At 53.5% G+C, this 216,779-nt stretch overlaps 19 protein-coding genes across 59 annotated transcripts; 13 read left to right on the top strand and 6 right to left on the bottom strand.

Moving 5' to 3' along the window:
* Positions 1-1,752: 1,752 nt before the first annotated feature.
* Positions 1,753-19,195, top strand: Fasn (fatty acid synthase). Its single transcript, XM_005069786.4, has 43 exons — positions 1,753-1,898; positions 3,088-3,224; positions 3,769-3,921; positions 4,921-5,094; positions 5,255-5,455; positions 5,623-5,745; positions 5,840-5,955; positions 6,043-6,177; positions 6,835-7,297; positions 7,413-7,600; positions 7,901-8,090; positions 8,598-8,692; positions 8,916-9,050; positions 9,128-9,331; positions 9,440-9,555; positions 9,737-9,909; positions 9,985-10,176; positions 10,258-10,338; positions 10,436-10,615; positions 10,757-10,936; positions 11,013-11,216; positions 11,493-11,779; positions 12,159-12,533; positions 12,624-12,788; positions 12,867-12,985; positions 13,083-13,237; positions 13,342-13,545; positions 13,732-13,882; positions 13,964-14,142; positions 14,223-14,342; positions 14,435-14,557; positions 14,638-14,861; positions 15,090-15,291; positions 15,419-15,570; positions 15,656-15,747; positions 15,906-16,057; positions 16,140-16,385; positions 16,633-16,821; positions 17,002-17,229; positions 17,313-17,533; positions 17,656-17,754; positions 17,937-18,188; positions 18,273-19,195. Exons 2-43 carry the CDS (start codon positions 3,098-3,100, stop codon positions 18,408-18,410), a joined length of 7,503 nt encoding a protein of 2,500 aa, XP_005069843.1. The 5' UTR covers positions 1,753-1,898; positions 3,088-3,097; the 3' UTR covers positions 18,411-19,195.
* Positions 19,196-29,694: 10,499 nt separating this feature from the next.
* On the top strand, positions 29,695-36,498 carry Dus1l (dihydrouridine synthase 1 like). The gene is made up of 14 exons (XM_005069787.4): positions 29,695-30,151; positions 30,403-30,649; positions 31,176-31,284; positions 31,870-31,920; positions 32,380-32,492; positions 33,225-33,307; positions 33,557-33,660; positions 33,839-33,983; positions 34,196-34,292; positions 34,375-34,463; positions 34,975-35,120; positions 35,846-35,883; positions 35,973-36,048; positions 36,139-36,498. Exons 1-14 carry the CDS (start codon positions 30,144-30,146, stop codon positions 36,276-36,278), a joined length of 1,446 nt encoding a protein of 481 aa, XP_005069844.2. The 5' UTR covers positions 29,695-30,143; the 3' UTR covers positions 36,279-36,498.
* A 191-nt stretch (positions 36,499-36,689) lies between these two features.
* Gps1 (G protein pathway suppressor 1) lies at positions 36,690-41,900 on the bottom strand. Of its 9 annotated transcripts, none has more exons than XM_005069789.4 (14): positions 41,766-41,900; positions 40,822-40,914; positions 40,182-40,363; positions 39,391-39,567; positions 39,168-39,303; positions 39,005-39,082; positions 38,751-38,811; positions 38,249-38,334; positions 37,952-38,046; positions 37,758-37,863; positions 37,600-37,680; positions 37,378-37,515; positions 37,159-37,293; positions 36,690-37,085 (listed from the first exon to the last, which is right to left on the bottom strand). In XM_005069789.4, exons 1-14 carry the CDS (start codon positions 41,796-41,798, stop codon positions 37,011-37,013), a joined length of 1,476 nt encoding a protein of 491 aa, XP_005069846.1. In that variant the 5' UTR covers positions 41,799-41,900; the 3' UTR covers positions 36,690-37,010. The 9 variants fall into 9 exon arrangements, with proteins under 9 accessions (XP_005069846.1, XP_021082661.1, XP_005069848.1 ...); XM_021227002.2 differs by having other exon boundaries at positions 38,751-38,808; XM_005069791.4 differs by having other exon boundaries at positions 39,391-39,555.
* On the top strand, positions 41,888-44,926 carry Rfng (RFNG O-fucosylpeptide 3-beta-N-acetylglucosaminyltransferase). The gene is made up of 8 exons (XM_005069792.4): positions 41,888-42,209; positions 42,338-42,386; positions 42,732-42,834; positions 42,940-43,093; positions 43,357-43,445; positions 43,529-43,694; positions 44,023-44,108; positions 44,207-44,926. The coding sequence occupies exons 1-8, from the start codon at positions 41,952-41,954 to the stop codon at positions 44,286-44,288; spliced, it is 987 nt and encodes a 328-aa protein (XP_005069849.1). The 5' UTR covers positions 41,888-41,951; the 3' UTR covers positions 44,289-44,926.
* A 10,601-nt stretch (positions 44,927-55,527) lies between these two features.
* On the bottom strand, positions 55,528-59,249 carry LOC121141595 (carbonyl reductase [NADPH] 2-like). Of its 2 annotated transcripts, none has more exons than XM_040750207.1 (9): positions 59,144-59,249; positions 57,630-57,702; positions 57,030-57,127; positions 56,763-56,917; positions 56,635-56,677; positions 56,434-56,533; positions 56,246-56,310; positions 55,928-56,045; positions 55,528-55,835 (listed from the first exon to the last, which is right to left on the bottom strand). In XM_040750207.1, exons 2-9 carry the CDS (start codon positions 57,679-57,681, stop codon positions 55,732-55,734), a joined length of 735 nt encoding a protein of 244 aa, XP_040606141.1. In that variant the 5' UTR covers positions 57,682-57,702; positions 59,144-59,249; the 3' UTR covers positions 55,528-55,731. The 2 variants fall into 2 exon arrangements, with proteins under 2 accessions (XP_040606141.1, XP_040606142.1); XM_040750208.1 differs by having other exon boundaries at positions 57,630-57,737; positions 59,144-59,243.
* Positions 59,250-64,808: 5,559 nt separating this feature from the next.
* LOC110340860 (carbonyl reductase [NADPH] 2) lies at positions 64,809-69,174 on the top strand. 3 transcript variants are annotated; one of them, XM_040750205.1, is made up of 9 exons: positions 64,809-64,914; positions 66,994-67,066; positions 67,569-67,666; positions 67,779-67,933; positions 68,019-68,061; positions 68,163-68,262; positions 68,386-68,450; positions 68,651-68,768; positions 68,861-69,174. In XM_040750205.1, exons 2-9 carry the CDS (start codon positions 67,015-67,017, stop codon positions 68,962-68,964), a joined length of 735 nt encoding a protein of 244 aa, XP_040606139.1. In that variant the 5' UTR covers positions 64,809-64,914; positions 66,994-67,014; the 3' UTR covers positions 68,965-69,174. The 3 variants fall into 3 exon arrangements, with proteins under 3 accessions (XP_040606139.1, XP_040606138.1, XP_040606140.1); XM_040750204.1 differs by having other exon boundaries at positions 64,815-64,914; positions 66,959-67,066; XM_040750206.1 differs by lacking the exon at positions 64,809-64,914 and adding an exon at positions 66,915-66,920.
* Positions 69,175-86,667: 17,493 nt separating this feature from the next.
* On the top strand, positions 86,668-88,714 carry LOC121141594 (carbonyl reductase [NADPH] 2). 2 transcript variants are annotated; one of them, XM_040750203.1, is made up of 8 exons: positions 86,668-86,730; positions 87,091-87,188; positions 87,301-87,455; positions 87,541-87,583; positions 87,685-87,784; positions 87,897-87,961; positions 88,171-88,288; positions 88,381-88,714. In XM_040750203.1, exons 1-8 carry the CDS (start codon positions 86,685-86,687, stop codon positions 88,482-88,484), a joined length of 729 nt encoding a protein of 242 aa, XP_040606137.1. In that variant the 5' UTR covers positions 86,668-86,684; the 3' UTR covers positions 88,485-88,714. The 2 variants fall into 2 exon arrangements, with proteins under 2 accessions (XP_040606137.1, XP_040606136.1); XM_040750202.1 differs by lacking the exon at positions 86,668-86,730 and having other exon boundaries at positions 86,976-87,188.
* Positions 88,715-91,666: 2,952 nt separating this feature from the next.
* Positions 91,667-93,801, top strand: Dcxr (dicarbonyl and L-xylulose reductase). Of its 2 annotated transcripts, NM_001281411.1 has the most exons (8): positions 91,667-91,755; positions 91,863-91,960; positions 92,414-92,568; positions 92,656-92,698; positions 92,785-92,884; positions 93,172-93,236; positions 93,326-93,443; positions 93,588-93,801. In NM_001281411.1, the coding sequence occupies exons 1-8, from the start codon at positions 91,704-91,706 to the stop codon at positions 93,689-93,691; spliced, it is 735 nt and encodes a 244-aa protein (NP_001268340.1). In that variant the 5' UTR covers positions 91,667-91,703; the 3' UTR covers positions 93,692-93,801. The 2 variants fall into 2 exon arrangements, with proteins under 2 accessions (NP_001268340.1, XP_012968586.1); XM_013113132.3 differs by lacking the exons at positions 91,667-91,755; positions 91,863-91,960 and adding an exon at positions 91,985-92,207 and having other exon boundaries at positions 93,588-93,800.
* A 1,621-nt stretch (positions 93,802-95,422) lies between these two features.
* On the bottom strand, positions 95,423-97,834 carry Rac3 (Rac family small GTPase 3). 2 transcript variants are annotated; one of them, XM_005069795.4, is made up of 6 exons: positions 97,689-97,832; positions 97,030-97,101; positions 96,674-96,791; positions 96,501-96,563; positions 95,995-96,154; positions 95,423-95,896 (listed from the first exon to the last, which is right to left on the bottom strand). In XM_005069795.4, the coding sequence occupies exons 1-6, from the start codon at positions 97,721-97,723 to the stop codon at positions 95,766-95,768; spliced, it is 579 nt and encodes a 192-aa protein (XP_005069852.1). In that variant the 5' UTR covers positions 97,724-97,832; the 3' UTR covers positions 95,423-95,765. The 2 variants fall into 2 exon arrangements, with proteins under 2 accessions (XP_005069852.1, XP_021082665.1); XM_021227006.2 differs by having other exon boundaries at positions 95,836-95,896; positions 95,991-96,154; positions 97,689-97,834.
* A 356-nt stretch (positions 97,835-98,190) lies between these two features.
* Lrrc45 (leucine rich repeat containing 45) lies at positions 98,191-106,392 on the bottom strand. The gene is made up of 18 exons (XM_005069794.4): positions 106,249-106,392; positions 105,772-106,027; positions 105,089-105,150; positions 104,479-104,549; positions 104,076-104,254; positions 103,730-103,858; positions 102,091-102,203; positions 101,798-101,856; positions 101,420-101,497; positions 101,100-101,235; positions 100,940-101,017; positions 100,707-100,818; positions 100,521-100,591; positions 100,102-100,194; positions 99,717-99,809; positions 99,192-99,365; positions 98,952-99,099; positions 98,191-98,687 (listed from the first exon to the last, which is right to left on the bottom strand). The coding sequence occupies exons 2-18, from the start codon at positions 105,989-105,991 to the stop codon at positions 98,491-98,493; spliced, it is 2,013 nt and encodes a 670-aa protein (XP_005069851.1). The 5' UTR covers positions 105,992-106,027; positions 106,249-106,392; the 3' UTR covers positions 98,191-98,490.
* Positions 106,393-106,471: 79 nt separating this feature from the next.
* On the top strand, positions 106,472-109,157 carry Cenpx (centromere protein X). Its single transcript, XM_005070174.4, has 5 exons — positions 106,472-106,619; positions 108,190-108,241; positions 108,319-108,372; positions 108,571-108,659; positions 108,747-109,157. The coding sequence occupies exons 1-5, from the start codon at positions 106,593-106,595 to the stop codon at positions 108,759-108,761; spliced, it is 237 nt and encodes a 78-aa protein (XP_005070231.1). The 5' UTR covers positions 106,472-106,592; the 3' UTR covers positions 108,762-109,157.
* Positions 109,158-110,480: 1,323 nt separating this feature from the next.
* Positions 110,481-148,972, bottom strand: Aspscr1 (ASPSCR1 tether for SLC2A4, UBX domain containing). Of its 3 annotated transcripts, none has more exons than XM_005069796.4 (16): positions 148,811-148,968; positions 147,793-147,848; positions 144,299-144,413; positions 143,036-143,136; positions 133,716-133,773; positions 131,957-132,030; positions 131,017-131,446; positions 117,984-118,123; positions 117,734-117,815; positions 116,838-116,904; positions 116,174-116,236; positions 115,777-115,829; positions 111,181-111,232; positions 110,908-110,977; positions 110,661-110,836; positions 110,481-110,571 (listed from the first exon to the last, which is right to left on the bottom strand). In XM_005069796.4, exons 1-16 carry the CDS (start codon positions 148,910-148,912, stop codon positions 110,558-110,560), a joined length of 1,653 nt encoding a protein of 550 aa, XP_005069853.1. In that variant the 5' UTR covers positions 148,913-148,968; the 3' UTR covers positions 110,481-110,557. The 3 variants fall into 3 exon arrangements, 2 of the variants coding, with proteins under 2 accessions (XP_005069853.1, XP_012968828.1); XM_013113374.3 differs by lacking the exon at positions 148,811-148,968 and adding an exon at positions 147,958-147,979; XR_005878574.1 differs by lacking the exons at positions 110,481-110,571; positions 115,777-115,829 and having other exon boundaries at positions 110,764-110,836; positions 148,811-148,972.
* Positions 148,973-160,250: 11,278 nt separating this feature from the next.
* On the top strand, positions 160,251-169,251 carry Notum (notum, palmitoleoyl-protein carboxylesterase). Of its 3 annotated transcripts, XM_040750198.1 has the most exons (13): positions 160,251-160,375; positions 160,663-160,910; positions 161,661-162,031; positions 163,152-163,204; positions 163,287-163,382; positions 163,690-163,750; positions 164,184-164,242; positions 164,524-164,626; positions 165,302-165,493; positions 165,597-165,697; positions 166,455-166,602; positions 167,602-167,649; positions 167,927-169,251. In XM_040750198.1, the coding sequence occupies exons 3-13, from the start codon at positions 161,688-161,690 to the stop codon at positions 168,231-168,233; spliced, it is 1,512 nt and encodes a 503-aa protein (XP_040606132.1). In that variant the 5' UTR covers positions 160,251-160,375; positions 160,663-160,910; positions 161,661-161,687; the 3' UTR covers positions 168,234-169,251. The 3 variants fall into 3 exon arrangements, with proteins under 3 accessions (XP_040606132.1, XP_012968915.1, XP_040606133.1); XM_013113461.3 differs by lacking the exon at positions 160,251-160,375 and having other exon boundaries at positions 160,414-160,910; XM_040750199.1 differs by lacking the exons at positions 160,251-160,375; positions 160,663-160,910 and having other exon boundaries at positions 161,389-162,031.
* Positions 169,252-173,818: 4,567 nt separating this feature from the next.
* Positions 173,819-176,407, top strand: Myadml2 (myeloid associated differentiation marker like 2). Its single transcript, XM_005069799.4, has one exon. The coding sequence runs from the start codon at positions 174,261-174,263 to the stop codon at positions 175,182-175,184; it is 924 nt and encodes a 307-aa protein (XP_005069856.1). The 5' UTR covers positions 173,819-174,260; the 3' UTR covers positions 175,185-176,407.
* Positions 176,408-179,111: 2,704 nt separating this feature from the next.
* Positions 179,112-184,219, top strand: Pycr1 (pyrroline-5-carboxylate reductase 1). 8 transcript variants are annotated; one of them, XM_013113175.3, is made up of 10 exons: positions 179,266-179,281; positions 179,423-179,484; positions 179,684-179,812; positions 180,015-180,085; positions 180,761-180,940; positions 181,180-181,401; positions 181,530-181,622; positions 181,786-181,949; positions 182,835-182,904; positions 184,065-184,219. In XM_013113175.3, exons 3-10 carry the CDS (start codon positions 179,746-179,748, stop codon positions 184,149-184,151), a joined length of 954 nt encoding a protein of 317 aa, XP_012968629.2. In that variant the 5' UTR covers positions 179,266-179,281; positions 179,423-179,484; positions 179,684-179,745; the 3' UTR covers positions 184,152-184,219. The 8 variants fall into 8 exon arrangements, 6 of the variants coding, with proteins under 6 accessions (XP_040606129.1, XP_012968630.2, XP_012968629.2 ...); XM_040750196.1 differs by having other exon boundaries at positions 179,267-179,281; positions 179,423-179,510; XR_005878572.1 differs by lacking the exon at positions 179,423-179,484 and having other exon boundaries at positions 179,112-179,281; positions 180,696-180,940; positions 182,835-183,154.
* Positions 184,220-189,999: 5,780 nt separating this feature from the next.
* On the top strand, positions 190,000-198,400 carry Mafg (MAF bZIP transcription factor G). Of its 10 annotated transcripts, none has more exons than XM_040750193.1 (4): positions 190,454-192,925; positions 193,352-193,437; positions 193,549-193,615; positions 193,715-198,400. In XM_040750193.1, exons 3-4 carry the CDS (start codon positions 193,580-193,582, stop codon positions 194,165-194,167), a joined length of 489 nt encoding a protein of 162 aa, XP_040606127.1. In that variant the 5' UTR covers positions 190,454-192,925; positions 193,352-193,437; positions 193,549-193,579; the 3' UTR covers positions 194,168-198,400. The 10 variants fall into 10 exon arrangements, with proteins under 10 accessions (XP_040606126.1, XP_012968778.1, XP_040606127.1 ...); XM_040750191.1 differs by having other exon boundaries at positions 193,352-193,442; XM_040750192.1 differs by lacking the exons at positions 190,454-192,925; positions 193,352-193,437 and adding an exon at positions 190,000-190,047.
* Positions 198,401-198,509: 109 nt separating this feature from the next.
* On the top strand, positions 198,510-205,212 carry Sirt7 (sirtuin 7). 2 transcript variants are annotated; one of them, XR_001196466.3, is made up of 11 exons: positions 198,510-198,651; positions 198,722-198,859; positions 198,951-199,055; positions 201,787-201,857; positions 201,948-202,020; positions 202,531-202,629; positions 202,704-202,940; positions 203,091-203,171; positions 203,341-203,447; positions 203,837-203,922; positions 204,521-204,699. XR_001196466.3 is itself a non-coding variant. In XM_005069801.4 (10 exons), exons 1-10 carry the CDS (start codon positions 198,556-198,558, stop codon positions 204,720-204,722), a joined length of 1,209 nt encoding a protein of 402 aa, XP_005069858.1. In that variant the 5' UTR covers positions 198,510-198,555; the 3' UTR covers positions 204,723-205,212. The 2 variants fall into 2 exon arrangements, 1 of the variants encoding a protein (XP_005069858.1); XM_005069801.4 differs by lacking the exon at positions 203,837-203,922 and having other exon boundaries at positions 204,521-205,212.
* Positions 205,213-205,738: 526 nt separating this feature from the next.
* Pcyt2 (phosphate cytidylyltransferase 2, ethanolamine) lies at positions 205,739-213,527 on the top strand. 6 transcript variants are annotated; one of them, XM_005069802.4, is made up of 14 exons: positions 205,743-205,903; positions 207,920-208,008; positions 208,598-208,759; positions 209,237-209,303; positions 209,911-209,995; positions 210,205-210,249; positions 210,567-210,620; positions 211,045-211,183; positions 211,605-211,687; positions 211,948-212,025; positions 212,286-212,351; positions 212,511-212,576; positions 212,710-212,798; positions 212,877-213,527. In XM_005069802.4, exons 1-14 carry the CDS (start codon positions 205,815-205,817, stop codon positions 212,977-212,979), a joined length of 1,215 nt encoding a protein of 404 aa, XP_005069859.1. In that variant the 5' UTR covers positions 205,743-205,814; the 3' UTR covers positions 212,980-213,527. The 6 variants fall into 6 exon arrangements, with proteins under 6 accessions (XP_040606124.1, XP_040606121.1, XP_005069859.1 ...); XM_013113402.3 differs by having other exon boundaries at positions 205,746-205,903; positions 208,598-208,730; XM_040750188.1 differs by lacking the exon at positions 205,743-205,903 and adding an exon at positions 206,041-206,204.
* Positions 213,528-215,039: 1,512 nt separating this feature from the next.
* Npb (neuropeptide B) lies at positions 215,040-215,425 on the bottom strand. The gene is given in 2 exon segments (XM_013113195.3): positions 215,040-215,293; positions 215,296-215,425. Coding segments are annotated over 2 exon segments (384 nt in total).
* Between the last annotated feature and the right edge of the window lie 1,354 nt (positions 215,426-216,779).

Raw genomic sequence — 216,779 nt, 5'->3', positions numbered from 1 at the left:
TCCTGATGTGGCTCTTCCAAGGCCAGATGCCCTTTCTGTGTTGGTGAGACCACACATGTGAGCCCTGCAACAGTCCATGGGTGGGAAGGAGAGCAGAGATGTCCCCTCTGACCTTAGCACCCTTCTCTACGGACAGGCCCAGACTCTGCATTCAGCCAGCTATCCTGGGTTACAACCCCTCCACCCGAGTGAGTCCCTGATAGCTGCAGAGGGCAGACCTCTGCTGACCACTGATGGCGAGCCAGCAGCATGGCCAGTAAGAAAGCAAACATGGCATATTTTAAGGAACCAAGAGGTGGGGTTGGGCAGCTCTGGCTGGCACAGGCACAAGACTTTTGAACTCTCAGAGGGCTGGCCCTGAAACCTAAAGACACCAACATCGAACACCAAAGTGAAGGCCCTCGAATGGGGACAGCGCTGGGATGGGATCTGGGTCCTTCCTTCGCCCTCCATCTCTACAGAATACACGTTACAGCAGAAGAGCCAACAGCAAGGCGTGGGGGCAGCCACCAGGTGGGCAGAATACACCTGCCAGTCCTGTAGGCTGACCTTCAGGGTCCTGCTTAGCCGCCTTCCAGAGAGAGCCTGGGTGGACAATCAAGTTGGGGACGCTGGAAAGCCAGGGTTGGCAAGCAAGGCTGAGGTTCTGCCACCCATCCTTGTGCTCCTAGTTAAAGAGAGGCAGTCAAGGACCACTCGCCGCCCCCCACCCCCAACAAAGGACACTGTCCCATAAGGAGGTGTCTCTTTGGTGGCCTGGGCCGAAAGGGGAAGGACAGCATGGAAGGGAGAAACCTCTCTGGGCATTCAAGTGACCCCCTGAGCAGTCTGTCTCCTTTTGGTTGGTGGGTTTTGTCATCTCCCGCCCCCAGATTCGATGACCCTTTCAAAAGAGGAATTTAAAAGAGAGGGAGGGAGAGGGTCCCGGAAGCCAGCATCTCAGGGAGGCGCGCAGCAGCTCCTTTGTTCCCACCATGCGGGGGAGGGGTGGTATCCCGCTCGCCAGATGGCCGTGCCTGGACCGTGCGCGGACTCCGGAGACCGCGGCATGCGCCTGTCAGTGTTCCTGATCCTGCTCACTGTTGCCGTCCCTGCCCGCATCCTGGTCTCCAAGACGGCCACAGAGAGGGTGTCCGAGAAAGCTGGGCCACGATGACCGGTAGTAACCCCGCCGGAGGCGCCCTCCGCCAGGGTCAACGACCGCGCTTGCGCGGGGGCCCGCGAAGCGCCTCGCCGCTGTTGCCGGCCCATCACCCTATTGCCTAGCAACGCCCACCCGCGCGCCGCCATTGGACGGTCGCGAACGGCCTCGGCACCCAATTGGTCTGGATGTGGAGCAGGCCACGCCCCTCAGGTCCGCGCGCGCGCTACGATCACGGCGTGGAATCGCGACGACCCGGGCCTGGCCCCCTTCGTGGCCCTGGTGTCTTCAGTGCAGTCCCCAATGTGACCAAGCACGCCCGTCCCACACTGCGCGCGCACAGTGCACACCTGGCCGGGCCGCGGGGGGGTGGTGGGGAGGGCGGGAGGGCAGATTTGAGGGCGTCGGGATGGGCCCCGCGTGGCCTGCGCGAGACCGGGGGCGGGGACGGAAGCGGGCGGGGGCTGCGCGCTCCTTTCGCTCCAGCGCGCGCCCGCGCAGGGTCCCGGCTGGGGGCGGCGCGCGCGGGCATCACCCCACCGGCGGCGGCGCGCCGGGTCCCGGGGCGCAGCCCCGACGCTCATTGGCCTGGGCGGCGCAGCCAAGCTGTCAGCCCATGTGGCGTGGCCGCGCGGGGATGGCCGCGGTTTAAATAGCGCCGGCGCGGCCTAGAGGGAGCCAGAGAGACGGCAGCGGCGTCCCATCCAGTTCGCCTGTCGCGCTCCGCGCTTGTCGTCTGCCTCCAGAGCCCAGTCAGGTACGCGGCTGTGGAGGTTCGGGACGGCAGGCCGGTGTCGGGGTGCTGCGGTGGGAGGACAGGCGGGCGCCGATCCTCAGCATTCTTGCGCTCACAAAAGCCACCGCCGCTCCCCTCCGACGGCCAACCACCCGGGCTGCGTGCCGCGGTCGGGCCGAGAGGGGCGCGGGAGGGGTGTGCGGAGGGCCAGCGCGGCGGGCCGCTGTCACGTGGGCTCCGCGCCAGCGGGGTGCAGGAGGCTGGGCGCCCGCGTGGATGGGCCCGGGGGCCTTCGCTTGCGCTGGGAGGCTTTGGCAGGGCGCAAGAGGCCGCCGCGGCGGTGGTAAGCCGGAGCCAGCTTGGAGAGGCCAGATGCGGGTCTGGGTGCGCACGAGGCCCCAGGGGCCTCAGCGGAAGTCCCCGGACCATCCAGGCCTCGCCGGCAGGGTGGCGCGGAATCCTCCTCATTGGACCTAGGGTTGCAAGGCCTGGACTTTCCTGGGCAAGTCCTTAGGGACCCGAGAACCTAATGCAGACCCTGCTGCTGCCTCGGTCAGGTTATATGGTGGAGAGAGGTTTTGACTGTCCCTGCCCCGCACCTAGCGAGGAGTAGTACTCATTCTCGGATCTTACTGGAGGGATCCATTGGCTGTGTTTGCCCCAGTTCCGCCAGACTTGGGCACTCAATAGTAGTCGGGCCTGTTCCCTCTTGAGTCCTTACCAAGCTCCGCGTCTTTGCTGCTCTGGCCCTGAGCAGCACCCCCACCTTGAAAGGGAAGTGCCGGCTTCCCCGTGGCTTGAGGTGAGAGCATGGTTTCAAGTGTTCCGGTCCCTGTTCTTGAAGCCCCAACTCTCTTTACAAGTTCCTGATTTGACCCAGTAGGCTCCTGGATGTCATATGGTCCCAGGTAGCTCCAGCGGGGTATGGTAGGATCAGGCTAGGTCAAGTCGGTATCCCAGACAAAAGGAAGGGATCAAAACCTTACAAGTAACTGTCAGTGCTAAGAGACCTGGGCTCATCCAGTGATTAGAGACTAGGTCCCGCTAGTTTCCACTGGGGGCTTTCTGAGACCTTGCTCTCAGAAAGTCAGTGCAAGCACTCAGGTACTACCTGTGGATCAGGGCCCATCTTAACCTAGTGAGCAACGTTGGCGCTATGTCGTGGCTGGGAATGACTGTGGGTCCCACCACGCTGCTACCTTCCCCGCAGAGAAGAAACAATGGAGGAGGTGGTGATAGCCGGCATGTCGGGGAAGTTGCCCGAGTCAGAGAACCTGCAAGAGTTCTGGGCCAACCTCATTAACGGTGTGGACATGGTCACAGACGATGACAGGAGGTGGAAGGCCGGTGAGTGTCCCCTTAGGAGATCCTGCAGCAGACCAGATTGAGAGTCTATGGCCAGGGCACTTACTGGAGACAGTGCCTGTTTGAGAGATTCCTGTGTATAACTGCGAGTTTGAGAACCAGTCAGAATCCAAAAAAAAAAAAAAAAAGCAAAGCAATGGTGACTTGCTTGGGTGTCCTGCATGGGGAAGAGAAGGGGACTGGGGCTCTTCTCAGAGTCCTGTCTGCAGCCCATGCCCTGAACTAGCTGGCAGACAGATGCTGATTTGACTCTCACGCCCAGTGGGTTCTAACAGAGGCACAGAGTGGCTCTACCTGATGGGCAAGTGTGAGTCAACATAGTGATTGTGAGGCTGGCCTGGCCAGCTCGTGTCAGGCAGAGGGTCTCCCGTCGGATTGGGGGTAGCAGGGGGCAAGTCACCAGCCTCACCTCTGGCAGGTTTTGCTTTGGGCCACCCCTCATTCACAGTGACGTTGGGTCACCGATCACCAAGAAGGGGGGGGGGCTCCTTGGTTCCCTGGCTTCAGGGGCTATGATGTTCCACAGGGCTCTATGGGCTGCCCAAGCGGTCCGGAAAGCTGAAGGACCTGTCCAAGTTCGACGCCTCCTTCTTTGGGGTCCACCCCAAGCAGGCTCACACCATGGACCCCCAGCTCCGGCTGCTGTTGGAAGTCAGCTATGAGGCTATTGTGGACGGAGGTGGGTTATTGGGGGCGTTGCCGCCCTTTGTGGAACATGCTGTACTGAGGTCTGGGGTGGTAGAGCACTTGTCCAGTGTGCACGGGAACTTGGGTTTCACCCCAGGGCTGTAAAAAGGAAAAGGAAATTCAACAACAGTATCTTCTTGGCTTCGAGATATCAAGAGCTCAGAGGAAAGCATGGCCTCTCTGGCCAGGTCCCTAACCCTGATCTAGGGGCAATGGCTCAGGAGGCAGGGTCCCTGGGCAGGTCAGTGTTTCACAACTCCACGTTGGTACTGTCCCAGGCGCACCCTGTTACCCCAGTTTCCTCACTCCCTGATGTCTGGCTGGTCTTGGGCTGAGGGTGGAGCTTACAGTAGGTAGCTAGCTCTTCAGGGGCTCAGCCTCAGCAACAGCCCTGTCCAACTGGATAGCTCTTGTTTTGGATCCTGCTACTTGGAGCATGGACTTGTTCCTTCCCAGGGATAGAAGGCCCCACGGTGGGCAGCCATTGTGGGTTGGTTTGAGGGGTGGTGAGCTTCGGGTTGGTAGGTGCTAGCTAGCCCTACATTTGATATACAGCTACCCTGGCGTACAGTATAAGACCAGGGAGTGCAGGACTCTGGTAGCCTCCATGGTGAAGATGGAGGTCCCCACCTTGGGCCTGTCTGGCTGCCCATGTCCTACCAAAGACTGGGCACAGCTCCCTGGGGGTTACCCACTGTCCTCTGCTTTCTCCACTTGGACACTTGGCCTTTGTCTCCCTGTATCTCCTTATCTCAGCCTGTCCCCGGGGCAGGCTGCCCTTGGCGCTAGAGAACTCACTGGCCAGCAGGCTCTTGGGACCCACCAGTGACACCAGAGGCCAAAGGAGTTGCCTTTAGACAATGCTGTCCTCTGTCCTTCCTATGGCTGCAGCCTGACCCAGACCTTTTAGAGGGCCACCGTTCCCCCGATAGCACCCCTCGCAACCCAAGCCTAGGTGCCCAAGAGCTGAGCTTTACGCTGTCCCTGGCAGGCATCAACCCAGCCTCGCTCCGAGGAACAAACACTGGCGTCTGGGTGGGTGTGAGTGGTTCCGAGGCATCAGAGGCCCTGAGCAGAGACCCCGAGACGCTCCTGGGCTACAGCATGGTGGGCTGCCAGCGTGCGATGATGGCCAACCGGCTCTCCTTCTTCTTTGACTTCAAAGGTTGGTTTTTGTCCCAGCCCTGACATAGGCCTAACCTGAGTGTGTCCATCCACCTGGGCAACCCTTTGGGCCTCAGACTTCCTTGTTCCTGGGAAAAGCTGAGTGGGGTGCTCAAGATCTGGGTAGGGCACCCACAGCTACTTTATGTCCTTGCTCACAGGGCCCAGCATTGCCCTGGACACAGCCTGCTCCTCCAGCCTGCTGGCGCTACAGAGCGCCTATCAGGCCATCCGCAGTGGGGAATGCCCCGCTGCCCTTGTGGGTGGCATCAACGTGCTGCTGAAGCCCAACACCTCGGTGCAGTTCATGAAGCTGGGCATGCTCAGCCCAGAGGGCACCTGCAGGTCCTTTGATGACTCAGGTGAGGTGGGCATGGGCGGGATCCTTAGGCTCTACTTTGCACGGTTCCAATCTATACGGAGTATGGCATCCTGGTGATGTGGGGGGAGGGGAGTTCTAGTGTATACACATAACACGCATACGTCCGGTTATCCCAGAGTACCTGGCTGAGGTGTTGATCTGCCCTAGGGAATGGATATTGTCGCTCTGAGGCTGTAGTGGCAGTTCTGCTGACTAAAAAATCCCTGGCTCGGCGGGTCTATGCCACTATACTGAATGCTGGCACCAACACGGATGGCTGCAAGGAGCAAGGTGGGCACAGAGGGGAAAGAGCATGGGTCACAAGAAACGGAGAGGTAGCGTATGCAAGGCTTGACACCACACACCATTACCTCATCTACCCTAGGCGTGACATTCCCCTCTGGAGAAGCACAGGAACAACTCATCCAGTCTCTGTATCTGCCAGCTGGTCTGGCCCCTGAGTCCCTTGAGTACGTTGAAGCCCACGGCACAGGCACCAAGGTGACAGCCCTTTCTGGCCCATACCTGACTCCTACCCTCGCCAGAGAGATTCCTGACTGCAGCCGTAACTTACTCTGTCCCCTGTAGGTTGGTGACCCCCAGGAACTGAACAGCATCGTGCGATCGCTGTGTGCCTCCCGCCAGGGTCCTCTGTTAATTGGGTCCACCAAATCCAACATGGGACACCCTGAGCCTGCCTCGGGGCTTGCAGCCCTGACTAAGGTGAGCAGGCTGGGCTCTGAGTCAGAAGTCTCTGTTACTTGGAAAAGCTATGTCCTGTGACCGTCACTTGACCTACCTTGGGGCTCCTGCCTGCCTACCAACTGCCCCTTTGAATGCACCATGGCTGAGATGCCAGGGAGGATGAGGCTACCCTCACACACAGCACATTTCCCTGTGTGGTCCAAGTGCAGAGTTGTGTAGCTTCTGGCCAAAGGAAACACTTGGCTGCGAAGAGGATGGGTACGGTTCTGAGCAAGTTTATAGGCCTCCGGGTTCAGTCAGCAAAACCCCTTTCTTCTGTGACGGGGAGAGTGAGCCAGCATCTGCTCTGGCATGCCCTTTCCCTTGGGTGACCCTGAACACCTACCTGCCCACTTGTAGGGACCTTCAGCCTGTTCCTACATTGGGAGACATGTACAGTTATCTAGAAGACCCATCTCTGGGCTTCTGTGCCTTCTGGGGCTGGGCCTGGCTGGGAGGGGTGTATTCAGGCATACAGCCCCCCAACTTGGTGATAATGCACCCCTGGGTGGCATAGAAAACCAGTGGGGGCACAAGACCAATTGTGCCCAGTAATACGGCACATGGGCCCTAGGGGGGAGGCAACCACATTTGGCTGGGGTCCGCTGCCTACTAACCATGTGGTTCTGGCTGCAGGTGCTGCTGTCCCTGGAGAATGGGGTTTGGGCCCCCAACCTGCATTTCCACAACCCCAACCCTGAAATCCCAGCCCTCCTTGATGGGCGGCTGCAGGTGGTGGATAAGCCCCTGCCTGTTCGTGGTGGCAATGTGGGCATCAACTCTTTTGGCTTTGGAGGTGCCAATGTCCACGTCATCCTCCGGCCCAACACACAGCCGGCCCCTGCACCTGCCCCACACGCTGCCCTTCCCCATTTGCTGCAAGCGAGTGGACGAACTGTAGAGGCTGTGCAGGGCCTGCTGGAGCAGGGCCGCAAGCACAGCCAGGACTTGGCCTTTGTGAGCATGCTCAATGACATTGCAGCTACCCCTGCAGCAGGCATGCCCTTCAGGGGCTATACTGTGCTGGGTGTTGAGGGAGACGTCCAGGAAGTGCAGCAAGTACCTGCCGGCAAGCGCCCACTCTGGTTCATCTGCTCAGGTGAGCCTGTCTCTTGCTCCCGGACTGGCCCTCAAAGAAGGGGGGTGGGTCCCCTTTCTTGAGGGCAAGGCTGGTAGGTGGCCATGCTGTGGTCCTGATAAGCTTTCTGGGACAGGAATGGGCACACAGTGGCGTGGGATGGGGCTTAGCCTCATGCGCCTGGACAGCTTCCGTGAATCTATTCTGCGCTCTGATGAGGCTGTGAAGCCATTGGGAATAAAAGTGTCAGATCTGCTGCTGAGCACAGATGAGAGCACCTTCGATGACATCGTGCATGCCTTTGTGAGCCTCACTGCCATCCAGGTAGGTCACCTACGTGGTGTTGGAATCCTGGGACACTCAGAAGCAAGGAGTCATACTTCCTCGGATCACACAGCCCTGGCTCTGTCCAGTGTGCGGAAACCAACTTGTACCCTTTCCTGGGCGAGCCTTGTATTGGGTGCAAACCTGGGGAAGGGTAGGGCTTCCCAGGAGTTCTGACGTCAGGCATAGAGGTCCCAGAGAGAGGCCTGGTATGCTTTGGTGTGCTGAGCCTTACTGTTAGGGATTGTCAGCCTAGTAGTCCAGGGGCCATGTGACATAACCTATGTCTCCAACCCCCAGATTGCCCTCATAGACCTGCTGACCTCTGTGGGACTGAAACCTGACGGCATCATCGGGCACTCCCTGGGAGAGGTTGCCTGTGGCTATGCTGACGGCTGTCTGTCTCAGAGAGAGGCTGTCCTTGCAGCCTACTGGAGAGGCCAGTGCATCAAGGATGCCAACCTCCCAGCTGGATCCATGGCAGCTGTTGGTAGGTATCTTCCCAGGGCCCCCGACCTCACTGGGCACCAGGATCTTCTTTCTGTTCTGGGTCCTTCCTGGTGGTAGAAGTGGGGTTTCAAGGGGAGACGTCACTCTGCTAGGGTTATCTTTATAGGAGGCTTCAGTTCTGCTGAGCCCACAGGTAAGAAAACACCACACACATTGGTCAAGGAGCTGTGTGTGCTAAGCTACTTACTTGGCCCTGGGTGTTCATTGTGCAGCCCCTCCGTTACTTGTCCCTGACACCCCTCAGGTGTCATTTCTTAAGTGAGACCTGGCTCCTTTCCTACACTAACTCCATAATGACACCTCCTCTTGAGATCAGACACGGCAGAGAGTAAAAGTGCCCTGGGAAGGCCAGTTCTGAGACTGTCATTATGTCATGTCTTGTTACTCCGCCAACACCCTTGGCCTCAGGTGGTGCTCGTGGCAGAATCCTCCTTGGTCCAGCAGGATGGGCAGGGACCTGCTCTGAGGCCAGCCACTCTGATTGCAGGTTTGTCCTGGGAAGAATGTAAACAGCGCTGCCCCTCTGGTGTAGTGCCTGCCTGCCACAACTCTGAGGACACTGTGACCATCTCTGGACCTCAGGTGGGCTCTGCAACCATAGCAGGACTTCTGTCCCCTGCTTTTTAAGCCCTGGCCCTACATGGGAGGCAAGGCCTCCTCAGTCTGTCTACCAAGTTCTGAAGGGCCTACCTAGTGAGCTACACTTGTCCCGGGCCCTTAGGTGAGACCTAAGCTGGGTGGACTGTATACCTGACAAGGGAGAGCCAATTCAGGCCCCTCTGACCACTGACCTTGATGCCTGCAGGCTGCAGTGAGTGAGTTTGTGGAGCAGCTGAAGCAAGAAGGTGTGTTTGCCAAGGAGGTACGAACCGGTGGCCTCGCCTTCCATTCCTACTTCATGGATGGCATCGCCCCCACGCTGCTGCAGGCTCTTAAGAAGGTGAGTACCCGGATGTATACATGGACCCAGGGGTGTGGTCGCTTGACTTCGATTGCTAACCAAGCTCCTGTGTGCAGGTGATCCGGGAACCACGGCCACGCTCAGCTCGCTGGCTCAGCACCTCCATCCCTGAGGCCCAGTGGCATAGCAGCCTGGCCCGCACATCTTCTGCTGAGTACAATGTCAACAACTTGGTGAGCCCTGTGCTCTTCCAGGAAGCACTGTGGCATGTCCCTGAGCATGCTGTGGTACTGGAGATTGCACCCCATGCACTGTTGCAGGTGAGCACCGGGTCTGCCTGGGAGAGGAGCACAGCAGCCTGACAGCCACTGGGAGAAGATGAGTGGCATGGGAGAGGCCAGAGCCTAACCCTTCTTTGCCGTGCACAGGCTGTCCTGAAGCGGGGTGTGAAGTCTAGCTGCACCATCATCCCCTTGATGAAGAGGGACCATAAGGATAACTTGGAATTCTTCCTAACCAACCTTGGCAAAGTGCATCTCACAGGGTAGGTCTCCCTCTTCCCTGTTGCTCCCGTGGGGCCCATCCCCACTCTCCATGATAGGGGTTGCTGTTGGCCCAGCTCACGTCTGGCCCTCAGCCTGGCCATCTTGGGGTCTTGAAACAACAGAGCAACGGGTGTTTCAGACCTCAGGGCCAGGTATGTCATCCATGTCCCTTCTCACCAGCATTGACGTCAACCCTAACGCCTTGTTCCCACCTGTGGAGTTCCCGGCACCCCGTGGGACTCCTCTCATCTCCCCTCACATAAAGTGGGACCACAGTCAGACTTGGGACGTCCCAGCTGCTGAAGACTTCCCCAATGGTTCCGGTTCCTCCTCTGCTACAGTCTACAACATTGGTGAGCTGGGCCTCGTGGTGGGTAGGTTCCTTCCCAGGGCACGAGGGCCAGTGCTGAGGTCTCTGTCTCTTTCAGATGCCAGTCCTGAGTCTCCTGACCACTACCTGGTAGACCATTGCATCGATGGCCGGGTCCTCTTCCCTGCCACTGGCTACCTGTACCTGGTGTGGAAGACGCTGGCTCGCAACCTGGGCCTGTCCCTAGAAGACACTCCTGTAGTGTTTGAAGATGTAACCATTCATCAGGCCACCATACTGCCCAAGACAGGTAAGAGGCACCTTCCTTCAGTAGGGGCTGCTGGGATTGTGGGAGACTCTCGGCTCTGACTCTGGCCTTCCTTCTCTGCAGGAACTGTGCCTCTGGAGGTGCAGCTGCTGGAAGCCTCCCATGCCTTTGAAGTATCTGAGAATGGCAACCTGATAGTGAGTGGTGAGTGGAACCTAGCTGGGCCTGTGATTGTGGGGCTGGGACTCCAGTTCCTCGCCCGCCCCATGCTCAGGTCCTCCTGGTGCCTCATCTCCTACAGGAAAAGTGTACCAGTGGGAAGACCCCGACTCCACGCTCTTCGATCACCCAGAAGTCCTGAACCCCCCTGAGTCTACACCTGTCTCCCGCTTGACCCAGACAGAAGTGTATAAGGAATTGCGGCTGCGTGGATATGATTATGGCCCTCACTTCCAGGGCATCTTTGAGGCCAGCCTTGAAGGTGGGCAAGAGCATCCCAGAGTCAGTGAGCCATTTCTCACTGCTGGGCCGTCTCCTGCTGGGAGGCAGGGTAGACAGGGAGGAAGTAGAGGCCCCTGGAGCAGGTGAGACCTGGAGTGCTAACCCAGCCCCTCTGCTGCAGGTGAACAGGGCAAGCTGATCTGGAAAGGCAACTGGGTGACCTTCCTGGACACAATGCTGCAAGTATCCGTTCTGGGTCTCAGCCAACAGAGTCTGCAGCTACCCGTCCGTGTGACATCCATCCACATTGACCCTGCAACCCACCTGCAGAAGGTGTACACGCTAGAGGGGGAGAATCAAGGTAGCTCTGGCCCTAGCCCTGTGCACCTGTGTCGTGGCTGGGCATTGCCTACACTGACCAGTGTATCTCTACACAGTGGCTGACGTGACCATGAGCCTCTGTCTGGGCAGCACGGTGTCTGGTGGTGTCCACATCTCAAGACTACACACCACGGCAGCCCCACGGCGGCAGCAGGAACAGCTAGCTCCCACCTTGGAGAAGTTCATTTTCACGCCCCATATGGAAGACGGGTGCCTGTCTGAGAGCACCACTCTACAGAGAGAGCTGCGGCTGTGCAAGGGTACGGCAGCCTCTCTCCCTGAGGAGCACAGACTTCAGACTTCCCCTCCTTTGAACCCCATTAGACAAGGCCTAGACTGTGGGAAGCTTGGGGTTGGTGGGACAGGAGCCTACCTTCAGTGGGCTCACACCTTGGCTAGGCACAGCTTTCTGCTGTAGCCCTTCACCCAATTGTTGGTTCCTCTAGCTGTTGGCTTGTCCTGTGGACAGGCTGGGAAATGGGGTCCTGGAAGTTGGCTGGAGGCCTTGGAGAACATAGGCCCTTTCTGCCTTCCAGATCTGGCACAGGCTCTGCAGACCAAGGCCACCCAGCAAGGACTGAAGACGGCAGTGCCTGGGCTGGAGGACCCGCCACAGCATGGGCTGCTTCGGCTGTTGGCAGCTGCTTGCCAGCTGCAGCTCAATGGAAACCTGCAGCTGGAGTTGAACGAGGCTCTGGCTCAAGAAAGGGTCCTGCTGCCTGAAGACCCTCTGATCAGTGGCCTCCTTAACTCCCAGGCTCTCAAGGCCTGCGTAGACACGGCCCTGGAGAACTTGCCTAGCCTCAAGATGAAAGTGGTGGAGGTGGGTGCCGGAAAGCTAGACAGGGCCGTGTATATGCATGGATCCAGGGCAGCCGCAGACGTGAACCCAAAGCAGGCAGTCATGGCGTAGCAGCCTTCTGGTCTTTCTGTCTTCATGTGTCGTTCCACCTTAAAAGAGTGTGGGGAAATCGCCCCTACCAGTCCAGGGGATGAGATACCAGAAGGAAGGCTTCTTGGAGAAAATCTGGGATGCCTTGGGCTCCAAACTGAGACACCATAGGCAGACTTGGAAGGTAGAAAGAGCCTCCTGGCTGGTGTTACCACAGACTGAGCAGCTCAGGGATGCTGCTGACCCAACCCCCAGGTCTGTGCTGCTTTCTAGAGGCAGCAGATCTAAGGTGTTCGTTCCCTTACCGCAGGTGCTGGCTGGACAAGGTCACTTATATTCCCGTATCCCGTCACTGCTCAACACCCAGCCTATGCTACAACTGGAATACACAGCCACTGACCAGCACCCTGAGACCCTGAAGAATGTTCAGGCCAAGCTGCAGCAGCATGACATTGCTTGGGGCCAGTGGAACCCTGAGGATCCTGCCCCCAGCAACCTGAGTGCACTTGATCTTGTGGTATGCAACTGTGCAGTGGCCACGCTGGGAAATCCAGCCTTGGCCCTGAGCAACATGGTGGCTGTCCTCAAGGAAGGTGGTTTCCTGCTGATGCACACAGTGCTCCGAGGTCATTCCCTTGGGGAGACCTTGGCCTGCCTCCCCTCTGGGCCCAGCCTCCTAAGCCAGGTACTGCCGCTGGGCATGCAGGGCAGGTGAGGGAGGGCTGAGTATGACCCAGCCGGCTCAGCACTCACATAAGACCTTATCCATACATAGGAAGAGTGGGAGAGCCTGTTCTCAAAGAAGGGATTGCACCTGGTGGGCCTCAAGAAATCCTTCTACGGCACGGCACTCTTCCTGTGCCGCCGATCCACGCAGCAGGACAAACCCCTCTTCCTGCCTGTGGAAGATACCAGCTTCCAGTGGGTGGACTCTCTGAAGGTCAGACCCTGGGGCTGGGTACCTCTCCTTGCCCTGGCATGGGCCCCTCCTAGAGGCTGACCTCACTTTCTCCTTCAGAGCATTCTGGCCACATCTTCCTCCCAGCCTGTGTGGCTAACAGCCACAGATTGCCCCACCTCGGGTGTTGTAGGCTTGGTGAACTGTCTCCGCAAAGAGCCTGGTGGACACCGGATTCGGTAGGAGAGACCCTGAGAGGCGCCTATCCTCCCTCGCTGCCTCCTGCTCACCCGCCCGCCCACCCACCCTCGGTGTCCTTCCCTGTTGTCCCCATAGGTGCGTCCTGGTATCTAACCTCAGCAGCTCATCTCACACCCCCAAGATGGACCCCGGCTCTTCAGAGCTACAGAAGGTGCTAGAGAATGACCTGGTGATGAACGTGTACCGTGATGGGGCCTGGGGTGCCTTCCGCCACTTCCTGTTAGAGCAGGGTGAGCCCACTGCTGCCCTGCAGTCGCCAGGCCAAGGAAGGGGTGGGGGACAAAGAACCCCGCCAGGGAGGCTCTGTGGTATCTTTGCTTCCTTTTGCCCTCAGACAAGCCCGAGGAACAGACAGCACATGCCTTTGTAAACATCCTCACCCGAGGGGACCTTGCCTCCATCCGCTGGGTCTGCTCTCCCCTGAAGCATGCCCAGCCCACCAGCCCAGGGACACAGCTCTGCACTATCTACTATGCTTCACTCAACTTCCGAGACATCATGCTAGCCACGGGCAAGCTGTCTCCCGATGCCATCCCAGGTGCCAGCCAGGATGGGGTCTTGGTGTGACTGGGTGACTGGGAGTCAGGGAAGTGCATGTGCAGTAAGAAGGAGGTTCTGGGCAAGAAAGGCTCCCACACCAGGGCCTACGCTTGCACCCTTAACAACCTGTCCTAAAGAGGGGACCCTTAGCGTTGACATGAGCCTCACTTTGGTCTATCTACAGGTAAATGGGCTAACCGGGACTGCATGCTGGGCATGGAATTCTCAGGCCGTGATAAGTGTGGCCGGCGTGTCATGGGGCTGGTGCCCGCAGAAGGCCTGGCCACCTCAGTCATGTTGTCACCAGACTTCCTCTGGGAGGTACCCTCCAACTGGTGAGTGGTCTGGCTGCAGTTGGGGGGTAATGCGATTTTAGTTGGTTGCCAGACTTAGGTGATCCTGTGCTATACCTTCAGGACCCTGGAGGAGGCAGCCTCTGTTCCCGTCGTCTACACCACTGCCTACTACTCCCTAGTAGTGCGTGGACGTGTGCAGCGTGGAGAAACAGTGCTCATCCACTCGGGCTCAGGTGGTGTGGGCCAGGCAGCTATCTCCATTGCCCTCAGTCTGGGCTGCCGAGTCTTCACCACTGTGGGTAAGGTCCCTGTCCCTCCCAAGCCCTCAGATCTTCTTGAGCTCCGTGGCCCAAGCTCACCAGAGCCCCTCTCCTGACAGGCTCAGCTGAGAAGCGAGCATACCTCCAGGCCAGGTTCCCCCAGCTTGACGACACCAGCTTTGCTAACTCCCGAGACACGTCATTTGAACAGCATGTGTTACTGCATACGGGTGGCAAAGGTAAGCACTCACTCGGCCACTGCCTAGGTGGTTCTTGCGGTCAGTCTAGCCCTCTGAACCACATGACTAAGAGGACCTGTTTGCCACCATAGGAGTCGACTTAGTACTCAACTCCCTGGCAGAAGAGAAGCTACAGGCCAGTGTGCGGTGCCTGGCTCAGCATGGTCGCTTCCTAGAGATCGGCAAATTTGATCTTTCTAACAACCACCCCCTGGGTTAGTGGTCCTGGGGATTGGGGTGGGGGCTGGGACAGGGGTTTGGGTTCCCCACCAGTGAGCGTGACTCTCCGGTGCAGGCATGGCAATCTTCTTGAAGAATGTCACTTTCCATGGGATCCTGCTGGATGCGCTCTTTGAGGAGGCCAACGACAGCTGGCGGGAGGTCGCAGCACTGCTGCAGGCTGGCATCCGAGACGGGGTTGTGAAGCCCCTCAAGTGCACAGTGTTTCCCAAGGACCAGGTGGAGGATGCCTTCCGCTACATGGCTCAGGGAAAACACATTGGCAAAGTCCTTGTCCAGGTGAGGTGAGGCAGGCCCTCGGGTACCCACCCTGGGTTTGGCGTGCAGCGTTTGCTTTTTCTAATTACATTCATGGCACGTGTGTGGGACCTACAGGACTACCTGTAGGAGTTGATTCTCTCCACCGTGTGTGTCCAAGGGATAAAGCTCAGATCATCAGGCTTGCTTGATGGAAGCGCCTTTAGCTGCTCAGCCTTGAATTGCTTTTGAGCCATTGTTTATCTGCAGGTTCGTGAGGAGGAGCCAGAGGCTGTGCTGCCAGGGGCTCAGCCCACCCGGATTCCTGCTATCTCTAAGACCTTTTGCCCTGCCCACAAGAGTTACATCATCACTGGTGGCTTAGGTGGCTTTGGCCTGGAGCTGGCCCGGTGGCTCGTGCTTCGGGGGGCCCAGAGGCTTGTCCTGACTTCCCGGTCTGGAATCCGCACAGGTAAACAAGTAGGGGTACCTGGGGCAGCTGGTGATAATATGCTTTCCTTTGGTGGAAAGTGTTGGGGTGGGGGCCTGTAGGCCACTCCCTCTCCTCTGGTGCAGCCCCACAGCCCTTTATCCCACAGGCTACCAAGCTAAGCAGGTTCGAGAGTGGAGGCGCCAGGGCATACACGTGCTAGTGTCAACAAGCAATGCCAGCTCACTGGAGGGGGCCCGTGCGCTCATCACCGAAGCAACAAAGCTTGGGCCTGTTGGAGGTGTCTTCAACCTGGCCATGGTGAGAAAGGCATCCTGAAACCCAGGGCAGCTGCTGAGTGGGGTAGAGCCCAGGGCTGCAGCAAGCACAAATCCCTTTCTCCCAGGTCTTGAGGGATGCTATGCTGGAGAACCAGACACCAGAGCTCTTCCAGGATGTCAACAAGCCCAAATACAGTGGTACCCTGAACCTTGACAGGTGGGCAGTGCCTTCATTTACCCTTTTTTATGCTCCCACCTGCATTGGTCCCCGCTGGACCTGGGGGTCTGGGGGAGGCAAGGCTATGCCAACTGCAGCCTTCTCTGGACTGCCCTGGAGAGGTTATGGGCATGATAAAGTGACATGAGCACCCACAGGGCGACCCGGGAAGCCTGCCCTGAGCTGGACTACTTCGTGGCCTTCTCCTCTGTAAGCTGTGGACGTGGTAATGCTGGCCAAACCAACTACGGCTTTGCCAACTCTGCCATGGAGCGCATATGCGAGCAGCGCCAGCACGATGGCCTCCCAGGTAGGCCTCCGCCCAGCCCGCCCCTGCTTGTGGCTTCACACACTGCCCAAAGCACCTCACCCACTGTCTCCCTTGCTCGCAGGCCTTGCCGTGCAGTGGGGTGCCATTGGTGATGTGGGCATTGTCCTGGAAGCGATGGGTACCAATGACACGGTCATCGGTGGCACACTGCCGCAGCGTATCACCTCTTGCATGGAGGTGCTGGACCTCTTCCTGAATCAGCCTTATGCAGTCTTGAGTAGCTTTGTGCTGGCCGAGAAGAAAGCTGTGGCCCAAGGTGATGGTGAAGCCCAGAGGGATCTGGTGAAGGCCGTGGCACACATCCTAGGTGAGCCAATCTCAGGGACCTTCCTAGTTCCCTGAGCCTTAGTTTTCACAGAGGACAGGGTTTTATGGTCTGAATGCTAGCCTGGGTGGTTGGTAGTGGTGCTGGGGAGCTATGACTATGGTGATGGTTATTTGGAGAAATAAATGGACCTGTTCTGGGCCCAGCACTCTCAGCCTGTACCCAGTTCCCATGTCCGTGTTATCTGCACATCCTCTTCTAAGTAATGACCAGTAATCCCCTTTGGCAGGTATCCGGGACCTAGCAGGTATTAATCTGGACAGCTCCCTGGCAGACCTCGGCCTGGACTCACTCATGGGTGTAGAAGTACGCCAGATCCTGGAACGTGAACATGATCTGGTGCTGCCCATGCGTGAGGTGCGGCAGCTCACGCTTCGGAAACTAGAGGAATTGTCCTCCAAGACTGGCTCACCTAGTGGTACGTACCAGGAATCAGGCTGTGAGGGGTCCTGGTGTGCCCCAACAGAGCATCCATTACTGGGGCAGCAGCATAGTCCTTTTCCCAAAAAAGCACTTGAGACTGATGCTTAGTACATATACATACATCCCCCACCGGAGCCCACATGCCAATGCTAGCCTGTATCCTCTGTCCTTACAGACACAGCAGCCCCCAAGCCCAAGAACGACACAGTCTTGAAGCAGACCCAGCTGAACCTGAGCACCCTGCTGGTGAACCCTGAGGGCCCTACCCTTACACGACTCAACTCAGTGCAGAGCTCTGAGCGGCCCCTGTTCCTGGTGCACCCCATCGAAGGCTCCACCGCTGTGTTCCACAGCCTGGCCGCCAAGCTCAGTGTGCCCACCTACGGTCTGCAGTGCACCCAAGGTACTGTGAACATGCTGGAGCAGTACTTGCCACCCCGGGCCTCCATGCCTCACCAATTGCTGAGCCTTCTGCTGTCCTTACAGCGGCACCTCTGGCCAGCATTCCGGACCTGGCTGCCTACTACATTGACTGCATCAAGCAGGTGCAGCCTGAGGGCCCCTACCGAGTGGCAGGCTACTCCTTTGGAGCCTGTGTGGCCTTCGAGATGTGCTCTCAGCTACAGGCCCAGCAGGGCCCAAGCCCCGCCCACAACAGCCTCTTCTTGTTTGACGGCTCACATACTTATGTACTGGCCTACACCCAGGTAAGAGCTGGGCCAACTGGTCCTGAGTGCTGCCCCCTGTGTCTGGGGTTTGAACGCACTCCTGGGGTGGTGGGTCCTGGTCACTTCAGCGCTTGCTGCAGCAGCCTCTCTTCCCCTGACAGAGCTATCGAGCGAAGATGACCCCAGGCTGTGAGGCGGAAGCTGAGGCCGAGGCCATATGCTTCTTCATAAAGCAGTTCACTGATGCAGAGCACAACAAGGTGGGTCAGGAGACACCCCAGAGTAGGCAGGAAAGGCAAGGCTGGAGCTGAGAATTGGAGTCTGTGCACCTTTGATGTGGACAAGAGAGATGGGGTGCTTCTTTAGAACCCCACCTCCCCAGTGGAAGGTAGGGCAGACTGTGACCCCCACCCCCTTGCTCAGAGAGAGCTGTTCCCTCCAGGTGCTAGAGTCCCTGCTCTCACTGAAAAGCCTGGAGGACCGGGTGACTGCTGCCGTGGACCTCATCACCAAAAGCCACCACAGCCTGGACCGCCGTGAGCTGAGCTTTGCCGCTCTGTCCTTCTACCAAAAGCTTCGAGCGGCTGACCAGTATAAACCCAAGGCCAAGTACCATGGCAACGTGACACTGTTGCGTGCCAAAACAAGTGGTACTTACGGTGAGGACCTGGGTGCTGATTACAACCTCTCTCAGGTGAGTGGGGCAGGTGAGGCAAACGTGCTTGCCACAGGTGGGACGGCCGATGGTGGCCACAGGCTAAGAAGTGTATATTTGCAGGTGTGCGACGGGAAGGTGTCTGTGCACATCATTGAGGGTGACCACCGTACGCTGCTAGAGGGCAGCGGCCTGGAGTCTATCATCAACATTATCCACAGCTCCCTAGCTGAGCCTCGAGTGAGTGTACGGGAGGGCTAGACCTGCCAACCATGAAGCCACGCTCCACACCCACCACCAGAGATGCTCCAATTCCCACCATACCCTGAATGCAGGGACTGGGGAAGGTCCTGCTGGTGGGACCCCCTGCTCCCAGTGGCCCAGCACCACACCCTCCCTTGGTGGCTGCTAGAAACAGGACTGTCACACGTGTCCCAGCCACCTAGAGGGGTTCTCAGAGCCACTGACTTGGAGACACCCTGGTCTGTGAAGAGTCAGTGGAGGCCAGCAGGAGCCAAACTGAGCCTTTTCTGCCACGTGGCCTTTGCCATGCTGGTTATTTCTCCATTAAATTCTCATATTTATTGCATTGCTGGGAAAGGCCCCCAAGGCTCATTCTAGAACCCCTTAAAATGGCAGAAGCCATGTGAGGCAAATTTCTGGGAAAGTTTCCAGACTCAACTGTACACAGGCTGCTGGCTGGAGCCCCTTTTTATTCTGGCCCTGGCCCTGCCCACTGCAGGGCAGGGTATGGAGAGGGCTGGTTCCCGGGAATGAGGACCCCAGCAGACACTGTAGCCCACGGCCCTTGGTCCCCAGCACCCCCGGCTGCACCCATGATGCAGGGCCAACCTGACCCTGCGGACCGCACCGGAAACTGACTGTATTTGTTTTCCAAGAAAAAGTTCAAATTGCTGCTTGGGTTTTGAATTGACTGCAGCTGTCAGGGTAAAGAACCATGTCTGGACTGATTTTTACACCAACCTGGTATAAATGCTGCTCTAGATGCTGTTCCCCTCCCACAATTAAACTGCATGTGAGCGCGGGCTGTGCTCAGTCTCTTTCCAGTCCTGACCCGGGCTTTGGGGTCTGGCGCCATCTGGGAGGCCATCTGAGTTGGCCAGCTCCTCAGGGGGCGTGGGGTTCTGTCAAAGTAAGGGTAGTAGAGCATACTGATGGGTGTGTCTCCGCTGGCCAGAGCCCTGGGCACTGTAGTATGAGCAGAGTTTGTCCGCCTTCGGGTTGCTCTGGGGGCATCAGCTTAGCTAGTGCCAGCCACTCCAGATTCCTCTTCAGCAGCACCTGGCTATGTGAGAAGTAAATCCCCGAAAACAACGGGTGACATGGCCAGAACAGAGAGTTAATGCCTAAAGTCACACAAAACTGACAATGCACAGAGGGGTCAAGACGGTCGGTCCCCAAGCTTCAGTATCCAGGGGAGACTCAGAAAGCAGTAGCATTTTCAGCACTCTTGTCCAAAGACAGCAGCAGACAGAGCTGCACCCCTGCCAGCCTAGAAAGCCTCTGTGGTAAAAGGTCCCGGTGCCTCCCAGTCGGTGGTTTAGCTCTAGTCCCACCCGGAAAATTCTTTTAAAAGCTCTTCATTGTCATGGCATGCACCTGCCCTGTCTCTAGTGTCTGGGTTAATCTGCTGGAGTCTAGTGACAAAAGGAATGGATTTCTAAACTAGCCTGGAAAAGGCCTGGCTCTCTCACACTGCTGTGTGATCCTTAGGGACTCACATGGTGCCGTATAAGTCCATTTTGTGACCGGCAATAAAAACTTGAGACTCCTTGATTATCTCCCATGTTGCTGGGGCTGGTGACAGTGCTCAGTGGGCAGAGTTGTGCTTTGTGACCTGAGTTTGACTCCCTGGAATCCATATAAAAGTGTTCTGACTTGCCAGGCGGTGGTGGCGCACGCCTTTAATCCCAGCACTCGGGAGGCAGAGGCAGGCGGATCTCTTGTGAGTTCCAGGCCGGGCTGGTCCGACAGCCTCCAAAACAATACAGAGAAACCCTGTCTCGTAAAAACCAAAAAAAAAAAAAAAAAAGCGTTCTGACCACACGTGTGTTGAGAGGAACACTAAAATAAATGAAAAACATTAAAAAGCAGTTGGCTGTTCACAGGCATCTTGAGAAAAAAAGTGAGGGGGCTGGGCGTTGGTGGCACATGCCTTTAATCCCAGCAGAAGCAGGCAGATCTCTGAGTTGGAGGCCAGCCTGGTCTACAGAGCGAGTTCCAGGACAGCCTCCAAAACAATACAGAGAAACCCTGTCTCGAAACCCCCCCCCCAAAAAAGTGAGCTAGTTGGTAGCCATTCCAGGTGTTCAGAATAGGAAGGTATGTAAAAGGGGGGAGAAAGGAGTCTTCAAACCCATGGAGAGATGGGGGACAATCTGGTCTGATCCTGCAGGGAACAGAATTTTTTTTTTTAAGTAATGAGCAGAGTTCAGGAAGAGATGGGACCTCGTGGGTAATTTGGAGTTCCAGAATAAAAGGGCAGGAGTGCAGCTTGAGAGGAGAAAATGGCCTTTGTGTAGTTGCACAAGGCCCTGCTTTCAGTCCTTAGAACTGGGAAGGGGGGGAGTTCATTTCCAAACTTGTAGGTTGAGGAAACAAACTCCAGGCGCAGGAAACATGTCATATGCTAGGGTCTATTGCAGTCAAAAAAACCAACAAGAAAGGAGAAATATTAAAAGCAAAAACTTTTCTACTGTGGGAAAATGGAGTGAGTGGTGTTCCCACACACCCCTCCTGCTTAGAGTCTCACACACAAAGTACATGGAAATAAAACCAAATACTAAACCCTAAGTATGAGATCAACTGTTGGTTATGAGTGTGTTTCCTTCAACATCCAGGGAATGGGGTGGGAGGAGCCTGGAGAATCTTACAGCCCACAGATCCTTAAAGGTTTCCAGGATAACCTGGGCTACACATCTGCTCAAAGGATTGGTGTGTGTGTCAGGGGAGTGGGGGAGGTTAATGGGTCAACTGGTAGAGGACTTACCTAAAATTTCTGAGGTCCTGAGTTTCAACCTCAGAAAAACAGGGAAGGAAGGAAGGCAGAGAGGGCCAGGAGAGCTAGCCTAGCAAACCAGAACTGTAGGTTGTGGCCGGGAGCCCACCACCTTCCCTCAAATACAGGGAAGGCCTGGGGTGGGGGGTGGATGTTCACAGCAGCCCCTCCAAGCCCTGACCTGAAGAAGTGAAGATCTCTTTCCACCTCAGAGGCCTCTCCATCTCCATAACCTGCAAGATAACGCCAGCCAGCGCCAGGCCTTTTTAACCATTCTGTCCTGGTAGGAGACAGACCAACCAGATGAGGGGTTGGATATGACTCTCACAGCCTAATACACCAATGAAACAGCAAGGTTTCTTTTCTTTCTTTCTGTTTTTTTTTTTTTTTTTTTTTTTAATCAACACACCAAGAACCAGGAAATTCTTGAATGGGAAACACAAAAGCAAGCATCAGCGCACATTGGGCGGTGAAGAGGCGTGCCCTCAGACAAACCGAAAGCAGTGGTCGTCTATGGTTGAAGGGACCCTGGGTTTCAGCTCCATTATCAGCATCAAATATGGAGGGAGGGAGGGGAAAAGAGAATTTGAACTGGGTAGGTGGCGTGTACCTATAACCCCAGCAAAGAGTTAATAAAGCGGCTGGCACCACATGCTGAGTTGAGCAATAAAGAAAACAACTATCAAGGCAATAAAAATAGTAAACCTCAGCAAAGAAAAAGGGTACTGAATAAGTTTTAGACATGAGAAACCCAAATGCTGAAGAAAAAAAAAATCAGTGGAAGGTGCAATAACAGTAGAGTTAACCCTGACCAAGCTATGCCTGATAGCTCACACCTGTAACCCCAATCAGCATTGAGAGGTGGAAGCGGGAGGTACACTGAGTTGCCCAGCCTGAGCCTCAAAAGCTAAGCCAGGTGTGGTGGTGCACTTCTTTGATCCCAGCACTGGGGAGCAAGAGGCTAGTGGATCTCTGTGAGTTCAGTACAGCCTGGCCTACACAGCGAGCTATAGGACAGCCAGAGCTACAAAAAGAGAGACCCTGTCTCAAAACCCAATAGTAGTAATAATAATTATTATTGGACCTGCTGAACCCTGGGCGTTGTAGCGAAGGCTCAGTAGTTAAAAGCGCTTATGACTCTTCCATGGGTTCAGCTCCCAGCCCCTACACGGTGGTTCACAACCATCCTTAACTCCAGTTCCAGAGGGTCTTAGGGCCTCTTTGAACTCTATGAACACTAGTCACACCCATGGAACACACACATACGTGCAGGCAAGGCAGTTAAATACATACATAAAAATAAAGCTAAATTTTAAAGAGAGGAAATGGGGGGAGGAGCTGGAGAGATGGCTCAGCAGTTAAGACCACGGACTGCTCTTCCATCAGGCCCGGGTTCAAGTCCCAGCACCCACATGGCAGCTCACAACTGTCTGTAACTCCAGTTCCAGGGGATCTGGCACTCACATAGACATACATGCAGGCAAAATACCTATGAAATTAAAAAAAAAAACATTAGCCGGGCGTTGGTGCCGCACGCCTTTAATCCCAGCACTCGGGAGGCAGAGGCAGGCAGATCTCTGTGAGTTGGAGGCCAGCCTGGTCTACAGAGTGAGTTCCAGGACAGCCTCCAAAGCCACAGAGAAACCCTGTCTGGAAAAACCAAAAAAAAAAAAAAAAAAAACTTTGAAAAAGAGGAAAAGGTTTGCATGTTTCACTGGGATGGATGAAATGACCTTAGGAACTGTAATGCAAAGCCCACAGCAGCCACCAAAGAAGTCACAGACAGATGTATGGCCATGGCTCGGGGCTGCACACTGGTGGAAAGCAGTGCTCCTCCCTGGCCTCTGCTTCAGTTCCTGACTCCAGGTTTCTGCTTGAGTTCCTGTCCTCCTGACTTCTTTCATGCTGGACTGGGACTGAAAGGAATAAGTCAAATAAACCTTTCAACACACACACACACACACACACACACACACACACACACGCCAGAAAGAAAGGGAGGAAGAAAAGAAAGAAAGACAAATAATCCAGGTGTGGTAGCACATATCTGTAACCCTAGCACTCATTTGGGAGGAAGAGGCAGGGGGATCAGGAGTTCAAGGTTGTCCTTGGCTACACGAAACCACTTTCAAAAAGCAAAGTTAAATGTGACATATGATCTGCCATTCTGCTCCTAGGTATATATAAATTACCCTATGTCCATATGAAGATTTGACAAGGACATTCATAGCAACAGTTTGAATCAGAAACCTCTCCAGCTAGATCTGTAAACAGGCGAATGGAGAGATACATTTCAGAACATCCCATAATATAACACTGCTCAGCCATGGAAAGAATGATCTGTGAACCTCAGACCAAAAACTTGACACAAACAGAAGCCCTAGAAATGTACAAAAGTCAGTGGTTGGAGAAGTGTCACAGATTAAGAGGGTTGGTGGGGGGGGGAGGGCACAGGGAAACTCTGGGGTAGCAATATACACTTTCATTATCTGAGTGTAACAGTTTCACTTGCATATATGGGTATCTATAGGCATGTAATTGTCACTTTCAAAATATTAATTATGCCTCCATGAAGCTGCTTAAGAGGGGATTTGTAAACAAAAATAATAGTCAGTTAGACCTCTATATGTATAAAAAGATGTCCAACCTCTCATTATAAGGGAAATAAAAAATTGATAGCCTCCACAAGAGTGATCCCTTACCAGTCAGGTTGCTACAGTTGCAAACCGACCATGCAGTGCTGTGGAGGCTACAGGGAAACCAGGCCAGAGCAACAGAGCAACGCTAGTGGGAGGGTTACACAGAACAAAAGGTCTCAGGGAAGATTCGAGAACACCTAAGCAGAAAAACCACCTCTGTGTTCAAGTTTCTTGCAAAGTGCCCTGACTACACCTACACACACACACACACACACCTACACACACATTATAAAGCTATGTAAAATTATAAAACATTGGAGACGACCTAAGAGTCTTTCATAAGTGGCTAACAGAACAAATGAGCTTCCAGACACCAAATGGGAAGATGTGCTCCACCCTCCCAGGTAATCTCAGCGCGTAGCTGGCTGAAGCAGGAAGACCATCATGAGTTTGAGGCTAGTCTGGGCCAGAGTAAATACCAAGCCAGCCATGTGAGAGGGACCCTGTCTTAACAGAACAGGACCAAACAAGAAAACTCAATGATAACGACACTTTGTGCATTATGAAGGATGGGTAGGTGGGAAGAAGGGGGAAAAATAGTGAAGGGATATTTCTCAGAATACACTGTTTAGTTCAGGTGTTTGTTGTTGCTTTTTGTATTTCTTGTTTTTTGTTTTTTTTGGTTTTCCAAGACAGGGTTTCTCTGTATTGTTTTGGAAGCTGTCCTGGAACTCACGATGTAGACCAGGCTGGCCTCAAACTCATAGAGATCCGCCTGCCTCCGCCTCCCGAGTGCTGGAATTAAAGGCGTGCGCCACCACTGCCTGGCTTCTTTTTTTTTTTTAAGATTAAAAAAAAGGGGGGACTGGAGAGATGGCTGCTCTTCCAGAGGTCCTGAGTTCAATTTCCAGCAACCACATGGTGGCTCATAGCCACCTGTAATGAGATCTGATGCCCTCTTCTGACCTGCAGAGACACATGTAGGCAGAACACTGTCTATGTAATAAATAAATCTTTAAAAAAGAAGATTTAAAAAAAAGATTGTTTTTTTCCAGGCATGGTGGTACATGTCACCCATGCAGTCTTATTCCATCCAGCATTCGGGAGGCAGAGGCAGGCAACTTCTGTGAGACCGACCTGGTTTACACATCAAGTGCAGGAGCAGCTAAGATTACATGATGAGACCCTGTCCAAAACAAAACAAAACAATGTAATACAAATAAAGAAGAGAGTAAGACCGAACCAAGTGGGAACACACTGGCAGAACCTGAGTATCAGTATAGTGAACCAAAGGGGGCCCGTGCTCCTGGTGGCCAGAGGCGTTCAGAGGATTGTCCCCGGCAGAGCAGCCTTTTCTGGTGAAAAGTCTCCAGAAAGTCATTGAAAGTCCTGGAAGTTGTCCTGAGGACTCTCAGCCAAAGGAAAAGCCGCATTCAGGAAAATCTACCAAGTCCTGGCAAGAGCATGGAGTTTGGGGCACTGGCCTTGGCCCACTCCTCCTCTCTGCCCACATGATGCAAGCTCCACTCTAGATGGGTGCAGCTAAGGACAGACTCCCTCCCCCAGGGGCCAGCCTAGGGCTACCACACAGGCCACCAGAGGGTCTCCACCACAGCTTTGTCTGTGTTCTGCATCTCACACTGCTCCTTTTTGAGCAAGAGCTTAGTCAGGCATCCCCCAGGGCCATTTCTCACCAAGTCCCCTGTGGAGGTTGGAAGTTCAGTCTCAGAGTCTTCGCCCAGGCTTACAGTAAGACAGTGGGTCCCTGCAAGGAAGACAAGCTGGCTGCCCCTTCTCTGATGCTAGATCTTTAAGCTGGCCTGGCGGCCTGGGCTGCCTCGGCGGACATACAGTGCTGGAGGGTTCCACTAGGGGGCAGGCCAACCTAAGGGCAAGGAACGCCCTTGCTCATCCGAAGGGACCCCAGTAAACAAAGCAGAAAGAAATCTCAACCCAAGACAATGGAAATTTAGGAAACTTAGGTTTATTCTTTTGTTCCTTCTACTCTTTCTTGTTCTTTCTGCAACAGCCTAAGAAAGGGCTGGGGATACGGCTTAGCTGGTGGAGCGCTCGCCCAGCACACACACAGCCTCGGGTTTGATTCCCACAGCACCAAGTACATGGGAGGTAGGGGGAGATAGGAGGAACAGGAGTTCAAGGTCATCTTCAGATCCTCGGCTAGAAACCTAGTTCAAGGCCAATCTGGGTTAGAAACCCTGTTAAGAAAAGGAAAACAAAGGCTGAAATATTGCTAAGTGTGTTTTTTGTTTTAATTAGCCGAGCGCGGCGTTGGTGGCGCACGCCTTTAATCCCAGCACTCAGGAGGCAGAGGCAGGAGGAGCTCTGTGAGTTCGAGACCAGCCTGGTCTACAAGAGCTAGTTCCAGGACCCTGTCTCGAAAAACCAAAAAAAAAAAAAAAAAAAAAAAAAACCTTACGGATGACAAACCCCAAACAGCAGGAATGGCAAGAAAACGAGTCAGAGCTGGGGTGTGGTGGCACATGCTTGCAATCCCAGCACTCAGGAGGACGGAGAGTTCCAGGCCAGCTGGAATTACAAGTGTGTGTCACATGTCCTGCTGTTGTTTTCTTTTTCTTTTCTTTTCCTCAGTGAGATGATAGAGTTTCCAAGATTCACAAATAAATGAAAGTGAGCGCCTCGCTCTCGCTCTCAGATCTGACCTACAAGGACTAAAAGATGATTTTTAGCTCCAGGAGCAATTACACCAGGTAGAAGCTCAGATCTTTATAGAAAGGATCGGCAATGCTGGAAGTGCTGGAAGTGGATACTTCAAAGGGGTGTGCATTTTGTTCTCTCATTTTCTTTCCTTTAAAAAAAAAAAAACAAACAGATCTACCATATGACCCAACTATCCCACTTTTTTAATTACTTTCTTTTTTAAAAAATATTTTATTTATTATGTATGCAATCTTCTGCCTTCATGCCAGCAGAGGGCATTGGAGATCGTTCAAGGTGGTTGTGAGCCACTGTGTGGTTGCCGGGAATTGGACTCAGAACCTCTGGAAGAGCAGTCGGTGCTTAACCACTAAGCCATCTCTCCAGCCCCTTTCTTTCCTTTTTTCTTCTTGTTTGCCTTTTTTTGTTTGTTTTGTTTTGCTTTTCCAGAGGGGTTTTTTTTGTGTGACCCTGGCTGTCCTGGAACTTCCTTTGTAGACCAGGCTGTTCTCAAACTCAGAGAACTACCTGGCCCTTGCCTCCTGAATGCTGGGATTAAAGGCATGTGCTACCACCACCCAGCTCTTTATTTATTTTTTTTTAAGATTTATTTATTTATCACATATACACCAGATTGTAGATGGTTGTGAGCCACCATGTGGTTGCTGGGAATTGAACTCAAGACCTCTGGAAGAGCAGGCAGTGCTCTTAACCTCTGAGCCATCTCTCCAGCCCCCAGCTCTTTATTTTTTAAATAAAAATATTTATTTATTTTTATTTTTTAAATTTATTTATTACATATACAGTGTTCTGCCAGAAGAGGGCACCAGATTGACTTGTAGATGGTTGTGAGCCACCATTCGGTTGCTGGGAATTGAACTCAGGACCTCTGGAAGAACAGTCAGTGCTCTTAACCTCTGAGCCACCTCTCCAGCCCCAAAATATTTATTTATTTATTAATGTTATATATATATATGTAGTATTTTATCTGTATGTATGTCTGCATACTAGAAGGCACTGGATTCCATGGGACTACAGTTATAGACAGTTAGGCTGCCTTGTGTGTCCTGGGATTTGAAATAAGGACCTCTGGAAGAGAAGTGTGGTGGTTTGAAAGAAAAATAGCCCCAAAAGGGAGTGGCCCTATTAGAAGATGTGCCCTTGTTGAGTAGGTGTGGTCACATTGCTGAAATGTGGAGGCGGGCTTTGAGGCCTCATACATGCCCAAGCCACGCCCAGTGAGACAAACCACTTCCTATCGCCTGCTCGATGTAGGAATCTCAGTTACTTTCCCAGCGCCGCATCTGCCTGCCCCCCACCACGTCCCCCACCATGATGATAATGGAATGAACCTCTGAAACTGTAAGCCAGCCACCCCAATTAAATGTCTTCCTCTATAAGAGTTGCTATGGTCATGGTGTCTTCACAGCGACAGAAACCAAACATAAGCAGCAAATGCCCTTAACTGCTGAGCCATCTCTCTAGCCCCTCTTATTTTCCTTTTCTTTTTCTTTTTTTTTTTTTTTTTTTTTTTTTTTTGGTTTTTCGAGACAGGGTTTCTCTGTGGCTTTGGAGGCTGTCCTGGAACTCGCTTGGTAGTCCAGGCTGGTCTCGAACTCACAGAGATCCGCCTGCCTCTGCCTCCCGAGTGCTGGGATTAAAGGTGTGCGCCACCAACGCCCGGCTTCTTTTTCTTTTTTAAGATTTATTTATTTACTATGTATACAGTGTTCTGTCTGCATGCGTGCCTGCAGGCCAGACAAGGGCATCAGATCTCATTATAGACGGTTGTGAGCCGCCTTGTGGGTGCTGGGATTTGAACCTGGGTCCTCTGAAAGAGCAGCCAGTGCACTTAACCGCTGAGCCATCTCTCCAGCCCCCCTCTTATTTCCTTACAAGGCAGAAAATTAAAGTACCATAAGTGGCCTCTGTAAACATTACAAAATACCATTACAAATACACATCAGGCTGGAGAGCAGGACTCAGCGACACAATGTTTCTATAAGGTCTGTGGGGTTGAAAGTGTGACCACAGAGGAGAGAAGTGGAAACGTGGAAACTCAAGGTGCATGTATGCAGCCTTAGAACAATTAAGGAGTAGTATAATTAGTCAGACATGGTGGGACATGCCTTGAAATTTCTGTACTTGGGAGGCAGAGTCAGGTGGATCTCTGTGAGTTCCGGGCCACCAGCTGAAGATACATACAAGGTGAGACTATGTCTCAAAAAAAAAGAAAGAAAGAAAAAAAGAAAAAGAAAAAAGAAGAAAAAAAAGGAAAAAAAAGCAGTGAGATGAAGTAGTACAAGAATCCAACGGAGGAAATTAAATAAAGTACTACTACAAAGAAAAAAAATAACAGGATTTTTATGGCTGTGAAGAGACACCAAGGGAGAACATTTAATTGGAGTGACTCAATGACTCAATGGCTCAGGCTCAATGGCTCACCGGCCACTAAGCCTGACCTCAGTTCACGTCCTAGGATCCACAGGCAGAAGGACACAACTGACTCTGGCGAGTCGAGGTGCACGCACAGATAGCGAGTCCCAGACCAGCCAGGGCTGCACAGTGAGATCTTGCCTCAAGACGAGGAGGAGGAGGAGGAGGAGAAGAGCAATCAATCAACTAGCCCAATATCAGCCTGAGAACTCAGTGCCCAAACCAACACCATTTTTCTTTATGCATACCCCTTTGCTCTAGGAAGCTTCTCGTTACTCAAGGGCGGCCCAGACCCTGGGCTGGAGAGTCCGGAGTAGGGGGCCGGGTGTGTCAGCCACGCCAGCCACACCCTTTGAGAGGAAGGGACTGAGGGATGCTGGAAGAACCTGAGGCCAGGTCCGCTTTGATATGTTAAATAGGTACCTCGGCCGCTTGCAGCTTTTCCTATCCAGGATCTGGAGTAATAATTCTTTGCCACGTTTCCTATTGTGGTATTACACTGAATTTACATCTTTTGTCTGAAGAACCGAGGAATGCGTGCCGGAGAGGGGGTGGAGGTGGGAGGAACGGTTTCCCAGTGCCAATTGTCTGGAAGGGACAACGTGGCCCCGAGCATGCGCAGTCTCTACCTGCTCAGCTCCGGTTTCCACAAGGCCGGTCCCTTCGGCGGGGAGCTGCAGTTTCCGAGGATTTTTTTCGCCGCCGCACCGCAGACCGCGCGGAGGAGGACCTGGCAGTGCGCTTCCGGCTCCGGCACTTCCGGCAGCGGTGCGCTGAGTCTGAGCCGCGGTGCCGGGCGGCTGATGCCGCGTTCCTGCGGGTCCTCGTGGCTGCGCCGCGGGGAAGGCGGAGGCTCCGGGGCCTTGTGTGTCCCTTTCTTTGTAGCGTGCCCGCAGCCACAAGCCCTCGTGGAGCCCCAACAGCGCGGGAAGTAGTCCTAATTCGAGCCCCTTCGTCGTCTACCGGGAGCAACCTCGGCCCCCTGACCAGCCCAAGGGACAGGGTCAGAGCAGGAGGCTCTGGGCCCGGCCAGGAAGGGGGCCTGGTGGGCTGACGTGCTCGCTGGCTCTCCCTGCCCGAGATCCGGGGCGGCGCCAGGTCTCCTGCAGCTGGCGGTCTCACCTGGCCGGGTCCCGCCCGCAGGGGCGCAAGTTCGTTGTTCGGGCACCGACCTGTTTATCTTCCACACCAGTTCCACCAAGCTGGCATTGAATCCAGTAGCAAATGAGGGGGTAAGGTCCAGAGAGGGTGAGTGACATGTTAGGGTCACTGCTAGAAGGGGCGGCGGCGGCGGGAGGGATGGGGCAGCTCGACCATGCCATGCCTGCTGTCCACACCTTCCGCGTGTGCGCGTGTGTTTGGGAGAGCCGGCAGCAATAACTGACGAGAGTGGCCAACCCCTTTTAGTTAAACTTTGTACCCTTCAGGGGTATGGTGGTATACGATGGCTGAAATGACAGCCCGGTCCCTCTTTTGCCTTTAGTGTGGAGAGGATGCCCAAGCTGCAGGGTTTTGAGTTTTGGAGCCGCACCCTGGGAGGTGCCCGACATGTGGTGGCGCCCATGGTGGACCAGAGTGAGCTGGCTTGGAGACTGCTGAGCCGCCGCCATGGAGCCCAACTCTGCTACACCCCTATGCTGCACGCCCAGGTCTTCGTTAGAGATGCTAACTATCGGAAAGAGAACCTGTACTGTGAAGTATGCCCTGAGGACAGGCCTCTCATTGTGCAGGTGGGCGGAGGGACAATGGCTACAAGCTCCAGACCCTCCATGCGTGGAGAGAGCATCCCCAAGCTTTCATACCCTGGAGGAGGGGCGGGAGTGTGTGTGTGGAGGGAGTGATACATGCAGTGGGAAACAGTTGCTGGATGAACTCTCAAAACTGGGCTCCTCTCTGGGAACTAGCCTAAGTCCTGGTGAAGGGACAGCTAGGACGGTGTGAGGGGTTTGCAGCCCCGGTGTCATCTTGATAACTTCCCGTCAGTCTGATGCCCTCCTGTCTCAGAACAGTTATCATTCAGTTCTTTAGAGGTCTTTGCCGGCAGCTTCTGTTACGCATCCAAAGAAATGGCCACGCACATATAACTCACGTTCCTAGTGGTGTGAGACATTTCCTGCTTTACATTGTTGTCAGTGTCGGAAAGACGGCAGCTGATCGAGTCACCATGGGGCTCCTCACAGGACCGGGTGGCCTGGGCTCTTGGGAGAGTCTTCTTGGGCCTGGTCTGACCATGGATGACATTCATGTCTTCTTCAGTTCTGTGCCAATGACCCAGAGGTGTTTGTCCAGGCAGCTCTCCTGGCACAAGATTACTGTGACGCCATTGACCTCAATTTGGGCTGCCCACAGATGATCGCCAAGAGAGGTGAGGTCTTTTCTGTGGTTCTGTGTTGACACGGGCCTCCAAATACGGGGGTCCAGACCTGGGTGAGCTTGGGTGTGGGTGGACGTGGGGAGAGTCAATCCCTGCCTCTGTGGTAGCACCTGTAGCCAGCAAGCAGCCTTTTTCTGGGTTAGTTGTCCTGGAAAGTGGCTGTTGTCAGGTACTTGACTGGGGACTAGGCTCTGCTGGCCACATAGATACCCTCTAAATAAATGTGGCCGGCTGGTGGGAGGCCCGTGGCTCTGCAGTACCACAGAGGCACACCGGGCCCCCAGCCAGGCACTACTGACCTTAGGCTGTGTAGCTGACTTTTGAGTTTTGACAGCTGGGCAGATAGAGCTCCCAAGTCAGGTAGGTGTGTTGACAGACTGCTTAACTTCGTTTTCACCCCTGCTCCAGACAGAGACAGTACTGACTTTGGGGAATCCCGCCTGTGTGAAGGTTGGGGCTCATATTACATAGCCTAGCCGTAGAGTCCTCTCTGTATTCTGAGGAGCTGGCCTAGTAAAGGGTTTGTGGCAGCGTGGAGGCAAAAGAGTGACACTGGGCCATGCTCACCCTCTACAGGTCACTACGGCGCCTTTCTGCAGGAGGAATGGGATCTTCTGCAAAGAATGAGTGAGTCGGCTGCGAGCCACTGTGCCAGCAAGTGAAGGAGTCCCGGAGACAGTCTGGCCGGGGCTTGCAAGCACAAGCTGCGTGGTTGGGAGCTCAGGAGAGGACAGTGGTGATCCCTCTAGGGGCTCTTGGCCACAGCACTTTCCCTCCTGGAGGGAGGTGACTATAGAGTCCCCTGGCCTATACCAGCTGTCCCCTTAGAACCAGACTTTATGTAGTAGGACAGTGCTCCTACACGGGGACGGCCAGGTCTGTTGGGTGCCGCTTCTCATTGGAAGCCAGCACAGGCCCACGTCACATGTGAAAACAAGGAAAACCCGAGGGCATGTGCCAAGAGTACGCCCCTAGAACTGCTTTTTTGGCATTGCTGGTGTGGTTTTGTGGGTCTGGCATGTAGGGACTTGGGCCACTTTGGAGTAGGATTGTGATTCCCTCAGAGGCCACCTTTTCTTTCCTCAGTTATGTTGGCTCATGAGAGGCTCTCTGTTCCTGTCACGTGCAAAATCCGCGTCTTCCCAGAGATTGAAAAGACAGTGAGGTACGCCCAGATGCTGGAAAAGGCCGGCTGTCAGGTGAGGGCCATGGCTCCCATGAGTGGCTGTTGGGATCCAGCAGGCAATCTGGCCTCACATTCCAGCGCTCTCTGTCAGCTCTCCCTGACCGTCTTCCAAGACCAGAGATGGCTTTTGTTCCTCCCGCAGCTCGGGTGGGGGCTGCATCTAAGTTTCTGTGGGCAGGGCAGGGCAATGGATGGGGTTTTTCTGTGTAACAACTCTATCCTGGAACTTGCCACGTAGACCAGGCTGGCCTTGAACTCACAGAGATCTGCCTGCCTCTGCCTCTGGAGTGCTGGGATTAAAGGTGTGTGCCACCACTGCCCAGCTTCCAGGACCTTCTTGAATGGTGAAGTCAGTATCCAGCTTCTCTGGAAGTATAGGATAAGCCGCAGGGTATCAGACCTGGTGCTCTTCCCCAGCCCTGATGTTGGGCCTGGTCAAGTGTGCTCTGAGACATGTAGCTTCGGGAAGCATCAGGAGCCACCCTCAGCACCCTGCATCTTGAGTTCTTCCAAACGTTTCCTGTACTCAGGATCCTGGCGCTTATGTATGTTTTGTAATCGCAGCCTGGGGCTCCTCCACAGGGCCACGGCTCTCAAGACCCTGGGGGCCAAGGACAGATCCAAGCCAAGCCAGCCCTTGTTCTTCCCCACAGCATGGAAAGCTGAGAAACTTGAGCAGGTCCCTTATAATTGGTTTGGGACCTTGGCCCAGAGCCAGGCTGAACCGAGTGTTGGTCTGTTCTAGTTGCTTACTGTGCATGGGCGCACCAAGGAGCAGAAGGGGCCCATGGCCGGGACAGCCTCCTGGGAACACATCAAGGCAGTTAGGTGAGTGGATACAGTAGGTTGGGTGCAATCATTGGTCCCATGGGCTTTGTGGAAGGAACATAAACCTAGCCGCACACCTTGGGGTGTTTAGCATTACTTGATGTCCTGTAACTATCCAGGAGGGAAGGCAGCAATACCATAGAAGGCAAGGTGTCTCGGCGAGGCGGAACTTGGTGGTCGGTCCTCTGGCCCTCCCGGCTCAGCACTGCCATGGCATGGCGTAGGATTAGGCTTCTCCTCCCTCTACAGGAAGGCTGTGGGAATCCCAGTGTTTGCAAATGGGAACATCCGGTGCCTGCAGGATGTGGAGCGGTGCATCCAGGACACGGGTGTGCAAGGGGTCATGAGTGCAGGTGAGCAGATGGATGACTCGGCCTTGTTCTGTCCTTGTAGACCTGTTTAAGTAGACGGTGCCCACTGTCCTGTCTGCTCCAAGCAGCCCAGACCCTCAGACTTGCCAACCCTATAGCTAGCCAGCGACCTGAGTGGCCAGGAAGGTGTTCTAGGCTTTCTTCCCTCCACGCTTCCCAGAAGGTAACCTTCACAATCCTGCCCTGTTTGAGGGCCGGAGCCCTGCTGTGTGGGAGCTGGCTGAGGAGTACCTGGACATTGTACAACAGCACCCTTGCCCACTGTCCTACGTCCGGGCCCATCTCTTCAAGCTGTGGCACCACACGTGAGTTGCTCCTTGGGTAGGAGTTGTCAGTGGATCTCCCTAAGCACTGCCATAGCCCTGCCTGGAGTGTTCTGTGGTCTTCCCGAAGCAACTTGCCACCAACTGGTGGCTTGGCAGTGAGGTGGGGCAGGAGCCTGGGTGGGAAGAGATGTTGGCTGCGTGCCCAGCACTTGGCTCAGGTGGTGACTGGGAGTGACAGGCATCTGCCTCAGGCTGCAGGTCCATCAGCAGCTTCGAGAGGAGCTGGCCAAAGTGAAGACCCTGGAGGGCGTGGCTGCTGTGAGCCAGGCGCTAAAGCTTCGGTGCCAGGCAGGTGCAGGGCTGTGGGAGCCCAGCAGGTTCTGTAGTGGGCCACCAGCTTAGGTCTTTGACGGGCCCTGGGCCTTTGCAGGAGGACATGTCCAGGCAGCAGGAAGGAGTGAGGCCAGCTGGCAACCTGGCTGATTTCCACTGGATCTGCCAGCCCTACATCCGGCCAGGGTGAGCTAAGTCAACCTACAGTGGGATACACATAGGGGCCCTTTGCCATTTCCTCTAGTCGCTAAGACATGTCTCTGCTCTGAGTGAAGGAGAAGCTTTGTGTGGACAAAGTGCTTTGGGTACTTACCCAAGATCCTTTAGTCCTGTGTGGCTTTGTCCTTGGGGTTAACAGGTAGACTCTGGGGCTAGAATCTCCAAAGTGTACAGACTGACAGATGCAATCACAGCCTGCCTGGGCTCAGTGGTGCAGACCCTGGGTCCCTGGACTTCAGCTGTCATTCCAGGAAGGTTTAATCTCTGTTAGCTACTGTATCCTTGGACAGGCCCTCTTTGCCTGGGCTTAAGAATAGTTACTTGGGATGGATGGGAGGAAATGCATGTCCTTGGCACCAGTGCCCTCCATGGCTATCCAGCCCCTCTTTGCCCTGGGACCCCACTTGAGATCTGCTAGCCCTGAACTGATCACATTTTATGGGTGTCTTTGGTTCTGCCCACTGCCCTTTCCCTTCAGACCTAAGGAAGGGAGCAAGGAGAATAGTGGTGGTCGAAGCAAGCGGGCTCTGGAGGAAGAAGAGGGCAGCATGGACGGCTTGTCCAAGAATAAGCTGAAGAAACAGCTGAGGAACCCTCACAAAACCTTCGACCCTTCCCTGAAACGTAAGTGCTACTCTTGCATGGGGCTGAGGCAGTCTGAGAGCTTCTGAGGATCTTGACACAAACAGATGCAGACTCAGGACTTTTCAGTATGGTTTCTAAGTGTGCAGCTTTGAGGTCTTAGTCCAGTGCATTGTCTTCTGTGCACTGGTCATTTTGGCAACCTGGGCTCTTACACTCAGCTGCTTCCCAGGAGTTCAGCAGTCTGGTGGCAGCTCCTTGGGAGTTTTAGCTGGCAGCTTTGCAAGCCTGGGGAGATAGCAGGAAGGACCCTATCACAGCCCTTTTATATGGGAAATGCCATAGTAGTTTCTGCCTGCGGTTCTGCACCACAGCAAGTGGGGCATTAGGACGGGTTCTGATTTTAGCTCTTTTCATTGTTTGTTTCTGGCGACAGGTCTCACTCTACAGTCCAGGCTGCCGTGGATCTCACTGTGAGGCCACACTGACCTCATACTTAGCAACAGAGTGCTAGGATTGCACCACACCTGGCTGCCCTTTTTTTGGTGGGTGGCATGGTAACAGACCACGGGCTGGGATAGTTAGCCTACCTGTTTCTCGTTCATTTCCAGCAAGGCCAGGCTCACTGTGCCGTGTCACACATAACTAGTCACATCCTCAATCTGCTGGCCCAGGTGGCCGCAGCAAGATTTGTAGAGGTGGGTGGCAGCCAGTCACCCTGGCTTGCCACATGTTCATCTCATTCAACCAGCCCTTTTTCCCCCCAGCCAAATATGCCAAGTGTGACCAGTGTGGAAATCCAAAGGTGAGCTGGCCCTCCTGTTGCTCTGCCTACCTCAGACTCTAGCCTGGGCATGGGCGTTGGCCTCAGTTCACTAGCTCTCTTGTACACAGGGCAATCGATGTGTGTTTAACCTGTGCCGCGGCTGCTGCAAGAAGCGAGCATTCAGAGAGACAGCAGACTGCCCAGGTGAGGATGCTGCCTGCCTGCCTGCTGCAACCAGCCCATCCACCCCCGGGCAGCTCCTAACCACCATCCCTCTCTTGCCCCCCTTGTCAGGCCATGGATTGCTTTTTAAGACCAAATTAGAGAAGTCTCTGGCCTGGAAAGAGACCCAGCCTGGGCTGCAGGAACCTCAGCAGGTGAGGCCTGGAACACCAGGTGGTTTCTCTGAAGTCATGGGTAGTGCCCTAGCCTGAAAGCCAGCAAGAGCCATCTCCATCCCAGGACAGCCACAGAAGCCTAGACACTCTTAAGGAAATGCCTTTACTCAGGGAATCTCCTATTTGACACAGAAGGACATGCTGGTGTCTTTAGGCGGGGGCCTGGCAATGTTGTACCAAGGCTACCTTGGCTGGACTTGCCCGGTTCTCACAACTGTGTTTCCAGCACTGAACAATAAACCATTTCAGAGATGCATTTGCAGAGATCTAATAATGGCCTATGTCTGCTGCTCCCAGCCCTCATCCAAGGTCCACTGAGCCAGGAGAGCAGGCTCCTTGGGAGTCAGGAACAGTATGAAGTGAGTGGGGCACTCCCTGCCGTTTCTGAGTGGTCAGAGTATCCAGGGGATTGCCCTGGATAAAGCAGAAAGGAACAGAGCCTGGGGCAATGATCAATCTAGACTTTAATGGACTACACTGCTGCAGTCACAACTACACATGGACAGGAGGGGTTTGAGGTTCCCCTACCTGGGCATTGCACACGGTCTGTTTCGTTGGGTCAGAAACCTAGAATCAGGCCTGAGTGGCCATAATGGGCAGCTTGCCTGCCACAGCAGAGAATACCTCAAGAGTGGAAGGGCCAGGCTGCACTACTGAACCACACACAGTCCGGAGCCTCCTCTTGAGGAAAGCAGGCAGGAGGCCCAGGTGCTGCTCCCATGGGCAGGGTAGGAGTGCAGACCACACTCAAGGTCAGGGAGATGCCTTTTACATGTTGGTGCTCATCCGTGACTGGCTGTTGGCTGGAGTCAGCTCCCCTTGGCTCCCTTCTCTAGGAGGAGACTGCAGTGGACAGGGAGGGTTCAGTGGAGGCTGTGTAAGTGCTGCTCGTTCCTTCACACCCCAGGCTGCTCACCTTGACATGGATCTGGTTGCGCAGCACAGCTGCCCTCAGAATCATGGCTTTGGCACGTCGTTGGAACTCCTTGCCCATCAGCAGGGACTTCTCAAAGGTGGTGCTGCGCTGATCCACGTCTCGAGCATACAGTATCTGTACAGGCATGGGAGAAGGTTCACAATGGCCCAGCAGGTCTCCACACCACACACTCCCAGCAGCCCAGCCCTGCCTACCCACCTTGCTGTGTGAATCGATGCGGGCATTAATGAGCCCCTCCAGGATGAGCTGCGTTAGCTCATCCTCCAGGGCTGCAACTGTCGTGTTGAAGGCTGCAGCCATCTTGTGCATATCAGCTGACACGTAGGGGCTGAAGTACTACAGGACAGAAGCCACAAGCTGTCCACTGCTCCACAGAATGTCTGCATCCCACACAGCTATGTCACCCCCTCTTCTACTCACTTGAATGAGGGCCCGGTTGCGAATCTGAGTATACAGTGTCCTGACGTGGGGGGCCAGGTACATGTCCAAGAGCAGGTTGTCCTGCAGAGGAGAACGTGTCAGTGACCCTGAGGCACAATCTGGCCCAGTCTCAATGTGACTATACCCTTGTCCCTTACCTTCATCTCATCCAACATCTTCAAGCATGAAGCATACTTGGACTCATAAAATTTGAAGATGATGTCTCTGACCTGTGGCTCCAGCTCCAGGAACAACTTGAAGGAGCTGAGGAGACCAGACTGTTAGCTAAGAAGGGACAGAAGGGACTGAACCTGGGCAGGAACAGAAGGTAGGAGCCCGCCATCCAATTTACCTGCTGGAGATGACATTGCGTTGCAGCTCCTGCCGGTCAAAAGTGGCTAAGGCACACAGGCCACCGTAGACAGCCACATTGCTGGGGGACAGCAGCTGAGGGGCAGGAGGGGAGGCGGGGTCCTGGTCACTGGTGTACAGACCAAGGAGGGAGGCCAGAGTTGGGCCTGGCCTGCCCTTCCCTCTACCCACTCAGAATGCTTAGACCTCGCTCGAGAGGTTAACAGCTCAATCCGTGAGCCCTCACTTCCTCTTACTGACTTGGACAAGGTGAAGAGTTCCATATGCCCCTCCTCACCTCTGGGAAGTCGCAGTGATCAAAAGAAGCCAGAAGGAAGCACTTAGCGGCTTGCTTATACTTCCGTGCAGCCAGCTCAGCCAGGCCTAGAAGGGGACCAGAGAGGAGACCAATGAAGCTAGGCTATTTAGAGGAGGTTGCTAGAGCCCTAGGAGACCATGGTCATCAGTGGATAGCCCCATTGGCCTCTTTCCACCAATATTCCTCAGTTTAGGGACAGAAATCCTGTTAGTAACAGCATCTAACTAAAGATATTCCTGTAACTTAGGTGTCTGTAGGAAAATCTCAATGCCCTTAACATATAGCCAGGCTCAGGAACCAGCTCATTTACTTCCCCAGGTCCCACCAGCTTTTCTGCTTGAACTTGAAGCAAGTGCCACACAGAGAGAGACACAGACACACACCAATGCCCTGAAGCCTGCCAGCACTCTATCTCCTGCTATTTCTCCAAGGTGGGCCCTGTCTGAAGGTTATAAGGGCTTGAGGTGGCTGGAAGCCTCACCTGCAGCACACTTGAGCTTGGTGAGGATGGCTTGGGTCTGGCTGTCCCGCTCTCCACGCTGCTACAGGGGAAGGCAACAGACATGAGAGGCCCCCTACCCTGCCCTCCTCATTCAAGGAGCTCTACTTCCTGTCCCCAACCTACCCTGAGAAGGGACAAGAGTACGCTCAAAAGGAGGTTGGGGTAAAATGGGTATGGGGGGCTACCAGGGGACCAGACTACTTAGGCAGAGTGTCTGTGGAGGTGGACCTTACCTCAGCAATCTCTGGAGTGGACTCAGCCTTGCTGACATAGCTTAACACATGAGACCAATTTTGCAAGTAGACGCTGACCTGGCAGATGAGTAGGCAAGGCCAGACTAAGTCTAGGTTGCCTTTTGTGGGCCCTCCATGCCTACCCACCTGTCACCCAGGCCACCTTAATGACGTTGAGGCACATGTTGATGACATGCTTAGCGCTGGTGCAGTAGTCCCGGGCTCGAGAGTAACATTTGAGGGCATTGCTGAGGTCCCCACAGTCCAGGTAGTGATCACCCAGGTCATCATGGCCACGCCTGTAGGCCTGGCAATGAGTGGACACTGGTCGAGGGACCAGCCAGGCCCCGCCCCAGCCCCGCCCCCACCCACGTGCAGTCCAGCACCTGATGCTCTCTTTGATAGAATTGCCCTTGTAATTCTTCAAGTCTGTGTCCAGCTTCTCCAGTTTCAGCAGGGCCTTCTTCCGAGTGGCCTCCACCCAGGCTGTGTCCAGGGGTGGGGGCTCCACTCCACTCTCGGGGATGGCATCCGGCGCATTCTGCAGTTCCCTGAGGGATAACCTAGCCATCAGGACAGTGACAACCTCAAGGACCAGGGAGGAAGGGAAGAGGACATCACAAGCCTGTGTCTATCTTTTGCCCCACCCAAAGGACCCAATCTGTACCAGGGGCAGAGATAATTCCCAACCTAGGACCCCACAGTACGATAGGGAGGTTTAATTGAGGGTGAGAGGTTTTGACCCAGGCGTGTGTCCCCCCCCACACACACCAAAGGACAGCTACACTAGGTTCTCAATGATTAAGTATCCCAGTTGTCTACACAGAGGCAAAGGAAGCCAGGAGAGGGAAAACAGGGCCTGCTAATGATTCCCCGCCACTTGGAGTTAACATGTTCACGCCTCCCATGTGCAGAGGTACATGACAGGGCCATCACAGTGCACAGTGGGGCACAGGTCATGATGACAGGAGTACAGGAAGGCCCCACCAGAGCCGGGAGGTGGCGCACGCCTTTAATCCCAGCACTCGGGAGGCGGAGGCAGGCGGATCTCTGTGAGTTCGAGGCCAGGCTGGACCGACAGCCTCCAAAACAATACAGAAAAACCCTGTCTCATAAAACCAAAAAAAAAAAAAAAGGCCCTGCCAGACTTGGTCACTTGCCCCTTCCGAGGCCTTACCTGGTAGCCTCAGAGAGTTTCCGGTGGATCTCTTCATACATATCCACATTGAAGGTCCTTTGCACGAAGGACAGGGCCATTTTCAAGGCCTCCACCCGCAGAGGAGGGCAACGGTCAGCGATAAACTGCAGCCGCTCAATGCGCATCAGGCCGCTGTAGCTGGCTGCATACTGCTCCAGATCCTGGGGTGGGAGGAGATGGGGGTAAGCAAGGACCCAACAGCTTGAGCCGGAGTACACTATCCTTCCTTAGGCCTTGGGCCCACAGAATCGACTACCTTCCCAGATAGATTCTGGGAAGACATCACTGGGGTGGACCGAGGACCTTCAGCTCAAGCTCTGCACTGGAAAGTGGGAACCTGGGCATACCCTAACAAGTTGCGAATAGACCTCTGCTTCACACCGTGTCTCAATGGGGCTGGCTCCCTCTAAGAGGGTGCAGAGTCTTAGACCCACCTGAGACCCCAACATAGGCAGGCAAATGCAAACCCAGTTTCGTGGCTCAGGAAAAAAAATGTGACTAAAGTGGTTGCTAAGAATCACCAATCTCCCCAAGCTATCCACTACAGTGGGGCGTCTGACTTGGGTCCCTCAACAGACCCGAGCCGCCAGCAGTTCTCCCCACACGCGAGGATCCGTACCAGGGTAGGGTTCTCCACCACGTAGTTCACATCAGGTGCGTTCTGGGGGTCTTCCTGGGGATCCACATCAATCTGCATGGGCTCCACAGCCCCCTGCAATGTAGAAAGAGCACCTTGACGCACGGCGCCAGGGAGGGCAGGGGGGTGGCTCCTGTCTTCCGTGGTCAGTTCTATCCAAGATTTCCCAAGGCACAACCGCACTGATCTCCCACAGGTGCTGGTCGCCAGGTGCCCTCGTTAGCTCTCCCACTCAGGTGTTTGAGCACGACTCTCTGACTGACTGACTTCAGGTGCCCGCAAGCGCTCCCAGCCGCCATACGGATGCAGCTTCCTCCGGGCCACAGAAAACAAAAATAGATGGGACAGCCCATCTGCAGAAGTCGGGAGAGCCAAAGCAGACAGGCCGCGACGCGGAAGAGGTCGGCCGAGGGCTCGAGGGGCCAAAGGGCCCCGAGCGAGCGCCCCCGGAGGGCGGCTTCCCGCAGGGCGAGCAGCGGTACCTCGGAAAGCAGCGTGCAGGCCGACAGGCTGATACTCAGGTTGTAGTCGCCCGACGTGCCGGGCCGCAAGTCCGACCTGCTGTGCGCTGGGCTGCGGCTCAGGTCGGAGGCCGACGACGAGGCAGAGCTGGGCGCCGGGCTGCCCCGCATCCTGGCCTGACGCACCTCTCCCCGGCAGCCAGCACCAGCACCAGCACCAGCACCAGCACCAGCACCAGCACCAGCACCAGCACCAGCACCAGCACGAAAAAGCGTTGGCGCGCGAGGCGGGGGCGGGGCGGGGGCCGGAGCCCAGAGCGGCCCGCGAGGCTGGCGATGCTGGCGATGCTCGCGCGCCTAGGCCAGAGCCGCGAGCCCCGCCCCGCCCCGCCCGCCGCCGGCCCCGCCCACCAGGCCCGACCTGGACCGAACCGCCGCGCGGCGAGCGCAGCCGCCAACCCCTACCTGCAAGTTAAACACCTGAACCGGCAGCGGCATCTTCCACCCCCGGCGCCGCAGAGCGACGTTCACTTCCGGGGCGCGGGCCGCGGCCGTCAGTTCCGGGTCAAGACGCGGGGCGGGGCGCTAGTCACTCTTAAAGGGGCCGCCGCACTCTCAGGCGGGCGCCCAGCGCCCGGGCCGGGCGATCGTATGAGCCGCGTGCGGGGGGTGCTGTGCCGGGCCTGCCTCGCGCTGGCCGCGGTCCTGGCTGTGTTGCTGCTGCTGCCGCTGCCGCTGCCTCGCGCGCTCACACCGGACCCCGGTCGGATCGCGACCCCTGGTCTGAACCTCGAGGTCTCCCGCCTGCAGCCCGACGACGTCTTCATCGCAGTCAAGACCACTCGGAGGAACCACGGCCCGCGCCTGAGGCTGCTGCTGCGCACCTGGATCTCACGAGCCCCACGGCAGGTGCGCGCCCCGCCGCCCGCGCAGGTTCCTGGATCCCGGGCAACCACACCCCACCCCCGCACCCCTGTGCCCGGGGTCCCGCACTTGCTCCCAGACCCCCTCGCTGCTCACGGTGTTTTCTCCCACAGACGTTCATCTTCACCGATGGTGACGATCCTGAGCTCCAGCTGCTGGCAGGTGAGAAGTTCCCCTGGACTGAATTGTAGCTACTGTGGCCATTCTGTTCCTTGACTATAGTCACACAGCTGGTGGGGGGGGGGCGCAGAGCCAGGACACCCATCCATGGCCAGTCCACCGTCCAGTGCCCATTCTTCCAGTCGTCAGATTCCCCAGTTTCCCGGCAGGGTGCCACTGGCCAATGTCACCCACATTCCTCAAGGAAGCAATCGTCATCTCTTTCCAAATGAGGGCTGTGGTGGGGCTACCTTTGAACCTGGTCCGGTGGCTGCACAGGCATAGCCCAGCCTGAACCCCAAGGAGGCAAGCTGCAAGTCAACCCTCACATTTCCCGTTCCCGTGCAGGCGGCCGCATGATCAACACCAATTGCTCTGCCGTGCGCACCCGCCAAGCACTGTGCTGTAAAATGTCGGTGGAATACGATAAGTTCATAGAATCTGGACGAAAGTAAGTAACCTCACCCATCAGAGAACCCAGACTAAGCGTGGTGGGGGGCTCCCACCCAAATGGGGGGCGGGTCTCAGCGCACCGGCCCTCTCCCTCCGCCTTCAGATGGTTCTGCCACGTGGACGACGACAACTATGTGAACCCCGAAAGCCTGCTGCACCTGCTCTCCACCTTCTCTTCCAACCAGGACGTCTACCTGGGGCGACCCAGTCTGGACCACCCCATCGAGGCCACCGAGAGGGTCCAGGGCGGCGGCACCGTGAGTGCTGGGCTGACACCCTCCCTGAGGCTGACTCAGTGAATGCTTGCAAGCGTGAGAATAGGCTAAGACGGGCGTGGGCCAGGGACCCTGGGTCCAGGCCCCACGGAGCTGGCAAATCAGGCGTAGTGACTTGTTGGGAACACCCTATGCCTCCGCAGACTCTCCTACACGGTAGCCCAGGATGGCATGATTCAGCTGGAGGGTTGATGGTGAAGAGCCCTATCCTTGGGCACCCTTGACCAAGCTTTCCCTTTTTCCAGTCAAACACAGTGAAGTTCTGGTTTGCTACTGGTGGGGCTGGGTTCTGCCTGAGCAGGGGTCTTGCCCTCAAAATGAGTCCATGGGCCAGGTAAGCGGGAGATGGGGAGCCCCAGCGGCCTGGCTCTGGGGGTTGCTAAGGGCTGCAGAGGTGCTGACTGCCCTACCCTCCAGCCTAGGCAGTTTCATGAGCACAGCCGAGCGGGTACGGCTGCCTGATGACTGCACGGTAGGCTACATCGTGGAAGGGCTTCTGGGTGCCCGACTGCTTCGCAGTACCCTATTTCATTCCCACCTGGAGAACCTGCAGAGGCTGCCATCCGACGCCATTCTGCAGCAGGTAGAAGACACCCCCGGCCCGAGCCATAACCTCACTCCCACAAGGGCCCCGCCTGTCTCCCAGGGGGGGTCTCCCAGTTGTCCAGGGCTCCGGAGAGGGCTAGCCTCGGGATAGTCTTGTCCCTGGGGAGTGGACCCTGGGCCGAGGCCTTGCCTGCTGAATGGAGGGCCCTCAGGAGCAGAGAGGCTCATGGGAAGTCCAGAGGGGCTTCTGTACAAAGGGCCACTATCTTGGGTCCCTGAGTCTGAGGGGCGAGGGAAGTTTCCTCTACCGGGTAGAGTACTTGAGAGGAAGAACTGACCCTCGCTCTCCTCGATCCCTCCCCCAGGTCACCCTGAGCTATGGGGGTCCCGAGAACCCACGTAACGTGGTGAATGTGGCCGGAAGTTTCAGTATACAACAGGACCCTACGAGGTGATTGGGCAGGGGGGGGGGGAGGACCACGGGACACACAACGACTCTGCCGTCAGTCCGCTGCCCGGCAGGCCCGACCTCCCTTCTTCCCCTGACAGGTTTCAGTCTGTGCATTGCCTTCTCTACCCAGACACCCACTGGTGTCCTACGAAGAACAGGGGTGAGGTAGCTCTTCATTAACCGACGGCCCCCCCCCTGGTGGCTGCTCCACCCGGCTTGCTCAGGCCTTGGGCTCAAGCAATCAGCAGAAGATGAGGCTGCTTGAAGACCTCCCACGATCCCCCTTCCAGTTAGACACCAGGTAACCTCGGGAAAGTGAGGACAGCGGGCTGTGCGTGCCGGAGATCATCCAGGAACACCGAGAATGGGCAAATGCCACTGAGCCGCAGATGCCTAAGCCCAGCCCGAAGGTCTTCCCATGGATAAGGTCTTCCACCCCAGTGACTGTGGCGCAGGAGGGGACCGGTTCCCAACCTCCCACAGCTGCAGCTTGTCCTCACCTACAGAAGACGGTGCGGGGTGGGCTGGTCATCAAGGACTGGGCTCCAGGCCTGGCCGCAGACTCTTCCTGGAGGGCTCGCAGGACCACTGTCCAAACCCAGAAATGTGCAGACTACCCGGCCAGTGGATGCCCCAAAGGCTGTACTTCCATTACCTCAACCCTTGGCCCTCCCCGAGTCTCCCACAAACCAACAGCACAGTGAGAGCTGTTCCTTTAGGCCCCTCGGGAGCGAGGTGCAGACCCAGCCACCTTCTACGGGGGGTGCGCTGCGGGGAAGTGGCGGCAGGACTGAGTAAAGGCTTCTTTGTCATTCTTAGTTTGGTTCCTCTTGTACTAAGTGACCCCAAGGCACCTGGCAGGCTCAGCTTCGAAGATGTCTACAGGGCACGTTCCTCCAGGGAGGCCTGACCCCACAGCACCGCCCACCTCCTTCACGCTCCGTACCATAAGGCCAAGCAGGACTACAGAGTGGTTTCTCTCAGCACACATGATGGAGCATGACTGCCGTGTGCATAACTGCCCGAGTGTAAAGGCCTGCATGGACCACAGGTGTTTTGTGCATGGGTATGCTGGTTATATGGGAGTGTGTGGGCGTGGCTGCTGTGTGCGTGAATGTGTCTGGGGACATGGGAGTGTATGGGCATAGCTGATAAGTGTCTGAGTCTGCCTGTGTACATGGGCACTTGTATAGTGTTTGTGTGAGCATACTGAAAAAGGGTGTGTGCCCTGAACCCTGCCCACGTGTGCACATGTGTGTTGGTGTGTGTGTAAGTGCGACTTGATGGTCCCTGGCTTAGGATGGTTCAACTTCAACTTAGGACTTCGTTTTTTTGTTTTGTTCTGTTTCAGACAGGGTCTTCTTTTGTAGCCCTAGCTGTACTGGAGCTTGCTATGTAGACCAGATGAACCTTGAACTCACAGAGGTCCAACTGCCTCTGTCTCCTGAGGAGTGGAAAAGAAGTTGTGTGCCACCACACCCGGCAAGAACTTTTACTTAGTATAAAATAGGGTGGAAGGCAAGGCTCATGGCGAAACACTTTTGCCCTAGAACTTGTGAAGCCACAAGAAGAGGGAGGGCGTCTTGGTGTTAATGAACATACTTTATATACTGTGGAGCTCCTACTTCAAAGCTGGGTGTGGTGGTTCACACGCGTCAGTCATCTCAACACTGGGAAGGCTGCGGCCAAAGGATCCCCCAGGTTTGAGGCCAGCCTGATCTAAATTATGAGTTCCAGGCCAGCCAGGGCTAACTAAAGGCACTGTCTCAAGTAATTAATGCTCCTGTAAGTTAAATAGTCTTCCCCTGGACTGGGAACATACCATACAGTCTCTAAGTCATTGGCAGTCCTAGCAGTGAGTTCTTGAGGATGGGTACTGCTGTGTGCAGAGCAGGCTGTGTTGTGAAGCTAAGGCACTGTGTGTGTGTGGGGGGGGGGTAGGTATGTTAAATACACTTCCCATTTATGATGGTTTCAACTTGGGATGGGCTTCTGGCTTCCCTGTGTCCCTGGAAGAGCTTGTGTGTGTGTGAAGGGCAGGAAGCCATAGACATGCCTGGGTTCTGCTCACCAGAAGTGAAACATGCCCCAGAGCCCTGCGTGGTGGTGGTGGTACAAGCCAGTAATCTCAGCACTCACAAAGATGCAGAGTTCAAGACCAGCCTGGGCTAATACAGACCTGGTTTCAATACAAGAAAGACACTGGGAGATGGCTTGGTCACTGCAGTTCTTACCATACAAGCCTGAGAATATGAGTTTGGGCTACAAAACCCACACTGAGAGAAAAAATAAACTGGGCATGGTGGCGCGCGCCTTTAATCCCAGCACTCGAGAGGCAGAGACAGGCGGGTCTCTGTGAATTCGAGACCAGCCTGGTCTACAGAGCTAGTTCCAGGATAGCCAGGGCTGTTACACAGAAAAATCCTGTCTCAAAAAAAAAAACAAAAAACAAAAACAAAAAAAGACACTGGGCGGTGATGGCGCTCGCTTTTAATCCCATCAATTTGGGAGCAAGAGACAGGTGGATCTCCATGAGTTCGAAGCCAGCCTGGTCTATAGAGTGAGTTTCAGGACAGGTTCCAAAGCTACAGAGAACCCTGTTCCAAAAGAAGAAGAAGGCCGGGCAGTGGTATAGCACGCCTTTAATCCCAGCACTCGGGAGGCAGAGGCAGGTGGATCTCTGTGAGTTCGAGGCCAGCCTGGTCTACAGAGCAAGTTCCAGGACAGCCTCCAAAATAATACAGAGAAACCCTGTCTCCAAAAAACAAAAACAAAAAAGCAAGAAATTGTACTTGAGAACTGGCACCTGAAAGTAACCTCCACATGAACAGGTACACAACAAAAGGAAGAGAAAACTCGATTTTGGGTCAAACTTTACAGGTCTTGGGGTCCCGCGACTTCTGACAGCTGGCATTTCATGGAGAAGCTCTGTTTCTTTACAGTTGGGTCCGGGGTAGAAGGGCAAGGGCTGGGCCTGAGAAGCAGGCCCACAGTTGAGCTGTTTGAGCTTGAAGCAAGAGAGCATGGAGCTGTGGAGAGCTGCTTACAGCAACACCAGGATGCTATGAGGAAAGGAGTTACCTGTATCGGCCAGTTCAGCTGTGAGCCCAGGGTGGGGATGTTGCCAATCTCAACTCCGCCTGGCACCTGAAGTTTAGAGGCCTCATGTTTGCACTTAGCATGCAAAAATTTCCTCCTTACCCTGCCCTGTATTCACTCATGGACTCCACCGGTAAAGCAGTGTCTTTGAATTGCAGGGCCTGTGGCGCCTGCACCACGAGCAAGTCTAACGTATCAGGAGAAAGCCTGGGGATTTAAATGAAAGACATGCCGTCCAGCCGTTTGTGCTGAGAGAGTGCGGGAGTGCGTGTTTATCGCAAGGAGCCTTATATACAGACTTACAGCACAGTGGAAAAAACCCCAGGTGTAAGAGCTCCTGTTTTCATAATCAGAGGTTGATGCCAGTGGAGCAAGGCGGGAGCTGTAAGCCAGGGTTAGAAAACAGGATGCATCTGTGGTTATTGGCTGACAAGCAACTCACAGAGACCCCGTGGGGACTGGGGCCCAACAAGGGGCCAAGGATGGGAGCAAGTCCACACACCGACCCACAGGAGGGGTGTTTGCAGACTCTGCAGGGGTGGTGACCACCCAGAACAGACAAGGTGTTGACTGCCAGAGGCTTTCCGGAGTTAATGCAGCTTGCTATAGGATAAAGGACTGTGGGGTTGTGTTCCCAGTGCCTCCACCTGCCAAGGCTGGTCCTGTGTCCTGAGCATCCCACAACCCACTAATATCTGAAACAGTAGCTCCCACTCCACCTCACTGGTATCTTTGATTTATTATATTTAAGGTTCTCTTTAATAAATCTGGGGTTAGAGAGATGGCTCAGAGGTTAAGAGCACTGGCTGCTGCTTTTCCAGAGGTCCTGAGTTCAATTCGCAGCAACCACATGGTAGCTCACCCAACCATCTGTAGTGAGATCTGGCTCCGTCTTCTGGCCTGCAGGCAGACATGCAGGCAGAACAATGTATACAAAATAAATAAATCTTAAAAAAGTAAAATGATCTGTTACCCGGGCAGTGGTGGCACATGCCTTTAATCCCAGCCCTCGAGGAGCAGAGGCAGGTGGATCTCTGTGAGTTCAAGACCAGCCTGGTCTACAAAGTGGGTTCTAAGACAGCCAGGACTACACAGAGAAACCTTGTCTCAAAGGAAAAACAAAACAAGAAACCAACCAGGCAGTGATGGCACATGCCTTTAATCCCAGCACTCGGGAGGCAGAGGCAGGCGGATTTCTGTGAGTTCAAGGCCAGCCTGGTCTACAGCGTGAGTTCCAGGACAGCTTCCAGAACAACAGAGAAACCCTGTCTCCAAAAAAAAAAAAAAAAAAAAAAAAAAAAGAAAGAAAGGAAGGAAGGAAATTAAAAAAATCTGGGTGTGATGTTGCACACCTACAATTTCAGCCCTCGGTGTGTGGAAGAAGAAAAAGATGAAGAGTTCAAAACTTCATAGTGAGTTTCAGACACCCAAGTACACAAGTGGTATGTCCTAAATGTACAACCTTCTGAATATGGATTTACTTGTCATGCTTTCCTGTCCACAGTTGGTGATGTGTGTGTAAGAGAAAGCAGGCCTCTCCCTGTCTCCCTGTGTGCTCCCGTGTGCACACTCATGTTCACCTAGAGCCCTGAGGTTGATGCTGGCTGTCATCTTGAGTTGATCTCCGCATTATTTTAGAGACAGGGACTCTCAGTGAGCCTGAAGCTTACCATTTCAGCTCAACTAGACGTCAGGGAGCCAATTCTCCTCCCTCTTCCAATCTCCCTCCTCCCATCTCCCTACACAGAACTACTGGGAGCTCCACGCCAAATCCCCACAGTGCTCAGGGCAGGTGCAGCAATGGGCTGAATTAATCCTGGTGGGAACTTATAAAACAAGCAAACAAACGGAGGGAAAGGTCCCTCTCCTCGGCAGAAGCTGAGCCCGGGAGCCTGGGTTGTCAAGGATGAGGGGGCTAACTTGGGTCAATTCTCTCACTCTTTTCTTGGTCAAGCTGAAGGCTATGCTCAACATTTTCGTATTCCTCTTGGGTGACTAGCCATGCACTCTTGTCTAGTTTTTGGTTATTGACTGAAGATTTCTAACAGTTTTCTACTCTGGTCTCGTCATTCCTGCTGCTCAGATATTCTGGGAAGAGACTTGAGTCTCAGACATGAGCCCCTGGGGGTCTGCGAGCTACAACAGAACATCATTCAAGGAAGACTAGAGGGGAGCGCAAAGGAGCAGGGGTAGACTATGAAGACAGGCAGTAATGGGCACTTAGGGAGGAGCTACAAGTAGCCCCCAGGCACCTGGGACTTCACAGTTCAGGCTCAGCTGCGGGGACGGCAGGCACACAGACAGCAGGGGGCGCTGCAGTACAGAGAGAGCCACTGGCTGGGGCCAGAAGAGAATGGCTGCTGTCCCAAGTCCTTCCAGCACTTGGGGCCAGGCGGTCCGCCTCTGGGAAGTCACTGAAGCACTTTATTTTCTCCTTTGTAAAGAATAGAATCCATGGATGAGAGCCTGCCAATTTGTACCTATATGTGTCTCTTAGCAACGACGGTTGACTGTGAAGTCAATATTCCTTTTGGTGGTAACAACAGAGTAGTGCACAGGGCAGTGTCCCCACAGTCTCCTGGGATGGAGTAGCTTGAGATCACAAGAAAAGAGGATTAAGTACCAAGCATGTGTAGCACAGGGGTTTTTTTGTTTGGTTGGTTGGTTGGTTTTTCGAGGCAGGGTTTCTCTGTGGCTTTGGAGGCTGTCCTGGTACTGGTTCTTGTAGACCAGGCTGGTCTCGAACTCACAGAGATCTGCCTGCCTCTGCCTCCCAAGTACTGGGAATAAAGGCGTGCGCAACACCGCCCGGCTTAAAAATTTTTTTTAAACGATGAAATGGAAAGTGGATATTGCTCTTCTATTTTTCAAGAGATTGGTGTGTGTGTGTGTGCTTGTGTGTGGGGACACATGTCCAGAGGTCAGCTTTGTGTGCTTTCTTCAGGAACTGTTAGCGTTTGTTTTCTTGAAACAGAGTGGGGTTTTTTTTTCTGTAATCTATGGCTTGCTTGCCAATTCAGCTAGGCTAGTTATCCAGCAAGCCCAAGGGATCCTTCTGTCTCTGCCTACCCAGAGCTGGGATTAAAGGCATGTGCCACCACCTGGTTAATACTCCTGATTTTTTAAACACAGATTCTGGGAATCAAACTTCAGAACTCATACTTGAAAAGCAATGAACAGATTGGACCATTTCCTCAGCCCTTGTTAGATAATTTGAACATAGACACTGGACAGGTGAGCAGACCCCAGCCAAATCTCCAGGCAGAGACCAGTGCCTGCATTCCAAGGCCTTAGAGAAAGATCCCCGCCAGCCCTTTCCCAACAGAGTATGGTGAGCCTTGCTTTTATTGTTTCTTTGAGTTCTTCTGGGATATTCTAAGATTAGATCAATTGGTTTTTGCAGGTAAGCGAGATTTATTTTTATTTCTTGTGTATTTTTATGTTTGCTCTGTGCATCACATTCCTGCAGTGCCAACAGTGGACAGATGTGGGCACCAGATCCCCTGGCATTGGAGTTGTGAACCACTCTGGGTGCTGGGAAACTTGAAATTTTGTAGGGACCATGCTTGTTTGTTTGTTTCTCTATAGGGCTTTTCACACTATTTTGGGCTTAGGTCATTTGTTTTTAGACAGGAAATTTGAAATCCAAAAAGAAAGCAGGCTCGAGCTCCCTTAAGGGACTGGGTGTTCTTAGACCTCTGTATTAATCTAAGAGCCATGGGAAATTCTGAATGTGCTATCATGGTGCCCCCAAGAGAGAACGGCACCTGCTTCGTCCTATTATGGACCCTGTGAACTGCAGGGAGTGCATGGTGAAGCCTTTAGTGAATGTGGACCCCCCCCAATGTCTCAGCCCTGTGGGAATGGCAAAGCCTTCACCTCTGGTCTGATTGGAATGTTGACAGTGTTTGCAGAAAATGTTCACTGTAGCTTTCTGCACCCACACCCTGTTACCACCTTAAGACTGCTCTCCTATAGAGATTAGCTAAGCCTGCCTCCTGGTTCTGCTGTATACACTAACCCCACCTCCCTGGTTCAACTATATGCCATAATCACACTGAGATTCTGCAGGGCTATGGCTTTTCTATTACAGAGTAAAGACAGGCTGAGCCCAGCTTTTCTGTGTGTCCTTGTATTTGTCATTTCTTCCTCACTGCCCCTAGTCAGGATTCCAGGATCTAAACCTTGCAAGGACTTAGCAATAGACAAAAACGACGGTTTATCTAAGCATGTACTCCGAATTGGTGTTATTTCCATGTATCGTATGCATATTTATCTGTCAGTCTATAAAGGTGGGCTTGATGGAAGCTCCTGGCAGTTGTCACCATAGAGATTTAGCTACATGAGGATGTCCTAGACCCTGAAGAGAAGAAACAGTTGCTCTTCCAACCCATTCTGGGTGACTCTAAGTGATTAGGGAATTAGAGGAAGCATTAGGGGTCCAGGGGCCTCATGACAAACAGTAATCTTGTAAAGAGCCACATAAGAAAACTACACCTGTTTCTGGCTTGGCTGCAACTCCAGCAACTTGTCTAGAAGGTGCAGTGTGTGAATGTGCTTAGTTGACCTAGGGAATAGTGTTTGGCATTTTTTATTGGCCCAGGGATAGTGTTTGAGCATGTTTAGTTGACTTAGGGGACAGTGATTGGCATGTTTGGTTGGCCCAGGGGACAGAGTTTGGGCATGTTTGGTTGGCCCAGGGGACAGAGTTTGGGCATGTCTAGTTGACCCAGGAGATGTTTGGTATCTCCCAGGCTGCTTTGATCTACTCTACTCTGGGCAAGTGTTGTGAATACAGTGTGTCAGAAACGTAACATACTTTTGTGTCTTTCCACAGTGTCAGAATGTATCACATAACAGTAAATTCACAAGCTAGGTTGGTTTGCTACAATGTACAAGTAATTTGAATTTCCTTTGATGGCCTGGCTATTGGCAAGCAAGGTTTATCTTCTTACTTTAGTCTTATGTAATAATTTGGAGTTTCAGTTTACATGTCACTTTGTGTGTGTGTGTGTGTGTGTGTTCATTGCACTCAGATATGTAAGTGACCAAATGGCCACAAAATATTTAAAGAAGCTGCAGAGTTCAAAAGTCTTTACTGGAGGCAGAAGATACAGATACAGAGTCTCTGCTTGTGGTTACATTGAAATCAACAGATCCCGAAGGAGAGATGCCCCAGTGTTAAGGAAACTGGCTGCACTTCCAGAGGACCCAGATTCAGTTCCTAGATCCCATGTGTGTCTCACAACCACTCAACACTTCAGTTCCAGAGGATCTGATGCCATCATGTGACTTCTGATGCAAGCGATCCAATAAATATATGTACAAACAAAACACCCATACAAATAAAACATTTGTTTTTTTTTAATCTTTGTTTTTTGTTTTCAAGACAGGGTTTCTCTGTGTAACAGACTGGCTGTCCTGGAACTCTGTATGTAAACCACACTGGCCTCAAACCCACAGAAATCCTCTTACCTCTGCCTCCTGGGTACTGGGATAAAGGCATGTACCACCAACTCCAGCAAAATAAATATTTCCAAAAGGAGACTTTTTTATTTTTATTTTTTTTGAGACAAGATCTCTCTATGTAGCCCTGGCTATTATGGATTTCATTATGTAGACCCAACTGGCCTTGAACTCACAGAGATCTGATTGCCTCTGCCTCCTAGGTGCTTGGAGTAAGGTGTACCATCACACAAGGCCTGACCCTTACATATTGTTTTTTTAAAGATATCTAAGACTTCAGCTTGAAGATCACAGAGGCAAGACATAGGACTGGGTCCAGACTGACAGACAGTAATTTGAATAGACCACAACAAGCAGTGGTCCCTGCTGAACTGAAACCCAGAGACAGTTGAGAGTTTACCATCTGTCATGTCCTACCACAATCTTTGTTTTTAGGACAACAGATGTATTGACAAATATGCACACACACATACACACACACACACACCCATACTAACAAAAACAGGTTGATTAAGCACACTACAGGGGCAGTAGGTTGTACAATAACCAATAACATCTTCCTATTGGTCCCTTGATACTCATGTACCAAGCTAGTCAGATACAGGGAGGGTGGATGGGTCTCTTACTCACCCAGTATTATATAGGAGAAGTTTTCCTGTCCCTACCACTGGTTCCCAAATACCTGGTAGCCACTTCCCAAATAATTGACCCAGAGGCTTAATATAAATTATAAATGCTTGGCCAATAGGTTAGGCTTGTTAATAGCTACTTTGTTTTTCCTTTTTATTAATTTGTTTATTTAAATTAAAAATAATTTTAGTTTACATACCAATCACGGGTCACTCTCCCTTCTGTCCTCTGGTGCCTCCCATCATCTCCCCATCCCACCCCCCATCCAGTCCTCAGAGACGGTGACACCTCCTATGGGGCATCATTTGGAGCAGGACCAAAGCCCTCCCCCACTGTATCTAGGCTGAGAGAGTATCCCTCCATAGGGAATGGTCTCCAAAGAGTTAGTTTATCCTCTAGGGATAAATACTGGTTCCACTGCCACAGGGCCCCATAGACTGCCAAAGCCCCCCAACTGACACCCATGTTCAGGGGCTTAGTTCAGTCTTATGCAGGTTCCCTATCTGTCAGTATTCCATCCTAATTGAGGTAACCCAGACACAGAAAGACAAACATGGTTTGTATTCACTCTTAAGTGGATATTAGACACAGAGCAAAGGATAACCAGCCTACCATCCACAACCCCATAAAAGCTAGGAAACAAGGAGGAACCTAAGGGAGACAGACAAGGATACCCACCACCAAGAAGAGGAAGGGAACAAAGACCACCTGAGATAAATGGGAGCATGGGAGGAAGAGGGGAAGGAGGTAGGCAAAAGAGAAGGGGAGAAGGGGAGAGAGAGAACATGAGGGATCAGAAAGGCAGAGTTGGGGGGAAAAACAGAGATGTAGAGCAAGAAAAGAGATACCTTAAAAGATGGAGCTGTTATGGGCTGAACGAGAAACCTGGAACTAGGAAAATTCACAGGAATCCACAAGGATGACCCCAACTAAGAATCTAAGCAATAATGGACAGGCTACCTTAAATGTCCTTCCCCTATAATGAGATTGATGACTTCCATAAAGGCCATCATAGAAGCCAGGGCATTGGTGGTACACGTCTTTAATCCCAGCACTTGAGAGGCAGAGGCAGGCGGATCTCTGTGAGTTCCAGACCAGCCTGGTCTACAGAGTGAGTTCCAGGACAGCCTCCAAAACAATAGAGAAACCCTGTCTCAAAAAGAATGCCATCCTAGAGCCTTCATCCAGTAGCTGATGGAATAGAAGCAGAGATTCACAGCTGAGCACTGAGCCAAACTCCTAGAAGCCGATTGTAGAGAGGGAGGGGGTAAAATAAACCCTTTCCTCCCCAAGTTGCTTTGGTTAGGGTGTTTCTTTTCTTTTCTTTTTTCTTTTTCTTTTTTTGTTGTGTGTTTGTTTCAAGACAAGGTTTCTCTGTGCTGCCCTGGCTGTCCTGGAATTTGCTCTTTAGACCATGCTGGCCTCAAATTCAGAAATCCACCTGAGTGGTAGGATTAAAGGTGTATGCCACCAGGGCTCGGCTTCAGTCTGCTTTCTTTTTTTTTTTTTTTTTTTTTTTTTTTTTGGTTTTTCCAGACAGGGTTTCTCTGTGGCTTTGGAGGCTGTCCTGGAACTAGCTCTTGTAGTCCAGGCTGGCCTCGAACTCACAGAGATCCGCCTGCCTCTGCCTCCCAAGTGCTGGGATTAAAGGCGTGCACCACCAACACCCGGCTTTCTTATACAATACAGGACCACCAGCCCAGGGATGGCACCACTCGAAATGGGTTGCATCTTCCCGTATAGATCACTAATTTAGAAAATGCCCTACAGCTGCTTCTTGCGGAGGCATTAACTCAGTTGAGGCTCCTTCCCCTCTAAGGACTCTAACTCGCATTACAAGGGTTAAATATGCAGATTCTACTCTTGGTATCCAGTGCACTGTGAGAAAGTGCACCCATGTGCTAAACTGCTGCTTCTGTCACACCCTCTTCCACCCAGCCAGTAACCCTGGCAGAAGGAGCTCTTGTTTGACTATACCCTCCCTTTAAAAAAAATAAATAAAAGGCCAACTGTCCTTGATCCCAATCCCAGATCGGGCAGGGACACCACAGACAGACCTGGGGCTTCCAGCCCACAGGGCATTGGTCACTGGGACAGGCATAGGTAAGGGGCAGACAAGGGACAGCAGCAGACTCTATCGGGATATCAGGGCGTCCTGCACACGACAGTGCGGTGTGATAATCCACACACGGCCTTGTAAAATGGCACCAGCTGTGACTTTTCGTGGTTTGGGATACTTATTTAATCAAATTATCTCAGCATAGCTGGTATGGAATGGCGGGATCCCGGAGTCTAAAGTTGGGGATGGATGTGTGTGGGGTGGGGCTCTACAGGATTCGAACAAAATTATTGGGTTGGGTTGAAGGCGGGGTCTTGATGTAAGGGTGAGGCCAGGGAAGTCTCCAGGAGTCCCCTGCACCTGGGCCGTCTAGGAGGCCAGGTAACCAGCGTCCACCAGGATGCCAGAGCCGCTGGTAGAGGCGCTGCTGTCGCTGAGCAGGAAGAGGATGCTGTTGACCACGTCCTCCACCTCTGCAGGAGGACAGAGCAGTCAGGGCTTCTGCCTCCCGCCCGGCTGCTGCTGCTGCCCCTCGCCGATTCCCCCACCCACATCCCCAGCTGACCTGCGAACTTCCTCAGTGGGTGGCGCTCCTTGAGCTTCTTGGCAAATTCCGGGTCTGCAGAGACTTTCTTGCCCATGTCAGTCAGCACCACGGTAGGGTTTACAGAGTTCACCCGGATCTGCCCCGCCCCCCAGAAGCCACAGCAGGTGGGCGGCACAGCCAGTAAACTCGCCCCGCCCACACAGCTCAGGACTGGCCACAGGACAAGCTCAGAGCACGCCCAAAGCCTCACCCCATCCTCACCCTCAACCTCCAGCCCTGCCCCAGGTGCCCCAGGTCATCTGTCCCTCAGGTGTGGGCCCAGGCCCCTATGCCTACCTTGTATGGTCCCAGCTCCATGGCCATGGCTTTGGTCAGCATGGTTATAGCACCCTTGGTGGAGCCTGTGGGAGGTGGGGAGTGCTGAGGACCCCCTAATTATTCAGTCCTCCTTCTGGGAGTCCCACCCAGAACCTCCTCCTCCTCCTCCTCCTGCTCCTGCTCCCACAATGAAAGGGTGCACTCACTGTACGTGGCCAGACCAGGGAAGGTGACATAGGCCACCATGCTGGAGATGTTGACAATGGATCCTGCCACTCCACGGTTAATCATGCCCTTGGCTACCATCTGGAAGCCCAGAGTTAGGGGTATAGCTCACTGTGCCCTGTGCCATCCCATCCTGCCCAGGTGTTCCTCCTGCCCGGGCACAGAGCTCCTAAGCGCCTCACCTGGGACACTTGCAGCACAGAGCGCACATTCACATTGAAGGACCTGGCAGGAGAGGAACAATGGCTCCCTGCACCACCGGTCTTCAGCAACCCTCCCCAGCCTGCCCCCACTCCCCCCAGGTGCCCACCTGTCAAAGACCTCCTTGGTAGACTGTATGAAAGGCTGCACTAGCGCCACCGCCGCATTGTTCACCAGCAGGTCCACGGGGCCAATACGGCCCAGTGCCTTCTCTGTGGCCTCCCAGTCACCCAGGTCCACACACACAGGCTCTATGCCCGGACACTGTGAGAGACATTGTTTGGTGTCCTGAGTGAGGCATTGTCTCAGCCAGCTTCTGATGCACCCCTGCGGGTGGGGAGCAATCCCAGGCCAGGGCAGGGCTGCTGGGCCTCACCTCTTTGGCCAGGCTGACCAGGTCTTCGTTGATGAGTGACACGGCCACCACTTTGGCTCCTGAGGCATGCAGGGCTTTCGCAGTGCCTCGCCCAATCCCTATAAAGAGGGAATGTGGTGAGGTAAGGGCCCTGTAGGCCTGGCCACAGCTGGGGTCTAGGTCCCAGGAGGGAGTCAAGGCTGTTACCCCTATGTCTCTGCAGCCAGCAGTGAGAGGGTTCTGGACTGAAGGTAATGAGCCAGGCTTAGATGGGACTATCCCTGGGCAGAAAGAAGTCAGACTCACTCCAATCAGGCCAAAGGAGGCACCAGAGGGCAGCACCCTCCTGATGAGGTCCCAGAGAAAGGGACCGACTGGTACCCATCTGCCCTGCATGGATCTAGGGGCTGTCTTGAAGCCAAGATAAACTTGTCCTTTTCCACTGTGGTGGCTGAGGAGAGACTGGCATTCTGTCCTAGTGGGCAGTGGGGCTCCAGCTGGGTGACAGAAGCAGTTGAGTCCTGGGTGAAGTGGGAGTCAGGGTCTGTAGGGCTGAGCTGTGCCAAGGTCACCTTGGGTCCCTGTTAAGACTGTCCCCCTTCCTCTCCTACTCATACTCACCTCTCCCTGCCCCTGTCACCAGAGCCCTGAGACCAGTGAAATTCAGCTTCATGCTGCTGACACCAGTGTCCTCCTGTGGCGAGGGGAGGGGCTGAGGTTAAGGTTGATCTGAAAGGTAGGACAGGGTTGGGGTTGGGGCGGGTGACCTGCTCCCTGTGGGACTTGAAGAAGCAGTGATAAGGAATGTGTGCACATGTGTATAAGACCTGACAGCAGTGGCAAAGAGTAGGTACACACACACACACCCACCCACGCACGCGCACACACACACACACACACACACGCACGCACGCACACGCACGCAGACACACACGTGCGGACACACAGGCACACAAACACACACTCGCACCCGTGCCTGTGAGAGCATCTGACACAGCAGTGTTGTGGGAGAGAAGGTGGCAGCCTGGGAACAGCATTTGCATTTTCAGCCTCGCAGGACTGAGTCTTGAACCCAGGGCCTCAGAACGTGCTAGGCCAATGATGCACCACTGAGCCACACCCTTAGCCTGGGGAAGTGAAAATTCCGCATTTGGGATTTCCTTGTCTGGACAGAAGCGCATGTCATAACTTTTTTATTTTATTGTTATTAATGAGGGTATCAACCTGATCTCAGTGGGGCAAGTGACCTAGATGACTGCTTGGAGCAAGACCCTGGGTAGGGAACCCAAGTGCCCAGAGACTCAAGGACCTCACTGTGCCTGCAGTCTGTCCAGGGAGAATGATGCTGTCCTCCTTACCTGTCCCTCCTAGGTGCCCCTCACCTGCTGCCCCTGCCAGCCTGGGACTCTGCCCTAGGTGACTGCCGAGGCACCTTCTGGCCTCTGAGGCAGCTCTCTGGTAAACATAAACATGGATTCTGGGGTTTCCTGTCTCAGTGGTGACCCCTGAGTTCCTCTGGTGTCTCTGCTTCTCAGAGCAGACAGGTGTTTCTTCGGGGGCACTTGGCAGAATCCGAGGATTTACTATTCATCCCAGTGCCGGCTCTGGCAATTTGTCTACGTGTGTGCTGAGGTTCTCCTCTCTTGTCTGCCAGGGTTCATCGAACGAAAGCCCAGAGAGTCATGGCAGGTCACATGGCATCGACACCAGGCAGGAGACTCGGGTGCACAGACCGCCCCAGCAGCAGACTCGGGGTCCAGGGGTGCTCAGACTCCTGCCTGTTGCCTTCCCTTCCTCCACTAGGCTGGGTACCGAGAGACAGCAGGTGTATTTCAGGTGCCCTACATGCCCTGAGACGTGGGAGGACCCTGGCATTATTTGTGCCTGACCCCCTCAGAGAAGAATGTTCAGGAAGCCTCACTAGTGTGGGGACAGCATTAATACTCTTTGACCAAGTATTCTTCCACACTGGTCAGCAAGGTGTTCTGTGATTGTCCTGGATCTCGGTGGGGGGGGGGGACAACAGGCACAGCGGGAGACTGGGGACCCAGCCCCATACTTATGGCACACATGGGTTGACACCTAATGATTTGCTGCTGCTTGGTAGAGTTTCCTCACTCAGGGACAGATCATACCTGCTCACTGTGTCCTTGATCCCAGCCTGAGCAAGCCACCTGAATCCTACAGCCAACCTCCAGGGGACACTGAATGCCGAGTTCTGACCTGATCTACCCAGTAAGATCCAAGCCCCACCCTTTCTATGATGCAAGCAGTTGATTGTGACCAATCTTCCAACTGGTAGCTACTGGACACCCTGGGGAAATGGCCTTTCAGGGATCTGTTATTCCTTACCAGAGTTTCTTTTCCCATTGCCCCAAATAAACACACAGATGCTATATTAATTATAAAACTGTTGGTGGATGGCTAGGGCTTTTCATTGGCTAGCTCTGTCTTAATTTTTAACCCTTTTCTGTTAATCTACGTGCCACGAGGCTGTAGCTTACCCGTAATCCAGCATGGTACTCCTTCAGCAGCATGGAGTCTCTTGCCATCTCCCCCTCTGCCTACCTCTCCCAGAATCCTCCTCGTCTCCCAGGCCCAGTCCTGCCTATCTTCCTGGTAAAGTGGTTTACTTTACCAAGTAGGACACTGTTAAGTTTGAGCCCATGCCTCTGAGCCTATCTCTGCAGCCATTGCCGTGAGCCGTGAACAATGGCTGATGCTCACAGGAAGGCACCATCAGCTCCTGGGTTTTGTGGCTGCACCCCTCGGCTAGCCTCGCTCTCTGGGGAGCATTTCTCCAGGGCGAAGACATCTTTACCCTCCACAGCTCTGGCCTCCCTTCATGTCACCTGCATGGTCTGAAGATTTCTCAACCCAGAGACACATGCTGAGCCCTAATTTCCCCCTACTCCCCTCCATCATCCATTATGTGAGAAAGTGTTCTAAAACAGTTTCCTAAAACATTCCACCCTTCAGGGAAGCTCCTTGAAGAGAAAAGGTAAACAGCTCAAAACAGCTTCAGGAAGTCCCTGAAGCCAACCAGTTTCTCTAGGCCCCTCCCTGCCAGAGTAACCAAAAAAAAAAATATGCCAAGAGTCACTCTCAGGCAAACCCAGCAGCAGAGAAGGCTCTGAAGCCAGACCAGCTGTCCAGGAGGAAGCAAAAATCAGCTGAGCTGCCTAAAAGAGCTAATAAGCAACTGAATCGCTGAGAGAGGACACCCTGCAACGTGTTGAGCTGCCCACAGGCTGTGCAGGGTGCTCCAGGTTCCCAGCTTTTGTGAGCGTTAGCAGAGCTGATCTGGGTGAAAAGGCTTTGGTCTTCGAGTCACCGCTGCTCCTGTAAGTAACCCCTCAACCATTTTCCTGTAAGGAACACCAGTAAAACTCAGGGCTCACTGAATTGGGCTTTGGTGGTGTCTGTACACTGTTTTTTTTTTTTTAACCAGACCGGGTTTCTCTGTGTTGTTTTGGAGACTTTCAGTCCAGCCTGGCCTCGGACTCACAGAGATCTGCCTGCCTTTGCCTCCCAAGTACTGGGAATAAAGGTGTGCACAACACCTCCCGGCTTAAAAAAAATTTAAGTGATGAAATGGAAAGTGGATATTGCTCTTCTATTTTTCAAGAGATTGGTGTATGTGTGTGTGTGCTTGTGTGTGGGGACACATGTCCAGAGGTCAGCTTTGTGTGCTTTCTTCAGGAACTGTTAGCGTTTGTTCTCTTGAAACAGAGTGTTTTTTTTTTCTGTAATCTATGGCTTAAGCCCAAGGGATCCTTCTGTCTCTGCCTACCCAGAGCTGGGATTAAAGGCATGTGCCACCACCTGGTTAACACTCCTGATTTTTTTAAACACAGATTCTGGGAATCAAACTTCAGAACTCATACTTGAAAAGCAATGAACAGATTGGACAGCTCTTGTTAGGTAATTTGAACATAGACACTGGACAGGTGAGCAGACCCCAGCTAAATCTCCAGGCAGAGACCAGTGCCTGCATTCCAAGGCCTTAGAGAAAGATCCCCGCCAGCCCTTTCCCAACAGAGTATGGTGAGCCTTGCTTTTATTGTTTCTTTGAGTTCTTCTGGGATATTCTAAGATTAGATCAATTGGTTTTTGCAGGTAAGCGAGATTTATTTTTATTTCTTGTGTATTTTTATGTTTGCTCTGTGCATCACATTCCTGCAGTGCCAACAGTGGACAGAAGTGGGCACCAGATCCCCTGGCATTGGAGTTGTGAACCACTCTGGGTGCTGGGAAACTTGAAATTTTGTAGGGACCATGCTTGTTTGTTTCTTTGCTTCTCTGTATGGGCTTTTCACACTATTTTGGGCTTAGGTCATTTGTTTTTAGACAGGAAATTTGAAATCCAAAAAGAAAGCAGGCTCGAGCTCCCTTAAGGGACTGGGTGTTCTTAGATCTCTGTATTAATCTAAGAGCCATGGGAAATTCTGAATGTGCTATCATGGTGCCCCCAAGAGAGAACGGCACCTGCTTCGTCCTATTATGAACCCTGTGAACCGCAGGGAGTGCATGGTGAAGCCTTTAGTGAATGTGGACCCCCCCCAATGTCTCAGCCCTGTGGGAATGGCAAAGCCTTCACCTCTGGTCTGATTGGAATGTTGACAGTGTTTGCAGAAAATGTTCACTGTAGCTTTCTGCACCCACACCCTGTTACCACCTTAAGACTGTTCTCCTATAGAGATTAGCTAAGTCTGCCTCCTGGTTCTGCTGTATACACTAACCCCACCTCCCTGGTTCAACTATATGCCATAATCACACTGAGATTCTGCGGGGCTGTGGCTTTTCTATTACAGAGTAAAGACAGCCTGGGCCCGGCTTTTCTGTGTGTCCTTGTATTTGTCATTTCTTCCTCACTGCCCCTAGTCAGGATTCCAGGATCTAAGCCTTGGAAGGACTTAGCAATAAACAAAAACAATGGTTTATCTAAGCATGTACTCCGAATTGGTGTTATTTCCCTGTATCGTGTGCATATTTATCTGTCAGTCTATAAAGGTGGGCTTGATGGAAGCTGCTGGCAGTTGTCTCCTTAGAGATTTAGCTACATGAGGATGTCCTGGACCCTGAAAAGAAGAAACAGTTGCTCTTCCAACCCACTCTGGGTGACTCTAAGTGATTAGGGAATTAGAGGAAGCATTAGGGGTCCAGGGGCCTCATGACAAGCAGTAATCTTGTAAGAGCCACATAAGAAAACTACACCTGTTTCTGGCTTGGCTGCAACTCCAGCAACTTGTCTAGAAGGTGTAGTGTGTGAATGTGCTTAGTTGACCTAGGGAATAGTGTTTGGCATTTTTTATTGGCCCAGGGATAGTGTTTGAGCATGTTTAGTTGACTTAGGGGACAGTGATTGGCATGTTTGGTTGGCCCAGGGGACAGAGTTTGGGCATGTCTAGTTGACCCAGGAGATGTTTGGTATCTCCCAGGCTGCTTTTGATCTACTCTACTCTGGGCAGGTGTTGTGAATACAGAGTGTCAGAAACATAACACACATTTGTGTCTTTCCACAGTGTCAGAATGTATCACATAACAGTAAATTCACAAGTTAGGTTGGTTTGCTACAATGTACAAGTAATTTGATTTTCCTTTGATGGCCTGGCTATTGGCAAGCAAGGTTTATCTTCTTACTTTAGTCTTAGGTAATAATTTGGAGTTTCAGTTTACATGTCACTTTGTGTGTGTGTGTGTGTGTGTGTGTGTGTGTGTTCATTGCACTCAGATATGTAAGTGACCAAATGGCCACAAAATATTTAAAGAAGCTGCAGAGTTCAAAAGTCTTTACTGGAGGCAGAAGATACAGATACAGAGTCTCTGCGTGTGGTTACATTGGAATCAACAGATCCCGCAGGAGAGATGACCCAATGTTAAGGAAACTGGCTGCACTTCCAGAGGACCCAGATTCAGTTCCTAGATCCCACGTGTGTCTCACAACCACTCAACACTTCAGTTCCAGAGGATCTGATGCCATCATGTGACTTCTGATGCAAGCGATCCAATAAATATATGTACAAACAAACCACCCATACATATGAAATATTTGGTTTTTTTATCTTTGTTTTTGTTTTCAAAACAGGGTTTCTCTGTGTAACAGACTGGCTGTCCTGGAACTCTGTATGTAAACCACACTGGCCTCAAACCCACAGAAATCCTCTTACCTCTGCCTCCTGGGTGCTGGGATAAAGGCATGTACCACCAACTCCAGCAAAATAAATATTTTCAAAAGGAGACTTTTTTATTTTTATTTTTTGAGACAAGATCTCTCTATGTAGCCCTGGCTATTATGGATTTCATTATGTAGACCCGACTGGCCTTGAACTCACAGAGATCTGATTGCCTCTGCCTCCTAGGTGCTTGGAGTAAGGTGTACCATCACACAAGGCCTGGCCCTTACATATTGTTTTTTTAAAGATATCTAAGACTTCAGCTTGAAGACCACAGAGGCAAGACATAGGACTGGGTCCAGACTGACAGACAGTAATTTGAATAGACCACAACAAGCAGTGGTCCCTGCTGAACTGAAACCCAGAGACAGTTGAGAGTTTACCATCTGTCATGTCCTACCACAATCTTTGTTTTTAGGACAACAGATGTATTGACAAATATGCACACACACACACACACACACACCCATACTAACAAAAACAGGTTGATTAAGCACACTACAGGGGCAGTAGGTTGTACAATAACCAATAACATCTTCCTATTGGTCCCTTGATACTCATGTACCAAGCTACAGGGAGGGTGGATGGGTCTCTTACTCACCCAGTATTATGTAGGAGGAGTTTTCCTGTCCCTACCACTGGTTCCCAAATACCTGGTAGCCACTTCCCAAATAATTGACCCAGAGGCTTAATATAAATTATAAATACTTGGCCAATAGCTCAGTCTTGTTACTAGCTAGATTGATTTTCCTTTTTTATTAATTTGTTTATTTAAATTAAAAATAATTTAGCGGGGGGGGGGGCCGGGGGCTAGTGAAACTGGTTGGCTTCAGGGACTTCCTGAAGCTGTTTTGAGCTGTTTACCTTTTCTCTTCAAGGAGCTTCCCTGAAGGGTGGAATGTTTTAGGAAACTGTTTTAGAACACTTTCTCACATAATCGATGATGGGGGGAAGTAAGGGGAGATTAGGGCTCAGCATGTGTCTCTGGGTTGAGAAATCTTCAGACCATGCAGGTGACATGAAGGGAGGCCAGAGCTGTGGAGGGTAAAGATGTCTTCGCCCTGGAGAAATGCTCCCCAGAGAGCGAGGCTAGCCGAGGGGTGCAGCCACAAAACCCAGGAGCTGATGGTGCCTTCCTGTGAGCATCAGCCATTGTTCACGGCTCACGGCAATGGCTGCAGAGATAGGCTCAGAGGCATGGGCTCAAACTTAACAGTGTCCTACTTGGTAAAGTAAACCACTTTACCAGGAAGATAGGCAGGACTGGGCCTGGGAGACGAGGAGGATTCTGGGAGAGGTAGGCAGAGGGGGAGATGGCAAGAGACTCCATGCTGCTGAAGGAGTACCATGCTGGATTACGGGTAAGCTACAGCCTCGTGGCACGTAGATTAACAGAAAAGGGTTAAAAATTAAGACAGAGCTAGCCAATGAAAAGCCCTAGCCATCCACCAACAGTTTTATAATTAATATAGCATCTGTGTGTTTATTTGGGGCAATGGGAAAAGAAACTCTGGTAAGGAATAACAGATCCCTGAAAGGCCATTTCCCCAGGGTGTCCAGTAGCTACCAGTTGGAAGATTGGTCACAATCAACTGCTTGCATCATAGAAAGGGTGGGGCTTGGATCTTACTGGGTAGATCAGGTCAGAACTCGGCATTCAGTGTCCCCTGGAGGTTGGCTGTAGGATTCAGGTGGCTTGCTCAGGCTGGGATCAAGGACACAGTGAGCAGGTATGATCTGTCCCTGAGTGAGGAAACTCTACCAAGCAGCAGCAAATCATTAGGTGTCAACCCATGTGTGCCATAAGTATGGGGCTGGGTCCCCAGTCTCCCGCTGTGCCTGTTGTCCCCCCCCCACCGAGATCCAGGACAATCACAGAACACCTTGCTGACCAGTGTGGAAGAATACTTGGTCAAAGAGTATTAATGCTGTCCCCACACTAGTGACCAGTGTGGAAGAATACTTGGTCAAAGAGTATTAATGCTGTCCCCACACTAGTGAGGCTTCCTGAACATTCTTCTCTGAGGGGGTCAGGCACAAATAATGCCAGGGTCCTCCCACGTCTCAGGGCATGTAGGGCACCTGAAATACAGCTCTGTCTCTCAGAGAGTCACACAGTCTCGGTGCCCAGCCTAGTGGAGGAAGGGAAGGCAACAGGCAGGAGTCTGAGCACCCCTGGACCCCGAGTCTGCTGCTGGGGCGGTCTGTGCACCCGAGTCTCCTGCCTGGTGTCGATGCCATGTGACCTGCCATGACTCTCTGGGCTTTCGTTCGATGAACCCTGGCAGACAAGAGAGGAGAACCTCAGCACACACGTAGACAAATTGCCAGAGCCGGCACTGGGATGAATAGTAAATCCTCGGATTCTGCCAAGTGCCCCCGAAGAAACACCTGTCTGCTCTGAGAAGCAGAGACACCAGAGGAACTCAGGGGTCACCACTGAGACAGGAAACCCCAGAATCCATGTTTATGTTTACCAGAGAGCTGCCTCAGAGGCCAGAAGGTGCCTCGGCAGTCACCTAGGGCAGAGTCCCAGGCTGGCAGGGGCAGCAGGTGAGGGGCACCTAGGAGGGACAGGTAAGGAGGACAGCATCATTCTCCCTGGACAGACTGCAGGCACAGTGAGGTCCTTGAGTCTCTGGGCACTTGGGTTCCCTACCCAGGGTCTTGCTCCAAGCAGTCATCTAGGTCACTTGCCCCACTGAGATCAGGTTGATACCCTCATTAATAACAATAAAATAAAAAAGTTATGACATGCGCTTCTGTCCAGACAAGGAAATCCCAAATGCGGAATTTTCACTTCCCCAGGCTAAGGGTGTGGCTCAGTGGTGCATCATTGGCCTAGCACGTTCTGAGGCCCTGGGTTCAAGACTCAGTCCTGCGAGGCTGAAAATGCAAATGCTGTTCCCAGGCTGCCACCTTCTCTCCCACAACACTGCTGTGTCAGATGCTCTCACAGGCACGGGTGCGAGTGAGTGTGTGTGTGTGTGTAAGTGTGTGTGTGCATGTATGTGTACGTTTGTATGCATGTGTGTGCGTGTGTGCGTGAGGTGTGTGTGTGCTTCTGTGTGAGAGTCTGGTATGGGGGTGTGTGTGCATGTGTGTGCAAGTAGTGTGTTTGCACACGTGTGGTATGTGTGAGTGTGTGTGCGTGTGGTATGTGTGAGTGTGTGCATGCCTGTGTGCATTGCGTGTGAGCGTGTGTGCATGTGGAATGTGTTCCTACAAGTATGTGTGTGTACGTGTCTTATGTGTGCGTATGTGTGCATGTGTGGTACGTGTGCAAGCAAGTGTGTGTGTGTGGTATGTGTATGTGTGTGTGAGTGGTATGTGTGCATGTGCCTGTCCATTGTGTGTGTGTGTGCGTGCCTGTGTGTGAGTGTATGCATGCGTGTGTGCCTGTGATATGTGTGTGTGCATGTGGGTTGTGTGTGATGTGTGTGTGCACACTTGTGTGTGCCTGTGTGCACGCACGTGTGTGTGCCTTTGTGTGTGTGAGTGGTATGTGTGCCTGTGTGTTGTATGTGGCCTGTGACTGTGCATTGTGTGTATGTGTCTGTGTGTGCGCACGCCCCTGTGCATGAGTGTATGCATGCGTATGTGCCTGTGGTATATGTGCGTGTGCGTGTGCGTGTGTGTGTGTGTGTGTGTACCTACTCTTTGCCACTGCTGTCAGGTCTTATACACATGTGCACACATTCCTTATCACTGTTTCTTCAAGTCCCACAGGGAGCAGGTCACCCGCCCCAACCCCAACCCTGTCCTACCTTTCAGATCAACCTTAACCTCAGCCCCTCCCCTCGCCACAGGAGGACACTGGTGTCAGCAGCATGAAGCTGAATTTCACTGGTCTCAGGGCTCTGGTGACCGGGGCAGGGAGAGGTGAGTATGAGTAGGAGAGGAAGGGGGACAGTCTTAACAGGGACCCAAGGTGACCTTGGCACAGCTCAGCCCTACAGACCCTGACTCCCACTTCACCCAGGACTCAACTGCTTCTGTCACCCAGCTGGAGCCCCACTGCCCACTAGGACAGAATGCCAGTCTCTCCTCAGCCACCACAGTGGAAAAGGACAAGTTTATCTTGGCTCCAAGACAGCCCCTAGATCCATGCAGGGCAGATGGGTACCAGTCGGTCCCTTTCTCTGGGACCTCATCAGGAGGGTGCTGCCCTCTGGTGCCTCCTTTGGCCTGATTGGAGTGAGTCTGACTTCTTTCTGCCCAGGGATAGTCCCATCTAAGCCTGGCTCATTACCTTCAGTCCAGAACCCTCTCACTGCTGGCTGCAGAGACATGGGGGTAACAGCCTTGATTCCCTCCTGGGACCTAGACCCCAGCTGTGGCCAGGCCTACAGGGCCCTTACCTCACCACATTCCCTCTTTATAGGGATTGGGCGAGGCACTGCGAAAGCCCTGCATGCCTCAGGAGCCAAAGTGGTGGCCGTGTCACTCATCAACGAAGACCTGGTCAGCCTGGCCAAAGAGGTGAGGCCCAGCAGCCCTGCCCTGGCCTGGGATTGCTCCCCACCCGCAGGGGTGCATCAGAAGCTGGCTGAGACAATGCCTCACTCAGGACACCAAACAATGTCTCTCACAGTGTCCGGGCATAGAGCCTGTGTGTGTGGACCTGGGTGACTGGGAGGCCACAGAGAAGGCACTGGGCCGTATTGGCCCCGTGGACCTGCTGGTGAACAATGCGGCGGTGGCGCTAGTGCAGCCTTTCATACAGTCTACCAAGGAGGTCTTTGACAGGTGGGCACCTGGGGGGAGTGGGGGCAGGCTGGGGAGGGTTGCTGAAGACCGGTGGTGCAGGGAGCCATTGTTCCTCTCCTGCCAGGTCCTTCAATGTGAATGTGCGCTCTGTGCTGCAAGTGTCCCAGGTGAGGCGCTTAGGAGCTCTGTGCCCGGGCAGGAGGAACACCTGGGCAGGATGGGATGGCACAGGGCACAGTGAGCTATACCCCTAACTCTGGGCTTCCAGATGGTAGCCAAGGGCATGATTAACCGTGGAGTGGCAGGATCCATTGTCAACATCTCCAGCATGGTGGCCTATGTCACCTTCCCTGGTCTGGCCACGTACAGTGAGTGCACCCTTTCATTGTGGGAGCAGGAGCAGGAGGAGGAGGAGGAGGAGGTTCTGGGTGGGACTCCCAGAAGGAGGACTGAATAATTAGGGGGTCCTCAGCACTCCCCACCTCCCACAGGCTCCACCAAGGGTGCTATAACCATGCTGACCAAAGCCATGGCCATGGAGCTGGGACCATACAAGGTAGGCATAGGGGCCTGGGCCCACACCTGAGGGACAGATGACCTGGGGCACCTGGGGCAGGGCTGGAGGTTGAGGGTGAGGATGGGGTGAGGCTTTGGGCGTGCTCTGAGCTTGTCCTGTGGCCAGTCCTGAGCTGTGTGTGCGGGGCGAGTTTATTGGCTGTGCCGCCCACCTGCTGTGGCTTCTGGGGGGCGGGGCAGATCCGGGTGAACTCTGTAAACCCTACCGTGGTGCTGACTGACATGGGCAAGAAAGTCTCTGCAGACCCGGAATTTGCCAAGAAGCTCAAGGAGCGCCACCCACTGAGGAAGTTCGCAGGTCAGCTGGGGATGTGGGTGGGGGAATCGGCGAGGGGCAGCAGCAGCAGCCGGGCGGGAGGCAGAAGCCCTGACTGCTCTGTCCTCCTGCAGAGGTGGAGGACGTGGTCAACAGCATCCTCTTCCTGCTCAGCGACAGCAGCGCCTCTACCAGCGGCTCTGGCATCCTGGTGGACGCTGGTTACCTGGCCTCCTAGACGGCCCAGGTGCAGGGGACTCCTGGAGACTTCCCTGGCCTCACCCTTACATCAAGACCCCGCCTTCAACCCAACCCAATAATTTTGTTCGAATCCTGTAGAGCCCCACCCCACACACATCCATCCCCAACTTTAGACTCCGGGATCCCGCCATTCCATACCAGCTATGCTGAGATAATTTGATTAAATAAGTATCCCAAACCACGAAAAGTCACAGCTGGTGCCATTTTACAAGGCCGTGTGTGGATTATCACACCGCACTGTCGTCTGCAGGACGCCCTGATATCCCGATAGAGTCTGCTGCTGTCCCTTGTCTGCCCCTTACCTATGCCTGTCCCAGTGACCAATGCCCTGTGGGCTGGAAGCCCCAGGTCTGTCTGTGGTGTCCCTGCCTGATCTGGGATTGGGATCAAGGACAGTTGGCCTTTTATTTATTTTTTTAAAGGGAGGGTATAGTCAAACAAGAGCTCCTTCTGCCAGGGTTACTGGCTGGGTGGAAGAGGGTGTGACAGAAGCAGCAGTTTAGCACATGGGTGCACTTTCTCACAGTGCACTGGATACCAAGAGTAGAATCTGCCTATTTAACCCTTGTAATGCGAGTTAGAGTCCTTAGAGGGGAAGGAGCCTCAACTGAGTTAATGCGTCCCTAAGAAGTAGCTGTAGGGCATTTTCTAAATTAGTGATCCATACGGGAAGGGGCAACCCATTTCGAGTGGTGCCATCCCTGGGCTGGTGTTCCTGTATTGTATAAGAAAGCCGGGTGTTGGTGGTGCACGCCTTTAATCCCAGCACTTGGGAGGCAGAGGCAGGCGGATCTCTGTGACTTCGAGGCCAGCCTGGTCTACAAGAGCTAGTTCTGGGACAGCCTGCAAAGCCACAGAGAAACCCTGTCTCGAAAAACCAAAAAGAAGAAAAAAAAAAAAAAAGCAAACTGAAGCTGGGCCCTGGGCGTTTAATCCTACCACTCAGGTGGATTTCTGAAATTGAGGCCAGCGTGGTCTAAAGAGCAAATTCCAGGACAGCCAGGGCAGCACAGAGAAACCTTGTCTTGAAACAAACACACAACAAAAGAAAAGTAAAGAAACACCCTAACCAAAGCAACTTGTGGAGGAAAGGGTTTATTTCACCCCCTCCCTCTCTACAATCGGCTTCTAGGAGTTTGGCTCAGTGCTCAGCTGTGAATCTCTGCTTCTATTCCATCAGCTACTGGATGAAGGCTCTAGGATGGCATTCTTTTTGAGACAGGGTTTCTCTATTGTTTTGGAGGCTGTCCTGGAACTCACTCTGTAGACCAGGCTGGTCTGGAACTCACAGAGATCCGCCTGCCTCTGCCTCTCAAGTGCTGGGATTAAAGACGTGTACCACCAATGCCCTGGCTTCTATGATGGCATTTATGGAAATCATCAATCTCCTTATAGGGGAAGGACATTTAAGGTAGCCTGTCCATTATTGCTTAGATTCTTAGTTGGGGTCATCCTTGTGGATTCCTGTGAATTTTCCTAGTTCCAGGTTTCTCGTTCAGCCCATAACAGCTCCATCTTTTAAGGTATCTCTTTTCTTGCTCTACATCTCTGTTCTTCCCCCCAACTCTGCCTTTCTGATCCCTCATGTTCTCTCTCTCCCCTCCCCCTTCTCCCCTTCTCTTTTGCCTACCTCCTTCCCCTCTCCCTCCCATGCTCCCAATTATCTCAGGTGGTCTTTGTCCCCTTCCTCTTCTTGGGGGAGGTCCATGTCTGTCTCCCTTAGGTTCCTCCTTGTTTCCTAGCTTTTATGGGGTTGTGGATGGTAGGCTGGTTATCCTTTGCTCTGTGTCTAATATCCACTTAAGAGTGAATACAAACCATGTTTGTCTTTCTGTGTCTGGGTTACCTCTTTAGGATGGAATACTGACAGAAAGGGAACCTGCATAAGACTGAACTAGGCCCCCTGAACATGGGTGTCAGTTGGGGGGCCTTGGGCAGTCTATGGGCCCTGTGGCAGTAGAACCAGTATTTATCCCTAGAGGATAAACTAACTCTTTGGAGACCATTCCCTATGGAGGGATACTCTCTCAGCCTAGATACAGTGGGGGAGGGCTTCGGTCCTGCTCCAAATGATGCTCCATAGGAGATGTCACCGTCTCTGAGGACTGGATGGGGTGTGGGATGGGGAGATGATGGGAGGATCGGGAGGACAGGAGGGAGAGTGACCCGTGATTGGTTTGTAAACTAAAATTATTTTTAATTTAAATAAACAAATTAATAAAAAAGGAAAAACAAACTAGCTATTAACAAGCCTGACCTATTGGCCAAGCATTTAATATTTATATTAAGCCTCTGGGTCAATTATTTGGCTACCAGGTATTTGGGAACCAGTGGTAGGAACAGGAAAACTTCTCCTACATAATACTGGGTGAGTAAGAGACCCATCCACCCTCCCTGTATCTGACTAGCTTGGTACATGAGTATCAAGGGACAAATTGGAAGATGTTATTGTACAACCTACTGCCCCTTTACTGTATTTAATAAACCTGTTTTTGTTAGTATGTGTGTGTGTGTGTGTGCATATTTGTCAATACATCTGTTGTCCTAAAAACAGCTTCAGAAAGTCCCTCAAGCCAACCAGTTTCACTAGCGTGCCCCCCCCCTGCCAGAGTAACCAAAAAGAAAAAAAATGGTGAGTGTCACTCTCAGGCAAACCCAGCAGCAGAGAAGGCTCTGAAGCCAGACCAGCTGTCCGGAAGAAGCAAAAATCAGCTGAGCTGCCTAGAAGAGGTAATAAGCAACTGAATCACTGAGAGAGGACACCCTGCAACGTGTTGAGCTGCCCACAGGCTGTGCAGGGTGCTCCAGGTTCCCAGCTTTTGTGAGCTGTTAGCAGAGCTGATCTGGGTGAACAGGCTTTGGTCTTTGAGTCACTGCTGCTCCTGTAAGTAACCCCTCAACCATTTTCCTGTAAGGAACACCAATAAAACTCAGGGCTCACTGAATTGAGCTTTGCTGGTGTCTGTACACTGTTTTTTGTTGTTGTTGTTTGTTTGTTTGTTTTTACAAGACAGGGTTTGTCTGTATTGTTTTGGAGGCTTTCGGTCCAGCCTGGCTTAGAACTCACAGAGATCCGCCTGCCTCTGCCTCCCAAGTGCTGGGATTAAAGGAATGTGCCACCACCGCCCAGCTTATACACTGTTCTTCCTGTCGGGACTTCCTGTCGGGAGCGAGTGGATCTGTGTGTTGTGTCTCCCCAGGAAAAATCTTTTCCAACAACAGGAGGAAAAGCCTTTGGGAGGAGATAAGGGAAAACTGTCTCAGAAAGACAACCTCTGGCAAATACTCTCACACCTGAAGAAATGCCCCACCACCACCAACAATGGGACCTCTGTTGGATTAGGCACAAACCACAACCAAACACCTGCTCTCACAGAGATATCCTTTATTTAGAGGGAAAAATAATTAAAGTGGCTGCTTTCTGACTCAGGCAGGAAGCAGTAGTAAATGACCTTACAGGTGTCTTTTTTTTTCTTTTTCTTTTTGTCCTGAGTGCTGAGATTAAAGGCCTGTGTCATCCCCATCTGGTCACAGGTGTCATTTTTTTTAAAAAAAATTATTATGTACACCGCGTTCTGCCAGCATGTTTGCCTGCAGACCAGAAGAGGGCACCAGATCTCCCTACAGATAGCTGTGAGCCACCATGTGGTTGCTGGGAATTGAACTCAGGGCCCCTGGAAGAGCAGTCAGTGCTCTTCACCTCTGAGCCACCTCTCCAGCCCCACAGGTATTGCTTTGGGAGGTTGCCCTGGAACTTGCTCTTGTAGACCAAGCTGGTCTTGAAACTCACACAGAAATCGGCCTGCCTCTGCCTCCCGAGGGCTGGGATTAAAGGCGTGGGCCACCAATGCTCAGCTGGAATGTAATCTAACAGTTGGTTTTTTTTTTTTTAGCAAGGCAGAGGGAATGGGGGAGAAGGGCAAGGACTGCCAGAGCCACATGCTTAAGTGACCTAGTGTCCCTTCAATGCCCACACAGACAGATACAGACTTAAAAACCCAGTGGACCACAGTGTGGTGGTTCCCGCCTATAATTCCAGCTCTAGGGAGACAGAGCTGTTGTGGAATAATCTTTTTGTACACTGTGAAGATGTGTCATTGTTATTGGTTTAACAAAAAGCTGAATGGCCAATAGCTAGTCAGGAGGGACTAGGCAGGGTTTCCAGGAGGAGTCAGGGAGAGGAGATGGAATCTAGGTGCAGGGCTTTTGCCAGCAGACTTGGGGTGAATCAGACATGCCGTACTGAGGAAAGGTAAAAGCCACACGGCAGAGAGTAGATTAACGGAAGCATGTTAATTTCAGTTATAAGAGCTATTTGGAAGCCGGGCGGTGGTGGTGCATGTCTTTTAATCCAGCACTCGGGAGGCAGAGGCAGGCGGATCTCTGTGAGTTTGAGGCCGGGCTGGATTGACAGCCTCCAAAACGATACAGAGAAACCCTGTCTCGTAAAAACCAAAAAAAAAAAAAAAAAAAAAAAAAAAAAGAGCAATTTGGAGACAAGTCTAAGCTAAAAGCCAAACTTACATAACTAACAAGAAGTTTCCATGTCGTTATTTGGGAGATGGAGGTCTAAAGATAGTCCGACAAGAAAGCTTGCCACACAGAATCACAGCTTTAAGTTTGAAGCCAGCCTGGTCTGTGTTGTGATCGCCAGGCTAGCCAGAGCTACATAGTAATACCGTGTCTCAATCCCACCAGCGGTGGCTTAAATGAGAATGCCCCCCAGCCCCCCAAAAAGCTCATATTTGAATGCTTGTCTGCGAAGGGTTAGGAGGTGTGGTCTCACTAGAGGTGGTGTGTCACTGGGGATAGGCTTGGAGGTTTCTAAAGCCCATCTCATTCCCAGTTGGCTCTGCCTCCTGCTTGTAAATCATGGGTAAGTTTGCAGCTACTGCTCCAGCACCCTGCCTGCCTTTGGCCCGTGTTTTCTGCCATGATGGTCATGGACTCTAACCCTCTGGAACCATGAGTCCCCCTCCCTAATTAAATGCCTTCTTATATAAGTTGCCTTGGTCACGGCGTTTTGTCACAGTAATAGAAGAGTAACTAAGACACCGCTCCCCGCACACGATTATGCCAAAACATTCTCACATGACAAAACAGCACAAATTGCCACCTCAGCCATGCCCGCGTCTTCTCTTTTCCTTGGGCTCACAGAACTGGCAGGTGTTTGGGTTCCTAGGGATTGCACGGACAAGGACAATCTAGAATCAAGCACACAGGGGCTAGAGAGATTACTTGGTGGTTAAGAGTATTTTCTGTAGCCAGGCGTTGGTGGCACACGCCTTTAATCCCAGCAGAGGCAGGCAGGATATCTGTGAGTTTGAGACCAGCCTGGTCTACAAGAGCTAGTTCCAGGACAGCCTCCCAAAGCAATACAGAGAATCCCTGTCTCAAACAAACAAACAAACAAACAAGTGTATTTTCTGCTCTTGCAAAGGACCAGGGTTCTGTCCCTAGGACCCACATGACAGCTCACAACCATCTGTAACTCCAGTCTTGGGTGATGAAGCTCTTTTCTGCTCTCCATGGGCATTGCTTGCAGGTGGTGTACTTATATACAAGCTGGGAAAACACTTATACATATAATATCTAAATAAATAATAGCCAGGTGTGGCGGCACATTACTTCAATCCCAGCAGGAGCAGGCAGATCTTTGTGTGTTTGGGGACATCCTGCTGTCATAGAGACCCTGTCTCAAAAAAAAACCTAAAAATTTAAAAATTCATTTGTTAAAGTTAATTTTAAAATTTCTTAAAATCATGTCTATATTTCTCTATGATCCAAAGAATTCTAAATGGTCCACATTAAATGTCAAAGGCAGCACCATGATCCTGACCACAGCAGGGACATCTGATTGGCAGAGTCCTGATCACTGTGGATTTATTTCTGTTCAGTTGGAACCTACCTACAGCTCGCTCCTGCAAGGTCTGAGAATCCCCCAGTCCTGTCTTTCCAAATGCTGCCCACTAAGAGAGTCTCTGAGCAAAGGGAAAGTACCAAAAAAGCTCAGTTCCACATTCTTGGTGGCTACTACAGCTTCCTCCCCTAAAGTTTCCAGCTGCCCGGGTCCCTGCCTAAAGTGTTCAGCTTTTGACCATACTTGGACACAAACCCAGCTTGTGGCAAACACGTCATCACCCCTCGCCTATAACCTATATAAGCTCCCTGCTTTAGTTCATGTTGTGTGTGACCTCTCTAGCCTTGATGTCTGGGGCTGGAGAACCTGCCCATGCTTGGAGAGGGGGGATTGCTTCACTCTAATAAACCTATTGTTGTACTTTCTCAGTTCAACTTTATCTGGCTTTTACTGTGTGGCACAGAAGCCTATTATGGGGCGGGGGGGGGGGTAGGGAACTTATTAATTTCCAGCTCTCTGGAAAACAGCCTGTTTAGTTATTTAGTGTGCATGTTTGTGGAGGGGACATATGTGGGTACACACACACACCAAAGCACACGTGGAGGTAACCATGTAACTTAGGATGGGGCATTGGTTCTCTCTGTTCACCATGTAGATTTAGTCTTGGCAGCAACCTCTTTTATCAGATGAACCATCTCTCTGACCCTGGAAACTTTTTTTTGTTTTTTGTTTTTTTGTTTGCATTGGAATGAGACCAGCTTTATCACACCTGCACCATGGCAGGGGGCCCTGCAGGTATCCAGGCAGGGAAGCAAACCATTAAAAAAAAATGAAAACCCGGTACAAAGTCAATCTGGATCAGACTTCAGAGAGTATAATTTTTTGGGAGGGAGGAGGGAAGGGTGTGTGTCAGAATATTTAAAATACAATACAATTTGGGGAAAGGTTTCCAGGCAATGATTGGTCCAATCAGTCCAGTTCTAGGCACACAATAAAGCTTACGGTGTGGCTACACAGAGAACTCTTTTACTTGAGTCCCTGATGGTCTGTCTGTCTGCAGTGGAGCACGGCAGAAGGAAGACTAAAGGGTGGATTACAGCCAGGAGCAGTGGCATAAGCCTTTAGTCCCAGCACTTGGGAGGCAGAGGCAGGCGGATCTCTGTGAGTTCAAGGCCAGCCTGGTCTACAGAGTGAATTCCAGGCTCCAAAACCTACACAGAGAAACCTGTCTTGAAAAACCAAAAAATAAAATTAAGTTAAAATTTGAAAAGGTGGTTTGTACACTTCAGGAGCAGGGATAGAGCCCAGAGATGGGCAACTGGGACACAGCAAGAGTAGCCAGAGAATCTTTTTTTTTTTTTTTTTTTTTTTTTTTTGGTTTTACGAGACAGGGTTTCTCTGTATTGTTTTGGAGGCTGTCGGTCCAGCCTGGCCTCGAACTCACAGAGATCCCTGCCTCTGCCTCCCGAGTGCTGGGATTAAAGGCATGTGCCAACAACGCCCGGCCAGAGAATCTTTTAAGTAGGTGCCATTAGAACCCAAGACAGCAAGATGGCCACAAACATTGGTCCTGAGGAAGGGGCGCCCTGGAAGCTTGCAAGCATCTATGACCTTTGGTGACCTCTTCTCACCTGCTAACTAGTCTTTTAAGCATTCCAGAAACCCTACACCCCTTCAAGTCCCGCCTCTCCACCACAGGGGCAAGAGGGACAGGCCCAAAAGGAGAGACTGTGACCAGGCTAGTGACAGAGTGATCGATTGGAGCTGGGACCCTCCCCGTGGGCTCAGCACAATCTCTGCCTCTGAAGATAGGACAGATGATAACGGCAGCACAGGGCTGGCTGACTGGCAACACTTACTCCTCCTCAGGTCCCCGGCTGACAGACGGTGGTGTGAGTTCACCAAAGTTCACCGTGGGGAGACAATGAGATTGTTGGGGTTACAGTGCACTGTGCGACGGTTGAGGGACTCGGACCAGAAGCACAGGCAGGTGGCCTGACCTTAAAGCAACCACTCTGGACTGGGAGCAACCAGCGGGGAGGCTGGTTTCCTCAGGACTGCTTCCCCACACCCTAGTCCTTCCCCAGATTACCCCCAGGCCCCTTGTAATTGGGGCAGAATTGCATACAGCTGGTACAGCTGGTTGCAGGGAGGGTTGTACACTCCAGTGAGCACTCCATGACCCTCCCCACCCACTCATTCCATGAGAGGACAGTCAACAATAGACCCAGTTATCTTTGGAGGCTGAACTCCTGATGATGGTGGCTGTTGGACTTGTAGGATAGTCCAAAGCTTTATAGAGGAGGAGACTGGGGAAGCTTTATAGAGGAGGAGACTGGGGAGAAACCACACCCTTTGTCCTTCTATAATTGTCTCTGAGAAGCAACATTTTTTTCTCTCTTCATTTTATTTTACAGATTACCAATAGCAGGCACGATGGGCATATAATTGACATGCGCTCACAAAAATTGAGATACCAAACATGGAATTTCAATTTTGAATACGCTGGTGGCATATAGCTCAGTGGTAGCCCATTTATCTGGCACACACAAATCACCAAGAAAACAAGGTAATTGTGAATGCGTGGACTGGCCTCTCATGCCATGTTTTTGAAGAGTCCTAGGTTTCTGCACCTGCCTCATCACCAGGCACGCTCTGAAAGCACAGGTGATGCGGTTATGCTGGACTGGGAATGTGAGGTCAGGGTCCTGAGGGAGGGGCTGCTAATTGGCCCCTTCCTGTTATTCAGACTATTTGACGGCAGAGTGGAGAAAAATTGGAATAGTCCCCGAGGCACCTGGGACTTCACAATTCAGGCTCAGCTGCGGGGATGGCGGGCACACAGACAGCAGGGGGCGCTGCAGTACAGAGAGAGCCGCTGGCTGGGGCCAGAAGAGAATGGCTGCTGTCCCAAGTCCTTCCAGCACTTGGGGCCAGGCGGTCCGCCTCTGGAAAGCCACTGAAGCACTTTATTTTTCTCCTTTGTAAAGAATAGAATCCATGGATGAGAGCCTGCCAAGATGTACGTCTATGTGTCTCCTAGCAACGACGGTGCACAGGGGAGTGTCCCCACAGTCTCCTGGGATGGAGTGGCTTGAGATCACAAAGTAGGAGGAATAAAGCGCCAAGTGTGTGTGGCCCACGTGTTATCTATAACGGGGGACAGAAACACCCCTAAATATTGGTGCGCTGACAGACTACAGACTACCCGAAGCGAAGGCAGTTACCTGAGGATGAGCCCGCCCGCACCTTAGCGTCGGAAGTCATTTAGGGAGAGTTAACTCTTCCAAGTGCCTCAAAGAACCGGAGTTGATACATGCTCGAGCAGACCACAGCTTGGCCTGGTCCCATAAAATGCAGGTCCCTGCACACGTGTGATACAAGTCGTCTTTGAGAAACGGTTGGGCCGCGTCTTTTAACTTGCACAAATCAGTCACCACTTCCTACCATTCCGAGCCTTGTGATTGGTGCTCTGCAGGCAGAGAGTACCTACAAAGTCATCTTTGCATCTCCATTTGAACTCTGGAAGTCACCCAGGGCAAGGCACAGTCTGAAGCCGCTGCTTCACCACACAATAAATGTAATAACTGAGACCACAGCCAGAGGAGGGGCCAGGTGTCCAGAATGGTCTGGTGGGGTCAGAGAGGATAGAACCACTTCCTGGTAGGAGCAGTTTCTAGAAATCCCTGAGACTCCTCTTGGTTGGCAGGAAGGGCTGCTCCTCTTTTTGTTGTTGTTTTTTGTTTTTAGAGACAGGGTTTCTCTGTATTGTTTTGGAGGCTGTCCTGGAACTCGCTCTGTAGACTAGGCTGGCCTCGAACTCACAGAGATCCATCTGCCTCTGCCTCACGAGTGCTGGGATTGAGGGAGTGGGATACCAATGTCCGGCTGGGCTGCTCCTCTTGGTGTGTTGTAGGAATTGTGTTAGGAGGCAATCAGGGGGCTGACAGTGACCTAGTCTACGGAGCAGGGAGTTCCCTCAAGAACGTGGGGGACCCAGCAGCAAGGCCTCAACTCTGGTTCGCAGGTGCCCACCCTCTCCATCCCACCCTGAAGACACTGAAGGTCAAAGGGCAGAAGCTTTAGTAACCCAGAGGGCTGGCTGGGTCAGGAGAGGGAGCTCCTTTAGGTCAGGGAATTTGACGTCCTCCCTTCCTCTCTACCCTGGCACCTACCTGCCTCTCCATTCTTCTCTCATACAATGTATCCTGACCGAAGCTTTGTTTGCCCACTTCTTACTTAATCTGGGAAATACCTGGGTAGCTTTTCCCAGCCGTATCTCCTTACATAAGCCTCTCTCCCAGGTCCCGCACTGCTCAAGAAGACAGAGCTTAGATTTTGAGAAGGTTCAAGTTTAGGAAGTTCTTTGTTCATGAGTCCTTTTGTAATCTAATTATGTAGGGGAGGGTACAAGAGCCAGCAGGGGCAAAGTGAGTTACAACAGCCTTGGGTGACCCTTGGTTGAGGGGGACCCTGCAGGGCGTCCTATAGGGAAGAGAACCCTTCGAAGAGGTTAGAATGAAAACCCAGTGCAGTGGGCCGGAGAGATGGCTCAGAGGTTAGAGGTCCTGAGTTCAATTCCCAGCAACCACATGGTGGCTCACAACCAGCCATAAAGAGATCTGGTGCCCTCTTCTGGCGTGCAGACATACATGGAGGCAGGATGTTGTATTCATAATAAATAAATAAATCTTGAAAAAAAAAAAAAGAAAACCTAGTGCAGACTGACTTTGTCAACCTGGACCCGACTTCCGGGAGCCCAGGAACAGGCAGTTCAGTCCCAGCGTATTTAAGCCCAGCATAATTTGGGAAAAGTTTCCTGGTGTAATACAGTCCCCATTGCCCATTGCACAAGGAAGTGTAATTACACTGAAGCTCAACTCAGGGTACATATTGTTTCTTCTAGAGAAAAACTACCTAAGGAAGGGTCTGGGCTGGTCTAAGTCACACAGATAGCATAGAGGCCATTTGGGCAGTTAGCCACCTCTGGTCCTGCTTGTGGGACCTTGATATATGGCCCTGGCCCAACAGATAACCAGACAGATCACCAGGCAATTAATCACTTCTCTGGGTTTTCTGGATAGAAGCATGCGTTTCACCTGTCCCAGTGGAGAGACATCCTGTGTGCCTGACGTCCCTGGATTCTCTGGAGATCCGTGGGCTCATAGACTTCCACCCTAAGCTCCCGACACCTGGTGTCCGTCGCAAGGGTCTTTGCCCTTACCTTGCCTCATGTCACTCCCAAAGGCTCCAGCTCCTGGCCCAGTGCACATCTGCTTTAGCTAAGGACAGGGGACCACCCCACAGACCAGGGGAACCTTGGGAGACTAGGAAGTAGAAGCTGAATGAAGGCCCATCCTTGAACTTGTATTTCCTTTTTCTGATTTTTTAAAAATTTTGTTGCTTGCTGTTGTTTTTAAGGGGTTGGTGTTTCCTTTTTTAAGGTTTGTTTGTTTATTATGTATACAGTGTTCTGCCTACATGTAGGCCTGCATGCCAGAAGAAAGCATCAGATCCCATTATGGATGGCTGAGTCACCATGTGGGTGCTGGGGATTGAACTCAGGACCTCTGGAAGAGTAGACAGTGCTCTTAACCTCTGAGCCATCTCTCCACCACCCCGGGTTGGTGTTTCTTTGAGACAGGGTCTCACTATGCAACCCTGGATTGGGCTTCAAACTCAAGAGATCTGTCTACCTCTGAGTACTGACTTGTGAGTACCATAACTCAGCTCTGATTTTGTTTTCCCGACACATACACACAGTCACACACACACACACTCACCCTTTACTGGCTGGGACCCCTATCCCACCCCACATTGTCCTTTTCAAGACCCTGAGCTCAGCGGTAGGAACCTTAGCTTAGCCCCAACAGGTATCTGGAGGTTTCCCTCCTCCCTCAAGTCCAATTGTCCCAAACTCTGAAGGGCAGCTCTGACCAGCTTGGCCTAAACCTGGCTGATTTATTTCCTTGTGAACCTGGATTCCAGTTTCATGTTGTTTTGCTAAGGGCTCTTTCTATGTCTTGAGAGCAGGAAAATCAAGTAAAAACCTCCCCCTACAGAGCCCCAAAGAAGGAATTTGAGGGGGAGGCTTAGAAGCTTCTAAAAGGATTTTGTCCGGTTCCACCTATAGCTCATTCATGCATTGACGTGTTCAGAAGGGGCCATACATACACATTACACCCAGAAATTCCACTGGCCTTGGCGGTTTCCTGAGACAAAGACTCTGCTTGTTTACTTACCTGTGGTACACCATCACCCCACTTCTCTGCCCTACCTTCTGGTAGCCTTGGTTCACAGGGGCACACACAGTGACGTGCCTCTCTCCAGGGCAGGCCCAGGCTTGTCAGGGCTAATCCTACCCTCGACAGAACCCTCATCCACGGGAGCAGGGATAGGACACCATTTCTGGTTAGCTCAGCAGTGAAGGGACTTGTAGGAGTTACACAGCCTACAGCCAGCCTGAGCCAGCCTGAGCCAGCCTAAGCCAGCTCTGCACTGGCCTGCAAGGGAACTCCCAGGCCCCCATGTAGGGAACACATTCAGATGCTGGGCACAGCTTGAGCATATGTGAGCATAGATGAGACCTCAAAGCCTACCTCTGCGGTGACACACTTCCTCCAACAAGGCCACATTTCCTTAATAGTGCTGTTTTCTTTGGGGGCCATTTTCTTTCAAACAGAAGACTATACATGCTCATGTATAAAGGCCTATACATGCTCATATGTGAAGGTCTATACTATACATGCTCATGTATGAAGGCCTATACATGCTCATGTATGAAGGCCTATACATGCTCATGTATGAAGGTCTATACTATACATGCTCATGTATGAAGGTCTGTACTATACATGCTCACATATGAAGGCCAACCTGAAGAGGAGCACAGGTCTGATCATGCTCAGTTTAAAAGTCATCCATCCCATATCCACGTTCATTGTTATCATGAGCCAAGCTTACCGCAGGATGCCTAAAAGACTAAAACGGTTTTCTCATGGGTGCATGGCACGCACCAGAAAAATGGGGGAGTACGGTGAGTCTGAGCTGACCTGTGGACTCATGGTGGCGACTGTGCTGCCTAGGCTCCCAGGGATGCCCTGGGTGGATGCCATGCTAAGTCCCGACAATGGAGATGAGATGTCACTGAGCTGATTTAGAATTCTTGGTTGACCTAGATCTCACGGAGAGTAGATGTCACCGAGGACACTGTAAGATACGAGAAGCACCACTCATCTGCCTACTTGGCATGGAAATAGAAAGGGAGGGACGGTACACAAAGTGCCTATACCCATTTTACCGCCCCTCCCCCCAGGCCTAACAGGATAAAGGATATCTGAAACATTGCAAATCCGCCCAGGTTTGCCCATGTCTTTTACTCTGGCTATAGTGGAGGCAGTCTGTACAGCAGCCTATTAGAAACTTACTGACAGACTTACATTACGAGATCCTCAGAATATTTCTCCTAGAAGATGAAAGCTGTCTTTGTCATTTGTGAAAGAACTGTATGCTGGTTGGCTTTTGTCAACTTGTCACAAACCTAGATACATCTGGGAAGGGGGAATTTAAAAAAAAAGTGTTTTAATGTATACTTGCCTGCATTGGATGTCTGTGCACTACATGTGTGCCTGGTCACCCATGGGAGGCAGAAAGAGGGCATCAGATCCCCTGGAACTGGAGTCACAAACAGTTGTGATCTAGTCCACTCCTCACCAGGAAGGGCTCCCATGCGGAGTCCACAGTCTAGCACAATAGGTTGGGGCAGGACCAGGCTCCTCTCCCATGCATTAAGGCTGAGCATGGCGTCACACCATAGGGAGTGGGCTCCAACAAGCCAGCTCATGTACCAGGTTTATATTGTGGTCAGGGGCCCCCTCAGCTAGTCCAAGCTTCAAAACTGTCTCCCACATATGGAGGTCCTAGTTTGGTCCCATGGAGTCCCCACAGTTGTGGGTCTAGAGTTCATGAGTTTCCGCAAGCTTGGTTCAGCTCTCTCTGTAGATTTCTCCATCACAACCCTGACCTCCCTTGCTCATGTGCTCCCTCCTCCCTCTCTTCGACCGGATTCCCGGGAGATCAGCCTGGTTCTTGGTTGTGAATCTCTGGAGCCTGGTTCCGTCAATTACCGAATGAGGGTTCCATGACGATAGTTGGTGTATTCACCAATCTGATTACGGGGTGGGCCAGTTCAGGCATCCTCTCCACTATTGCTAAGGAGTCTTACCTGGGGTCCTCCTTGTGGCTTCTTGGGAGCACCAGGTTTCTCCCTAACCCCATAGTGACTCTCTCTATTAAGGTATCTCTTCGTTATTCTCCCACTGCATCCCTCCCCCCGGCCTGGCCTCCCCTCCCCTCCCCTCCCCTCCCCTCCCCTCCTCTCCTCTCCCCCTTAACACCCCTGCCCCCAGTTTGCCCTGTAGATCTCATCTAATTTCCCTTAAAGAAGAAATTTTTTTTCGAGACAGGGTTTCTCTGTATTGTCTTGGAGGCTGTCCTGGGACTCCCTCTGTAGATCAGGCTGCCCTCAAACTCACAGAGATCCGCCTGCCTCTGTCTCCCGAGTGCTGGGATTAAAGGCGTGTGCCACCAACGCCCAGCTAAGAAATCTTAAATGAGAAAAAAAAAATGCCTTCATCAGATTGGCAAAATCTGTGGGATGTCTTGTCTTGCTTAATGGTTAACAATTAGTATGTGAGAACACATACTCCATAGTGAGCAGGGTCATCCCTGGGCAGGTGGGTCCTGGGTTAACACACAAACAGTTTCGGGCGGCACACACCTTTAAATAAATCTCTCAGCAGTGGTGAGGCAGAGGCAGGTGTATGTATCTCTGTGAGTTCTAGACCAGCTTGATCTACATAGAGTTCCAAGGCAGCTAGAGCCATATATAGAAGGACCCTGTCTCAAAAAAAAAAAAAAAAAAAAAAAGCAAGCAGCAGATTGAGCAAGCCATGAGGGTAAACCAGAAAGCAGTGGCCTCTGCTGATTCCTGCCTCTGGTTCCAGCCCTGACTTCCCTTTATGACCAAAGTTACCTTTGGCCATAGTGTTCATCACAGCAACAGAAAGCTAACTAGAACAAGTGCAGACCCAGACTTTTGTCTCAGAGAGCCTCAGGGTTTGCCCATTCACTGGCCCCAATCCATATGTTTTCTTTCAGAATACAATTTTTTTTCCCAATAGAAGAAGAATCTATGTTGTTGGAGAATACAGAATAGTTGCCCTGGAACTTTTTTTTGTTTTTCAAGACAATGTGTCTGTTAAAAGACCTGGCTGTCCTGGACCTTGCTCTGTAGACCAGGCTGCCCCCCCCCAACTCACAGAGATCCACCTGCCTCTGGCTCCCGAGTGCTGGGACTAAAGGCGAGAGCCACCATCGCCCGGCTACCCTGGAACTTTCTTATCAGAGACAGTATAATTAATGGCTATATGCAGGATATGGCTATTTACCAAGGACGTGTTCTCACAGGTGGGCTGCCTCTGCCCACCCACCATGCTGACTACCAGTGAGCTCGTTTTAAATAATCACTACTTTTCCTTGATATTATAACAAGTATAATGTATATTTCCAGCATATTGTCCAAAGTAGGAAAACAATACACAAATACATTCCAAGTGGCATTTCTCCTGGGAGATATGTAAATGACATCTACCCTCTCTTCCTTAGGTCCCAATTAGAGGCCAAAGGAAAATTCCACCACAGTTCACCTTGGGGGGACCAATGAGTGTATGGGACTTACATACAGAGTGTTAGTGAGGGGTAATGGACAGAAGTGTGGGTGACCACACTGAAAATAGCTACGCTGGAATGTTCTTACCTAACGTGGACAATGGCTTTCCTATAGCCTTCTAGATAAAGCCCCCTTCTTGTAGTCTAGGAATAGCTGTTTTGAAGATGGCAGTGGCTTGGCACCAAGGATAATGCCTTGCAAAATAGCCCAAGATAATAACTAAAATTTTAGGACAGGAGTCAGCATGCTTTTTTTTTTTTTGGAAGGTCCAGAGAGTAAATCATTGAGACCTTGCAGGTCATAACGTCTCTGCCGTAAATTTACCAACACTACTGTTAGCAAATGTGAAAACAGCTGTAGTCAGGAACAAGTGGGCATAACTGTGTTCCAGTAAAACTTAATTTACAATCCAGGTGTGGTGGCATGCACTTTTCCAAAGAGTCACTCAGTCTCCATGTGGACCCTGGTTACAAGAAGGGAAAGGCGGCAGGTGGGGAGCCTGAGCACATCTGCTGCTTTGGGCTGTCCCTTGGGTGGTCTGTGTATCCAAACCTTCTGCTTGGCACAGCTGCCTTGTGCCCTAGCCATGGCCCCTCTGGAAAGAAACAAAGAAACGTTCCTTCTGTTGCAATTTAAGAAAAGCAACTGGGCCAGAGAAAGATGCCATGAGACAGGCAGGGTTTTTTATTAGGGAAAGGGATCATAAAAAGGGGGGAAAGGAGGAATGGGGGAGGGACCAGCCTCTGGGGACAGGAGCATCAGAAGAAAGGAAGGGGAGGGGGAACAGACAGAGAGAGGGAGAGAAAGACAGAGAGGAGGGTGGGAGGTGGTCAGGGCCCTTTTAAAAGGGAACACAGTGAATGTGCACAGGTGGTGCTCTCAGTGGCTGCAGCTGAGGGCATATCCTGTCAGAACCCCAAGGACAGGCCAGTACAGACGCCTGGATACTAACACCTTCCATGAACCCTATCACACAAGATCCAGAGGGCTTGGCATGGCCTTAGACAACTTCCTAGATGGAGCACTAGGATGGGCATTTTCATTTGTTTTTTGTCTTTCTTAAAGGCACATGCCACCACTGCCCTTGGCTAGGATGGACATTTAATCCCGTTTTCCAAATCTTTCCCTCAAGGGTCCACCCATCTGCTCTGAGAAGGGGAGTCCCACCTCAGAGAGCTGAATTTGCCTCAATGTGGCCACGGAGGGCTGAGTCTCTGGGGGGGCAGGTGGGGGATCACCCAGGAAAGATGACAGACTTCAGGAATGCTGGGGGTATTGGGTGGGTTAGATGAGAATAAACTTGCCACCTGACCTAGCCCAGGAATCAGATTACTGCCCTTGTTCATTGGATGCCTGTTTCTATCCCAGGAACACACACAGAGCCAACCCAGGATGCTGGATTACCTCCGGAGAACTGTCAAGGCTGAGTGGTTCACCACTACCATGTCTATGGGCACAGCTGTCCTGGCAGGTCACAAAGGCTGAGTGGAAAAGTCCAGCTTCTCGTCCACTAAAACTGTTGCCGGCCAGCGCTTCTGTCCACAGAAAGCAAATCAGAAATCTGAAACATCTGTTCTCCTAGATCAGAAGTTTGGCCAGTGGTAAAAATCTGCCTAGCTGACATGTAAAACAAGCTATTTAAAATTTAAAAAAAAACTAAAAAAAAAAAATCTGCCTAGCATCCCCCAGGCCTCAGACTTTTCCAGTTACATGACTGTGTGAGCTCCTCTTCTAGTCTAGGAATAGCTGTTTTGAAGATGGCAGTGGCTTGGCACCAAGGATAATGCCTTGCAAAATAGCCCAAGATAATAACTAAAATTTTAGGACAGGAGTCAGCATGCTTTTTTTTTTTTTTTTTTTTTGGAGGGGCCAGAGAGTAAATCGTTGAGATCGTGCACACATGCAGTTTCTCATCCTGTCTTCAAACCCCAACAAGCAGCCGGCTGGCATACTTGGGGAGTGAGAGGCCTAGCCCACGGAGGAAGTGGATCATGCCATCCTAGCAAGGCCAGTCGGCTCCTAGCTCCACCTCTGCCCCGCCTGCCAGCCCAGCCATAAAAACTGAGCCCATCTCTTGCTACAGGGACACACTGGTATTGGGAGCATAAAGATGAATTTCAGTGGCCTGAGTGCCCTGGTGACGGGGGCAGGGAAAGGTGAGTGCGGGTAGGCTGGGAAGATTGTGAAGAGGAACTAAAACAGAATAGGGGCCCAAGGTGACCTTGTCACAGCTCAGCCCTCCAGAATCTGACTCGGACTGACCCGTTTATGTCACCTGGCCGGAGACCCACCAAGACAGCATGGCCATCACAATACCCATGACGGGTGGACCTAGTATGGCTGCAGGATTTCTCCTAGATTCAGACTGGGCAAGCGGATAGGCACCAGAGGCAGCCTTCCCTGCAGCTTACCAGGAATGAGTTGCCTTCTGGGGGTCTTTGCTTCTACCTGTGATCCTGATCCCAGCTGTGGCCAAGCCTGCAGGGCCCTTATCCCACCATATCACCTCTTTATAGGGATTGGGCGTGACACTGCGAAAGCCCTGCATGCCTCAGGAGCCAAAGTGGTGGCCGTGTCACGCACCAACGCAGACCTGGTCAGCCTGGCCAAAGAGGTGAGGCCCAGCAGCCCTGCCCTGGCCTGGGATTGCTCCCCACCCGCAGGGGTGCATCAGAAGCTGGCTGGGACATTGCCTCACCCAGGCCACCAAACAATGTCTCTCGAAGTGTCCAGGCATAGAGCCTGTGTGTGTGGACCTGGGTGACTGGGAGGCCACAGAGAAGGCACTGGGCCGTATTGGCCCCGTGGACCTGCTGGTGAACAATGCGGCAGTGGCGCTAATGCAGCCTTTCATAGAGTCTACCAAGGAGGTCTTTGACAGGTGGGCACCTGGGGGGAGTGGGGGCAGGCTGGGGAGGGTTGCTGAAGACCGGTGGTGCAGGGAGCCATTGTTCCTCTCCTGCCAGGTCCTTCAATGTGAATGTGCGCTCTGTGTTGCAAGTGTCCCAGGTGAGGCGGTTAGGAGCTCTGTGCCCCGGCAGGAGGAACACCTGGGCAGGGTGGGATGGCATAGGGCACAGTGAGCTATACCCCTAACTCTGGGCTTCCAGATGGTAGCCAAGGGCATGATTAACCGTGGAGTGGCAGGATCCATTGTCAACGTCTCCAGCATGGTGGCCTATGTCACCTTCCCTGGTCTGGCCACGTACAGTGAGTGCACCCTTTCATTGTGGGAGCAGGAGCAGGAGGAGGAGGAGGAGGTTCTGGGTGGGACTCCCAGAAGGAGGACTGAATAATTAGGGGCACTCCCCACCTCCCACAGGCTCCACCAAGGGTGCTATAACCATGCTGACCAAAGCCATGGCCATGGAGCTGGGACCATACAAGGTAGGCATAGGGGCCTGGGCCCACACCTGAGGGACAGATGACCTGGGGCACCTGGGGCAGGGCTGGAGGTTGAGGGTGAGGATGGGGTGAGGCTTTGGGCGTGCTCTGAGCTCATCAGGCTTGTCCTGTGGCCAGTCCTGAGCTGTGTGGGCGGGGCGAGTTTACTGGCTGTGCCGCCCACCTGCTGTGGCTTCTGGGGGGCGGGGCAGATCCGGGTGAACTCTGTAAACCCTACTGTGGTGCTGACTGACATGGGCAAGAAAGTCTATGCAGACCCGGACTTTGCCGAGAAGCTCAAGGAGCGCCACCCACTGAGGAAGTTCGCAGGTCAGCTGGGGATGTGGGTGGGGGAATCGGCGAGGGGCAGCAGCAGCAGCCGGGCGGGAGGCAGAAGCCCTGACTGCTCTGTCCTCCTGCAGAGGTGGAGGACGTGGTCAACAGCATCCTCTTCCTGCTCAGCGACAGCAGCGCCTCTACCAGCGGCTCTGGCATCCTGGTGGACGCTGGTTACCTGGCCTCCTAGACTGCCCTAGACTGGAGGCCTCCCTGGCCCCACCCTGGAGCCAAAACTGCTACTGATCTCATGACCTGCTTCCAATGCCACAGCCCTGCCCTGACACAGCTCCCAGCTCCCCATATTATTGTCTGATCCCACAACCACGCCACACTCTGGACCTTGGGGTTCTTGTTCTCCTTGTCCACTTTGCTGGTCTCATTTTCCTAAATAAATAGACCGACCGCCATGGTCCCGAACCTTTGCATAGGACTCCTTGGGGGTAACCTGCTGCAAGCCTGGATGCTGGATCAGGTCCTGCACTAGGCTATTCACCCCAAAGCCTGCTGTCTTCCAAAACCTACTGTGCCTTGTGACCAGTGTGACCAAAGGACACTCTCCTGAAAAGACGGAATCTGTGTTGTCACACCCCTCCTCTTAGGGCCCTCGCCTTTCCATTACTGGTGCCTCCTTGTTTTCTGATGCCAACCCAGCAGTTAGGGGAAGGGAGGGAGAAGCAGGGAAGGGGAGATGTCCTGGACCAGAGCACTCCTAAACCTGTGGACTCTGTTCAGAAGGAGAGGAACTGTTAGGTGCGGATTGGAATCTTTCTTCTCTGGAACCCACTTTGATTGCCTGGTCCATTCCTCAGAGCGTGCTAACAAGGCTGGCCAAACTGAAGCTCTCACAGTTAGCTAGCTGGTCTATCACCCTGGCTGGTGCCAGCACTGCAACCAGGGCTCCTCAGAGTGTCTCAGGGGCCCTGGTAAGTTCTCCTATGCTTGCTTGCACTGGCCAGCTCAGTCCATAGAGCATGAGACTCTTTATTTTAAAAAAAACTTTATTGCTGGGTGGTGGTGGCGCACGCCTTTAATCCCAGCGCTCGGGAGGCAGAGGCAGAAGGATCTCTATGAGTTTGAGACCAGCCTGATCTGCAAGAGCTAGTTCCAGGACAGCCTCCAAAGTCACACAGAGAAACCCTGTCTCGAAAAAAAACAAAAACAAAAGCAAACAAAATACTTTAACTTAATTTTATGTGCATTGGTATAAGGATACCAAATCCACTGAACTGGAGATACAGACAGGTGTGAGCTACCATGTGGATTCTGGGAATTGAACCAGGGTCCTCTGGAAGAGCAGTCACTGCTCTTAACCACAGCTATCTCTCCAGCCCCAAGCATGAGACTCTTAATCTCAGGGTTGTGCGTTCGAGCCCCACATTGGGAGCCAATTGAAGGTGGGGTTTTAGTGAGTTCACCAGACCCAAGATAAATGATAATAGCTATTTATTAGGGGAGGATTTACACAGATAAGAGTAAATAACTGCTGATATCTTCCTGCTCCAGAAGATGCAGTCTCTGCTCTCCCAATGCTCTTCCCAAGCCATTGCTGGAGAGCCCACCGCCTCTACCTTATCAATGAATGGGTCACGCCTGCACATGAAACCACCCCCAGAGGGTGTAGTCATTGCTACAAGTTCATTGGCAAGGTAAGAGGCCACTGCAGCCCATGGCATCTGGTAGGTTGTTGGGCTTGAAGTGACCAGCCGTTTGAACTGACACAGGGTCCAGCTTGGGTCAGGTGGCAGAGCAGAGGAGGGTGGGCTCAAGATAGACCTTCTAAAGAGCACAGGGGCGCACGCCTTTAATCCCAGCACTCGGGAGGCAGAGGCAGGCGGATCTCTGTGAGTTCGAGGCTGGGCTGGGCCGATAGCCTCCGAAACAATACAGAGAAACCCTGTCTCGTAAAAACCAAAAAAAAAAAAAAAAAAAAAAAAAAAGAGCACAGGGCACAGTTTTCTGAGAGTCCCTCTCTCCAGAGAGCAAGGCCTGAGCCCGTGAGCGCCCAGAACCACAGAGCAACGAATGAGACCTTTGCACGTCCTGGATACTGAAGCTGCTGATGAGCTTTAAGCAGCCGTATCTAGGTGTTGGGTAGGCTGAGTGCTGTCTCCCTCTCGGTTTCTGGCAGGCAGACAGCAGAGTTCACAAAACGGACTTACAGCGGTGGCAATCAGGTCAAAAACAGGGGCGGGGAGGCACTTGGCTATCTGGCCTCCGGCTGCTTTTCTCTCCTTTAAATTAAAAGAAAAATTACCATTATTTTGCGTGTGTGGATTTTGCCTGCAGGTATGTCTGTGCACCGTGTGCATGACTACAGAGGCCAGAAGAGGGCACTGGTTTCTCTAAAACGGCCATGTGGGTCCTGGGAATCAACCTGGAGTCTTCTGGGGGAAGAAAGAGCATCCCGTGGTGTTAACCGCTGAGCCACCTGCATCGGATTATCAAAACCGAGTCAGCCCACGCATGCACCTCTTTGGGCTGGAAGCCCAAGTGACAAAGATCCCTGATACTGGCCAGCCTTAGTGTTCCTTACCACGACCCTAACAACAAAATGTTTTTACAGGGAGGCGCGGTGTACTCCTGGACATTCGTTAATCTGTAACTGACAGGAAAGCAATGTTTGTCTGGCTCGTTCTCATGGACATCCCGAAACTGGTTGAACCCGGGCTCTTGTTTTCCTGCCCACTTTCTGTGAGGGGCTGGTGACCCGATGCAGGCTGAGTGAGGTGACCTTGGGCTTCAAATCCCTCTGATACTACCTGGGGCTCTTATTGGTAACAGTGTCTTCTTCGGAGTGTTACACATTCGCTATCTAGACCCATTCCCAGGCCTCCTGGGAAAAGAGCACATAAGACTTTTTTTGTTGTTGTTTTGGTTTGGTTTGGTTTTTTTCGAGACAGGTTTTCTCTATATTGTTTTGGAGGCTGTCCTGGAACTTGCTCTGTAGACCAGGCTGACCTCGAACTCACAGAGATCCGCCTGCCTCTGCCTCCCAAGTGCTGGGATTAAAGGCGGTGCGTCGCCAACGCCCGGCCACAAGACATTTTTGGACATGTCTCTCAGGTTCACCAACGTCCGTGATGCGCCTGGCAAAACTGGTGTATTTGTTTCTCGTGAAAATTTTCTGGGCAGTGAAAACCACGTTGACCAGGGCTCACTAAGCGGATTCCTCACTCCGAAGTTGGATCAGCCTGGTGCAATTCGAGAAGCTGTGTCCCTTGGTTAACACAGCCTTGCCCCGGTCACGCCCACCGCAGTTCAGCCAATCAACACGACAGAAGGAGCTATTATTTTAATATCCTCGCCCTTTTCCAAGACGCAGCCCACGCGATTGGCTCTCCTCGCCCCGCCCTCGGTTCCAGAACTCCAAGTCCATCTTGCCCCGGCAGTATCTGGCTGGGCCACCATGGACCTGGGGCTTGCAGGTCGGCGGGCGCTGGTCACCGGAGCAGGCAAAGGTCAGGCGACAAGAGAGGGGCACTGGCGGGGTCCAGGGTCGATCTGGTTTGAAGTGTGTGTATGTGGGGGGCGGGGGGGGACCCGCACTAATCCTCGCTCGCCTCAGGCATCGGGCGCAGCACTGTGCTGGCGCTGCAGGCGGCTGGTGCACATGTTGTGGCCGTGAGCCGGACACAAGCGGACCTTGACAGCCTGGTTAGCGAGGTAGGCGCTGTGTCTGTGAGTGAGACGCTGCACTCCCTGGACGCCCCTCACCCACCGCGTGCTTCTCACGGCAGGCCCGCCCTGAGTCTGGCGCCGGGCGTTGGGGGTGGTGCGCTCCCTCCTAGGTCCGAGGCCTGTGCAAACGGTCGGGGGTCCATCAAGACATCCTGGCTCCCCGAGTTTGGAAGAAACTGAAATGTCCGCTGAGAGAGCAGCCCTAGATCCAAGAACGCTGAGCGGAAAGGAAGTGAGGATGCCTGGAGGCGGGGCTGTGTTTCTGGGCTGTAGGTTCCGCCTCACAATTTGCAGGAACCCCTGACCCTTTCCAGTTGAAAGTCCTCTTCCAGGTCCAACTCTCCCAGACTAACTACCTTTCCCTCCGGAAGAAAAGGCCAGCAGCACCACCTTCTTGGGACACAGTTGCTAATCGCTTTGTTTTGCCCCAACACACAGTGTCCTGGCGTGGAGACTGTGTGTGTGGACCTGGCCGACTGGGAGGCCACAGAGCAGGCCCTAAGCAGTGTGGGACCGGTGGACCTGCTGGTAAACAATGCCGCCGTGGCCCTGTTGCAGCCCTTCCTGGAGGTCACCAAGGAGGCCTTTGACATGTAAGCCACCCCTGGGGTGGTAGGAGCCAACCCCGTGCCCAGGCAGCCCCAGGCCTGCCCCTGACCAGGCTTCCCTTTCATCGCTAGGTCCTTCAATGTGAATCTTCGGGCTGTCATCCAGGTGTCTCAGGTGAGCTAACCTACGTGGCCGGGAGAAGGAAACTCTGAAGAGGGGTTGCTAGTTCTGCTTCTAATCCCTCAAAACACACATTTCAGATTGTGGCCAGGGGCATGATAGCTCGGGGAGCTCCGGGGGCCATCGTGAACGTCTCCAGCCAGGCCTCCCAGCGTGCACTGGCCAACCACAGCGTCTACTGTGAGTAATTCCAGCTGTGCCTGATCCCCCCCCCCCACCTCCCCATCCCCCCATCCCCACTCCCACTCCTGGACCAGCTCTTGGCCTCTTTTTTTTTTTTTTTTTTTGGTTTTTCGAGACAGGGTTTCTCTGTGGCTTTGGAGGCTGGCCTGGAGCTCACTTTGTAGACCAGGCTGGCCTCGAACTCACAGAGATCCGCCTGCCTCTGCCTCCCGAGTGCTGGGATTAAAGGCATGCACCACCAATGCCTGGCAGCTCTTGGCCTCTTACAACAACCTTCCTTACAGGTTCCACCAAGGGTGCTCTGGACATGCTGACCAAGATGATGGCCCTTGAGCTGGGGCCCCACAAGGTGTGTTGGGCCGGACGAAACAACGCCTCCACTCAGTCCTAATGCCCAGGCACCCTCCCACATTGTTCACCTCGATGGCCTCCTTGCAGATCCGCGTGAATGCAGTAAACCCCACAGTAGTGATGACGTCTATGGGCCGGACCAACTGGAGTGACCCCCACAAGGCCAAGGTTATGCTGGATCGAATCCCACTTGGCAAGTTTGCTGGTAAGTTAGGCAGGAGTCCAGACTGGAACTGGTACCAGCAGCCCTTGTGCTTGTCTGCGCCTGGGGGCCAGGGGAGGTTGGTTGGGGCTGGAAGGACAAGGGAAGTCTCCTTCATCTTTGCTCTTGGCCTCCACCTGCCCCCAGAGGTGGAGAACGTGGTGGACGCCATCCTCTTCCTGCTGAGCCACCGAAGTAACATGACCACTGGCTCCACTTTGCCCGTGGATGGGGGCTTCCTGGTTACCTGAGCCCCCCTCCGTTAACTCTGCCCAGCCATAGGCTCAGAACATTGCGCATCCACCCCACCCCCCCAGTCCCTCCAATAAACATCTGTCCAGCCTATGTGCTGACTCTTCAGATATGCAGAGATCTTCTTCGAGCCATCTGCGATCCAAAGCAGGTGTAGTCTGGTTCCCACACAAGACTTTCAGGCCTAGCCAGCTTAACCCTAACCCTTCCTTCCAGAAGGCTGGATCCTCAAGAGTTTGGTCAGTTTGCCTAAAGACAGCCTGTTCAGAGGTTTCTGGAGTGGGGCTGTGAACTGTTGGTGAGCACTGAGCAAGCAGCTCTGTGATTCTGATATGTTTTGTGTTTTTTTGTGTTTTTTGTTTTTGGTTTTTACGAGACAGGGTTTCTCTGTATTGTTTTGGAGGCTGTCGGTCCAGCCCGGCCTCGAACTCACAGAGATCCGCCTGCCTCTGCCTCCCGAGTGCTGGGGTTAAAGGCGTACGCCACCACTGCCCAGCGATTCTGATCTGTTACCAGTCACTGAGTAAGCACGCACACCGAGAGAGACGGCAGACATTAACTAATCTGCCAATGAGCTGAGCAACTTCTTTCACTGTTTCTAAATCTTGAACATTCCCACAACTTTTTGTGTTACGTACAACATAATGAGAGAGTCCTGGTGTATTTAATTTGCAGTGTCTCGCTTCCAAAGGCCTGGGCCACTGTTTAATCGAGCCCTAGTCTGCGCTGTTTGCCACATTCCCTGGTGTGGAACTTACATTAGAGCTGACTTCAAGCTACACACTTGAGAACATTTGCTCAAGTGTGGATCTGGGGGGACACGGAGGCAAGGAGGTCCACAGTAGCACCCCATGACATACAATAACATGAAGACAGCAACATACATTGAGTGATTAGGAAATGGTGAGTTTGCCGATTTTTGTGCCCAGCACAACTAATTGTTAAGTTTATGTGACTTAATTATTATTCATAGAGCTGTTTAACAACTGGTTGGCAAACTTCCTGAAAAAAAAAAGTAACAACCAGCCGGGCGTTGGTGGCGCACGCCTTTAATCCCAGCACTCGGGAGGCAGAGGCAGGCGGATCTCTGTGAGTTCGAGGCCAGCCTGGTCTACAAAGTGAGTTCCAGGACAGCCTCCAAAGCCACAGAGAAACCCTGTCTCGAAAAACCAAAAAAAAAAAAAAAAAAAAAAGTAACAACCAGCTGCTCTCTGAGTCAGCATGAGCCACTTGTATGCATCACTGGGAGGAGAATGTGTCCCTGCAGGGCATCCTCTGGTCTCCGTGTCTGCTCCAGGGAAATGCCTTCAGCTTCTGGGAGGAAGCCTGAGTTCTGGACCATAGCTTTGGACCCCTCCTGGGCTGCCTCCCTCCACTTTGGCAACCAGTTGGCATCTCATGCCAGCCAGAGAGGAGTCAACGAGGCTTCCAGAGTCCAGGCTTCACCCTCTTTACAAGACTGCTCCCCCTCAGCTCAGTGAGAGCTGCTGGAGCACGTCCCTAAGGTCCCCCAGCGGGCCCCAGGTTTGCACACAGAGGTCACCCTGTATACGGCTGAGTGTGCCTGCCTCCGCTTACCTAGGGTGTGCTAAGCTCAGAGTTTCCTTTGGAAATACAGCGCCGGCGGCTAGGAATGCCAGACTCTTCTGCCTCCCCTCCCACCCCCCCCCCTTAGGGGACAGCTAGAGCAAGTACCAGGGTGGAAAGCAGGACAGACGGTGAGACAGGCGGAAGAGGTGGAGAATGTTTATTGTATAAAATAAGAAGGGGCCGCCCTTTCCTGGGACATGATGAACAAAACCCACCCCCCACCCTTCCCTCCAGGGAAGCCCATCCTGGGGTTTCTCTGGACCCACCCCTGCAGCCCTGAGGGAGACCCTGCTCCCTCCTGGCCTCCCATGGGGACCAGGGAAGGCTGGAGCTATATCCCAGAAAAAGGAGGCTTAGGGGACAGGACCCCATCACCCCAGCCTGGTCCCCATGCTTTCCCTCCCCACCCTCACCACTTAGGGACAGCTCAACACGAGGGCACGCTTGAGCCAGGTTCTTCAGCCAGGCTGGCCAGGCGGGGCTCTAGAAGACAGTGCACTTCTTGCCTGGCTTTTTCACGGGAGGCGGGCAGAGCACTGCCCTGATGGCCTCATCAAACACTGTCTTCAGACCTCTCTGGGTCAGAGCTGAGCACTCCAGGTACTTGACAGAACCTGGCATTGTTGAGGGAAGGGACAGCAGAGGCGGTGACTGACTGTAGATGCGCAGGCAGGGCAAGTCCCTCAAAACACAACCTGTGCCCCACGCTTACCGATCTCGCGGGCCATGGCCAGACCCTGCGGATAGGTGATGGGTGCCAGCTTCTTGTCCCGCAGCCGTTCGATGGTATCCTTGTCATCACGGAGGTCCAGCTTGGTGCCCACCAGAAGGATGGGTGTGTGGGGGCAGTGGTGTCGCACCTCCGGGTACCACTGTGGGGACAGAGGTTCTGACCCCACAGGCTTCAGAGACCCTTATGCCTGGGGGGACAGGGCCCCCGATCTGCCCAAAGCGGGCCCCGGATCCCTGAGGCTTTTCTCTCTGACACATGCGGCTCTCCCTGCTTCACAGAGTGGCTAGCAGTTTGTTGGGTTTGGCAGTGAACAAAGACACCCATCCAGGGAGGGAGGGAGGCCTCAGACAGCCAGTTGTGAGCTGTCCCCCCTGACACCCTGACAGCTTCAGTGCCTCCCCTCAGCAGAAAAGGTCACTGGCAGAGACCCCTCTGCTCACTGGGGGGGGGCGTGCCTTCCGCTAGGAACCCTAGGCCCACCCTACCTTGGCACGGACGTTCTCAAAGGAGGCCGGGCTCACCAGGGAGAAGCAGATCAGAAAGACATCCTTCAGAGGGAGGGACAGACAGAACTGACCAAAGGGTGTCCAGAGCAGTCTGTGTCTCCTCCCCATTCAGGAACCACCCAACTCCTAGAGCCGGCCCTCTTGCCACCTACGGTTTGAGGATAGGAGAGGGGCCGAAGCCTATCGTAGTCTTCCTGGCCAGCCGTGTCCCACAGCCCCAGGTTGACGGGCTTCCCATCCACCATCACGTTGGCTGAGTAGTTGTCGAAACTGCAAAAGTGGAAGGACTAGGCTGGGCAGGGATACTGGGCCACTGGAGCCCAGTCAGCAGGCTTCAGTTCTGAAGCCCACACATCCCAAACTCTGGCCAGCGCCTCGGCCTCACCATGGAAACCCAGAACCAGGGTCACTCGAACAAGACCTTAAGGGACTAAAGGAGGTCCCATCCTCCACGTGTGACCGGCCTCTAGTGGCCAGCTCCAGCTACCTCCCACTCCCGTGCACTCACACTGTGGGGATATACTCTCCCGGGAAGGCGTTGGTCGTGTAGCTGATCAGCAAGCACGTCTTCCCCACGGCACTGTGGAAAGAGGTTCAGCCCACGTGGCTCCAGGGCCGAGCCTCCGCCCCTTTCCTCCCCGCAAGGGCAGCCAGCTCCCGCAGAGCAGGGGGTTTAGTTTGGGTGGCTCGGGTGGGGTGGGTAGGTCGTGCAGGGCCCAGCAGATCTGCAGCCACCTGGGGCTGAAAGAAACTGACCAAAGCCGGCTAGAGGGAAGCACAGTGGTGGGCGCGGTTGCAAGGGCTCACAATCCTGGATAGGGCACGCCGCAACGCACAGGGGGCGTCAGAGCTCCCAGCACCTTGGGTGGCTGGCGCGAGGGTGGAGCCACCCAGGAATCAGCGCAGGTGAGGCCGGGCCCCACCCACTGCGAGCACCCGGGGCGGAGGCCGGGCAGCATCAGGTGTGCCCGGGCTAGAGGAAGGTGGACAGCTTGAGCTTGACCCCACCCCATCGGCCCCTGGACGCACGCGGCCAGGCTATGGTGGGGGCGCGGCGGAGCCGCCTCACCAGGACCCCGCGCCTGTCTGCCCCGCCCCGCCTCACCTCACCCCGTAGTAGCCTCCTACTAGCCCCTCCGCCCCTGCGGCTCGGGACAGCGCACTCACCCATCGCCGACCACCACACACTTGATGGCCTGCATGGGCGCGGGGCCGGGCGGCGGCGGGCGCGGCCGCGAGCCGAGCTGCGGAGAAATGCCCGGCGCCGCAGCGGCCGCGGACCCGAACGCCGAGCGAGCGGCCGGAGACAGCCGAGCGCCGCCGAATGCCGGGTGCGAAGACAGCCGAGTGTGCGCAGGCGGGGCGGGGCAAGGGGCGAGCTGCGGTGGGGGGCGGAGCCCTAGCCAGTCCTTGAACCCCGAAGGAAGGCTGAGACTGAGGGTCCACACCCAGGAACGAGGATGTGGTGCCACGCAGCTCGGGTTGGTGATGCCACCGAAATGGATGCGCCGGGCGGACGAGCCCAATGCTTCCCAGGGACTCCAGCCCACCCTGCAGCTGAGGAAACCCTCGTGTGCCTGGTAGCAATCGGGACAACCCAGTACCACCCCGGAGGTTCATTCACGCGGCTGGGGCAGCGGGTGCGGCAGAAAGGAACTGGACAAGAATGTATCACCAAGTATAAAAAGTCCTGTATTTCCACCCTGCCATTGGGGCATCTGTTCCCTCCTACAGCAGTTGTTCTAGGATTGGGTCTTCTGAGCGCATTTCTGCGCACTTCGTCTCGACTATACCGTGGTGACCTCCGGGTGAGCTACCTTGGATGGGCAGGGGTGCCGGTGAGCACCAACGTTGGCAGAACCCCACCCTGACACTGCAGCTGACGCTTCTGAACCCCAAGCCTTCCTTTGAGAATGATATATATGGCATTTCTGCACTCGCAGGGAGCTCCCGGCCTCCCTTCCCCCCTTCATTTAGGGGGACTCAAGGCTCTCAGAGGAGACCCCTGAACGTAAGCCAGGACAGCATTTTGCAGGAAGCTTGCCCTCTGGGCCTCTTCATCCCGGATGCGTGAGATCTCTGCCTCTTTGAGCCTTAGCTTTTCTCGGAGAGACGCGTTCTCACTCTCTCTGTCCAGCAGCGCCTCCCGGTGTTCACTCCCGATCACTGCAAGGGAGAGGCTCAATAAGGAGGGAATAGGTGCCTTTCCGTGTGTCCCAAGGCCTTCCCATCCCAGCACTTGGGAGACAGAGAGGCAGGTGGATCTCTTGAGTTTGAAGGCCAGCATGGTCCAAAGAGCGAGTTCCAGAACAGCCAGGGTTATACAGAGAAACCCTGCCTAGGGGTGTGGGAAGGATGGGACGCATCTCTAGGGGAGAACCTCGCCCCCGCCCCCGCCCAGCTCCGCTGTCCAGGTGATATGGTGGTAACCTTTCAGCTGCCGCTCCAAGGCTGCCACCTTCTCCCTCAGCAGCTCCTGGGCCACCAGGTCGGCCTGCATACGGCCCATCTGTTCCTGCAGCTCAACCCTCACCCTGGTCACCTCAGCCACTTTTTCTTGGTCCTTGTTGCTCAGCTCCTGGGATGGGGGGGTTGGGGAAGGGTGAGACCCACAGCCTGGAAATGAACCCCTAGAGCCTGTGCTCCCCGATGCCCGCCGCGCCACCTAACCTGCTGCAGTTCTTCCAGACGCCTCTGCTGGCCCTCTATTTGCAGGTTCAGCTGGCTGGCCCGGGCCTGGGACTCAGCCACCACCTGCTTCTGCTGCAGGCAAGTACCCTGAGCCTCATCCCTTGCCTGTGCCAACAGCCGAATCTTCTCCTCCAGATGAGCAAGGCGGTGTTGCTGTGGGCGGGGGGGGGGGGGATGGGCTGCTGCACAGTCTGAGCTCAAAACCGGAGGGACGAGACAGTCTGCAAGTGGGCTAACCTCCACCCCTCTGCAAGGGCCTGGCTTCATGGTGTCACACGAGTTATCTCTCTCACTGGGCTCTCCTCCTGCATCTCAAGCCAACTCTATCATCTCTAGCCTTCCCCGTGCCCAAGCAGTACAGGAAGCAACCACAGCCCTGCTGGCTCCTGAGATCTCTGAGCTCCAGTCCTGAGGCCCACGGCCCTGGTCCTCTCCCACTCCTTCAACCAGACTCCCTTGCAAGGTGCAACAATTGAGCCCTACATACTTGTGGCCAAAGCTCACCTCCTCCAGGCGGGCCTGGTTCCTGGCTTTGATGAGCTCCTCCTCAGCTTGGCCGCGCTCACTGTGCAGTGCCGCCTTCACGCGGCCCAGCTCCTGCGTGGCAGATGGCTACCACCAGCCCATCTTGCGAACGCACCGCCCCCTTGACCCAGGGCCCCTTCCACGCCGCTGAGCAGCCAGGCTGGGAAAACTTTTCCATAAATATCCTTGGAACCACACAGGGATTTTTTTTTTTTACTGCCAAGGAGGCCTAAATGTCATTTCTAGTCTCTAACCTTTCAGGGATGGGTGGGGTCCCCGTAGTGAGACCTAACGAGGCTGAAACTCGGGGGTCCTGAGGCCATAAATGTCACCTGCAGTCTACCCAGGGCCCGTGTAGTCTCACCTCTTCCAAGGACAGCCGCAGAGCCTCTAGTCTCTGCACCCTCTCCTGCATGGCCCTCTCACTCTCCTCTAGGTGACGGGTCATGTGATCCACCTGTCCAAAAGGAAGGGGTGGGGGTGGGGGTGGGGTCAGGGCCAGCAAACACGGGCTCCCCTAGCCCTTGCCCCCATGGAATCCCTACCCTGGAAAGCAGGTTATCAACTGGCAAAGGCCTGACTTGAGTGTCCTGGTGGGCGCCAAAGACAGAGGCTCCGATCAGGAGAACACACAGCAAGGAAGTCCATTAGCTGCCTGAACCATGGATACTGTTGCCTGCGACTCTGGCACTATCAACTCAAGGGCGCGCACTAGGCATAGCGAACCACACAGGGCTGGTCTGCAGGCCCCAAGTGGGGACAGGGGTATCCATAAGACAGCACCTCCTTGGAGTGCAGCTTTTCCAAGTCTTCCATATTCTGTTTGGCTCTCCTCTTCTCCACATCCAAGCGCTCTGGAGGCCCAGTGGGGAAGAACGCGGTGAGGCTTCTCTGGGGAGAAGGGGGGGGGGGCGTTGCTTTGTCCCTGGAGCTCCGTGTGCCCTTAGTGCCAAGCCCGTCCATGCCTACCCTCAGCCTGAATAGCACGGATCTTCAACTCGGCGGACGTGTTAGTCAGCTCCTGCCTGGTCAGAAACAGCTGCTCCTGCTGAGACTTTACCTTCCGCTCCAACTCCTCCACCTGGGATGCAGTCAACACCAGAGGAGGCTTCACCCAGCCCTGCTATACTACTACCCTGGGCTCTTTGGGTGGCTGACTCTAGCCCCGTGGCCACACCCCTTCGAACCCACACCCCTCATACCTGGCTTCTAAGCAGCAGGTTCTTCTCATTGGAGGCGGACAGATCCCTGAGGAGCTTAGATTCCCGATCTGCAGCTTCCTGAGTGAGAAGGGCAACGTGACAGACGCTTCTGGTCGGGCTGCTGCCATGCAGGTAATAGTCCACACAGCCCAGCTCCTACCTGCTGCTCCAGCTTGCGCTCCTTCTCCTGCCTCTGTGACAGGCTCTGCCGTTCCTGTTCCGCTGTGGTCAGCAGTTCCCCCAGGTCCTGGGCCTTCTGCTCTGACAGAGCCAGAGCAGCCTCTGTCATCTGCAGCCTACAAAGAGGAAGGCCGGCCCTAGTTCAGCTCCATCAAGAATGTCACCTGCTTGGCAAACATCTGTCCTCACTCCGCCCAAGCCTCTCCTCAAACCCCAGGAAGCGCTTGTCCCCTCCTCTGCCTCGTGGGCACCGGCTGCTAAGTCTCTAAGGTGTTTGAAGGCTCCTCTCATCTGCCTTACTTGGCTTTGAGGGCATTGATGATGGACTGTCTCTCGTTGAGGGCTTCCTGGAGCTGCCCAACTCGTGCTGCTGATGCCCTAAGGACAGAGAGGTGGTTCTGGGAAATCCAAACCCTGGAGGCCGCTGCCTTCTCCCCAGCCTTGGCAGCAGCCGCTGGTCTCTGCACATTTGTGTCTGTAACGTCCTCAATCCGCCAGGCACATAGCTAAAAGCGCTGCACATCTGCCACTAACTGCCAGCCCACCTGCTCGGAAGCAATGGCCTTGTTGTAACAGACAGGGCTCAGGTTGGATGATAACTCAAATCAGAAGCCAGGCACTGAGGAGCAGGCACCCCAGTTATGGTCCTACTTCCTGCAACCCCCAGGGCTCACTCACCTGCCGTTTCTGGCCATCTCTTCCCGTTGCTTATCAATGGTCTCCATCAAATCCAGAAACTGGAGATAAAGTCAGTCAAAGCACCCTTAGAAGCGGACAGTACCGACTCCCATCAACAGAGTCAGGCTGCAGAGGCCTGGAGGCTAGGACTCCCTGTTTGCTCTCAGAGGAAACTGGGGACAGGAGGCCACCTAAGCCCTGGGTTGCCTTGGCTCAGAGGCCTGGAGGGAAGGAGGATAGGGAGGGCAAGGAAGAAGGCAGCTAAGCTGGGCTACCGAGGGCACTATGTTCACCTGCTTGGACTTCTCTTCCTGGAGGTGGTGAACCTCCTTGCTAAGGATGTTGGTGCGGGCTTGGTTCTCCCGAAACGCAGTGAGCCGGTCCTGGTTGTGGTCCATGGCTTGTTCTGTCAGAAAAGGCCATGTGATCCACTGGGCTTGACGTTACGGGCAATGGCTAACCCAGCCCTGTGCTGCCTGTGTCGGAAGTTGGTCATCTGGGAGCCCACCCTACGGAAGGCAGCATCTCCACAACAAATCAGGCATCCCCATCCAGTGCACCTGGGCAAACCATTTCAGTGGAGGACAGGACTGGGTGACGCAGGAACCTTGACACAGGAGGTCTTTTGTACATACGGAGAAGCTGCTCTACTACCCTCAAAGTTGGCACTTCCTGGGACATCTGGCTTCCCCAACAAAGGTCAAGGGGTATATGACTTTAAGAGATGGGTGCTATCTTCTCGAAAGACTAACAGTATTATAAGCCAGATGTGGCACTGCATGCCAATGATCCCTGAACTGAGGCACCTGAGGCAGGTGGGTTATGAGGTCAAAGCCAGGGGTTGGTTGGAGAAATGGCTCAGCGGTTAAAAGCACTGACTGCTCTTCCAGAGGGCCCAGGTTCAATTCCAAGCACCCACATGGCAGCTCACAGCTGTCTGTAACTCCAGTTCCAGGGGATCTGACTCCCTCACACAGACATACATGCAAGCAAAGCATCAATGCACATAAGATACAAATAAATGAGGTCAAAGCCAGCCCTGGGCTACATAGCAAGACCGTCTTTCACACACACAAGAAGATCAAACAAAACAATTATAAGGATTACACCCACACAGATACAGGGCTGGGAACAAAAAGACACTGGAGATGACCAAAGAGTCAGGTACAGCCAGCAGCAGGTGACGACTCCTCCGCAGCAGGGAGTAAGGCAAAGTCTGGGATCCAGGACTCCAGTCCTGAAAGCTCAGATCTTGGTGGGTGATACCAGGTGACAAACTACTGAGCCGGAGGCCAAGTTATCATTTATAAGGACTCAGGGTTCATAGGCAGATGGAAGTGGGTTCTGACATCAGTCAGCGCCAGCCTGGCACCCCCCACGCAGGCACACACACACGCACATCCATCTACACACAGCACAGACACAAACTCGGGTAGCTGGGGGAAGATACCAAGAAGCCTCCCTCGGGGGCTGGAGAGATGGCTCAGAGGTTAAGAGCACTGACTGCTCTTCCAGAGGTCCTGAGTTCAATTCCCAGCAACCACATGGTGGCTCACAACCATCTATAATGATCTCTGGTGCCCTCTTCTGGCACTGTATACATAATAATAAAAAAAAAGAAGAAGAAGAAGCCTCCCTGGCTGTGGCTCAGGCCACCAATGGCCGTCAGAGCAAAGGCTTTAAGCCGCAAGGCTTTAGCTTCTAGCCTGTGAAACCAGCACCCTGACTACATGGGTGCTAAGATGTGTGAACATACGAGAGATGCCTGGTACAAGCACCAGTTGCTTTCACCCCTTGACCTAGGCTAGCCAGCTACTCATTTCCTGGGCCTCCACCTCTTGAGCCCCGAGCCTCACCCTTCTGTGGTGGATGGGCTTTTGTTAAAGGGCTTACCCCAACTTGTAAGAAGCTAGCAGCCCTGAGCGCTCATACCCACAGCTCTCAGGATGTCCCCAGGGATGTTGTTCCCAGCCAGGTCCAACCTCTGCAGGGTTCTGTTGCTGGGGAGACAGTTCACCAGGGCCCGGCCCCCCAGGAGGCCAATGTTATTCCAGCGCAGGTCTGGAAGGAAACCTACTGTCACTCAGTTGGATGGGAGGGAGGTACTGGCCCAGCCCAGGATACCTCCCCTCGTACTTTACTGCCTGTGGCCGCCAATACAGCCAGGAGCCCAAGTCAACCTCTCCAGCAGCGAGGGAGAGGGTGCAATTTAATACAGCCCAACGTACCCGGGTCACATGGGGTGGGGGTGGTTATGGCAGAATTCAGGAGGCCTCACCCAGGTGCTGGAGGGTGGTGTTGCCCTTCAGGGCCAGGGCCAGTTCCTCGGCTCCCTTATGACTTATTTGGTTGTTTCTGAGGTCCAGCTGCCGCAGGGTGCTATTGGCTGCTAGGCCCCCACAGAAGGAGGCAAAGGCGTCTTCCCACATGCCCACGTTGTTCCACTCTAGGGTAAGACTACAGGGAGGATGGACACAGGTTCCTGGCTCAACAGAATGTCTGACCCTCGGGGTCCAGAGCGAGTAGAAGGCCAGAGTTAACCAGCGGGTTTAAAGCAAGAACATGGGTACAGCGGGGGACAGTGAGCTGGTTGCAGGATTGTTACCCTCTGGGGCCAACCCCAAGCCGCATACATGGAGAGGCAGGCGTGAGGTACAGGTGAGGCCTGGGTGTAGTCCTACCTCTGAATGGATTTGCTCTGGCGAAGGAGCTTTCCCAGAGCCTCGGCTCCTGTAGCTCGGAGGTTGTTGCCCTAGAAAAAGGAACACCCTGGCCAGTCAGTCACTCTGGTTACCCTGGTTCCGGATACCACGTCTGTGTCCTCACAGACCCAGGCAGCGCAAAAGGCTATGAGGCAGCTCCCGGCAAAGGCGTGGCTGCCAGCATTATGGCACTCGGTCCCTTTGGAGTTTATGTGAACACTGTTGAGATCAGGGCATGTGGGGCATGCTGAGGACATCACTCTGCCTTTAAAACACTCCCAACACCCACGGGGATCCTCAGAGAGCAGTCCTAAAGACCTTCGGCATTGGGAACTCTTTTTTTTTTTGGTTTTTCGAGACAGGGTTTCTCTGTGTTGTTTTGGAAGCTGTCCTGGAACTCGATTTGTAGACCAGGCTGGCCTTGAACTCACAGAGATCCGCCTGCCTCTGCCTCCCGAGCGCTGGGACTAAAGGCGTGTGCCACCACCGCCCGGCTGGCATTGGGAACTCTTACAGATGGTCTCTAGCAACTGTCAAGACCCCAGGGGTCCCTGTCACTTTCCACTGCCCAGGGTGCCGGCCTGCTCACCTTTAGATCCAGATGTTGCACAGTGGTGTTGGCACACAGCCCTTGGAACAGCAGTGTGGACCCTGTGTAAAGGCAGTTGGAGGAGAGGGCTGCTACCCAGAAACAGAAGAGGGGGCACATCTGTCCTAGTGGTACCACTGTTTTGGGTTCGCAGTAGGAATGAGTTTCCCCCATTTGTTGTAAGGTTAGAGCTAGCCAGACCTGCCGAGCGTTGGTGGCGCACGCCTTTAATCCCAGCACTAGGGAGGCAGAGGCAGGTGGATCTCTGTGAGTTCGAGGCCAGCCTGGTCTACAAAAGCTAGTTCCAGGACAGCCTCCAAAGCCACAGAGAAACCCTATCTCGAAAAACCAGAAAACAACAAGAGCTTGCCAGGCCTGACCTTTCTGGAGCCAGCATAGGGGACTGTGAAGGCTGGAGACATTAATGTTTCTCTATTTCAGTGACACTGACCTCTACTCCCAGGTTTTGGAAAAAGAAAGCTAAAGTGCACAAACAGAGGAGAAAACAAAGGAACTGGGGAGAAAAAAAGGGGGGAGGGGGATAGGGAACGCATTGACTTTCCTGCTTACGGGTCCCCGGGGCAAACACAATCAGGACACCCGCCCTTAGGCCAGCCTGGAGGCAAAGGGCTTGAACCCTCACTCGGAAGCTTCAGGTGTTGTTCCGAGGCCACCGGCCTCACCTTCCTCACTCAGCATGCAGTCGCTGAGGACAAGCTCCTTCAACAGCTTCTCATCATGCAGCAGCTTGCCAAGGGCCCTGCAGGTGTCCACCGTCAGGCTCTGAGTTGCCAGGTCCAGTCGGCCCCGCGGAAGCTGGTGTAGCTGCTGCAGGACAGCCTCCTGGGGTTCGGCCCCACTTTCCTTGCACAGGCGGCTGTAGGAGCGCCGCAACTCCTCCATGTCCCCGAATGCTGGCAGGGCCTTGCAAGCATGCCCCTAGAAACAGGCTGCACGTAAGCTTGCTAGACCGATGGCTGAGAGCCCCTTTCCCTAGAGAGTGTACACGGGGGCGTTGAGCTGAACTGGCCCTATAAAAGGGAGGCCTAGGAATGTGGAATAGAAAGGAGGTCGAAACCGCTCGAAGAGGGGTTTCAGAGATAGGGAGAGCCGGAGCGCAGAGCACTGGCCTAGGAGAGAGGTAGGCGCGTTGCACGTACCCTGGTCTGGCCCTGCGGCCCCTAGCCCGCCCTCGCGACGTGGCCTCGGGTCGCTGGTGCTGTGCTCTGAACGCGGTCCCTCGCGCCTCAGTATCCAGGAAGAGCGTGGAGCTGCGGTAAGAAAGATAGGAACTACAACTCCCATGAGGCATTGCGGAAGAGGGGCTATCGGTAGACCAATGAGAGCGAAGTGCGGGCCGACTCATTGGTTGGGAACTCAAGGAGAGAGGGGAACGCTTAAGTGATTGGCTGCTGAGCTTAGAGGCGGGACTTCACGGACGCGCTCCCCGTTCATAGGTTGGGACGTGGGAGAGTTCCGGAGAGCGCGCGTTGAAACTGTGGCCATGGAGGAAACCAGCGGCTTCCGGAAGGTGAGGTCCTCGGGAGTGGTGCGAGGTTAGCTCTGGGCACTGTGGGTTCCCCGCGTGACACTTGTGCAGGCTGGAAGTCGGCCTTGTCGCTGTGTCCCGTGTCTTTGGTGGCGGTCCGGCAGCCGTATGGACCTGGGCAGGGCAGCCCGCGCGCTCTGCACGGAGCGGGTCTGCAGATGATTGATCCAGGCTGGTGACAAGGGGGGCCTTTCCAAGCCCGGCCGGTGCGGTGCGTGGGGCACACCGACGCGAGCCTCCACTGTTGGGGCCGGCGTCGTTTCTCAGTGACAAAAGCCGGTTTGCCAGGACTGGCTCGTTTTCTGGGGGAAACCGAAGCGGAGGTTTTCCGTGCCTTGAGTGATGCGGTCAGGGGGTCGGCTCTTTTTATCAGGACGGTGCGCACCCTGTGCAGAGGCCGGGCTGGCCACCACGCTCCGTTCAGTACTTGAATAGTTTTGGGGGCTGTGGTCAGAATCATTGGATACGGTGAGCGGGCTGCCGTGGGAGAGTGACAGGAAGGGAGGGACCTGTGTCCCGCCCTGACTGTGGCCTTCTGGACGCGGAACTGGAGTGTGCCACCGGCTTTTCCCTAGTCCTACCTCCAGCACCCACATCCACTCGTTCGCTGAGCGGCCCGTGGGGCTGTAGTCCAGTCCTATGCTGAAGCTGTTGCTACCGCTGTGGTAGCATGCAGGAGAAAAATGCCAGCAGGGGGCACTGTTCTCACGTAATTGTCCCCCCTGACAAGTTCACCTGTGCCTCAGACTCATGTCCATTGCCCCCATCTGTGCCCCTCTGCAGCGAAAGGGTATCGTGGCCTCTGTGTGACTGATGCTCGGGAATCCACCCATTTCTAGGGTTCTGGGTGCCCATTGCTGCCAACCTTTTGCCCTTTTCCAGCCATTTCCCACTCTGTCCTGTGCTAGGTAACCCTGAGTGGTCTGATGGCTTCACAAACTGCACAGATTCTCAGGAACACTTTGTGTGTCCCCTCTGGATTCTCACACTTATCCCCATCTCGAACATTGCCACCAACCTTTTGGGGTCTCAAACCATCCCTGAAGCTTGGCCAATCCCCTGCCGCCACCATCACCACCACTCAGTATTGCATCAATTACAGCTAGATCTCTCCAGAACTATTTCACTTACAGCTAGAAATGACTTCCAACTTCTTGCCAAAGAAACCTCAGGGGCTCTTGGGTATCTATCCAGCCACCCGCCCCTCCAGCCATAGCCCATCTCTAATATGTTGTGTGTGTCTGTGCAGCAGTGATCCAAGCTAGGCAGTGCTGACAGATAGGTTGCCAAAGCTGCCAGGGCATCCATCCCCCCGGTCTGCCGGAGTGTTCTCTCTGCAGAGGAGTGTTGTCCCTCTGCTCCCAGGGATGGGAGTGACGTTACTGGACTTTCCTCCATCCCTTGCCCCTATAGGCAAGTCTCTCAAGCCCTTCTCGACAGCCCCTGTGACATCCTCCCCTCAACCTGGGAAGAGGCCCTAGGATGGCACTGTTTCTAGTTGGAAGCTGGGAGCCCTGTTGGGAATGGCACTGACTCCCTGCCCTTCCTCCAGGAGCTCGTGAGCAGACTACTGCATCTTCACTTCAGGGATTGCAAGACTAAAGGTCTGGGGCACGTGAGTGATGTGGGTAAGAATGTGGGGCACAGGGAGGCTGCCCCATGACCCGCTCTTTCCCTCCAGTCAGTGGGGACGCACTGCAGCTCATGGCAGAGTTCCTGAGGATCTTCGTAGTAGGTGAGCCAGTGGCCCCGCAAGTGCCGGGAAAAATGGAGATTTCCTTGTCTTACTTTTCAGTAGACAAACTAATAGGTTTTTCTCAGTTACTGTCAACCCTAAGCCCTGTCCCTGAAAACCTAGCCCTCTTCTGAGGGCTGACAAGGGCAGGGCTGAATCCGCCCAGCTTCTCCAGGCTCACTTCAGAGTGTTTCACAGAAGCTGCTGCCCGCGGGGTCTGCCAGGCCCAGGCAGAGGACCTCGATGTTGTGAATGTGGATCAGCTGGAGAAGGTGCTGCCTCAGCTGGTATGTGGGTCTGGGTGTGGCTGTGGGGGGGCAGCCCAACACTCAGTGGCACCTGTGTGGCCACTTTGAGCACACCTCTCTTCACAGCTGCTGGACTTCTAGAGGTTGCACCGTGGCCTGAAAAGCCCAGGATGAATTCACACAAGCACTGACACCTAGTTCCCAAGTTCTCTGGCTTCCAAAGGATGCGAAGATACCAGCAGCTGTTACCCTTCCTAGTTATTGCCTCTGGGGGTTGTTCTGAGACAGGTGCAGGGACATGTGGACCAGCCTGCCTCCAGCCACAGCCCCCCACCCCCAGCCCGCCCTCCAGCTACAGCCCCGCCCCCAGGCTTTCATTATAAACAAACCAGCTGCTGGCAATGCTGCCTCCCTGCCACCCTACATCAAAGCTGCTGGGTAGCTTTCTAGCCACCTGACCCCCCACCCCCAGGACGCCTCCCTGAGCTGTAAATTTGTTCTTACAAAGCAACATCTAAATCAACACCATCTCTCTGAGGCTTGGCCTTCTTGTTGCCATTAATCACCCCCCCAAGTCTAGTTGCATCAAAGCCTGAGCCCCCTGCTCCCTTCCCAGCTCGGTGGGACGAACGCATAACTCTGAGAGTGCAGGATGACAAGCAGCACGTGTGCACATGTGCAGTCAAGCCAGGGCCTTCACATATGTGGTTGGCTCACTGGAAAATGTTACTCCTACCACAGGCCACAGCAACTGCCACTAGCAGGCAGTGGGGTCCAAGACTGTTTCTGCGAACCAGTAACGGTTCACTGGTGGAGGCAGAACCAGGATACACAAGGTGAGAAGACCTGGAGACCTGCCTGGGCCTGTCCTGTGGCCGTGCAGAACTGCAGGAAGGCTCTCCTTTGGCCCTGCCCTGTCCAATTGCAGTCTGGGCATAGATAAGGGACAGGCTGTGCCCTCCGAGAGGTCGAGTTGAGAGGCCGACCCGGAAGCCCCCATCCAAGCCCTCTGATGATCAGGCCCTGGCAGGCCAGGTCTCAGGAGACATTGAGGGTACCTTGCTAACCCCACACATTGTGCCCTCGTAGGTCTTAGGGAGGCACTTAAAAAGCTCCTGACTGTCAGTCCATCTGGAGACAACGTGGAGCTCCCAACAGTTACCCAGCATCAAGGCCCAGAACTGAGAACTCTGTCAGTGGTAGAAACCGTAACGATAGTGCTAGATGTGGGGATGGGAGATCAAGGAGGAAAGACATAACATGAGGGGACAATAACTACTCTCAGAGAGCCCAGAGTAGACCTGAGGGCAACCTCTGAAGAAGACTGGATTTAGCTGGATGGATAGAGCTGCTCTAAATGTCTATAACACCCTGCACGCCGCGCACGCGCACACACACACACACACACACACACACACACACACACACGAGGTTTCTGACTTCCAAGCCCTGGGGAGCAGGTGGCAGATGGGAGACATTTGGGAAGGGGCTGGCTGGTGGGACACAGAGCTCCAACCAGCTTAAGTGCTGGAACGGGACCCGCAGTCCCACTGAAGGTGTATAGAAAGGTCTACCAGAATACCCCAGGCCAGGCAAGCCAAGATAGCTTTGTGGCCAGGTGCCTGCTTCCCCCTCTCTGGCTTTATGCCAGAAGCTTGGAATGGCCCTGGGTTGTAGGTAATTTGCCAAGGAGGCTTCCTTCTCCACTTGTGTCCATTCAGGGTTAGGGGCTAATGAGGTCAGATAAGAACGAGAAGTGGCCTACCCAGGGTTCTGGCCTTCTCAAGTAGTAGTAGTGAATGCGGCTGAGCTAGATGGAGGCCTGAGAGCCCTTTCTGCAGAAAAGAAAACCCAAGGGTCTCGAGAGAAGCGCGAGTCTTTATTCCTGCTCGGGGTGGGTGGGGTGGGATCCTGTGGCATCTCCAGGCTGGTAGCTCTCACCTCTTGCTGGCTGTGACACAAACACCAGAATGACCACATGTTCCTGGGTTGCTGCCCAGCCACCCTGCCCTACCCAGTTAGTCCATGACAGACAGGCACCTGGCAACTTCAGCCACTTGGGCACTTTGCCCAGGCTTCTCCTCACAGGCTGGGCTGTCCCTTGAATGAGCTCTGAGGGCCCCAGTGCCCCCTCCTCAGCGATTGGCTCAGACTCCAGGGACACAGGGTCTGGGGCTGGCAGCAGAGGTGGGGACCCGGCGACCCGGGACATACACCTAGGGGTGAGAGGCCAAGGCCAGGTAGTGGGCACAGCCTTGGAGGGGCTCCCAACCCCTCAGGAACTTACCTAGCCACCAGCACGTCGGCCGCAGATGGGGAGACTGTGTGCTCTAGTAGCCCAGGTTCCAGGTAGAGACCTGTAGAGGCCAGAGCTCACCCTTAGCAGACGAGGCCTGGACTTCCACCCACATACTGTAAGCGGGGTGGGTACTGGGCTGCATGCAGATCCCCCAAGCCCACGAGGACCTCAGAGCAAATACTTTCTAAGGAACACTGCTTTGGGCATCGGGGAAACCGGGATATCCCTGTGGGCAGAGGTCAGAAGTGAGGCCTCACTCACCTGCTGGTTCTTCAGCTCCAAAGTGTACAAGGGCAGCAGGGAAGAGGTTTGCCTACAGGGAAGGTAGAGGGCAGGGAGGGCTCAGAGGGCCAGACAGGCAGTATTCAGCAGGCTCAGGCCATCCTCCCTCCAGCACTCTACCCTCATGGACCACAGGACAGCAAGACACAGTTAGGAGCCCCACTCTGCATTTGTGTGGGCTGTGGTGTCCTGCACACTCCACTGCCCAACTGTAGTACCAGTAACTATTTGTCAGTCTGGACGCTCACAGTGCACTGTAGCGTATGTCTTGGGTACACTTTGCAGAGGGGGTCAGAGGAGATATAGGGCTGTTAAGTTGGGGTCTGGGTCTACCAGCCTGACACTATCTAGGAATAGAAATAGAAGAGAAAGACCCATTGCCATACAACTCGCCCCACACCCTGCTCCACTTATGACCCCCAAAATAAGAGTGAGGGGCTATGGGTGGGAGCATCTCTGCAGTTAGGATGCACTGAGAGCCACTGGGTGGCAGGAGTGCCCTAGGAAGGCATGCCCAGGCACGAGGCAAAGGCTGGTTCCCAAAATCAAGCTGCTTCAGGGAAGTCATGAGCTGAGAGACTACTTCCTTGTACGATACACTGGCCCAGGCAGGATTGTCACCACTGGACTAAGTAGGAAGCTGCAGCCAGGACCAGCCCAAGTTCCTCCTATCCCACCCAAACATGGATAGCTAGTGCTTTGAAAACCCAACTGAATGCCTGGGATCAAAGTTTTCTAAACTATATCTGTCCAAGAGGGGTGGAGGGTACGTGGTTTCTGTCCAAGGACTGGCTCTACCTTCTTAGGCACAGGTAGACAGGTTGCTTCCATTGACATCCTTGGACACAAGGCTCTGAAGCCGCCTTGTCAAGATACATGATAGAAAAGCCCAGGGCCATAGAGGCCCAAGAAGCCCTAGCATCACACCTCAGAATGTTCCCCTCTTTTTCAGTCTCTGTACCCAAGGGGGGGGGAGGCTGGGGAGGGGGAGGCTGGGGCTGGCTGACATGGCCAAAGACTGAGAGCAGCCAGGAGACCAGCAGGACCTGGGAAGGGGCTGCAGCTGCAGGCTGAGGGCATTCTTTCCATGCGGCTCCAGGCTCCTGTGAGTGCCACAGGCTGGAGGGGTGGGTGGGGTTGGGGGGATGTTAAAAGATTAATAAGAGCAAGCTTCAAAGGCCAGGCCTAGGAACGCTGAAACCTCAGCCTCCAGCCGGCAGCAGAGGGACACAAACAAGGGCGGTGAATGCTTTGAAACGCAATTGTGAGGTCTGCGATCAAAGCGTCATGAGAGGAGGCCTGTGGGGTGGGCGGGGGGGCTGCCCTAGTGCCCCTGGAAGGGCGCCAGAAGGAAGCCAGGGATCCAAGTAGGGGGCATGGGGAGGACAGCGCTGGAACCTTCCTCAGAATGGCTGGCCCTACCTCCCACCAAGGTAGCCTTGCCGTGGCCAGGGCCACCTTCTACACTCCCTGCCAGCAACGCTATGGCTTCATTCTTTCTAGCACTTCTGAGAAACTGGCTGGCACACCCACAGGATCTTATCTGTTTTTCTACCACCACCAGTCAAGAGGGTTCCCTTGGAAGTGACTGAGGAGGCAGCTACCATGTGGCAGCTCCAAGGCGGGACCCTTACCTGACAGTGCTTAGGAAGCTTAAAGAGGGCCAGGTAGAACCCAGAACACAGAGCCAGGAAAGCTCAGCTGTGGGCTCTGTCCCCACATGCCTACACCCAGCCCCAGATGAGGGAGAGGTGAGGGCAGTGGACATCAAGGCTAATCAGTTTACAGAGGAGGCTGGGCCTTCATATGAACCTCATTATACCTCCCCTGTGACAATGTGAGCTTCTGCCCTCTTCAGGAACAGCCACCACACTTTGGCTCATAACCAAAAGCAAGGCTGCCACCTTCCTCTTTCTCCCTAGGACTAAACAATCCTCTAAGAGGGCAAGACTAGCCAGGAGGTGGTGGCACACTTTTGATCCCAGCACTCGGGAGGCAGAGGCAGGCAGATCTCTGTGAGTTCAAGGCCAGCCTGGTCTACAGAGTGACTTCCAGGACAGCCAGAGCTACCCTGTTTCAGAGAAAGAGGGAGATGGGGGGGGGGGGGAGGGAGGGAGGGAGGGAGAGGAAGAGGGAGGGAGGGAGAGAGAGAGAGACTACCACCCATTGAGGGGTTTACATTCTAGAGCTGCCTGACTACACACTAGCCATTGCTAGGATCAAGTCTGTTGGTAGGGTCTCCTTCCAAGGGAGAGTGGCCGATATTCCAATGATAGAGGACAGGGAAAGCCCTGGTTGGGGGAATCGCTGGTTCCCCCATAGGCTGGGTCTCAGGTTACTCAGCTGAAGGCATGAGGAGTGTGCAGTTCTGTCAGCAGCAGAGTCTAGGGCCTGCCTCACTGCTCACCTCTTCCTCTCTCTGACCATGAAGATTGGATACCCTCCAGCCTGGGGCAGGAAGTCAGGAGGGCATGGAAAGGGAGTCCTCTCCCACAAGAGGGCCCTCTAGACACCTAGGATCCGTTCCTGGATGAACTATCTATCCTCTCTGTCACCCTTCAGTGCCTGCCCAAAACTGAAACCCTTGCCCATTTGCTTGGGTCTCTAGGGTCCCAATGGAACAAGGGACAAGTGGGCAGAAGACATAGCAACCAACAAATAGGATTCCAACCTCTGCTCACTCCACAGCCCCCCACTGGCCACTCTGCCCCACACTGGATCTTAACACTAGTCAGGACTCCAGGCTCTACCCCATTCTCTATCCAGTGGGACAGGCCTGACCATCTGACTACAAGTTTCAAGCTACACCCCTCCCCCTAAGCCCCCCCAGGACTACTTAGAGCTCAGGGGGAGGGATGGAGGCGGCAAATGACCAGCAGTTCCCAGAATACACCAGACAGAAAGGCAAGACCTCTCTCTCCAAGCCTCACAAAGTACAGCAGGCCAGGTGGGCCTGGACGCAGGATCTCTAGGCTTTTCCCCACTTTCCTGACTTCCCTTCTTGTGGCACCAGCAAAACAAAACTGATCTCCAAAGCCTTGAGCAAGGAGGTGGACTGGGACAAAACAGGGAGACTAGGGTTCAGGCCCAGGGAGTTTACAGTGTGAATAGGGCTCTGTTCCCACCCTTTTGTGGTTTTAGTCCTCCCTTCCCCCACTGCCCTTAGAAAGCCCTTGCTCTCCTGGGCCAGTGGCATCCCCTACACGCACCCCTTATGCTCTACTGTGGACCACCCCTGGGCACCAGAGTCCAGCCCAGCTGCAGCTTCCGGGGGTGCTGCGTGCTCACCTCCCGGAGGGGGCAGGCCTCTTTCCCTCAGCAGCAGGCAGGGATGCCACCCCTTGGGAGGCCCTGTGGCTCCAGACAGAGCTGACGATGAAAGGAGATGGCTGCTGGTAGCAGGGGCAGCGTGTCACCGGGAATCAGGCAAAGGCAGATGAGAGGCACCATGGGGCTTTGGGGGGTGGTGCATATGAATCCCGACTGGGGGAGGGAACTGGGCACTGGCCCTCAATGCCAAAGCGTCTTCCAGATTCAATGTTTATCAACAGGCTGGCCAGGGAGGTAGGGAGGGGCAGAGATGAAGGAAGAGAGCCGGCGCCTGGAGGTTCGTAAGCCAAGAAGGGACTCACAGGGTCACAGGCCCACTGGGGACCTCCCTACTTTCCGTTATTCTGCCTGGAGGTTCATAAGCCAAGAATGGAATCACAGGGTCACAGGCCCACTTTGGGACCTCCCTACTTTCCGTTATTCCAAAGCCGTGTGGCTCCACTTCCCTCAGCAGCCCTTGGTGAGTTTCCAGCTTGCTGGCCTGCTTGCTCCCAGCCCCATCTCACCCCAATGGTGGCAGCTCTAAGCAGCCAGTGGAGCCTGTCACCCCCAACCCAGACCTTTGTAGAGGCCTTCAGGCGCCTCTGTTGTTAATTAAAATATCTAAAGACTTTGAAAAGGAAACCATTAGGCCAGAGGGGCTAGGGAGGCCCCAGCTGCTCTCCCAGGGGACTAAGGACAAGGCATTCATTCCTCAGGGCTCTGCAGGGCGCAGGGTCAAGTAGCCTCTCTGCCTTGGAGTTCTCTGGGCCTCCAGAGGCCCCATAGAAAAGCCTGGGGCCAACCATGGCATTCCTAACCAGAGACCAGCAGGGGCCCAAGGGAAACGCTGAACCCAGGAGAAGACGGCAGAGATAAGGGCCAAGGACCCCAGCCCTCTTGGGGCTCTGTACCACTCCTGGACCAAGCTGCCAAGCCCCTTCCTCACCCAGATGCTAGGGGGCAGGTGTCATCCAGCAGCCCAGGGGCCAGGACCTCCAGGCGGCCCCAGCTGAGGACAGCGGGCCAGCTAGTTGGGCAGGCCCATCCCCACCCCGGGGCCAGGCAGGAAGCGGAGGAGGTTGGAAAGCCCTGGTAGAAACAACTTCAGAGGCGCACTGCTCCCTCTGAATTCACCGGCTCTAAAAGGCTTTATTACCCACCCGCAGGGCCTGCCAGGGTGATCCTTCCCAACCCAACCGCAGCATGGCGCCCTGCCCTCCCAGCACAGCTAGCCCCCCAGCACCCGTGTGAGGCAATTGGTACCTGAAAGAGAGTCAGTGTGTGGTCATCCAGGACCATTTTGGGAGGAGCGATGACTGTGGAGAGAGGGGGCCGTGTTGAGGACACCGGTAGCCCCCATACCTCAGGGCAGACAGGCCTCAGTAGGCACTTGTGAAAGTGTCTCAGGGCACAAGCTGTCCACCCACCTCTGCTGCTCAAAGGGTCCTCACCTCCCTGGTGACAGTTGTGCTCCCTTGCAGCCTGAGCCATAGGGTGGGACTGGGAAAGAGGCCAAGCTGGGGAGCTGGGCACTGACACTCCCTCAAGAGACCGCCAGACAAGTCCCAGCTTAGAGAGGAGGTCACACCTTGCAGACTAAAAGAGGGAAAGAGGGTGCGTGCTAGACGGAGCAGAGGCAGGCTGAGGGGCAGGGACTTACACAGGTAAAAGGAGAGCTCGGGATTTCCCAGGTGGCTCCTAACAAAGTCTCGCAGGTCCCCCACTGTGGAGAAAGAAGAGCATAAGTGGAGTAGATCCTACATCACTGCTCAAGATCCTGCTGGGAACCTAGGGCGATGGCTGGCAGTGCAGACTCAACATCTCCCTGTTGGTAGATGCTGAGCCCTAGAGGCAGGGATTGGATTCAACAGTGTATTCCCACCTCCCTAGATGCTCAGCCGGGATGGACCACAGTATAGACTGCTTCCAGGATCCATATCCCGAGGCAAGAGTGGCCCTGCCTACTGCCAGCCATGCCCACACTAAGCCCACAGCATCCCCAGTCCTCAACCTGAGCTCTTCCAGGGCTCAGACCTAGAACTACTTCATCCTCCCTGTTGTAACACAGACCATCGGTTCTTGTGGCTTTGATGCCTTCTTCTGAGAGGCTTCCTACCTGCCCATGTCCAAACACACAGGGTCATGAGCTCTGGGCACAGGACAGAGGACTGCGAGAAGAACCAGCCCAAGCCTGAACTCAGAGCCATTCCAGTGTCATGCGACTCCCTGTCTTCCTGAAGTTCCAAAGGCCGGAACTATAGTCCTGTGGCTTAGAACAACCCATCAGGGCATAGGGGCCTCCCCAGGCCACTGCAGGCACTCACCTGTCTCACTAGGGCGGAAGAAGCCCTGCAGGATATAACGGTCAGGGAACAGGACCCTCAGTGCTACCTGTGCAGTCAGAAGGAACAGTCAGAGCTACACCCAGCACAGGGAGGAACTGTCAGCTACCCCAGGCCTGGTTTTCCTCATGGTCCTCAACACAACACATCTGAGCTACAAGGAAAAGGAGCCAAGTGTTCAAATGTACAGACATATGCATTCTAAAAGATCACCAAACTCAGCACGGTGGCACACTCAGGAACTCAAGGTCATTGCTGCCTATAAAGTAAAACTGGAGCCAGCCTGAACTAAATGAATGGATGAGTGGACAAATGAATGAATATAGTACAACCTGTGTATATTTTCAGATCTGCTTTGTTGGCTGGGTGTGGTGGTATATACTTAGGACTCTCAGTGCTCAGGTGGAGGCAGAACACTAAGTTCTGAGACCACCAAACAACAACAAAACAAAGTGAAGAATTTTTTTGTTGTTATTTTTGTTTTTTGAGACAGGGCTTCTCTCTGTAGCTTTGGAGCCTGTCCTGGCACTCACTTCTGTAGACCAGGCTGGCCTCAAACTCACAGAGATGCGCCTGCCCCTGCCCCTGCCTCTGCCTCCCAAGAGCTGGGATTAAAGGCATGTGCCACCAATGCCCGGCCAAAGTGAAGATTTTTTTCATCAGAAGGCTAGGAGAGAGTCAGTGGTGAACTTGGCCAGCATGTATAAGGACTAATTCAATTTTCAGCACTACAAAGAAAAATGCTTTCCACCCTAAAATGCTGAGGAATTAGCTGGCCACTCCTAGGGCTGCCTAACCTGTGAACTGCCCATGGGCATGCCATAGTTACTTGCTGGGTCAGGTCCTCTCCACAGGAACCAAAGGACATGCTTGCTTACCTTCGGGTAGCGTTCCAGTTTTTCTTTCATCTGAGCTTCCCTGAAGGCCTTGGTTACTAAGGGGGCTTCTTCCAGGCGCTTCCTGTGGCAAAGAGGGTCAGGTCCCAGTCTCTCAACAGAAAAGCTCCTCACCCTGAGCCACAGAAGCAACTGGCTTCCCCTTGCTCTCCAAGAGAGTAGGAAGGGACCAGAGTGAAGGTCACCATGGAGGAAAGCCATGGGAGATGGCTATAGGGCCAGGGATACCCACCGCTCACTCTTGAGCTGGGCCAGGCGTCTCCTCACATCATCCACGGTCACTTCAAAGAACTCGTCAGGCACCTCTGCTGGCCAGGGCTGCAGCAAGTCTTCCAGATCAGGGTGGCACACTACAGGGTCTCGATCAACAGGCTGTGAACAGAGAAACTCAGTTGATAGGGCTTCAGTATGCATGTGTGTGCGTGTGTGTGCACGCACATACGCATGCTCACATGCATGCATCTCAGCCTCCACAGTTAGAATAGCATGCAGACTCTCCATCCCAGCTCACCATTTCACAGCCTATGTGTATGTAACACAGGACCAGAACAGGGTTTGGGACAGCAGTACTTAGAAGCCCTGAGGTCAGCCCTCACTGGGCATCAGTGCTGCCCATAGGAACTGAACTACACGGCAGCCCAGGAAATGTCCTAACATACTTCTTGCCCCAATGGAAGAACCTCAAGATCAGGATGCCAACTTGGGGAGGTGTACCCCAGTCAGGGGCAACGTCAGGGGCTCCAGAAAGGAGGGACAGTGGAAGCCACCAAATTAGAGTGTTGGCAGAAACTCCAGCCAACTGCCCCTACTGCCCTCTCTCGGCCGCAGGCCCAAAGCCAGGCTGACTCCACCTCCCCCCTGGGGAGCAAACTGGCCTTCCCTCTGCCCACCCAGGGACAGAGGAAGGGACAGCGTCACTCTTAATTGGCATCAATGGCAGTGAAAATTACAAGGCAGGCCCAGTCCATTTGTGGTGCCCAGGAGGGTGGGTTACCTCCTCTGTGCTGGGGCCACCCCATGGAGCCAGGCCTGACCAAGGTGCCCAGCTGGGCTGGCAGAGCCCATTTTGGGTCCTGTCCTGCAGACAAAATAGCTGTAATGCCACAAGCCAGACCCTGAAATACTGATAACCCAAGGGCAGGTTGTCTGACCCTAAGAACCAGCTTTCTCTTCTTGCCCTTCAGCAAGCAGCCTTTCACAAGGCAGGGTGCCAAGCCACAATGCCATCATTCTAAAGATGGCTTTTAGACCCAGAGAGATTGATCCTGCTCAAGACCAAGGTACTGACCCTCAATACGTCCACACTGAGTGTATTTTGATGTATACCTGTCCCAAATGTCTCCTGGAAGATCCCTCCAATAAATACTGTCCATGGACACCAGATCTCTATAACCTACTAAGCTCTGTCATATTGCTTTAGCCATGGATCCCGTATGACCTCGGGCTACATGACTAAGAAAGGGGTTGGCTGAGGCCCGGGGAAGGGGCCCACAGGTGGCTAACCAGAGCCCCAGGGGGCTGCTCCTTCAAAACCACAGCCACACAGTAGCCACTGCGGTCAGTCTGCTCCAGAGGTCATTCTAACACGATGCCAGGCGCCAGGCTGCCCCCATGACCACAGTGCCTGCATTCCAGCAGGGCCACGAGCTTGCCCAGGCTCCAGGGGGAGGACAGAATGTAGACACATCCTGAGCTACAAGCAACTGTCCATGGGCAACCAATCTAGATTAGGAGGTGACAACCTGGGGTCAGAAGGCAAATGTAGCCTCAGGTACTCAGGATCAAAGGCTGGAGGAGCTTAGAGATAGAATTTCTTGCTGCCAGTTCTGGACCCTCCGTGGGTACAATCTGACTGGGGACAGTAGGAAGGACAATGCATTGCCAGCTGCTTCCAGGACAGGAGACACAGGGGACCTGAGCACCACATTGCTGTTTTGTTTTTTGTTTTTAATTATATATACAGTATTCTGTCTGCATGTAGGTCTGCAGGCCAGAAGAGGGCCCCAGATCCCAGATCTCGTTACAGATGGTTGTGAGCCACCATGTGGTTGTTGGGAATTGAACTCAGGACCTCTGGAAGAGCAGCCAGTTATCTTAACTGCTGAGCCATCTCTCCAGCCCCATGTTGCTGAATTTTAACCAGAAAAATAAAACTGCTATCTTTCATTGTTTTGGACCCTCCTTCTAATTCCTACTCTATTCAGGAGCACTGTCTACCACAAAGCACTAGGGATCCAGTGACCAGAAGGACAGGACAAGGAGCCCATTCAGGATAGCTCTGATGTAACTTAAGAGCACTAAGTGAAGGATTCACTGGCACCTGCTGGCAAGGATCAGGCCAGGTAAGCAGCTACAGAAGGGTCCAAGCCTCTAGAATCTTCCATGATACCACACAGGTCTGCAGATGGGCTGGTAGGAAGTATCACATAGTCACCAGGGAATACAGGATGGAGAAAACTCCATCAGCCCCACCGTCCACCCAAGACATGCTCATTCCAGAGCCACTGGGCAGGAAGGGGCTCCAGCAGGGTCATCACTAGCACGGAGGCTACACAGCTGTCCCCCAGCCATGCCTGACCCCCGTTGCTTGGGATGCTCTGCCAGTGCCTGGCTCCCAACTGCAGCCCTGCCAGCATTCACAGTTCTACAATCAATTCCCATCCAACGTGTACATATGGAGATGTTTTTGGAGAGAGAACTTGAGTCTGGAGATAAGACATCAGGAGGAAGGAAGCACACGGGGACAGCTATAAAGGAGCCATGCCTGACAAGGCCAGTGAGACAACCAGAGCGTCACTGAGGCCTGAAAGAGAGACAGGGGCTGTCCTGCCATTCCTCTAGCTACAGTGGTGCTAACGTCCAAGATGATGTCTTAGAGCCTGGTACATGCTGTGAAGAAGGCACAAAAGGCTGTGTCCCATGGGGCTGGGGCTGGGAGAGGACTGGAGGGAAGCTAAAGGGCTCCTGGTAGTCACAATGAGACACTTGGGCAGGAGGCTCCCAAGGACACATCAATCACATCACAGAGCCTGCTGAAGGGACAGGGAGCTCAATGAGAAGGGCCTCACAAAGAGCCTTTCCCAGGAGGCCCATGCCTCAGAATAAGCCTACAGGGACAGGGCATATTATGGTTGCTATGTGACTGGTTTAGAAACTGAGGCACAGAGTGCCTGAGGAACAGCTGGCTTGAGAGTATAGATGCAGAGAGCAGATGGTCTCCCTATTGCCTGTGGGGCTGTGATGGATGGACATTGGGACCAAAGACCCCTTGCTAAAGCCTATCCAGGAGGCTTTAGAAGATTCCAGGGAACCCAGAAGTACAGCAGATTCTGAGGCTTGGCTAGCAGTGAGGGTCTTGCACACTGACCAGAAAACAAGCAAGGTGGACAGGAAACAGCCAGAAAGAGCTGAGCAGGACAGAAAGCAGCAGTAACCCATAACGCATATCCCCAGACTCCACCACACCTGACCCCAAGTAGCTAAGAGCTAGGACACAGGAGACACATAGGAGAGAGCCCCTGAGATGCAGGTGGGTCAGTGGGAATAGGGAGCAAAGGACTGTGCCAAACAGAGAGCCTTTGGGAGGAGCACTCAACACAACCTGGCCTGGCCAGTCATGACAGGGTCTAGTGGCCACAGGATACCCTACCCATGTCAGAAATGGGCCTGCTGAAGTTTCCTTTTTGACAGTGATTTTCCAGGACATGATGACAGATGAAAAAAAAAATATGTGAACACTATTTAGAGATGACCTCAATCTCAGATTTTCCAGCTTCTTCTAGAACGGCGGCCGCCTGCCCCCTTTGCTTGCTCTTCCTCAGCCCAGCCGGCGCTGACAATGGCTTTGGTGAGAGGGAATGTGAAGCGTTTCCCCTTGAGGCTTTGAGCTTAAATGAATCACTACAAGAGGGATGCAGGCCAAACCTCCGAGTTACTCACAGGGCTCAGCCACCCTTGGGAGGGAGGCGCCTGAGCACATGGACACCATCAAAGGCCCTGGACGGCACAGCAGGAGACAGCTGTGCCAGAGTACGAGGCCAGACAGACTCAGGCTTGGGGATATAACACAGAGCGGTGTTGCTCTTCTCCAAGATGCCAAGACACCTACAGGGAAGCTCCACCCTGACAGTGTTCCTAAGGCAGGTTTTCATTTTCATGCACCTCTCTCAACTGTTTAGCTTCTTCACTGTGGATCTGAATTCCATCTCAAAGAAATGACCAAAGCCTTTGAAAAGAAGAGAGCATAGCCAGGCATGGTGGCGCATACCCACGCAGGCAGGAGAATCTCGAGTTCAATGCCAGCCTAGTCTACAGAGCCCAGAACAGCCAGAGTTACACAGAGAAACCCTGTCTTGAAAAAAACCACAATTATGATGATGATGATGGAGGAGGAGTACAATTGTAAGCAGTGGAACTTGAGCATTTTGCCTGGTCTCATAGACATCTATCACTATGGGCTTAGGAAAGATAAGCCTCCATGCTGGGTCTGGTGGCACACGTTTTCAATCTCAGCACCCAGGAAGCAGGGGCAAAAGAACCTCTATGAGTTCAAGGCAAGCCTGGTCAACAAAGTAAGTCCTAGGGCAGCCAAGGCTCCATAGTAAAACCCTGTCTAATAAAAAGAACAAAACAATAACAATGAAAGGTAAACATTCAAGATAGGACTGAGCACTGCAATATGCACATATGACAGACAGGGAGCCCAGGTTAGGTGGGACAAGCGGGGGTCCTTGCTCTACTGGACCATTCCCCACCACACTTGCCCAGTGAGCAGTAATCCCTGGAGTTACTCAGGGATAGCTCAGCAGTTAAGTTCATGTATGTTCTTGCAGAGAACCAAAGTTTAGTCCCCAGAACTCACATTGTATGGCTCATAACCACCTGGAACTCCAGCTCCAGGGATTCAATATCCTCTTCTGGCATATGTGGGCACTGCACACATGTACACATACCCACACACAGACATGCACATATATACATTATTGACAATAAAAATAAGCTGGGCACGTGCCTTTAATTTCAGCACTCAGGAGGTAGAGGCAAGTAGATTTCTGTGAAATCGAAACTAGTTTGGTCTACATAGTAAAGTCTAGCCCAGCCAAGGCTACATAGTAAGACCTTAGTTCCTAAGCAAATAAATAAAAATACAAATCCTTTTTTTTTTTTTTTTTTTTTTTTTTGGTTTTTCAAGACAGGGTTTCTCTGTATTGCTTTGGAGGTTGTCCTGGACTTGCTCTGTAGACCAGGCTGGCCTTTAATTCACAGAGATCCGCCTGCCTCTGCCTCCAGCAAAATACAAATCTTTAAAACAAAACAAACAAACAAAAACCCAGACACTCAGCTGGCCACTGCAAAGTCTCTGAACCATCTGCCAGCAAACCTCACTGAACTTTCCAATTCAGGCCTGGCCTGCGGCTCTCAAAAGAACTGAACTTAGCCCCAAAGTCTGAGGGCTATCCATAAACACCCAACCCAAGCACAGCAGGACCCATGGCCAGCCTATAGAGATAACAGGAACAGGACCCCCCCCCCCCAGGGCACATAACAGCAACATAGAGTCTCCATACACAGGCACCAGACTCCAGCCATCCACAGACACCTGCCACCCTGCCCTGCCCTGCTCAACACTCATGGGTCCAGGTGGGTATTCTTACCAACTTTGGCACAGCAACCCACTTCCTACTTCCCAAACCCCCCTACAGATTCCTCCAGCCCCATTAGTATTAACTAGCCCAGGGTGCGGAGAGTGATGACCAGACTGTGAGAGCAGGGCGTGTGGGGCAGACACGAAGGAAATCCCCAGAGGGGGAGGGGCAGGCAGGCCAGGGGCAGCCAGTCCTACCCAGGAGGACCCAGGGCCTTTGATCAGGGTTGGCCCCTGTGCCAGCTGCTGGGGAGGCCGCAGGCATGGGGGTGTGTGTGCTGTGATCGGCCTGCAAGTGAGCTAGAGCTACAGGGCGGCCTCCTGGGCTGTGGAGGGACTTCAAAGGACATGGCCAGGGGGCGCCGGGCAGCCCCAGCCTCTCCCAGAGCCGGGTTCTGATCGCCAGTAAAACTACCTTCTAATAATTAATGTCTGACATCAAAGGCAGGAACCGCCAGGCTCTGTGAACCATCCCGGGCCTCAGCGAGGACCTGCCTGTATTTTATCCTGTCTCTTTCTTCTGAGTCTTTATTTAAATCCAAAAACCACACACAGGCAAAACATTAATGGGAAACTTGGAAACTCTTTTTGATTACTAAAGTGTACCTTTGAAGTTCCCCAAAAAAGTTCTGTTTTGTTCCCGTCCCCCTCCCCCCAAGACTGAGCAGGGACACAAAGCAGATGCATGTGGCCAGCCAGCCCTCTGGGTGTGGGGCTGTTGGTGACAAGAAGCGCAAGGCAGAGGGGGGGGGACGCTCCACCATCAATCAGCTGCCCAGGCTCCCAGATCAAAGGCTGGAGGAGCAGAGGCAGAGCACACGCACCCTCCATGGAACAACCCTGCTGGCTGGGGGCCCTGAGCTCAGTGCTTAGGGCTGTGCTGGGATCCTGACACAGGGACAGTGACTGCCTCTCTGGCAAGCTGACCATGACAGCTGCTTTGAACTGCTGCACCCACTACACAGTACAGGAAATGGGGTTCAGTTGGCATGGAGGGAGCAAGAAGCTTCTCCACCTTTAGGGTGGGAGAAAGACAGTTACCCTGCCCCTTAAACAGAGATGGCCACGGCCCTGGAAGCAGCTATTCCTAACCACATGGATCTGCTTTTAATCTGACTCTGGACCCAGAAACTTCATAGCAGTCAAAGTTCATAGGGTTCTAATGATCAGCAACAAGGTTCCTAATGACCAACAAGATTTCTAACGGAGAAGGCAGGTGGTGGTGCCACCATTCTCTCCATTCTAGGACAAATTACTCCACAAAGACAGTTTTGGTTTCAGGGCCACCATGAGCAAACAGATAAGCAAGGCAATACAGAGGAGGACAAAAGGGGGCACTCACCCACAGATACAGGTGATCAGCCCCCACCCTCTGAGGCATGGAGATGGGCCGGAGTGAAAGCCCCAGACAGAAGTGTCTACTACACAGGAGCTAGTCAGGCTGCTGGCACCATCGCTATGACCTGGCCAGTGGTCCCCCCAAGTAATGCTCCTAAGCAACAGTGACAGCCCCACAGTGGTGGACTCAAAGCACCATGCCCTGTGTTCTAACAGATACTTTCATGCCCTCAGCCCCAAAGTCATGAACTGTCCCCAGAGCCACTGGGTGAGAGGCCCCAACAGGGTCTGAGATTTCCTCTGCATAATGGTAACCAGGACCAGGACCAAGGCATACTGCACAGCTCCCATAGTAATGGGCACAGGAGCTAAGCAGGTGAGGTCTGGACCAAGCAGGATACAGGGAGGTCTTGCCTCAATACACACTGGTCACCTCGGCAGCACAGAGTAAACAAAGTGGGATACAAGGGTCAGCCATAAAGGTAAACTGAAAAAGGGACATCATTTCCAAAAGTGGGGAGTTTTTGTTTTTTATAAGAACAAAGCTCCACGGACAGGAAAGTCACCAAATAAAGTCACCCTCACACAACTTGCAAAGTAGACTGTCAGTTTCCTAACACCAGCAGGAGATTTGGGAAAGAAGGGCAGGTACTACAGCTAGGCTTGCCTGAGCTGGCAGGCATGCTGGCCTGCCCTGGGCCAGCTGGCTGTCTTCACCTCCTCCTCATGACCAACATTGGACTATTTTGGTCTCTAGCATGTACTAGAGCTGCCCATGGCTTCATCTACCTCCTCCAAAGTCCACAAGTGCCCTGCTCATCTCATTCTGTACAGGATGCTGAGGAAGCTGAGGCTTAAGCAGCCTCGCAATGATGCTCTGCATGGGGTGAGAGAATGCAACTAGACAGAGCCCAAGGCAGGGACAGCCAGGACAAGTTGGCCAAAGGGTTAGGTCAGGAAACCCTCCAGAGACAGGACCTGAAGAGGCCATGCCTTGATGCCATGCAAGTGCACTCAGGATTACCCACAACACATGCATAATAAGCACAAACCCTGAGAAGCATCAGGCAGCACTGACCTTCCGAGATCGATGTCCCTCTTTTGTAATGACTACTACCTCCAAGAGTTAGGGAACAACTACTTGCTCTTGGCATAGCACAACCACAGTCATCCTAGAGCAGAGTCTTAGCCCAGAAGTTATGGCATAAAATGAGCAGTGATGCCCACGTTTGTGGCAATGGCAGTAGGGGCTGTTGTTTGAGGGGGAGTCACAAGATTCTCCTGGGAGTCCAGCCATTATTCTTTGTCCAGCCCTCCAGCTGTGCCTGGCCTTGAAGTCTTGAGAAGAGCTAGAGCATACAGAAGGTGGAATGTTAAGGGAAGGCAGGCTCCATGAGACAGCTTCTGCAAGGTCCTCAGCCATGCTGGGGCGGAGCCTTTCTGTAACCCTTCACCAGTGGGCTTGGATGGACTCATTCTTTTGTTCAGGGCAAATAAACTGCTCACACAACATAGGGGCACAGACAGGGACCAGCCCCAGTTAATATGAAATACTTTTTTATTCCCAGGCTGGACAGATGAGAGAGAGAGACAGAGAGACAGAGACAGAGAGACAGAGACAGAGAGAGCGCAAATGCAAAGGTCAGAAATAAGCAGTTAACCTGAACTCACATGTGGCTGAAAATAAACACATCACTGGCAACTGGCCCTGAAAGAAAGAATGGCTTGACCCAAATTTATCCCAAATCTCAAATATGAGGGCTGAAGAATACAGAGCTCACAGACCCACCATCAATGCAGAAAAAGCTGCCATCAAGTCAGGCACTCAGGAAGCAGAGGCAGGCAGATCTCTGTGAGTTCGAAGCTAGCATGGTTCACAGAGCAAGTTCCAGGACAGCCAAGGCTACACAGAGAAACCTTGTTACTAAATACCAAACTAGAAAAAAGCTGCCTGCAGATCTCAGCATCTGTATCTGAAGAGAAAGATCTCAAAAAACTCAAAGGTTGTTAAGAGTGCAGCCATAGAATGTTCCCCTAGGGACTCCCATGACAAAAGAACACTAGAGACTCAGAGACAAGATGGATCTGACATATAAAAACAGCCTAAGACCCCAAAAGAAATGCAGACAGACTTCCTGGAAGTGACAAAGAGGCCACCTGTGACAGTGTAGCAGGAATTCTTATTTTTTTTTTTTTGTAACTAGCTTTTTTTTTTAAAGAGTTATTTATTTATTATGAATACAACATCCTGCCTCCATGTATATCTGCAGGCCAGAAGAGGGCACCAGATCTCATTACAGATGGTCGTGAGCCACCATGTGGTTGCTGGGAATTGAACTCAGGTCCTCTGGAAGAGCAGTCAGTGCTCTTAACCTCTGAGCCGTCTCTCCAGCCCCCCAGGAATTCTTGATACTATTCAGCATATAACAACAAGTAATCTCAAGCGTCCAAGTCCTACATTAAAGGATAGAACAAGACAACTGCATAGAAAAAAAAAGTGAAGTCCATAGCCGAGGTGACACAACAGCGTGAAGACTAACTCTCCCTAGAGTAAACAGAAACTCAACATAACTCCACGCAATGTCCAACAGCAATTTCTCAGGAACTTGGCTAACACCCTGAAAACTATTTGAAAGGATAAAGTCCTTGAAGAGACATGTCACTTTTGGCAAAGAGAGGCAAGGAGGAGACTCGCTGTGGTAACCATTCCAAGATGAGCTTCAGCTACAACCATCAGGGAGGGAGACCAGCCCCACAGACTGAATGTCACTGGGACAGAGCAAGCAGGAAGCTGTGGCTGAAGACGGCACTGGAAAACCAGTCAGAACAAAGCATTGGAAATTCAGAGAATTCTATCTCATACTCTGCACATAGGACAAAAATTAATCCATGGAGTCAAAGGACACCAAAGCCAAAGACATCACCTGGTAACTCTGAAAGCACAAAGATCAAGAACAAATGTCCCACAGGCCCAAGCAGCTAGATTCTATCTAGGCTTTCTGTGCAAAGGGGACACCACCATCACAGTCACAACGGCTCAACTAACACAACCCAACATGGCAGGAACTCAACAGAGTAAGGAAAACCAAAGAGGCTGAAGGATGTCACAGCATGAAGGCAAAGCTCAGGTGCCCACAACGTGAGGAGGGTTGTGCTCAGAGACCAAAGGCGGAGTGTTAGGATACACACTCCAAATACTCAGCAGTCAGGAGTGCTTACTGCTCTTGCAGACAACCGAAGCCTGATTCTTAGCACCCATATCTAGCAGCTTACAACAGCCTACAACTCCAGCACCAGAGCATCAAATGTCCTCTTCTGACCTCATGCACATACAAACACAAACATACACAATAAAATATAGCTTTAACACACTCTCACATGCTCAAACACACACTCACATACACTCACACCGTCATACATATTCACATACACATGCACACATCCTCACATACACACTCTCTCACACATTCGTTCATATATACACTCATGCACCCCTCCATCTCATTGGCAACTGTTAGATGTAGCCAACAGCCCAAGGCACTGAGGCGCTGTAAGAGCTTGCTGGTATGAACCATGTCAAGACGTTGTCAGCATGTACAGCAGTACTAGGATCTCCAAGTGTGGTGGGCGGGAGGGAAATGAGCAATGAGGAGGATCAAACCACAGAGTATACGTACATCAATCAATCACAGGACGGAGACACCCCCACCACCCCCTTCAGCCCCCCTCCACCCCCACCCCCCAACCCCCACCCCCGCAAACAAAGCAAAACAAAACAGAGGATGCTGGAAGAGGCCTAACTAGGGGGATAGACAGGTAAAGAGGCGAAGCACACGGTACACTCGGCAGTGAAGAGACCTCCAGCAGACTCCCTTCCAAATGGTGGGCCTCTGTCATATCTGCGTCCAAACCCACAGCAAATCTGAATGTAAGCCATGGGCCTGCACGATGGGGATCTGCCCTGTCAGCCTGTCCACTTCATGGCATGTATGGCCTGTCTCCAAACACTATTAACAGTAGTAACAGCAATCCTCCAGTGCCTCACCACCAAGGGGAATGTGAGCATCGCAGGAGCGGGGCCCCGAGGAACAGGGCAGAAGAAAGTAGAGGTGTGCAAGTGGGGACACCATCTACACCTGTGTCACTTTAGTCCCAAACTCCTTTCAGAGTCTGGGTCTGAGGACCAGGAAATTGCCTGCTAATGATATCCCAGGCAGGAAACTTGTGTCAAATCAAAGAACCTCTCTCCAAGCCGGGCCGGGTGGCACTTGGACAGATGAAATAGGAAGGTCACAAGTTCAAGGTCATCCTAGCTGCATGCTCAAGAGCTAGCTAAAAGGAAAAGAAAGAAAAATAAAGGGACTAAGGAGATGCCTTAGTGATTTCAGAACAAAGGGATCTCAGGTCCCCTGAACCCACATAAAATGCCAGGTGTGAGCCAGGAGGTGGTGGCGCACGCCTTTAGTCCCAGCACTCGGGAGGCAGAGGCAGGTGCATCTCTATGAGTTCAAGGCTGGCCTGATCTACAGAGTAAGATCCAAGACATCCAAGGTTACATAGAGAAACCTTGTCATGAAAAACCAAAAGAGTAAAATAACATTTCAAAAAATTTTAGGAAAATAAATAAACAATCATCTTTCCAGAACAGCTGCCTTCTTTTAAGATGCCAGCCATAAAATGACAGGCCATGGCCACCTCGTAGCCTGGCCCAGAGGTAACATCAAGCAATGTGCTGGCCAGACAAAGACCCTCTCCAGCCCTTGAGCAGAAACCACAGGTCTTGCTAAATGAAGTCCTGCTCGGCTGGGCTCTGGAAGACTGGGGCCCTTCCTTCCCAGGACCAAGCTCATGAAAGAGTGGAGCTGACAGCCCAGGACTTCAGTATTTTCTGAGGGACTCTTCAGATAAGTTTTATTCACGTAGGGTACTCAGAGTTACCCAGAGGTACTAAGGACAAGCAGATGCCACACCTGGAGCCACCCAGGACACACCACTTCCCAAGAGGCCAGTGGACGTTTCTGTCTAGGCTACAGAGTTCCAAAGATGAGACAAACAGAAAAACACACCAGTTTTGAGGGCAGAACAGACTACAGTGGCCCGCACCATGTCCTCCTACTGGACAGGGCCATCAGCCAATGCAGGGGAGACAGGGGAAGTGGACACTGGCATGGCATGGCCCTTATCGCCACCCCTGGTGCGAAGGTGGTCTCTGGCAGGAGTGCCACCACAGGCTGGGAAAAGGTGTTCACAAGGCCACATCCTGGCCCATCGAGTGATCCACAATAAAAGCATTCTTCCACTCCCTGAGTGGTGGCAGGAATAACCCATCACCAGGACAGCATAATAAGGGGGACAGCCGCAGCTCAAATATAAACACAGAACAAGACAAAGAGCTGTACCAGGCATGGCAGTGAGCACCTTTAATCCCAGCACTCAGGAGAAAGAATCAGGTAGATCTCTGTTCAAGGCCAGCCTGGACTACACAGAAAGACCCTGTCTCAAAAAAAAAAAAAAAAAAAAAACAAGGACAGGAGAACATGATAAAGAACTGTTTTGTAAAACTAGTTAAATGGGTGTGCACTACAATGTAAACACATAGCAACAGGTGTACTGCAATGCGTGCACACTGTAATGCAAACACATAGTAATAGGTACACTGAATAGTAATGAGCTCTATCGCAAGAGAGCCCACCATACAAAAGTAACACAGCCCAGGTCATGCACTTCCTGAGGGCTCAGGAGAATGAGCTGCTCTCTCCTCCCACCTAAGATGAACAGCAGCCAGCAGCACTCTCCATGCCAAAGTCATCCCTACCAGCAAGCTCAAGTCCTCATTTAAACTTTCAGTGACATTATGGACATCCTGACCCACAGACAATTTCACCACCTTTCTTACACAACTCACTCCTACCTAATCAATCTCCATCTATGCCTCAAACCTGCTGCCCAGCAACAAGATGACAGAAAAGATGCCTGGCATGGGACAGTCAATGCTCAAGGCCACCTTCACCTTATCAAAACCTCCCAACCAGGCAGGAGGTGGGTAGCTGCTGCTCTCAGTCACCCTGCTGGAATGAGCCAGTTTTAAAACCCACGTGGAACACTCTGAGTGGCACAAGCAAGCTGGTGGTGATATAGACAGTTCCTATTTCCACATGTTAAATGGAAAGCTCAGACAGTCATGTTTCCGGGAGATGCCCGCAAAACTGTGGTCACCAGAGCCAGCATGGCCAGCATTCAGTCTTGGTCAGGAGAAAGCCCTGGGCCTCAATATACTCCTTACCGGTTCAGGCTCCTGCTGGGGCTCCTCGCCAGGCTTTGACTTCTTGGGCTTAGAAGGGCCTCCAGAGCCAGAGGAAGACTTGGGTGACTTGGCTGAAGATGATATCAGAGATCTACAGGACCCAGAAGGGCCCCCCAGCCGCTGCCCCCCACCAGAGAAGGGAACGAAAGGGACAGATGCAGACTCCTTTGAACTTGGCTTTGTCTGAGCATCTGCTGGCTTTGGGTCACTCCCAAGGCTGGCCACTGAGGTGCTTGCATCACCCTGATGGTTCAGGTCTCCCCTGCTGAACTCCCCAGAGTTCAAAGGAAGCAAGGGGCTGCTAGATGCCTGGTCAGCTGACATGGAAGAGGCTGGACTTCCTGGAGCCTTGGTCCTAACTGCGATGGGCTCCTGTTTGCCTGTGGTGTCACACTGCTTTATGACAAACCTGGGGAAGCAAAAAAGTGAGTGTAACACCATAAAGTGGCCCTTCCCACCTTCAGGGTTCCTTGTGAAATCCATTTCTCCTCTCTTCAGAGGAGAAAAGAGAAAATGGCTGGAAGGAGTAGTCCCTGAAGGCAGCTATGGTCACTAATCACCAAGACTGTAGCATTCCTAATCCCAGGCACATTTTCTCCTCAGTTTTTCCATATTCCTCCTCCTCCAGGCTCTCCACCTCAGTCTCTGAAATAATGCTGGGATTATAGGCATGTAGCGCACCCAGTTCCCTTTTTTTTGGTTTTTTTTTTTTGTTTTGTTTTGTTTTGTTTTTCGAGACAGGGTTTCTCTGTATTGTTTTGGAGGCTGTCCTGGAACTTGCTCTTGTAGACCAGGCTGGCCTCGAACTCACAGAGATCCGTCTGCCTCTGCCTTCCGAGTGCTGGGATTAAAAGCGTGCACCAGCTCCCTCTCTTTTAACTAAACAGATCCCCAAGCCTAGAGATTCTGATGCCCCTACCTGATGGTGGCACTACCGCCTGTTAGGCCCAGTGACTGAAGCGTTGTACTCTGCAAGGCAGCTCTACCAGTCACCTGCAGAAAAACAAAGGACACATAGGTCCCTGCCTGGATCCATAAGCCTGGCACAATTCCCTCTACCTACAGAGCCCTGGTTGATAAAATTCCCCCAGGCCAAGGCCCTGTGCTGAGCAGGTGCCCTCTCTCTCCACACCCCTCAGCTATCCTTGAGACTCCCCATATTGTGTGACAGCAAATATGCAACTGGTCTGCAGCTAATGAGGACCCTCTAACCATCTGTCTCCTGAACTGGCCTGACCCCCTCAGCTGTATACTCAGCCCACCATGTCTAGAGAGGGCAGACTCAGCTACCCAGAATCCTGTGCTCAGCCTATGCTTAGGGACAGGGGATTGAAGACTCACAGAGGGCCAGCATCTTAGGGATCAGCATCTTAGGGATCAGGGCAGATTGCAAGCTCCATACTCCCAATGACTCCCTGAGCTCCAGGATCCACAACATCACTGGCCAGCATCTCCATGGGCCTCCACAGTATCTTTCTAAATTCCTAGAACTATCACAGCTCCGGGGCCACCACATGCCAGTTGTCCTCATGGCCCTCTACAACAATGGGCAAGAGACAGCAGGCAACTTGAGCCCGGAGGCCCTAGAAAGATAGGTCCCTGCATCAGTTCTTCTTAGTACCACACAGAGCACCACACAGGCCACAGAGAGTCACCCTGTCTGGTAGACTGAAGGCAAGGTGGTGGCACCACTCTTCAAAACTTTTTGAGCTGTAGGAGCCCCAAATCAGCATGCATGGCCTCATGTGCTCTTCTGGCCTGGCCTGGCCTGGCCTGGCCTGGCCTGGCCTGGCCTGGCCTGGCCAGGGAAACAGATCCCTCTCAACATACCATCTGACTGTGGCAACTGCTCTACTATCTCAGGCCTCAGCTACTTAGAAACACTGCCCAGGCTGTCTAGGTCCTCCCCTCTCCCAGGTCACTTCTGACAACTCAGCTCAGGGCAGGGAGGGCTCAGGCAAGACAGGCCACACCCACTAGACCAATGCTGGCCTTCTGAGGAGCTATCCACGAGACCCAGAGTATGCAGCCAAGTAGGGTGATCAGGCTGGGGTCCCTGGGGTCCTGTGGCCATCTCTTCACAGGAAGAATGTGGTCAGAGCAGCCTCCTACACCCCACACAGCCTTGGGTTGAGGCATCTCAAGTGGGGATAACAGAGAAAGTCCTGTCCCACCCCAGGGCCTTCCTGAGGACCTGCAGAAGCAGCACGTCTCTGCCTAAGCCAGGACAAGGCACTGGGCCAGGGAAGAAACAAAAAGCCCCTGTGAGGTCAGGGGACCCAGGGCTAGGAGGGTCCTCAAGGTGGCGGGCGGGGCTGGCGGGCCAGCAAGGCCTCACTGCCAGCTTTGCCTGCGCCACGCTGCACTCAGTTTTGAAAAAGATCAAAACACCGAGCAAAGCAAATATTTACTAAAATGAAACCACTTTTGTGACTCCCCGGCTTTGAGAGAAGCTGAAAAAACAAACAGGGCACTGAGGGAGGTTTCGGGAGCAGCCCAGGCGGCCGTGGTCGGCTTCCAGTGGAGCCGGCTGTTCCGCTTTTTTCCACAGAACACTCTATGCTTTCAGGGGCTGTTGCTCCCGCCACAGCTTTGAAGACTCAAGTCAGTGAGATTTCCAGGCTGGAAAGTGGGCTGGGCTGCTGGTGTAGGAGAGAAGTCGGGTGGCCAACACCTACCTCATCCCTCATGTACACACAGACAGGGGTCCTCTCACCCAGATGCTGCAGACGTTCCCTGTAAAGAGAAGAAAGAAAACATCAGGAGTCCACCACAGGGGAGAGTAGAGACTTCAGGGTCCCTATCCCAGCACCATGGGAATTTCAGGGGTCCAGGCTCAGGGCCTCAGCCCTCTGCTAGCCAACTCTAGCTTTCCCAATTCTCTCCTATACCCCATAATCTTCAGGAGGAGGCAACCAAGGGCTGCGGGAGCCCCAAGAAGGGCCTCCACCATTGGCACACGGCCTAGGAACTCTCCTAACCCTCAGTCAAAGGGCCACCACATGACATGAGACCTGAAGGGGACAAGCAGCCCCAAACCCAGGCTGCACACTGCCATCACCACCTCACGAAACCTCCAAGCAGCCCGGAGGGTCCTGGGTCTAGTCTTTATCTGGAACTGCCTCTAAGAGCTGACACCCAAGACCAGCTCAAGACACAGATTGACTCAGCAGACTCTCCTCAAGCACTGCCACGAGCTATTCCGTTAGCCTAGAACCCAAGAGGGGACAGCAGGACTGAGGGAGGGTAGCTGTCTCTCAGAAGGGCTAGAGATATCAATTCTTGACCCACAGGTCTACAGCTTGTACTTGACCCAGTACCCCAAAGTCCAAAGTACTGGATTGCACCAGATTCCACCATGTCCTAGCCATGTCCCTTTTGTGCCTGGACACAGAGTGGGAGTAGTGCCTTCTTACGAAGCACAACCACATGTCCTCAGGGCTAGCTCTCAAACACACCCCAAAACAGGACAGCAAAGGCAGAGAGCAGGAAAGGGCTGGGAAGCACCACAGACAGATGACAGACATGGTAGGTACCTCCCCCAATCTCCCCTTCTCTTTTGCTCTCACCACCTTTCAAACAATGTCCCTGACAGCTAAGCACTCCAGCCCTTTCTCTTTTCCCACACATTGCCACTCTGTACTTGGAAGCCCCAAGGAGCACCCAGGGGCACTGGTTGAACCCAAGCATAGTAAGTCACACAGTGACACCCCCAACACACACACACACATACACACACCTTTTGCTGATACACAAGGGACAGGTGACAAGTTGGGGCCAGATGACTGTCTGGCCCTGGGCATTTCCTCCGCCAGTGCCCATGACAACTGAATGGAAATTAGTTTCTGCATCTAGAGACCCCATCTCAGACCTTAGTGAGAACCAGGTCAGCTGTTCTCCAAATGAAAAGGAGCTGGGTCCATGGGCAAGGACTAGGCAAAGGAGAAGGCTGAAACCCAGGCAGGCCTCATGCCATTATGGGCCAGACAGATGGGCAGAGTCACGACAGGAACTGAACTGGTGGCCTGGAGTCAGGACAGAAAGCATTAGGTAAGTGTTGGGCTTGGGGTTGGGCAGGGCAGGGCAGGGCAGCGAGGGCGAGGTAGAAGCCCGTGTGCGAGGATCATTTATATGTAAGACACATGCACAGGACGGAGTCCTCAGGAGAATACTTTGAAACCCCCAGAGTGATAACTCAATTGCTCAAAGGATCTCTGGGGCACATGTGTGCCAAACACAGCTCCCATGGGGTCACAGGCGTGAAATGACATGAGTGTTAGCGAGAGACTTGCATGTCAGATCCACAGCCCCACAGCAAGGACGGCAGAAACACGGATGAGCGTGTGAACCCAAGTCCACTAGCAGTCCTCTGCAGCCTGTGTGCAGGGTGTGTTTTCCTTTGGTGCTCTGCTGCTTTTGCCCTTGCATGTTCCCCACTGCTGGAGTACTGCCCTTTCTGACAAAGCCCAGCACTGCCGCTTCACCTGTGAGCAGAGGCCTTGTCAGGTCAGCAGGACAACAGAACTTAAAGAGACCACAAAACCCACCCTGCAAGACAGGCCTCTGGCTCACTGGGATATGTAAGGTCCACAGCTGGTATCCCCTCTGTACAAGGCCAAGCAGAACTGTAGAGGGCCTTTCATCCAACTCACTGTGTAACTGCACTGGAACTACCCTTACTGCCCAAGAGGAGAGGTCAGAGAACAAGGAGATAGACTGGGAATGAAGACAAGAACTCTGAGACTTTACCTCCCAGATGCAAGCAGGCCATACTGCCTGGCCACCTGACCAGTGGACGCCCAAACTAGCAGCAAGGGCCTGGCCAATGCAGTACCCTTCTAGGAGCCCTTACCTGGGCCACTATAGGATAACAAGCCGCAGATAGAGACAAAGCCCAACATCAAGTGATCCGACAGTGGCTGCTTCTTCAGAGCAAGCAGCAGGCAGATCAAATTCCCTCGTGCGGAGTCTGAGAGGAGTAGTGTGTAAACATGCCATGTGGCCACAGGCCCAGGAAGGGGCAGCCAAAATAGCTTCCAGACCTGCCACCCCTGCCTTTCGAGCAGAACTGCCAGTCCTGGTGATGGGAGTGGAAGACGCCCCTCATGCACTCGTGGGACACCATCACACCCATATGGACTTCACAGGGCCTACTCCTTCCCCCCAGGCTAGACTGAGCCATGGGATGTCAATCTCCAGATGAGAAATGTACCACCAGGTGGTGGCTAACAGCTCCTATGGCGCCCGCTCACCCACATGAGAGATGCCCGTAGGCACAAGGGAAAGCACTAATGCTTATCTAGCAAGGTCTCCAAGACCAGCAAGTCTCCCCTGGCAGGAGCAGTGTGGCTCAGCAGGACAAGATACCATTGCTGTTGGCTTCAGACGCATGTTTCACCCACCACAAAGCTCACATCTCCTAGGGGTGGACAGTTTGGGTATCTGGGGCTCAGCTCCTTGTGAGGGCACTGTATGCTGGGGACAAGCGCTGTCACCTGTTGAGACCTCCCTAACACACGACTGGTGTGAACATCATTACTTCCAAGAAAAGCCTGGCACTACCATGTCCCCAAATACAAGAATGACACACACAGGTGAAACCAGCAAAAAACGCCAGATCTGTCACTTGGCTTCTCCGGGTTTAGGTGCCCTCTGAGGGTGAAGCCATATCCTAAGAGCACTAGATGCCAGTGCCCACTGCCATGTGACAGTGGAGTCCCATGTGCTCATTAACTGTCTAGAGTGAATGAGGAGGCCCAGACAACTAAGCCTACACAAGTCCAAGGAAAGAAGCTTTTTGTCTTATCCAGACAGTTTCAGCCAGGAGCTGAGCCAGTACCCACTGGGTATACAAACCTACCCTGAATATGGCCACAGGCTTGACCTCAGAGCCCCAGAGAGTGCTATGCTCACCCACAGTCTTCTCTACAGCCTGCCATACCCTATGGACCCCAAGAATCACCCAGCTCCACTGAGAGTTGCAGTTGACCACTCATTAGGAGTGGCAGAGAAAGGGCTCGGGCCACATAGTAAGACCAGGGAAGGACAAAGGGACAGGGAAAATGGAGCTAGTAGGGATCCTAGGAATGTCAGACATACACAGTTGGCATCTCTGAGGACAAGTCCCCACTGCAATGAGTTCATGAATATGACATTTACAAAACAAACAAACAAACAAAAGGAACAAAAACCAAAACAGTCACCACACTGTTCCCAAATAGACTTCAGAGAGTAGCCTGGAGGCAGAGGCAGGCATAGTCTGAACCTGCCTGAATCCTGGGGTGTTCCAAAGCACAGCCTTCCGTTCATGTCCTCCCAGCCCCTCACCCCACCTCATCTGTCTTACTCAACACTTCCTGGTGGCCACTTGCCTGATGCAGCCTGCTGGACTGGCCCTACTGACTGCACACCCATGAGGGCTGTGCGGATAGCCGCAGGACCTCCGGACGTGTGGTAAACTCTGACTCACAGCAGGAGGCCTGGGTAATACTACAAAGCCCCAGGGTCCCTGGCTCTTTCCACACATTCTTAATCTCTACTTCTACAGCCTTTGGACACTGTTATTTCCATTTGAGTCTTGCCTAACCACTGAAGGGGTGTACCATCACATGACCATAAAGCAAGTACAGGCCCATCTGCATGGCCAGTGATCAGTGCAGCAGCCATTCACCCGACATCAGGGTATGGGACTATGGGGCAGCTCAGAGTCAGTGACTCCAGCTACTTCCCTGGTGCCAGAGAAGTAGACAGCAGGCCTGACCAGTCCCAGGCAAGCAGTTATGGCTGGTTCAAGCTCCAAGTAAGACTCTCCAATTTCAAAAATTTCATGCCGGGTCTGAAGAGATGGCTCAGCAGTTAAGAGCACTTGCTGCTCTAGCAAAGGACCCAGCTTGGGTTTCTAGCACCACATGATGGCTCACAAGCATCCAAGGGAATTATGGATGTATACCATCTATAGCATTCAGTTATGTGTATGTATACCAAGCATATACATACACACATGCATGCAGACAAACATGAAAAACAGAAAGGGAGGGAGGAAGAAAGGAAGAAAAGAAGGAAGGAAGGAAGGAAGGAAGGAAGGAAGGAAGGAAGGAAGAAATCTTCAAGCCAGGCATGGTGGTATATGCCTTTAATCCCAGCACTAGGGAGGCAGAGGCAGGGAAAGGCAAGCAGATTCCTGAGTTCAGGCCAGCCTGGTATAGAGTAAGTTCCAGGACAGCCAGGGTTACACAGAGAAATCCTGTCTAAAAAAAAAAAAATCCAATAAATAAATAAGTAAATAAATCTTCAAAAGCCTTATACCATAAATAACCTAATTTTCAACTGATTACATGTTCAAAGAGTAACATTGCGGGGGCGGGGTTCAATACAGGTTTTCACTGTGTTGTGTAGCCCTGGCTGTCCTGGAACTTGCTCTGTAGATACAGCTGGCCTTGAACTCATAGAGATCTACCTACCTCTGCCTCCCAAATGCTGGGATTAAAGGCCTGCATAATCACCATCACCACCACCCTGACTTCAAAGGATAATATTTTAAGTGTACTTAAACTTACCGATAAAGTTAATTACACTTCATTTTACTTTTTCATTAACGTGGTTTCTATAAAGTTCTAAGTTATGTCCATGACACTATGACCTACAAGGCATTCCCAATGTAGGTCAGGCCAGAAGGAACCACTTTCCAAAGCTCTGCTACTTCCAGTCCAGAAAGCCACCCAGCATCCCCCAAACACATATATACAAAGCACGTTTTATATACGATATGACAAGCTCAACAGGGCCCTTTCATGGGCTATGGACCTCAGTGCCCAATCTCTGGTACCCCCAAAGGCATGACACTCAGTGTTCCTGGATTCTTCCACCTTCCAGGAAACATCAAGGAGGTGAATGCCTAAAGTCTTGAACTTAACCACTTGGAACCGGCTTACGCATCAGATCTCCACTGATAAGATTGTTGCCCCTGCTACACAGTCCCTTACCCATCACTGTGAGACTAAAAATGCACCTACCATGGAGCATGAGTGGGCGGCAGCTCAGGTCTGAAAGTTCAGAGCTGGAATTCATGGATGTCTTACCTCTTGGTCCAGTGACTCTATCTTTGAATTTATCCTGAGGGAGGAAGCAGGATGGCAGGGAGCTGAGTGGTCCACTCTAGCTCTGCCTATGCAGACCACACAATGAGGAGCAGGGCCTGTCAGCACAGGTATACAAATCAGGCACAAATGGAGGCTATGACCACTCAACAGAAGGCAACATGCAGGAAGGGACACTGTCTTCAGTAAAATATTTACAACAATCACAAACAAAAAAGAAAGACCTAAGGCACAGAATGACAGCATGCAAGCATTCGGGAGACTGAGGGCAGCCTAGGCTACAAAGTAAGTTCAAGGGCAGCCTGGACAGCTAAGTGAGACCCTGTCTCAAAACACAAAAGGAGTGGGCAGTGAGATGCTGAGACAGGAAAATGTTTACCACATAAACACGAAGATCTGAGTTCAACCCCCAGATGTCACATAAAAAAGCTGAGCCTAATGGCAAAACCTGTAATACCAGTGCCAGGAGGCAGAGACAGGAGGATCCCTGGGGCTTACTGGCCAGCCAGTCTACCTGAATTGGCAAGTTCAAGGTACACGCACACAAAGTGAAAAGGAAACAGTGGGCTAAGGATATACTTAGTGGTAGAACACATGCCTAGCAGCATGCACAAAGCCCTAGGTTCAATCCCCAGGATCACAAAAGAAAGCTGGGCATCAGTCACTCTGTACCCAATACTCCCCTGTTTAAAAAGTATCTGTAATACGCATGGGGCAGACATGCCAACTGTCATGGGCCCAGAGGCATTGACCTCAGGGCTGCATAATCTCCTGGGACATGCTGCTATCTGTGTCTTCAACTGCACTCATGGTAGGAGTCAGCACATCCTGAGAGACACCAGTGTTTTCTCCCATCTCTTCCAGTTCCCTCAGCCCCTCACCAGGAGACAACCTAAGATACTCTGGGCCATTTCATCTTCATTCCCCTGTGATGAAAGACAGGACAGTAAAGGAGAAGCAGCCATGACTTTTAGGGTCTTGACCCTGCACTGAGCCTGAGGGATAACTAAGAACAGCACCTTGGCTCTGAGGCATTCTCTCTGCAGAGGCCTTGCATCTTTCCTGACATCTTTTTCATAGCTATTTTGTTTTATCTGTACCCACCCCAATGGTCCATGAGAAAACTTGCCCTAGCACCCCAGCACCCCAGCACCAAGTCTATAGTCTCCTTCCTTGGAGACCAGCAGCTTCTTACAGAGATATTCAGAGTAAACTTGGGAACTTTCACATCTAGGGTTATCTGTTCTATCCTCACTCTTCTATGACACCCTAGCAAGAGAAAGGATTCTAGTACAAGCAGATCTTGAAGGCACTGCTCTGGCCCCACAGGGGTTCCAAGCCTGTCCTCCCCTGTGATGGCAACAGAGTCATTTCTGTCCCCAGACCCTACATTTCACAACATCCCTTGATAAGGGTCTTCCGCCTACTGGCTGGGTCTATACAAGCCTCCCAGTCAGAGTCAATGTGTCTTCAGCTTTGAAAAGTTCTCCGCTGCAGCCAGGCTCAGTCTGGAGCCTCCATTCTCTGGACCTGCTTTGTAGTGAGTGACCTGGCACAGAAGGCTGAGCATCCCAACTGACCCTGAGTCATCTGCTCTCTGCCCTCCATGGACATGGAGCTTCTATCCCCAAAGAACTCGGCTTCAAGCAGCCCTGCAGTAGCCAGCAGTAAGATGCCAAGCCAGGTCCAAGCATTAGCCCAGGTCTGCAACAGATCCCATTCCCCAGGCTCTGTTAGTCAATACCCACAACCACCACGGGGAGGAGCCCAGGTAAGCGCAGCCATGCTCTGGCCAGGTGACCTGCAACAACCATGGCTGAGGGACAAGCCTTACACTGAGGTGGCCCCAACTGCTGCTGTGCTCCAACAACTCCTTCTCACCTTAGCCTACCACGGAGTCGGTCAGCCTACCTTCCTGCCTTCTTCCCTCCCTTGTTTTTGGAGACAAAGTCATGCTGGTCTGTAACTCACAAGCCTCCTGCCTCAGTGTCCTGGATTATGGACATAAGCCTCGCCTAGTAGAAGAATGCACTTGGTTTGTGTATGTGCCCTCATGCACATACATGTTACCAGGTATCAGACTCAGGGCCTTGGCAAGTGCTCCTCACTGAACATATATCCACAGCCTAAGTAATCCTTTCTAACCAGTTGTATCTATGATCTCACTGGCACGCTAAGGACATGACAAGTCCTGGAGTTCCTGTCCAACACAGCCACCAATCTCCCTGGCCATCACATGGCCTCATTTTTTTTAAGATTTATTTATTTATTATGCATACAGTGTCTGGCATGCAGGCCAGAAAAGGGTATGTGATCTCATTACAGATGGCTGTGAGCCACCATGCAGTTGCTGGGAATTGAACTCAGGACCTCTGGAAGACTAGCCAGTGCTCTTAACCTCTGAGCCATCTCTCCAGCCCAGGCCTCATATTTATATAACTGCTCACACCGGACCTTGACTCACTTTTTAAAAATTATTTATTTTATCTTATGTGCATTGGTGTTTTGCCTATATGTATATCTGTGTGAGGGTGTTCAATCGCCTGGAACTAGAGTTATAGACAGTCATGAGCTACCATGTAATACTGGGAATTGAACCCCAGTCCTCTGGAAGAGCAGCCACTGCTCTTAACCATGGAGCCATCTCTACAACTCCCTCAACCTATTCTTTTTTGTTTTTGTTTTTTCGGGTTTTTTTTTGTTTTGTTTTGTTTTTTGTTTTTTGTTTTTACGAGACAGGGTTTCTCTGTATTGTTTTGGAGGCTGTTGGTCCAGCCCGGCCTCGAACTTACAGAGATCCGCCTGCCTCTGCCTCCCAAGTGCTGGGATTAAAGGCGTGCGCCACCACTGCCGGGCTCCCTCAACCTATTCTTAAATCCACTTCAGACCTGCCTTCAGTTCCCATGGCCACTGGGGCTGACACCAGTGTCTTAGAGAACGGCACCTGCAGACCTCACACTGTCATCCATAGGGACAGCTGAGCATTTCCTGTCCACCACGATCAGGGTTTGCTACAGCAAAGCGTACTTCACCTATGGGGCCACCAGCAGCGTCAGATTCAGAGTCACTCTCCTGCACACACAAAGCACTGTGCCAGGCCACACCTTACCGCACCAGACTCTTCAGCCTACTCTGTGCACACGCTACCATGGCACAGATGAGGCCACAGAGACCCAGACAAGGCAAATAACTGATCTAAAGCCACACAGCAGACACTATTCCTTCTATTCTGCTTGTTGAGATCTTTAAAGTAGACAGATTTGGGGGAGGGCAGTGCACTCCTTTAATCCCACCACTCAGGAGGCAGAGGGAGGTGGATCTCTTGAGTTCAAGACCAGCCTGGTCTACAGAGTGAATTTCAGGACAGCCCAGGCTACACAGAACGACCCTATCCACCCCCCCAAAATGAAATAGCAACAACAACAAAAAATAGACAGGCTTCCACCTCACAAAGAAAACTCCAATACTGTTTTACACACTTCAGAATAACATTTAAACTATTAATCAACAAGAACTGACAGAACCCATATCAGGAAAACTCATCTGTATGAAGCAATGTTACAGCATCAGGTAGTTCATGGCCTTTTGCTCATATTCTAATTAAGGATCCCCCACGGGCATGGGGGATACAGCCCACATCTCATTTCCTGCTGCAGCTCATCAGTCCTTCAGATCTTTTGGTTCCCCTGAAGATGGAGGAACGCCTTTGCTCTTTTTGGAGGACAAGAAGCCAGCAGCTCTGGAAGCGGAGCTGCCAATGCCCTCACATGCACATCTCCAGCCAGTCAGGACTGCAAACACCAACCAAAGAGCCCCGGCTCTGGCCAGAAGCACAGTGTGGGTTCCAAACCTCTGCCAGGAGGGGGCGGGAAAGAGCCTGCAATCTGCCTGCCAGTGCTCACCTGGTCTGTACAAAATGGCTGAGAAGCTCCCAGAGGGACTGGCGGGAACAAAAAGTGTCCTGCAATCTGGAGCCATCATCCAGCTGTAATGCAATTCGAACCTGGAGACGTGAGAGGTTAACCGCTCATTAGGAAGAAACACGCTATCCCAGCAGACCCAGATTCCCAGAACCAGGCCCTTCCCACTTCCTGGACACCCACACTGAGGAGGGGAGTGATGCCTGAGGGGGCTTCTCAGGAGGGCTGTATCATCAAGCTCATGAACACCTTTATGTAGGCGGCACATTAGTGAGCCATCGAGGAGATGTCCCCTTTACCACTACCCCCAGCTAAACACAGCACCAACCTGCACCAGTTTTGGCCTCTCTGCTTCCCGACCCAGCCCCCAAGCATCCAGTGAGATACGAACATTTAGTAAGATGTCACCAACTTCAGGTAGTTTACCACAGCACAGAAGACTGGTATTTTCTCAATTTCTGTTTATTACTGAGCATAACACTTTTATATGGCTCATAGCAACCGTACCTTCAACAAGGAACACATGAGCTACAACCCAAAGTGAAGAAAGTCTCCCTGATGCCCTACAGCAGTGGTTCTCAACCTTACTAATGCTGCAGCCCTTCAATACAGTTCCTCATGTTGTGGTGACCCCAACTATAAAATTATGCCATTGCTACTTCATAACTCTAATTTTGCTACTGCTATGAATCGTCATGTGGATGGATAGCTGATATATGACCCCTGAGAAAAAGTCGTCCGACTCCCCCTAGGATTGCAACTTACAGGTTGAGAACCAGTTCTCTAGATCACGTCAGCAAGCAGGCAAAGCTGCAGCTGAGGCACAACAAGAGCTCTAGGCAGGCTGACTGAGAAGCGAGTGTCTGACAGCCATGTCCATGCAGCAATGCAGGATCTCTGACCAGAAACATCCAGCTGGTAGGGAAATACTACCAACAAACCCCAACAAAACAACACACAAACAACACACACACACACACACACACATACACACAAATAAAACCTGTATAATGGAAAATTTTTTCACTCCCAGTCCTGAGTAATCCAAGCAGCACATGTAGCTCTAGCTTGACTGAGGAAGCAGAATGCATCCCAGGGCTCGAATCAACCTCTCCAGCCCTTCTCAGGCCCGTAGGCAATGCTGGGCACATTTCCCATTCAGCCCACTGCAGTACCTCCCCATGCTCCACAGTCCCAGCAGAGACAGGGAAGCAGTACCACCACGTTTCACAACTGCACACCTACCATGTTCTCAGGCCCCTCACGGCTCCGGGACACAGGCACCATCTCAAGCTTGGCATTGTTAGGCAGGTTGGCAAATCTCCACTGGAGGGAGAGGTCAAGCACGGTCCTCTGAAACCTGCAAAACAAGCAGAGTCACACGCTGCCCTGAAGACACAGCCCCAAGCCTCCTGTTCCCTCAGCTACAAGAGCAGAAAGTTAGGAGCGGAAAGAACAAGAGGCAAAATCTTGGGCTTCAGGGACCTTCAGAGGCACAGCATTGGCATGGATACGAACAGGAAGACAACAGGATGAGCTATGCAAAGGGGAGGGTGGTACCCACAGATACTGTAGCAGAGCAGACCCTCAGAAAGTTGTCTCACAGGAATGTGGCTCAGTTGGTGGAGTGTGTGCCTAACACGCCTGAAGCTCTGGGTTCAATCACTAGTATTGTACAACCCTGGTATGGTAGCCAGTGCCTGTAATCTCAGTACTTGGGAGGTAGGCACAGAAGAATTGGGAGGTCAAGATCATCTTGACTATGTAGAGAACTGCAGGGCAGCTTGGACTTTGCAAAACCTTGACTCATAAAAAGCCCTACTTGACCGGGCGTTGGTGGCGCACACCTTTAATTCCAGCACTCAGGAGGCAGAGGTAGGCGGATTTCTGTGAGTTCGAGGCCAGCCTGGTCTACAGATCAAGTTCCAGGACGGCCTCTAAAACAATACAGAGAAACCCTGTCTCGAAAAAAACAACAAAAAAAAGCCCTACTTGGCCAGGCACCGTAACGCACACCTTTAATCCCAGCACCGGGAGACAGAGGCAGACAGATCTCTGTGAGTTCGGGGCTAGCCTGGTCTACAGAGTGAGTTCCAGGACAGCCAGGGCTACACAGAGAAACCCTATCTCCAAAAATAAAAAGCCCTATGTGATGAGTGACAGCAAGCTGGTAATAAGAGAGAACTGACTCCAGCTAGTTGTCCTCTGACCTCCACAGCCATGCGTGGCATGCACGTACCACACAATTTATGTGTAAGAAATAAAGTTGTCTCAAGCAAGACCAGGGGAAGTCCACCAGACTACCCTCTGTCGTTGCAGCTGCGTTCCCATCACTCCTGCCTGCTGCTATCCTCAGGGGCACGTAACAAGCATAGGAGGCAGGCCACACGAGAACCGTCTCTGCAACAGCCCAGTCCAGTGTCCTTATCGAAATTCAGAGTGAGGCCACACAAGACTCAAAGTCACAGTAGCCATTACCTCTCTGCCTACATCCTGAGTGGGCAGGAAGGCCTGAAGAGACCTCAGTGCCTCCCAATCAGTAAAGGCCAATGTGATCCCCTTGGGACAAGTCGAACCTAAAACCTCCTTTGGGTCCCGAGCAGGGAGGCTCCAAGGCCTTGTAGGGACTTCAAACATATGGTTTCTCAAAAGCATCATAGGACCAAGAGATTCACACATGCCAGGGAAGACGCAGGCATTATCTTGGAAACAGCCTCCAAGTTGTTTGCCCCCTCCAGACAGCTCAGCTCAAAACTGCAGAGTTCAATGACAGTTCAGGCCATACAAAGGTGACGCCTGAATCTTGAGGCATGGCCTCTGTCATCCCACTATGGGTCAAAAAAAAAAAAAAGTTAATACCTGCCCCTTGGAAGAGAAGAGCAGGTAAGAAGGGAGAGAAGCCTGCTCAATGCCATCACTGGGGGAAGGACCGCAGCCTCCACCCAGTAGCCTTCCTAACCTTGTTCCTTCTCATCCTGACTCTTCGGTCCCAAGACTCTCTGGGATCTATCCTACAGTTCACACATTCAAGGAAAGTTCCAGCCCACAACTCTGAAAACACAAAGCCACATGACCTTGCCTAGGGGACATGCATGGGCCACTTGAGGACAACAGGGCTCAGATCCTGACCTCTATTTTAATTCTATAGGAAACTATAGAACTAGATAAATTTGTGTGAAATTTTAATATATGGTCCATAGCCAACCACTTTTGAATACAGAAAGTGACTAACCTGACATTGTAAATGCAAGGCACTGTTGGAAATAACAGTTTCTGGGACTGTGAAAGAACTAAGAAGGAGCCAGGTATACTGCTAAATACCTTTAATCCCAACACTCAGGAGGTAAAGGCAAGAGGATCTCTGTGAGCTCAAAGCCAGCCTGGGCTACACAGTGAATTCCAGGCCAGCCAGGGCTACATAGTGAGATTCTGTCTCACAAAAGAGAAAGAAAACATGAGCTGGGCGGTGGTGGCACCTTTAACCCCAGCACTCGGAAGACAGAGGCGGGTGCATCTCTGTGAGTTTGAGGCCAACCTGGTCTACAAAGCTACACAGAGAAACCCTGTCATGAAAAATAAAAAAATAAAAAAAAAAAAGGAAGAAAGAAAGAAAAAGATTAAAGTAGAACTGAGAATTGGACATTGCTGATCCCAACCCTCAACATGGGCTCAGAAACTGCAAGCTGCCACAGGAAATGCTAGTGCTAAGCAGGACCGCAGCCCTGAGGACTGACAGCGATGGGTGGAGAGGAAGGGCCGCCCTGATTACAGCCAGGCACCAGCCAGGGTAGTGGCAGCACTTCTTAAACAAATCACGGTTGGCGGATGGGAAGGAGAGCCTAGGGCCAAGCTAACACAGTGCTGTGGAGGAACTGACTCCAATTACAGTCATTGCTCCAACCAGGCACCGTTATGTGGACCATGGGCAGGTTAACATGACAGGGCTGGAGCAAAGCTTTGTGGCAGGATACTGTAGGGTAGCCTGGCCACTCAGAGCACACACACGTCCTGTGATTCCAGAGCGGCCGGATACAGGTATCCTTCCAAAGAAACGTCTCCCTAGGAAGCTCACGATGCAGTGTGGATAAGGCCGGGAGAGAGGGCTGTCGTGTTAGGACAATGGCGATGTGAAATCGTGTCTCTGAGCTGAAGGACTACAGTGGCTGGGGGGGGGGGGCAATCTGTTTACAGGTTTCTACCCATTTCTCCAAGACCAGGTCTTTGCCCTAAGAACCCCACCAGGAACTTACACATTCCAGTGAGCTAAAGTCCCATACTGCTGTAGGGTTAGACGGTGCTCCTGAAAACTGTGAACATGACCTTATTTGCTACAGGTATTTATGGACGTGAAGTGAAGTGAGCAAATTAAATGAGGTCATCCTGAACTAACCCGAGGACCCTAAACCCAGTGACTTGTGTCCTCATGGCAGTCCAGGGGAAGGCCATTTGAAGATCAAGGCGGAAGCTGTATTGAATGCAATCACAAGCCAAACAACACCCTGACAGCCAGAAGCTCAAAGGGGTAAGACCTCTCTCTCTCTCTGCCTTCGAACGTTCAGAGTACATACGGCCATACTGGCACCTACAGACTTTTTTAGGTCTCTGCCTCCAGAACTGGGTAAGAATAAACTTCTTTTAAACCACCCAAGGGGCTTTTTCCAATGCAGAGAAGGTATGTGTGTGTTGAGAAAAGCACCACCTGGACTGAGAAGCCCACAGCTGAGCCTGAGTAAACTCACTTCAGATCGTATTCACTGGGGTTGAAGTCCTGCCGCCGGCATGTGTCCTCCAGTACCTAGGGGATGAATGGACAGTAAAAACCTATCTGGACCAGAGAATCCACGGCAGACACACAGCCCAGCCCACCGAACACCCCACACTCAACAGGTCCAAACAAAGTGCACCTGCAAACTTCGTCCGGCTTCCCCTTCCTACAGGGGACTCCTTGCTGACTTACTCCCCAAACTGTGGCACGGCCTGTCCATCCCTGGTCCCATGTTCTGGGTTCTAGGTGACCTCTAGCCAGATATAACCTGCCTTCCAGGGACTACTCTGTGTCTCTTGGCCGCTCTGTGGCCCAGCAGCCTCTGTGCAACTGCTGCTGCGTGACCCGAACCTTGAGAATCTTGCAGGACCCCAACCCCCAAAGGGGTCCTGCTAGAGGGTTTATGCGGCTGGACTAAGGATGGCAGAACCTCATTTTGAACCGTGTTCCCCTGTGGGCTCCTGACAGAGCTATGAATAGCGTGCCCATCTGCAACCTAACAGCAGAGGTTCCATAAACAGGTATAATTCACACGGGGTCACAAGCGGCGACCGTCAAAAAGCAGTGGATGACTAGGCAAAATTCACTTCCGGGCACACAGACAAGGCCGATCTTAGGGTCCGGAGGGACGCCCCTGCTCTTCCCGGTGACCGAGGAGGCTGGATTCGGCCAAGCGTCGAAGATTCTGAGCCTCCCCTGGCACGACCCTGTTAGCGGGGTCCCCCAGACGGACACGGCGCTCAGAAAACGCGCCTCCGACGATCCCGCCCCGCCCCCGGGACCCAGCGGGAGCCTCCGCGCCTCGGCCACAGAATGGGGCGGGCAGCCTCGCGAAAGGCACTCATTGGCTGCCTCAAGCACCGCCCACCAGCGCCCCGGCCCCGCCCCACAGCCCTGGGAGCAACCGCAGGGGCGGGCCCTGGCGCGGCGACCACGGGCCCTCCGCCCGTCCACCGGTCCGCCCGTCCCCCCACCCGAGCTGGCGGCCGCACCTGCAGCAGTACGGTGCTCGGCGTCACCTTCACCGTGTGGCGCCGCCCGTTTGGGGCCAGCACCGACACCGCGGAGCCCCCGCCGCCCGCCGGGGCCGCCATCTTCCGCTCACGTGACCGCGGCCGGCTCGCCTCAAACAACTTTATCCGCAACAGCCGGGACGTACAGCCACGCGACCTCGGGGGCGGGGCCGACTCGCCTCCGAGCCCCGCCCCCAGACTCCGCCCCCGGCACCCTGGTTCAGTCCCTGGCTCTGCCTGGGTGACGCACTGGCTGGCGAGCTGGTCCTGTAGCGTGGCCTAAAAAAGGGCTCTTCCACAGAAGGGACGCGCTTCGGCCAGGGGCACCGTCTCTTCGTCCCGCGCCACATGGGTCCCAGGATCCCTCACGCTCTGGCGACTGCCTGCAAGAAAGCTCTGCTGCCTGGGGCCAGCCTGGGGTCCTGCAGCCACCTGTCAACCACCAAGTGCTAGATATACCCACATCAAAGCCGATCTTCTGTCTACCTACACCACCCCCCATCGCCCGATGAGCACTGATCCTGCCTCCCCCACATTCCCAAATGTCCCAGTCATCATCATCACGTGGTGACAAAGCACCCCTCTGCTGGTCTGCCCCGACTGCTTTAGGCTCTAGATCTTTCTAAAAATTATGTTGTTGGGCCAGCACATGGGAGGCAGAGACTGGCTGATCCTTGAGTTCGAGGTCAGCTTGGTTTAGAGAGTCAGTTCCAGAACATCGGCAAGTACACAGAGAAACCCTGTCTTGGGGCTGGAGAGATGGCTCAGAGTTTAAGAGCACTGACTGCTCTTCCAGAGGTCCTGAGTTTAATTCCCAGCAACCACATGGTGGCTCACAACCATCTACAATTCAATCTGGTACATGCCCTCTTCTGGCATGTAGACAAACTGTATCTGTAATAAATAAATAAATCTTAAAAAAAAAAAGACACTGTCTTGAAACACTAAAAATAATAATGATGATTATTTATATTTATGTATTTGTTTTTTTATTGTGTGCGTGTGAAAGGGGGTACAGGCATGCCGTGGTGCTTATGTGGATCTCAGAGAGCGTACCAGAGTCTGTTCTCTCCGTCCACCTTGTGGAACTAAGGGATAGAATTCAGGGTTACCATCAAGCTTGGAGGCAGGGTGCACCCTTAACCTGCAGGGCCATCTTGCTGGTTTCAGGCCTTCTCTTGACTTGTCACCATGACTGGAAGAGGAGTGAAGTGCTTGTGGTCCTTGGAATTGTCGTGAAGATCTCTTAAGTCTAAGAGTTGAGAAATTGGCACGCACCGGTAAAACACTGAGTGGGGTCACATATTTTCCTTGGGCTCAGGCTCCAGGCAGACTGACTTCCCCTGGCCAAGTCTCATGCTGTGCAAGGGTTACCAAGGAACCCACTGCCGCCCTGAGGTGCCAGGTCATGATGCATGGGGATCAGCTGGCCCTCATGCGCTTCAGCCTGCAAACACCAGGTCTGGAAAACCAAGGTCTCCATGATTCTCCAGCCATGGACCAGCCTCAGCCCCCAACACATGGACCATGGACATGGTTTGTCTATGTCTCTACCAGGCTCACCCCTAATACCCTAGACTTAGCTAAATCTGTTTTTTTTTTTCTTTTTTGGGTTTTTCGAGACAGGGTTTCTCTGTGGCTTTGGAGGCTGTCCTGGAACTCACTTTGTAGACCAGGCTGGCATCGAACTCACAGAGATCCGCCTGCCTCTGCCTCCCGAGTGCTGGGATTAAAGGCGTGCGCCACCAACGCCCGGCTAATTTAGGTAAATCTTAAATACCATTCTGAACCGCAGCTCAGCTGCCTGGCTTCGACCATGCCACACGTCCGTCAGCTTGGTTATCTCCACCTGCTCCGCAGTGTCCAGGTGCAAAGTCTGGAGGGCCAAGTGCAAACATCAGTCCTTGCTTAAGCCTGTGACACCTGTGCGTCAGTGCTGTGTTGCCTTCACAGAACCTGTATATTAACAAACACAGACACCTTCCTTGTGCTTGAGGAAAAGAATGTGAAGGTCTGTATGTTCTGTGCAACCTCAGACCTTCACTGAGCTTCCAACTTGGCCTGATTCATCTGTTAAGTTTCTTTTGATTTTTTTTTTTTTTTTGTCTCACAGAGATCTACCTGCCTCTGTCTCCTGAGTGCTGGGATTAAAGGCATGCGCCACCACCACCCGTTGCATGCCTAATAATCTTAAGTGGGCCACTATTCAGTTTGTGCATTGGAGTTAGGTTTTGGACCCAATGCCAGTGGCCTCATATATTGTCCCAAACATTTTTTTAAGGAACTCAAACCTGTTTTCTTTCAACTGTTCCAGTGTTAGACTCCTCTAACAGCATATTTAGAGAGGTGAGGTAACAAGGATGTCAGACCATCAGGAGATACAGGGCATCAGCTTGTCCTGAAAGTGAATGTGTGAAATTTGATCACTAACCTGCTCAAGTTAAGGTCAGAGTCCTTCATGGTCAAGGTCCCTTGTTCCTGGTGGAGTAAATAAGTCAGCTATGGGCTAATTCTTTAAGACTACAAATGTCATGTTTTTCCCCATATTTATTTATGGAACAGTTTTAGCATTGATTGATGAATGGTTTCTTTTTATTATTTCCTTGACAGTTGTCCTGGCTAGTTTTATGTCAACTTGACACAAGATAGAGTCGTCTGAAAGGAGCGAGACTCAACTGAGAGAAATATCTCCCCAAGATCCAGCTGTAGGGCATTTTCTTAATTAGTGATTGATCTGGGAGGGCCCAGCCCATTTTGGGTGGTGCTATTCCTGGGCTGGTGGTCCCGAGTTCTATAAGAAAGCAAGTTGAGCAAGCCATGAGGGAAAAGCCGTTAAGCAGCGCCCCTGCATCAGCTCCTGCCTCCAACCAAGTTCCTGCTTTGAGTTACTGTCCTGACTCCCTTCAGTGATGGATTATGTTATAGAAGTATAAACCAAGTAAACCCTTCCCTCCCCAACTTGCTTTTTGGTCATGGTGTTTCATCACATCAATAGAAACCCTAACTAAGACAACAGTATTAGAGCTTCATGCAGAATTTCACACATGTTACACAAATGCTCCTGCCACTCATTAACAGCCTCAACTCATTTATTTTGTTTTATGATAGAATCTTGCCAAGTTGTCCAATCTGGCCTCAAACTTTTGATCCTCCTGCCTCAGTCTCCCAAGTAACTGGGATTACAGGCTCATTTTAACATTTATGGCTGCAAAATCACGACTTTTTGAATTATCATTCTACCTTCATTAAACACTTTTTCATTAAGAAACACTGTGCCGCCGGTCGGTGGTGGCGCACGCCTTTAATCGCAGCACTCGGGAGGCAGAGGCAGGCGGATCTCTGTGAGTTCGAGACCAAGTCTGGTCTACAGAGCGAGTTCCAGGACAGCCTCCAAAACAATACAGAGAAACCCTGTCTCAAAAAACCAAAAAAAAAAAAAGAAGAAGAAGAAGAAGAAGAATAAACACTGTGCCATCCAGCAGTGGTGGCACACGCCTTTAATGCCAACACTCGGTAGGCAGAAGCAGGCAGATCTCCGTGAGTTCGATACCAGCCTGGTCTACAGAGCAAATTCAGAACAGCGAAGGCTACACAGAGCAACCCTGCCTTGGAAAGAAAAATTGTGTTTGTTATTTGACGTTTTGTTTTGAGATAGTGTCTCATGTAGCCCAGGCTGGCCTTGAACATCCTGCCTCCACACCCCGACTGCTAAGACTACAGGCATGTGCCACCATCCTCATTATGGCCACTGCTAGCCTGGAACTCAGTAGGTAAACCTGCCTGAACTTGGCTCAATTTTTATATTATTTCAGTTAGAAGAGCTGGGAAGTGGTGGTGGAATGCTTTTAATCCCAGCACTCGGGAGGCAGAGGCAGGCGGATCTCTGTGAGTTCGAGGCCAAGCTGGACCGACAGCCTCCAAAACAATACAGAGAAACCCTGTCTCGTAAAACCAAAAAAAAAAAAAAAAAAAAAAAGAAAGAAAGAAAGAAAGAAAAAGTAGCACAAAGAACATCTTTTAGCCAGATTAATAAACTGATTAAGATTGCTTACCGCTCTTCCGAGTTTAATTCGTAACACCCATGTCAGGCAGTTCACAACTCTCTATAACTCAAGCTCCAAGGGGCTCAACAACTGATTCTGGCTTCTGAAGGCACCTGCATGCATGTGGCATACACTCACACAAACAGGCACACACATAAATAAAAGTCAAAACGAGTAAGTTGGGCCGGGCGTTGGTGGTGCACCCCTTTAATCCCAGCACTCAGCAGGCGGATCTCTGTGAGTTCAAGACCAGCCTGGTCTACAGAGCGAGTTCCAAGACAGCCAGGACTAAAAGAAGGAAGGAAGACAAACAAAGCTAAGCTAAATTCAGTCTCCAAACCCACTGTGGAAGGAGAAAACCAACCTCCAAAATCATTGTCTACCTTCACATATAACAAACACTGTGGCACCCTCACAAATACGTGTTTACACACACGTGTCTGTAATCCCAGCACTTGAGAGGCAAAGGCGGAAGTATTAAATCTGAGGACATCCTGGGCTATATAGCAAGTTTGTAGACAGACAGGTCTAAAACCAAAGTTGGGTCAGGCATGCGGGTACACACCTTTGATCCCAGCACTCCAGAAGCAGAGACAGGTGGATATCTCTGTGAGTCACAAGCTAGCCTGGTACATATAGTTTCAGGCCTGCCAGGGCTATATAATAAGACCCTATCGGAAAAAAAATTTTTTTTTGGATTTTCGAGACAGGGTTTCTCTGTGGCTTTGGAGGCTGTCCTGGAACTAGCTCTTGTAGACCAGGCTGGTCTCAAACTCACAGAAATCCACCTGCTTCTGCCTCCTGAGTGCTGGGAATAAAGGTGTGTGCCACCACTGCCCGGCTTCTCAAAAAAATATATATTTTTTTGATTTGGAAATTTAAGTATAAAACAAGACTTACCCTGACCTATTTTCTCCACTCACACTCGCCTCACAAAAAGCCAATTTTATTGTGTCGCCTTTGTCTCTCTTTCCAAAAACAAACAAGTAGATATGTCAGAATGCTTGAGGGGAATGCACCAGTAACTTCCTATTAGCCCTTTAGCCTCCTTCATTCTTTTCTCAGCAGCAGGATGATCAAGAGCAGAGTCCCCTGATGGACAGTAGTGGCTCAGGGTCCTCCAGCCAGTGAGTGGAATCTGAGCCAAGACAGCCAACTCAAGATTTGGAGCCTAGCAGAGAAGCACTCCTGTCTAGGCGTGTGTGCCCCGTCCAGGGTCCATCTGAACCATCTGGTGCTCAGAGCTACCCATGTCTGGTTTTAGTGAGTGGCCTCCCTGCAGGGCGAGAATCTCAGGTCTGCCTTTAGTCCGTGCAGAGGCAGGCAGATCTCTGTGACTAGGAGACCAACCTGGTCTACAGAGCAAGTTCCAGGACAGGCTCCAAAGCTACACAGAGAAACCCTGTCTTGAAAAACAAAACAAAACAACAACAACAACAAAACCGAACAAACAGAAAAGAATCTCAGGTCCTGTTTAATATGCAAAAGATATCATGTGATTTCTTCATTAAGCATGCCTAATAATCTTTTTGTTTGTTTGTTTGTTTTTGTTTTTACGAGACACGGTTTCTCTGTATTGTTTTGGAGGCTGTCAGTCCAGCCCGGCCTCGAACTCACAGAGATCCGCCTGCCTCTGCCTCCCGAGTGCTGGGATTAAAGGCGTGCGACACCACCACCCGTTGCATGCCTAATAATCTTAAGTGGCCATGGGTCAGGCCACCAGAATAATCAGGAAAGGGCTCCTTCCTGCTGTTCTGCCCAGGGTCCTCTCCTGAAAGAAGAAAGTGCCGGATGACCTGGATCTGCCCCTCAGCCACCATCTGCCCCAACCTCTGTGCTTTAGCTTACGAGAATGAATTCAGCATCCTTTCCGAGGATACAGTCCTTCTACTGCCAGGCCATGGCCCTCCTCCCTCCTCCTTCCGCCAGCCGCTAGACAGCTGCTCCAAGGATCTGCTTTGAATTAAAAGTGGTATAGCCCTTTAAGGGAAGCATCTGCAGCCTCCAGGGCTGAAGGGTTCCCAGTGGCAAGATCTGAGGGTTTGCTTCTGCCTCCTCAGAGGCCACGTGCCTGCCGAGGATCACAGGGTTGGAAGGAGGGAGCCGGAGGTCACACGGCAGCAGCCGGCCTCTTTGGCCTGTAGAGCCTATTGCTTCAGGCACCTGGGGGCCAGCAATGGGACAGTTAAGGCTTTGGTACCAGCCTGCGCGGCTCTTACAGCATCCAATATCCACCCGATAGCAGCACTGCCCAGTCAGGATCAAAGGCCTATACTAGGCATCTCAGGGTGCTCCAGAGGCACCCCAAGAAGCTCCATGATAAACAGGAACACCCTTCCTCCACCAGCCTGGGAATGTGGCCACACCCTAATGACCCTCTCCAGTTAGCCCGTGTCACTGCAAGCCAGCATCCAAGCAGGGTCCTCCCACTGGACTATCTGCCAGGCAAGGGAGTGGGGCGGGGCAGCCCTTAGCTGCAGAGATCCTGGTCGGAACAGGTACTGCCAAAGCATCAGCGGGGTCAAGGCACCTCAGTGATATGAGTGAGCCGCTTATACGGGGTGGCCCTGTACTGGTTCATACTGGTTCACCCTTGAGGGGCGCTAGGCCCTCAGTCGCCTCTCTTGGCTCTAAGGGTTCTCGTGATGGCAATGAAGGAATTCTGACTCCTAGGATCAAGGACACAGCCCTTTCTGCCAAGTGACTTCAAGGCTGCTCACATACTGCCTACAGATGGCCACCTGCTTCCCAAGAGGTGGTGTCGAAAGTCTCCCAGAAAACTTCCCGACGGCAGGCAGAAGAGCTTGCCATCCTTGAAGTGGCCGGGAATGACACCCCCCCAACTCCCTTCCACGCTCCTCGCTCTCAAGTTCAGGCTAAGATAGCCATCTGACTCTCAGTCACCCTACGCCACTGCTGCTGGTGGCGAGGAATACGCTCACGAATGGGGAGCAGAGAGGAAAGCTTTGGGGAAACTAAAAGAGGTTCAGTTTAGTTTCAGGGCCCTCCCGGCTTTGAGCCCTAAGCCAGACTGAGAGCTGGAGATGGGATCTTAGCTAATCCCTCAGTGCAGGCTACAGGAAAAGGGTCTAGCCTGCCCAGTTTCCTTGCTCACTTGGGCCTCAGAGGCCAGCAGCTGGAGTGCAGAGCCACCCAGATGGCCATGTGAGGCCTGGTGGCTGAGGCCAGTATATAACAGCTGGGCCTCAGACAGCAGGAGGTAGCAGCTGGACCATGGAGCTGGGTAAGAGGGATAGATGGTGGCGGGGAGGGGGCCAGCCCCACATCCAGGCAGTCGAATTGGGCCCAGAGTTTCTGGACATGCTAAGAAGCCTGCCAGCCCTCCAAACAGGTCATTTATCTGTTGTACACCACAGAGGGTCTCAGTTGGGACCCATGTGCCTTCTGCCATAGCCTCCTCCTTCCCAGCACTGGTGAAGGAACAGCTTAACCCTAGCTCTTCCTTCCTGACCTGTCCCATCTTGACTCCTTCTCCCCCCCAGAAACTGAGTCCCTGCCTGCCTAGGTAAGGCCTGCAGCTCCCAGTCATTAACTCCACGCTCGTCTGTGCATCCGCGACCCACTCTGTCCTTCTCTCCAGAACCTCAGAACCAAACCGAACCCCAATCCCGCTCCTGAGGTATTGCTCTGAAGCTCTGAAAATGCAGAGGCCCCTGCTCCAGGGTCTGTGGTTTTTTTCTAGGTCCCCTTGTTACTGGGCACACTCTCTTTCTGGGCCAGGCAGAGGCACCCACCAGCAGCTCTAACGGGAGCCAGGGAAGAACAACAGGAAGAGCCTCACAATACCCATCCCAATAAAGGCTGTCGAGCAGCCAATGCTGGGGAAGGGCGCAGCCCTTGCCCAATATCTGATGTGTTGTGAACACCCAAGGGGTAACGGAGGAGCCACCACTGCAAGGGGATTTGCAACATTTTTTCCAAGTCTGACTCACCCACCCAGTCCACAAGCTTCCGGTACCTAGGATCTCAGACCACCCTAGTGGCCACGGTACCACTAATCCTCCCCATGACAGCTGTTCTTCATCACATGGGGGGGGGGACACTCACGGTCAGAATCCCCAGCATCCTGCTTCCCTTGGTGCTGAAGCAGGTACTGTACATATAGGTAAGGAAATGGGGCTCAGAGACCCATAGCCGAGCAATGGTAGAGCCAGGCTCCAGATACAAAGAGAAGCCCCCAGTCCCACCACCCCTTTCCATTCCCAGCTATGAAGGGAATTATGGAGAAAACCAGCTTGGGCTATCCCGGCCAACCTGCTCACCTGGCTTCAGGTTTGACCGAGGTTTTCCTATGCCTAGCTGCTGTCATCAAAAGTGGTAGGTTGTGGGGTTTTTTGTTTTTTGTTTTTGTTTTTGTTTTGAGATAGGGTCTTCTATAGCTAAGGCTGATATCAAACTCTCTACGTAACTGGGGCTGGCCTTGAACCCCTGATGCTCTCCCACCTGCCTCCAAAGCAATGGTGTACGCCACCATTCCAAACTTTGGATTCTCTTAAAGGTAAAATTCAAGTCAACGTGGACCTTTGAAGTGTCACAACTCCACAACACTCAGTAGACCTACAATGTGCATCACCACAGTTTCAGAACATTTTAATCACCCCCAAAGACAAAAACACGTGCCTGTTAGCAGTCGTTCCTTAATTCCCTATTCTTCCCAGTCTCCTGGCAGCCTCCCGTGTGGCTTTTGTCCTTGTGGATTCGCCCATCCTGGGTATTTCGTGTCAATGGACCCATACAGTACACGCCCTTTGTGTCTGGGTTCCTTCACTGTGCATAGTGTTTTTAAGACTGTAGCATAGGATTTCCTTTTTATAGCTGGAACGCATCCCATTGTGGAGACAAACCACACTGGTGGGCTCTGAGCGGCCTCCACCTTTTAGCCACGGAGAACTGTGCCGCTTTGAACACTTGCGTACCAGCTACCATTGTTTGAACACCTGTTTGTAATTCTTTGGGGACTATACCTAAGAGTGCAATTGCTGGGTCAGGTGGAGAATTTATGTTTGACTTACGAGGAGTCACCGGATTGTTTTCTGTAGCAGCTGTACCGTTCTATAGCTCCCTCAGCAGTGCAGAGCTCCAATTTCTTCTTGTCCTCACCAACGCTTGTTTTACGTGCTGTTTTCTCAGATCCACTCAAGTTGGCACGAAGCAGGGTCTGCTGACCTGATGCCGTTTGAGTCTTCCATACAATTGTGAGGGTGACAGCGGCCTTGTGGATTGAAAGGACCTAGATTCTGGAAAGACTCCCCTACACACACACTTTTCGGCACTGAAAACTCTGGTGCAGAGGACACACACAGTCCGCCTTGGGGGAAGATAAAAAATGGCCTGGCTGGGCATTAGTGGCGCACACCTTTAATCCCAGGACTCGGGAGGCAGAGGCAGGCAGATCTCTGTGAGTTCGAGGCCAACCTGGTCTACAAGAGTGAGTTCCCAGGACAGCCTCCCAAAGCCACAGAGAAACCCTGTCTTGAAAAAGCCAAAAAAAAAAAAAAAAAAAAAAAAAGGCCTGTTTAAGCCCGGAGAAGGACAGTGGTGTATGCAGAGGCCCTAGTGGAAGGAGAAAGAAGGAAGGGCAGAGTTCTTAAGGGGAATTTTGGTTGGAACCCCCTTTTTGTTTCTGCTACTAGCGTTGAATTAAACCAAACGCAAACTCATTACGGTTCGATGTGCAGACTTAATCACGCTACAGCAAAGGTCAGAGAATAGAATACGCATGTCCTTGGCTTGTTCTGGAATTTCTTTGGCAATCATAACCACCACCCTGCTGAGCACTTTCATGCATGGGCTCCTGTAATCCCACAACAGCCCTCCAACGGAGGTACGGTCACTGCTTCACTTTAAAGAATAGGAAACGGAGGCACAGAGAGAGGTCACGGGTCTTGCCCAAAATCTTCCCACCAGGAAATGGCTCGGGGCCAGGACAGTGTGCAGTCTAGCCCAGTGCGGCCATGCCCTGCTCAGCCATGCCCAGTGAAGCCTAGCCCTGTGCAGCCAAGCCCGGCACAGCCATGCCTTGTGTGTAGTCATATCCTGTGCAGCCATGCCTCATGCAGCCTAGCTCTGTGCAGCCATGCCATCCAGCTGGAAGCTAGTGTTTCTCTGCTGAGACTTGGAATAATGGGCTCCTAGAGTAGAAGTCTTCAAGTGCAGGTTCTTGCTCGATGCTTATTTCTACCCTGAGTCAGCCTTGGCTGCTGAGAATAAGGGCTGAAAAGAACATCTCAGAACGATGAAACTGGCCCACGGCCAGTCCCAAGCAGAGACTAAGTTTATCCAACAGGGAGAAAGCAAATGTGGATACCTCTTTCTTTCTTTCTTTCTTTCTTTCTTTTTCTTGGGGGCAGGGAGGCGGGGTTGAGACGGGGTTTCTTCCTGTAGCCTTGGCTGTCCTGGAACCAGCTCTGTAGATCAGGCTGGTCTTGAACTCACGGAGACCCGCCTGCCTAAGTGCTGGGATTAAAGGTGTGAGCCACCGCCACCACCTGGCCCTCTTTTTTTTTAATTTTTAGCTTATTTTATTATTTGTATGTATATGAGTGCTTTGCCTGCATGTATGTCTCTGTGTACCATGTGTGTGCCTGGTGCCCAAAGAGACCAAAGGAGAGCTTTTTTTTATTCCCTGGAAATAGAGTTACAGACAGTTGTGAGCCATCATGTGGGTTCTGGAGATTGAACTTGGGTTCTTTGCGAGAGCAGTCAGCGCTCTTACCCGCTGGACCATCTCTCCACCCCCAAATGTGAACTCCCGAATGAACAGAGCTTGGTGCATTCCCCAGCTCCTCTGAACTCTGTTCCCGTCTGGAAACAGAACACACACCTGCACCGGGTGCCCATGGGCGGAGGACCCAGCAAATATGACCTTCAGGCAGCCCCATTCTTTACCCTTCTCTTTGGCTTTTCCTGGTCTGATGTATATATGAAGGTGCATGGGGAACTTGCTTCCCAGCCGCTCATCACTCAGCCAGGAGGACAGCAGCAGAATGGCCCTGCTGCTCCAGGGACATCCTTCCTGGTTCCTCCCTAGGATCCCTGCCTAGGAGGTGCAGCAGGTACCCACTAGATGAAGCAGGCTCCCTCCTGTCGTGAATTAGACTGTGGGCAGCAAAAGCCCTGCCCAAGGTTTGGCCCCGGGTCCTGAAAGGCAGGTGTGGCTCCTGTTTCTAGAAGAAGGCTCCCAGACTGCAGGCAGAGGGCAAGGAAAAACAAGTCACTGGCTTGTGGTGCACCTAGGGTGGGTGTATTTTGTGCATCTAGCTCGACCACGGCTACCATCGTCACCAGCCCTGCTCCCCCCGCCTTGGATTGCTTATTCATTTATTTAACCTTAGAGGTTCACTGTGTGGCCACGGCTGGCTCAGTACTTGCAGCAATCTCCTTGTCTTCTGTGCACGACACAGTTGGCTCCCGGTTTTGATTTCTGGCAGGAATGGAATTCCTGCCAGTCACCTGAGCCTTGGGATGCCTAGAGACGAAGGTGGGCACATTAGGTGAGGTGACTTGGCAGATGCAAGGAGGTCTCTTAAGCAGGCAACTTCTCCGATCCTCAGCCCTCTTCTCCTCCAGTGGCGGCAGGGAGAGGTTCTTAAGGGGTCTTCTTCGTGGGGTGCAGCAGCAAGTCACTTTACCGAGGCCTACCAACCCTGTTAAGTCGCAGCACCGCCTCTGACCTGCATGCCTTCTAACATCTGCTGGCTCTGGCATCGGCACCGGATAGGGAGATTCTCCCGCGGGCTGAGTTCACACGCTCGTTCTTTCCTGCAGGTCGACCCCGAAAGCCGGGCCTTTGGGCCCCACCTGTCCGCTCCTCGCACAGCCTCCCCCTCCCCTGCGCCGTTACAACCGGCCCCTCGGCGCAGAGCCCTGTGTCCGCCGCCGCTTTGATCCCGGGGGCCCCGCTGGATAAAAGTCTCGGGGCGGCTCTACGCCAGCGCCAGAGAGGGAGCGCAGCTCAGTGGGGCGCACCAGCAGGATAGCGCAGCTCGAGCAACTACGAGGACCTACTGTGAGCGGTGAGCGCAGGACTCCCGGGCGGTGCGAAGTGTGCGGAGGCGGCCCAAGTGCGAGTCTCCCACGAATGCATTAGGGCTTGGGCGCGGGAGGGAAGGCCCCGGCGGCTCCAGGTGAAACGCTCGCACCCTGAGCCTCGGCCCGTCGGGCCCGGCAGTTGCGCAGAGGGCAGGGCGTCCCCGCTGCGGAAAGGCCTCTTCCTCTCGGCCCCGGGGCAGCTCTGAGGGCGGGGGTAGCGGCGCCGGGCTGGCCGCGGAGAATGGAGCTGCCCCGGGCCAGCCCGGCCGCGCTGCCCCCCACGGAGCCGGGCCGGGAGCGCCTCCGGCGGCCGCAATGGGTTAGTCCAGGCCCCTCCGTCAGGCTTGTGGTTTGGGAAGAAAAGGCTAAGCCTCCGCCAAGAAAAGAGTGAGCGCAGCCCCCTCCCCCCTGCCGCGCCCGGGCGGCGGCGGCACTTCTAAGGCGCGGGCACCCGAGCCGCCGCGGCCCCCGCAAACTACGCCCAGCTCGGCCCCCGCCGCTCATTGGCGCGGGCCCGAGCCAGCGCACCCAGACTCTGCGTTGCCCTCGGCCGGCTACGCGCGCGTAGCCCGAGCTGCGGAGACCGGTGGCGCCTGACTCCAGAACCTCGACGCCGAGAGCCGGCCCCGCCGCCCAGGGCAAGAAGAACGCGCGGGAGCCGGGGCCGAGGAGCAGCAGTGGCCCGCGCGCCCCCACAAGCCTCCCGACGTCTCACAGTCGCCCGCTCTCCACAGGTGGCCGCAGGCCGGAGTGACATTGCCATGGGCGGAGAGGTGCGCGTGCTGCTGCTGCTGGGCCTGCTGCACTGGGTCGGGGGCAGCGAGGGCAGGAAGACCTGGCGGCGCCGTGGCCAGCAGCCTCCCCAGCCGCCGCCTCCGCCGCCGCCCCCGCAGCGGGCTGAGGTGGCGCCGGGCGCCGGGCAGCCGGTGGAGAGCTTCCCGCTGGACTTCACAGCCGTGGAGGGCAACATGGACAGCTTTATGGCGCAAGTCAAGAGTCTGGCACAGTCCTTGTACCCCTGCTCTGCGCAGCAGCTCAACGAGGACCTGCGCCTTCACCTCCTACTGAACACGTCGGTGACCTGCAATGACGGCAGCCCCGCCGGGTAAGGCCGGCGCGGGGCAGGACCCCGGGGAGGCCGTCACCCTCCTTGGCTGACCCCGCCGGTGCTCCCGCGCCTAGCTCGCCGCCGCTGTCCCATCGCTGGTGGCGCCCGCATCCTCTGCCTCTCTGCGCGCGCACAAACGCGGAGACCGCGCTGGACCCTCCCTGTTTTCAATGCCAGATCTTGTCCCCAGAGGAAAGGGTTCTTCCCAGTCGGGAGTCCAGCGCTGCTGGCCCCGGGGAGGGCCTGGCTCCGTGCCTCCCAAAGTGGGGGAGGGAGCAGCTCTTGAAGCCCTGGTCCGAGGCCAGTCGGGTGCTGACCCCTGGGCCACCATGCACCTCGCTTATGCGCTCAGGTCCTCGGACAGAAAGAGACTGCGGTCCCAGAGTGACCCTGACTCCAGTAGAAAGAGGCACCACTGAGGGGCAGGAGGTCCTGTCTCAGGGTTCCCCTGTGCATACCACATTGGTTCGGGACAGTCAGGAATCTGACCACGGGAGCAAGGAGGAATGGGGGGGACCAAGAGGGACCGAAGGCCTCAGGTGCAGCATTCACACACACACACTCAACTCCGAAGTAGATAGAGGACACAGGTGAAGCCGAGAGGTCGAAAGGGACTGTGGGTGCCCACGCGTTTGGTTGATAGATGTTAGTCTGGGCCTTGACAGGAAGGCAGGTGGTGACACCGCCTCAGAGCCTCCCCGGGGCATCTCGCCGCGCTCACACCTACCCCTACCGGTTTAGAGGCCTCTAGCCCCGGCATTTCTCATTATTCAAATGCCACCGCGTTTTCGGGAGCGCCTCTCCTCGACCGTCATCCGCGCCAGGGTAACACGGGTGCCGTGCGGGGCGGGATGTGGGAATTTTCCACGGACCACCTCCCCCCACCCCTCCTCACCATCGCCTCCTCCGGGGAATAATCAATCCGGTTCCACTAGCCTATGCGTTCAGTTTGCGATTGGCCGCGGGCGCCCCCGTGCGGCTGCGGTGAGCTCCAGGCAACAGGTGGAATGACCCTTTCGGTACCGGTACCGGAATTGGAAAGTGCTGAGGATTCGAGGTTTGGTTGGGGTGGAGGGTATCCCCAACTGACTGCCTGCTCTGTGCGCCTTCCCTGCAGCTACTACTTGAAGGAGTCCAAGGGCAGTCGGCGGTGGTTACTCTTTCTGGAAGGTAGGTTCTAGGGGCTGAGGTGTGTGGTGCGGGAGGGTTCCTCTGGACGCGGAGGAACCCAGCCTAGTGCCTGTGCCCGCAGGCGGCTGGTATTGCTTCAACCGAGAGAACTGCGACTCCAGATACAGCACCATGCGGCGTCTCATGAGCTCCAAAGACTGGCCACACACGCGCACAGGTCAGCAACTCGAAACAGCCTGGCCAGTCTGGGGGAGGTGGCAGAATAGTCAGACTCGTCCTTTAGGAAGGCACCCATGCACCCTGGAACCCCATCCCAGGTTCCGGGTTCCTAAAATTATGGTGAGCTCATCCCCCCTTTTTGGAATGGTGACTTCTTGGGTAACTAAGTCCATCCATCTCCTCACCTGGCTCCCTATCCGTTCTAGCGTCTCCGTTTAGACAGAGCTCACCCGCTTCCCTGGCTGAGGTCTTCAGGAAGGGAGTCCCCGTCCATCCCTGCCTTTCCCCTTCCTCTGTTTCCCCAGGTACTGGGATTCTATCCTCCCAGCCAGAGGAGAACCCTCACTGGTGGAATGCCAATATGGTGTAAGAAGGCATGGATTTCCCCTGGTGGGGGTTCCTTCCTGGGCGTCTTTCCTGGAGTGGTCCTTCCTATGGAGTCCTGTCCTGTAGGATCCTTCTCAGAGCATGGGGGTTCACTCTTGGGGCTGGCCTCCGCAGGGGGTCATGTTTGGGGTAGTGTCTAAAATGGAGGTCTCGGCAATGACCCGTTTTGGAGGGACTTCTTGGGGAGGCGTTTCCTAAAGGCTCTGTTTTAGGAGCCAACCTTTTAGCGTTCCTTCCTGGGACGAGGATCCTTCCAGGGAGCCCCTTTCTTAGGAGGGCCTTCCTGGGGAAGTGGGGGTGGGTCCTCCCTGAAGGGTCTTGTCCTGGGCAGCATTTTTCTTGGGGAGGGGGTCTTGCACGGTAGCTTTGGGCAACAGAGGGCCATGGCGGGCTCACCTGATCCCTGTTACAGCTTCATCCCCTACTGCTCCAGCGACGTTTGGAGTGGGGCTTCACCGAAGCCTGAGAAGAGTGAGTCCCTGGGCAGGGTGGTGAAACTCCTGGGGAAATGCAGACACTCTCAACCTGTCTGTAGCATGCCTTAGGGTTCCTGCCTGTCTGTGGCTCGCCTAGCCCCCCTGAGAGACCCCCGCCCCCTAGCAAGGTCTCAAGCCCTTTGACCCTCCCTCTTCAGTCTATCTACCCAATCCCTGAAGAGAGCCCAGACCCGCCCTCCCCTCTCCTTGCCTCCTGGAGCAGGAGACCTTGTCCTGTGTCTAGCTTCTTCTAAAGCTAACCCTTTTCCCTTGCAGATGAGTATGCCTTCATGGGCTCCCTCATCATCCAGGAGGTGGTGCGGGAGCTCCTGGGCAAAGGGCTGAGTGGGGCAAAGGTGCTGCTATTGGCTGGGAGCAGGTAAGCAGAGGGCACCCGAGGGAAGAGGACTTTGCATGGGTAGAGTGGCGTGTGGGCGGAAGACACCGGAAGGGAGCTGCCCACAGTCCTGGAGTCCATCCTCACAGAGCCCTTTGCTGGCTCCAGCCCGTCCACAGGCAGGAGCAGGGAAACCAGCCTCACTTGGAACACCTTTAGAGGTCTGGCTTCAGAGCCTTTGAGCTGGAAACTGTTTAGAGAATGCTTCTAGACGCCCCCCCCCAAGGGTCCAGGGCTGCAACCACCTAGATAAGTAGGTTGGTGGTCAGGCAGTGTTCTGATGTCTCTCCTTGAGGACCCAGTATCAGGGTAGGCTGGACGACGCCACCTGCTGGTCAGTGTCTGTATCCCATTTAGGAACACAGAGTGCATGCCTGGACTGGAGGGCGGGGGGCCTGGTACACTGGAGTTTATCCCTTTCTTCAGATAAGGAAAGTGATGCAGGAAATAAGAGGGAAAGGAGAATGAGATCTGAGTCCTGCTGATCGTAGCTGTGGGCCAGACCTTGAGGGAGAGAGGCCCCTGTGTCTTGCCGGTGGACAAGCAGCATGCCTACAGTCAGAATGCATTAGGACTAGGGCTGGGGCTAAGCCAGCTCTGGGTGGACAGCAAACACCTCTCTCCAGCCACTTGGCCTCATATCTGGCCTTCCCTCAGCGCTGGGGCCACCGGGGTGCTGTTGAATGTAGACCGCGTGGCTGAGCTGTTGGAGGAGTTGGGCTACACATCCATCCAGGTGCGGGGCCTGGCTGACTCAGGCTGGTTCCTGGACAACAAACAGTATCGCCGATCGGACTGCATTGATACTATCAACTGTGCACCCACAGAGGCCATCCGCCGTGGCATCAGGTGCCCTGCCAAAACCCTGGCTAGTCCAAAGGACCTGGGGTGGGGTAGTCTCTTAAGGGGAGGAATAATACTCTAGCGCCCCAACCTATGATTGTGGCTGCAGGTACTGGAACGGGATGGTCCCAGAGCGCTGTCAGCGCCAGTTCAAGGAAGGCGAGGAGTGGAATTGCTTCTTTGGATACAAAGTGTACCCGACTCTGCGCTGTGAGTGGCCAGCTCAGTGAGGCATTTGGTTTGGGAAGCTGAAGAGTATTCTGAACTATGCACCAGTCCTGAAATTAGACGGCTTAGACCACAGACCTTGTGCTGTTCCACAGAAGTGGCCACGCCAGAATGAACAGTCATTCCTACTTAACTGGGACAGTCACGTTTTTTTATCACCAAAACTGTTGGTCCCAAGCAAACCAGTACTGTTTACAATGGCATCAGCGGAGTCAAATTCGCGTGCTTCCTTTCTGTGTTTTCAGGACACCAAGTAGTTCTCCCAGCCCCACTTCCCAAAGAATAGTGAGGTCCCATGCTAAGGGATGTATTGCCAAGTCCGAGTCAAAGAGACCCCGAGAGCCAGATCACAGTAAAAGTGGGTTTTCTTTTTCTTTCTTTTTGTTTTTTGTTTTTTGGTTTTTCGAGACAGGGTTTCTCTGTATTGTTTTGGAGGCTGTCCTGGAACTCACTCACTCTGCAGACCAGGCTGGCCTCGAACTCACAGAGATCCGCCTGACTCTGCCTCTGTGCCACCAACACCCCGGCTAAAAGTGGATTTTCAAGAGTCCTTTGAGAGAGAGTGGGCAGTGTGGCATGCTTACCCAGCATGTTCAGGGCTTGGGGTTCTTCCCCATAACAAAGAAAGAAAGATACAGGAACTTGTGGCCGTGTGGAACACAGCTGGTCTGTAAGCCTGCTAAGGGCAGGGCCACAGCAGAGGCAGGCAGGGCGCAGCTGAGACACATCCTCCTTCCAGGTCCAGTGTTCGTGGTACAGTGGCTTTTTGATGAGGCCCAGCTGACTGTGGATAATGTGCATCTCACTGGGCAGCCGGTTCAGGAGGGCCAGTGGCTGTACATCCAGAATCTGGGCCGAGAACTGCGTGGCACCCTCAAGGATGTGCAGTGAGTGTGTGCAAGGGATTTGGGCTGGGCTGGGTGGCTCATGCAGTCCCTCCAAGCCATTTGACTTAAGAATACAGGTCTTGCCGGGCGGTGGTGGCGCACGCCTTTAATCCCAGCACTCGGGAGGCAGAGGCAGGAGGATCTCTGTGAGTTCGAGGCCGGGCTGGACCGACAGCCTCCAAAACAATACAGAGAAACCCTGTCTCCTAAAACCAAAAAAAAAAAAAAAATACAGGTCTTGGGGCTGGAGAGATGGCTCAGAGGTTAAGAGCACTGACTGCTCTTCCAGAGGTCCTGAGTTCAATTCCCAGAAACCACATGGTGGCTCACAACCATCTACAATTCAATCTGGTGCATGCCCTCTTCTGGCGTGTAGACAGAACACTGTATATGTAATAAATACATCTTTAAAATAAAATTAAAAAAAAAGAATGCAGGTTTTGAAGATGGACATGGTGGCCCTTAGGAGGCAGAGGCAGGTGAATGTCTGTGAGTTCAAGGTCAGCCTGGTCCACAGAGTGAAGCGCTAACTAAATAAGTAAATCAGATAGAAAGCTCATACTTACTGGGGTCATAGATCGTTGGGCATAGTGCTTGCTCAGCAAGTACAAAGCCCCGGATTTTACCCCCCCCCCCCCCGCACCACACACAGCAGACCTGGTGTGACCCCAGCATCTGGGAGATAGAAGGAAGGAGATAAGAAAATCAAGGACATCCTTGACTACATAGTCCAGTTTGAGGCTAGCCTGGACTACATGAGACCTAGCCCCCCCCCAAAAAAAAAGAAAGACAACAGATTCATGCGTCCAAGATAGCCACTGTCTAGCAGACTCTGGCTGGATGAGGTGTGTAGATGAAGCAAGTTCTGGAGGCCCAAAGGGCAAGGGTCAACGTGTGGTGTGTGGGTATTGGAGCCAAGGCCAGACACAGCAAATGGAAGAGTTGGTCATCTGGCAAAGGATAGGCTGTTGGGACTCAGACTGATTGTCTCCCTACCAGGGCCAGCTTTGCCCCCGCCTGCCTCTCGCATGAGATCATCATCCGGAGGTCAGTGTCTGTCCATCCGTCTGTCCGTCCGTCCGTCACGTGCGCCCCCCCTGCGTCTTAGGTAGCTTGCATGTGTAGCACTAATTCCATAGGCCCATAAGGCCCCTCCTAAAACAGTAGGGGTCTTCCCACGAGCCCCTTCTAGGCCCTCCAAAGGCACTAATGCTAGGTGTGTGTGTGTGTGTGTGTGTGTGTGTGTGTGTGTGTGTGTGTGTGTGTGGCTGGGTTGAAACGACAGTAGATGGCCTGGATGACCCCACCTGGATCCTTTCCACAGCTACTGGACAGATGTCCAGGTGAAGGGGACCTCACTGCCCCGGGCGCTGCACTGCTGGGACCGAAGCTTCCATGACAGCCATAAGGCCAGCAAGATCCCCGTGAAGGGCTGCCCTTTCCACCTGGTAGACAGTTGCCCCTGGCCCCACTGCAACCCCTCATGCCCTACCATCCGGGACCAGTTTACGGGGCAGGAGATGAGCGTGGCACAGTTCCTCATGCACATGGGCTTCGACGTGCAGACAGTGGCCCAGCAGCAGGGGATGGAGCCCAGCAAGCTGCTGGGCATGTTGAGCAGCGGCAACTAGGCTGCCCCAGGGAAGAGATACAGAGAGGGGCTGGCCCACCTGCATGTCCCAGGGTGACTCACCTCTACTTCCAGGCCCCACCCCTGCCACTCCCGGGACCTACCTGGGTGTAGATGCCTGACTGCCTGTATTCCCCCACTGCCTCCGGGACGGCCAGAGAAGTGGTCTGCTCTGAGCCCTGCCACAACTTGGGGGCGGGGGAGACCCTTCCTACCCTAACCCTCAGCCCAGTTTGGGGGAGGGAGCCAGGGGCGAAGCAAGCACTGGATTCCTGAGCTCAGCAGCTCAGATGGTCCCTCCCAGCCCCCAACTGATCCGTTCTCTTTTGTATTATTTTATAAAGTGGATTTTTTTATTACTTTAATTTTTAAAAAAATGGAAATTAAGAAATATATGATGGATGATATTGTTTTGTAACATATTTTTTCTTAATAATTAAATAAATAAAAAGAGATAACAAACAGAAGCTCACCCTGAGACTTGTTTACCTAAAGAGCCTGTCTACTCATTTTGAATGTGTTCCTAGGGCAGCATAGGACCAGAAGAGGGATCGGGGGAACCCCAATCTCTGATGCCTTCTTGGATGTTTAGCAGCCCCCACTTCACCTGTTTAGCCCCCTTCCTAAGGCAACTCCATTCATTCATTCATTCATTCATCAGAATGAATTCATTTAGTTCCTATTGTTGGTGATTACAGCTTATCTTGATTTTTTCTTTTCTTTTCTTTTCTTTTTGAGACAGAGTCTATTGTGTAGCTCTGGCTATCCTGGAACTCACAGAGACCATCCTGCCCGAACCTGCATGAACCGCCACAGCAGACAAGTTTGTCTTTTTGAAATTGTTTTATTATGTGTATGAATGTTTTGCCTATATGTGTGTATGTATGAGCACCATGTGCCTGCCTGGTGCTCACAGAGGTCAGAAGCGAGGGCAGCAGGTACCCTGGAACTGATGGGTGCTGGGAAGGTGGCTCAGTTGTAAAAAAATAAATAAAAATAAAAAAGCATGCATACAGACACGACCTGGTGGTGTATGCCTTTAATACCAGCACTCAGGAGGCAGAGGCAGGAGCGTTTCTGAGTTCCAGGATGGACTGGTCTGCAGAATGAGTTCCAAGACAGCTAGAACGACACAGAGAAACCCTGTCTCAAGAAACCAAAAACAGAGTTTGATCCTGAGCACCCACATAAGAGGCAGGAAATGCTGATACACACTTCTAATCTGAGCTTGGGAGAAGAGAAGACAAGTGGAGCTCCTAGCTTGTTGGCCACTCAGCTTGACCTAATCAAGAGCCCCAGGTCCCAGTGAGAGAGATTTCCTATCTCAAAAAAAAATCCACAGAATGCAATGGTTCACACCTTTAATCCCAGCACTAAGTGGACAGAGGCAGGCAGATCTCCATAAATTCATGGCTAGCCTGGTTTACATAGTGAGCTCCTTATCAGCCAAGGATGTGTATTAAGATCCTATCTCAAGCAAACAAACTAATGAAAAACAAACAAAAGAATGTAACAAAACCGCAGAAAGCAAGGTGGGGGCTGGAGAGGGCTCAGTGGTTAAAAGTGTACACTGTTCTTGCAGAAGACCTGAGTTAGGTTCCTACCACCCACACTTGATGGCTCACAAATGCCTGTAACTTCAGGTTCGGGGGATCCAATGCTTTCTTCTGGTTTCTGCAGGCACCCACACCCACATGGATACACTCACATAAAGATACAATACGGCGTTGGTGGCACACACCTTTAATCCCGGCACTCGGAAGGCAGAGGCAGGCGGATTTTGTGAGTTCGAGGCCAGCCTCGAACCCTGGCTCAAAAGAAAAAAAAAAAAGAGGCTGGAGAGATGGCTCAGCTGTTAAGAGCACTGGCTGTTCCTCCACAGGACCAGTATTGGATTCCCTGCACCCGTATGGCAGCTCACAACCGTCTGTTACTCCAGAGCGAGTTCCAGGACAAGCTCCAAAGCTACACAGGGAAATCCTGTCTTGAAACAAAACAACAAGAAAAAAAAAAAAAAAGACCTAAGCATCTAGGTGAACACTTGCATCCCAGTAACACATGGTTTGTTTGGAAATCTCATGACAAAAAAAAAAAAAAAGTAATCCAACATCCCTTTAATCCCAGCACTAGGGAAGCAGAGGCAGGTGGATCTCTGTGAATTCAAGGCCAGCCCAGTCTGCAGAGTGAGTCCAGGACAGGTTCCAAAGCCACAGAGAAACCCTGTCTTGAAAAAAAAAAATAAGAAATCGTATGAAACAGTATCTTCGATCTGGTGACCAGTGTGTCTCCATTCTCAGAGAGCACTGTCTATGAGAAGTGTCCATGATGCTAAGAATCCTGGGAAGACTGTTGGGTGACAGGTGGACACATAAATAGGATACCCCATGCCGGGCGTTGGTGGCGCACGCCTTTAATCCCAGCACTCGGGAGGCAGAGGCAGGCGGATCTCTGTGAGTTCGAGGCCGGGCTGGACCGATAGCCTCCAAAACAATACAGAGAAACCCTGTCTCGTAAAAACCAAAAAAAAAAAAAAAAAAAAAAAAACAAACAGGCTACCCCATCCATCCTTATGGTTGGCCTCCTTGTGATCCAGATGCGCAGTCACATATGATGTTCCCTCCTTGGTCCTCCTGCTCTTAGTTTGGCATCAAATCATGGGGGAAGTAGCTCTATGGCACACACTTGAAGGACACTCCTTCAACCCCTACATTGGACTCTTGACAACACCAATGCATGCCACTGTAACAGGTCCCCAGACCTTAGTCGGCCCCCAGATCTTTTATACAACTGATTCCAGGTTGGAAGTGCCATTCATGCTGTGAGACTCAGCATTGTTTACAGCACCACCTGCCGAAAATGAAAACAAAGACCCTAATCCATCAAAGCCCGTACTTCTGGGAAAGCCTCTAAGTGTACTAACCTTGTTTTTGGCTTCCGTAACTCCAACTCTGGCTAACTGTTCTTGATAACTGAAGTGTGTCAACCCACCCAGAACACGGTTTGTGTGCTTAAAATCTCACCCTGAGAAAAGGATCAGGGCTATACTGGTATCCTGAACACCCAGCGTAGTTGCTGTCCAGCTAATAAAGATGTTCTATTGGCTTAGAGCCATGTCTGAGCAGTATCCTCTGGTGAACACCTCACAACAGACACAAAGCACAAAATAAGGGAGTGTCCCACCCACTCCAGGATAAAACACAATGAACCACTACAGTCATGTGCAATGCCTAATTCCTGATCGGACCTGGGCAGACATGCTTAAAGAGCCACACAGTGTGTCTTGAGAACGAGTAGGGAACTTGAGCACCAATGTGTTTCAAGTGACTGTCCTGAACCATTTAGATTTGTATTTTATATGTATGGGTGTTTTGCCTACAGTAATATCCGTGTATCGAGTGCATGCCTGGCACCAGCAGAGGCTAATCCCTAGGACTGAATTTACCAAAAGTTGTGAGCAGCCATGAGGGTTCTGGGAATCAAACCCAGGTCCTCTGGAAGAGCAGCCAGTGCTCCTAACCCCTGAGCCATCTCTCCAGTCCTGCAAGTGGTGTTCTTAGCTGTTGAGATATCTTTCCACCCCTCTGTCCAGAAATTTTTGAGTGGGCTCTCTAGGGGCATAGCTCAGGGGATGCCTGCTTGCATATTAGAAGAATTAATTGACTATGAAAGCGAGCCACCAAGTGTTAACAATTCTTCTGCAGACTGTTGAGTTCAGTGGGAAAACATTTGCCTGGTATCACCGAGGACCAGCCTTCTGCCTTCAGCTGCAAAAACAAACAAACAGACTCAATCTTGATTCTAGATGAAAGGTACACAGATTCTGGTTGCTATTTTTTCGACTCTTCTGTAGATCGGATGTTCTCCACTTGTAAGTGGTAAAGATATCTACAAAGATCTCTCAGCAGATATTACCATGATCGACTCTAAACTAAAAAGGCTGGGTTTTCCTTCTCTTTTCCTCTGCTGATGGGACTTGAACAGGCACCGCTTCTATAGTTGTAAATCTAAATTTAAAAAGAGAGAGCAGTTAAGAGCAAGCACTGACTGCTCTTCCAGAGGACCTGAATCTGGGTCCTAGCACCCACCTGGCAGCTTACAACCCTGATCCAAATAGATACAGGCAGGCAAAAAAACAAAACAAAACAAAAACAAACAAAAAACCTCATAGACATAAAACAAAAATAAAATAAATCTTTGCCAGGTGTGTGGTACATACATCCCTTTATTCCCAGCACCTCAGAGGCACACCAGATCTCTGTAGGTTCAAGCAAGGCCAGCCTGGTCTACATAGTAAGTTACAGGACAGCCAGAAGCTACCTAGAGACCCTGCCTCAAAGAAATCAAGAAGTAGAAGAGGAAGCAGAAGAATAGAAGTTGTTCAACGTCTAGCTTCAGAGACGACTCGGGGCTTAAGAACACCTGTTCCTCTTGCAGGTAATATCTGGGTTCCGTTCCCAGCGCGCAGATGGTAGGTGGTTTGCGAACAACTCCAGCTCCAGGGGAATCCAATGCCTTTTTCTTACTTCCTCAGGCACTACTCATGCACATGATGCACATGCGTACATGTAGGCAAGACACTTGAATACATAAAACAATACCAGAAAGAGAAGTTCTAGTGCTGGAGACACAGCTCATCGGTTTGCTGAGGGCATTTGCTGTCTTTGCAGAGGACGTAGGCCCAGGTCCCAGTACCCACAAAGTGGCTTATAACCATCCATAAACTCACAAAAGGTGCACATACATACGTACATACAGGCAAAACACTCAGACACACATAAAATAAAACAAAACAAAATAAAATAAAATAAAATGGGGCTGGAGAGACGGCTCAGCGATGAAGAGCACCGGCTGCTCTTCCAGAGGACCCAGGTTCAATTCCCAGCAACCACATGGCGGCTCACAACTGTCCGTAACTCCAGCTCCAGGGGGTGCGGCACCCTTATACAGACATACATACATGCAGGCAAGAACACCGATGCACTTGGAAATAAATAAATTATCAAAAAATAAAGATATGCCGGGCGGTGGTGGCGCACACCACCTTTAGTCCCAGCACTTGGGAGGCAGAGGAGGCAGGCAGATCTCTGTGAGTTCGAGGCCAGCCTGGTCAGCCTCCAAAGCTACACAGAGAGACCGTGTCTTGAAAGACTGAAAGTAAATAAACAAATAAATAAATGATAAAATAAAATAAGTAAGTTTGTAAATAATAAAATAAAATAAGTAAGTTTGATTTTTAAAAAAATAATTTAAAAAAAGTTCAAGGTCATTCTCAGCTATTCAGTGAGTTTGAGGTTAGTCTGGGCTGCATGAGACACTGTCTCCAAAAATGGATAAATAAATAAATAAACAATAAGCAATAAAGCAGAGTTGGTGTGGTATTTCTTCTTTGGGGCCCTTCCTACTCTCAGGACTTCTTTCTCACTTTTTTCTTAATAAATCTATTTTTGGACTGCTTTAAAAAAAAAAAAAAAGAAGGAGAAAGAAAGGAGAGTTGAGTCAGGCCAGGTGACACGGGACTATAAGACAGCCGGGAAAGATTTCCTCCTATGCCTCCTAGAGCCTCCTGCTGTTTCTCCACCTATCTGTGCCCTTCCCTAGCATACTAGACCCAGAGGTCAGCTTGATGCCTCAGCTGTGATCCCCAGCAGGAGAAAGCCCCTGCTCTCTGGTCTCCTCCGTCCAGCCCCGCCCCCCCCACATTACTGACCCGGGACTGACGGAGGCAGGAGGTGGGTGTCTGGCATCTGTAGTAGAATCTTTGTGGGATGCAGGGGTCAGATGTCCCTCCAGCCTGGGAACCAGCGTGCAGGCTGCTATTCCGGGGCTCTGATCAGGCTGTTTATTTATAGCCCCGGTGGTGGGGGGGAGGGCTCCCGACACAGGCAGCGGAGAGGCTGCTCTGCTGCAATGCCACTGCTAACACTGCAGACTGCCAGCACCTGCGGTTGCGGCAGAAGACAGAGGTCTCTCAGCCGGCCAGACCCCGGGGCAGCAGGGCACTGTGTGAGGCTGGGAGGTGGAGACCCTGATGGGCAGCACCATGGATCCCCCAGGGGGTGCCTACCTGCACCTAGGCGCTGTGACCTCTCCCGTAGGTACGGCACGAGTGTTGCAGCTGGCCTTCGGCTGTACCACCTTCAGCCTGGTTGCTCACCGAGGAGGTTTTGGGGGTGTCCAGGGCACTTTCTGCATGGCTGCTTGGGGCTTCTGTTTTGCCCTCTCGGTCCTGGTGGTAGCCTGCGAGTTCACGAGGCTCCACGGCTGCCTGCGCCTTTCTTGGGGCAACTTCACCGCAGCCTTTGCCATGTTGGCAACCCTGCTGTGTGCCACCGCCGCCGTCATCTACCCTCTGTACTTCACCCGGCTGGAGTGCCCACCGGAGCCTGCCGGATGCATGGCCAGAAACTTCCGCCTGGCAGCCAGCGTCTTCGCGGGACTCCTCTTCCTGGCCTACGCGGCCGAAGTGGCCCTGACTCGGGCACGGCCAGGTCAGGTCGCCAGCTACATGGCTACGGTGTCTGGGCTCCTCAAGATCGTCCAAGCCTTTGTGGCCTGTATCATCTTTGGGGCCCTTGTCCATGACAGCCGCTACGGGCGCTACATGGCCACACAGTGGTGCGTGGCCGTCTACAGCCTGTGCTTCATGGCCACGGTGGCTGTGGTGGCCCTGAGTGTGATGGGACACACGGGGGGCCTGGGATGCCCATTTGACCGCCTCGTGGTGGTGTACACCTTCCTGGCTGTGCTCCTGTACCTCAGCGCTGCAGTCATCTGGCCGGTCTTCTGCTTTGATCCCAAGTACGGAGAGCCAGGACGGCCCCCTGACTGCCTCCGAGGCAGCTGTCCCTGGGACAGCCAGCTGGTGGTAGCTATTTTCACCTACGTCAACCTGCTCCTCTACATCGTCGACCTCGCCTACTCCCAGAGGATCCGTTTCGTGCCTACCTTGTAGCCTGACCCGCCGGTGGTCTCCTCTCTCTGGCTGAGAGCACCTAAGACTGACCAAGGTGAATCAAGACGTAGGGAATCAAGAGGGAGGTCGGGGGCTCAGGGAGGTCCGCTCTTGGATATCTGGCAGCACTAGGAGAGGGGGCAGGAGCGGAGAAGAGGGCGGCTTATGGGGGCCTCTCCTCCTTCCTGTCTCTGTCTCCGTCTCTTTTTTTTTTTTTTTTTTCCAGACAGGGTTTCTCTGTATTGTTTTTGGAGACTGTCCTGGAACTCGCTCTGTAGACCAGGCTAGCCTCGAACTCACAGAGATCCGCCTGCCTCTGCCTCCCTGGTGCTGGGATTAAAGGCGTGTGCCACCAACGCCCGGCTTGTCTCCGTCTCTGTTTTGGTCCCTGTTTCTCAGTTTCCTGGCCGTCCATGGGCTCGGTGCTCGTCACTGTACCGAACGGAAACTTTCTGGAGCGCGATGCTAGCTACCGTAATTCGTTTTGCAGATGGGAACAGTGAAGCCAACAGAGGTGGGCCGGGGTCAGTGTCTTGAGACAGCGTTTAGCTGGGGTAGTGTCAGAAATTAGGCATTCCCCCCGGGGTTGAAATGGGTGAAAAACAATCCAAAAACACCAGGGTCAGGCCGTTGGGAGGAATGCTGCGGCTGGACCCTCCTGCCTGTCTGAAGGGGACATTTCTAGAACCCTGGGAGGAGTCTCTCGGGATGGCCGTGATGGTTTGTAGAGAAACCTGGCAGCTGGAACGGGCCTCGTCTGTGTCCAGGAGTATCCCAGCGGCCTCGCCTTTTGGAACAGAGAAATGACTACTGTGCTGTGTTCTCAGGTGGCCTGATGTCAAAGGTCAACACCAGAATCACTGTGAAAACAGGGTGGTCTCATGACAGTGATGGCGCGTCTGCCCAGACACACGGCACAAACTGTGACACAGACACTCCTGGAGAGTCTCTCACGGGTTCAGGCAGGCTGGCTTGGTTGGCAGCATTGGCTCACCGTGAAGAACCATCTTGGGGCAGCCGATGGGTCACGGAGCCTGGTTACCGGGCTTCCACTCAAGCGTTTTGTTAGCCTGTTGCTCCTGAACACCAGGACTTGCTGGCATCATCGCCCAGCTTCTCTTCTGCAAGAGCCCAGACTGGACTGACCCTGGGAAGCCCTTCAGCCCATTAGCTGACTGTCCCCCAGGTCCTCCAGCAGGAAATAAAAGGTGAATTCTCATTTACACCTGGCCTGCTATCTTTGATGAATACCCAGACAAACCCGCTTGAATCATCTCTGTTTAGGAGCTGTGGTAGACTGCACCACTTAAGCTACCTTCTCTCGTCATGCCCCGAGAACAGGTCTACACCGGGTCATTGTGAGGGAGGATGTGGCCTTAGGGGATACCCTGGATCCTGGGATAAAGTCCAGGCTTGGGCTTGTCTAGGCCTTCTGAAAAAGGGGCAGGTCGGGGTTTCTCAGAAGGCCAAGTGCAAAGAAGAAGATAGGTCAAAGTTGGCTCATTCTCTTTGTTCTTAGAGGCAGCCAAAGCCTCAGACGGAGGTCTTCAGTGCCCAGGTCCCAGGGAAAGGGGCTGCTCCACTCTCTGGTATGTGGAACCAAGAGCATTTAGACTCTGGGCTGTGAGTCAGGGCCCTGTGTGGGTACTGTGTGGCCCTTGCTGGCTAGCTGGAGAAGGAACGCTTGGGTCAGCCAAAAAACTGAGTTGGGGCCTATGTCTTTCACTTGAATGGGTAGGCACAGGCAGCTTCTGGGTCTGCAGGTGCCCTGAACAATGGAAGCTTTGGGCATCAGAAGGGAGCGAAGAGAAAAAGGGATGTGTCAGTCACGCACATCCTGTCTGCTTCTTTTTCTTTCTTTCTTTCTTTCTTTCTTTCTTTCTTTCTTTCTTTTTTTAAAATGGTTTTTCGAGACAGGGTTTCTCTGTGTAGCTCTGTAGACCAGGCTGGCCTTGAACTCACAGAGATCTGCCTGCCTCTGCCTCCCGAGTGCTGGGATGAAAGGCGTGGGCTGCCACTCCCCGGCTCTTTTCCTCTTCCATGTATCCGTATCATACGTGAACGGTGTATGTGAGGTGGGGGACACCACAGTGCGTGCGTGGCAGCGAGAAGAAAGCTTGGTGGACTTAGTTCTTCTGCTTTACATCTGCTCAGGAGAGACAACTCAGGCAGTCCAGTTGTTAGGCTTTCGAAGCATGCTCTTTCCGCTGAGCCGTAACAACTGCCTCTCTTTTGTGGTTTTTTTTCTCCCCCCACCCCTTAAGACAGGGTTTCACAATGTAGTCCAAGCTGGTCTCCCATTGGACATCCTCTTGCCTCAGTTTCCCTGGTGCTGGGATTACAGGTATGTGATGCCTCATCAAGTCTGGCTGTGTTTTGGGGGTTGGGGGAGTCCCCTTTCATTTTTTTAAAATTGCATTTGAATTTAGTAAAAATTTCCCCCCCCTTTTTCTTTCTTTTTTTTTTTTTAGAAGACAGGGTTTCTCTGTATTGTTTTTGAGGCTGTCGGTCCAGCCCGGCCTCGAACTCACAGAGATCCGCCTGCCTCTGCCTCCCGAGTGCTGGGATTAAAGGCGTGCGCCACCACCGCTCGGCCTTTCCCCTTTTTTAAAAAAAAAGATTCATTTATTGTGTATAGTGCTCTGCCTGCATGTCTGCCTGCAGGCCAGAGGAGGACACCAGATCTCATTATGGATGGCTGTGAGCCACCATATGGTTGCTGGGAATTGAACTCAGGACCTTTGGAAGAGAAGCCAGTGCTCTTAGCCTCTGAGCCATTTATCCAGCCCGCCCCCCCCCCCACTTTCATTTTTTCACTAGCTAAAATTCTGAAACATGACATCTATCTCTAAGTCCCCAGTGTTCCTGTTGTTGAGTGGCCTTCTGCTCCAGGTGTCATATCCAACCTAAATTTCATGTGTCCTGGGGGAAGGCAGAGGAGAGGAGGGCTAAGACTCAAGAGAAAAAGGGGAGAAAGGCTTCTGGGGCTCTCTAGACTCCAGGAGTGGCTTTCGTTGGTTTTTGGGGTATTGCTTATTATCATTTAGAGGAAAGCATCCCTTTAAAATTGTTTTTAGTTCATTTTATGTGTATAACTGTTTCTGCACCTATGTATGTACACCCCTGCACACCTGGTGACCTCAGGAAGCCTCAGATCACCTAGAAAAGGAGTTCTGGATAGTGTAGGTTGCTGTATGGACACTGGGAACAGAATCCAGGTCCTCCGGAAGAGCAACAGATGCTCTTAGGTGCTGAGCCATCTCTCCAGCCCTGGAAAGTATCTGATGTAGGGAGCTGAGTTCGGAGAACTGAACTCCTAGGCTTTGTGCATAGGCTTGAGCTATCAACTTGGCACAGGTGTTCCAGCCTTTTTCTTAAAGGGTGAGTAACCAAACTGACCATCCAGACAATACCGTGCAGTAGTCTCATAGTTTGGGTGGTAGTCATTATGGTCAAGGAGAAGGGACAGAAATCCAAACCTTGCAGGCTAGAAGCTTCCTAATGATTTTGAAATTGGTTTCTAAAGCAGCTTGCCTTTGTCTAAGGCAACAAACACAAAAGGAAAAAAATATAAGCAAGCAACCTCTGAGGCTGGTGGGGGATGGGCGTACTTTGGTGGAGTCTGGAGGACCCCAGACTGCTCTGCAGCTCTTAGACCATCAGATAGATCCTGAGAACCTATGGGCGTCGCAGGTGCCCAGAGCAAATTATCTCCATAACCCGTGGTTAGGAAGCTGGGGCACTGTAGGATGGAGGAGTTTCGGGAAGTAATAGGCCTGTGGCTGCAGAAGGTACCTAGCTTTCAAAGGAACACTTTGCAATGAGACCACAGATAGAGGAAGGGATCGGTGGCTTTTGGGGTACTGATCTGTATTCGTAACTACCACCCACTTCGGGGAAGGAGCAGGGAGGCGTGTCTGTCCTAGTCCTGTGGATGATGCAATGCACAAGGCTCCGGTTGCAGCTCTGGATTGGCTAGTTCCCAGAGGCCGCACCGCGCACTGGCTGAAGTGGAGTGGGGGCGGGGCCGGTGGGCGTGGGTGCCGCGTGGCAGATGCAGAGGGCCGGACCGTCGCGCGTGTAGCTGCTGCATACAGGTAGCTCTAGCGGGACACCGTGCACCGGGGTTGGGATTCCTGAAATGAAGACTTAGGGATGGGGCTTCTGGGACCCAAGCTGGAGGCGGAGTGGGGATTTGGATGTTGAGGGTACTCAGGATTCCGGGCTCTTCCCTACAGTCGATCGCTTCCCTTGTGTCTCCCGGAGCTCTTTTCGGAGGGCCCAGGACCTTCAGCTGCAGGTCAGGCAACCTTGCTCTGGCAGCAGGTGATTGTGGTACAGGGTGTGGGGAAACCGGGACAACTTACCAGCCCGGCCAGCCGAGGAGCTACCTAGATATTAGGCAGGCTGGTACTGGAGTGGGGGAGCACCTGGCTGCCAGGAGCGGCCAAACCTGGTACTGCCCACCCAACTTCTTGCTTTCCATCCTGTCGGTCCAGTTTGCAGCTGCCCTGCAAAGCCGGCGCTATCTGTGAAGGCTGTGGGTCCTGGATCTCCGGACATGAGCGTGGGTTTCATCGGGGCCGGGCAGCTGGCTTTTGCCCTAGCCAAGGGCTTCACAGCAGCAGGTAGATTCCTCTGGGGCCAGGGAGGGTGCTAACGCGGAGTGTCTGGGTTAGTGGCCTCGGTCCTTTGAGAAATGGAAGTCACCATATGTTTGGGACTGCTGTCCTAAAGGGGTAGGGAGTGTTTCCCCTCTGTCTCCTTCCTGGCAACGTGGGGGCAGACAGACTGGAACTAGCTTTGAGGGAGGAATTCTGTTTCCCGCAGGTGTTCTGTCTGCTCACAAGATAATGGCCAGCTCCCCAGACATGGACCAAGCCACGGTCTCTGCCCTCCGGGTAGGTGCCACGTTAAAGCAGATAGGAAGTCTGACTCTCTTTAGAGTTGGAGTCTAGGGTTAGGTGTGCAATAAATACACCTGACTGAGGGCCAGGATGGGAGCGGCTGTACTGCAGCCCCCCTACTCCAGTGGGAAAAGCAAACCTGCCGTAAGGAAATCTTCAGATGCTGCCTTCCTGCCCTGTCATGAACACAGCTGGTAGTTGAGGGTGTTAGTCTGGGGAATGGGATTACCTAGGTGGAGGCCAAAGGAGCTCTCCGGAAGGCCGGGGCAGCATTGGGAACCAGACAATGGACCGGGGGTGGTGAGTACAGTTTCTGTTTGCTACGGCTCATTCGGGATTTCAGGCCGAAGATGTGGGGGTCAGGCTCCCAGCTTGAGACCACCATCCGCCTCCGGAAGGCAGGCGGCCGCAGGGACTGCGACCACTAGACCACTCAGGTAGAATGTGTTTAGAAGGCTGCCGCGTCCTTTTCTACTTTAAAGGGGGGGCACATTCCAGGGCATAGTGGTTTTTCCATTTCTAGGTGAGGACAGCTGACTGGGTTTTGACCCCCAACCCAGCTTTCACCACACCCCAGCAGCCTGTGGGCTTCTCTCCACACAAGGCTCTCCCTCAGCTTTGAGGGCAGACAGCCCACGAGGCAAGCTGAGTCCCCTTGCGCTCCTGCAGAGGATAGGGGTGAACCTGACACCCCACAACAAAGAGACAGTGCGCCACAGTGACGTGCTCTTCCTGGCCGTGAAGCCGCACATTATCCCCTTCATCCTGGATGAAATCGGTGCTAACATTGAGGACAGGCACATTGTGGTGTCCTGTGCGGCAGGTGTCACCATCAACTCCATTGAAAAGGTGGGTGCCGTGGGCCGGGTCAGTAGGGGCTTCGGGGAGGGGGGGGTGGGGGAACATATGGTCAGGAGCCCTGCTCTGGGCGTCTGGCTTCTTTACCCGGGTACAGGGTATAGCAGGCCAGCCCACAGCAAGAACTCAGGAAATGCTCGGCTGGGGGAACCAGGTCCGTACTCACTTCCATGCCTGGCGTGAGGGACAGATGGCCAAGGCCAGAGTGGTAGCGCCGGTTTCTCTTTCAGAAGCTGACGGCGTTCCAGCCAGCTCCCAAAGTCATCCGCTGTATGACCAACACCCCAGTGGTAGTGCGGGAGGGTGTCACTGTGTACGCCACAGGCACTCACGCTCAGGTGGAGGATGGCAGGCTCGTGGAGCAGCTCATGGGCAGCGTGGGCTTCTGCACAGAGGTGGAGGAGGATCTGATCGATGCTGTCACGGGGCTCAGTGGCAGCGGCCCTGCCTATGTGAGCACCGGAGTGATGGGTGGTGGTCTCCCGGGGCCTCTGTGCACCTCTGTTTCAGCTGTGCCCTGCTCTGGGTCCCAGAGAAGAGAGTAGGACAGTGGCTGAGGATGGATGCGTTCTCCCCACAGGCTTTCACTGCCCTGGATGCTCTCGCTGATGGTGGTGTGAAAATGGGGCTTCCGAGGCGCCTGGCTGTCCGCCTGGGGGCCCAGGCCCTCCTGGTCAGTGTTTTGAGATACTTGTGGCAGCTGTTCCTTGTTAAGCCCAAAACTAGTGTCCTGGGGACGTGAGTGGGAAGTCAGCAGGCGCTTTGGTGGCAGAGGACTCTGCAGAAGCAGGTAGTTAGGTGCCCTACTGCCATCAGACCCCCCTTTCTTCTCATAGGGGGCAGCTAAGATGCTACTAGACTCAGAACAGCATCCAGGCCAGCTCAAGGACAATGTCTGCTCTCCTGGTGGGGCCACCATCCATGCCTTGCATGTGCTGGAGAGTGGGGGCTTTCGCTCCCTGCTTATCAATGCTGTGGAGGCCTCCTGCATCCGTACACGGTAGGTCCCACTGTTTTCCCACTCCCCAGCCACCTACTCCGTACACCAGAATCCAGGCTTCAAAGACTTGGGCGGAGTTATTCACTCAGCAGATACCACTGAGCCCTGTCCTGCCTCTGAGAAGGATTTTGGCAGTCTCAAGGTTCCTCGGGCCACAATAAGCAATGCCTCTAGCTCCCTTCCATTGCCGTGTGAGAAGGGTTATCTTCATGTGTCTGTAGACAGTATCTGGTCCTACAGTAGAGCCTCTATTCCATTTCACCATCATGACCAGGGAGCAGCCAGGCTATAAAGGTGGCTGGGCAGTTTAGGGGCCTGGCTCAGCACCTTCTTCATGACCTTTCCCAGGTGAAGTGAGTTGGCTGAGATGGTAGCATGTTGGCAGCAAGACAGCCTGGTGAGAGTTGAATGAAACATGCCCAGGCTCCCTCAGTCGGTGTAAGGCAGAACCACGGCTGGGAGATCACTGTCCCAGGTTCATGACGACAGGGCAAACCAGCAGTCTGTCTCTATGCCAGTGCCCACCCTCCAAGCACAAATGCCTAGAGAAGTCTTGAGTGCCACAAGCAAAGCCTGGACGTGGGACCTAGCCACTTAGCATGGCCCACATGGAAACAGGAGAAGCAAGACCCTGCCACAGGTCGGACAGTGACAAGCTCAGGACTAAGGAGTGCTAAAGTCGCCTTGATGGTTGGTATTGCAGCCAGCGAGGCCCTAAGTCACTCCGAACGGTGTGAGAAGTAGCCATGCAGCTGTAGAGACGGGGGGGGGGGGGGGGGTCCGCAGGTGTAATAGGGCCCAGAGATGGGGTGCCAGTATAGCTACCCACCACAGCCACTGGGGGGGGGGGAACAGCTCAGACCCAGTGTCTCATTGCTTTCCCAGGGAGCTACAGTCCATGGCTGACCAGGAAACTGTCTCCCCTGCTGCCATCAAAAAGACTGTACTGGACAAGGTGAAACTGGAGTCCTCTGCTGCGGCCTCTCTGTCTTCTTCTGGCCATATTAAGTCACTGCCCGAGTGACTCATCTGCCCACATTCCTCCTGCTCTCTGCCTTCTCTTCTTTTCTTTCTCTTCCTTTCCCTTTTCCCCCCTTTTTGTTCTTTTTGTTTCTTTCTTTCTTTCTTGAGACAAGGTTTCTCTGTGTAGCCCTGGATTAGTACTCACTCTGTAGACCAGGCTGGCCTTGAACTAACAGTTTTTGGTGAGTTTTTGTTTTGTTTTGTTTTTGCTGTTGTTGCTTGGTCTGTGTGTTTAAGAAGGGTTTTTTTTTTTTTCCCCTATATAGTCCAGATTATCTTTAAACTTTTGTTTTGTTGTTTTGTTTGTTTTGAGACGGCGTTTCTCTGTGTAGCTTTGGAGCCTGTCCTGGAACTCACTCTGTAGACCAGGCTGGCCTAGAACTCACAGAGATCTGCCTGCCTCTGCCTCCCGAGTCACGGATTAAAGATGTGTGCCACCACTGCCCTGCTAGCTTTGAACTCTTAATCCTCCACTCTAGTTTCTCAAATTCTGGGATTATGGGGAAATATTAACATGCCAACCCCCTTTTTGTTTTCTTTAAGATAGTGGCTTGATTTGTTATCTAGCCAAAGCTCAAACTTCTGGGGCTCAGGGCATGCTCCCATGTCAGGCCCCTCAAGTGCACAGTACCTGGCTGACTCAGTTCTTTCTTCTCTCTGGGTGCTCTAGCTCAAAACCACACAGACTATCCCCACAGCAGGCCCTTGCCCACAGCCAGGTCAGCCCCAGGGCCAGCCAGGAAGGGGACACATTACTTGCAACTGGGGACCTCCAGCTCTTCAGCTTCCTGGGGTCTTCATGCTCTCCAGCTCCAGGATCAGCTGGCTTTTTTTTTTTTTTTTTTTTTTTTTTTGGTTTTAGAGACAGGGTTTCTCTGTATTGTTTTGGAGGCTGTCGGTCCAGCCCGGCCTCGAACTCACAGAGATCCGCCTGCCTCTGCCTCCCGAGTGCTGGGATTAAAGGTGTGCGCCACCACCGCCCAGCAGGGTCAGCTGGCTTAGTGTGGCCCCTTCCTGTGATGCACTTATTTGTGGTTGCCTGTCCTTTCTGTGAGAACCGCCTAGTCCCTGACATCCTGTCCCTCCTTCTAGGGACTTCAACCTCTACCAAGGATCCCACCAGGCATTTGGGGAAAAGGGGCTTCTCAGGTAGCTAATGAAACTTTAGCTCGTTCCTGAACTAACTCACCAAATACTGTTACTTCTCTTCCTATCCTTTCAGTTGAATAAAAACATTTTCTCAAACAGCTCCCATTTACTCATTTGTCACCTGTGGAAAGAGGCTTGCCTGGACAGGGGAGTGTAATTCTGAGGGATGAGCCAATAACACAGGTCCCATAAAACTGGCTACGGCCAGGCCGAAGGTCTTCCGTAGAGCAGAGGGCTACAGAGCGTCAGTGCCCCTGTCATAAGAAGCCTGTCTGAAGACTAGCACCATAACAGGGCTTGGCACACTGACTTGGTGAGGGACACCAACCTCTTCAGTACCTACCCCTGTAGCTTGCCAGGGAGAGATGCCTTGCTGGCGGATCCAGGCTGGACAAAGCCAAGTTCCTGGTGAGGAGGAACCCTTTGAGGGAAGTTTCAGAATTTTCCAGATGGACAGAATCAGGGTCTCTCTCTCTCTCTCTGTCTCTCTCTCTCACACACACACACACACACAGAAATGAGGAGCCTCTGCCTCCTGAATCCTGGGATTAGAAGCATGTGCCATAGCACTTGGAACGCAGAAGCAGGCAGATCTCTGTGCGTTCAAGGCCAGCTTGGTCTACAAAGCAAGCTGCTACATAGAGAAACCCTGTCTCAGAAAAAAAAAAGCCAGGCAGTGGTGGTTCACGCCTGTAATCCCAGCACTCAGGAGGCAGAGGCAGGTGGATCTCTGAGTTTAAGGCCAGCCTGATTTAAAGAGTGAGTTCTAGGACAGCCAGGGAAACAGAGAAACACTGCTTTAATATATATATATAGTTAAATTTTTATGTGTATGAGTGTTTGTCCATATGTATGTATGTGTACCCATATGTACCTGGTGCCCTTGGAGGCCAGAAAATGGCATTGAATCCCCTGGAACTGAAGCTATACATAGTTGTGAGCTCCACATAGGTGCTGGGAACTGAGCTCAGGTCTTCTGAAGGATGAAGGTCACTGCCATCCACCCTGTCCTTTGGGACTTGTAGAGAGGACACTCTAGGAAATGACCCAGGCTTCTTTGTATCTGCTGAGTCATCTTTAGCCGTAAACTGCCGTTCTTAACACCAAAGTCTACTAATTTATTTTATTATTATTTACTTGTTTACTTTTGGTTTTTCAAAACAGGGTTTCTCTGTGTAGCCTGTCCTGGAACTCAATTTATAGACCAGGTTGGCCTTGAATTTGTAGATCGGCCTGCCTTTACCTCCTGAGCGCTGGGATTAAAGGCATGCACCATCACCACCCAGCCAAAAGTCTACAAATTTAGATGTTTTATTTATTCATTTTTCCCCCCAAGCATTGGAGCCTGTCCTGGAGCTCGCTCTGTAGAGCAGGCTGGCTGTGAACTCACAGAGATCCTCCTGCCTCTGCCTCCTGAGTGCTGGGACTAAAGGTGTGTGTCTCCAATACTCGGCTAGATGTGTTTTTGTTTGCTTGATTGTCCACTAGTTCAAACATTAATCTTGTATGATAATACTTAGGCAACACCGACATTGGAGTTGTAGCAGCAACAAATTTTTATTGTTTTGTTTTGTTTTGTAGACATGGTTTCTCTGTGTAGCCCTGGCCATCCTGGAACTCACTCTGTAGGACAGGCTAGCCTTGAATTCACAGAAACCCGCCTGCCTCTCCCTCCCGAGTGCTGGTAATAAAGGTGAGTGCCAGGGCTGGAGAGATGGCTCAGAGGTTAAGAGCACTGAGTGCTCTTCCAGGGGTCTTGAGTTCAATTCCCAGAAACTACATGGTGGCTCACAACCGTCTGTAATGAGATCTGGTGCCCTCTTCTGGACTGCAGGCAGACATGCAGACAGAACCCTGTATACATAATAAATAAATAAATCTTTAAAAAAAAAAAGTGAGTGCCACCACCCCCTGGTGTTCATGTTTCTTTAATTAGAAGTTACTGAGCATGGAGACAGGAAGAGGATGTCCCTACCTCAAAATTTGATATATACATTCTTCAGGGAGCCTGAGAGTTGACTATGGGAGCAGAGGTCACCTGGTGGCTTCCTGTGCCTGTGCAGCAGGTCAGAGGGAAGAGGTCTTCCAGGGGGCTTCACATCAGAGTTGCACTGCCCCTTTTCTCATTCCCCATGAACAGTTTAGAACCAAGGCTGACTGAGACAGTTGAGAGGACAGACTCCAGCTAAGAAACAGTGCTGTAGATACGGGAGACGGGGGAGAGGGGGGTTGAGCCACTGTGCAAGAGCTCAGGTGGGTTGCCGGGAAACTTAACTTCTTGAAGTACCCACTCAGCAAAAAGAGAGGCTTAGGCTTTGTTTGCAAGACACATGCAATGAGCCTACTGAATCTCTCTATGTTCTCTGAGACTCCAGCTTCTCTCTTCTCCACCACTAGTCCCAGGAACAAGTACGCTGAGCCTGTGTGAGGAGCCAGGGGATGATTTTTTTTTTTTTTTTTTTTTGGTTTTTCGAGACAGGGTTTCTCTGTGCCTTTGGAGGCTGTCCTGGAACTCACTTGGTAGTCCAGGCTGGTCTCGAATTTACAGAGATCCGCCTGCCTCTGCCTCCCGAGTGCTGGGATTAAAGGCGTGCGCCACCAACGCCCGGCTTGATGCTTTTTTTTTTAAATGTACACTTGTATTTTGCTTGTATATACCCTGTGTGAGGGTGTCGATATCGGGAACTGGAGTGGGATACCATGGAAACGGAGTTACAGAAAGTTGTGAGCTGCCTTGTGGGTGCTGGGAATTGAACCCCGGGTCCTCTGGAAGGGCAGCCAGTGCTCTTAGCCGCTGAGCCATCTCTCCAGCCCCCAGGTTCTTGAGTAGGTGAGATCTATACAGTGAGGCGGCTCCGCCCTTTGCCGAAGATGCATCTGTGCTCCTGGGGTCCTGTTTCAATGCGGCTTCTACTTTCCTTCACTGTCCCCTCTGTGAATATGTGCACGTTAGTCACTGCTCTCTAGGTGTCAGGACCCTGTCCATCATGCTGGGGAAGATTCCGGAGGCTGGGTCACCTCCCGGAAGTGTCCCCCTCTCCGTGGGACCCTTGGGATGAGTGAGGTGGAGCACCAGCCTCAGACTTAACCCCAAGTCCAGGGCTCTCTACCCCGAAGCAGCGGCTCCACACCACAGCCCCGCACCGACTCCAGAAGGGTTCTCGCCGCTGATGATTTCTAGGAGACTCTTGTGGCCCTGGGTGTGTACGTGCACGGAGACTAGGTTCCTGTGAATGCCCAGCAAGGACTGGGGAGCGAGACTCCCTGGCGGTGGGAGACCTTAGTAAGGATGATTCACAAAGATGACTCGGAGGTGCGCGTGAAAGCCAGACCAGAATGCTGCGAGGACCATGGTGTAAGGGGGGGGGGCACGGAACCCATGAACGGGGATGAACCCGGCAACTGTGCGCCTCGGCAGCCACCCCAGGATCCATGGCATTCACTCCTAAGGATGCTCGAGCAGGTGGCACAAGGACAGGGAGCAGCAGATGAAGGAACAAACCCTGACTGAGGTGGGAGAGTGGCTGGGGGGCTCCTCCGAACCAGCTGTCGGTGACGAGGACAAAGATACTGAACACAAGGATGCACTAGGCCTCTCCTCTGACCTAATATCTGCTCGTGTGTGTGTGTGTGTGTGTGTGTGTGTGTGTGTGTGTGTACATGAGCGCGCGCCCGCATGTGTGTCTAGTATCCTCCGAACCAGCAGTCGGTGACGAGGACGAAGCTACTGAACACAAGGATGCACTAGGCTCTCCTCTGACCTAATATCTGCTCGTGTGTGTGTGTGTGTGTGTGTGTGTGTGTGTGTGCGCGCGCACGCGTCTAGACCCCTAACATTGTGGGGTAAAGAGCTTGAGGGCTTCCTGATCACGGTGCCTGGAGTCCCAGTTACTTCTTGATTATTTATTTATTTATTTATTTTTGGTGTGTATAGGGGTTGAGACAGGGTTTCTCTGTACTGTTTTGGAGGCTGTCCTGGAACTCACGCTGTAGACCAGGCTGGCCTCGAACTCACAGAGATCCCCCTGCCTCTGCCTCCCAAGTGCTGGGATTAAAGGCGTGGGCCACCAACGCCCGGCTTATTGTTTTTCAGGATTGGGTTTCCTTGTGTAGCTCTAGCTGTCTCGGAACCCGCTCTGTAGAGCAGGCTGGTCTCGAACTCAAAGATCCACCTGCCGTCCCACCCCCACCCCCAGTGCTGGGATTAAAGACGTGTGCACCAGCACAGCCCAACAAGTCCTAGTTACTCACTCTTGAGTCCAAGAGCTTGAGGCTGGTCTGAGCAACAGAGTAAGACTCATCTTCATAAATAAAGGCGATAGCCACGAAGGAGGGCATGGAAGCTCATGCCTGTAATGCCAGAATTTGGGAGGCTAGAAGCAGAAGAGTTGCTGCTGAGCTGAAGCCAGCCCAGGCTGCAGAGTGGGACCCTGTCTTACAACTTACAACAGAAAACAAAGGAAAGGAGGAAGAAGACAACAGAAACCTTGAGGGCATAAGGAGTTAATTCTACATTCACATAAGCCCTGTACCCCAAGGCTCTAGCTACAACCAGTGAGAGGTAAAGACCCACCCCCTACACACTCCAAAATTGGGGTTTATTGTTCCTGGAAGCTGGCAGAATGGACTGGGGGATCCTGGCTTAGCTTCTGTCATACCTCCAACCGTCACTCAGCGGCACTGAACCACGCACGGAGAACACACAGAAACCCATCCCCAAGTCCGCTTGCCCCCCTTTTCCTGCCTTTCCACCTGAGAAGGGAGGGCCAAGTAGAAAGTTCTGAAACTGGAAATGAAAACTCGATCTCTCCCATTCTCCCTCTTTTCACTTTTTATTTTCACTCCATTCGAGGGAATTTTCCACAGCAGTGGGAAGTTTGCTCACAGAAACGGCGGCGGCGGCGGCAGCAGCAGCAGAGTGCATCGGAAGCAGTTTTAGATGTGTCAGAAAAGGGGCGAAAAGTGCACAACTCTTAATTACAGCGCATGCACACAGCGGCAGGTGAGGTCCCTGGCACCGTAACGAGATCAGGATCATTAGCGCGCACCGTCGGAGCCCTAGTGCCATCTCGGGCATTTTGGGGATGTGGGCTGGGGTCTGGGCTGTGCCTTTCCAGCTCTCTGACCCCACTCAGAAATAAGAAACCACGCCACCGTGTCACCCCATGAAAACACCAAGCGGGGCCCCCGCGCGTGGCGTCTACGGTTCCAGGTCTCGGGAGGCAGACAGAGGCAGGGAGCATCGCCCCGGGAACCCAAAGCCAGTCTGTGCTCGCTACACACATAGTGAAACCCTGTAAGCTAGTGGAAAAACAACAACAACAAAAACAAACCCGAAAATACCCACGCAAGGTTCTGTCCCAATAGACCTCGGCCCGAGTTGGCGCGGAGACCCGGAGGGAATCTGATCCATCAAGTGCTCGGGTCCCGAGGAAAAAAAAAAAAAAAGCAAGTATTCCCGGGAACCTGACCCGGCAGGAGCACAGTGGGCCCGGGAGAGAGAGGGAGAGCGAGAGGAGAGCGCCGGGACGAGTCCCGCGAGACGTCGCCTGGGCGCGGCGGGTTGCCAGGGACGACGGCGCCGGGCTGCGCAGGCGTGATGGGGGCGCGCTCGCCTCGCCGTCGCCGCCGCGCCTTTCCCTTTAAGCTCAGGCCAGCCGCGTCGCCGCTTCATGAATGGAGCCCACGTGACCAAACATCATGTGACGTCTGAGGAGCGGCGGCGGCGGCGGCGGCGGTGGCGGATTCTGAGCCCGGTCCGGCCCGGCCTTCCTAGCGCGCTCGGCCCGGCCCGCGTGAGCGCCCAGTCCCCCACTTAAGCCTTCGGCCGGGACCCTTCGCGCCCGCCCCAGCCCCGCGCAGCCTCGGAGCGCGCGCGCGCGGCCCCGCCCCAGCCCCGCCTCGGCCCGCCCGGGCCCGCAGTGTGGTGAGTGCGCGGGGCTTGGGGCTTCTTGGGGCTTGGGGCTTGGGGCTGGGGCGGTCGGCGGGGCCGGGCCTCGGGGTTGCGGCGCACCCGACGGCGGCGCGCGCGCCTCGGCTTCCCCGCCGGTCGGTCGGTCGGAAGCCGGCGGCTCGCCGGTGCCACCCGGGAGCTGGTGGGCCGGGCGAAGGCGAGGCTGGGAGCTCCGGGCGTGCGCGCGACGGACGCCCCCCCCACACCCTCCTTCCCCGGGTGCCCCGCGGGGGGCGCGATTAAAGGGCGAGGTCCGCGCGTCTGCCCGGGTCAGCGGGGGTGGCCGCCCCAAAGCTGCTGACTCATCAGGTGTCCGTCGGCTTCCGTGCGGGCGGGGTCGCGCGGGCTGGCAGGGGGGCGGGCGGCGGGGAGACCCTGCTGAGCGGCTTGGGCTCGCCACGCGCGTGCGAGCCCAGCGGAGACGTGCTGAGTCATCAGCATGAGGTCACTTGGTGCTCCTGCTGACGCTGGGCCGGGGCGGGGGGCCCAGGCCCCGCTATCGGGCGGTCCGAGCGGGAGGCAGGGTTCGATCCGGGCGGCGAAGGTCGGGCCAGGAGCCGGGGTCGTGTTTTAAGTTGAACGGACCTGTGAGTTGGAGGCAAAGGCCTCGAAGGAGGCATTACAGGGGCGCGCCGCAGGTTTCTCCCCGGGTTGGAAGGTACAAAAGCCCCAGGCTTAACGCATCCCTTCCTCTGCTCCTGGGGCTCCCGGTCCAGGTCCCACGCCTGGTCCAGTTCCCCAAACTGGGAGACGGATCGGAGTACGCTGAGGGGAGGAGCTTAGGTGGGCCGAGCCAGCTTGTCTGGGAAGGAGGCTTCCCTTCTGAGTGACCCTGGCTGGCCAGGCGGCGTCGGCCCTGGACGGAAAAGACCGGGGAGTCAGGAGAGAAGGGTGTGTGGCTTGAAGGAAGCCGGAGGAAAGGGTGGATGGTAGCCGGTGGGAGTTTCGAGGTGCAAGCATGGAGTGAAGGGAAAATGTAGTCCTCTCTCATTTACCTCTCCTTTATCCCTGTCAGAAGAGCTTGGGGCCCCACTGCTGCCCGAAGTTAGCAAAAAGTGTGTGCCCTGCTGGGTGTCTGACCCGATGACTGCAAACTCTTGGGGAGTGACAGCCTGCGTGGGTGTGGCCTCCGCCTTTGCATGGCTGTGTGGATATTTACTGACTTCTCTTGCGGTGAAGGGTCCCGAGCTCTGTTCTGTATTGCTTTCCTCGCCCGGAGTTTCATGGCTGGCTTAAGCTGACCTTGTGGTGGTTTGTGCTTAGACATGTCCCCTCCACACTTACGCCCTGAGCCCTGAGGCTGCTTGTGGGTGCCAGGTGTTTTCGTTTAGGGTGGAACTTTGTGCCCTATGAGAATTCAAAAGTCCCAGAAAGGTGTTTATGCTTTGGAGTCACTATGCTTCTGTGACATAAAGCTTTTAAGTTGTTTTTCAAATAATGTCAGTATTTGAGGGAAGGGAGACCAAAGTTTGGGCCTCCTGCACTGGAGTTTGCAGGCAAAGGTTGAGCAAGGGTCACTGTCTTGCTCGAGAGTAATGTCCAGATGTCCCCCTGTGAGAGTATTTGGAGGAGGGCGGAGCTGGGGGGGCAAGCTGGCCTTGATCAGCTTCTCTGAGCGTCTTCCTCAGGCTCTGAACTGTACCTCAGCACAACTGTCCCCCAAAGCTGTCTGCCTAGTCACCGTGTGACCCTAGGTTGGCAGGAGCTAGGCAGGCAGCTGGGAGCACAGGCTTTGCTGAGACCTGCTCTCCCCCCTTAAGCATACATATGAACATACACATGCACGTTTGCACGCACGTGCACACACACACACACCCCTACCTTTGACCAGGAGGCAGTTGGCTGTACTTGTGCTGAGTTCAGGCCTTCAGCAGAGGGGAAAATCTGTTGAGGAGGCACTTTTCAGGCTCCCAGCCACCACACGCTGCAATTTTCTGTGCAATCGCAGGAAGTCTCCCTTTTTGAGCTTAGCAGTCTGTGTGAAGGAAGCTCCTGCTGGGGCTGCCTCTGTCACCTCTGCTTGTGCTCCTGGCGAGAGTCGGGGGGGGGGGCAACTTCTAAAGAGAGGCAGATACCCTTTCAGACCCCTAGCCCTGACTTCTGTCTTTCTCTCTGATCTAACGGGACTGTTGTCTCTGAAAATGCTCTCAGTCTGGGCCTGGAGAAGGGTCTCCAGCCTCTGTGCTTAACATTTGCCTGTAGCCACGCCTCCTGAGCACGGCTGAGGGCGGTAGGGTCTCTTACTCAAGGTGTGTGCCTCTGCTTTCCTGGCTCACACTTGGTGAGTGTAAGAAGTGTCAGACTCCCCCACCCCGGCACATTGTTGCCTCTGGAAGACACTGAAGCCGGCCTCGCTTGTGGGCCCCTTCCCTTTCCCTGCACCTAACCCTGGAGAGGGGAGGAGGCATCGAGTAGGCCATTGGGACTCATAGGTGCTGGGCGAAGCGGGGATTCCCAGCCTGGGTATACAAAAAAAAAAAAAAATGTTCTTGGCAAGGCTTTAGAAATCTGAAAATAAGATCAAGTGCCAGAGGGGTGGCTGGCCGTAGAAGGTAGCTGTTTTGCTTTTGTTCCCTGGCCCTGTGGTCACTGACCCTAGGCAGAGAGCCAGAGACCAGCCAGTGACCCAAAGGGGCTGACTCTTGCCTGCTTCCAGCCAACAGTGCCCTCCCTCTGCTAATTGCTGGGGGGGGGGGCTTGTGAAATACCCAGTATCGGGTGGGGCAGGAGGAGCGCAGGATGCCGCAACCAAGCCACAGGATGGTTACTCCATCTGTAAAGGAGGTGGACAGGGAGGACTGGAGGGGCCTGGGCTCAGCTTCTCCCAGCTGGATTGCCTGCTACCTGGAAGGTGAGAGGATTCCCAGTCAGCACAGTTAAAGCAAACCTGGTTGGTCCTCTGCCAGAATGAGGCAGGAAACAGCCTCCTAAGTCCTAGAGGGAGAAAAGACTTTCCTTTTTGTCCTGGGCAAGCTTAGGGAGGAATACTCGGGAGCTAGGACCCTCCTGCAGTACAGGGTCCTTGACTGACCCTTGCCTGCCGCTGGTCCCAGTGGTGGGGTCTCCTGGGGGAACTCTTGGCCGGCCTCAGGAATGGGAGAACAGCTCAGGAAGAGAGGGAGGCAATATGCTGAGTCAGCGTGACTCGCCAGGAACAGTGTGCTCTGGGGCAGCACTGAGGTTATTTTTAAAGCTCAGCTTCCTTCTGGACTTGCCCCTCCTGCAGCCCAGACCTTCTAATCTCTCTCTGCTCCCTTTGTCTTCTGCCTTCACACAGCTGCTGCTTCCCTGGGTAAAACCGCCCCGGTCTCCCACCTGTCTCTCTCTAGGGAAAGGGCCTTCTTCTGAAGCAGCCCAGCTCAGGTCAGGTGAGGGCAAGGTTCAGTGGACTGAGCACCAGACGGCAAGCTTCCTGTTGGGGTGTGTAAAGTGGGGGGGTCTTCGGGGTCCTGACCTCTGCTGTGTGTCTTGCAGAGTGCCTGCTTCATTGTGCCCCCCCCGGGTTATGACGACCCCCAATAAAGGAAACAAGGCCTTAAAGGTGAGCGGAGGAAGCTGGGTTCGGGGTGAGGCGTGGGGGCAGGGGTGGGGGGGTGGGCATCCCTGCTCTGCTGTGACCCTGCGTGCTGTTCTCCTCCAGGTGAAGCGGGAGCCGGGCGAGAATGGCACCAGCTTGACTGATGAGGAGCTGGTGACCATGTCCGTGCGGGAATTGAACCAGCACCTGCGAGGCCTGTCCAAGGAAGAGATCATCCAGCTGAAGCAGCGCCGCCGCACACTTAAGAACCGCGGCTACGCAGCCAGCTGCAGAGTGAAGCGGGTGACGCAGAAGGAGGAGCTGGAGAAGCAGAAGGCGGAGCTGCAGCAGGAGGTGGAGAAGCTGGCGTCTGAGAACGCCAGCATGAAGCTGGAGCTTGACGCCCTGCGCTCCAAGTACGAGGCCCTGCAGAACTTTGCCAGGACCGTGGCCCGCAGCCCCGTGGCCCCAGCTCGGGGTCCCCTTGCTGCTGGCCTGGGGCCTTTGGTCCCTGGCAAGGTGGCTGCCACCAGCGTCATCACAATAGTAAAGTCCAAGACAGACGCTCGGTCATAGGGACATGTGCAATGGCCAGGCAGGTCTCTAAGGGGCCCCTGAGTGCGTGGCAGAGTTGGCAGCCCTGTCCCTCTTCCTCTCCTTTTCCCTCTTCTCCTCTCCCTTCACCTTCTCCTCCCCTGCAAAGCACAACCTGCACCCAGGGGCGTTGGGCTGGGCCCCTATCATCCTTGTTGTCACGCGTGTGTTTTGTACGTTGGGATCAGTCAGTTCAACAGTGATGTTGGGTTGCCCCCAACCCCTTTGTACCAAGGCCATGCAGGCTAGGAGTCCAGAGTGGGAATGAACAAGAGTGCACTGCGCTTAGGTCTGCCCTCCCCCTCTCTGGTGGTCTGCAGGGCCCACAGGCTGCCAGCGTGCAGTGGGACTTGAGAGCTTTCTCTTTGGATTCCAGTGGGCCTCTCAGCTTGATCCCGAAGGAAGAGATGGGCTCTGTCCTGAAAAGTGGTTATGTCTTGAAGGCTCTGGATGGGTTAGGCCACCAGCCTGGGCACTGGGGCAGGAACCATGGTGCTGGAGCCTGGCACAGTGCACTGGATAAGACCAAATCGCCGGTTCTAAGTGTGGGTGGAAGGTGTGTCAGTGTGTCCTGCGATGGGTCCGGTGTCACTGTTTACATGACCTATTTGTGTGGTTATATAGCCCTTTATTTAAAAGAGAAGTTCCTTTTACGAAGTTATTAAATTATATGTTTAAGAGCTAAAAAGAAAAAAAAGAGCTGCAGAGTATTTATAAAATTGTCTTAAAAAGAAAAAAAAAACAAAAAACCCAACATTTGACCATATAGATGGAAAAGGGAAGAAAGTATAGTATAAGCTTTGCTAGGTTTAAAAAAAAAAACTCTTTCTTGTAAACTTGGGGACAGCTCTGTGGCTGTTGGAGTTTAGTTTTTATACACAGAGTTATCAGACATTACTTATAAAACTTAGTTTAAAAAAAAGAAAAAGAAAAAAAAAAAGCCAAGCTGCGAGCCGACCAGAGGCCGTCCTCTTTGATATCTTTTGCAATTGTACCGAAAGTGACTTACTCCTTTGCCCTTCCTGCTTCCGTCTTGCCGGTGCCGTGGTGTCGTCCGTGCCTGGTGAGGTTTTGTGCAGCCGTAAAGTGCTGGTGCTTCTGGTGACCTTTGACCTGTGGCCGTCCCTGTGTGTGGGGTATTTTTGTGTGTGTGTGTTTGTTTGTTTGTTTGTTTTTTTTGGATTTTGTTGCGGTTTTGCTTCTGCTGGCTTGCTGGACCTGAGTTGGGCCGGGGCCCCAGGCAGAGCTCACACATCCTTCTGCACACATTCTCTGCCAGTTGGTCCTTCTGAGCCTCAGCTTGGCGTGTGGGTCCTGGGCGTGGGTTGACGCCGAGGTGGCAGAGTAAGTGAGATTGGGAGCTGTCTTGGCTCCCACCGCCCCTCCCCCCACATGCTGCTGCCACATCCACCACCTCTGGTCCTGGGTGGTGGCATCGCAGGGACCAAGGAGTCACTGTGGGTGCCCAACGGGGCTGTGTCCTACCTGTCCCTGGCTGTCTTCCTCTTAGCCCCAGCTTTGTCCCTTTAGGCTTCACTTGGGGCCTCGGCTAGGCCACCCCAGGGGCCTACCTTGTGGGTTGGGAATCTTTTATCACCCACCTATCCCTAAAATCCCCTTCTGTGGGGTATTGTTTCCCAGGCAGACTGGTCAGGGGCCCCACTTGGGGCAACCTATTCTTCCCTGCCTCACTGTGAGAGCCTGGAGGCCTCTCGACCATTGCCAGACAAGGGCTTTGGCTTTTCCCCACTGTCTGCAGCTCTTGGCCCTGGGCCCTTCTCATGCCTCCCTTCAGGATCTGTGTCTTCCAGGGATCCGCTGTTCGACTTGGAGGTGCTTCTCTGCAGGGTCTAAGCCCACCTCCTCACCCCAGCTATCCAGTGGAGGCTGCCCACCTTCTAGGCTTGGCTGGGGAAGCTCCTCATAGCGGATGCCCACCTGCAAGAGGCTGTATTTCTGTCTGGTCACACGGCCCTTGACCTCTTGCTGGCATTGCTGGTGTCTTCTTTGGGGGCCCTGGATCCCTGAAAAGCACAGAATGTGAGCTGCTGAAAGGAAAGACTGGCCTGATAGGCCTTTACCTCGCGGGCAGCGGGGTTGTTCACTCAGTTTGGCCCAGCATGCAGTGCTCTGGGAGCAGGACCTCTGCCAGCCCTGGCATGTCGGTGGGCTTCTTTGGCTCAAGGTGCTCAGACACTCCCATTGATGCCTGAGTCATGTGAGTGGAAGTCTGGACTGTTGATTATAAGTTACCAGGTGACCTCATCCCCTCCCTTTGGTTCTCACAAACTGGTACCCATACGAGTTGCTGATTCTGACTGGCAGCAGAGCTGGAATGCATCGTGCCCATACCTAGCCGAGGAGAGGGACAGGCTTTCCGCGCGCTCCTTGGCCCTGGTCGAGTGGTGTATAAACTGAGCATGGCCATCTGTGTGCATAGCTCCAGCTCGCAGGAGGGTGAGGAAGAGGAGGTTGGCCGGAAGTATCGAGTCTTAGCTTCTGAACAGGACGGGGCCGTGCTCACAGCGTTCAGTTCAGATTGGCAGCGCCCGCTTGAGTCTGGGGAACATTTCCCTGTTGAGCCAGCCCTGCAGTGCCACCCCGTGTCCCTTCCTTCTCCTTGGTTTTGTGACAGCAAATCCTGTGTCCCAAGTGTGACTGTTGCCTGTCTCCCTGACCATTGTTAGTTCTGTTTTCCTACTGTGAGGGTGTTGTGTTTGACTTTTGACACAGCGAATGGAGAGCTTTGGCTGAGGCCAGGTCTCCCAAACTACTCTGCTAAGTAAACCATTATTGTGCAACTTCCGTCCTACCTTGACTTTGCCTGACCTCCTTCCTTGGACGTGGACACTCAGATTTCAAAGAGAAACCCACATGAGATGGGTCGGCTTTCTCCAGAGAGTCCCTCCCCTCTGTTGTGTCTGGCTGCTGACCTGGGTGTTGTGCAGGGCCTCCATGGTAGCACTGAGTTGTTATTCTGGGTTCACTGTTGGTGACCAGGCTTCCCCACAGGCTGTTCTCGGTCCACCTTTCAGGTCTATGTGTATTGCGTGTGCGTTAGCAGCAGCCTTGGCGCTCAGTGCCAGGGTGTGCAGTTTTGATAAGCTACAGGCCACTTGGAGATGGTGAGGCCACTTCCCCCACTACCTCCCTCTCTGGTGTGGCCACTTGGCCAAAGCTCCCATCCACCGCTGGGATGTCTGAGCCACAGCCTGCTGCACTGTTTCCGCTCTGGGATCTTCTGAGTTACTTTTTTAGGCTGTGGTTTGGTGAAAGGAACCAACACATTAACGATTTTTTCTCCCCCCCCCCAAAAAAAAGCCACTGAATAATTCTTGGCATGTTTTCATGTCCCTGTTGGCTGCCTGGTGTGGGAGCAGTTGTGAAGAAAAGGACAGTACCACACAGGCATGGAATTTTGAGAGCTGCCTGTGGCCTGCCTGTTTCTGGCATGTGCCCTAGGTGTGTGCTGTACCTGCTGGGCCAGCTGCACACGTTTCTTAACCTGTCCCTGGAGCAGCCGCGTGAGCAGTGTGGGTGTCTCTGGAGGTTTGGAGTGTTCTAGGAAGTGTCCCTGACAGAATTCCCTGTTCTCTATGACCCCAGTTGGGCTCTCGGTCCCTCTAGCAACTTTATGCCCCAGTCCTATCTTTCCTCCCATCCTCTCTCGTCTGCTAGTCCTTGAAGCCTTTAACCAAATGGGAGTGGGTACAGAAAACCTTCTCCTGGCAACTTAGGGCAACAGGACAAGGGCTATTGTGTGTCCAGCTCTGTTGGTCTCCTGGTGCTGAGAGGTGTGTCCAAGCAGAGTTGACCAGCCCCCCTGCCTGCCCTGCAGGGCTGAAGCCAGGGGGAAGTTAATAGAGAGTATCCCAAATGGGCTGGGGGTCCTTAAAGATCTACGTGAGGAGGGGCTGGGGTGTGACTGCAAGGTGAGACATAGTCTCCTGCACCTGGGTTGGGCCATCAGGGATCTGGCTGCGAGGTGGGGCCTGGGCGTTCGCACCAATTGCAGGGCGATCAGCCGCCTGGCCCAGCAGACAGCAGCCTTGGTGCCCACCCGTGCCCTGCGCAGTATTTATTGCTAAATTATTGTCCAGGAGGGGCGGCGCTGGGCCTGGCCCCCCGGGTATTTATTGCTGTACATAGTGTATGTTTGTGATATATAAGGTTTTCTTTATTTTGTATATGATCAATAAACACCTTTTAAAGAGACCTGCTGGTATTTCTTTGCAACGAGGCGAAGAGGGGGACGAAACTAGGGTGTGAAGGGCGAGCCGGAAGGGGCGGGGCGGGCCGGGAGCACGCATGCGTCTCTGTGGCTGCCCGGCGAGGCGGAAGCGGAAGCCGGAAGCGCAGTCCAGGGAGCGATGGCAGCCGGTGGCGGTCTGAGTCGCTCGGAGCGGAAGGCGGCTGAGCGGGTCCGGAGGCTGCGGGAGGAGCAGCAGCGGGAGCGCCTCCGCCAGGTAGGCTGCCGTCGTGCCCGCGACCGTGCCCGCGCGTGCAGTCGCTGACCTATCGCCCGCCCGCCCGCAGGTGTCACGCATCCTGAGGAAGGCGGCTGCAGAGCGCAGCGCGGAGGAGGGCCGGCTCCTGGCCGAGAGCGAGGATCTGGTGACCGAGTTGCAGGGTCGGAGCCGGCGGCGTGAGGGCCTCAAGCGGCGCCAGGAGGAGGCGAGTGGCGGGCGGAGGGCGGAGGGCAGGGGGACGGCGGGCTGTAGGCGGCGGGCTGCGGCCGGTATGACCAGCCCCGGCTCCCCGGCAGGTGTGCGATGACCCGGAGGAGCTGCGGAGGAAGGTCCGGGAACTGGCCGGAGCTGTCCGGAATGCCAAGCACTTGGTGGTCTACACAGGCGCCGGTATCAGCACGGTAGGCGAGGGGCTGCGGGCTGGGTCAGGTGTGGGGCGCCCCCTTCTGGGACACAAACTTGGACGGACTGCACGGGGCTGGAGTTGAGTAACTACACAAGTTGGAACGGTCTCCTTTGAAGCCGCTCCGCGGTGTCCCCTTTTTCTCAGAGACCCGTAACCAACACTAGATTTAAAGATTTAATTAAGGTAAGCTGAGCGTGGTGGCGCACGCCTAGCAGTCCGGAGGCAGGCAGATCTTTGTAAGTTCAAGGCTAGCCAGGTCTACATAGAGACCTTGTTTTTAAAAATGTTAATAATAACAGTAATAGTGATTTATCTAAGCCAAAGACTTTCAGAACGCTTGACTCGTTACAGCCAGCTAAAGACAAACATGAACAGGAGGAGGGCCAAACTGCCTGTTGATCGACCTCTTCTCCACTAAAGGGGACAGGTTAATTTGACTCACATGATGTGGACCCACTGGAGCCCTAGACTTTTCTCTTGGGCTCCCACTCCTTGAAGAAAGATAAACAGAAAACCAGTGTCAAATCCCAGACCTCTAAATCTCAGGACTCAGGAGGAGGAGCCTGATAGAGGAGGAAATTCAAGATCAAAGGCTTGAAGCCAGCCTGGCTCAAAGCTTGAAGCAAAAACCCTGTCTCAAAACAAACAGAAAAGGAAAAGGAACAAGGCAGTAAGAGTCATAGTCCAATGGGTGCAGATGAGAAAGGGCTGTTGTCTTGACTCTGAGAACTTTCCTGGGCTAAGGGGTGGCTAGCTTTGTAGCTGACATATTTATATGATCAAGGGTGAGTGGTGTGGAGTATTTGGCATATGTAGGTTCAGCCAAGGTGAACTCTAGATGATTTCTGGTCTCAAGAACCCCTAAGGCATGGGCTGGAGAGATGGCTCAGAGGTTAAGAGCACTGACTGCTCTCCCAGAGGTCCCGAGTTCAATTCCCAGCAACCACATGGTGGCTCACAGCCACCTGTAATGAGATCTGGTGCCCTCTTCTGATGCGTAGATGTACATGGAGGCAGGATGTTGTATTCATAATAAATAAATAAATCTTTAACAACAAAAAGAACCCCTAAGGTGGTCTGGAGGGTTACCTCTGTTGGTCAGGTACTTGCCGTGCAAGCATGAAGGACCTGGGTTGGAGCTGTCGGTATCCGTATGAAAAAGTTCAGCAGTGACCCACCCACCCAGCACTGGTAAAATAAGCTGGGAAGACCCCGTGGAGCCAGCCTAGCCAAACCCGTGAGCTCCAGGTTCAGTGAGAGACCTTGTCCCCCAAAAAACAAAGTGGGGGTGGTTGTGAGATTGCTCAGCAAGTGAGTAGGCACTTGCAGCCAAGGGCCTGGTGGCTTGAGTTTGGTCCTCAGAACCCACAAGATGGAAGGAGAGAACTGACTGCTACAAGCCGACGTCTGGCTTTCACTTGAGCATCTTGGCACTTGCACGCCCCCTTCAACAAATGTGTTTAAAAAAAAAACAAACAAAAGATAAGGTGGAGGTTGATTGAGATTCATACACACAGGGGGCACGCCCACGTGCATACATGTGTGCACACACAAACATGCCGAAAAGAAGACCTTTGTTACACAGGTAACGGCTGTCCGTCACAAACAGGCAGGTACGGTGCCTAACCGACGACAGTGTCAGACATACAGTCCTCAAAGCTGGGAAAGCCCATGGGACAGCCTTGCCGTTGAAGTGGCACTGAGTAGGTGCTCTGCTGGGAAACATGGGGATGGGAAGCACGACAGACAGACAGACAGACAGCAATGTCCCAGTAGCAATATAAGGAACCTTTGCTGCCCTGACTTACAGATATCTGTGACGTAAGCATTTGGGACCTTCAGAGCCCGTGTGATAATCCACCTAGTTGATGACTTTACAGCAGTGTATCCCCTCTACAAATCTAGTGACAGCTGAGTACCATGTGCAGCTTGTAAAATGCGGTCTGATCGCCGTTTGAGGTTTTCATCCCTACTGTACTGGGGTTATACTGGTCAGGGTGGGTACTTCTCTGAGCTTCAGCATCAGTGAGGACACAGTGCTTCCCCAGCCAGGATCCAAAGACTTAGATCCTAGGTGCTTACTGTTTCTCATGGAAAATTAGCTAATGTTTATCTCATCTTAGAGTTTTTATATGTATGCTAAGTTGGAGTTAAAACTGTTCAGAGCGGGCGTTGGTAGCGCACGCCTTTAATCCCAGCACTCGGAAGGCAGAGGCAGGCGGATCTCTTAAGTTTGAGGCCAGCCTGGTCTACAGAACAAGTTCCAGGACAGCCTCCAAAACAATACAGAGAAACCCTGTCTCGGGGGGAAAAAAAAAACTGTTCAGAGCTCTAGGATCTAAGTACTTGGACAGAGGTGTGCTTCCTTCTGGGGCTTTACTATATGCTGAACGTGACTTGAACACTTATGACCCGTTCCTTTGGACGCTGATGCGCCCCTTCATTGTTTGGGACAGGCGTGGCCACAGCTGCTCACTGCTAGAAACGACCCCTGAAGTAGGGCAGGGTTCTGAGGAGTCTGGAAGGGTGAGCTGGCTCCGACAGGACAAGAAAGTCGTGTGTGTGGAGGGAAAGAGCCATGGGGAGGGACCAGGCGGGTCAGCAGTGGATGGGACGGACGCTAGTCCATCTTCGAGCCTAGAGTGCCGCATGCCCTAGATAGGGTGCTCTGCAGGACCTGTGGTGACTCTCTTTCACTGGACTTACCTCTTTGTCCTATTGCGCAGGCAGCTTCCATCCCAGATTATCGAGGCCCTAACGGAGTGTGGACACTACTTCAGAAAGGAAGAAGTGTGAGGTGAGCGTCTCACCGCGCCCTCACGTGGTCAGGCAGCAGCCACACCTGCCTGATGCGGCCTTTCCACCCGCTCTCTCTTCTGTCCTGCAGCGCTGCTGACCTCAGTGAAGCGGAGCCCACCCTCACCCACATGAGCATCACCCGTTTACACGAGCAAAAGCTGGTAAGAGCCCAGAGCCGCCCCTCCGTGCCCAGGCGGGAAGCTGCTTCACTCCCAGTCAGCCCCGTGATAAACAGTCTCGAGTGGCTCAGATTCCTGTTTGATCCCTGCTCCGCTTTCTTTCCGAGAAGAAAGAGTAGCCCCTGTCCCAAACCGTTAGTCTGCAGGTGGAAGGGGCTGTCTTTAGACAATATCCTAGCTACAGGGGAGGTCTGTCAGAAACCTCCGGAGGTCCGCTGATCTAAGGGAGGGGACCTACCTGGGCTCCTGGGGGACCTGAAAGAGAAGAACCCAGGAGGGTATTGATCCAGTGCCCCAAGCTGCTACCTAACTTAAAGGAGTAGCACAGTACAGATGCTTGCTCTCCTGGATGCTCCCAGTGTGTCAGAGCTAGTAGGGGAGGGCATGACTCCTTCCTACCACAGGGCTTTCCAGGGCTACAGTTGCCTAATTTCACCGATACAGGGTGCTTCCTCCATCCCCTCCGGATTGCCACCGTGTCTCTTTTTCCAGGTGCAGCATGTCGTGTCTCAGAACTGCGACGGGCTCCACCTGCGCAGCGGGCTCCCACGAACCGCCATCTCAGAGCTCCACGGGAATATGTATATTGAAGTGAGCAGCACCAGAGGGGCAGCAGGGCCTGAGTGACAGGCACGTCTCACTCACTGTGCTTCTCTCCTCCTTAGGTCTGCACCTCCTGCGTCCCCAACAGGGAGTATGTACGGGTATTTGACGTGACAGAGCGCACTGCCCTCCACCGACACCAGACTGGCCGGACCTGCCACAAGTGTGGGACCCAGCTCCGGGATACCATTGTGCACTTTGGGGAGAGGGGGACATTAGGGCAGCCTCTGAACTGGGAGGCAGCGACGGAAGCTGCTAGCAAAGCGGACACGATCCTGTGTTTGGGCTCCAGCTTGAAGGTGCGTGCTGACAATGCCATGAACGCATCGTGGGTTGAGCATGTTACAGGCCTGCCTGCCCAGAACTGTTTTGCTGTCTTCCTCCTCCTCCTCCTCTTCCTCCTCCTCCTCTTCCTCCTCCTCCTATGTTATGTCTGTCCCTCCCTACAGGTACTGAAGAAGTACCCCCGTCTCTGGTGCATGACGAAGCCTCCGAGCCGGCGGCCCAAACTCTACATCGTGAACTTGCAGGTAACTTGGACGGGCGCTTAGAAGCCTCTTCATTGTACCCCAGGGGTGTGCCACATCTGTGTACCCCGGAAGTCTCGTACAGGTCCACGTCCCTGCAGACGGCCGACCCGGCCTGCGGGGAGCAAGCAAAGGGCGGGAGGCTCCTCTCATCTGTCCTCCTTGTCTGCAGTGGACCCCGAAGGATGACTGGGCCGCGCTGAAGCTTCATGGGAAATGTGATGATGTAATGCAGCTCCTCATGGATGAGTTGGGCCTGGAGATCCCCGTCTACAGCCGGTGAGTGAGTGCAGCGTGGCCCGGTTTCCGCCCTTCCGTGTGACGGGCTGTGTTTGTCTTCCGTAAGCCTCCAGAGGGACTGGCTGGGGAGAGGCTCCACACGTGCGCGCTCTTCCTCCCTGACCGGTATGGTGCTCAGCGTCTCTGTGAGGAGGGGGGGGGTCTGCTAGCGTGTTCTATAGGATGTTTCCCCGCAGAGCTCTTGCAGCCTGGGTGAACAACTGTAAGGGGTGAGGGCTGCAACTCTGTTCAGACAGAATCTGTCCTTGGTTCTGGGTTATTTGGGGGAAAGCGTAATCAAATTGCCTTGGTAGAGAATTTGTGATAATTTAGATGCGGTGTGTATATTGAGTGAAAAGTTTACACTTTCTTTCTCTGTGAATTTTCAGGGTCTTATAGGGGAAATCAATAACTTCTTTTAATCAAAGGGTTCAAGAAATTAAGGATCCCTTCACCTCTGGGCCTGGCAATTCTTGTATGTTATGTTTGTGGTGTTCCGTGACGTGGGCCTACCCTGTGCTGTATTGTTTTTTTGTTGTTATTGTCGTTGTTTTTTTAACATTAACTTAGCTCATTTTTTCAAATCAGTGCTTATCCGCATCTTATGTTTATAATATGTGGTTCTGCATCTCAATCAGACACATGACTTCTTCATGGTGTAGTCTGTAGGCCATGCCCCCCTAGTCAACCGGCCTTCCCTCCCGTCCCCATCATGCAGTCTGGAAAGGGGAGAGGGTCTGGTCCACCTGCCCTCATCCATACAAGTGAAAGGTGGGGCCCAGAGTTGCTAGCAACTTATCCTTGGAGATGGGGCCATCCTGCAGCCGGCACTACCCTTCCTGCGTGTGCCGAGCCCACCAATGACGGATGAGACACTAAAGAACCCAGCCAGGGCTGTTGCCGGCCTTTGAGTTGCCACCGAAGGAAACTGTCCCCTGTAGCTCTTCTATAGCTGGGTGACACTGAAGGGAAGGGGTAGGATGACAGTTGGCCTCAGACAGCTTTCCTGCGCCTGGGAGGGTTGTGGTTGGGAGGCTCTCACACCTCCCTGATGCTGCTCTTCTTCCTGTTAGGTGTCAAGACCCCATCTTCTCCTTGGCCACTCCCCTCCGCGCTGGTGAAGAAGGCAGCCACAGTCGGAAGTCGCTGTGCAGAAGCAGAGAAGAAGCCCCGCCTGGGGACCAGAGTGCACCACTTAGCCCGGCTCCCCCCATCCTAGGAGGCTGGTTTGGCAGGGGCTGCGCCAAGCGTGCAAAAAGGAAGAAGGCAACATAGCCAGGCGTTGACCAAGAACGATTGGCACTTTGCAGAGGGCTTTGACCTTGTTCAGGGGCCTACGTCACCGTGAAGGCTACAGCGCCCCCACAGGATGTAGTGGGAAGAACTCTTGGGGGCGGCATTTCACGGTGATGGTTTTTTTTTTAGCCATTTGTCCTTGTGGGAAGCCTCCCTTGCACTGTTGTGGCTGTCCCAATACGGGCTTGACTTTCAAGGACACCTCCCTCCCACTCCCCCCTGTACAAAGGCGGCAGCAAGGCCTTTGTGAAAACAGAGCTCTTTCCCGGTCTTTCCCAGCCTGGCCAGCAGAGGAGCCCACCACTGCCTTACCTCACTCTCCAGGCTAGTCTCAGGGCCTCCCTATTTCTACTACTTATTACTAAAAGCGTTCACTTTATAGAAACCTTTTTCTGTGTTGGGTATGCGGCACAGGGGCGGATCTAAGCCTCCAGTCTGAGCAAGTCTTATTAAAACATCTCTTTCCTGCCTTGGTGTCCCAATGACTGCTACCTGTACCACCGGGCCAGCTACGCCCAAGGCGGGTCGGGTGGGGTGGGTGGGCGAGTGGGGGTGGGTGAAGTGGCTGGCACACGCCTTTAAATACCATCGCCTTTGGGAGGCAGAGGCAGGCAGATCTCTTGAGTTCGAGACCAGCCTGGTCTACAAAACAAGTTCCAGGACCGTCAGAGCTGTTGTTATACAGAGAAACCCAGTCTCAAAAAAAAAACCAAAAAACTAACTAACCCGGTCCCTGGGAATGCTTAAGACACGGCGGGGGGAGCCGAGCCAGCGTACCCGCATACTTGGCGGTACCAGCCTATCCACTTTGAGCACAAGCGCCTGGAGGGATTTCTCCGGCACACCCCACCGGAGGTGCAACCTGCCGGGCTAGGACCTTTAACACAGACCATTGGCCGCTCATGTTGGGCGGAGGGGTGGGGCCATCCGGGGGCGGGGCCTGGAAGTAACGCACGTAATTGGCCGCCACCGGCGGGTGAGACCCGCGTGAGCACGCGCGAGCGTCGGGGGCGGGGCCGCGGTACTGCGAGTCGCGGGAGCTGCCCCGGTTTTTACGGGACCTGTGGTGCCATGATCCGGAACGGGCACCGGGAGGCCGGCACGGCCGGGCGGAGAGACTCGGTGGGCCAGCGCGCCGTGCGGGTGTGGTGCGATGGCTGGTGAGTGCGGCGGCGTCGAGGGGCGGGCGGTCACCCCGGGGCCACGCACCGGCCGTTGGCGGATCCCGACTCTTCCGAGGCCGCACGAGGCAATCCGGCCTCCCGGTCCTACTTAGGAGTGTCGTCTGCAGACTCGGGTGCATCAGGCAGTGCCCTCCCGGGAGACCGGAAGTGCGGCCGTCCGTCCGCGGTAGTCTTGACCCAGGTCCCCGGGGCTGGGAAGGCCATGGCTTTCTCCCGGCAAGTCCCGCCCGTGACGCTGCTTTGAGAAAGTCGCGGAACTGCCAGACAAGCAGGAGAGGTGTGGTGGCCTTCCCACAGTTTACAGCCGTCAGCCCTTCGTCGTGCCTACCCCTGGTGGATGAAAAGGGATGCGGAATGGTCACTAGGGCTCCCCGGGGCATCTGGGGTAGGGGGGGGCCGGTAGGCTGGACTTTGTGCATTTCCCGTTTGTTTGTGGCTTGTGCATGCTAGGCCAGGGCTCCACCACCGAGCTGCAACACTTCAGCCTCCTGCCGGTCTGCACCCGGGTCACCAGCCGTGGCTTTGACTTCGTGTCAGTGGACCATGACCTTGGCCCACCCACAATACCGTGCCATAAGGCCAGATGCGGACTCTGACCTCCGATCTTGCCCTGCCTGTCTAGTGGGCACAAGGGCTGGCCCGAATTTACCGTGGCGCCTGAGCCTACCAGGGTTGTGTTTTCCTGCCTCCGCTCTCTAACGTGGTGGCTGTACAGGGCTGCCCCCGGTCACCCGGTGACACCCCGCTAGAGTTCTGGAGGGAGCTGGGCAGAGGCTGTGACCCAGCGCTGGCCCATGGAGAAGAATACAGGTGGCCCCAGCGCACAGTGATTCACCCTCGGTGCCCAGTGTGTTGCTGGGTTCTGGGTAGCTTTGACCTTGACAGTGTAGTCCGTGGCCGGACCTAGACTTGAGGATAAAAGCTCCAGAACCAGGTGACAGGCACTGGTTCTCTCGGAGAGCTAAGCCAGGCCATGGGGGTGGGGGTGGGGGTGGGGCCTGCTCCTAACTCAGGCCTGTTTTCTTGTTTCAAAGCTTGAGTGTGGCTTGTTGATCTGGGGATATGAGTCTTGTTTAGGTTGGAAGAGTCCCGTGTTCAAATCCTGGACATGGTCTTCTATTTTGTGGGCTGGGGATGTAGTTCAGTTGGTAGAATGCTTGCTGGGTATGTACTAAGTCCTGCACTTATTCCCTAGCATCCAACGAGAAGGGTTTTGGTGGTAATCCTCCCAGTCAGGCGGGTCAGGAATTCCGGGTCATTCTTGGCTACATAATTGAGTTTGAGGAAAGCCTGGGCTCCATGAGATCTTATCTTCCCAAAAAAGGACAGAGCATACCTTTAATCCCAGCATTCCGGAGGCAGAGGCAGGCAGATCTCTGTGAGTTGGAGGCCAGCTTGGTCTACAAAGTGAGTTCCGGGACAGCCAGAGCTGTTACATAGAGAAACCCTGTCTCAAAAAACCAAAAGAGAGAAAAAAAAAAAAAATAAGCAAGAGAAACAGCTTGAAATGGCTACACATCTACCAGTGAATGGCTGCCTTGTCTTGGGAACTCACCAGCTCTCCCGACCTTACCAGGCCCCATCCCTGAATATGCCACTGTTGCTAGACCTGGCACTGACTGAGTCCTGCCTTTCTTTCTTTCTTTTTTTTTTTTTTTTTGGTTTTTACGAGACAGGGTTTCTCTGTATTGTTTTGGAGGCTGTCGGTCCAGCCCGGCCTCGAACTCACAGAGATCCGCCTGCCTCTGCCTCCCGAGTGCTGGGATTAAAGGCATGCGCCACCACCGCCCGGCTGAGTCCTGCCTTTCTAAGTCCGTTATCTAGGGTATGGACAACTGAGAACCGGCTTTGCCTCCGTAAGCCCAACACCCCGGTGGCTTGGTTTAGTAGCCCCCAGAGGGCTTCCAAAGGAGCAAAGCTTCGTCCTGCCCAAGGCCCCCGTTTTCCTGTCCAGATCAGTACAGGACCTGACTGCCCTGTCTGTCCTCACAGCTATGACATGGTGCATTATGGCCACTCCAACCAGCTGCGCCAGGCACGTGCCATGGGAGACTACCTCATCGTGGGTGTGCACACTGACGGTAAGGCGTGGGCTGCAGGGCACAGGGGGCGAAGGTGTGTGTCGGGGAGGGTGGCAGAACGAGTCCCGCATCCTTCCCCAGGGCACAGTGGTGGCTCGGTTTAGTAAGTAAGCCGGCCTGGTCCCAGATAGGGAGAGCCACACCAGACAGTGTCCTCAGCTGTACCGTCCGCTCCCACCGCGCTCTTCCTGGTTATTGGCCATCCTTGTTAACCCGCAGATGCCCTGAGCATCCACACTGGCCAGAGCACACATGCTCTTTCCATGGGGGGTCCTGCCTTGTGGGCTAAGGCAGGAGAAATGGACCACTGCACATCGTTGCCCTTGTGCGTTACTCCCTGCTTAGCTTTGTAAAAGATAGAGGCTCGGCTGGGCGGTGGAGGCGCACGCCTTTAATCCCAGCACTCGGGAGGCAGAGGCAGGGGGATCTCTGTGAGTTCGAGGCCAGCCTGGTCTACAGAGTGAGTTCCAGGACAGCCTCCAAAGTCATACAGAGAGAAACCCTGTCTTGGTTCCCCCTCCCAAGGACTGGGCTTTAGAGCCGGGTGTCATTTGTCTTGCTTTGTCCTTTTTGTTCTCTCTGTCCCTAGAGGAGATTGCCAAGCATAAGGGGCCTCCGGTATTTACCCAGGAGGAGAGGTACAAGATGGTACAGGCCATCAAGTGGGTGGATGAGGTGGTACCCGCTGCTCCCTACGTCACCACACTGGAGACACTGGACAAGTACAACTGTGACTTCTGTGTTCATGGCAGTGAGTGGGCGGGGCCTGCCTGGAGATGGGGGCTGGGCTAAGTCAGACCTGGTTGACACAGCTGACAGCACCTCAGAGAGGGAGGGCCCCCTTATCCTAGGCAGATACAAGAAAGCTCCAGGTCCACCCTGGCTCAAATGAAAGAAAGTGTAGTTGTGGTCCCAAGGGTGCTCCGAGCTAGGCGTGCTTGTTTACGAGCCCAGTGTGATGGTGCACCCTGGTGCTGGGGAGGCTGAAGCAGGGGCTTTAAACATCCCAGGTCAGCTGGGCGGAGTCCCCGCAGGTGGGAGGCAGGGGTCGGCGGGTCTCTTAAGTTGCTTGGTCCACAAGGCAAGTTCCAGAACAGCCAGAGCTGCACAGACAAACCTTGTCTCGAAAAGTAAGCTCCAGGTCATCCTGGGCTACACAGAAAGATCATCTCTCTCTCTCAAAACAAAAACAAACCCTTCTGTGTGTGAATGTCGTGTCGCCCCCTAGATGACATCACGTTGACAGTAGATGGCCGGGATACCTACGAGGAGGTGAAGCAGGCTGGCAGGTACAGGTAGGTCCATGATGCTCCCTCCAGTGGGTCCCTCCTATCTCTCACTGCTGCTTTGGAGTCGTCTGCAAGGCCTTTGGGCCCAGTTAGGACTGAAAGATGCAGGAAGGGATGCTTGTGGGGTGACCTGGTGACCGACCCCTGTGTGACCGGTCCTGGGCAGTAACGTCAGGCAGAGCCTTGCATGGATGGCAGCATTCTCGATTAGCATCCACATAGATTGAGAAGTGTCGCTGGTGACCCCCCTTCCCCCGAAAGCTGGCTTTTTATTTTAATTAACTGTAATGTAAAAGAGCCAGCTGTGACCAGGGGACAGAGCAGCCTGCAACTCCCTTGGCAGAGAATGTACGTATAGCAGGGTGTAGGTCCCTGGGTGTAAGAGACCAGAGCTGCTGTGTCCCACATGTGGCCTGCCTCCTCCCTGGTGCTACACTGTGCAGCTGATGAACCCCTCTGCTTCTGTCACTGATGTGAGCCCGTTGCTCCTGCCCCAGGCTGGTTCTCTGGTGGGGGGACTGGGTTAGGGTCGTGTCCCTCAGGTGGGTTCCGCCTGTAGCAGAGCCTCAGGAGTGTACTCTGGATGAAAACCTCCGCCTTACCTCTGCCCCAGAGAGTGCAAACGCACCCAGGGTGTGTCCACCACGGACCTCGTGGGCCGAATGCTGCTGGTGACCAAGGCCCACCATAGCAGCCAGGTGAGTCTGGAGGCGTGGGGGTCTGGGGCGTGCTCCATGGGCTGAGGACACACCGGGGGCCGGGGTGGGGGGAGGGCACCACCTAAGCGCCCTTGGGTGTCCTGTTTCTCTCCCTGACCATCCTGTCCTGGAGCTCTGGGGCTGTGGCGTGCTGGTCGCAGGGTTGGCAGTCAGAGCAAGGCCCCTTAGTCTCTTGCCCTTGTGTGCAGGAGATGTCCTCCGAGTATCGGGAGTACGCTGACAGTTTTGGCAAGGTGAGTAGAGCCTGGCTGCAGAGGCCACTCTGGAAATGCAGATGACATGTGACTAGCCGCCACGCAGCACTCCCCGTCCACCCACCGTAGGCTCCCTTCCCGTGGGGAAAGGTTGACCCAGAGCTCTCTGCCCTCCTCCCTCTCTTTCCCCGTGCTGACCAGGTCCTGGCCACCAGGCTTGACCAGCTAGTGGATGCTGGGAGGGAGGACAGGCAAGAGGTGGCCAGTCCCAGCAGCCACTTCTTGGAGGAGGAGCAAGGACTGCCCACCTACAGGTGGCATCTAACCAAATGGCCTGGCCCTCTCTCCCTTTGTAGCCCCCTCACCCGACACCTGCCGGGGACACACTTTCCTCAGAAGTCTCCTCCCAGGTGACCAGATGGTGGCCTCAGGGTGCCGGGTCCCTCAGAGGGCTGTGTCTGCTGGCCACTGGGCTCTGCGCCTGCGCCTGGTGGTGTGTTGCCAGGCAGAGCTGGTGTTGACTGCAGTATCTTCTGTGGCCACCAGGTGGAGCCACAGTCCTGCTAGCTACAGTGGTCCTGCTTGACCTTACCATGGTGTGTCCCTGCCCTTGCCCAAGTACCTGCCTGGACATAGCCCCCAGCCGTGCTGCTGGGTTATTTGCAGTCTGGGGATGTGGGGAGTCCGGCCTCAAATGCCCTTTGCACCCACCACCCACACTTATGACGGGCACAGGGAGCCCTGAACTCCCAAGCCCTGGGCGGGGAGGGGTGCTGGGTAAGGGGCACACATGAATGCCTCTACCACTGACTGGTTCCTTCTCTTGGCTCATAGTGCCCTGGGGGGCAGAACCCCTGGACGGGGGTGTCCCAGTTTCTACAGACATCCCAGAAGATCATCCAGTTTGCTTCTGGGAAGGAACCCCAGCCTGGGGAGACAGTCATCTACGTGGCCGGTGCCTTTGACCTGTTCCGTATCCTCTTGGGGCCTCTGCTGCCCCACATTTATGCCACAGGGCGGGAACCCATAGACTCCAAGGTTCCGGGGTTGAGCTAGGTTGTAGGGGACATGGCCCTCGTCAGGGAAACTGGCAAGGAGTCCCTTGGGTACACGCTGTTGAGGACAAAGGACAGAGCCCCTCCCTAGCCCATTCCTGCTGCCTCCCCTGCCTCTGCCCCCCGGCCCCCAGATTGGGGTGGAACCCAGGGCTCTATCTAAGACAAGTGATCTACTGCTGAGCTACAACCCCAGGCCTTGCTTTTTTGAGACAGTTTTCCTGTGTAGGCCAGGCGGGTCTAGAACTTGCAATACTCCTGCCTCCACCTTGCAAGTACTGGGTTTACAGGAAAACACTGTCATACACAGCTAGTTACTGCTTCTTAACCCGGATGTAGACATCGGGCACGTGGACTTCCTAGAGGAGGTGTACAAGCTGGCCGCGAGGCCCTACATCATCGCCGGCCTCCACTTTGACCAGGTCTCTGCCTTTCAATTTGCCCGTTTCTCAGCACCCCATCAGCTGATGGGCCCAGGGGGCCTCAGGGGGCCTCGCTGGGGTCAGTGTTGGGCACAGGTAGCCTCCAAAGGAATGAGGCTCCAGGTGTCTAGTGGAGACAAGTGTGGTTCTCTTCTGGAGTCCAGGACAGCCCTGCCTCGGGTATTCCTGTGAGAGGGGGTAGCTCGGCCAGCTGGGAGGGAGGGCACCATTCATTAGCTGAGCCAAACTCCTGGCCCTAGGAAGTAAACCGATACAAGGGCAAGAACTACCCCATCATGAACCTGCATGAGCGGACTCTCAGTGTGCTGGCTTGCCGGGTGAGTGGTCTGAGAGCAGTGCTTCCCTGAGCCAGAGCAGGGCATCCGCCTGCCCAGTAAGAGGGGTGGAGGGTGGCTGGGCCCTATCGGTACAGTTTCTTTGCCCTGCTGAGGAGTCTGAGGATTCCTTTTGCCCCCTGGCCCCTGCTGGGCTGCCCTTCCCAGCTAGCTCCCCTAGGGCCTTTTCTGCTACTCTATAGCCCTGGCTTGCCAGAAATGAGGACTGAGTGAGTTCCTTTACTGGCTGTGTGTCTCTGCAGTACGTTTCAGAAGTGGTGATTGGGGCGCCATACTCGGTCACAGCGGAGCTCCTGGGTCACTTCAAGGTGAGGCTTCCCTCTGGCTGAGCAGAACATGACCCCAAGGTTCCTAGAGGCTCCTGTCTGGGTCAGCCAGGGCCAGTTTTCCTAGGCTAGCCCTAGGTGGTTGTCAGTGGTGGCATAGCATCTCTGAGGACGCCTCCTGACCCTGCTCCCTCCCCGCAGGTGGATCTCGTATGTCACGGGAAGACAGAAATTGTACCTGACAGGGATGGCTCTGACCCCTACCAGGTGGGTTGCCCTGGCCTAAGGAGGAACAACCACCCTTGCTGGCATTGGTCTCTCACGGGTGGAGGGGCACCCAGGGTGTCTTTGTAGCCAGGGGGGTTTCCACTTCCTCTTCTGTTTGCATTGAGTCCTTCAGGAGCCCAAGAAGAGAGGAATCTTCCGGCAGATTGACAGTGGCAGCGACCTCACCACAGACCTGATTGTGCAAAGGATCATCAAGAACAGGTGTGTTCCCCTCCCACGCTGGGTGGGTGGGCAGCTCCCAGGATTGGAGAGGCCCAGTTTATACGTGTCTGGCCCCAGGTTGGAGTATGAAGCGCGGAATCAGAAAAAGGAAGCCAAGGAATTGGCCTTTCTGGAGGCCATAAGGCAGCAGGAGGCACAGCCTGCAGGGGAGACTGCCTAGCTTCTGGCCTGGAAGATGTCACTGGTGCCCTTGCCCTGTGTCCACCTCTTATCTCCCCGCCCTGCTCTGCTGCCGTGTCTTGGTATCAGCACACACAACTCCAGAGGAAGCTGCCTTGCTGGAGGGCGAGCTGCCCAGAGAGGGTGGCTCTCACAGTGAAGCAGCCGAGTGGACAGGATAAGCAGAGGACGCCTGTGACTGGAGGAGTATTGCTATGTGTCCTTAGCATCCACAGTTCCAACTGCCACCGCCCCAGTCTCAGCTGGGACACCCCTCCTGCCTGACTGGAAGCTGCCTATCTGCCCACCTAGGTTGAGGTTGAGGGATGACTTCGGGGGACCTTTTGTCCTGGGTCACCCTGCAAGTGGGCACCCTCTACTTTGGGGCACGTTCTAGCACCCCATTCCTGATTCCTACAAGATGCACTTGCCCGGATGGCTGGGCCAGCTTGACTGTTCTCTGCACAGACTTCCTGGTCCTCATTTTGTACCTCAGTGGCTGCTGTAAATCTCTTTGGCGCAACTGAATAAAGGCCTAGTGGGAAGTGCTCTGTGGGCTCCGAGCCCTGCGAAGAAGTAGGAAACCCGTCCACAGCAAGAATCCTGTTAGAGAAGGGAGGAAGAGCCCAGGCCAGGAAGCTGGGCAGCTTGTTCACTTGCTCTTGGCTCTGCTGCAGACCACAGGGTGTAGATCTTGGCACCCTAGCAGGTCTGGTTGGAGCCCAGCAGTTGCTGAGGCTCCTATAGCTGCTGCCTCTTGGTGGTTGACTGTAGTGGAGACACTGCTCAATGATGAAGCAGGTTTCTGGGCTATCCCAGCTGCTGAAGTAGGTAGACCTGCCCTCTCTCCTCCCTCCCTGAGGCAGGAGAGCCCCGATCTGGAGGAGGGGCACACACGCCTCCACCATGGGCAGTGCTCAGCACTCCTTCCTTTCCACAACGCTGCTGCCTACTAGGACTGGGGTGGTGCCAACACTAGGATCCCTGGGCTGTGGAATACCCTGAGGAGGTCAAGGATGCCACCTGAGTGTTGCTACCTAGACCCAGGGGCTGGTCTCCAGAGGAACACCGCATAGACAGGCATGCTATGTGCCACCCGTGGCTCCTGAGTGAGGTGTGGCTGATGAGGACACCATGGAGAGAAAGATGCCCCACAGCCAGCTCAGAGCCTCTCAGACCAGGGCTTGGGTCCTGTAGGTGGCACCTGGTGTTTAATTGGGCAAGAGAGAAGCAGCTGGAGGCAGAAAGCAAGTCAGCTGCCCACTTGGCTTTGTGACCCAGTGCCTGGACTGTGTGAGGGGTGGACTGGGCAGGTCACTGGGCCTTATAGTCCTGGGGCTCTCGGGGCAGTGGGGGCTTGGGGAGGGTGGTTGGTCCAGGGCTGTGAGGCCTGAAAGCTTGTACCCAGCTTTGTGGCAGGTCTGATGGCTCCTGTGCAGTGTGGACCTGCAAACCTCCCTCGCTTGTCCTCTCTAATTTGCTGAACGCACAGTAGCTGTGTGCTTAGTGCTTCAGGGTCTTTGGGAGAGACTTCAAAGGGTGGAAGACAAGCAAGGTTAGGGTTGGGGACAGTAGGACCCCAGAAGCAGGAGTCAGCTGGGATGAGGCAGGACACAGCAGGGCTCGCTAAAAGAATCTATGAACTTGATGGGTGGACTGAAAGACTCGAGAGACAGGATGGAAGGGTCTGGGGGGCCTCTGGGGGTCTTAGATGGCCTGCTGGGAACTATCTAAGCCATGCCTGCTGCTTAAGTAGGGGTCACCTGTGCAGAGTCTGTGAGTTGGGGCTGGGGGCAGACTCTACCTGTTCTGACTTTGGGCAGGAGGGAAAGACCCTGCCTGGCCAGAGAAGGCGATGCTGTTGGGGAACCAAGCAGTGGCCAGGGCCTGTTGGTGGGCGGTTACCCTCACAGGCGCACTTGTCAGAGTCTGCTTTACAAACTCCTGCAGCCACCCTCAGCAGCGACGGGTTTGCTTCTTTGTTCATTTAGCTATTTGCTGTGGGGCATGGAAGGGTTAGGGGAAACAAGCACTAATTCACGTGACAGGGCCTGCACAGCTTCAAGCAAGATTGGGCGGGGGGGGGCGGCTCAGGCCTCCAGCATTCCGCCTCCCGGGCTGTTGAATTGCCGCTGGCAGCTCTGCAGGTTCGGGGTCTTTGACACACAGGGCCTGGGTGGGTGGTGGAGGCTGAGGTCCTGCTGCTATCCCACCAGCTCCCTCCACCCTCGGCCTGCTTGCACTCACAAGGCTCCTTAGGCTGGAGCACATCTCCAAGCGTAGGGGTCCTGTTCTGACTGGGAGTGCTGGGGACTGGACAGTAGCCCCGAGGCGCGGCCCACCGAGTAGTGGTGGGGTCCCACCGCAGGCTTGTACCATGCAAGGGCTGGCGGCAGGAGCAGCAAGGTCAGCGCCAGGGCAGCCAATACCAGGGTCCTACGGGCCATGGAGCTGTGCAACAGGAGCAGGGGGAATAGCTGAAGTGTGTGAACCAGGCTGGGCTTTTTATCTGCAATGGTCGCGGGGGCGGGGACAGAGTGGGGGGAGCAACAGGGAGGAGCGGCAGTGGGGTGCAGGAGGTGAGTGGATGACCAGTGGGACCTCCTACACCTTGGGACCAATCCCTCCCTCCCTGACATTGACTGCCCTCTTTTTTTAGATCCAAGTCTTATTGGCCAGAGGTATCAGTCCAAGGGTGGGATGTGGGACTGTTTTAGGATTACTAATGCTGTAATGAAACATAACCAAAAGCAACTTCAGGAGGAAAAGGTTTCGTTTGGTTTACATATCCGGAATCAAGTCTACTGTGAAAACTCAAGGCAGGAACTCAAACAGGGGGCCTGGAATCAGAAGCTGATGCAGAGGCCATGGAGGATGCTGCTTACTGGCTTGTTCCTCATGGCTTCCTCAGCCTGCTGTCTTATATAACCCAGGACCACCCACAATGGGCTGGGCACTCCCTGATCAATCACTAAGAAAATTTCCATTGGGTGCCGTGGCGGACACCTTTAATCCCAGCACTCAGGAGGCAGAGGCAGGTGTATCTCTGAGTTCGAGACCAGCCTGGTCTACAAAGTAAGTTCCAGGACAGCTAGGGTTGTTAAACAAGAAACCTGTAAGGGGGAGGGGGGTTGTTCCAGGCTAGAGATGGCTTGTTGCTTAAAGTGCACTGTCTGCTCTTCCAGAGGACCCAAGTACAATTCCCAGCAACCACATGGCAGCTCACAACTTTCTATAACTCTGTCTCTGCAGGCACTGGGGGAATGCATATGGTGCAGACATGCTTGCAGGTGAAATATTCACACACATAAAATAGAGATTATATATAATAAAAACAAAAAAAGATGCCCCTTTCGCTGCGGCCGGTTATGCGTGATGTCCTTCCTGTGTGGTCCCCGCGGGGGTGAGGGCTAGCACGCGGGCCAAGGCCTTGGGAAGCCGGGCTCGTTAGGCGGCGCCACGCCGGGGAACGCTTTCCTGCACAGTAACCAGGATTCATTGCTGTTCCCTAATGGAAGACGTGTTAAGGTAATTAAAGAAAAGTAATAGTGGCTGAGATCTTGTGGGCATCTTACAGGGGATCTTCACAGGAGTTGAGTGTCGTGGATTTTAATGCAGCACTGACCTTTATTTCTTAGTTCTTTCATGAGTTAAATAAAGTTTGGTTGGTGAGTAAAAAAAGAAAGAAAGAAAGATGGCCTACAGCCTAATCTTATGGAGGCATTTTCTCAGTTGAGGCTCCCTCCTCCCAGATGACCTTAGCTTATGTCAAGTTACCACAAAACTAGCCGGCCCAGAGAC

The sequence above is a fragment of the Mesocricetus auratus genome, unplaced genomic scaffold, assembly GCF_017639785.1.
Source record: "Mesocricetus auratus isolate SY011 unplaced genomic scaffold, BCM_Maur_2.0 Super-Scaffold_100007, whole genome shotgun sequence".
Classification (NCBI taxonomy): Eukaryota; Metazoa; Chordata; class Mammalia; order Rodentia; family Cricetidae; genus Mesocricetus; species Mesocricetus auratus.
This window is presented reverse-complemented; position numbering and strand designations above follow the sequence as displayed.

Coding starts and splice junctions, on each gene's coding strand:
- Fasn (XM_005069786.4), top strand. CDS start 3,098: ATGGAGGAGGTGGTGATAGCCGGCATGTCGGGGAAGTTGCCCGAGTCA. Junction 5,746..5,839: donor GGATGGCTGCAAGGAGCAAG/GTGGGCACAGAG, acceptor CATCTACCCTAG/GCGTGACATTCCCCTCTGGA. Junction 8,091..8,597: donor TGGATCCATGGCAGCTGTTG/GTAGGTATCTTC, acceptor CTCTGATTGCAG/GTTTGTCCTGGGAAGAATGT.
- Dus1l (XM_005069787.4), top strand. Junction 33,308..33,556: donor GAACACATCAAGGCAGTTAG/GTGAGTGGATAC, acceptor CTCCCTCTACAG/GAAGGCTGTGGGAATCCCAG. Junction 35,121..35,845: donor CTTCGACCCTTCCCTGAAAC/GTAAGTGCTACT, acceptor TTTTCCCCCCAG/CCAAATATGCCAAGTGTGAC.
- Gps1 (XM_013113367.3), bottom strand. CDS start 41,471: ATGCGGGGCAGCCCGGCGCCCAGCTCTGCCTCGTCGTCGGCCTCCGAC. Junction 39,083..39,167: donor TGTGCCTCAACGTCATTAAG/GTGGCCTGGGTG, acceptor CTCATCTGCCAG/GTCAGCGTCTACTTGCAAAA. Junction 37,681..37,757: donor AGATGTTGGATGAGATGAAG/GTAAGGGACAAG, acceptor TCTCCTCTGCAG/GACAACCTGCTCTTGGACAT.
- Rfng (XM_005069792.4), top strand. CDS start 41,952: ATGAGCCGCGTGCGGGGGGTGCTGTGCCGGGCCTGCCTCGCGCTGGCC. Junction 43,446..43,528: donor AAAATGAGTCCATGGGCCAG/GTAAGCGGGAGA, acceptor CCTACCCTCCAG/CCTAGGCAGTTTCATGAGCA. Junction 43,695..44,022: donor CCGACGCCATTCTGCAGCAG/GTAGAAGACACC, acceptor TCCCTCCCCCAG/GTCACCCTGAGCTATGGGGG.
- LOC121141595 (XM_040750207.1), bottom strand. CDS start 57,681: ATGAAGCTGAATTTCACTGGTCTCAGGGCTCTGGTGACAGGGGCAGGG. Junction 57,128..57,629: donor GGTGACAGGGGCAGGGAGAG/GTGAGTATGAGT, acceptor CCCTCTTTATAG/GGATTGGGCGAGGCACTGCG. Junction 56,918..57,029: donor TGGTCAGCCTGGCCAAAGAG/GTGAGGCCCAGC, acceptor TGTCTCTCACAG/TGTCCGGGCATAGAGCCTGT.
- LOC110340860 (XM_040750205.1), top strand. CDS start 67,015: ATGAAGCTGAATTTCACTGGTCTCAGGGCTCTGGTGACCGGGGCAGGG. Junction 68,062..68,162: donor CTGTGCTGCAAGTGTCCCAG/GTGAGGCGCTTA, acceptor CTGGGCTTCCAG/ATGGTAGCCAAGGGCATGAT. Junction 68,769..68,860: donor CCCACTGAGGAAGTTCGCAG/GTCAGCTGGGGA, acceptor GTCCTCCTGCAG/AGGTGGAGGACGTGGTCAAC.
- LOC121141594 (XM_040750202.1), top strand. CDS start 86,991: ATGAGTTGCCTTCTGGGGGTCTTTGCTTCTACCTGTGATCCTGATCCC. Junction 87,584..87,684: donor CTGTGTTGCAAGTGTCCCAG/GTGAGGCGGTTA, acceptor CTGGGCTTCCAG/ATGGTAGCCAAGGGCATGAT. Junction 88,289..88,380: donor CCCACTGAGGAAGTTCGCAG/GTCAGCTGGGGA, acceptor GTCCTCCTGCAG/AGGTGGAGGACGTGGTCAAC.
- Dcxr (NM_001281411.1), top strand. CDS start 91,704: ATGGACCTGGGGCTTGCAGGTCGGCGGGCGCTGGTCACCGGAGCAGGC. Junction 92,885..93,171: donor GGCCAACCACAGCGTCTACT/GTGAGTAATTCC, acceptor CCTTCCTTACAG/GTTCCACCAAGGGTGCTCTG. Junction 93,444..93,587: donor CCCACTTGGCAAGTTTGCTG/GTAAGTTAGGCA, acceptor ACCTGCCCCCAG/AGGTGGAGAACGTGGTGGAC.
- Rac3 (XM_005069795.4), bottom strand. CDS start 97,723: ATGCAGGCCATCAAGTGTGTGGTGGTCGGCGATGG. Junction 97,102..97,688: donor TGTGTGGTGGTCGGCGATGG/GTGAGTGCGCTG, acceptor CTCTTTCCACAG/TGCCGTGGGGAAGACGTGCT. Junction 95,897..95,994: donor GGCCATGGCCCGCGAGATCG/GTAAGCGTGGGG, acceptor CAACAATGCCAG/GTTCTGTCAAGTACCTGGAG.
- Lrrc45 (XM_005069794.4), bottom strand. CDS start 105,991: ATGGAGGAGTTGCGGCGCTCCTACAGCCGCCTGTGCAAGGAAAGTGGG. Junction 102,204..103,729: donor GGACATCCTGAGAGCTGTGG/GTATGAGCGCTC, acceptor CTTTTCTGACAG/AACAAGCCATGGACCACAAC. Junction 101,236..101,419: donor ATCAATGCCCTCAAAGCCAA/GTAAGGCAGATG, acceptor TCCTCTTTGTAG/GCTGCAGATGACAGAGGCTG.
- Cenpx (XM_005070174.4), top strand. CDS start 106,593: ATGGAGGAAACCAGCGGCTTCCGGAAG. Junction 106,620..108,189: donor AAACCAGCGGCTTCCGGAAG/GTGAGGTCCTCG, acceptor CCCTTCCTCCAG/GAGCTCGTGAGCAGACTACT. Junction 108,373..108,570: donor CCTGAGGATCTTCGTAGTAG/GTGAGCCAGTGG, acceptor AGTGTTTCACAG/AAGCTGCTGCCCGCGGGGTC.
- Aspscr1 (XM_005069796.4), bottom strand. CDS start 148,912: ATGGCGGCCCCGGCGGGCGGCGGGGGCTCCGCGGTGTCGGTGCTGGCC. Junction 133,774..143,035: donor AGCCATTTTGTACAGACCAG/GTGAGCACTGGC, acceptor TTCTCTTTACAG/GGAACGTCTGCAGCATCTGG. Junction 110,837..110,907: donor GCCGACGTGCTGGTGGCTAG/GTAAGTTCCTGA, acceptor TCTCACCCCTAG/GTGTATGTCCCGGGTCGCCG.
- Notum (XM_040750198.1), top strand. CDS start 161,688: ATGGGCGGAGAGGTGCGCGTGCTGCTGCTGCTGGGCCTGCTGCACTGG. Junction 163,383..163,689: donor CTGGCCACACACGCGCACAG/GTCAGCAACTCG, acceptor CTGTTTCCCCAG/GTACTGGGATTCTATCCTCC. Junction 167,650..167,926: donor CATGAGATCATCATCCGGAG/GTCAGTGTCTGT, acceptor TCCTTTCCACAG/CTACTGGACAGATGTCCAGG.
- Myadml2 (XM_005069799.4), top strand. CDS start 174,261: ATGGGCAGCACCATGGATCCCCCAGGGGGTGCCTACCTGCACCTAGGC.
- Pycr1 (XM_040750195.1), top strand. CDS start 179,127: ATGCACAAGGCTCCGGTTGCAGCTCTGGATTGGCTAGTTCCCAGAGGC. Junction 179,282..179,683: donor CGTGTAGCTGCTGCATACAG/GTAGCTCTAGCG, acceptor CTGTCGGTCCAG/TTTGCAGCTGCCCTGCAAAG. Junction 182,905..184,064: donor AAAAGACTGTACTGGACAAG/GTGAAACTGGAG, acceptor CCCTCCTTCTAG/GGACTTCAACCTCTACCAAG.
- Mafg (XM_013113318.3), top strand. CDS start 193,202: ATGCTGAGTCAGCGTGACTCGCCAGGAACAGTGTGCTCTGGGGCAGCA. Junction 193,438..193,548: donor TCTGAAGCAGCCCAGCTCAG/GTCAGGTGAGGG, acceptor TGTGTCTTGCAG/AGTGCCTGCTTCATTGTGCC. Junction 193,616..193,714: donor AAGGAAACAAGGCCTTAAAG/GTGAGCGGAGGA, acceptor GTTCTCCTCCAG/GTGAAGCGGGAGCCGGGCGA.
- Sirt7 (XM_005069801.4), top strand. CDS start 198,556: ATGGCAGCCGGTGGCGGTCTGAGTCGCTCGGAGCGGAAGGCGGCTGAG. Junction 198,860..198,950: donor TCAAGCGGCGCCAGGAGGAG/GCGAGTGGCGGG, acceptor GCTCCCCGGCAG/GTGTGCGATGACCCGGAGGA. Junction 201,858..201,947: donor CAGAAAGGAAGAAGTGTGAG/GTGAGCGTCTCA, acceptor TCTGTCCTGCAG/CGCTGCTGACCTCAGTGAAG.
- Pcyt2 (XM_005069802.4), top strand. CDS start 205,815: ATGATCCGGAACGGGCACCGGGAGGCCGGCACGGCCGGGCGGAGAGAC. Junction 208,760..209,236: donor TGACTTCTGTGTTCATGGCA/GTGAGTGGGCGG, acceptor GTCGCCCCCTAG/ATGACATCACGTTGACAGTA. Junction 209,304..209,910: donor AAGCAGGCTGGCAGGTACAG/GTAGGTCCATGA, acceptor CCTCTGCCCCAG/AGAGTGCAAACGCACCCAGG.